Raw genomic sequence first — 234,207 nt, forward strand, 5'->3', positions numbered from 1 at the left:
ACTAGGGGTAACATTCTCTACCTCCTAAGGCTGTTGTCAGGAGTAAAGGAGTGAATACAATGAAAGAGCTTTGACTAGTACCTTGGCCCACAAGCATTAGCCACTGTTGTTATTGTTACTTGGAACACATATGGAGCCAGGGCTAGGGAGGGCTCTTAAAGAAAAAAACAGAGAGCTTTGCTTAGAATTTACTTCCTTCTTCTGGCAAACTCTTACTTATCCTGCAAAACCCAGCTCAATATTACCTTATTTTTTTTTCCCCCTAACTGATCAGTAAACCATTATTTAACGAGCACCTTCTGTGGGTGAGGCTCTGGACTTGACTGTGATTACAAGAGGCTCAGAGACAGGGACTGTCTTCACAGAACTCAGGATAACATAGGCAGTATACAAGGGGCAGCATACACAGAAGAAAGCAAACAACATTGTTTAAAAAAAAAACTTTAGTGGAGATAGGTACAGGAACGGAGACAAAATAACACTGGGATAAACAAGCATTCAGAGGGCACTGGGTTTGAAACAAGCATTCACCAGGCAAGAACAGCAGACGGGGCCCTCCTGGAAAGGCTGGTGCTGGGTGTAGGAGCTTAATTATTTGTGAGCCTAGTATGTGCAGGAGGGAGGGGTCTGGTGGGGCAGTGGTTAAGCACTTGGCTGGTAACTGAAAGGTCTGTGGTTGGAACCCATCCAGCAGGTCCTTGGGAGAAAAGACCTGGTGATCTGCCCACACAAAGATTACAGCCTAGGAAGCCCTATGGGGTAGTTCTACTCTGCCATATAGGGTCGCTATGAGTTGGCATCTACTCGACCGGCACTGAGTTGGCTTTTTTGGTTTAGCACCTAAGGGCATTGCACATGCAAATTCCATTGACGTCTTATCCCGTTATCCGGGGGCAGGCCCTATTCTACCTCAGCTCTGAGGCTCTAAGAGAATCAGTAACTTAGTCGAGAGTCAACACCAGCGAAAGGCAGAACTGGGGTTTCTGGGTCTCTCATTCTTACTCCTAAGCACTGGTGTCTGTCTAGGGGCACTGGCTGCTCTCTGGAGTCCCCAGTTAACTGCGGAGGAAATGGGGCCCGCGCGGCTGGGCTTCTGCACCGGGAGGGAACGGGTCTAGCCTCGGACCCTGCACTACCCGGCGATCCTGCGGCTCTGGGCTCGGTTCTGCCATCCCAGGCAGGATCCAGTCTGAGCGTCTGCCCCTCGCCTGGTGCAGTCCTATCCAGCCCGCACCATGGCGCTCCGCCTTCCTTCCTCCGGGGAGGGGATGCTGTCCAGGGGCGGCCGCGGGAGCAAATATTCCGGCACGCTTCCCACAGACACTGTGCCACTGGGGGAAGGGGGACGCGAGAACAGCGCCCGAGTGACGCGGCGGCCCAGCGCGCAAGAGGCGTTGCCTGCGAGTCACCCCGAGGACAGCGGGACAGGGAATTCCTAGGGTGGGAGTGAAGGTGGTGGGAGAGGTGGGGACAGGGGGAGGCTGGGCGGAGGGGGGAGTGCCTTGGTTCAAAGGGCCAAAGGCAAGACAGCTTTTGCCGCCCCAGTGGCCTGACCTTCCAGAGCCCCCTCAGGGGGCTGGAGAGACCCGGAGGGCGTCAGCTTCCCTCAAGAGGCCGGCTCCCAGCTGGGCCTTCGCCAGAGTCACAGGACCGGGCTCCTCCCCACGCCACCCTACCACCCTTCCTGCGTGTGGTGCTCCAGGCCTCAGCCAGAGCGCAGCACGGTCGCTTCATCGCGTCCTGCCCCGGCTGCTGGTCGTCCCTTCGGGCCTTTGCGGGGCAAAGCGGGCACCGCGGACCCGGACCAAGAAGGTAGGAGGGACGGGCCCTCGGGCTGAGGAGCTCCGCGGACGCTCGCCGTCCCTTTGCGCTCACCCAGCGCCGTCCTGAGCGATCCCTGCAGATGTCGGGAGCTCTCTTCGCGGCCCCGGAGGGCCCGGGTGCCCTGGACGCTGCGAGCGGCCACCCGCTTGTGTGCCCGCTGTGCCACTCGCAATACGAGCGCCCGTGCCTGCTGGACTGCTTCCACGATTTCTGCGCCGGTTGCCTGCGTGGCCGCGCCTCCGACGGCCGCCTCACCTGCCCTTTGTGCCAGTGAGTGCCCAAAAGCCCCAAGAGACTATGCTGGAGGCCAAAGTTGGCTCCGCCTGGACCCGGCCCTGGTGCAGGGAGGGCAAGGCACCGACTAGGGGCAGAGCTGGTGGGGAAAGGCTGCGCCCAGCTGGGCGCTATCGGCGCTAGGACTCGCAGGCTTCCGCCCATTTAATGGTAGCAGTTAACCGAGGCCCGGGGGTGGGGAGGCCGGTGTCCTGAGCCTGTGCTGCAGGAGCACGGGGTCTCAGTACAGCGTCACGACCCTCCCAGTAATTCGCTTCTGGGCCCCAGAAGTCTTAGGTCAACATAACCGACTGGCCCACGTTACCAGGCAGTGGCCATAAATATTTGCCCAATGCAGTAAGAGGGTGTTGGGCGGTTTCTGCCTTTGACACCCATGGTCGCCAACCCCAGGACCTGGCAGGATTCGCCTGGGACAGGGAGGGGGTAGGGACCCGATCAGGGTGAGCACTGTCCTGCCCTGAGATATTTATAGTGGAAGCCAGATACTATACAGCCCGACCTCCCACGGCTATTTTTAGCCACAGTCTGGAATGTGGGGGTTAAGGGTCGGGGGCCGGGGAAGCGGCTCCCTGATCCCGGCTTCATGCTCTCCGCAGGCACCAGACCGTGGTGAAGGGCCCCAGCGGGCTCCCGCCAGTGGACCGGCTGCTGCAGTTCCTGGTAGACAGCTCCGCAGATAGCGCAGAGGCGGTGCGCTGTGCTAACTGCGACCTGGAGTGCGGCAAGCAGGCAGGGGCCGTCGGGTGGGGTGGGAAGAGGCAATGATGCGAAGGTGCACAGTCCCAGATGCTTGCAGTGCACAGCCAAGAGTCCTCAGTGGACTATCCACCAGTGGGTTCTCTAATACCTCCCTAAAGCTCCCTGGGCCCTGAATGTGGGCCCCATTATACCGGTGGGGAGACTGAGATCCAGAATAAGTGACTTAATAGCCAGGTAGTAGGCTTAAGGTCGTTTGAGTTGGGGCGAGCTCACAGGTTCCCAACTTTGGGTGGAGTTGTGAGCAGGAAGGGGCTGGGCCAGCCCCCCTACTACCTAGGTAGGTGTACACAGCTACCTAAAGCCCAAGGGGAAGTGAGAACAGTGCATTGTTTGGGAGGGATGTCCCTGCCCCTGAGTCTAGAAAAGACCAAAGAACCAGAGGCCAGGCTTCAGGCAGGTGGGGTTTTGTCCTGTGAAGGTGGGGACCAGCCTGCAGGAGCAAAAGCTAGAGTGTGCTGAGCAGTTGCTGAGAAACATGTGACCTGGGAGTACAGAGATGATCAGAGTGGCTGCAGGCAGGGAGACAGCCCTAGAGGGAAATGGCCTTGAATGCCAATGTAAGGAGTTGGGATTTGCTGTCAGAACCACTGTTGGGGTCAGTGCCAGGGCTCAGCCCAGGCTAGGACTCTCAGCCCTGATTCTGGCCTGTGAAAAGGAAGCCCTATGCCCTCACTCCCCTTCTGTCATCCTGCGGAGCTGTGACTCCAGTTTGGCCACTACTGAGGGCCCCAAGGGGGTTTGAGAGAGACACACACACACACACACACACACACACACTTGTTTGTTGCAGGTAACATGCTTTGTAAATGCAGTTTCTGCCCTCCTTCCCCCTGAATACTCCTCCCCAAGTCCCTTCCAGGTATCTGCTCTTTACTGGGCCTACTAACCTAGTAGCCTCAGCGTCCTCATCTGTAAACTGGGTATATTAGAGCACTGCCTGTAGGGATTACACAGAATGGCTGGGGTTTAGCGGCGGGCCTATTCCAGGCGCGGACAGACGCGCGAAACGATCCGTGGCGGTGGCAGTTACCACGCTGGCCGGGGTCCAGCTTCGCCACCGCTGCCCGCTGGCCGGCTGAGCCCGCGCTCCGCCCACAGGACGCAGAGACCACTTACTTCTGCAACACGTGCGGGCAGCCGCTGTGCGCGCGCTGCCGCGACGAGACCCACCGGGCGCGTATGTTTGCGCGCCACGACATCGTGGCCCTAGGCCAGCGCAGCCGCGACGTGCTCCCGAAGTGCCGTGAGTGCGGCGGACCGGCCGTGGGCAGGGGGCAGGGGGCCGCGGGCTGGGGTGGGGATGAGAGTGGGGGTCAGCGCGGCCCGCCAGGAACCAGTGACGGTCGTCCCCGCCTCAGCGCTACACGCCGAGCCCTACATCATGTTCTCCACCGACAAGAAGTCGCTGCTGTGCATCCGCTGCTTCCGGGACATGCAGGGGTGAGTCGAGGGGGCGGGAGGGGAGGGGGCTGGAGGGCGCCGCGACCCAAGCTCACCCGCAGCCTCCCAGCAGGGAGGGCCGGGCCCACTGCGTAGATCTGGAGTCAGCGTACGTGCAGGGCTGCGAGCGTCTGGAGCAAGCGGTGCTGGTGAGCGCCGGGCGGAGGCGCGCCGGGGCGGGGCGCGGGCGCGGACGCCGGACTGAAGCCGCCCTGTCCCCAGGCCGTGAAGGTGCTGCAGACGGCCACGCGGGAGGCCATCGCGCTGCTTCAGGCTATGGTGGAGGAGGTGCGGCGCAGCGCGGCCGACGAAGAGGCCGCCATCCACGCCCTCTTTGGCAGCATGCAGGTGAGGGCCGGGAGAGGGCAGCCACAGGCTGTGAGTTCTAAGCCAGCTTTGATGGGCGCGCAGGCTGAGGGCAGGGCAGGCCCCGGGGCCGCGGGAGTTGGCAGTTGTGCAGGGTGGCAGGCACTGAACAACTTTTCAGAAGTTACTTAATTAGAGTTGCCAGGAGTGTTCCAGGGGAGGCCACCTGGGCCCTGGGCTGGTGTCAATGGAGATGGGGGATCAGGGAAGGCTTTGCTGACCAAGTGAGTTTGATGGTGATGGTACAGGCCTCTCAGGCAGCAGAGTGCAGGAAGATAGGCCGCTGGCACATGTAGCAGGTCTGATAGGTTGGGGAATAATGAGCCTCTGGCTGGTGTTCAGGTGGGTGGTGGGCTGTCCAGAGATGGCAGGCAGTGTACCTGTCAGCAGCGGTTTCTCTCTCCCAGGACAAACTGGCTGAGAGGAAAGCACTACTGCTGCAGGCTGTGCAGAGGTGAGTGGTGGTGGGTCTCCACCTCCCTGCCCCTTGGCCTCTGTAACCCCCCTCAGCCTGGGCCTGGCCCCAGGGAGCGAGACATCTTGTGTCCACCGCACTGAGAAGGGCAGCATGGCTCAGGGTGACAGGTGACAGGGAGGATGTACAAGGCTGCCCACAACCCACCTCCACCTGTGGGGAGTGGACTGCCCAGTTTGGAGGCCCTGCTGGGTGGAAGTGCCCAGCCTTGCCCTTGGGAATGAGGCTGCCTGTCTCTCCTCCAGCCAATATGAAGAGAAGGACAAGGCCTTCAAGGAGCAGCTCACCCACTTGGCCACCCTGCTGCCCACCCTGCAGGTAAGGGGGGAAGAGCTGAGGGGTGCAGGCCCCCTCCCTGGCCAGGCACTGAGCATTGGCCCTCCCACAGGTTCACCTGGTCATCTGCTCCTCTTTCCTCAGCTTAGCCAACAAGGCTGAGTTCCTGGACCTGGGCTATGTGAGTCTCCCCAGCTCCTGTGAGGTCCTCCCAGAACCCCCTCCTGCACCCCTCCCTTGCTGCCACCTCTGGGTGTGGCAGTTTGTGACAGGGAGGCTGAGCCATGTGTCTCTGGGCTTGCCTGCTCACCTTCATCCATCATTTATTAGAGTTGGGACAGACCAAGTGCTTTTAAGAGAGAAGCCTGGAAGGGGTGTAAACCTCCAGTCCTCCAGGATGCCGAGTGTGTACTAGAGTCTGGCATCCCATCTCTCCTGGGGATCCAGGGGATGGAGGTCTGAGCCAGTCCCAGGGGAGGAGTGGCGCTTAGAAAGGGTACCAGGTCAAGTGTCACAGACAGACTTGCCCTGGGGGCCTCAGGGGTGCTAATCCGGCCACCAACGCAGGCCTGAGCACACCTCCCGCCGCCACAGGAGCTGATGGCCAGGTTGCAGGGCATCGTCACGAGGCCGCATCGCCTAAGGCCGGCGCAGAGCAGCAAGGTGTGCGGGCGGCCGGGTTCAGGGGCCGGCGGGGCCGGGGTTGGGGGCCGGCAGACCCCGCGAGGCGTCCTGACGCCTGGTCCCGCCGCCCAGATCGCCAGCGACCACCGCGCCGAGTTCGCACGCTGCCTGGAGCCGCTGCTGCTACTGGGGCCGCGCCGGGCGGCGGGTGCTGGCGGCGGCGCCGGCACGTGAGCACAAGCCCCTTCCGGGTCCGGGACAAGGGCGGCGGGCGGAGGGTCCGGCACGTCGCCCAGGAAAGGCCGCGTGCCGGGGGCAAAGAGACTGCAGGCGGCGGGCTCCAAGACGCGGGCCGCCCCTGCGGGACATCCGGCCCAGGACGTGCGCTCCGGTCCCTCCCTCCCCGGTGCTCCCAGAGCGTTATCTGGGCTCTGACGGCCGCCACGCGGGAAGGCGTGTCTGCCAACCAGAAAGCAGCCGTCGGGGACCCCGGACCGAGACCCGTGCCAGACCCGGCGCGGCGTTCAGCCAGAGGAAGATGTGGGGCTGCCCCCAACCGCCGCTGCAGTTGCCACCACCCTGCTTGGGGCTCCTAGGGCCTGAGGGAAGGGACAGCTTGGGGGTGGGACCTGGGCATGGCCCAGCCTGTGTAGCCTGAAGCGTGGGGAGTGGCCTGAGCCAGAGGATGTAGAAGAAACGCCGAAATAGCATTTCTGTACCTAAGGCGGAAGTCAGGGCCCTAGACCAAGGCAAGGGAGACTGGGTGTCAGGCCACATTTCCATAGCCCAGTATGTAAGTGATTGCAAGATTTATTCCAGACCAGCACTGTGGCACCCTGCCAGACTCACCGTTTTAGAAAATACCCATGCTGATAGAATTGGTCTTGGGTGTGGCCTTGGCACCAGGGTTTTTCCCAGCTCTACAGTGGTTCTGATATGCAGTCTGGCTGAGAAGGCCATGCTAGAGCACTGAGCAGTCCAGGGCCTGGGATAGGGGAAGACCTCTAGCCCCCAACACCTGTGTCCACACTGGCTCTCTCCCCAGCCTGGCAGGGGGCTCAGGCCCCAAGGTGCTGATGGGGCATGGCTGCCACTCCTCAGGGGAAAAGATGTTGAGGTCGCCTGTCCAAAAACCCACGCTGCACCGTTCCATGAGCACCAAGGTGCTCCTGGCCGAAGGCGAAGCCACGCCTTTCACAGACCACTGCCGCCACTATGAGGACTCCTATCGGGTGAGAAGAGCCCGGATTGTGATGTAGAAAAAGCCCCAGCCCTCCCTCACCAAGGTGCAGTGATGCTCTGCAGGCAGCCTGAATAGTCAGATCTAGATCTGGCCACCCACTCTGGAAACCGCCCCTCCCCTGAGGCCCTGGCAGTGAACAGCCAGCCTGCAGTGACCACGTGCTCTCCTGTGGCCTCTCCATGCAGAGCCTGCAGTCAGAGATCCAGAACCTGAAGGACCAGGTCCAGGAGTTGCATCGGGACCTCACCAAGCACCACTCACTCATCAAGGCTGAGATCATGGCAGACATCCTCCACAAGTCCCTGCAGGTGGACACCCAGATCGCCTTGCAGTGTGCCTCTGTGGAAGCCATGAGAACAGTCTTCGAGGAGGTAGCCCTCCCAAGAAACATAATCCAGTTGCGCCATGACTTCCCTCCAGTCTCCCAATGTCAGGATAGACATGGGCTACCCCACCACAGGAAGGAGGAGGAAGCCCTTGGCCTGGTGCGCCATGAGGCTTTTGTGTGGCAGTTTTGGGAACCTAGTAGTCTTTGCTACCCGGAATCACGTAGGCCTGGCTTGGGAGTGCCTTGTGACTAAGGAGCTAAAGGACAGAAAAGCCACCATTGGAAATTCCAACTCACTGCCCCATCCAACATCCAACTTACTTTCTCTTTCAGATTTGGGAGGAGTCCTACCAGCGTGTGGCTAATGAGCAAGAAATTTATGAAGGTTCCCAGGCTACTGAGTGAACCCCATGTCCCCAAGCTAACCCACACATACCCAGGGGAAAGAAGTCAGAGTAAAGCACTAACCAATGAAAGTCCTCATGCTATTGCCTTTTGCTCTCTGACCCTGCATCACAACCCCTTCCAAAACCCAAACTCATTGCCATTGAGTCGATTCCGACTCATAGCGACCCTATAAAGACAGAGTAGAACTGCCCCACAGGGTCTCCAAGGCTGTAAATCCTTACAGAAACAGACTGCCACATCTTTCTCCTGTGGAGTAGCTGGTGGGTTTGAACCGCTGACCTTTTGGTTAGCAGCCGAACCACTGCATCACCAGGGCTCCTTCACAACCCTTTACTGGCCCCAAAATGATTCATCTGAGGTCAGGACTCTGGGTACAATGCCCTCACCGAGTGCCTTGTTCTTTAATAGGTAATTATTGAAACAGTCGATGTTTGGGTGATGCCAGGCTTGATATTAAGAATCTGAAGTCAACAGGACATAACTCTCTGGCCTTGGCCTCCACAGCCCAGCTCCATGACCTTCTCCAATTGAAGCAGGAAAATGCCTACCTGACCACCATCACTAAGCAGATAACTCCCTATGTCCGTTCCATTGCCAAGGTGAAGGAGCGATTGGAGCCCAGGTGAGACAAGGTGATGTTCCCAGGGGGCCAAGACACTTCAGAATGTATATTTGCAAAAGGTATCAGACATTCAGAAGAACTCCTTTCAGGGGAGTCAGTTGGTGAGGTCATGAGGGCTCACTGTGGACATCTGGGAGGATAAGGTGCTGGACATCTGGCAAAAACATGGTCAGAGTGAATTTCTGCTTCTAGGCACACTATAGCCTACCTTTAGCCCTCAGGCGTAGGTCAAACCAGAAGACACTTCTTGGGTTGTAATGCAGGTCTCAATTGATCCAGGCAGTAGTATATAGAAGGGGGAACAGGGACTTCATCATCACATGGTCAAGATAAACAAGTAAGTCTTAGAAAGAATACAACTGGAATGTTCCTTAGAAGCGAGGATGGCAAGACTTCAGCTTGCTTACTTTGGACGCATCATCAGGAAGACCAATCGCTAGAGAAAAAATTATGTTTGGTAATGTAGAGGGTCAAGGAAAACCCCCAATGGGATGGGTTGACACAATAACCTCAACAGTGGGCTCAAACATGTCAAAGATTGTAAAGATGGCACAGAATGAGGCAGTATTTCATTCTGTTGTACATAAGGTTGCCATGAGTTGGAGCCAACTCAACAACTAAGAACAAGGAGATAAGCAAAGTCTAGACAAGAATCTGGACTAGGCTCTCTCAACACTATATTCAAGCATCAAAAGGTGTTACAGTGGCAGAGCACATCTTAGTGGCAAGTCTTCAACATGTCTGTCACTTGAGTCACTCAGCTCCAGGATGGACTGGTTGTCCTGTATGATGCACAGCTCTCAGTCTGGGATCTCTTCCCCCCTTCCAGGGAGTTCCCTTTGCCTGCTTCTGTGTTAGATCTCCTGTTTCCTCTTTCATATTTTGGTGGAGCCATTCCCCCAGTTGCATCTGGATAAAGGGTGCACAGAAGTACATTGTTTTTAGACAGTGTAAGTCTGAAAATGTTTTTAATTTTTTTTTACACTTGACCGATAGTTTCACTGGGTATTAAATTCTTCAGAATTTTGAAGGCATCGCTCTGTTGTCTTCTAGCTTCCAAGGTTGTTGTTGAGAAGCCTAAAGGCATTCCGGTTCCTAATCCTTGTAATGTAGCCTATTTATTCTCCTTGGAAGCTTGTAGAATCTTCTTTGCTTCTGGTGAGGGTATACTTCCATCCATCGTGTTAGATACTGATGGATCCTTTTAACCTGGAAACTCACATCCTTCAGTTTTGGCATGTATATATACATTTTAAACTAATTAGTTGTCTCTTCACATTTTCTCTTCCTGGAATTCCTATTATTGAATATTGGTCCTCTTGGGCTGGCCCTCAAATTAACCTTATCTTTCTTATCTGATCTTCTTTGTCTTTTTGCTGTACCTTCTGGGAGATTTCCTCACTTTATTTTCCAACCTCTCTATTCATTTCTGCTATATTGCTTTTTAATTATTGTTTTAATTCTGCTATATTATTTAAATTTTCTTCTTGTAATACTGTTCTTTTCTCAAAGGAGCCCTGGTGGCACAGTAGTTAAGCAGTTGACTGCTAACTGAAAGGTCAGTGATTTACACCCACAAGCTGCTCCATGGGAGAAAGATGCGGCAGCCTGTTTCTGTAATGAAAACCCTATGCGGCAGTTCTACTCTGTCCTGTAGGTCGCTATGAGTAGGCATTGGCCCGAAGGCAACGGGTTTGGTTTTGTTTCGGTTCTTTTCTCTTAGTATCCTGTTTTTTGCTTCATAGACAAAATATCTTAGTTCTCTGAAGCTACTGATAGTTTTCCTTTTGGAATTTTTTTTTTTCCTCCCTGAAGTCTGTTTTCTCCAAGTCACTTATGTTTGCTTAGGTTCCTATCTTCGATGTTAAAGGCTTCTCTCAGATCTCAGGCAATCCTTGTCTGTCTGCTCATATGAGGAGGGTGTGAGGAATACGGGCAAAATAGTGGACTGGAAGCTCTGAGCACATAAATGGTACTTCACTGGAGGGAGGTCTGGGTGAGTGGGTTTTTTTTCTTTTTATGTTTAGGTCCTTTTCCCTTTTATTTCCTAGAAGGTTACTATATGGAGTATTTGTATACATACTTAATTTTCTGGTTTTCAGTACAGTTTTCAACTGTGTGTTTTACTTTCTCCAGAGACTAACCCTTCAGACTCCTGCTGGGGTGGGTGTGGGGGCGACATTTGCTCAAAGGTAGAGCAGATCTTGACTTTCACCCTCCCTGCTTCCATGGCCACGGTGTTGGCAGCTCCCGAGCCTTCTAAGGATTCTGTGGTGTGAATTGGGTTGTCCTCAGCTTGTCCCCCTGCTGGTTTGAAACTTAGGTTTCTCAGGTCTGCTGTCAGTCACTCAGCTACATGCTCTCCAGCTCCCAAACTTTGGACACTTTCTGTGTGTGCTGCATCAGTGAGAAGCTGCCTAAGTAGCATGCTCCTGCCTGCCAGCAAGAGGCAGCACTGGCAGACCCACTGTCTCTACCCGGAAATGACAGAAAGGAAGAAGTCTGGGGCCGGGAGAAAGGAAATACTGCTCCTCTGCATGGTTCCATTTCCCAGCTGTCTGTAGTTGCTGCCTCTTCTTCCTCACCTCCACTTCCTCAACCCTCTCTGACCCCAGCCTCTGAACTGCCATTTACTGAAGCAGCTCTTGTTCTGATCATCAGCCACCACTCAGCCAAGCCCCAGCCACCTCACTGTTCTCAGCAGTATGTGACAGTGTCCACCATATCCTCTTCTCCAGTGCTCTTTTCTCGCTTCTGAGATGGCCAAACTCTGCTTCCCTCCTACCTCTCAAGCCATTCCTCCGTGGTCTCTGCCTGGCTCTGCCTCTTTGGCTCAATGCCCAAATATCAGTTTGTCCCAGAGCTCAGTCTGAGGCCCTTTTCTCATCCTGTACTCTCAAGTGACTTCATCTGATCCCTTGGCTTCAGAGCCCCAGTTACATGCCCATGACACCCATCCTGTCTCCAACACAGTACTCTCCTGGCCTCCAGAACTCTCCGCCAGCTGCCTCCCACTGTCTCTGCTTGGAAGTCTAAAAGGCATCTCAAATTCACAATGGCGAGAAAGAGCTCTCGATTTCCTGCCCCCTAACTTGCTGCTTCCACCTCCTGCATCTCAGTAAATGGCACCGCCATTCACCCAGGTGCTCCAGTAAAAAGCCTGGGAGACATCCTGGCTTCCTTTCTTTCCCCACCCCCATTTCCAACCTAACCCAAAGTCCTATTGACATTACTGCATCTCAGCTCACCCAGCTTGGTCTCTACTGCTGCCCCAAACTCCAAGTTGCCACTGTCTGCCCTCCTGGCCCCCTCCAGTATGTCACGCAGCCAATCATCACTTAAAACCCTAGGCTTCCTCATGCCACAACATGGATGAGCCTTGAAAACATCATGCCGAGTGAAATCAGTCAGTCGCAAAAGGACAAATACTGTATGATCTCACTTATATGAAATTAGCAAATATACAGAAACCAAAGATCATTAGTGGTTACCAAAGGTAAGCGGGTGAAGGAAAGAGGGAATTTTGCTTAGGGGGCATTGAGTTTATGGTAATGGTGGTAGAATGATTTGCAAAAGGATGGCGAGAGCGGCTGCACAACTTGAAGAATGTAATCAACGTCACTGCGTTACGTATGTAGAAATTGAATTAGCGTATGTTTTGTTGTGTATATTTTCGTCACAATGAAACAGAATCAAAAAGCCCTATGCTTCCCATCACACTGTGGCCTAACAGTCTGTTCATGGACCTTCCCTGCCCATCTCTGACCACGCCAACCCCTCACAACACCCCAGTCACGAGGGCCTTTCAGTTCCCTCAGAAAGCTACCCTGGCTCCCACTTGGGGGCCTCTGGCTTCAGGTTGTCGAGCGGATCCTCACCACTCAGGTCCCCACGTGAATGTCAACAGAAGCTTGCCCGAACCAGCCACTTAGAGCTGCCTCTGCCCATTGTCACTCTCCACCACCTCACCTGCTGTGCTTCTTCCCAACAGTTGGCATGACTCCCTCAACCAGAAAGTAGCTCTGTGAGAGCAAGGCCCCCGTCTTTCTTGCCACCTACTGCAGCCTTCCTCCCCAGCAAATTGCTGGACTGCAGTGAATACTTGAGGACTGAATGAGATGCTAGCAGGCCCTCGAGTGTTGGCTCAAGTCTGCTTTTTGTGCAGAGTGAGCTTAAGGACAAGCACGAGCGGGCTGGCCCTGCTGCCTCAGCGAGCTGGCCCTGCTGCCTCCACGATGCCCAGTGACTGGCTTTCTCTTGCACAGGTTTCAAGCACCTGCTGATGAACAGCTGGAGAATCTACAGAACATGTATGAGGACAGCATGAATGATGAGACCCAGGCCAGGTAAATCAAGACCGTCCAACTGACAGTGGCCAAATGATTTCATTTCAGAGATGAACAGGAGGGACAGAGACCAAGGGTTTTATTTTCCCCTTTTGGTCCCAGCTTGCCGCTGATCAGCTCCATAACCCTGGCTGGGCCTCAGTTTGTAAAATAAGGGGGCAGAGTTTCTTAACCTGGATGAGTGACTTAAAACAAGTATAAGATAGATGTGACTTGAGTAGAAATGGCCAACATTGGATAAGAGAGCCCGGATTATCACCTGCATCATTTACGCTGCGGTAAACACTACCAACTAGCTCTTAGGTATTTACAGCAACTGTCTCTGGTTCACTTAAATGAGAAGAAGTGTCTGAGGGCTGTTCTTTGTTTTGAGAACATTACTATTCGTCGGAGCCAGTGTTTGCCAGGATACTTCCTTGCCAGAGGAAGAAAAATTGTGTAGTAACAGATGCATCACTGTGCCAGGCTGATCTTTTAGTTTTTCACTCTCAGTAAAATGTGTTCATCATGGGGCAGAGAACTATAGAATGTCAGAGCTGCAATAGCCTATGTGGCATGAAGCAGTTTGCTAAATTGTCCAGAGTCACAAAGAGGCTGCAGACAGAGCAGAAGCTCACTGTGCCCTCCCCAGCATGGCAGCCATTTAGCTTAGATGATTCAGGAGAGTGTTAATTCAAAGCCTGATGTCACCACAAGCTGCCGAAACAGTCTAGACATGCCAATGTTTCGGCATCCAGAAACCATCTCCTGGGGGGAATGGCTCTATGTCAGAAAAGAGATCAGAATGTCATCCTTGATGAGATTTCTGGTTCTGAAGACACGGTCACCTACTGGTGCCTTCCAAAGGGGCTTTCCATTCTGAAAGCCTTGGCCCACGTGGACTGTAGCACTGAGACACGGTGAGATGGGGCCAGTGGGGTAGAGGAGCTCACGCTAACCTGTTCCTTTAGGAATGAGCCAGGGAGGACCACTGAAAAGAGGGAGAAGGCATCTGAACACAAAGGAAACAACCAGCCTCTGAGCAGTCTCACAGAAGAGCCTCCGCTGAAAAATAAAGATCACCACAGACCCAAACAGAAGAATGGGGGCGACGTCCCCACACGGAAAGAGCTCCCAACTTAGCCAGTGGGCTGGTCCCAGGCAGATGGGGTATTTTACCACATGCATGTACATCAAGACCAGAGCATTTAAGAAACACGTTGTTCCCGTTATGGTTACGTCTTTAAAGGTTCATCAACACTAAAACCCAGAAACTCTATGGCAGGTCGTAACTTCAAATTCTTTGGCTTGGGTTAAGTTTAGCTTTTCCCTGTGTTCACATGACATGACATCTGGGGCCTAATCACAGTACCTTGGGCACAGCTCTTTCCAAACCAAATGGAAAATGTTAAAAGAGTGAACACCCATATAAAACCAAAGACATCTTCTCCTAGAACACTCATTTGTACAGCTTCAACTTAACTATGTGTCCATGTGCTGGGTCCCATGGAGGACAGTTTGTGTGGGCCCATCACGTTTGACTGGCTCCAGTTTCAGATACCAAGACTCCATCGCTGTGCAACGCCTGCCTGGCCCTGGAGGATTCTGGTTTCTCTTGAAATCACGGACCTATTTTTTAACCTGGTGCCACTAGAAAGTTCCACCCAACAATCTGAGCACTGACTCAGCAAAAGGGAAAAGAACCCTCCCTTTAGGGCTGGGGCTGAGTTCACAGACCAGGGTGCTCAACAGGAGACGGTCCCATTACAACTTCCCTGCTACTTTCCCCAAGCTGTGACTCAGACGTTCACCTTGTATTGATATTAAAGCACAGTTCGGCACCAGCCTTTTTTCTAGTAGTTTTTCATATTCCCCATTCCTACATAGTACCCTTTATTGAGAGCTACTTAGTTCTTAAAAAAGAAAACTAACCTGCATGACCTAAAATTTAAAAGTTTTAGAGACAAAATGATGCCCAGGTAGTCACATTTTAAGCAAATATTCATTCAGTGGTTCAAACCACAAATAGCTTCTGAGCTGCGGAGGAGGCCCTGGAGTACCTCACATCAATACCCAACACCTCCATCACCAGTTGACTCATGGCAACCCCATGTGTGCTAGAGTAGAACTGTGCTCCACAGGGTTTTTGATGGTTGATTTTCTGGAAGTAGATCACCAGGCCTTTCTTCCGAGGTGCCTCTGGGTGGACTTGAACCTTCAACCTTTCAGTTAGCAGCCAACCACTTAACCATTTATGCCACCCAGGAATTCCAAGGCCTGCGTACCTGCTATTTCAGAGACCTGAACATTCCATTCCAAAGCATTATGGACTTCTGCAGTAGCCTAAGGGGCAAAAGGGAATTCATCATCACACACTGGTTAAATGCAGGAATTCAGAACTGAATTCGGTGGGCACAATACACCTGGCTGATACTGCCAGTTCTGGGTATCCCTGGCTCCAGATGTTCTACCCCACACACAAAGACACTGTTGTTCGTAGTGAAATCAAGTACATTTTTATTTAAGAATTGGAAAGAATAATCAGTATCTGTGAAAGGAAATCCAATTTAAAATATTTAAATAAACATTTCTGTATGTAAAAACAAGAGTAGAATAATTACTCCACTGAGTTACTCCTTGCTGTGGGATGGGTGCCCTTGATTGGCAGTGCCTGGGACCACTCAGGATGGTTGGCCCTCCCACCCCACAACAAGGTGCCAAACCTTTCCTACCCTAGCAGGGGGGCACAGAGTAAGTATTTCCCACTGTAATGGCGATGCCAAGGTCTGCTGATCTTGCTGAACCACTACGAAAGCAAAAAATAGCGGGAGATCCCAACTATCTAAGGCAGTAAGAAAGTGCAGAGAAGGGACAGTGGCTTACTGTACCTGGTATAGAGGGGCTGCTACCAAAATGCATGTGGCTAAGACCTCAAACAAACAAACAAAAAAAAACCCCAAACCCACTGCCATCGAGTTGATTCCAACTTACAGTGACCTTATAGGACAGGATAGAACTGCCCCACAGAGTTTCCAAGGGTATAATCTTTATGGAAGCAGACTGCCACATCTTTCTCCTGTGGAGCAGCTGCTGGGTTCGAACCACCGCCCATCTTTTGGTTAGCAGCCAAATGAATAACCACTGCACCAGCAGGGCTCTCGGCTAAGACTTTATCGAGCCTAAAATGTTACTACAACTACTGGTTTAGGAATATTTTTCCTGATTATGTCAGCCACTCAGATCATTAAATAAATAGAAAGGGTTGATAAGATTTGCTTTTTTAGGTTGAAAAAGCCATTCATCTCACTGAGGGCGGTCAGGTGTGCTGCTTTTTGCCTGGGAAAGGCTCACCCACTCACCTTTTCTGTAGACTGCCACTTTCAGTAGCAGCCTGTCAGCCCTCATAAAACCTTTCACTTTTTACTGGTTCAAAGTAACTTTGCTCTGTGCAACATGCATTTCCCATTTATGAATCTCTACCTTCAAACCCGCAATGGAAAGAGAAATCTCCTGATAGAGTCTTAATTTGAGGAAATTGGCGCTATGGCCTTACAGTGAACACCTGGAGAGCTGTTACCTCATTAACCTGATTCTCTGCCACGTGCGCTGTCACTGCCGAATTTATAAAGTTAAAAATAACATGAAGATTGCCACACAGGATCAAAGTCAATCACCTGACAATCCTGCCCTTTAATAGTCCATCTTTCACCAAGACGTTGTTGACTTCTGCCCTGGGAGATTACAAATGAGGGTGGGAAGGTTCTCACACAGACCCCACCTGTGGAACTGCTCTTTAAAGCCGAGCAGGATGCAATGTCAGTCCCGGGTGGTACTGACAGCAGCAGCGTCTCATGGTGAAGCACTAAGACCTACCTTCTGGGCGTGTGCAAGCTTGAAGGCCTGCCAGGAAGGGGGATGCCCGGACTCTGGCATATGGCAGAACGGATCACCAGTGTCAAACTTTCAGTCTTACCGTCCACAAAGCCTGTCACGAGCAGCTCACCATCGATCAAAAACACAGCTTCGCGGCCCCGGTGGAAAGGAAGGCTGGGCCCAATCTTGCTAGACATATTAAGGAAGGACTTTCCCTCAAGGAGCTGGGGGTGGCTGCCAAGAACTCCACTCTAAGCTTGCAGTCTTACCACGCGGAGTTTGCTTTGCTAAGCATGGTTTGGAGACCAAGTGTAGGACTGATTCAACCAACTCAAGTCCCCAAACACAGAACATGCCTGCTCCTGATCCAGTGGGGAGGGTCCGCTCCAAAGAAATACACTGCTGATGGCTCCCGCAAAGGCCTCGTCCAGAATCCGACCACGAGACCAGAGTGAGGGCAGTGGGCCGAGTCTGTCCAGTTCTCACACCAGCAACCGACGAACCCGTAAACCTCTTTGGTATACATACTAACAAGAAAATTAATTAAGCAATGAAATCTAGAAATGAGTAATATCACGAGTTGGTAAAATTCTCTTTCAAACACACATTTTAGGTGTCTGGTACAGTTAACCAAATGTCTCCTTTTTCATGTGGTTTTCACGTACTTCTTATGCAGAATAGATTTCATCCGTGTGATTTCTCCAAGTATTAAAAACATGCGACATTGTTCTTCTCAAGCCTCACAACACCCCTGTGAGGTAGGTGGTATTGACCCCATTTTACAGATGGGGAGATCTAGGCACAGAAAGGTTAAGTGGCTCCTCAAAGGCCTCGTGGCATGGCATGGTGGCGGAGCTGGGCTCTGGCCACGGGGCCACGCCGCCTTCCCATTCACATTCGTTAGTGCCACTGCAGGCTGAACGGGAGGATCGCACACTGCGACCCAGTTCCGAATCTACTCCAGAATCAAATAAGCTTCTCACCTCTTAAAGCTTTATGCCTGACTCATAACGCCAACCACTCTCCCCAAACTTGGAAAGAAAAAAAAAAAAAAAATACTGACTCAAGTGAGGTTACTTGCTCTATGTAAGACTACTTTCATGAGCCGATTTGCTTGAATTTTAGTTGTATTTGCTAAAACCCCTTTGGAAAAGATAGTTTGAAACAGCAGTAGGAACCTAAGGATTCGGAAATCAGAACGTAGGAAATAGTTAACAGATTTAAAGTGAAACACAAAAAACTAAACCATGGTAAAATGAAAATAAAATCCCAAATAAATGGAGAGCTATTATTTCTCAATTTGTAAAGACACCCTGCACGGAGCAGGCAGGCATTCACTAAGAACTTGTTGGCTAAAGGGAAAAGGACACATCTTTGATACACCTGTCACTGATAACAGTCCCCCCCTTGAAGAAGAGCAGGTGCCAAGATCCTGGGAGAGTCCAAAGGGATCTAGGGTCTCCCTGAACTGGGGGCCGGGTCAGTGTGGCAAGTGTCACTAACAACACGTGATACAAAGCCACACTGGGCCAGAGCATCTTGAGGTGTCTGTGCTTACTTGCTGACCCATAAAAGTGGCAGCTATAAACCCAAAAGGAGGCCCCTTTGAATCTACACCGCTATTATAAAACACAGATATGTAAATATGAGTAAATATATGACTAGCCAAAGCGCCTTACAAGGAAGTTATCTTTAAAAGCGTATAGATGTTTGTTCGTGCATTTGAGGACAGAAATAAAGAGGTTAAAGCTGTGCTGTTTGGGGTTTCCTGTTAAATCAAAGGGTTTAAATGTGTTTCTAACGCTAATAAGCACGGATGCCTGCTTTCTACCGCAAAAGCATTGCTGAAAGCAGTGGCCCGTTTCTCCCAAGGAGTCTTTGTTACAACTTAGACACAATCTCGCCTCCTAGGGATATGGGGCGTGGCCTTGTCTTTCGCCAGGTGGCATTGAAGGGGTTGCTGAGTATTGCTGTTGTGCCTTGCCGGCCTCTCACCTCTCCAACCTCCTCTCACCTCTCCAACCTCGATTCTGCGTAAGAGTGAATCGCCTGGTGGGTCCTTTGGTCCTAAGGCCTTCTGACCATTTGGTCTTGAGTGACATTCCCGAAGAGTTTAATTGGTAACATATAAAATGATTAAGAAAGTTTTTCCTGCAAGGTAGCCAGCCAGAGACGGTGGGTCTCGTCCCAGGCTGAATGGAGCCGGGCCCTCACCCCTGCCTGGCCCTCCACCGCCCGTTATAGCTCCACCTTGACTCCCTTGATGAAAGGCAGGCCTGTGGGTACCCTCTTCTTGTACTCCAGGTATTCCTCTCCGAAAAAGTGAATCAAGGAGATCTCTTCCTCTTCTGTTCGATCTCGGAAAAACCGCCAAACCGTCAAGGCATAGGCCACCCCGCAGACTGGGTTACAAAGCATCACCTGGCAGAGGGAGGGGACACCAAGCTGGTGAGGGCAGGGTGGGCCTGAAGTCACGCATCCAGCTCATCTGTTTCTCTCCCACGCCCAGAGGAGTTCCGTGCCAAGGGCCCAGGATACTCTCTGGCACACTGGTGGGATCTCTGAGAGGCAGTCACTCACCCGCTGCTGTTACACCATAGGGAACTGAAAGCACGCCATTACTTTCATGTGGAGCTCAAACTCATCCCTGTAGCTTTCTTTCAGACCCTGGCCTATTGCTGCTCTTACCTGAGATAGAGCTAAAAATTAAAAGGAAAGACCATCTTCTCGGATTCCAACACTCAGGTTAGGGTGACGGCAGCTCCTTCTCCCACCCCCTGAAGCATGAATTTCCCAAGGTGAAGTTCTGTTCCTGTGCAGGCTGCCTTCCTGTCCTGGCCCTCCGCCACACCCTAAAGCAGGCCCCGCCTCTTCCCTCCACAGCCTTTGCCTCCACAGGAGATACCCTGTTACCCAACTTAGCTTCTGAGAACACTTCCATCAAATCACTCCCCTGCTCAGGAAGCTGGAACACCTCAACCCCAGCTCCTTAGCCCAGCACTCAAGGCCCTGCAAGCAGCACCTCAGCCCCCTCCTTCCAGTCCTTTCCGTCTCCCTCCTCCCCACTGTTCATACTGTCCACCTCTTACCTCCTTCACTCATGTGTTTTTTCCACTTTTTGAGGATGTTTTCCCCACGGATCCACAGCCAAACAGTCCTTTATAGCCAAAAGCATGCCCCAGCTGCTGGAGGAGCCTCCCCACCCCACCTGCGCATTGCCTGGCCCCACTGAGTCCCCAGGCAGGTGTCTCTTTCCTCAGGTAAGCCACCGGCACCTACAGACTTATTCTTGACCACTGCTAATCCTGCACTTGCTGTGTTCCCAGCACCAGGCGAAGCCCTTCACGCCCACCAGGCCATTAACCCTCCCAGCAAATCTCAGGGCAATGCTGCAACTCCCACTTTAATACAAGGAAGGGGAGGCCCATTGGTGGAGCCAGAACTGGACCAGCCACACCCATCATGGAGCCATGAAATCCACCTGCTGCAATGGGAACAGCATCACCGGTGGTACAAAATTGGAAATACTGAGTTTCGTACACAGCCAGCTTAAGTGTGCTGTCAAAGTCTTGTTTGATTTACACACACATATGTGTGCGCTGGGTCATGATCTAAAAAGATCTGTGGTTGGAAAGGTATGGAAACGCTCTAGTCCTTGAGCCCTTGGGTGTATGGTAAGTATTTATGACCCAAGCCAAACCCACTGCCGTCGAGTCGATTCTGACTCATAGCGACCCTATAGGACAGAGTAGAACTGCCCCATAGTTTCCAAGGAGCACCTGGCAGATTCAATCTGCCAACCTCTTGGTTTGCAGCCATAGCACTTAACCACTACACCACTAAGGTTTCCAGTATTTATGACAGGTGTCACTATTCAACTAACATCAGGGTGTTCCAGGGAACGTGACTGGGAGTGCAGGAGCTTTACACGTTTCAGGAATACAAGTTTTAGAATAAATCTGATGGTGGAACAGTTGGAAGAAGGATGGTTGGTTGCACAAGCTGAAGGATGTCATCAGTGTCACTGAGTTGGACAGGTAGAAATTGTTGAAATGGTGTATGGCTGTGCATATGTTCACTCACACACACATACAACCCAAAAACAAAACCAGTAAAACCAAGTCTTTCTCTTTCTTGGCCATGCAATTCTATTCTACACCAAACACATTTTTCTAATGAGAAATAAATTAGAAAAAGTAGAGGCAAATCATAAAATAAATGAATTAAATAAATCTTATGCTGTAACCTGTCACCTTTGGGGGGCCGCCAGAGAGTCCTCACTGACCATGCGTTGCCGATCGAGGCCTGAGGGCTCTGCCTTGATTTCCCCAAAGAGGTGACAAACTGTCCGTATTCTATTCACCTTCTCTGGGCCAAGAGTACAGATTCAAGACAACTATCGAGAAACAAAGGCTGTCTGCTGTCTGAGACAGGACAAAGTAACAAGCTCACCTTACACCTCATGCATGCCCTTGGCCTCACTACCGTATTTCCACGCAAACAACGCGGCTTCTACGTTTGTATGCCCACCTGTGTCCTCCCTCCTACCGGGTACTTTCATAAGCTGCTATGCTGATTTTTTTTAACATGTTTGCTGTGAAAAAATCAGCACGGCATTCTGGAAAATAAAATACCTTGGCTGGGGTGGAGGGCATGGTTGGCAAACGAATGTAGAAGACGCATTATTTGTGTAAAAATACTGCAATACTTAGGTCTAAGGAAATCAGCTGTCATTATTCCACTAGGTTAGGCAGTGGGTGCTCCTGTACTCAGCCCATGGGGTGCTGTAGATCTAGGTGAAGGAGGCAGAGAAGGGGTACAACAGCAGATGGGGTCACAACACCTAGAATCACCAGGACTTCACAAGCTTAGGACATCCATTAGGCAGAGTAAAAGTACTCATGATTATATCCATTCTCCCAACTACTGACTTCTACTTGATTATCACTTCATAAGTGCAATGAACAACCTTGAGACTACCCTAAAAACCACTGAGTTGTACACTTTAAAACAGTGACTTGTATATAAATTGTATCTTTAAAAACTGTAAAAGAAAAAAAAAATTCAAAGGGGCCAGTCTCATATTGTATACTATACCTGGGTTCCGATACTCCAGTAAAACCACCCAACATAAGAAGGGTGCCGGAACCAAGCGTACACTCCACTCGTCACCAGAGTATGCGTGTCTGACTTTTCATTCTGCACCACGTGGTTGAAGTTGGAACCAGCTGTAAACATGGCTGCTTTCCTCAGACACTCCCCAAAGACTACCATCAGCAGCCCGGTTGCACTCAGCCAGGTGATCTGCTTCAGTTCTGTGGGAGAGAGATATCAGTGACAAATGGAAAACTGTGGAGTCCTCCCCTTTCACTGCTTAAAATGAACCTATTTCTCCAAAGATGGAAACATTAGAAAACGTGCTAGTGGGCAGTTAGCATTTGCCATCACCACATTAAAGTTTAATTATGAGCGAAACACAGTTCCCGAAGTTGGGCTGTTCATCTGTTTACTTCAAAGTGGCCACAACCCTGTTAGAGAGCCAAGACAAACAGGTCCTCCCCTCCTAGAGCGATGGGCTCTCTGGTTCACATCCCACCGTCCCTTCACTTAGGGACCACAGGTACAGCTAAGTGAAGTAGCTAAGTGAAGTAGAGAACTACTAACCTAAAGGTTGGAGGTCTGAATCTACCCAGTGGCACCACGGGATAAAAGCCTGGGAATCAGCTTCTGTTAAGATTGTTGCTGGGTGCCGTCTAGTACATTTCGACTCACAGCAACCCCATGTAATAGAGTAGAACTGTCCCATAGGGTTTTCTTGGCTGTAATCTTTATGGGAGCAGATTGCCAGGTTTTTTCTTCTGTGGGGTGGCTGGGTGGGTTCAAACTGCCAACTTTTTGGTTAGCGGCTGAGTGCTTAACCATCGTGCCACCAGGGATCCTCCGTAAAGATCATAGCCAAGAAAATCCTATGGATCACAGTTCTACTCTGTAGCACACGGGGTGAGCACGGGTCAGAACCAACTTGATGGCAATGTGTTTGGTTTGGGAGCCACACATGTTTTCTTTCATTTACTGTAGGAAGTTCAATTCCAGAATGGGTTCCAGATGAAAAGGTTTATTGGTAATAAAATCTTCACCTAAAATTTCTCAAATCATACCCAAAAAAAAAAAAAAACCCAAACCCATTGCCATGAAGTCAGCTGACTTATAGTGACCCTATAAGAAAGAGTAGAATTGCCCCATATGGTTTGTAAGGCTATAATCTTTACGGCATCAGGCTGCCACATCTTTCTCCTACAGAGCGGCTGGTGGGTTTGAATCACTGACTTTTCGGTTAGCAGCCAAGCACTTAACCACTGTGCCACCAGGACTCCTTTCACAAGTCACAGGAAATAAATATACCCAAATGTCCTCTAATTGCAAAATCAGAAATCTGGCTATTAAGAGTTGGGAAGTCACACTACATGGTGTCCTGTATTATGTGAGGTTTAAAGCAAAAGGTTAACATGTCCTCAATTCAGAATCCAGAAGCGGAGTTCCCAGGCAGTGCTTGTTCTTATAAATAGCTTAGTAAGGATCGAGGTCTGGGGGAAAACCGCTCACAGGGATTAGGCCCGAGAGGTGGACCAATGTCACTGTCTTGGCTTTCGTGGAAGCCAACCTTCTCCCCTCCAGAGGGGAAAGCAGGGCACACTAACCTGGCCAGAAGATATTTTCGAGTGTGAATTCTATCCAAGAAGAAAGGGCAGCTACGGTATACTCCAGACTGTGATTCAAGAGAAAGGAATCCAAGGATAGACTTTTGGGATTATTGACTGCCGTCACTAAGTATTCAGAATAGTGGAACAATGACAGGGAGCACATGTACCTATTGAAAAACAAAAAGAGAGACAAATCGGGGCAAGGGAACCAAGTTAGCCATAAACAAAAGTACGGATTTGGGCCTGCTAACTGTCCCTGAATTTTATAAGGAAATACCTGTTGTCACCTGCCTGGAGAAGCCATCAGGTGCCTATATGTAGTGTTACCCTTAGGTTTGCAGAGAGTGGGCTTTAAAGGGACTATGTTTGAACATCATCAGAAAAAGGAGGTTAGGAAGGCATTACGTACCCTTCAGCCCTTTTAAAACGACAACACACATGGAAAAACAAGAAAGGGGAAAACATCAAAATAGACTAGTGATATATGTCAGATATGAAAGTTCAACAAAACCGAAATCATTCCAGCCAAGTAGAATTAGATGGCTAAGCCTATTGATAACAGGAGATGAAGCTTTTAACCTTGATGCCACGGGTTCATATCCAGGTCAGGGACTAGAAGGCTCAAGGGATTGAAATAAGAGTGTAGGGGAAAATCCTACACTGGCCACGGGGACTGCACTAGATGTGACCTAACGGAAATTAGAGACGGAAAAGGCCCACGAAGACAAGCTGGAGCCTTGCCCCTTCCAGTCACTGAGGATCTGTGTCCCCTTCCAGGAAGGGTGCGTCACCTCACTGAACACTGTCCCTGCAGCTACAGTGCAGTTGAGGGCACCTGTTAGGAGTGTGCCCAGGAAACCTTTTCTGCCTGCGACAGAAACAACCAACAGGCAGGAAACCACAAGGTTCGAGATGTAGAAATCTTGGCAGAAACTAGTGAAATCGTTTCCACAGAACCCTAAACTGCCTTGGCCAGTCAAAGATGAGATGCCGGGAGAAGGATGGGCGGCTGCTGACCCTCTGACTTGGCCACCCTCTCCTCAAAACCATTATTCCAAAAATACTTCTTACCAGCCAAAGTGATTCCAAGAAGACTGGCTAAAACTTAGCAGCATGCCGCAGCCAAAGACAAAACCAAGGAAACATGCTCGAATGGCTATCTGAAATAGACCCAAAAGAGCTCAGTCACCCGGCCGTTCTGGGAGCACAAAACCAGGCTGCTGGCTTTCCTGGGATAAGTAGGCCACTTGCAGTAACAGAGCAGATTTGCTTAGCAGTTAAGGGGCTGAAGTCTGGTGGCCTGAGTTCAAATCCCACTGGCACCCCTCACTGAATGTACGGCCTTGGGCAAGTTACTTAACCTCTCTGGGTCTGTTTCCCATCCACAAAGTGGGAATAACAACAGTACCTACCTCTTAGGACTGCTGAGATTACCTACGTAAAGCACTTAGAAGTGCTACATTAAGTTTTAGCTGCCATTACTATTATTCAGGGCTGGGGGAATATTCCGGAAATCCTGCTTATGGGCAGGATCTTCCCAAATCCCTTCAGCCAACCTGGCCAGGGTACCCGGAGTTGCACGCCCAGCCCTCTCCACGGACATGCGGGGCCTTAGACCTCAGACTTGGCAGCAGGTGAAGCTCCACACCTTAAATTACGTAAAAGAACTGAGAGGCTCCCTCCTCCCCACCCCAGCGCATCTGTCGCAGGTGCTGAGTGGCACGAACTGCAATTGAACACCCACTCCACCGGGTGGAGGGAGCCCAGCACCGGACGCCCCCAGAGCCCTGAGAGGCGAGAACGTTCTTCCGACCTGAACCTGGGAATCAAAAGCACGCCCATGGGAGGGGCGCCCTCCCCGCGGATCCCGCTCTTGGCGGCCCTGGCCCTGGGGGAAAAGGTGCGGGGTCCCTGCCGCGGCCCGCTACCCGCCCAGTCCTCGTCCCGCCCCGCCTGGCCCGCACCTGGTAGCGCGGGGGCCGGTAGAGCAGCAGCAGCAGCGCGTTGAGCCCAGCCACGTAGAGCGCCAGCCCGGTGCGGCCCTGCAGGCCGGCGTGTGTGAGCAGCGGCAACGCGAGCACCGAGGCTCCCAGCAGAAAGGTGGCGAGGCTAAGGCGCGCCTCGGAACCCGGAGGAGCCCGCGCCATGCAGCCCGCCATGGCGCAGGCCGGCGGACGACCGAGAGTCAGCAGCGGCTGCTGTAGCCCCGGGAAACCCGCCGGCCGCGCCTGCGCACTGCGCCGCCGAAGCCGCGCGGGGAAGGGCAGGCTGCCCGCAGCTACGCGCCCGCTGATAGTTCTCGCGAGACCGTTACCCTGCAGGGCTGCTGGCCTGAATTTGGCGGGAGCGCGCCGCCCCGCCCCGCCCCGCCCCGCCCGCCCGCCCGCGTCTCTTTCGGGACCCCTGACCCGGGCCGAGTGGCGGCGGGACCGGGGCTACCGTGCGCCTCAATCCTGGGTTCAGAAGTAATCGCCGGCGTCTGCCGCAAGTTTGCCCCAAACTCAGGAATGTCCTGTCCGAAGAAATCACTTGAAATTTGAAACGACCCCACACCAGGCCCAGCCCCCCATCGTCCTTCCCCTCGAACTCCGAAGCCTGCCAACCTCCTGCGCGCAGGCGCGAACGGGGCAGCTCCCTTCCCCCTCCCCGGAGTCCGCGGACCGTGTGAGTGCTCGGGCCGCTCGCACCTCTCTGCACAGGGCTCCCCGGGCGTCCTTGGAAGCCTCCTAAATACCCTCCTACACTCGGGCATCAGGCGAGGGGATCATCGATCATTTAAATCCGCGTGTAAATACTCAGGATAGGTTAAGTTTTTTCAAAAGCAGAATAAAAAGTTTGGGATTGAATTGGCTTGGGGGGGAAAAAAAAAGATGTATAGGAGCCTGGAACAAGGATTGAGATGTATACCAAAGTTTAGCATCAAGAATGCTGGGCGATTTTTATTGTTTTCTCTATATGTTCTTCTATTTTCCATATTGCCTATAATGAACGTATATGTTTTACAATCAGAAATCGCTCTTTACTTTTTTAAAGGGTACGGGAAGTCACAGAACGGTGGTGGAGGAGAAAGTCAAGTAAACGGATGACTGGATACACTGGTGGGTGGGTGAGCAGGGACCGAGTAAGGGTGGAGAGGAGAGAGGAGAGGCAACCCAGGGAGAGTCAGAGGATGGGAGCGCAGAGGCCAAAGACGCTGCAGGGAAGAGACTCAGAGCTTGGCCTTGGGACCCATGGAGTCGCAGCCCGCCTGCTGCTGGAAATGAGAACAAGGGCATCCACAGGAGGGCCGGCTCAGCGTTCTCACAGGCAGAGACGACAAGCCTGAGGCAGGATAGGGGACAGGCCCCGGGGGAGGAGGAAGGAGTCTGGGTAGCTGAGCTAGAGGGATGAAGAGTCTGGCTGGCATCCCATGCCCCCCCACTGCTGCATCCTGGCTTTGTAGCCTTGGGCAAATCCTGTGGGCCTCGGCTTCTGTAAAATGGGGGTCCTGATCTGACTGTCACACAACGATGCACTTCTATAAAGTACTATAAAACGAAAGCAAACCTGTTGCCGTGGAGTTGATTCCAACTCAAAGCAACCCTATAGGTCAGAGTAGAACTGGCCCCATAGGGTTTCTGAGGAGCGGCTGGTGGATTTGAACTGCCGACATTTTGGTTAGCAGATATAAAATGTTGTAGCTCTTAACCACTGCACCACCAGGGCTCCATAAAGTACTATAAGTACTTCTGTAAGTCCATAAGTACTTCTGTAAAAGCCCAAACCAAAAAGAAAAACCAAACCCGTTGCTGTCTAGTAGATTGTGACTCATAGTGACCCTATAGGACAAAGTAGGATTGCCCCATATGGTTTCCAAGGAGCACCTAGTGTATTCGAACTGCCGACCTTTTGGTTAGCAGCCATAGGTCTTAACCACTATGCCACCAAGGCTTGCATAAAAGTCCAAGGTACTTCTATAAAGCCCCAAAACACCAAAACTAAGCCCGTTGCCATTGAGTTGATTCTGATTCATGGCAATCCCATTTACAGAGTAGAACTGCTCCGTAGTGTTTTCTTGGCTGTAATCTTAACAGAAGCAGACCACCAGGCCTTTCTTCCACGGTACCCCTGAGTGAGTTCGAACCACCAACCTTTAGGTTAGTAGTCAAGGGCAAACTATTTCGGTCACCTAGAGACCACTTATAAAAGCCAGTACCATTTCTAAATCAGGCTCAGAATACGTTTGCTAAATTTGGATTATGGAAATTTAATGTTTAATAATCCAAAGGCACTCACTTGCAGCGCCAAGTGTTCCTGCAGGCTGAGAGATGGAGCTCCTGGCCCTGCCCTAAATTTCTCAGGGCCTCCCCGGATTTAGGACCCCTGTGCCAAGACGCCTCAAGGCCACTAGAGGGCACTCATTGCATCCTCACTCCTGGGAGGGTGCGTGGTCCTGCGGGGGGGGGAGCCACTCCCTGAAGTTCCCCCTCTGGTCGTTGGCACTTGCCCTCTGCCCTCTCTTTCTGGCCCCGATTTACCCCTGGAGGCTGTCACCATTCTGGAGGCACAGAGTAATATGTCATTCAGACCAGAGAGCTAGAACCTATGAAGCCCTCTCCTCGACTCATCACCTCCCTAAGCCCTTCATCTTCATCAGCCCCATCTTGGAGAATGGGAAGAGAAGGGAGACAGTCCTCCCAGGCAGGGCCATATCTAGAGAAGGGGCAGTTTTGAAGTCGCTGAAGTCGCTAAATGTGCCAGGGCCTGCACACACAAGCCTGCACCCAAACGGTCACATACAAACACACTCAGAGACACAGTCATTCACAGACAGACAGAGACCTGCTTTTGAAATCGGATCAGACAAATCCAGCATGCACCAGGCTCTCCAGTGTGGAAAGCATAAGGTGGGGGGGGGATGGGAAACCTACAAAAATGTAAGAAAATAAAGAAAAACTACTCTGCCTTGGGGATCCCTTGCTGCCTTTCCTTGTAAATAAGCATTTGAATGTGTTTTGTTCTAGGCACTAGGAGGCCAGCACAAAAGGAGCCCTTTCTCTTGCAGGAAGATCCCTTTGCAGCTCCCCTTATCCCCCCTTCTGTCAGCCTGCCATCCGCCCACCCGGTGAGGTGGCTTTTCTTCCTGGGCCCACGTGGGGACCCCTCCTGTTTTAGAGAGTGCTAAGAACCACCTTGTAACATTTGCAAGTTAAACTGCAGGCTGAGAATAAATTAGTCCTTTCTTAAAAAAGGGGAGCCCTGGTGGCACAATGATTAAGTGCTCAGTTGCTAACCAAAAGGTTGTCAGTTTGAACCCCACCAGCTGCTCCGCAGGAGAAAGATGTGCTAGTCTGCTTCTGTAAAGATTACAGCCTTGGAAACCCTATGGGGCAGTTCTACTCTGCCCTAAAGGGTCGCTGTGAGTTGTGAGCAAGAGTCCCTGGGTAGTGCAAATGGTTAACTGGCTCAGCTGCTAACCGAAAGTTTGGAGGTTCAAGCCCATCCACAGGCACCTAGGAAAAAATGCTTTGTAATCTACTTCTAAGAACTCAGCGGTTGAAAACCCTGTGGAGCACGGTTCTACTCTGACACACATGGGGTTGCCGTGAGTTGGTGCCGACTTGACGGCACCCAGTTTTTCCATTGAGCAAGAAAGAATGTAGAGAGTAGGGAAGCCCTGGGCAGCCAGGAGGCAGTGCAAGGATGAGCCCTCCCCTCTGTTATGGATTGAATTTGGTCCTCCCGAAATCTGTGTTGTAAATCCTAACCTGTGGTTATAATCCCACTTGGGAATGGGTTGTCTTGTTATGTTAATGAGGCAGAATTAGGGTAGGATGTACCTTGAATCGACGGCAGTGGGTTTAAGTGGGTGGGTACCTTGAATCAATCTCTTTTGAGATATAAAAGAGATTAAATAAGCGAGCAGAGCAGAGATGGGGGGAGATGCCAAGCTACATGAAGATTGCCCAGGAGCAGAAGCCCAAAGAGACAAGGACCTTCCTCCAAAGCGGAGAGAGAAAGCCTTCCCCTAGAGCTGGCACCCTGAATTCAGACTTCTAGCCTCCTAAACCGAGAAAATAAATTCCTGTTTGTTAAAGCCAGCCACATATGGTATTTCTGTTACAGCAGCACTAGATGACTAAGACACTTTCGGTAGATGGATAACCAAGCACCTCAACCCACACCAGCGTCCTAGGATGGAAAGTTTGCTCCTGTCCTAAGTGTTATCCAGTGATTTTGGAAATAACATTGAAGCCGTTGTTCCCTGTCCTAGAATGTGACCCAGCTGAAGCTGGACTCAAAAGGACCACAAGGACTCACAAGGATACATCAGCTGGGCCCTGAGGTATACAGACAATAGTTAGGACAATCTTTGAAAACATTTTTTAGGAAAACTTTCACATAAACAGGAAACCCTGGCAGTGTAGGGGTTAAGAGCTACGGCTGCTAACCAAAAGGTCGGAAGTTGGAATCCACCAGGCGCTCCTTGGAAATTCTGTGGGTCAGTTCTACTGTCCTGTTGGATAGCTATGAGTCAGAATTGACTGGACAGCAAGGGGTTTTCACATAAACAAATCATAAAACAGAGCACAAAAGACCCACATACTTTCCACTCTTACCTTTTTTTTTTTTTACTAGCATTTAGTGAATAGCAAGATTTGTTGGACCAATGAGGACCTTCCTGACTGTTGTTATTGAAATCTGTACCAATGATGGTTAAGAAAGACAGTTCAAAATGTAGACTCACAGTGACTTATCAGTTTTTAGCTAATTTGTGAAAAGGTGAGGCTTTCAATGGTTTTGCCAATTTTGTAATGTTACTATATACTGATGATTCTGTAACGTTCCTCAGACTAGGGCAGACAGGGCTGTGGCAGGATGCTTGTCCATTTTCCCACTCTTGTGTATTCTGGGAAACCCCGGTGGTGTAGTGGTTAAGTGCTACAGCTGCTAACCAAGAGGTCCGCAGTTCATAACCTCCAGATGCTCCTTGGAAACTCTATGGGGCAGTTCTACTCTGTCCTATAGGGTCACTATGAGTCAGAATCAACTCGATGGCAGTGGGTTTGTGTATTCTGTAATATTTCCTTGGACTCAGACAGACATGGCCCTGGCAGCATGCTTGTCCATTTCCTACTTTTGCCTCTTTGAACATATGCTGAATAAAACCTTTCTTTCTGCTTTACTAAACTTTGTGATGTTTTTACCCCAGAGCACTAACAGGCCTGAAACCAAGCTGGGAGAAGTTGAGGAACCCCGCCCTCCCTCCCCCTCGACGGATCCTAATTTGGTCTCTTTTTTAGAGAAACCACCCACCTGCTGGTCTTAGTCCTTCACTGGCCTCTCTCTGTCCATCTCCATGTGGAGGCTGGAAGGCGCAGTGTAGAGGGGCCTATTTGGTGTGGCCGCATCTCTCCCTGGGCGGGAAGCCTGGTCCTCCAAAGGTTTTCTTCCCCTCCAGCGGCCATTCTGGGCTGGAGGCATGAAAGCCCCCTCTCTCCGGCCTGGAAACGGGTAAATGACACGTAATTTATGAGCACATCAACCTGAAGTGCATAAGTCATATGTGCACAAAGGGGCCGGGTAAATATTTAAAGATTAGAGCCAGCTGGGGAGAGACACAAAAGGCCGGGACAATGGGGGTCTCTCTGAATTCACTCTCCCTGAGCTGGGCCAGCCCGGTTCAGCATTGATGCACTCACCGGAGTCCCAGCCTTTGTTCCCAGAAGGGCTCTTGGCTGCCGGGCTATTCGTAGTCCCAGTACAACTAAAGAGAGTTAAACAATCGCAGCCTCTCCAAACCCATCTGGAAACAATCAGCCAAGTGATTTCAGTGCGTTTGCTGTGTCCCAATAGTTAATTACACGGAGCAATCACTTCATTCCACATTGAAAAGTATCTATAGAGGGGGCCCTTCAAGTCATTGGCACCCACAGTGGCCTGCACAACACTCACCAGTTAGTATTGGCTTAGTTCCCCAGGACTGTAGGATGGAAGGGCTCTCACCCAGGGCTGAGAGGCCTTGGAGCCAGGACAGACAGTGGGTCCTGTCGTAGGGCTCTTGTCCCGGGGCCTCATTTCCAGACAAGGCATATCCTGCAGTGTGTCCTGCAATGTTTGTTCCTTGCAAAAATGGGGGTGTCATAAGGCCACTTTTGCCTTAAGCTCCCCAGCAAGAAAATGAGGGGCCCTGAGCAGCACCAGATGCTCTGAGAGCTGGTAGGGGTTACAGAAGGAAATGTCCTTTCCTTGAATGAGCAGAGGGCAGTCTGGGTCTCCCCAGTGCCGGCCTAGCTCTGTGCTCCTTTCCAGGCGCCTTGGGGGCTCAGATGCTAAAAATGGAAAAGGAGCGGTGGCCTACATCAGGGCTTGCATAAACCCGCCTTCTAAATGGGTCCTTGCCCTTCCCGGGAGCCGGCCAGCACTTTGTCCTGTTTGCTGGCAGAGAGGATGCCTGCGCTGCTACCACGCTCCCCACATCTGAAAACGCCTCTCCTCGCCCACCCCCCGGTACTTCACGGTTGCCTGCCTGGTGCATAGCCGCGGGTGCTGTAGGATGCCGAGGGGCGTGACATGCAAACAAAGTGGGGGTGCGGGGAAACTGGAACCCAGTCTGGGTCTCAGGGAAGAGTATAGGTAGAGGTTTCTCTACTATCTTTTCCATGACCTTGTCGGAATGCCAAGAACTGACTAGAGCTTAGTGAGGAGAGCAGTTGCCCAGAGCCAGGAGCCTGAATTGTGGGGTAGGTCGGGGGTAGGGTGAAAGCTGCCTTTGAGCTCAAGAAGCGGGGATGGAAATCGCAACCCTGGAAGCCTAAGGGGCCTCATCCGGCTTGACGCGAGGAGCAGACCGGGAAGGGGTGTCAGCCCAGGTGGAGGAGACCCCTAGCCTGGGATTGGCTACAGGGGAGAGGGCGCAGCGGGCAGTGCCTCGGTTGAGAAGGGGCAGCGGGAGCCCCGTAAGTGGGCCTGGGCGGAGCGTGTCCACTGTGAATTCCTCCCGGGCCGCTGCCGGCGGGCCTCGCCTCCCGCAGCCAAAGCAGAACATTGCGAATTAGCGCATTTTGCGGTCAATTTTCCACTGCTTAAGAAACACCGCGCCACCCACGTGAGCCGCCCCACCCAGTGCGGCCAGAATCTCAGGACTTGGACCCGGAGTGGCCGATGCTGGGGCGCGGGCTAGGGAGGTCCGCGGGCCCCTTTATAGCCGCCTTAACTCTGGAGAGGGGGCGGACCCGGCGTCCCCTCTAAGGGCCACGAAAGCTGCGCCCGGGGGCCATTGGTTTGCTAATGCTCCTGAGTTGAAAGGCGCGGGCGGCGGTTTATGGGAAAGGTCTCGTAATTAGAGGACAAATTGCCCCGCTGCCCGCGCGGCCCCATGGTCGGGGGCAGGGGTCCGCTTGGGCGAGGCGCGCGCCCAGGCCTCGGTGCAGATGTGCGGCAGCTGGAGGACCGCGCGCGGCGGGGAGCCCGGAGTTTGGCCCCGAGGGGCGGGCGCGACCCCGGCTTTGTGGGGCCGGCACAATGCCCTTAACACCCGACTGCCCCCTTTGTGTACTGGCAGGGCCGCCCGCCCGGCCTGCGGTGCCTTTGTATCGCGCCGCCGCCTCCCCAAGCCAGAAGCTCGCAGTGCCGAGGCCACCTCGGCCCGCCGGCCCCGGCGCTTCAAAGCTCCCGGCGCGTGCCAGAGCCCGCCGCCTGGCCTCGGCCCCGTCGCCTGGCCCCGGGTCCGGACCGGCCGGGATCTGGCCCGGGGGTCCTGGAGTCTGGGCGGGAGAGCGCTCTGGAGCCGCTGTCGCCATTGCGGCGGCCTGAAAGGGAAAGGGCGGGGAGCGATTCTCCACGCTGCAAAGCGCCTGGGAACGCCGCAGTCCGGCAGGACCGGTCAATACCCCCGGGCGGGGCGGGGAGGGAAATGCTCCAGCTCGGGAACCTAGGGGGCCCACCTGGGACTCAGCCGCCTACCGACCCCCGCAAGCCAAGGCCCACGAAGACCAATAAGTTCATTCCTCTGCCGCAGAGCTCTCCTACAGTTTTTGCATCCCTGTGACTTCCTCCTCGCCCTCCGAAGCAGTAGTGGGGACCCCATTGTTCCGAGCCCATTTTACAAACCCCCAAATTAAGGCCACCAGAGACCAGTAAAAGGAGTGTCTAGTTTTCAACCCAGAGATTCCCAGGACATTGTCCTTCAAGTCAGTTGCAGCTACTGGAGTCCAGCCTCCGGGTGAACGACTGGGGGGACTGAACCGGATTCCTGTTCTTAAGGCCTAACCATTCAGGGGCACACATCTCCTCCCCTGGGCTCCCAGACCTTGGATAATGGAAAGGGGTGTTGGTGGCTCTGAAGGGCCCTCCCAGAATGCAGACTTTCTCCAGGAATTTCCCCAATCAGTGGGCGCCCCCTCCCCCTCCTGCTCCTAAGGCAGATAAAAGGCCCACAGGAGTGGACCTCCAGGCCTTTGCAGGGGGAAGGTCTTCCTTGGAGCCCAAGTTGTCTAGCCTCGCTACCTAGGGCTAGGAGTGGGTTTGGGGGCCAGGCCATTCTGACTCACCACGACGCTGCAACTGCCCTGCATTGCCCCCATCTGCAAGAGTCTTGAGCTGGGTTCCATAGCTGAGGGCACCACGCTGCAGTCTGGTACAGGAGCTTCCAAAGCCCTAGGCCCCAAGCAAGGAGGAGGCCAGCTGTGGCCCCACGGGCGGGCTGCACGCTTTAATGGGACACATGTCACTTTTTGGCCCCCGCGGGTACCGCCTGTGCCCGGCTTTGAGTGGCCACAGGCAGAAAATCGCTGCATTGTCCCAACATTAGGGCGACTAATGTAGCATCGCAGACACGGCCAGAGCGTGAAGCACACAGAAAGGCCTAGCTGGCTGTGCCTCCTGCCTCAGCATCTTCATCAGGCCAGAGGTAGGAAATCCGTGCTTAGTCATAGTAATTAGAACAGCCCAGGCTGGCCTGGCCTACCGACTTCCCCTAGGGCGACCTGCTACAGACCAGTAGAGGAACCCTAATCAGCTGCTTGGAAACATGGCACACAGCCACCCAGAAAGGTGGCTGGGTGGGGAGGCCCAGATTCTATCAGGAGTAAAAGGAACACGGTGTAGGGGGGATGGAGAAGGGAGGAGACCCCAGACTCAGGAACAGCTGGGGATTAGAGAAATAAAGGAAAGACAGAGAAAGGGGAAAAGGGGCCCTTGGGAGAGATGAGGGGTCCCTGAGGCGAGGCCAAAGGGGAAAGGACTAGTGGAGGGGGTAGGAAGCCTCCCAGGTTCGTCCTCTTCCTGCTCCCTCCCCCTCTGGGTTCCTCAAGTCTGGAGCACCTCATTGACATGTAAACGAGGGGCCCCTATAAAGACTGCGGCGCCTCCAGCCAGCACAGAGTGGACAGCATGGGCAAGGAGCCCGAGACCCTGGGCAGCCCTACCGGCAGCTTCCAAAAGGTCTGGGGTCCGAAAGAACGTGCAGGGTGGGGGGAGTCTGCCCGGCAGTCCGGGGGCAGAGGGCGGGAGGGCAGCAGCCTTGCACTCTAACAGGTCAGCTTGCCCACAGATCTCCAAGCCGCTGATGGAGAAGAAGCGACGCGCACGCATCAACGTGTCACTGGAGCAGCTCAAGTCTCTGCTGGAGAAACACTATTCACACCAGGTGAGAAATGGGGATGCGTGGAGGGGGTGACTCAAGGTCCCCAACTTTATTTCTCCAGGGCCGTCCAGCTAAAAGCCTTTCCCACTGATCCGCAGATCCGGAAACGCAAGTTGGAGAAAGCGGACATCCTGGAGTTGAGCGTCAAGTACATGAAAAGCCTGCAGAGTTCCGTGCAAGGTGAAGAGGAGGCCAGACCTGGAGGGGGTGGGGCGCCAGAAGCTGGGCGGGGGGGCACCTGTGGGATTAGAGGCACGGATAAGACAAGCCCAGATAGAGAGGGAATGGGTGGAGAGGAAAGCTGAGGCAGGTGGACAGCTGGGTGAGGAGAGGACTCCAGTTCACTGGGGGGAGAGGGGAAGACGCAAAAGGCAGACTGGGCGAAGGCCTGGAACACGAGGGAGGCGTTCGGTTGGTCTCACCTCCCCTCCCTCCTCCTCTCGCCTTTCTCTCCACACTTCTCCCCTCCCTTTCTTTTCCCCTCCACACCTCTCCTCTCCGCCTCCCGTCTATACTTCTCCCCTTCGCTCCCCTTGCCTAGGGCTCGGGCCGGCCCCCGGCGGCGCCGAGTACCCCTCGGGCTTCCGCGGCTGCCTGCCCGGCGTGAGCCATCTCTTGCGGAGTGGTGAAGAGGGCGGTGGCCTGCACTGCCCCCTTGTGCCCGAGCGGGCGGGCGGCAGCACCATGGACAGCGCAGGACCTGGATCCTGTCCCGGGGCGCCCGAGCTGCGTGGCCCTTGCGCCCGCTCCGTCTGGGCTGCCGCTCTGGCTCCTACCACCGGGGGCCCGGAGTCCCCGCCACCCCGGCTGCTCCTTCCCGGCGGCTCCCCTGGCCCGTCCACTGGCGTACCGGCGTCTCAGCCAGTGTCGCGTCGCCGCCCCGAGATCCCGGGTCCGGGACTGCGCGTGTGGCGGCCCTGGTGAGGTCCGGACGGGCAGAGCGCGGGGAGACCATACGGCCTCGGATTGATCGGGGCTCCACTGGGCCTGGGAGCGCAGGGACTGTTGTGCGCGCACCGTGGCTCCCACCCTCCAGCCCCACGTGCTCAGGCTGGACCCACTCCCTCCTCCTCCCACCCTCTAGTGGGGCTGGGAGGGGGTGTTCCGGGCTGTGCCCCTTTCCCAGGGGCTCGGCCCCGCCCCGCGGCCACGCCGCAGTGGGAAGGTCGCGGTCGGCAGCAGCGCAGAGCGGACCCCTAGCAGCGAGGAGAATCGCTGCCCCGCCCCGGCCCATTCAGCCGGCCGCAGGCGCCCGGTTCCCACCGGCACAAAGCACGCCGGGCCCCGCCCCGCTGGCGAGAGACCCCCACCCCACCCCCACCCCGGAACCCGCTCGACTCCCACCTACTCCCACCCCCTCCGCACGCGGCCGGGCCCACTGCGAGAACCGGCTCTCCAAGCCCTACCTCTAGGAAGCCCCACCCACGAGCTGGCCCTTCCTCCCTTGTAGCAGGCTCAAAGCTCTAGCCCCGCCCCTAACATGCTCCGCCCTGGTCGCCCCGTCGCCCGGGGTAGGCCCGCCCGGTTCCCCAAACATCCCTCCTCACGCGGCCCCTGGGATGGGCCTTGTCCTAGGTCGCGCCAGCCTGAGGAGTGTAAGAGCGAACCTGGGCGCCTCTCGTGGGAGGTTTCCCCGCCCCTCGCTCAGCAAAGACCCCTGGCCCGCAATTCAGGCCCGGAACAGCTCGGCCTTGGCCCCGCAAAGCCTCCGCCTCCGGACTCCTGGGGCCAGCCTGGAAACTCAGGACTCTCGAGGGCCTCCGGAGCGCTCTGCACCTCAGTTTATTTGTCCATAAATGAGGTCATGGGTGTACTCGGAAACATCCATGTCAGTGTTTCTTCCCCTAGACCTGTAGCCCGGGTCCCGCGCCGAGTCCTGGAGAGATGTAATTCAGAATAAAGAATGCGACCACCCAAAGTGGGTATAAAGGTGCCAAGAAGGTTCCAATTTCTCCCACGGTGTCGACATCCATGCTTCTTTTTGAACCACAAATACCAACTTCCTATAGGAAAATTTTCTTTTGGGGGGCAGTCCCTGACTTGTAGGCGCACTAAACGCGTTTTAGTGCGACTGCAGGAAGCCTGGCTCCCCTATCACTCCCAGCGGCTCCCCGGAGCGCGGAGCAGGGGCGAGGTTCCTGGCTGTAGGTGTCACGCTGACCGAGGCTTCTGGCTGCGCCAGGCAGGGACAGCTGGGATGCATCCTTCTGCTAGCCACCAGGTGGCGGCTTTGCACTGTGGACCCAAGGGCGCGGCTTCCAAATTCCAATAGAGGAGGGCGGCGGGAAGGTCTCCGGCACAACGGATCCCTGGCTCCCCAAGCCCTAACAACTGCCCTGCCCGAATCAGCCTTCTGCATTATCCTCACTTGGGCTAGTGGCCCCTGAAGCCATCCCAGGGGCAGGGGCTCTCACCTGTGCTAATAGGGCCCTTCTTCGCGCTGGTAGGGCCTTGGTGCCCATCCCACCCTTCCATTCTGTGGCTACTCCAGACACATCTCAATCGCTGGGCAGGGTTGGAGCACTTGCCTGAGAAAGGGGACAAGTCAGACCGCAAAGAATAAAGCACTATTAGAGGAATTTCAGGTCCCAGAGGGAGAGAGATTTTGAGGGCAGTTGGCCAGTGGTGCTGTTAGGTTTTAGAAGAATGTTTCCATGAAACCAGCCTGGGAGGCTGAGTGCAAATCATAAGGGAGTTTTTATTGGGTCCTGTACAGAAGAGTACCTGTATAGAATTGCTGTGAGTCCGAATCGACAGGATGGCAGTGGGTTTAGTTTGGTGGGTACAGAAGAAAGATGCTTAGTTGTGAAAAGCTACAAATGGATCCCTGGCTCTGGGGTGCAGCGCCGTGGTACTGACAAAACTCCCTCCCCAGTGCCCAGGGTCAAGCTTTTTATAAACATAGCCAACAGGCCTGGAGACTGGACAAAGTGGAGTGGGGAGCCCCAGACCTCAGGGTCTTTCATTTAGGGTGCCCCCTTTTTTTGTAAAAATCAAGACTGGAGGGATTTTGGGGACTGCATCCCTCTGCAAGTATTGCCATTGGATATGATATACACAGAATGAAAACCCAAGGTGACAAATGAGCCAGCCTGAGGGGGGGGACCATGGCTAGCCGTGGGCCCTGCCCCCACATGAAATGTTGGTCCTTGAAGGCACAGCAGCATTGGCCAGAGGCAGCCCTTCCCATAGCCAGGCTCACCTGTGGTCAGCTCCTCTCCTGGTTACCCCACATCCAGGGACTGGAGGGGACTCAGAGGCCAGACAGAGGCAGGCAGTCCCACCGACCCATGCCCAGTAGCCTCCTCTTGGGCTGGGACCTTGTCTGGAGGGTGAGGAGACAGGCTTGGCCACCTGTGAGGCAGACGCAGTACTGCAATGCCAGGTTTGTGGAGCACGAGGAACAGGGTGCAGGCTGGCTCTGTGCTGGCCTGGGAACTCACTCCAGGTCATCAGGTTTAAGAGCTGTTGCATGGAGAAGGGGCCAGGAAGAGGCAGCCTCTGCAGAAGCCCTGTGCCTCTGCCTCCAGATCACAACTGCTTCTGGGCCTCTCAGCCTGAGTGTAGGGTCTTCATGAAAAACCAGCAGGCCTCTCCTCAGGCCCCAGGTCAAAGCCCAGGCCTGCAAGGGGCCAGGGGCTGCCCAGGAGGGACAGCAGAGAAAAGCCCTGCCCCAGGGTGGGCGCGGACTCTCACTTGCACAGGTTGGGGATGAGGCTGGAGATGGACACTGAGTTAAGGGAGCCTCACTCCCCCTTTGCTTTGGGCCTTTCCACTCATGTGCCCACAGCCTTCATGGGGGGAGTCACAGAGGTGGGTGACAGGTGGGGACACGCAACGACGGCATGTGATGAGGGAGGGGACACTAATGATGATCAAGGTGGCCATGGTGCCAACGGTGATGTGCAACAGTGTTGTGCTTAACTGGAGTGGGGTGTTAGCTCCCAAGGGCGTTGGGGGCACCGAGATTGGGAGGCCTCAGCCGGGGAGCAACACCCCAGTCCCCTCAGTGGCCAGGGCACAAGGACCAGGAGACTTCTCCAAACAGCCCTGAGAGTTAACAAGGATCACCTGCTCATCACGGATGGGGAAACGGAGGCAGAACAGCTCTGAGGCAGGGATACCTGCTCAGAGACCTGGTTTGGGCTCTGAAGACCCCTGTGCTTAGAAACCCTCTCACCCACCCCCGGAGTGACAATTACAGCGCAGAGAGGAAAGCCGGCACAGCCCACCCCCATCTAGCTGCCCCAGGGCTGGGTGGGCGCAGCTGGGCATGCAGAGCCCCGCCTTTCCCAGGTTCAGATCCGCACAGGAGGTGCCAAGCCTGTCTTCCAAGGTAGCCATTGCTCCTCCAGGCAAACCCCCTCCTCCCGGGCCGGCAGGGAGGAGCCAGACGAGGAGGCGTCGAGGCCGTCTCCTCCCCGGAGAGTGGCACAGGGCTGGGCAGGGTGGGCGGGCTTAAAGCCGGCCGTCCCGAGCCTGAGGCGGGACCAAGGTGGGATCTTTGGTCTTGGGCCCCGCTGGCGGCCCGGCTTGCTCGGCTTCATGGGATCGGGGGCCATCGGGCCCTAGGACGCCGAGCCAAGCGAGTCTGAGTGCAGCGTGACGTAGCCTGAGGACTCGGAGGGCGAGCTCAGGAAGCTGCTGGTGCTGCCGCCGCCGCCCGCCGCGCGTAGGCCGTTGGGCTCCCCCCACGACGCGCTCAGGCCAGAGTGCAAAGGTCCGAAGTGCGCGGGCGGGCGCGTCCTGGGGCTCAGCAGAGCGCCGCCGCCAGGAGGCACGTCGGGCGCGGCGGGAACCACGGGCGGACCCGGCCCTGGGGGCGCCGGTAGGCGGCGGAGGGCCTGCGGCTCGCGCTCGAAGGCCGTTAGGGCGAAGGCGTCGGGCAGCAGCGAGGCGGAGGCGGAGCGGGCACCCGGCCCGGGGCGGCGGCGCGGGCTGCCCGGGCTCCCAGGGGCCGAGTCGGCGGTGTGGCGCGGGCCGCCGTCCAGGGGCCGCAGCGACAGAAGGCTCTCGGCTGAGCGGCGGCGCTGGCAGAATGAGGGCGCGTCCTCGGCGAAGGCCAGCAGGCTGCTGCAACGGCGTGCCGGCAGCACGAGGTGCGCCAGGGCGGCCAGGTCCTCGCCGGACCCCCAGCGGGGCAGGAGGGCGGGCAGCGGCATTGACGCCCACATGTCCGCGTCGTCGTGGGAGAAGCGCCGCGTGGGTGGGACCTGTGGAGATCCGGGGCCTCAGCTGCAAACAGGAGGGCCTCCAGCTGCCCTTCTGGGAAATTGGCGGCCTGTGGGGCAGGGGCCAGCTGTTAAGCCCTGGCAACCTGGTTCAGAGCTCGAGATATGGAGCAAGTAGCAGCTCTCCCCAAGGCTCGGTTTTGCTGTCAGTGGCTTGGGCTGCTTAGGGAGAGGGCCCCCTGAAGGGGGTGCTGAGCCCCAAGGAAATAACATAGGCGGCAGAGGACTGCCCTTCCAGGGCACCGAGGAACAGGAGACAGGGGCAGAGGCTGGGGTGTCTGACCTCAGCCCACCAACAGAGGCTGTCACCATGGGCCAGTTACTACCCATTTCCAGAGGGTGAAAGCCACCTCCTGGAGCTGCCTGGGGCATGAAATGAGGTCAGAAAAAAAGGCCTTGAGGGGATCAGGATACCCCACCCCCACATACATGGTGTCCCTGGCCTGCCCTATCCTTACCTGCAGGTACTGCATCTTGTCTTCCTGCAGGGGCCGCAGCGGGTAGAGCTGGGGCAGGCCCCCCTCCAGTGCAGAGAGCTCATACTTGGCCATCCTGTCCAGTGCCACAAACTCGCCCCTGTAGCCGTAGTCGAGGGAGCGCTCCAACACCAGGTCTGGGGGGACGCCACCCTCCAGGCTGATCTCTGCAGGGCAGGGCAGAGGCTCAGGGTCATGGAAAAATCAGGGCATCTGGAAGCAAGTTCCAGGACCCCACCCCCCAGGGAAGGGGGCTGGCTAGTGAAAAGAGGAAGGGTTGAATCCTGGCTTTAAATCCCAGCTCCACCACCCTTTAGCTGTGAGACTGGGCAGGTCACACACTAAGCCAGTCTCATCTAGAATATGAGGTGGGGCCCGAGTTTACCCCAGCAGCTGCTGGGGGCACTAAATACACAAGGAGCTACAGTACCTGGCATGGGCAAGGGCTCAGCCTAGGGTAATACTGATATTGCTGTCAGTAGACAGGACCAGCGTCTACAGGAGCCCTGGGCCAGTTCACCTGGGGACCCTGGGACAACCAAGTCGTACAGGGGGTGCCCTGTGAAGAGATTAGTGAATTATGTGTGGATTATTCAGCCCCACACTTAGTTCTCTTAGGAGCTCAGGTACAGGGGTGACCTATGGGCCATATGGTGACCTGACAGCTGTGTTCCTACTGACCCCGAGACCCTGCCCAGATGCCATCCTCCAGGGCCATGCAGGCAAGCCTCACCATCGTCTGAGTCCTCGTCGTTGGCCATGAGGGCCATGCACTTCTCCCAGACGGCCTTGACGTCAGCACGGTAGCGGTCACAGGCCCAGAGGAAGACAGGCAGCAGCAGGGCCTGAGTCACTGAGCACCACAGCACACACAGAACCATCCAGGGCGCCGCAGCATCTGCCCTCAGGCTGCTGAAGCTCACCACCTGCGCAAGGATACAGCCTGGCACTGCAGGACCCTAGCCTGGGCTCCCTACCCATCATATAGTTCCCCTCCCAGCCTCAGTGTCCCCATCTGCATGGCAAACCCAACAACTCCCTACTAGGGGGGAAGAGACTGAGATGAATGGGGCTCAGAGGTCAAGGGAGGAAAGAGCATTGTGGAAGGTAGGAGGCCCCACCCACCAAAAGCTGCTCACTACCCAGATCAATAGTTGTAACCCCCATATGCACAGCCCTTCACAGTGTACTGGGCGGCACTTGGTACCTGTTAGAGATTGAATTGTGTCCCCCCAAAATATGCACTGGAATCCTAACACCTATACCTGTGGAGGTAATCCTATTTGGACATAGGGTTTCCTTTGTTGTTGTTAGTTGCATTTGAGTTGATCCTGACTCATGGAGACCCTGTGTGTGCAGAGTAAAGCTGCTCCATAGGCTTTTCAAGGCCGGAACCTTTCGGAAGCATTTCGCCAGGCCTATCTTCTGAGGTGCGTCTAGGTGGGCTTGAACCGACAACTTTTTGGCTAGTAGGAAACCCTGGTGGCGTAGTGGTTAAGAACTATGGCTGCTAACTGAAAGGTCGGCAGTTTGAATCCACCAGGTGCTCCTTGGAAACTCTATGGGGCAGTTCTACTCTGTCCTAGAGGGTTGCTGTCACTCTATGGCAACAGGTAGTGCTTAACTGCGCCATCCAAGTACTCTTTTTGTTATGTTAATGAGGCCATACCAGTGTAGGTGTGTCCTAAACCTAATCACTGCTGAGTGACATTAAGGAGCAGCATGTGAGTCACTGAGTCAGATTGACTTGACTGCACAGGACAAGGACAACACAGACACAGAGACAAACAAACAGCACAAATAGGGGAAGATAGATAACACGCAGAGATTGCCAAGGGACAGAGGAACTCCAGGGCTAGAGAAGCTGAGGCAAGTAAACAAGGACTTCCCCTAGAGGGGACAGAGAGAGGACCTCCCTTAGTGCCCTGCCCTGAATTCGGACTTGCAGCCTTCTGAACTGTGAGATAATAATATGTTTCTGTGTTTCTGTTACAGCACCTCTAGGAAACCTAGACAACGCTCCTCCCTCACTTCCTCTTGACCTTCCCCATGCCTTGGGGTCAAGGCCAGCTCCTCCTTGCTCTGCCTCCCTCTCCAGGCCCTCCTACCTTCATGACAGCTGTAGAGAGGTGGGGACATGGGTTTCTGTCCCCTTTTTGTTACCAAAGTCTCCAGCCTTCTAGTTCAGGGAACTTTCTGCTCCTCCATGGCCAGTGGCCTCCCACTGGGGTCTAGGCCTTGGACCCCAGACCGCCTTTAGGTCTCTGGCCTGGGGATCCCCCATCCCCCGTCTCCCAAGAGAGCCTTCATTACCCCTCCCAAGAGTGACATTTAACTATTTCCTAAACAGAATGTTGTGGGTCAGGTTGTGTCACCCAGGAAACTCCTAGTACCTGTGAATGTGATCTTGATTAGGAATAAGGTCTTTGCAGATGTAGTTAACATGAGGTCATACTGGATTAGGGTTGGCCCTAATCCAATGACAGGTGTCCTTACGAGAAAAGGGAACTCTGGACACAGAGACACACAGGGAGAACTCCATGTGACGACTGAGGCAGAGATTGGAGTGATGTGTCTACAAGCCAAGGAATGCTGGAAACTACCAGCTGCTGGAAGAGGCAAGAAGGATCCTGGCCTAGAACCTTCAGAAGAAGCATGGCCTTGATTTTGGACTTCTGGCCTCCTGAGCTGTGAGAATAGATTTCTGCCATTTTAAGCCATCCAGTTCATGATACTTTGTGACAACAGCCCCCGGAACATGGTGCAGACAAGGTGCTGGTTTTGCCATTTGCAACTGTGTCACCTTCGGAAAGCTGCTAAACCTCTCAGGGGCTGGCTTGATGGCTCATCAGTAAAATGGGCTAAGAATATCCTGCACTATAAAGGTAGAATTCTCATCTTCAACACAGGAGACCCCGTTTCAATTCCTGGTCAGCGCATCTCACACACAGCCACCACTGGTCTGTCAGTGGAAGCTTGCATGTTGCTATGATGCTGACAGGTTTCAGTGGCGCTTCCAAACTAAAGTGAACTAGGAAGAAAGGCCTGGCGATCTACTTCTGAAAATCAGTCAGTGAAAACCCTACGGGTCACAACAGTCTGATCTGCAACCCATCATGAAGATGGTGCAGGACCGGGCAGTGTTCTGTTCTGCAGGTGGCACCATGCATCGGGGGCCAGCTCAACGTCAGTTAACAACATATATATGTATTTAGAGAGAAAGGGTAAGGTAAGCATTCCAGACAGTAGTTGTAACATGCCTGTAACATGGAATGGACCCATTTATGGTACCCTCTCCCCTGCCCTGAGGAGAGCTGGGGTGGGAACCTTCTCCTGCTCCTTGTCCCAGCTGCTGCCTCCGGCTGCCGCAGGACACTTTCACCTATACTCCTTCGTCACAGCTGGCATGGTTGGGGATGCCATCCCACTGTACACATGAGGCCCTGCAGCCTGGGGGTAAACCGGCAGCAGGTCAGTGGGGGTATGCGTCACGCAGCAGCCCGTGTGCACCCCTGGCTCTGAGGCTGCTACCTGTCAACCCCCTCTCTGGAGCTGGTATCCTGGAATGACTCCAAGGATGCAGCCCTGCTCAACTACTTAAAGCCTCTCAGGCTGGTCCTTGCCCCTAGATTCCCCACCCCGCCGCCCACCCCACTCCAGATCCTTGGGCGGGGGGCTGGGCCAAAGCCCGAGGATGGGAGGGGTTGGTGCACCTTAGCACAGGAAGGCCCTTGAGCCTAGACTTTCATTCTTGGGCCAGGCCTGGCCCCAGCTCCACAGAGAGGAGCCTCAAGGCAGCCCCTTCGGCCTTGGACCCTTGTCAGCAGGGCCTGCATCAGACCAGCCCTTACCTTGACCTTTCTCAGCCCTTAGAATCAAATCCAATTACTTAGCAGTCACTCAAGGCCTGCTGTGGCCTTGTCCTGCCTCCTGCTCCAGGTTCCCCCATCCCCACTTCACCAAAGCCCCCCATTATGGATTGTGTTCCCCCAAAGTATGTGTTGGAATCCTAACCCCTATACCTGTGGATGTAACATAACATAATTATCTTCCATAATGCAATCTAAAGTTATATTAATGAGGTCATACCAGAGTACGGTGGGTCCTAAACCTAACCACTTTTGAGTTATAAAAAGAGCAGATTAGACACAGGGATGAGCACATACAAGAGAAGATAGATGCCATGTGAGGACTGCCAAGGAACCAAGGAATGCTTGGGTCTATGGACCTCTTTGAAGTGCTAAAAAGCAGAGATGTCATTTTAAGGACTTAGGTGTGACTGACCCAAGGCATGGTATTTTCAGTCACCTCATATGCACGCGAAAGCTGGCCAGTGAATAAGGAAGACCAAAGAAGAACTGATGCCTTAGAATTATGGTGTTGGCAAAGAATACTGAATATACTATGAACTGCCAGAAGAACAAACAAATCTGTCTTGGAAGAAGTACAGACAGAATGCTCCTTAGAAGTGAGGATGGCAAGACTTTGTCTCATGTACTTTGGACATGTTATCAGCAGGGATCAGGCCCTGGCGAAGGACATCAAACTTGGTAACGTAGACAGTTAGCGAAAAAGAGGAAGACCCTCAATGAAATGGATTGACACAGTGTCTGCAACAACGGGCTCAAGCATAGCAATGACTGTGAGGATGGGGCAGGAGCGGGTGGTGTTTCCTTCTTTTGTACATAGAGTTGCTAGGAGTCAGAACTGACTCACCGGCACCTAATGAAAACAACAACCTACAAGAAAGGAGTTGACAAAGCTGAGACCCTGATTTGGACTTTTAACCTCCAGAACTTCTAGAAAATAGTTTTGTTCTTTAAAGCCACCCACTTGTGTTATTTGTGTAACAGCAGCTCTAGATAACTAAGACACCCCTACTCTGTCGATCCTGGCACCTGGACCCACCAGGAAAACTCTGTGGACATGTCATCCTACCTTCCATACCCTCTTCACTGAATGGGCCCCAGGTGAAGGGAGGAAATTTCCCTGAAGTGCTACAGAAAGATCCTGGCTCTACAGGATCTGTATTGTGGGTTCAGTTCCCTTCATGGCTACCCTGATTTTAGGTGGGTTACTTTGCCTCTCTGAACCTCAGTTTCTAATTCTGTAAAATGGGAAGGATGCTAGTGTCCACTTCAAAGGATAGGGCTGGTCAGAGATCCAACAAGTGCTGCCCCAGAGCCCATATCCTCCACAAGTGCCCCCACCCAAAACACTCACGCACCAGCACAGGGAAGCCCATGAGGCAGTCGTAGATGACGACGATGGTGGCCACGAGGCCCGTGATCTGCAGTGAGGTCTTGGCGGGCTCGGAGCCGTCAATGGAGGAGCGGCGCTTGCCTTGGGCGTCCTCTACCACAATGGTGGGCACAGTGAATGTTCGGCGGTCGGCCTGGCGCCCCACCTGCACAGTCAGTGTCTGGAAGAGGGCGATAGCAGTACAGACCACGCCCATGGCCACGCTGCCGCCCACCAACAACAGGAAGCAGACGCCAAAGCCCAGGCCAATCTCAGCCACGATGAAGCGGCAGCCGTGGGCGTAGAAGCGCTCGCTTGTGTCATGCCAGCCGACGGCAGGCAGGGCCGACAGGATGAAGGACACCATCCAGATGCCCATGACCGTGTGTACCGCCTGCTTCTTGGCATTGCTCAGCCTGCCATGGGGGGATGGAGGGAGCCAGCATCACTCACAGGGTCTTCCCAGAGACCCCAACTGTCCCTGGGCCCCAGGACACCACAGTCATTGCAAACCACCATGGTGGGGCCCCTGACCCCTGCACAGGGTCTACTAGTGTACATCGTCTCCTGTCCCCTCACCAAGCATGTCTGCAGTGGACACGGGCATACCCACATGTATGCCTACACGTGTACGCTCTTGTAGCCCAGAGCAGCTCCTTGTGAGCCTCCTCCCTGCCCTGGGCAACCCGGTCCCACACCGAGGACATGTGTGCACACAGTAGAGCAGCTACACCTTCGTGCTCATGCCCGTATGTCCCCTCTTTAGGAACACCCATGCTGGACTTTGGAGTGGGTGTACCAGTCCACATGGGTTCCCCGGGCTCACCGGTAGTTGACGGGCCAGCGGACCATCCACATGCGGTGATAGGAGAGGGAGGTGACAGAGAAGCAAGTGGCCAGGGTGAGGGTGTAGAAGGTGGAGACGAAGACTTTGCAGAGGCCCTCGTTCCACTCGTAGTCGGGGCGCTGCCGCCGCAGCTGCACCACAGCGTAGGTGGCGATGGGCACGGCCACGTTGAGCATGTGGGTGGCCGCCAGTGTGCACAGCAGGAACTCCAGCGGCTTCCACTTCTTCTGCTTGGCCCCAACGCTGAGGATGCCCCAGGCATTGGCCAGCAGGGAGAGGCCGCCGCATGCCAGCCAGCCCACTGCGCTGCCAGGCAGCCGCCGCTCCTCACTCATGATGCAGATGAGGTGGGCGGCCAGGTGGCTGGGGCATCCTCCTCTGGCTGCCTTGGCTCAGAGCAGCAGCCCTTCTGCACAGCAGTTTTGGCGCACCAGGGACCATGAACATCTGCCAGGGGGAGGCGGGTAAATGCTCAGCAACCCTCCCTCTGGCCAAAGCATTGAAGCTCTGGAGCCCCTGGGGGGTGGGAGTTGGGGAAGGTCACCCTAAGCACCATTTCCTGTCTGGTTCTGGCTCAGGCCAGGCTGCTCTGCTCTCCTCTCCTCCCGGGGGTGGGGGTGGGGGGCGGTGGGGGTCTCCTGCTCATATCCCTGTATTCCAAAAATCAAAACCCAAACCCTTTGCCATCAAGTCGATTCCAACTCATGGCAACTCATGTGTTACATAGTGGAACTGAGTTCCATCGGGTTTTCTTGGCTGTAATCTTAACAAAGGAGATCATCAGGCCTTTATTCCAGGGTGCCCCTGAGTGGGTTCAAACTGCCAACCTTTTGGTTAGTAGTGAAGTGCGAACTATTTCTGCCACCCAGGGACCTTGGCCTGTATACAGGGGTGCCCGGAAGTGCATGTTCCCTCACTTGCGCCCACTGCTGGTCAAGGCTTGGAGTGCAGGCTTCCTCCCAGGCCATCTGCATCCTCTGGGAACCAGCCAGGTGCTCTTGCCCCATCTGTGCCTGGCCCTGCCCAAGAGTAAGCCCTCTTTCAATCAAACATTCTGGAATGCTTGCACAACCCACAGGGGCTACCCTACTCAATTTCTTGAAGTCTCTGGCCTTAATTTGTCCAGCTTCCTTTGACCAGCACCCTGGAGGAAGAAGTCTCCCAAGCCTTCCTTTCCTCTCCTTTCCGCCTGTCCTGTGAGGGGAGGAAGGGTCTGGTCACCACTTGCATGCCCACTCTGGGGAGGAAATGGCACACCTTGTCTGGCCAGCTCCAGCTGGCCTTCCACAGTCAGGTGCTCCAGGTAGCCCCTGGTACCACCACAGGCTGGGTTTGAATTCCACCCCAGCACACGAACTGTGTGTCTTGGGCAAGGTTCTGCACATAAGTATCCCTCTCGGAGCCAAGGACTGTGATGCTTCCTACACGGGAAGGCTGGAGTGGACAGACAGCACGATCCTAAAGCCTTGAGCCTAGGGCTCACGCATAGTGGGTGCTGTGGGGTAGCGGTCAGTATTGTGCCCTGAGGAATGCAAAATGGCACAGCCACTGCGGAAAACAGTGGCGGTTCCTCAAAAAATTAAACATAGATCTACCTTATGACCATCAACCCCACTTCTGGGTATATACTCAAGAGACTTGAAAGCAGGGACTCATACAGATATTTGTATACCAATGTTCATTGCAGCATTATTCACCATAGCCAAAAGGTGGAAATAAAAATCCATTGACAGATGAATGGATAAACAAACTGTGGTACAGTCATGTGTTGCTTAACATTCACAATATGTTCTATGAAATAGGATGTTATATGATTTGGACCCTGCGTGAACACTACATTATACTTAGCAAAGCTATATGGGATACCTTTTTTTTTTTAATTGTGTTTTAAGCGTAAGTTTACAAATCAAGTCAGCCTCTCATACAAAAACTTACATACACCTTGCTATGTACTCCTAGCTGTTCTCCCCCTAATGAGACAGCACACTCCTTCTCTCCACTCTCTATTCCCCGTGTCTGTTCAGCCAGCTCCTGTCCCCCTCTGCCTTCTCATCTCCCCTCCAGACAGGAGCTGCCCACATAGGCTCATGTGTCTACTTGAGCCAAGAAGCTCACTCCTCACCAGTATCATTTTCTGTCTTATAGTCCAGTCCAATCCTTGTCTGAAGAGTTGGCTTTGGGAATGGTTCCAGTCTTGGACTAGCAGAAGGTCTGGGGACCATGACCTCCAGGGTCCTTCTAGTCTCAGTCAGACCATTAAGTCTGGTGTTTTTACAAGAATTTGAGGTCTGCACCTCACTGTTCTCCTGTTCTGTCAGGATTTTCTATTATGGTATACCTTTTGTTTCACTTCCAAATTGATTCTTCTCCTTCGCCTCTTGCTGCTCTATCACTAACACTGGTTTTGCTACGTTTGGGAGCCATGAGGCACTTCACAATAATATTTTCAAAAGAAAATTAAACAGAGAGATAATGTTACAACACTCAAGAGATGCACAATACACAAGATTGGATGCTCCTGCCTAGGAGTCGAAGGATATGCTATTATACGGTGCACTTTTTATTTTTAAGTAGGGAACGTTCACATTAAAATAATGATAGAAAGTACAGTACATACATAAGCCAGTAACATAGGCGTTTATTATGACTATCAAGACATATGTGTTATAGGTTATATATATACTGTACCATTATACGTCTGGCAGCACTATTGCTTTATATACAAGAGACATGAGATAACAAGTGTCGTGTGTGGGAAGCTGCTGCATTTGCTATGTCAAGTTACATCTACTCTTTCCGGTTCTCTGATTGGGAGTTCTGAACTCTATTATAACGTTATGGAACCACAGACAAACATGTGGTCGGACGCTTCCCGTACGGACGTTATGCGGTGCATGACTGTATATCTATACAATGGAATATTATTCAGCCATAAAGAGAAATGAAGTCCTGATACATGCTATGACATGGATGAACCCTGAAAACATTATGCTAAGTGAAGTCGATCACAAAAGGACAAATATTGTCTGAGCCCACTTATATGAAATAGCTAGAACAGGCAAATGTATAGAGATCAGAGTTTCATAGTGGTTACCAGGGGCAGGAGGGAAGGGAAAAAGGGGGAGTCGCTGTTTAGGAAGCAGTGAGTTTCTGTTTATGGTGATGGGAATTTGGCAATGGCTATCGAAGATGCTTATACAACATGATTGATGTAATTGATGTCACTAAATTATACATGTGAAAAATGTGAAATTGGCAAATGTACTGTGTGTGTTTTTTTTACAATTAAAAAAAAAAAATCATGCCCTGGGTCCGGGTCTTGAAGGCAGAAGGTGCCCAGGGGTAGTGGTCAGTATTATATCCTAGATGGCTTAGGCAGCATGAGTCTGGAAACAACCCAGAGACCAGACACTGACCCTGGGGAGGAACTGCCTACAGGCTTTGAACTGAACCAGGGACATAGGATGCTGGGTGGGAGGCAGGGAGAGAGGCAGGAAGCCCCATCCTGCCAGAGAACTGGGCAGTGAGTCCCTCCTTCCCTCCTCCCAGCCTCCAAGCCCTCAGTCACCTTCCTGGGTAGAGCCCTAGCCTGTCCCTCTGGCTCAAAGTCCCCTGGACAGGCCCTCTTGGCCACATTCTAGAGCAAGCGGCATAGGAAGCGGCAACCGCTAACTCTAGGCCTGGCTTTTCTCCCCCAGGAGCCTGTCTACTCTCATTTACTTCCTCTCTCCTGCCCCAACACTATGGGCACCTCCTGCACTGGACACAGCTACATGACCCCCAGGGACCCCACTGCTGTCTTATCCAAGATCCCCACGTTCAGGACAGGGAAAACCAAAGCTGTTCTGCTCAGCCACAGGCACCCCAAGCTGGTCTGTCTGTGGCCTCACTTCCTCTGGACACCGAGGGATCCTCAAGGGATGTGTCTCATTCATCTTTACGGCCCACCCCTCCCCCCACCGCCTGCCCCAGACCCCTGGCCCAGGAGGGAGGAGTCCAGTCTGGACCACATTGGCAACCCTTCTGAGGGGGGCAGGGGACTTTTGCGGCCAAGGAAACTTCCTCCAAGTATTTATTAGGTTTCTGCTTGCCAGAGGAGGCCCCTTCCCCCCACCCAGACACAGGTAGGAGATGGGACTGCCCTGTTTGACCCTCCACCAGCCATTCCTGTGACCAGCAGACCTCCCTGACTGAGGCATAACAGGGCATATGGTGTAGGGGCTGCAGGCTACCCCTCTGTGCCTCAGTTTTCTCATCTGTAAACTGGAGGTAATAGTACCTACCATGTAGGTTGTAGGGATCGAATGAGCTACTCCAGGCAAAGTGCTTAGAACAGAGCCTGGCACAGAGCGAGTGCTCGTTAAATGCACACCATGTCTGTCCTCAATCTGCAACTCCCCCCACAACCAGCTCACTGAGCTGTGCGGTCTCTAAGCGCCAAGACAGTGAGCTTGGAGGCTGTGGGTGAGCCTCAAACCTGTTCATTGTGACCAGCTCAGGGGAGACAAGGCCATGGGGAGCCTCCAGCCTCTGGGGTGCCTGGCGGCTCCCAGGCATTCCGAGTGTGTGGGGCGTGGGTCACCGCTGTGGGCCAGAGGCTATACAGAACAGACTGCAGCTATTAAGTGTTCTCTAAGTTATCAAACAGGAGCCCCTGCTCAATGGGTGCCTAGGGGGCTGGGCATTTATTTCTACCTGCCTTGGCTGTCAGACTGGGAGGCCTTCCTCAGACTCCTCAGCAGGTCCACTGTCTGACCCCTGTGGCCCCACATGCCCACCTGCTCATTGCTTGTGGAGAGTGGTGAGGAAGGCGCCATGGGCAGCTCTCCTGCCCGTCTAGCCTACAGTGCCTTGCTGCAAGAGGCTTTGAGTCTGACCCTTGTAGCCTGCACGGTAAATCCTGCTGTCCCCACATTGAAGATGGGAACACTGAGGCTCTAGCAAGTGATTTGCCCAGAGCAGCCCAGAGTGGCTGGACAGGGTCTGGGTCTAGGACTGAACCCAGTGGTCCTGAGATGGCGGAGGAGTCACTGAGGTTGTGGGGTGGATACCAGATCTCCAACTGCAGAGTGAGAGGGGCCTGGCTGCATGGGATCAGAGCGTCACCTGTCTCTAAGCTAGTGGCCACGGACCCACTGACCCACACAGGGTGCAGTGTCCACTCTCAGCCAGACCTCCAGCTCAGCGTCGGCATCCAGGGTGTCCCCTGCTGGGAAGTTTCTCTTGCATCATATCAAAGATTCCCCGCAGTATTTGAATTGGGGCTTCCCGCCTCCCCGTCTGGAACCGGCGCCCTCCTGCACAGCCGCACTCCGCAGGGCAGACGCAAAGTGTGGCGGGCCTAGGACCCACCCGCGGTGAAGACTCCCCCGGCCCAGCAGGGCCTGTGGGCGGGGCCCGGGTGTGACGTCACGTCCCCGGGCCAATGAGGTCGCGCGGCCCCAGGGCTCGATTGCGCAACAAAGAGAACCCAGAACTTGAAAGGATTCCCCGGGCTCGGGCTGTGCCCGTTATCCCTGCGCCTGCCAGCGCCCCGAGGTTGCAGTCCGCCCGGCGGCTGCCAGCGAGGGCCTGGGCGGGATCAGCGCGGAGCCCCCGCCTCGCTGGCACGCCCCCCGCCGCCACGACCGCCCCCACTTCCCCGGGTCCCGGCCCCAGCCCCTATCTCCGCCCCGAACCCGCGCTGCCAGCTGCGGTCCCTAAGGGGCACCCCCCCCGGTCCTGTTCAGCACCGGGGGGGCGTCCAGACGACGGCCCGGGGAGAGGACGCTGGCGGACCGCGTCCCCGGCGCCCCCCGCTTGCGCTGGGCAGTGGCAGGCCGGAACCCCAGTCTGCCACCCCGCTCCTCTGGGGATGCGCTGCCAGGCCAGGAGGCGGGAGGGACAGAGGGAAGGCCGACCCCGAGGAAGTTAGCCCTAAGGTCCCCAAGTTGGAGGCTTTTGCAGCCCCAGGCGGGGCCCGCGCGCCCTCGGACAGCCCCATTCCGCCCGGCCCTCCCGCCGCTGCCCGGGCAGGGCGGCGCCGCTCACCCTGCAGTTCGGCGCCCGGGGCTCCTGCGCGCGGCTCTTGCCTCCGGCGCCCGCGCCCCTGGGCCAAGCGCTGGCCGCCGGTGTCCGGGAAGGAGGCCGGCGGCCGAGCGGCCCGTGGGCCGGGGCATCGTCGCTCGCGGCAGCCCCAGTGGCCGGCAGTGGCTGGGCTCGCCCTCGGCCGGCCCGCCCCCTCTCCGCGCCGCCGCTCCCGCCGCAGCCGCCGCGCTGCGCTCCCGCCGCTCGGCTCGGCTCAGGAGCTGGGCTCCGCGGGCTGGCGGGCGGCTGGGGGCGGGGGGCGGAGCAAGGCGCATGCCTTACCGCTGCCGCTGCCCCGCCCCTCGGCGCCCCGCCCCGCCCACCGTCCGGCCGGTGTCCGTGAGTCTGTCCCTCCCGCGTCCGCGGAGGCGCTGCCCTGACGCTGCGACCCGGCGCCCCTTCCCCGCCGCGGCCCCCAGGCTGCCTCGGGTTGATCCAGGCCCTGAGCTCTGGGGGCTGGAGGGCCAGTGGGGCGTTGGTTAGGAACGACAATCAGAACCTGGGGTTGGGGGCTCAGGGAGGCCTTCCCGGAGGAAGCCATACCCAGGTGAGCCGTGAGGCGCGAAGTGGAGAGAGGACACGGAGGGCCTGAGGTCTTCTAGGAACTGGGAGTGGTCAGAGTCAGGGGCGGGGCAGAGAGAGGAGATGTCCTCGAAGGATTTACACTTCGCCTGGGTCGGGAGTTGGGGGCGTCTGGAGTCCGGCAGGGAATCTAGTGCAAGGACCGGGGCTGCTGGGTGGTACCCCTCCCCTGTGGGCTCAGAAGTGTTCTCTCAGAAGCTGGGAAACGCCTGGGTCTGCAGCCACCCCCGAACGTACCCTCACCCTCCATTAGCACTGCTAGCTGCCGCACAGCCACCTATAGATTGACCGTCTCAGTTGGACCCGTCTAAGTGGGGAAAGGCCGTGTCTTCATGGCCGTGGTGATCCCTGGAAGCCACAAGAGGGAGTGGTCTTTGCCGTCTTGGCCTCATGTCCAGATGAAGGGTGGTGTCCCCTCTTTTGAGAAGCCCCTGACCACACTAACCTGGGCACTAGGCCCCTGAAGACCTTCTGGGCTGCCTGGGTGGCATAGTTCTCCCAGTACCCTGGGGAAGCATCCACCAGTGGGTAACCCTGTGTCCAGAGTGGGGCGGGTACCTGACCAGGATGAGATCCAAACCAACTGCAGCCAAGACAGTGCTTGGTGCCTTCCTGGGCTGGGCAGGGCTGCCCTCATTCCACCAAAGCCCAGCTCCTGTGCCTGGTTAAACAGTCTCCATACCACAGGTCCCTGAGCAGTGGGAGTTAGAAGCGGCTTTAGGGGGCCCAGGGTGGGTGGTAGGGTCAGTCCAAAAAGACAGAAGTAAAGGTGTTTATGTGAAAGGATTCCACAAAATCACATGGGCTGGTGAGCAGGGGGCTGAGCCATGCTGCTGACCATGTGTGGCTTCTGAGGCGGTGGGGTCCCCTCTGTACATTATGGGCCCTGGGAGCAGGCCAGCTCCTGCCTGGTGGCCCTGGTTATAAGTGGGCCAAGGGCGGTGGGAGCCTCATATGGGGTTACTGGTGACCGAGTGTGGCATTTCTAAGGTAAACCGTGCTTCGCCATGAGTCGCAAGTGATTCAGACACCCCAGGCCATGGCAGGGCTCTGCCCAGCTGGCAGAGGGCAGCCTGCACCAGGCCTGCTGCCCCCAGCTCCCTTCCGCCAGCCGGGTTCACCCTTGCTGTCTCTGCCTTGCCCCTGCCCGGGCTGACTCAGAGGAAGGGGAAGGGATCTTGATGTATTCAACATTGTCTGCCCCTTGGACTGCCCCACATGGCTGCGTCCTGTGCCCCCTGCACTGCTGTGGGGCTGGAGCCCCATATGGGTGGGCAGTGCCTCTGGACCTCCCTGGGCAGTGGACCAAAGCCACATTGATGAGTGGACCAACCCTTCGGTCCGTGCTGGCTCCCCTGAAACCTGCCTCCCAACTCTCAAGATGCCCAGGGCTGAACCAGGATTTTGATGCCAGGTCTACCATCCTATGACTGAGGGGCTAGAGACACCTTGGGGACTGGATCCCTGAGCTGGAGCCTCAAAGTGCAGGCATCCCCGGGGTAAGCATGGCTGGCTAGTGTCAGACCTGGGTTCAGCCGCAGAGCAGGGCTTCTGCTCCCCCTGCAGGGAAGGCCTCCTCCCTGCTCTGGGCCCAGGGGGACCAACCATGACCTTTAAGAGGCTGGGGGGGAGGGAGTGGGTGGAGCTGGGAGGCTGAAGCTGCCTGAAGCCAGCCCTGGGGGGGTGGGCCGAGGGACAGGGTAGGGCCCTGTGGCCTTCAGTGGCTCATTGGTTCCCTCCCCCTGCTCCCTGGCAGAAACATCCATGTCAGCCGGGACTGGGCCCCGAGGCAGATTCCAAAGGCTCTTGGCGGGCTGTTTCTGCACATCTGGAGCCATGCATTCCGACTCCCCAGGGGCCCGAAGGAGCCCTGTGTGAGGCTGCAGCTGTGGGCGAGCCAGACTATTCTGCAGGTGGTGGGACAGATGTGTGGGCTGCCGACCAGCCTGAGTCTGGAACATTCTCCCAGCAGCCACCTCCCGGTATGCCTGGTGAAGGGGACTTTCTCAGGGAGGGGGTGGGCCCTGGCCCCTGCAGTGGCCTTGGCAGTTTATCTGTCCAAGACTGCTGGACCAGATGCACAAAGACATGTGGTGAAACAGACACCCACGCCCTCACACCACACACATGCACACACACGTGTGCACACTGACCCAGATGCATGCACAAACACCTTCACACCATATATGCACATACACACGCAGTTACAGATGCACACACATGCACACAGTGAGATGCAGATACCCTTACACCACATATTCAGTGACACACATGTACACAAATGCTGACAGATATCACTGTACACATGTGGACACATACATGCATGCACATGACCCAGATGCACACCCTCATACCACACAATGCACATATGCACACACATATGCATGTAGTGACACAGATGAACACACAAACACCAACACAGCCACCCCGCACCACACACATGTACACAAACACGCAGTGATACACATGCACACACTGACCCTCAGACCCCTACCCCCAGGCCATCCCAATAACCCCCCTGCCTGAGAACGGGCTAGGTGGGACAGCAGCAGTGGGAGCAGTTTCCATCTCAGGTACAGGGGCCCTGGAAGTAGGCCACCTGGGAGGCCCCATTCAGCAGGACCCTGGCCTCTGGCTCTGCTGGCCCCAAGAGGGCTGGGGTCTCCAGGCTTTTAGTGGGCCGGGGGCTCAGCCTCCTAACATGCCTCTCATACAGTCTGGCTACCCCCATTTACCAGTAGGCTATGCAAGGCTGGGAGACTGGTATCTGCAAAGCCAGGCAGCTGGGAAGTCGCGGGTGGGACTCCCCTGGCAGGTGGCCCCAGCATCCACAACCTTCCCCAGGGCTTGGGCTGCCTTTGATGTCCAGGTGGCAGGGGGTCTGCGGGGCCAAGAGGTGGGACACAGGGCCCAGGGGGATGGCATTCTCTCTAGTCAGCATGGTCATGAGCCAGACATAGGTCTGGGCTGCTGTGCCCCCGGTTCTGAGGTACAAGCGGGTACTGGCTCTGAAGGGATGCAGGGAGGGGGTATGGGGCCCATGGAGCGGAGGGCTGAGACCACTGCAGAGAGAGGCAGAGCAGGGGTAACTGTGGTCTGTCCTCAGTCTGGCACCACGCGGAGCCCCAGCCCCCATATCCTGGGCCCAGTGCGAGAGCAGCCCCCAGAGACCAAGGACCACATGGGATTTGTGGGCCCAGCCAAACAGCAGCTTTATTAATGGTGCTGGATTCCTCATATACTTGACAGTGACAGAAGTATCCCCAGGGTCCCATGGAAGGCCCTGGGTGCGGGGACAACACTGTGTAGCATTTACACTGGAATAATATAAATAAGCTTTGGTGTATGTTTTTAGGACAGAGTAGAGGTTAATACTGCGTTACAAATACTTCACACAACACCAGCTCTCAATGTTAATTGGGTTTGTGGCTGAAGGGCAAATCCTAAGGGGTTCAGTGCTCTGGGTCCCCACCAGGCAGGCGTCTAGGGCTGGGGCTCCACCTGGCCCTGCCGCTTGGCCTTCATCTGCAGGTATCGCCCTTTGCCTTCCTCAAAGCGCTTCTTCTCGTCCTCTGTCTCCGGCTGCAACAACACACAGAAACAGTCTGGTTAGAGGCAAGAGGGGTGTCCCTTGACTGTGGAGTCTGGGACCTGTGCCCGCCTTGGAGAGTCAGTGACCCTGCCCGGGGCACTCAACTGCCCCTCCCCCCAACCTGGACAAACCATTCCAGGAGGGCTCAGAGGTCCCCCACCCCTTGGGACTGCCCGACCTTTCCGACAGGCCCGCTTTTGAGGGGCTCAGAGAGCAGAGAGTGACTGAGTTCCGGGAGGGAACACTGAGAAGGGAAGTCTGAAAGGGATTGGCATGGTGGCGAGGAAGCGGTAAACGACTGAGTTGGCTGTGCCTTCATCACCTGTCTTGGCAGGTGGAATTCCACGCCCAGTGTCTCTTTGGTAGTGAGCTTCAGTTGAAAAACAAACTTGATGAAGTGCGCGTAGGGGGGAAGCGTAAAGCTGGAGCTGGGGAAGAGAGCAGCAGTGATCTGCACGGGGCACCCGGAGAGAAACGGGGGCCGAGGGAGTGCCTGGTGGCTCAGCATGATGGTGCCTCCTCCATGGGCAGGGGGTAGCACTGGACCATCATCACCCCCTTTGCTGCTTCCTTCTTCTGAGCAAAGGAAACCCTGGTGGCATAGAGGTTAAGTGCTATGGCTGCTAACCAAAGGGTTGCAGTTCAAATCTGCCAGGCGCTCCTTGGAAACCCTATGGGGCAGTTCTACTCTGTCCTATAGGGTCGCTATGAGTCGGAATCAACTCGATGGCACTGGGTTTGGTTTTTTTTTTGGGGGGTTTCTTCTGAGCAATTTAAGATTTAACAAGTCCCCATACTCAGGGCTAGAATCAAGCTGACCAGCCCAGGTTTCACAATTTGTGCTCAACTGCTAACCTAAAGGCCGGCAGTTTGAACCCATCCGGCGGTACTGTGGAAAAATAAAAATGCCTAGGAGTCTGCTTCCATTGAGGCTGCAGCCAGGAAACCCTGTGGAGCACAGAGTCGACTCAATGGCAGCTAACAACAGCAGTCCTGATTTATGCCTGTTGGCCTGGTGGGATAATGAACAGTGCCTTCTTTTGCCCTCAAGAGTGGCCTGGTTTGGATGCTGAGTCACATGGCCCCAGCAGATGCCATGGTGGCAGCATTAAGTGGTCACTTCCTGGTGCCAGCTCTGTCCCATTGCAGAGTTCTCTCTGGCCTCACCTGGCCCGGCACTCAGGTATGATGGGCTGTGTCAACCCTCCAGGATGATGATACTTAGTGGGTGTCTAAAAGCCACGGAAATGAGGCAGGTGACCTTCATCCACAATGACACCAAGCTCTGCAGCTATTTTTGGGCCAAAGTGTTTTCCAGACAAGTGGTATATTGGCCGAAGAGGGAACAATCAGCTGGGAAGTAATGTCAGGTTAGACCAAATATTCCCTTTCCCCCAGCCTCCTCTGAAATTGTGCGCTAAATGTCACCAGGTGTAAACTGTCAAGCCTCGCCAGCTTGGAGCCAGTGGAACTTTTGGGTATTTAAAGAAATAGGCTTGGGCTCTTTACAGCTGGTCTGGTTCCTGTTTGAAGAGTTTCTGGTGCACGCAGGCAAAATGGTGGCTTTTCTGAGGCATTTTATTGAAGAATTCCCTCCTGCTGCTCCAGTTTCATCTCTGGCTGACCATTTTAATAAAATTTCTGAGACTAAATGGCATTTGACTTGAAATAACCAACAGAAAATGAAATGTCTGTCTCCCTTTAGCTGGCAGTTCTAAGGGGGAAAGACCCTTGAACTTCCTGGGGGCTGATGGGCTGCCAGTGGTGCCCCAGGAATACATTTGCCACATCCAGGGCCTCCTGCTGGGCATGGCTGCAGGCTCGTGTCAAATGTCCACGGGCACGTTAACCACTTGGAGTCTTCAGGAGCACAGTTGGGGTCGGTGGGTATGGGGCCAGGGGCTGAGACCCATCATTTCCATCAAGTGCCCAGCTGTGGCGATGCTGCCGGTCCGTGGACCACACTTTTAGTAGAGGTTCCTACGCCTTTTTCACCCATCCCTGCACAAATGGGGACATCGGGAGTGGCCAAGAATGCCAGGCCAGCAGGCTAGGACAGCAAGGCTTCCTCCCCTCCTCTCTGGAGCTTGATGGGGTGTGGTGGGAGAAACCTCTGGCTCTCATTCCTAATGCAGCAGCCAAACGCCACGTCTCAGCCAGAGGAGCAGCTGTGGCTGGTCCTTGGGGGAGGAGGATCCTATAGGTCCGTCTGGGGCACAGCAAGCCCTGTGGGACGTAGGTGGGGTCTCAGGGCTGGGAAGCCGGGAGCCAGGGCCTGGTGCGGGGCTTTGCTGTTTTTGGAGCAGCAGTGGCAGCCACACAGGGTTGGGAATAGAGCCGGAGAAGGGGAAGGGGTGGGTGGGCTGGACTGTGCACTAAGGATCCACCAGCTCTAAAAGCGGGGCCCCTTGGCTTGGGTTCTGGAGCTGGCCTTCCCTCCAGCTGGTAGCATATCTGCCTCCCAGGGAAAAAGGAGGGATAGAAGGCAAGAGGCTTGGAAAGGAAAAGACCTCAAATGCAAGAGCTGGAGCCTGGCCTGGGGAAGGCGGGCGGTCTGGGAGGAGCCGACCACCACACCCTCAGCTGGCCCATGAAGGTCAGCACTGTTGAACATGAGCAGGAGACTTTCTGTCTCTTCCTCCCTTGTTCCTGGGAGCATGCAGACAAGGGGTGCTGGTGAGGAACTTGGGTCTCCAGTTAAGGGCTCTTGGGGCTAAAGGGAGAGGTAGTAAGTGACTCTATGAAGCCAATGCCTCACGCTTCAGAGCTGCCATCAGGGTGCCCTGGCATGGCTCACCTAAGGCCTGGCTCTGGAGAGAGGCTGTTCACTGGGGCCGTGGGCCAGCAGCTCAGGCCAGGGGCCTCCATTTGTAGAGGGGGCAGAGGATGCTGGGGAGCGGCCCACCCTCTGTGTCTGTCTGTCTGCAGACTCCTCTGGACTGCCTACACTGCACACCTATTACTGCTCCTTTCCAAGCCCCCAGCAGGATGAGGCTGGACACCACTTGTCCGTGGGTCTGGCTCCCAACTGAAGAGTCTTCAAATGTTCCTTGTAGACAGCAGACAGGAGCAGGGTCTCTGCAGCTCCCCTGGCCTCTGTTTCCCCAGTGGTAGAACCCAATGAGGCTCCCTGGCCACCTGCATTTTAAGGGTCTGTGGCCAAACAGATTTGGGAAACTGCACGCCAAATGCCCTCCTCAGAATCAACTAGGCTTGTGGGGACATGTTCTAAGAACATGGAAGTATATAATCTGTATGACTGGGTTGAATCTAGCCTTTCCCAAAGTGGCCTGGCCAGAGACCCCTTTCCCTAAGGAACATCCATACCCCCACTGGAGTTTGCTGAGTGAGAATAGCTTCCTGTGTCTCCTGCTATCAGCTTTCTGCGTGCGCCCTCAAAGCTGCCCAGCAGCCCCAGGGATACCGGACAGAACACTGGCCATTCTCGGGAAGCTTGTCTACATTTTGGCTGGCTTTCAGAATGGGCTGGTTCCCACATAGGCCACTGAGCATGGCCAGGGCCCAGCCGGCCCACCGCAGGGCCCTGCCATTACACACGCCCATCAAGAAGCAGCCTCCTTGTTCTGCCCAAAGTCAACCTGGCTACCCCTCCAGGGCCTGGTGTGAATCCTGGCTCTGCCTGGACTAGTCATATGCTCAAGCACTACTCACATGCCTCTTCTGTAAACTGGGCCAATATCCACCTTGTGGGGTTGTTGTGAAGACCACATCCCTCCCAACTGCCCCTGTCAACATTAGTCATTAAAAAAAAAAACACAAAAGGCAAAAGAAGCCAGTCACTCACAATACACGTGCAATTGCCTCCATGAACAACGGCGTCCTTTGCCATGAGACCAGAACCGGATGGTGCCCAGCTACTATTGCTAAACATTTAGATCAAGGATTCTACAGAATAATTATGATCAGAAGGGGAGAAAATGAGAAATAGAATTTCAAATTCTCATGGAATCCAGACTCTGTGGAGCCATCAAGGCTAGATGATCCCTGAAACTGTTACCCTGAGAAAAGCTTTAAATCTTGAGCTGAAACCATCCCCTGAAGTCACCTTTGAACCAAATATTAGTTCAGCCTGGTCAGAAAAGAATGTCTGCATTAAGCATTATACTCTTTTAAAGAACCATTTATATGTGATCAAATTGGCAACAGCAGCTCGAACGGATAAATGAGAAGCTTAGGGGCACTGAGTTGGTGTTAATGATGGGGAAATAGTTTTGAAAAGATTGTCAAGAAAGGTGGCATAACTTGAAGACTGACCAATGTCACTGAATTATGCACACAGAAATTGTTGAAGTGGTGTATGTTTTGTATATTTTCATCTAAAAGAAAAAGCCAGTCTCAAAGGGCCACATATTATAGGATTCTGTTGGTATAAAATGTCCCAGAAAGGCAAATCCATAGCATCTAAGTGGCCCAGCTTCTTCCACATTTATGCAGAAAACTCCCAGATTTCCTGTGAGCAAAGATGCTGATGCAAAAGGCATAGTGGACATGGGCTGGCTGCCCCCAGGCCCCCGACTTCACTGATGCAGGTAGTGGGCAGCGCTGGGACACATGTCTAGGGCACCCAGGAGCGATTTTAACCCCCTTGGGTGTACTCAGAGCTATTTCAGGACAGTACTGGTGGTGTTCAGGTCCAGTCTACAGGCATGCACTGGGGATAGGCTACTTGCACGCAACCCATCCCTGCCCATAGGGAGGGCCACACCCAGAGCTGAGAGCTGCAGTGACCTCCTCTCCACCATGTCCCCTGACAGTGGATCTCGTGGGTGCTGATGACAACAGGCCTCTGCGTTTCTAAAAACCTGATGCACGGGTTAAACCGGGCCTCTGTCAACACCTGGATGTGGGACTTGAGAAGAACAAAGACATGCCCTGAGCTTTCGGTGCTGGCTTAGGTTGCAATGCCAAAGCTTATGACCGTGTGACCAGCAGCCAGATTATCCCAGATTGTCAACGGGAGCAAGATGTCAACACTCCCACCACATTTAGGGAGGTCCGACGTTGGGGCTGTCACCCCTGTACTTTCCCCAAGCACATGGGGGAATCCTCAGCATTTGGGGTAAGGGGTGGGGAGAGAAGAGGGACAATCATAGGGGAGCACTAGTGTCTAGAAAAAGGGGCAGTGGTGGTTCAGTGGTAGAGTTCTCACCTTCCATGTGGGACATGCCGGTTCAATTCCTGGTCAAAGCACCTCACGCACAGACACCACCCATCTGTCAGTGAAGGCTTGAGTGCTGCTGTGATGTTTCAGCAGAGCTTCCAGACTAAGACAGACTAGGAACAAAGGCCTGGGTATCTGCTTCTGGAAATCAGCCAGTGAAAACCCTATGGATCACAACGGTCCGATCCACAAGTGATCATGGGGACGGCGCAAGACTGTGCAGTGTACTGTTCTATTGTACATGGGTCCCCACGAGTCGGGTGCCAACTTGATAGCAGCTAACAATGGCAACAACAGCATCTGAAAGCTGGTGTAGAACCATGTGCTCCATTTGAGTTGGGCCCTTATGGGGTCAGGAAAAGGGGCAAGCGAGGTGCAGAGGGTATAAGTGCAGGGTGGGCACCCAGGGCACGGCCTCCTCACCTGTTGCATCCCAGGCACCTTGCTGCCTGCCCGTCCCCACCCTGTCCCCTGCCCTTCCACTTTAGCAGAGCCTCCTGAACCCCTGTGACCCCAGTTAGCCCTCAAGCCCCTGGCCACCACCAGATGGCCTCACACGGCCACAGCTGCTCCCTTCAGGCCATTCGGTTTTCCAGACTTGGTGTTCATGGCTCCAGGTCCTTTTCTCACTAGCTTGGTCAGTGCATGGCCTGAGGAGGCACAGGCTGGCGTACAGGTCATTCACGCTCACACTGCTAGCACAGCATAGTAATCCTCGGTTCGGGCGTGGGGAGAAGCTGGGACCCAGCACTGGGCCTCAAGGCTGCCTCATGTATCTCCTCCGATGCTTCACGTTCTGCAGCTAATGCACCCGCCGGGTTCTGCCCTAAGACAAAGCCAGGAATGGCTGATGGAGGGCGTAGAGGCAGCCAGGGGGAGATGCGCCAAAACATTGGTGAGAGCGGTGAAGGAGCCCCTGGGGCCTTGTCTCTCTTCTGTCTTTGTGATGGTAGCAGTGTGGAATGTTCTGGGCTTGGAGTTGTATTTTGGCCACTTGAGTCTCCACTGCACTGCCTCGAGCACCCACCCCCGTGCGCTGCTATATTGGTGCTGCTGGGCCTTCCTCACCTGGTTGCCCTGGGGGTCCGGCTAGCAGAAGTTTAGGAGAAAGACAGTGGAGGGCAGGGGTCCCAGGCAGCTGAGGTCCTGCACTCACCCTCTCAGGGAAACTAACAGATGCCACAGGTCTGAGTGTCCATCGCCATGTGGAGAAGTCCCTGCCTCGGGGGTGGTGGGCGTCCGGCTTCCCAGCCCCTGAGCCCCATCAGCAGCTCCCCGTTGAGTGACTAAGAGGGGCCACTTCCTGCTGCGTGTGGAGCGAATGGAATGAGACAGCTGGCTCCCAGGCACGCTGCCCCCTCCCACGACCCAGCTGCCGCCTCCTCCAGCCCGACTCCCTCCATCCACAAAGTAAATAAATACAGAGGTTGTTGGCTGTTGCTGTTTTTAATGGAGGGCTGGGGGTGGAGGGGAAGGAAAAGCTCCTCTGAGGGAAACCAGAGGCTTTCAAGTGTGGAAGCTGCTGGCGGCGAGAAGGGCTCGGGCCGCAGGGCTCCCTGCACCCCATGCTCATCAAGAGAGGGCGGGGGGGACTGCAAGGGGGCTGGCGGTAGCGTGGTGCAGGGCACCACATGTACAGATGGCCCAAGGGGCCCTGATGGTGGCAGGGACAGTGCAAGGGAAGTGAGGAACACAGACGATGGAGTGCCATGGCCCTGACTGTGCGCCCCGGGCGCCCACTCACCTTCCCAGGGCCGGGTTCTCTCGTCTGTAAAGTGGGGACTCGAGGAAGAGATGCAGCAAAGCGCTTTCTGTGGTGCCTGGCGCTCTGGGTGCACGATCCTGTTGTGGTCGCAAACTCCCTCAGTGACAGGTGCACTCCTGGGTGCTGACATCTGCTCTGAGGTCATCCTAAGGCCCACACCCTCCCCACGAGCTCTTTCCACAGGGTACATGTGAGAGGAGGGTCCCAGGGTAGCTCCTCTCCTTTACTCTGGAAGCTGACAACTGGCAGGGTGCCGAGCCCCTTGCTCCATCTGCAGCCGTGTTGGATGCCTGGGCCTCCACTCACATCCCCCCAGTCCTCCCCTGCTGGTTCCTCTTCCTGCCAGCAGTGTCTTCTGGGCTCTCTTCCCGTGGAGGGGCAGCCTGTGGCTTTCAGAGCCTGGCACTGCAAACCAAATGTTTTCCACTCTGCATTTTCTGTGCTTTGAGCTTGGCACGGAAGGCAGTGACTAAGTTTCCCTCTCGGGGAAATCAATAGCTTGTCCTTTTTGTAATTACTGAAGGTCTATTGCAAAGAGGGTTCCAGGGGTGAGAGAACAACTTCCTGTGTGTCTGAGGGCATTGACAGGCTCAAGCAGGAGCTGCATGGCACCCTCTCCTGTGCTCACAGTGGGAAGCAGGAGGGGGTTCAAGACAATGATGGGGGTAGTCAGAGCTTCTTCCATGACCAGGCCACCTGGCAGGGCCTGGTGGTGGCTGTGTCCATGGATAAGGGGCCTCTCTGCTAGGTGAAGGCAGGCTCCAGCATCCAGGACACACTGTGTCCCCAGAGCCGAGGTCCAGCTGAGGAGCTGACCTGGTAGGGCTGGGCCAGGCACTGGTGAGGCCTGTTCTGAGGAGGCAGAGCCAGGCCGAGTGGTGGCAGCGCCTCCCCACCCCCCACTCCCTTAGGCTGCAGGCCCAGATTAATTAACTCTGCTGCTATGCTGACAGACGCAGGAGTGAACCTTGGCAGCCTCCACAGGGAAGCAGCCGGAAACCTTAAATGATGAGATTGTTGTCGAGGCATAAACACCCTCGTCAGGAACTGTCCCCAAACGTAGATGCACCAGTTTGATCCAGAATAACTGCCCCCGTGTATGGCCACGAAATCCCCCTACATAAAGGACAAAGGGAAGATGCTGCAAGAGGTGGGTGGGGAGGCCAGGTGCTCTCAGGGAAAAGCAGCAGAGGGTGAAGGTCCCCTTCAGAAAAGAGAACCAGGACTCAGTCCCACTGCTGGACCTCTGATAGCGTCCCACAGAGGCATGACGCCCATATAGCTCCCCGAGCCGAACATTTACAACGAAGGCTGAAGCTGCTGTCTGCCAAGGCCCGGCAGGGGCCACAAACCATGTGTGTGTTCGCACTCCAGCCTGGTGGGAACGGGGACTCTGACCCTCACACGCTCATTTTGCCCCCAAGAGTCCTTCCAGCCTCTGTTCTGGCCTGGGACACAGCAGGGGCCCAGCAGGCATATGTCCAATGCACGAACAAACAACAAGTGATCGAACAAATTAAGATCAAAACGAGAAAGCCTTAATTCCACATTGGGGTGGTCTTTACGTTAAAGATTCAGAACTGGTGGTTATGCTCAATGAGCCCACATTCAAGCATCATCTGTCCCCAGTTGCCTCCAGAGGGCTCAGCCTGCCCAGGGCTCACAGGGCTCTGCAAAGGTGGCAAAGGCAGGATCGAGGGCATCTAGCACACCCGGACTCGGACAAGCCCCCACAAGAGGCCAGTGTACCTCCTTTCCTGCTAGGAGTGCAGCACATTATGCTCTGGCCCTGTGTGTGTGCATGTGCCTGCAGGTGGGGGAGCCCTTTTGCACCCTCCTACCACTGTGGGGTGCCAGGGTCTGTTTCTTTCCTGCCTCTTTGAGCACAGTGTTTGGAGGTGTCCCTGACCTCAGAGGGCCTTTGTTGGGTGCCCCAGGCCAATGCGTGGAGAGACTCCAAGCCACCAAAAGCAGCCTCGGTTCCTATGTGCCCAGGACAGCCTCTACTCCACCCCAGGAAAAACCACGCACGAGCTGATCCTGCCTGAAAACCCTCTGGGCCTAGCCAACTTTTCCCAGCCTCTCTCCCATGACCCCCTAACGCACCTTCTGAGGCAGCACCAGCCCTACTCTCCTTCCGCCTATCTGGAACACCCCCCTTTCCTGACCACGGCCCTCTCCTTGTGCAGCTGCCTTGCCACCTGGTGAGCAGCACAGTGGGTGCCATCCTCGAGCATCCTCTCTCCGTGGCAAGCACATCTCCTGGGCCGTGAGCAGAGGAGACAGACAGGCCTCAGGACTCCACCCTATACTCTGCTGTGCCCTACAGAGCCGGGCACCAGGCAGATCCTTCTGTAAACCTTCACGGAGGAAAGGAACGTGAGCGGCCTGGCATGCCCTTCCTGTGCTGGCTTACCGAGGAGGCTTCCAAAGCGCTGTCTACCAGTGAGAGTAAACAGTGGTCTTTGTCTGTCACCTGCATTGGCCTGGCCCCTCGCAAAGGGTAAGCAGATTCCAGACGAGCAGGGCAGCCTCCAGAAGAAATTCTGTGGTTAGGCCCAGCAGCTTCCCCATGAGAGCTTGCCCCCCTGTACTTTTTCATGTAATGTAGAAATCAAAAGAGCAATAAGTCACCTTGACTTGAAATCTACAGCAACGAAGCAGTAAGAACCTGATATTCTATGCACAGAACTTACTAGCATCTTAACACAAAAAAGCACACCATTGGTGAAATAGGCCCTCTCTTTTGAAAGCTGGCTATGGAACAGGCTGATTGGGTGGTCTCCAAGGCACTGAGACTGTTCAAGCAAAGAGGAGGCAGGTACGTGGCTGTCTGGGGCATTGTGAGTGCTCTGGGGCTGCCGTGATAAAAACCCACAAACCGGGTTATTTTAGTTATCTAATGCCCCTGTAACAGAAATACCACAAATGGTGGCTTTGACAAACAGAAATTTATGTTCTCATAGTTTAGGAGGCTAGAAGTTCGAACTCAGGGTGCCAGCTCTAGGGGAAGGCTTATTTTCTCTGCTGGCTCTGGAGGAAGGTCCTTGTCTCTTCAAGCTTCTGTTCCTGGCTGATTTTCAGGTGGCTTGGCACCTCTTTCCCCATCTCTGCTTCTTGCTTCCTTGTTTAATCTCTTTTATATCTCAAAAGAGATTGATTTAAGACATACCCTACACTAATCCTGTCTCATTAACATAACAAAGACAGCCCATTCCCAAATGGGATTATAACCACAGGCATAGAAATTAGGATTGACAATGCATATTTTTGGGGGGCATAATTCGATCCACAACACGGGCAGCTAAAACAACAGAAATGTATTCTCTTACAGTTCTGGAGGCCGGAAGTCCAAAATCAATGTGTCAACAGGGCCATACTATCTCCAAAGGCTCTAGGACCCTTCCTTGTTTCTCCAAGCTTCTGGTGGCCCCAGGCATTCCTTGGCTTGCGGCAGCATCACTCTAGTCTCTACCTCCGTCTCCACGTGGGTTTCACATGGCTTTCTCCCCTGTGTCTGTGTTTTTTCCTCTTCTGTCTCTTTTAAGGACATTGCTCATTAGATTTAGGAGTCCCTGGTGGTACAAATGGTTAATGTGTTCAGCCGCTAACCAAAAGGTTGGTGGTTTGAGTTCACCCAGATGCACCTCAGAAGGCCGGCCACGCAATCTACTTCCAAAAAATCAGCCACTGAAAACCCTACGGAGCACAGTTCTACTCTGATACACATGGGGTCACCAGAAGTCGGAACTGACTTGGCAGCAACTGGTCATTGGATTTAGGGCCCATCCTAATCCAGGATGACATCATCTCAGATCCTTACCTTAATTACATCTGCAATGACCTTTATTCTAAATACGGTCACATTCTGAGGTTCCTGGTGGACATATCTTTCTTAAGGGCCATTGTTGGAATAAGAGTCTGAGCTCAAGGCAGAGCAAGAGAGGGCCTGGGCTGGTGGGAAGGGCTGCATCCTCTCATCTGTGCCCACCTCATGGTACTCATGGTACTCACGCCCTAGTTTCAGGTCATATGGGACTCACGGCCATAAGAAGTCCCTGAAGATGAATCAATCCAGTGATAAGAGCAGCTTCAGGGCTCTAACATTTCCCCTCTGAAGACAGACGCCTTGCCAGACACATCCAAAATGAAGGAAAGAGCATGACACTGATCAAGAAGCTTCATGAATATTCCAGTCTGTGACTCACTCCCGTGGGCTGGCAGCAAGGTGGGGGCAGGGATCAACTTCCTTTGCTGAGGGCCAATCCCTTCCAGGAACAAACGCATGGCTCCCGCTGCACTCCAGTGACATCTGCATTTCTTAAATTAGTCCACAATTAAAAAATTATTCCAGAAATTAAACCTTGGCTAAACAAACAGAGGGAGCAAATACCAAGTAACTGTAAAGCCATTGGTTTTGGCAGCATACCGTCCTAGGAGGTGACCATGTGGACTGATGGAGAAGCCAGAGTGTGCCCTCCCAGCGACGGCTTTGCTAGCTTGGGAAGTTCTTTAAGATTTGGGCGTGGCCCCCTCATTCCCCAGAAGCCTGCGGCCTTCAAGTCGTCCAGAACACCTGTGGGGGTCTCTCCTAGCCGTGTCACCATCTCTGGAGCCCACGAGGCCCCAGCCCATGACAAGGGCCCTGTGTGGGGACCTCTCTGTCCCAGACCCTGGGGACTGTGTGTTTCCTCAGCCACTCTCTCAGGGTCCCCATCCTGGACTGGCTGTGGTCAGGAGTGGCGTTGGCATTTCTGCTGCCACTGCCTCTTTTTGAGGAACAGGAGGAGGCCAGGCCTCCATGCTGTGTGCCTGGGAGTCGGTCCCGGGTCTGGGTTCTTGAAAGCCTTGCCCCTTGCTTCCTTTTCAGTGCAAAGAACCAAGAGCCTTCTAGTTAGACCATCACAGGAACAGTGCTGCCTCTCTCCTATATAGATAGCAACTATGCTGTGAACAGCCTCCCTGTGGGCCTGGTGAGGGCTTCATGAACACACATCAAGGACCATATGTGACGTTCTAGGTGGAAGCATGTAACAGTTGACAAAATATAAAAATATACATTTCTATTGATATCCTGGATGTTAGTGAGCTGAAGTGGACTGGTACTGGCTTTTTGAATCAGACAATCCATACGGTCTTCTATGCTGGGAAAAGTAAATTGAAGAGGAACGGTGTTGCATTAGTCATTAACAAGGACATTTTGAGACAAGGGTTGACTGCGGAACAGATCATCAATTGCTTGTGTGCAAGTTCAAGCTGAAGCTAAAGAAAATCAAAGCAAGTCCATGGGAGCCAAAGTACAACTTTGACTATATCCCACCTGAATTTTGAGACCATCTCAAGAATAGATTTGAGGCATTGAAAAACTAATGACCGAAGACCAGAAGAGTTGTGGGAAGACATCAAGGTCATCATACATGAAGTGAAAGGTCATTAAAAAGACAGGAAAGAAAGAAAAGACAAAAACAGTTGTCAGAAGAGACCCTGATACTTGCTCCTGAGTGAAGAATAGCTAAAGTGAACAAAAGAAATGATGAATTAAAAGACCTGAACAGAAGATTTCAAAGGGTGGTTCAAGAAGACAAAGTAAAATATTATGATGAAACGTGCAAAGACTTGGAGTTAGAAAACCAAAGGGGAAGAACACACTTGGCATTTCTGAATCTGAAGGAACTGCAGAAAAAATTCAAGCCTCGAGTTGTATTACTGAAGGATTCTGTGAGCAAAAAAAATTGAAGGACGTAGGAAGCATCAAAAGAAGATGGAAGGAATACACAGAGTCACTGCAACAAAAAGAATGGAGTGACACTCACCCATTTCCATAGGTAGCATATGATCAAAAACCGATGGTACTGAAGGAAGAAGTTCAAGCTTCAGGGATGGGATTGTGAAAAACAGCCTCCAGGAATCGAAGGAATACCAAGTAAGACGTTTCAACAAACAGATGCAATGCTGAAAGCACTTACGTATCTGTATCAGGAAATTTGGAAGACAGCTACCTGGTCAACTGACTGGTTGCCCATTCCAAAGAAAAGCAATCAAATGGAATGGGGAAATTATTGAATAATATCATTAATATCACATGTTAGCAAAATTTTGCTAAAGATAATCCCAAAATGACTGCAGCTGTATAATGATAGGGTCCTGCTAGAAGTTCAAGCTGGATTCAGAAGAGAATGTGGACTGAGGGATATCATTGCTGATGTCGTGTGGATCTTGGCTGAATGCAGAGAACATCAGAAAGATGTTTACCTGTGTTTTACTGACTATGTGAAGGCATTCAACTGTGTGAATCATGACAAATTATGGATAACATTACAAAGAATAAGAATGAGAATTCTAGAATATTTAATTGTGTTCATGTGCAATCTGTATCTAGATCAAGAGGCCCTTGTTTGAAAAGAACAAGGGGATACCGTGTGGTTCAGAACAGGAAAAACTGTGGCAGGGCTGCATCCTTTCACCTTACTTATTCAATCTGTAGGCTGAACAAATAATCTGAGAAGCTGGACTATATGAAGAATGTGGCATCAGGACTAGAAGAAGACTCAAAAATGTAGACAACTTGAAGCACTTACTGATGAAGGTCAGAGACTACAGCCTTCAGTATGGATTACACCTGAACATGAATAAAACAGAAACCCTCACAACTGGACCAGCAAACAGCATCATTATAATGAAGAAGAAATTGGAAACGTCAAGGATTTCATTCTACTTATATCGACAATCAACATCCATGGAAGCAGTAGTCAAGAAATCAAATGATGTATTGCTTTGGGCAAATCTGCTACAAAAGACCTCCTTACTGTTTTAAAAAAAGGTAAAGATGTCACCTTGACGACTAAGGTGCACCTGATCCAAGCCAGGGTACTTCAGTCACCTCAGATGCGTGCAAAAGCCAGGCAATGAAAAAGGAAGACAGAAGAAGGACTGATGCATTCAAGCAGTGCTGCTGGTGAAGAATGTTAAATAATGCGGCCTGCCAGAAGAATGAACACATCAGTTTTAAAAGAAGTACAATCAGAATGCTTCTTAGATGCAAGGATGGTGAGACTGTGTCTTGCTTTCTCTGGACACATCATCAGGAAACACCAATCCCTAGAAAAAATACCAGGTTTGATAAAGTGGAGGGTCAGTGAAAATGAGGGAAGCCAGAAGTGAGATGGACTGACACAATGGCTGCAACACCGGACTCAAACATATTCAGGACAGGGCAGTATTTCCTTCTATTGCACATGGGATCACCCTGAGTCGGAGCCAACCTGCCAGCACCTAACAACAGTAACTGTGTTCTTGGTGGAACTCCACTGGTGATGAGTAAGCCTTGCTCTAAAGAGAGTGAGAGAGATGGACAGCTGTACTTCCAGGTTCCTCACTGCCTCCTGTTCAGGCTAGAAAACGTTTTCTGGTCATTTCCGGTGGCTGGTGACTGAGGCTCTGAGTCCAGGGCCTCCCGCCACTCCTGCCACCCCACTTCTGTCCATGTTCATTAGCTGTACAGAGCAGTGACAGGTTGAATCGGGTCTTGAAAAAGATATGTCTGAGTCCTAAACCTGTACCTGTGAATCTGGCCTTACTTGGAAACAGCATCTTGGCAGATGCTCAGCCGCCCAGTTTGCAGCACTTTGTTTCGGCAGTCCCGGGGACTAATGCCAGCCCTTTGTGAGCTGGAAAGTGAGGTTTTCCAGCATCCAGCCTCAAGACCCTCTGTGGTGGGGAGGCTGGCTCTGTGGCCATCACCTTGGTTTGGGTTTTGGGAGAAAAGACTTGCCTCCAAAGCTTTCCCTGTGATGTGGCTGTGCAGTTGGAGGCTGAGGGGCAGGGCTCGGACCTGGTTCTTGGAGCGCCCCTTGCTCCATGTCCGCCTCTTTGAGTACTGAGCCTGGAAAGTGCTGGCAGCTGGGGCTGCTCGCACTAGGCCCTCCCCACATACAATATTCATCAGGAAACACTGCACACAGGCTGCATTCAGTGTCAGTCGCCCTGGGGATGGAGCTAAAAATAGGCAGGAGGCTGGAGAAGAGCTGACAGTGGGAGAGGGGGGCAGGCGTCCACCCAGGTGCCCCCCCACGTACACCTCTGGGCACCCAAGGTGCTTCTGGCCCGGTGCGGCCCTTCTGGAGGGCCCCAGTGGCTGGGACGCACACTGCTGAGCACACGTGTGCCGACAGCGTGCACAGCTGGTGACCCAGTGAGTGCCACCAAGGTGAGTGAGTCTGTCTAACCCTCTCTATCACAGCTATCTTCATCAACAGGCGGTGGACCTGGGACACCTCAGTGGGGAATCAAAGCCATCATTAATTAGCAAGAGGGAACAGCCTGGATCCATAGGACCCTGGCAGGCCATTATGCAGCCCAATTCATTCAAAGGGGCCACTCTTTCCCACCACCTTCTGTACCACCACCCCATGGGCCACTCCCCTCCTTTGATACACCAGCACCCTCCCACCTCCCCAAGGAGGCCCCACAGGTCGCAGGTTTCTGGAAAGATGGAGGCCGCCCCCCAGGTGCACAGACTGCCTGGCATCAGGACTGCCACCTGGCTCCGTGCAGGTCAGAGGCCTTGCCCCAAAGGGCCCTTGACCACAGGCCACTCTCCCTGCAGACCGGCCTGGCATGGAAGACTCTTACAGGGAGTGGGGGCGCTGTGGCCCTCCTCTTCCCAGACCCCCTAGATTGCAGGCCCTCCCGTGCGGCGCTGGCCTCTCCCAGCCGGCTGAGTTCTGGGAAATGCACAACCCAGTGGCGGCATCGACAGTGACTCAACAATGAACTAATTGATCAATGGGCATCCATCAGGCTGCAGCAGCTGCTGTTCCCCTCGGCTGGAGTGGAGCACCTTACAACTTGGAGACAGCTGATGCTGTGGATCATGCCAGAACACCTCGCTTTTGGCTTCTATGTGGAAGCCTTTCTGATGAGCAGCGTCCTTCCAGTGGGGCATGCCCTGCACACCCCTGCCCCTCTCAGCTGCTGTAGTGGAAGGACCAGGTCCTGGCCCCAGTCCATCCTTTACCAGCTGGTGGCCTTGGTGTGTGACTGTCCCAGTGTTTCTTCCCTTGCCAGTAGTCAGCTCCTGCCTTGGGCCCTCTGCATGGAATGGTCTGTGCAAAATGGCTCCCTCCCACCCCAACTTCAGGCCCCGACTCAAAAGCAACCCCCATGATGAGGCCTTCCTCAGGAAGGAGCTTATTTAAAACTGTACCCACTCCCCCAGCCAACCTACCTACTTCTGGCATTTTTCTTCACGGCCCTTGTTACCATCTAATATCCCCTGTTTTTACAGTTAGTTCTCTTCCCTCTAATTGACTTGGCAGCAACAGATTTGGTTTGGGTTTTTGGAAAAAAAATTTTTTTTTTTATCAGGGAGCAGGAAACCCTGGTGGCGTAGTGGTTAAGTGCTACAGCTGCTAACCCAAGGGTCAGCAGTTCATATCCGCCAGGCACTCCTTGGAAACTCTACGGGGCAGTTCGACTCTGTTCTATAGGGTCACTATGAGTTGGAATTGACTTGACGGCACTGGGTTTGGTTTGGGTTATCAGGGAGCACTTTATGTAAATCAGCTTACTGATTCCTTACCCACCCTACGTGGCAGGTATCAGCACCATTTTACAAAAGAGGAAACTAAGGCACACAAAGCACAAGCCTGAGGTCACACAGGTGATAAGTTTTTGGGCCCCAATTAGAACCCAGGTGGCAGGATACCACGCCTGTACATACAGGTGCCCTGACAGTACATGCATGTCCTGTGGCAGTGGGGGTGAGGCTTTAGGGTCTCCAAGGACCTGCGGTCACCACTCTGTACAGTGGGAGCATCCACTGGTGGTGTGGAGAGAGACACAGCTGGGAGGTAAGCAAAGGGCCCATGGCCCGCTCCACTGACAACTCCTGAGTCCCACCCACTGTGTGCTGGGTGGCCCAGGACAGATACTGAGCTGACACGTGCTTTAGACACTTCTGGGTGGTGCTTAGGGCTGTGAAGAAAACATCACAATGACAGAAAGGCATCTTAGAGTGGAGGGGAGGTGATGCTTTCTCTAGAGGGCCAGGGAGGGCCCTTCTAAGGAGGAAGTATTTGAGAAAAGGACAGAGCCAGCTCCGTGGGGATCAGAGGGGAGGGAGGCCCAGGCAGAAGAACAGCATGTGCAAAGGTCCTGGGGAAGTAGTGTGTTTGGTGTCTGAGGACTGAGAGAAAGCTGGCTTGGTGGGATGCCTCATCGCAGGCACAGAGAAGCCATTAACAGTTTATGGTTTAGGCAGGAGAGGGAGAGAATCGGAATTTGATTTTAAAGAGCTCCCTTGGCCACAGTGTGTGGAATGGGTCACCAAGGGCAGTAGCTGGAGGAGGGAACCCTTAAGATGGGATCCAGGAGGGGGGTGCTAGAGGGGGTGCAGTGACGTGGGGCTGTAGGGGCCACTCGGGAGGGAATGGTGCTGGGGCCTAGAGACTGGGTAGACAGAGGAGCAGCAGGTTCCCAGTCCCCCCGCTCCCCTCCCCAGAGAGCAGGGGCACAGGAGGTGGAGGGGGGTTCTTGGGGAAGGAGAATTAATGAGTTCACTTGGGGACAAGCTGGTTTGAGGAGCTGGAGGGGTCAGACTGGGCGTCAGCACTGAGCACAGCTGAGGCCAGTGGCCCTGGCTGGGACCCAACCCCCCAAGAGAGTGGGAAAGGAGAAGAGGTGTGGGTCAGGACCTATCAGAGCCCCATCTTTAGGGCAGCGTGGGTAGCCACGCTACGAGTCACTATGAGTTGGAATCAACTCGACAGCAGTGGGTTTGGTTTTTGGGTAGCCGGGGGCGTTGAGGCCATGGGGACTTCAGAGGCCATATCAATGGAGGATGGGCTGCACCGAGGGCCAGCAGTCTGGCCATGGCAGGGAGAGGCCAGTGTGATGAGCGTGTCCATGGATCTGGCCACCCTGTGGAGGGCAGCCTGGGGAGCAGCTGGGGAAGCCTGAGTCCCAGAAGTGCGGGGAGGGGGTGAGTTCAAGGAATTTGCCTGTGATGGGAGGAGTCAGCCAGGATGCTGGGGGACTCAGGGGACTTGGTATTCAGAATGGAGACATTGATATGGACGGAGACCAGATGAGGGTCCAGGAGAGAAGCTGGGGGAGCTTACATTTAAGGCCAAGAAGGGCAGGCAGGGAAATTTCCAGAAGAAGTGGTATAAGAGCCAGGACAAGGACCAGAGATGTGTAGGCCCCAAGGTCAAGGACGCAGAGAGTGGAAGATGAGGAACGAAGGCAGATTTGCCAAGGGTGCAGGGACAGGTCTGTCTGAGGTGGACTGACTGGTGGGCTGAGGCACCACAGAAGCAGGAGAGCAGCTTGGGGCAAGGAGGGCCCAGGGGGCTCCCTCAGGAGTGAAGGCAGGCCTGCTGCAAAGCCCTGACAGGGAGGTGGCCAGAGCAGGGACTCAGGAAGACAGGACAAGGGGTGAAGGCGTATTGGGTTTGCAGTGGGAGGCTGGGGGCTGGAGATGTCTGGAGGTAGAGAAGAGGGGCTAGGGCAGCCCTGAGGCAGGCCGGGGATAAAGGCTGGGAGATTTTCCCCTGGCAGAGAGCCCTGCCCCACAGCCAGCAAGAGATGGACGCAGGCCACAGCCAGGTCACTGGGCTGGGACAGGAGCCAAGCATTAGGCAAGATTACACTGTACTTGGGAGGGCTCCCACCCCATCCCTCTCTATCCTCCCTTTCAGCCTGGTCAAACCCTCCTGTCCTCAAGGACCAGATTCTCCATCACCTCCTCTGTGAAGCCATCCCAGCCCTGCCCACTGAGCAGCCCACAGCACTGCAGAGGCCATACTGTTTAGGGAGCTCCTGACCTGCCTGAGCCACGACAGCCCAAGGACAGGACCTGCTGAGCAAAGAGTAGGAACCCAACCACATGGATGGGGACAGTGAAGGGAGGAAAGCTGCAGGCTGCGGGAGGGAGGAGGCCAGAAAAGGATGCTGTGGGCAGTAGAGGCTCCTTCTACCACTTTTAGTGGCCACCATGGCCCTCAGTGGGGGCTGGACGCTATACTGCACACTGAACCAGGGGGTCTGTGGGCAGCCAGGACCAGCCAGGCAGGGAGCCATCCTCAGTCACAGGAAGAAGCAAGTGGAGCCTCATTCCGGCCCTTGGGAAGAAATGAGGTTTTAAATGCAGTATGTTTATTGCCAAGGTTTTCAGTACACGTTATTCTCCAGGAGGCTAAGCGGCCACGCGGTGGGGTCTGCATAGGGAACAGGCATACTGGGGGTGCCGTGAACCTGAGCAAGGTATTCCTGAAGCAGGGCTCCGCCTGGCAGGGCACCCACCACAAAAGTATCTGGGAATCACAGGCCGTCAGGGTGCAGGGACAGCCTGGCCATACCCTGCGGGCCACTCACTCCTTGGAGGGGCAGGCAGCCTCTGACTCCAAATGGGGGCTCTGGCCTCTTCACTGGTTCCCCAGGCTGTTCTCCAAAAAGGCACAGGTTCTGGTCAAGGAGAATGCAGGACAAGCCTCAGCTAGAGAGGGGCCCGACTTCTCCACTCACAGCAAGCGCTGGCTCCCCTGAACCGGCTGTGTGGCCTTCCATATGTTACTCGGCCTTGCTGGGGGGGGGTTCCTCACAGTGTGATGGGGAAGACTGGGAGCCCCCGGGGCTGATGTGAGGCTGGCCAAGAAGCAGGAAGAGGGTCAGCTGGCTGGGCACTGGGACACTCCTACAGGATCGTTACGGGATCTCCATTGCCAGGGATTTTGGGAAGCTTATTACAAAGCCATCATCAGCCTCAGGAAGGAAACCCTGGTGGCGTAGTGGCTAAGTGCTATGGCTACTAAACAAAAGGTCGGCAGTTCGAATCCACTAGGTGCTCCTTGGAAACTCTATGGGGCAGTTCTACTCTGTCCTATAGGGTAACTCTGAGTCGGAATCTACTCAAAGGCAATGGGTACGTATGCATGTAGACTCAGGAAAACCTAGCATGGACATTGGTCTTCATTCACTCATTCATTCTTCATCCAACACACAATAAGTATCTCCCCTACACATCTTCCCCGACCCATCCCCAGCCAAAAGCCTCTTTGCAGGGGCTCGCAGCAACTGCCAGACTGTGGGGATCACAGCTTCAGTGTCTCTCAATCCCTCCACCCTGTGCCATGACTCACCCTGGCCTGTGCCTGGCCCTCAGAGTCCTGGAGCCCTGGGAATCCTGCCATTCCCCTGCCTGATGGCCTCCCACAAGCACCCTCCTCCCGTGTCTCATATCACCCCCTACTCCCATTTGCCTTCATGCTCCTTAAGGGCAGGGATGCACACAGCAGGGACCCATGCATTTCATAGCGAGTACCCCCATGGGTGAAGGAAGCATTGCCAGGACTGGGTGGGGGCCGGGGTAGGAATGAGGGGGTGGGACTGTGGCCTTTCTTAGCTGGGGGACGACGAAGGAGTGGGGGTGGGGAAGGGAAATCATTATATGTTTGTCGATGTCAACATTTTATCGCATTAAGAAAATGCTAGAAAGGCCACCCCTCCCGAGCCTCCTCGAGTCCTCCACAACTGGGCTGATGTGAGAAAACGGCACTGAGACGCTCGTCAAAGCCACTAAGAATAGCAGCTTCTGAAATTGCTAATTTTATACCTCAGGTTGTAGACTTCCTGGCTGTTGGCCAGGATGAGGAAACAGAGGCCGCACACCCCCATTCCTGCAACAGAGATACCGAAGCTGGTGTTTGGACTGGGTGTCCGTGACCCCTCCGGGGTCCAAGCCACACCTGGGTCTGAGATCCACCAGCTCCAAACGACTGGGAGAAGCTCAGAGAATGTGAACTCGAGCACCAGGCGCCTGTGCGTGAGGGTGTGCGGATAGCACACCATCCCAATGGCCAGGCCCACCACGCTCTCTGCACTCAGGCAGAGCCAGACCTGGCTGACCGAGGCAGGAAAGGCCAAAAAACCAGGGCCCCCAGCCCCCAGGGTTGTGTCCATATATGAGGGAGGCCAAGGCCGAGAGGCCATTCCTCTGGCTCCCCACCAGGCCCTCGCAGGGGATGGGGGCCACACGCTGGGGCTGTGGTCCTCACCTCACTCCAGCCCTCACACACCAGGGAGTAGCTGCTATCCAGGGCCTCTCCAAGGCGTGGTCTACCCACCCTCGAAAGTGTGACCTTGGTCCTCCAGGAACTGTCTCTCCTGTCCAGTTGACCTGATCCTACAACCTCCAACCCCAAACCCATAGGAGAGGGAGCAGATAAGGCCTCTCTGCAGCTTATGAGGCATTCCTTCTGATCTGCCCTGAAGCCTGAGGCCACCAGCCAAGGGAGGTCAAGGCCAGGCTGATATTCCAAGCAAAGCAGCACAGAACGGGGCTCTGTGAGGTTGATTTCCCTCTGGAGCATGCTGACCCAGGTCCCCCACCACCCTACAGAGCGTTTGTGAGGACACCAGCCGGAGCTGACACTCACCACCAGCTGGGGCACAGGCAGAGACTTGCCCTCCTGGCTCAGGGACACGTAGGTGAAGAAGGCACTGGCAGCCCGGTACCGCTGCTGTGAGTTGTCCACCACGGGGTCAGCATCCACCAGGACCTCGATCTCCATGGACTTGTTGCTCGTGAAGGTCATGCGCCCGGAAATGGTGATGACACACCCTGCAGAGCATGGGGGAGAGCAAAGGTCACAGAGGCCCCAAGCTCAACAACAGGACCCTTGAGGGGGCGAGTGGGTGGGGTGGGGCTGGGCCAGGAAGTCAGTGTTGTTAAGTACGATGAAAGATGCTTGGTTAGGCAGCAAATAATTTTAATAACTACTAAGAAATTGAAATAGAAAAATATTAGAATGCTTCATTAGTAGCCTGAGAACTTTCTTCTACTGAGCAGATGTTGGTTTTTATTATCTGTATCGAGAGTTGGAGGGGACCTTGGTGGTGGCCATTGGTTCTAGCCTCCCACCTAGGCAGGAGTGGCAGCACTCCTGAATGCTTCCAGGGTCACCCCTCCCCTCCATGGGGCAAGCCTCCAATCTGCTTTTGAGTATCTCTAGGTGTGAGATAGCTCCGTCCTTGCTGAGGTTAAGGCCAAACCTGCCATCTGCACTGTCCACCCTTTGGCTTTACTGTGCCTTCTGGAGGTACCAGCTATACCACCAAAGCTGAGAGCAGCCACCATGTTGCCGTGAGCATTGCTAAAGAAGCTCCTTCCTCCTTCCTGGGCTTGCCTCCAACTTCCGAGGTATCAACACCCCTGATGCTGGCCTGACATCTGCTAGCCAGGCCGTCACGTTGTCTGCGGTCATTTGTCCACCTCCAGCCCTGTCTGTACTTCCACCCAAAAAGACCCTGGGAGCCTCAGCGGCAGCCCTTCCTCTACTTTCCTTCCAGGTAGATCGGACAGGACTGTCTTTTTACAATTTCATTCCTCTGGACCTTGTGGTCATCTCCCTGGTATGCTCTTGCCCATGGAACAGGGCTCTCCTTCTCTGAGCTGCTTGACAGTTTTCTTCCCGAGTCTCATCCAGGATCCTTTCCTTGGTAGACCCGCTTGACCGATACAGTCAGATTATCCCAAGATGCTCACCACTTCCCCCCACCGGCATGGTTGTCCCTGTTGATCATGATGACATCCCTAATGCTGTCCCTAACCCAAATGCTCTGTGCACACGTTCTTGGGTCATGAATGTCCATCCTGGCCATGGCTGCTTGACCTCGAGGTTTTCTTCCACCTTGCCCACCCACCCAATCGTGGGCTCCCTCCCACCACCCAGCCTTGGACTCCCTTCTCTGACATAGTTCCTCAGTCTCACCGAGCCCAGCTTTTCCACCTGTAAGCAGGGATGAGTGAGCCTATCCCTCAGAGTAATTCAGTGAAATAAGCAAAGTGCTGAGCTGGGTGCCTGGTGGTGGGGCACTCAGCACACAGTCACTCTGATTACAGACGATGCTGTTGTTGACTACGAGGCAGCACCCACCCATGGGGCTTTCCAGGTGAAGAGCTGCTGCCACCGCCTCCCACTGACAACATTTAATTCAAGAAACTCTCCCACGAGTCTGGCTACTCCCCAAGGCAGTGCTCACTGAGAGGACCTTTTGACACAACCCGCCAGGGACCTTGGTGCCCAGCTCCATCCAGACAAGACATGTTCAGAGAGCCGGAAGGCGGCAAGTGGAAGATAATGCCACGAATGTTAGGGGTAGGGGTGAGTATGCCGGCAAGCCAAAGGTTGAAGAGGTTATTCCATGTTATAAAGTTCCAGAATGTTCCATGTTATATTCAACCTCATACTTACAGGGGGAGCTTCATGCTGCATATGGCCGTTTCTGGGTGGGAAGGGAGGAGCTGTGTGGCCAGCGGCAAACGGTACTATGTGTGAGCTGCAAGGGACATGAGAGTCATGTCCAAGCATCCAGCCAACGGTCACCAAACACTACACCCTGGACAAAGGGTGGGCCACAGGGCCCTGCTTTCCAGCTAAAATGGGTCACATGAGGGTCTCCATGGCATCTCAGCCTCCTTCCTACTCTGGCCCAACCCCAAAGGCCCAGCTGACACCACTCTCATCGATGACCACATAAGACTCAGGGGCCACAAGCCAAGAAGCAGACACAAGCCACTAGAGGAAATCAGCAAGAACTTTCCACAGGGCCAAGATGCCTGTTCCAGTGAGAGCAAATTCCAGGGATCGTTGAACATGGGCCATTTCTTTGGAGGATGATAGAAAAATATGCCCTTTCTTGTCTCCCCGGAGCCTCTGGGTGTTGCAAATGGTTAATGTGCTCAGCTGCTTATCAAAAAGTTCCAGGTTCGAGTCCACTCAGAGGTGCCTTGGAAGAAAGGCGTGGAGGTCTACTTCCAAAAAATCAGCCATTGAAAACTCTACGGAGCACAGTTCTACTCTGACACACATGGGGTCACCATGAGTTGGAGTCCACTCACAGTAACTGGCTTACTGGCTTTCTCCAAGGGAAATACTCCTTTCCCACCCAGGCAAAATCACAGCTGGTTACAGTTTAATTTCTGTCCTAAAAATCTGAAGAAACATCTAACTTTAATCGAAAATGGTTTCACGTAATTACGTCAGCTGATTCTTTGAGGATCAGACGAAACAACAAAAAGAAGAGAAGGCTGGCTTGGAGGGCCACTTCTGGCAGAGTTCAATCACGACTTCATCACAGCTGGGAGCAGTTTCAATTACAACCAGAAACTGAACTTTCTCACTTTTGAGAGAAAGCAATGTCATTGTTCTAAACAAGCTCGTGTTTTAATCCTGGCTGGCATGCTGCAGGGATGTATTGCAAAGCCAGGAACTCAACTGGGTTACTGATCAGCTGAAAGTGTAAGGAGAGAAACTGAAGCAGGTAAGGCATGGATGGTTGAAAAGACTACTGTCAGGTACCGGGAGAGAAGACAAGTGTCCAAAGCCCCTAAGTGACTGATGACCTCCTCTTTCCTAGGCCCCCTCAGGAGGCGGCCCCCACTGCAAACCCAGGGTCCCCAGGCAGCAAACCCATCCCAGTTGCGTTCATGTGCTTGGTTCCGTCCAGGTGTCCAGGAGGGACACAGAGCACATGCCCCTTGGAGCGGGTCTCTCTCATATTAAGGGCCCTGTTCTGGCCTTTCTGGGTAACTCCAGCCTTAGCCAGTACCTGTCAGCTCCAAGGTGGGAGGAAAACTCGCCCCAAACCCTTCACCTCCTACCTCTGCCAGTCTCATCAGCCATTGTACCATCGCCACCCCCTCAGGACCCAAGAAAGAGCAGCCCATTCGTCATCTAGGTGTGGGGGTGGCTGGATTACCAGGGACAGGTCACAGTTTATGGGGATGAACACCTCGGCCTCTACAGGCCTCCTCGCAGCCTGAGCCCCCAGAAGCTCCCAGCTCCACAGCCTTCCTTCTGTCCCTAAATACCCACCCCCCCGCCCCTGTCCTTGCTTCTGCACCCTCTGTGCACCCAGGGTCTCAGCTCCAGTATCTCTCCTTCAGGGCAGCTGCCAGGGAGGCTCCCTCATTGCTCATTCCAGAATGGGTTCCTTGACTTCGGAGCACTCAGTTCGAGGGTGTGCGCCACACCCTCGCCAGCCGGCCCTCTGACTGCTGTGGTCTCTGCCCGGCCCAGACGACCCAGAAGCAGGATGAGCCTGGTCTAGCCCTCCACTGCCCTGAGCAGACCTCCAATGCCATGCTGAGCCAGGGCGGGGATGGATGTGTCTCTGACTGCATGTGGCCCTACCGGGGCTCACGGGGATGTGGTTCATGGCTTGTGCTGGATGGGGACGCGGCCACCCACTGACAGGCACTGCAGCCTCAGCAATTTGGCTTGTGTGTTCTGGGCAGCCAGCAAAGTCCTCTGAGCTGAGCACTCCAAGGCCCCTCTCCACCCCGGGTAGGCACTGCACAGATTGGCATCTGGGGTACGCAGGGGCGTCAGCTGTGGGTGTCTGCAAATGGGCACGAGGGTCACTGTCTCTGGGACGTTGCTGGAGCAGTAAGGCTGTGTATATGAAGCGCTCGGCTGAGGGTTCAATGCAGGGTCAGAATCAGTGTCAGGAGGCACCGAGCTTCAGAGAACACAGCAGGTGAAGGGGGTTTGGAAATGAGGGCTCAGGATGACTCCTCATCGATGGCTCTGTGGTGGTGACTCCCTCCATATTTTTTAAGGAGACACCATCCACCCATGTGGTTCCATCCTTGCTCTGTTGCCATGTCAGTATCACTTCCCCATACTAACTGTGTCACGTGGACATAAGCCCAAGACAGTAGGTTCCTGGTGGGGTCTGAGTGCCTCTCTGACTAAGAATCCCTCCAGGGAAAAGCCATCTCAAACCCAAGAGGATAGCGTGCCACAGAGTGCTCCGTCAGCCTCTTGGAGGAGCTGCAGGTTGGGACACTGGTGGGGATAAAAAGCATCACACCAGTAACGTAATCAGAAGTGACATTTAAAACAAATCACTCTCTACGTTTTCCTTTTTCTGCACCAGACACATTTATACCAGGCACAAAGCTGCTTAATGAATAAAATGAGCTATAGCACTGGTACAAGAGCTTTAAGCTTTTCAGTTCATGAAGAACTCGGGGTAACAAAACCTTAAAAACACCCTCACCCTTTCTCCTTGGGTCCCAGGGGATTCACAATTGTACCAGGTACAAGGTTCTACCATTGACCTTCCAGAGGGGAAGGCCTTGAGCTGGATCATAGCTCAGCATCCCCACCCATGAGCCTGGTCAGAGAGGTGGGAGCTGCCCAGCTGTGCTCTCGAGGTCCCAGAGGCCCCCATGCATAAGGTAGCCTCTAGACTCACATTTTGGTGCAAACCACTGGACACGAGGTGGGGATAAACCAGAGGCTGGCTGCCTCTCCACCCTTTCTGCTAAGTCTTCCCAAACGCAGACCTCCACCTGAGATGCCTGCTGTCCACGGTAGGGGAAGCCTGAGAGAGAGCAAATCCTCACGCTGCCCTGAAACACCGAGGCCTCAGAAGCCCCTCCCCACCCCTGGGGTCCCTGCCAGCATTCTGCCCACGGGGTTGTTGGGGAAGACACATGAGGTTGAGAGGCAGAGGTGGCACATGAGCGGAGCCCCACCTGCCTCTGTCAGGGGGGTTAATTAACCACTGAATTCAGCAGAACAATGGCCCCACAGGTGTCCCTGGACCCTGTTGTTGTTGGGTGCCACTAAAGCTGAGTCAGCTCCAACTCATAGTGACCTTATATACAACAGAACGAAACACAGCCCGGTCCTGTGCCATCCTCACAATCATGGCTATGATTGAGCCCACTGTTGCTGCCACTGTGTCAATCTAACTCGTTCAGGGTCTTCCTCTTTTTCGCTGACCCTCTACTTTACCAAGCATGATGTCCTTCTCCAGGGACTGGTCCCTCCTGATAACGTGTCCAAAGCAAGCAAGACAAAGTCCTGGCATCCTCGCTTGTAAGGAACATAATGGCTGCACTTCTTCCAGGACGGATCTGTTCTTCTGGCAGTCCGCGGTATACTCAATATTCTTGGCCGAAACCGTAATCCAAATGAGTCAATTCTTCGGTCTTCCTTTTTCACTGTTCAGCTTTCGCATGCACATGAGATGGTTGAAAACACCATGGCTTGGGTCAGGCACACCTTAATCACCCTAGTCCCTGGAATCTGTGAACATGTGACCTTACACGGCAAAATGGACTTTCTGGTGTGACTAAGTTAAAGACCTTGAGGTTGCAGAGATGATCCTGGACTATCAGGGTGGGACCAATGTTATTATACAAACAAACAAACAAACCCAGTGCCGTTGAGTCGATTCCGACTCAGAGCGACCCTATAGGACTGAGCAGAACTGCCCCATAGAGTTTCCAAGGAGCGCCTGGCAGATTCAAACTGCCGACCCTTTGGCTAGCAGCCGTAGCACTTAACCACTACGCCACCAGAGTTTCCAATGTTATTATATAAAAAAAAAAAAAATTATTATAAGGGTCCTTAAAATTGGAAGAGGGAGGCAGAGGGAGATACAACTATGGGAGAAGAGTCAGATGTGGCACTGCTGGCTTCGAAGATGGAGGAAGGAACCCAGAGCCAAGGAATGTGGTGACCTCCAGAATCTGTAAAAGGCAAAGAATGGATTCTCCCCTAGAGTCTCCAGAAAAGGAGCCCAGCCTTGCCAACAACACCTTGATTTTAGCTCAGTGAGAGCCATGTCAGACTTCTGACCTAAGAAACTGTAATAAATTTGTGCTGGCTCAAAGCCACTAAGCTTTTGGTAATTTGTTACAGCAGCCAGAGGAAACCTATACAACTACCTAGGTGAAAGTTAAACTAGACTATTTCAGGGCAGCTCATTGTTTTCCTGGGTACCATCCTGTTACTGACATTAAATCACAAGTGACTATAAAAATAAGAAACATAATACTTTATGAAGCTCAGAGAAATATTATTTTAAAAAAAAGTTGAATTGTACGTTTCTCCTATGTAACTTTACATTTCCACGTTTCAAGCAAGGGAATCAGAAAATTCATATGAAGTTCCCAGTGCAAAGAAATGAACTCTAAAGCAACGCTGGCTGGGGTGCTGGCAGTCACACAGCCAGCGACAGAGGGGAGCCTGGTGGCTTTCTGACCAAAGGACACTCCATGGCGGTGCATGGAAATCATCCAGCTTGTTCCATGGAGGGTCTGGGATGCCAACACTTGCTGTGACTTTGTCTATCAAAAGGGTATCTAACCAAAAATGAAGGGACATGTTTGAATTGTATTTTGTGGGTTTTATCAGTCTCCTATTTGGTGGCTCCAAATATGTGATTCCCATCTGAATTTGGGAGTTGGAGTTAAAATCAAATTCCTCTTCTGAATTCTGGAGAAGGCTACAGCTCATCTGCAAGCTCAGAAGCCACCCTACTTGGCAAATTTGGACTTGGCCACAGAGGTCTGGGAGGTGCCTCCCTGCAGACTGTGAGCAGAGGCTCTCAAACGACTTTGACGAGCAGAGGTTGCTTCTTAGGGAGGTTTTGCACTGAATTCTAGATGCCAACTTGGGCCCTCAGGCACGCTGGAGTTCCGGCACTGGGGTTGATGGAAGAGCTAGCACACCATGGTAGCAGCCTGGCAGGGAAGAACTTAGGTGTCCCAGAGCACTGGCCAACCCCAGTACAAGGCATGGGGCCAGCCACAGCCAATGAGAGAGATGTTTGGGGACTGAGTTTTCAAGGTTGATGTTCTAGAGGCCAATGCTGCCCAACAGAACCTTCTACAATGACAGAGATGCTCTACATCGGCACTGTCCACAGGTGGCAGTTGAGCACTTCAGTGTGGCTGGTGTGACCAAGGAACTGAATTTTTAATTTTATTTAAGTTAATTTAAATTTCAATAGCCACACATGGCTATTCATAAGGTTTTCACTGGCTAATGCTTTTCAGAAGCAGACTGCCAGGTGCTTCTTCCTAATCTGTCTCAGTCTGGAAGCTCAGCTGAAACCTGTCCTCCATAGGTGACCCTGCTGGTATCTGAATACCGCTGGCATAGCTTCCAGCATCACAGCAACACACAAGCCCCCACAGTACGACAAACTGACAGACACGTGTGGCTCATAACAAACTATGGATAACCCTGCGAAGAATGGGAATTCCAGAACACTTAATTGTGCTCATGAGGAACCTTTACATAGATTAAGAGGCGGTTGTTCAGACAGAACAAGAGGATACTGATTGGTTTAAAGTCAGGAAAGGTGTGTGTCAGGGTTGTATTCTTTCACCATACCTATTTATGGGTGTATTTAATCTGTATGTTGAACAGGTAATACGAGAAGCTGGGTATATGAAGAAAAACGGGGCATCAGGATTGGAGGAAGACTCATTAACAACCTGCGTTATGCAGATGACACAACCTTGGTTGCTGAAAGTGAAGAGGACTTGAAGCACTTACTAACGAAGGTCAAAGACCACAGCCTTACACCTCAACATAAAGAAAACAAAAATCCTCGCAACTGGACCAGTGAGCAACATCATGATAAACGCAGATAAGATTGAAGTTGTCAAGGATTTCATTTTACTTGGATCCACAATCAATAGCCATGGAAGCAGCAGTCAAGAAATCAAAAGATGCATTGCAGTGGGCAAATCTGCTGCAAAGGACCTCTTCAAAGTGTTGAAGAGCAAAGATGTCACCCTGAAGACTAAGGTGCACCTGACCCAAGCCATGGCATTTTCAATCACATCATATGCATGTGAAAGCTGGACAATGAATCAGGAAGACCGAAGAAGAGCTGATGCCTTTGAATTGCGGTGTTGGTGAAGAATATTGAATATACCATGGACTGCCAAAAGAACGAACAAAACTGTCTTGGAAGAAGTGCGGCCAGAATGCTCCTTAGAGGCAAGGATGGCAAGACTGCATCTTACATACTTCAGACAGGTTGTCAGGAGGGATCAGTCCCTGGAGAAGGACATCATGCTTGGCAGAGTACAGGGTAAGCGGAAAAGAGGAAGACCCTCAATGAGGTGGATTGACACAGTGGCTACAACAATGAGCGCAAGCATAACAACAATTGTAAGGATCGCGCAGGACCAAGCAGTGTTTCATTTTGTTGTGCACAGGGTCGCTATGAGTCAGAACCGACTTGACGGCACCTAACAACAACAACAGCACATGGCTAGTGACCAAATAGCCGCATGTGGCTAGTGGCCGGTAATAGGCAGCACCGAGGGACTCTTGTGGCTCTACAGGCAAAGCTGACTTAACTCAGAAAGCATGTGCAGGGCTATGGGTTTCTCTTTTTATATGGCCTTTCTGACCATGGTCTTGTAATTCCTACAAAATAACTGGGTGGGACTATGCAAATAAGGTGCCCGTGGCCCACCAAGGACTGGCTTTGCCATCCAGCTGCGATTAAAAAGAGTCAATCCCTCAGGTTGAGAGGGTGCCTTACCACCATCAAGAAGAAAAGCCAGGAGCAGAGTGTGTCCTTTGGACCCAGGGTTCCTGTGCTGAGAACCTCCTAGGCCCAAGAGATAGCTGTAACACTGGAAGTGGTGGCAGCACGAGACGGCAGTGGCACTGGGCCAGCAGACGGCTGCAGTCGGTTCGCCAACCCAAAGAATGATAGAGCTGAGCACCTTTGGGTGGGAGGCTTCCTGGCAGAGTGGGGTGCCTCTGGGCACTTATTGGGAGCTAAAGAGCTCTAACACTGTGAGTGCTGTGTGACCATTGCAATGAATTACTGAACCCAGCAGAGAAGTTGAGAGTGCCGTAGAGGGACAGCTGGTGTGAGAATTGGTAGAAAGGGTTGGAGAGTGGAGGTATGTCTGTCCTCCACCTCAGAGAAATCAGCTTTGGGCTGATTTTGTGATTCTCATCTCTCCTCCTTGTGAAGTTAGAGGAGTTTTGACACAGCCCTTTTATAGCACAATGCTGCTGGAGGGAAGGGATGGGGATAGAAATGGGGTGGGAAGGGACCATGAACTGCTGCCTGCCTCCACATATATTTGGAAAAAGCACCCCCTGCACAGGCTGATGAGTGAGCTTACACAGAGGCACTCACCAGGCAGCACCCTACTTGAGGCCTGACTCCACTAATTCCAAGAGCCCCTTAATAGTGTTTTTGAGCTGCTTCAGGAAGCCAGAAGTTTCACATGCAACTCCGAGGAGTGTCCTGTTGTTAGGTACCATCAAGTCAATTCTGACTCATAATGACCCCATGTCACAGAGGGTTTCACAGGTGTAGTATTTATGGAAGCAGGTCGCCAGATCTTTCTCCCGAGGAGCTGCTAGGTAGGTTTGAACCGCCAGCCTTTTGGTTAGCAGCCAAGTGCTTAACCATTGTACCACCAAGGCTCCGTGTAATAAGTTCTACGTAAATATGGAAGACAGGCCTGGCGATCTACTTCTGAAAATCAGCCAATGAAAACCCTATGGAGCACAGTGGTCCGGGGTTGCCATGAGTTGGGGCTGAGTTGGCAGCCGCTAATAACAACATAGTTAAATACACCCAGTGCCTGCAGTGAGCTGAGTTGTGAATTGTAGCTGAGTTGTTTTTTTTCAGTAACTGTTGAGCCCTTGTGGAGAGGAGACACATGAGTGCTGGTGGTGCCCAGTCTGACTCCCTAGCAGACGGGCGTCTCTCCCGGGGCAGAAGTGGCCAGATTTTAGCCGGATGCCAGAGATTTTGAAAAGAAAACAGAATAATAAAAAATAGCTGTTATCATGCTCAAGAGCTTGCCAAATGTTTCAAAGTTTAAGGACAGCTCGGCATTTAAGCACCACAAAGAACCGTGGCAGTGAACTTTCTCAAGAAAAGCATGGAAACAGTGAGCTCACGTTGGTATTTCTTACATAACCGATCCAAAAGCCTTTTCTAGAACTTTTCCTCATGCTCCATTGTAGCAGGTCCTAGTCTGGGGACAGTCTTCTCCATGAGAAAACTTCAGCTTTAGGTTTTCCTACCGAAGGCTTCCAAAACTGTTCTGTTGAAGGTAACTATTTCCCCCGCCTTTAATGTTTCTTAACAGTTGCCTTGGCACTTTAACCTTCCCATGAAAAAATAAAATAGGAAATGCAGCAAGTGATCAGCAAGATCTAAGTTCTCATTTTTAAGTGGCAACAAACTGCTAGTTTTAGACGATGCCGACTTTCTCGTCATGTCATGTGACCATTCAGTCTTCATCACACCCCAGGAGTGCAGGGCAAAAAGTCTTATGAGGCAGGTGGTCACTTAGCGTCATTTCCCATTTTGTTATGCCCCTTGGGTCACAGAGTCAGTGACGCTGAGGTCAGATGCCATCCAGGCTCACAGAGGAAGTGCTCCTTCCTTGGATTCAACTGCTTGGCTTGAGTTTAGCTCAGCACACACCTCACACAGGTCCCACATGTGCCCAGCTTGCACTCCTGGCACATGGGGTGAGGGGGGATGAGGGGACCAAAATAGGTGACAGCCTATCATAGGGGACTCTAAGCACCAGGTGAGGGGCCTGGGCTGAATGTGGCATGTCCCGGGCAGCCATCAACTTTTGTGAGCAAAAAACTACAAGATCACAGATGTTTCCAGGATGTGAATGCGGTAGTGGCGCTGGAATAGGGGAGGGGGGTGGGATGGGGAGGTAGGGAGGTGAGACAGATGGCCCTCTGTGATCCACGCTGGCAGTGATGGAGGTTCACAAATAGCAAACATGCAGCCTGTCTAGAGCCAGGGGCAACCAAAGACAACAGCCACTTCAGCAGCAATTTGTGAGGCATTTCCTGCGCATACAAACTGTGGGTTGTTTTTTAAGTGTGGGTGGAGTGAGCCGTCCCTCCACAGTACACATTCTCCAAGGCTAACCTTCGGACATGCACCTCACCTGAGCGGCAGGTGAGACAATGTGGTCACCCCCTCCTGCACCCTTGTCCCTAGGCTGGACCCTGCCCTGCCATGTGGCCCTCACAAGGGAAGGTACATCCGGGCAGGGACAAGGATGCGGAAAGAGGCAGCTTGGGGGACGGAAGGAAGGCTTCACCAGCTTCATGATTTCACTAAGGTGAGAATGAGCTCGTGTCTGCAGAAGTCAAGCCCTAAGGAGAGACAGCAATCTTTGCAGATAACGATGCCACTATTGCACACACGCCTTGGGAGAGCCAACTGGGCACCACAGCACCGAAGCCAGGCTCCAGCCCCACCACAGTGCCCTGGCTTGGCTGTTCTATGCCACAAGCTGGACCTTACCCACTACTGGGGGGCCGCGAGCTCAGACCTTTCGGCACACCTTCACATTAGCACTAAGTTGCAGGTGGCAGTAGAGGTGTTAGGCTGGAGGCCAGTAGCTGCTCCGCGGCCACCACAAGCACAAAAGAAGGAGTTCAGTGAGTCTAAGGAGGTCTCAGCAGAGCCGCACCAGAAAATCAGAACAGAACAACTGGGGGGGGTCCACCCCAAGCCCCGTGATGCTGCAGGCAAACATTAAGTGCGCATCATCAAGACACCAGAGCCCTGGGGTCCTCCTCATCCCCTACCCTGATCAGCCTCGCTGACGGAGGGAAAAAGTCTGGTCTAAAGCAGCTGTGCCTGAAGAGGCCTCTGCCCCAGCCCTGTGGAATCAAAGACTAAACCTGACAACCCTATTTCTGAACATGGCAAGGCCTGTGCATGACATGAACAGAGCGGGGTCCCGAGGTCCAACCCTGTGGAAGGGATTCTCTTCAATAGAGCACAGTTACGTTCCACTGGAAAACAGCAAGAAGGTGTGACAGTGTCTAGGGCCCTGGAGGACACGTTCACAGAAACAGGTCAGACTCCGTCACGGTTATTTTAGTTTGGCCCAAATCCCTTTATATACAAAACAACACATCGCCTAAAAAAATAGAAACACTCTCTGCTCCAGGGAAGAAGCTGATGTTTTCCCAGGGTGTCCCCAGGCTGGGAATGCTAAGGCCCAGGGCCAGGTATGATGGCCACTCCAGGAGTTAGGAACGGAGAGGCCCATCCAGCCCGCCCCTGCCCTCAGTACCTGGAGGAAAGCAATTCACAAGTGGAACGTTCTGCCAGAAATTATAACACCTGAGAATGAAGACCCTTCATCTGTGTTTTAGGTAAGAGTAATCTTTTAGAGGGAGTCTTTGGGTACGGCAAACAGTTAAGCACTCAGCTGCTAATGGAAAAGTTGGAGGTTTGAGTTCACCCAGAGGTGCCTCGGAAGAAAGGCCTGGCAATCTACTTCCAAAAAATCAGCCACTGAAAACCCTATGGAGCAGGACCACAGTTCTACTCTGACACATACAGGGTCACCATGAGTCGGAACCAACTCAGCAGCAACTTTTTTTTTTTTTTTGTAACCTTTTAGAAACAAAAGTCTTTGTCAAAAGCAGTTCCTCATACAAGCTGCCCCCCAGTCGTCTTCCAGATTGCTAAATTAATCTCTAGAAAAGGCCCTTCCTCTGACTAGAGTTTTCATTTTTCCATTCAAAATTAATAATTCCTAATGACTGGGAATCAACTGTAACACGTCCTTGAACTTTCCCTTAGAGATAAAATCCGGTTTATAAGTAATTGAGATACAGAGTCTGGAGAGGATAACAAGGCTGGACTCTTCAATCTTTGGGCACCTCTCTGACCTGACTGGACTGACGTGGAGGCAATTGGCTGCACATCTAGGAAAGGGCATTTATCTCCTTGGTGGCTCTCAAAGGGCACTTGGGGGCCCAGAGAGTCAGTTCTGTGGAATGTAAGCGGGCTTTCCCTGGTGGATTTGGAATCTGTATTTAACAGTGCAGCCCTAGTTATGCGAAACTTCCAGGCATACATTCCAGGAAAAGAAGCATGGAATTATGGTACAAGATTCTTCCCTTCCGGAAGAGAAGGCAACGTCACCCCCATGCTCAGCATCCACTCACAGCAGCAGTGGAGACCCACGGAGGGGAAGCTAAAGCCAGACAAGGTCTGCTTGCTTTGGGCAAATTCTAAAGGGCCTTGTAGTCTACGTCTGTGGCAGACATCTAGCAGTGAAGAGGGAGGAATTCCACAAAGCTGAAGGGCAACGCCACAGGCGGTCCTTTTCTTTACCTTACGAACGTGTCAAATCCAAGTGCGTAAATCTAAGTTGCTCACACCACTCTGTCCCCAACATTTGGGCTCAATCACCATGTAGGTTCCAAGGACCAACTTTAGAAGAGGACACTACAACCGGGCAGGAGTCCTGGAGGGTCTGGATAAAGCATCTGTGGATCTGAACCCCACAATGACCCCATTCAGATGGTGCCTTGTGAGGCCCGGATGAAGCTCCCTCCACATGGGCCCCTGGCGGAAACAAGGCACAGCCGGAAGGGTTGTGCTTACATTTCTTTTATCACCTCCCACAGCAAGGGACTTGTCGACATGACAGCACCTTTCAGCGATCAGGCTTCAGTGGTCAGGCTTCTCAGAATCAATGCCACGCTCTCTCAACACTAATGCCTCCCACCCCCACCTCACCTCAGACGAGGCAACACACAGTCACCACAGGTCAGGATCTTCAGATGCACGACATTGCGAAATGAGCCCACACATGCTGCAGCTGCCCTGCCTCCCGAATCACAAATGTGCCCTAGAGACTGCAAGCCCCGTTTCTGGAGGTTTCTATCTGCTGATGCTGCCCTGGGTGAGGCAGGCAGGGCTGACCGAAGAGGGGCTCCCAGGGGCTCTCTGTAGTGAATCCTGCTGTTACTTAAATCACAGATTACGGATTCCTCCATATAGAAAAAAAGTGCCTGCCTTGAGATGTGGTAGAAATGATCATGGGTACATAGGACCTTCATAGGGCCTCGTTTGTGGGATGTTTTAGGAGGATGAGTTTATGCTGGTTTTTAATAGGACAAAGGCCTTAATCATATCTGAGTTACAGATTTTACCGGATTGAGAAATCAAATCAGCCATGTTTTGCAGACGCACCAGCAAGGACAAAGCACAACACCCTGGCTGCCTGTTTCTCAAGGCAAACGGACAGAGAGTAGGGTCTAGGTGATGCTGAGAGTTGCTAAACAGACAATACACCAAAGCCCAGGTGACGCTGAGTGGGAAAATAAAGCCAGCTGGAGCAAGGGACCCTCCCTCGTGTTTGGTCAGAAGAGTTTTGTTACCTTTTCTGATCTTGTCATGGAAATTGATGGCATCCACAGAGGCCGTGACGATGTTGGTCTTGCAGTGGCGAGCAGCCACGATCCCAGCCACCTCGTCCATGAGCTTCATAGTGACACCTGCAAAGAAAAGGGGCACGCGGCATATGAGACAAGGAGGAAGGTGTTACGGATCGAACTGTATCCCTCAATGAGATATGTTGAAATACTAACCCCTGTACCCATGCATGTGACCTTGTTTGGAAATAGGCTCTTTGAAGATGTTATCAGTTAGGTTAACATTAGGTCATACGTACTAAACTAAAACCAAAGCAAACCAAACTCGATTCCAACTCATAGCAATCCTACAGGACGGAGTAGAACCGCTCCATAGGGTTTCCAAGGAGCAGCTGGTGGATTTGAACTGCTGACCATTTTTTTGGTTAGCAGCTAAGCTCTTAACTACTGAGTCACCAGGGCTCCACTGAAGATGTTATCAGTTAGGTTAACACGAGGTCATACTAGAGTAGTGGGTCCTAATCCTACATGAGTGGTTCCCTGACAAAAGAGGACAAGAGACACAGAGACAGGGAGACAGAAAAAACACACCATGTGATACTGCAGCTACAAGTCAGGGAATGTGTGGAGCTACAATAAGCCAGGAGAAAAGCATGGAATAGTTTCTCTCTGACCCTGACATGGACTGAATTGTGTCCCCCACAAAATACATGCAACTTGGCTAGGCTACCATTTCAGTGTCTTGTGTGCTTGTCCTCCATTTTGTGATCTGCTTATCCTCCATTCTGCGATGTGTTGTGAATTCTAGCCTCTAAACCTATGGTTTGGATCCCTGGTTAACAGTTGTTAAGAGCTTGGGTGCTAACCAAAAGGTCAGCAGTTTGAATCCCCAGCCTCTCCTTAGAAACCCTATGGGGCAATTCTACTCTGTCCTATAGGGTCACTATGCATCGGAATTGGCTCCACAGCAACGGGTTTGGTTTTTTCGGTTTATGCTAATAATTTTTCAGTTTATGCTGATGATTATGGTCCCATTTGGCAGTGAGCTGTATATTATGTTAATAAGGCAGGATTAATTCATGTTAACCCCTTTGTTACTAAGTTTTTATTTAAAAAAAGGTTTTTTTTGATGCTATGTGTTTTCACTAATTATGGGATGCTGATTCCAAGGCTAATTCAGAGTTTTCTATCTGAGTTATAGATTTTGAGATACATGATCTGGCAATGCAAGCCAACAATAAGGTAAGTGGCAGCGTGGAGCCATCGATCTGTGGTATGACAATATTCCAAAAAGAACTAAATAGGTAATTTATTGCTAGCACCTTTCCATTAGGTTACATGGGGAACCTCTAGCTTTCCAAATGTGACACAGAAAAACCTAAACAAACCCATCAGGGCTCCCTATCACATAGGAAAGCCATAATCATGCTTGCAGCCTTATCTCACAGAAATAAAGGGAAAAAAGGCAAAAGTTTACAAAACTAACACATCCAGGAAGCATCACCTAACAGAATCCTCAACCTATACAACAATGAAGCTCCAACTCTGCTCTGCTGAGTTTCACACATTTTAAAAGGGACCCACCTTGACGCTAAATGCATTAGAATGGGAATAACCTTGAGGTCCAGAGGCATAAAAAGTGGCTGGCATACAGTCACACCAATAGTAACAAAAGGGTCTAATGGAGGATTAGGGTGGGATGCAACACCCTTACTCAGGTCATAGCCCTGATTCATGTAAGAGGAGTTTCCCTGGGGTGTGCCCTGTATCACCTCACTGCCAGGCTGGGTGTAAGCCCCCCACCTCACTGCCAGGCTAGGTGTGAGCCCCCCATCACCACTGCCAGGCTGGGTGTGAGTTCCCTACCTCACTGCCAGTCTGGGTACGAGCCCCCTACCTTACTGCCAAGCTGGGCCTGTGCCCCCACCTCACTGCCAGGCTGGGTGTGAGGTGCCCCCCACAACTGCTGCCAGGCTGGGTCTGTGACCCTCACCACATTGCCAGGCTGGGTATGAGCCCCCCACAACTGCTGCCAGGCTGGGTGTGAGCCCCCCTACCACTGCCAGCCTGGGTCTGTGCCCCCCTACAACTGGTGCCAGGCTGAATGTGAGTTCCCCACCACTGCCAGCTTGGGTCTGTGCCCCCCACAACTGCTGCCAGGCTGGGCGTGAGCTCCCCAGCACCACTGCCAAGCTGGGTCTCTGTCCCCCACAACTGCTGTCAGGCTGGGTGTGAGCATACTACCATCATTGGTGGGCTGGGCCTATGCCCCACTTCAATGCCTGGTTGGGTGTGAACCCCCTTCTCCACTCCCACCCCCAGCTGGGCCTGAGCTCCCCTCTCCCACCAGGCTGAGTGATCTTGGGCAGGTAAACGTCCCTCGGTGACAGCGCCTACATACAGAGTAACTATGAGGATTAAGATGAGTGCTGTGGCCACTCAGGAATGGCAGCTGCCATCAGGAGACACAGGGACTCATTGAATGCTTGCTAGACTGAACGCCAATTTAATTTGGGGCTCTGGGGAGAGAGCTGAGGTTTGGAGGAAGAACAGAAAAGAAAAGTGAACTATCTCAGGAGAACACCAGGGAACATGTCATGTGAGAACCACGTATATCTTGTTCAGTAGGGGAAAGGGGAGCTCAGAAGCGCAGTCAGCCTAACCTTCACCAGATGCCAAATACGGACCACACAGAGGCGGGTGTCAGACACACAAGATGAGCTTCTGACTCAGTTGTGGCCTCTGAGTGTGTGTGTACATGTGTAAGGCAGTTAGTAGGGCAGTGACCGAGAGCCCATAGACCGTGTTCTTCCAGGTTGATCTGCCTCATAAAATACTGGGTTGTTACGTGGCTGGTTGTCTAGGCAGCCCACTTGCAAATGGAGTCAGTGCGACTGGGAGGTTGGAATTCAGAAGATTTTTTATTGCTCTAAACACTATAGGTAAAACTCCTCATCAGCCAACAAAAGCTCATTTAACCTATGATGTCAAGTTGAAACAGGCTATGTTTGGCATGAAAAACTGTGGCCATGATGACAATTTCCATGGAGAAAATGTTGATTCAGAATCCAAAATACAGGAGTGTAAGTAAGAACAGTTGACCACAAGAATGATGAAGAGATAGGTGGGATTCTAGCAGAAATGGTGGTGGGGAAGCTGAGGGCATTTTTAACTGCCATGTTTTAGGAGTTCATGAGAGAATTTGCACTATGGTGGCCTTCCTCCTTTTATAGTAGTGACCAGCAATTCTGCTCGGTCAGCGTCCTTCTGAGAACCAATGAGAAAGACATGTAGGATTCTCTCCAAGTAGGATTTTCCAAGAGAAAATGAAGGGGAGACAGATGTGTGGCACTAGGAGACAAAACAAAGTGGACAGGAGTGTGGAAAAGCAATGAAGCTGTTGGAAGCCAGGAATAGTGAGTGACAAATATGGGCAGTGGGTGACCAGGATGGTGAAGAATCCCAACACCGTGCCAGACAAAGGAGCCTTGAAAGAACGGGGCTGCTCCCAGGAGAAGGCCCAGGGTGTGGGAGGGGCTCTCACATAGACGGATCTTTGCCCACTTCAGTTATTCTATATCCCACGCACAGTAGCATCAGTGGGGAGAAGTTACAGCAAGGTAGATTTTAGGGATCATCCATTTGTCACTTTGTCGTACTGTGGTGGCTTGCATCTTGCTATGATGCTGGAAGCTATGCCACTGGTGTTTCAAATACCAGGAGGGTCACCCATGGTGGACAGGTTTCATCAGAGCTTCCAGAGTAGGAAAGACTAGGAAGAAAGGCCTGGTGAGCTACTTCCAAAAATCAGCCAATGAAAACTCTATGGATCACAACAGAACGTCATCTGATATAGTGCTGGAAGATAAGCACCTAGGTTGGAAGGCACTCAAAATACAATGGACTCAAGCATGTTGATGATGTCAAGATGGCACAGGACCAGGCAATGTTTCGTTCTCTTGTACACTTGATCACCATGAGTTGCAGCTGACTTGACAACAACTAACAAGATAGAAACAAACACTTTCTGGGAAGAAAAGAAAAATTAGAGTTGTCTACAAATTAAGCTTTTGGGCTTGTAAAGGTGCGTGTTTAGGCCAAAGCTGTGTGCTCCGAGCCAGTGGGAAGCAGAAATCTCAGCCCGATAAGGCAGACGTCAGGCCCCTGTGTAAGGCTGCTTCCACCCTGAGATGCTGGGTTTTTACAGTGACACCTTTTAGTGTGGCTACTGTGGACTTCCAGGAAAACAAGAGATGACAGTGGCCCCTTGGAGTCCTATGGCTACTTAGAAGGAAGAGAACGGATTTTGTAAGAAACAAACAAAACCAAGCCAGTTGCTGTTGAGTCAACTCTGACTCACGGCGACCCCATGTGTGTCAGAGTAGAACTGTGCTCTCATTTGACTGATTTTTTGGGAGCAGACCACCAGGCCTTTCTTCTGAGGTGCCTCTGGGTGGATTCAAATGGCCAACCTTTGGGTTAACTACCGAGTGCTTAACCATTTGTGCCACTCAGGGACTCTGATTTTATAAGAATCCGGAAACGTAATTGCTATTGATTGCAAGCTGTCTCCTCTGAATTCCTGGTGAGGTCTGCAGTATCACCGCATGGGTCTGAACCCTGCTTGTTGTCTGTTGCTAAGGAAAATCATGAGATCAAATGGCCTGTGTGGGAGCAATGCAATTAACAATCCATATGATCTCATCCCACTGTGACATGTCTAAGGAACCCTGCTGGTGCAGCGGTTAAGCACTCGGCTGCTAACAGGAGGGTCAGTGGTTTGATCTTACCAGCCGCTCTGAGGGAGACAGATGTGGCATTCTGCCTTGGAAACCCTGTGGGGCAGTTTTACTCTGTTCTGTAGGGCCACTATGAGTCAGAATCGCCTCAACGGCAACGGGTTTGGTTTTTGGTTGGTGACATGTCTGTAGAGATTGTTACCACAAAACACCTACATCTATGACCACAGGGACAGTGTATCCATCGAGAAAATTACATTTGGTGAGAAAACAAGAAACAGCCCTGCCTGACTTGTACCTGTCTTTCCTGTTACCTTTGCCCAGCTGGGTCCCCTTTTGTGACAGAGGACGCCGCCAGCCCCCGTCGACACTGGAAGCCACTGTCCTCCCTTCAACTTTTTACCCTTTAATTAAAAATATGAAGCATCTGAGTCTTCTCAAAAATGCCACTTTCCAGGTTTCCACTGCAAAGCCTCATCAATTTCCTCCCATTTAGGTACAATAGGTGCTGCCGACTTGGGGAAAATAAGTTCGGTGAATGACAGTCTTTCGCATGCTGTTCTCATTATCCAAGATTTGTAATTGAAAAGATAACAACGCAAATGCAGGATCTGCTGTCCTTGGATATTCCACTCATTTTAGGAATCATGGAAGGAGATGAACCAGCCTTACTTGGCCACCAGTGTATAGGATAAACATTGCGTAAGGTACCAAAGATATTTTTGAAAGTAACATTTAACTGCTTACAGGGTTTTTTTGTTTGTTTTTAAGTACTGACAACACGTTGACTGGCTTAAAAACAGATGTTCAATTTTATTTCCCAAGGGCCCGGCTGGGTCATGTGTCTCTACAAACCTGAAGCGGCAGTCAACAGCTCAGAGCCCTGGGTGCCACTGACTGCGCTGTGGGTGGCGATTTGAGATGCTCCCATTTCTATATTTAATTCCAACTGACGGAGTGAGGGTGCCAGCCCACTATATTAAGAAAATGATAGTAACTTCATCTTATTTTAATATCCCACCCTTTGGCAATTACATAGGATTATTATAAAACCCAGTTGAGCAAGAGCCTCCTGAGAGCCCAGCTTCTTCCATCCAGGTTTTAGAATGTACCTGCATCTCTATAAGCTGGGACCAAGGACAGAGTAGGATGAACTAAAGCAGTTTTGTTGTTGTTGTCAGCTGTTGTCGAGTTGATTCCGACTTATGTACGATGAAGTGAAACACTGCCCAGCCCTACGTCATCCTCACCATCACTGGTATGTTCAAGTGCATCATGTGGCGACTGTGCCAAGCCATCACACCAAAGGTCTCCCTGACCTTCGCTGGCCCTCTACTTCACCAAACATGATGTCCTCCTCCAGCGACTGATTCCTCCTGATGATGTGCCCAAAGCAAGTAAGTTGGAGAATGTCCAGTTGTGATCCACAGGGCTTCTTCTACTGGCTAGTTTTCAGAAGTAGATCTCCAGGCCTTCCTTCCTAGTCTGTCTTAGTCTGGAAGCTCTCCTGAACCTGTCCACCGCGGGTGACCCTGCTGGTATTTGAAATACCGGTGGCATAAGCTTCCAGCATCATAGCAACAAGCAAGCCACGACGGTATGACAAACTGAGAGATGGGTAGTGGATCTAAGGTAATAAATTAGGACTATCTTTTGGGCAATTAGCACACAGTGTAGAAAAGGTGAGGGGTTCCCAGTGAGAGCAACAAAATGTCCCAAGTGGGAACTCTGGCAGAGGCCTTGGCACAGCTGCTGCCAGAGCAGCATAAACCCACGAGAATGGAGTAATGGCCAGAGCTGCCTCACATTTTATGCCAGGGAACTTGAAAAGGCCACAGCTAAATTTACTTACAGCTGCTTTAGTATCAGTGCCTTCCCTGGTTTGCACAAGGCAGCAGAGAAAGTCAGGCAGTCAGGCAGACGTGTTCATGTTTGCATTGCCACGGAGGCCGGGCATAGGGGGCTGGCAGTTATGCACGAGGCCTCTCACTCTGGCAGAGCCACTCGGCACCTCGGCCTGGAGTCTGAGCAGACCGAGGCTGCTTCTCCCCAGGCCGAGGCTGGGGTATAGACCGCAGTCAAGGGTGAAGGTGAATACTGAAGGATTAACGCGCCTCAGGCACAGCCACCACCTAGCTGCTGGTGGGGGCTTGCGTGTTGCTATGGTGCTAAACGGGTTTCAGCAGAGCTTCCAGATTCAGATGGACAAGAATGAAAGGCCTGGTGATCTATTCCGAAAATCAGCCAGTGAAAAACCTAAGGATCACAGTGGTCCAATCTGCGACTGATCATCGGGATGGTGCAGGACTGGGCAGCGTTTCATTCTATAGTGCGTGGGGTCAACGCGAGTTAGGGCCAACTCAATGGCAGCCAATAAAAACAACAACATATATTCATCAGGATAAGCAGAAAAACTACTAGTAGGGAATATCTGCCATGTGGGATGGACAGAGTGCTACATAGGAAGCAAAAACTAATAAATATGGTATGCCCAAAAATGGCCCCATACCTTTGCAGGGACAGACATTCTTCTGCTGTACGGCTGCTGGGGTATCTCATGCAAAATGTTTTGCATTCCTGGAACTGGTTCTGTGCCACATGGTCCAAGAGGGAGGACATGCTGACACCCAGAGACCCAGCTGGACAGCGCTGCTGAGAGGAGGACCCAGTGTGGGTGTGAAAAACCAGTGCTGGGATCAGGTCCTAGACAGTGTTCCCTGACTGAATGTGCACGAGTCCCCAGCGAGGAGAGGCAAAAGGAGCCAAGCTCTCAGCCAGTCCATAGCATTTCAGTGGTCACAGCATTTTCAGCACTTCCCAGTTCCCACCCCTGCACCCCCCCCCCGAGCCCTGGGCTGCCTGGATGGACATGGAGCTGCTCTTAGGAGTGCTAGCTGCCGGGAATGAAGTTTTCCAAAACAGATTCTTCAGAAGTGAGAAATGGAAGGAGCTTAGATATCGCCTAATGCAAAGCTCGCTTCATAATGAGGAAATCCGTGCCTTGCACCAGCGTTGCATACTCACCTCCTGACCCCACTGGACCAGACGTTCCTCAAAGGAAGGGATGCCTCGTGCCTACTTGTCTCTTCTCCCCACCCCTCACCCCACCAAGGGCTCAGGTGCTGTCTCCCACACAGTGGCGGCTCGAGTCAAGCGAGGCCACAGCATTGGAAAAGGCACTTGTGCCTCAGTCCCTGTTTTGCGGTTAAAGTCAACTCCTCCTGTAAGTGCAAAATAGTTACCCCACCACCCAGAGAAGACAAGTGAACAAGACCCCCCATCCTGTGCCTGCACTGCTCTCTCCACCACTGCGCCCACTGTCCCCTCCCCATACCGGGCTCTCCACCTGCGTTTCTCCCCTGCTTCTTCCTCGGTCTCGGACTCCGGTCAGCAGTGCTTGTCCCCTTGGCTGCTGGGCATTTGTGTGGGTGACCTGTCGGGCAGGGCCTGGGCTGGGCACAGGTCTCGGCACCAGGAGGCACTCAGTGGTGCTGGCTGAGGTGGGGAGTGACTTCCATGCACTCACTGCAGGAGTGCTTGGCTTTGCACGTACAGTACCCGGGACTCCTGTGGGTGTGGCTGGCAGCACAGCCATGCCCATTATGGCTCTGGGGCCAAGGCCCTGGCAGGTGTCTCAAGGCCACCTTCTTCTTTTCAGTTCATTCATTCAGCATGCTGATGCCCACTCTGCACCAGGCCCTGTTCTAACTCATTTGTGTGTACACGATAGCCCAGGATACACACATCTGCCTCCTGGTTATGTATTTGCCAAAATAACAGATGGTCAACAACTGCGGCCACCCTGTCGTATGTCCATTTACTCCCAACACCCACTGAGCACTGGGAGGTGAGAGGCCCAAGACCTGGGTTGGGCTTGCAGCTGTGATCACAGCAGACCAGGTCCCTGCACTCGGGGACAGAAACCCCTCCCAAAGAAACCCACTGCCGTCGAGTTGATTCCGACTCATAGCAACCCTATACAGAAGCTGGGTCAACTGCAGTTCGGGGGCTTTGTGAGAATCTCATACACACATCTGGCAAACCAAGTGCCAGCAATGGTGCTGGGCAGCCTGACTGTGTCCCCTGAACAGGGAGGTCCAGGAGCGGGGCCACAGCAGGCCCTGTGCAGCACAAGTGGGAGTGCCGCCCAGCTGATAACCTGATGCAGAGACCACAGACTCAGACGTCGGAGCCACATGCCCCATCAAGGAAGATGCCAGCACCTCAGGACACAGCCCCCTGGCAGCACCAAACCAAACCCTCTTTCCACATGATGCCTTTCCGTGGACACTGATTCCGTGGACGCTGATCAAGTTCCTTCTGTTGACAAGGTACTGTTGTGCAAAGCATTGTGGGAGTCAAACAAGGACAAGACAGGTCAGCGATCTCCAGGAAAGGAAGGCTTCGCCGCACCTGAGAATCTAAATAACATCCTAAAAGAAGGACCTGGATGACACAAATGGTGTGCACTCATCTAACTAAAGGCTGGTGATTCGAACCCACCCAGTGGTGCTGCAGAAGAAAGGCATGGCAATCTGCGCCCATAAAGATTTGTTGTTATTGTTGGTGGCTGCAGGGCAATGGATTTCTCTTTTTATATGGCCTATCTGGGCATGGTCTTGTAACTCCCACAAAATGGCTGGAACTACACAAATAAGGTGCCTATGGCCCATCGAGTGGATTGGTCATTTTTGCCATTCTGCTTAAAAAGAACCAATACCACAGTTTGAGGGAGAACCTCACTACTATCAGGAAGATCCAGGAGCGGAGCTCATTCTCTAGACCTGGGGTCCCTGTGCTGAGAACCTTCTAGACTTAGTAGTCAGAGTGAGAACTGTAAAACTGGAGGAAGCAAGAGATGGCAGCAGCATGAGACAGCAGCAGCACAGGACTAGCAGCCGGGTGCAATGGGCTGATAGACCCACAGAGCAAAAGCTGAGCACCTTCAGGCGTAGGCTTCCTGGCAGAGTGGGGTACCTACGGGCATTTACTTGCAGAGCTAAAGCGCTGTTAACAGTTGCCTGAGCAAGGCAGAGGCCAGCTCCAAGCAGGCCCTGGTGGCAGTAGGCCATAGGAGAGGCCGAGAGCTAGGCCTGCCTGCAGACACAGCCAAGAAGAAGCTGTCCTGATCTAAGAACTGTATCCTGAGTTGTTCCCGTTACTCCCATGTTGACCCTGATCCTGAATCGTAAACTGTTACTTCCCTAATAAACCCTATAATTGTGAGTATGGTCTATGAGTTCTGTGTGGCCATTGCAACAAATTACCGAACCCAGCAGAGAAGTAAAGAGTGCTGTGGGAGGCCTGGCTGCACCAAGAGAGAGGGGGAGAGGCTGTAAATAGAGTGTAGGTATGTCTGAGCTCTACCTCAGAGGAATCAGCTTTGGGCTGCTAAGCCTGATTCTCATCTCCCCCCTGAAGTTAAGACAAAGTCTGACAACATTACTTGCACTTTGCAGGTGCTATCAGTTTCGACTCACTATGACCCCAGGTGACAGAGTAGAACTGCCCTGTAGGGTTTTTTTGGCTGTAATACGGAAGCAGATCACCAGGTCTTTCTCTTGCGTAGTTGCTGGATGAACCTCACCAACCTTTCCATTAGCAGTTGAGCGTTTAACTGCTGCACCACCAGGGCTCCTTCCATAAACATTATAGCCAAGAAAACCCTATAGAACAGTTCTACTCTGTAACACATGGGGTCACCATGAGTCGGAATGGATTTGACAGTAATGAGCTTGATCTTGGTTTTATCATAAGAGACAGGAATGTGTACCAGAGGGACAAATAAGTGTGCTGTGGGCCCATGAAGGGAAGAGGAGAGGCCATTTCCCCTGGGGAGGCAGAGGCTCGAGAAGGTTCCAGGGCGGGCCTGGGCAGAAATGGGCAGGGTGGAAACAAAAGGCAGAAAAGTGGAGGCATGTTTAGGAAACAAAGTCTCAGATGAGTAAAGGGACCTGGCCTGTGGGATGGGCTGTACCTTGGGGGCAGCAGGAAGGCCATAGCTCAAGAACAGCTGGTGCCGTGGGCAGAGCTGTGCTTTGCAAAGACTTGGCCTGCCATCTGGGGCAGACAGGGTGGGGAGACCTCAGAGGTGGGAAGGCCAGCCTTGCAGCAGTCGAGTGGAGACAAGCAGCAGAGGGCAAAAGGAACAAGAGGAAGAGCACCCCAGGACTCAGCAACTGGGGGAGGGCTGGGAAGGGTAGAAAGGGCACTAAAAAAAACTCATTACTGTCAGGTTGATTCAGACGCATAGTGACCCTATAGGAGAGAGTAGAACTGTCCCATAGTATTTCCAAGGAGTGGCTGGTGGATTCGAACTGCTGACCTGTTGGATAGCAGCCGAACTCTTAACCGCTGTGCCACCAGGGCTCTCATGGCTCCAAATTCTCCATGGCTGGTAGGATTGAGAGGATTCGTACCTGGGGGGCAGGGTAGGGGACAATGGGAAGATGTGGGAAGAGTTGGGGACCTAGAGTCCAAGACAGGGATGCAAACCAGGCTTCCCTCCTCCTCCCCTCTGTGGTTGATCTTGTTATTCTTTCCCCAGGTCCAACACTTAGGCATTTAAAATCTTTCTTTTTAAGTAACACAAGCTTAAAGTTACACACTTTGCCTCTGAGAACGTCTTTAGCCACTCCCTCCTGGTTTTGACAGAAAGCAGTTCTCCTTTTCATTATTTTCTAGAACATTTTTAAGCCCAGAGAGTTTACTTTCTCTTTGATCAGGAGTTATTTAGAAATGAGCATTTCTTAATTTCTAAGTGGTTAAGTGCTTGTTATAGGTAATTAGGGGTTTAATGGTCCCACTTTGGGGAATTTAAAATTAAAATTTTCTTTGTGGTTGAGTAAATGATCATATTTTATAAATGCTCCACTGGATAAAAAAAAATGTATGCATTCTTTGTGGACTAGAACATTCTTTCTCTCTGTGTCGGTCATAAAACTAATGTTGTTGCTGTTAGGTGCTGTGGAGTTGATTCTGACTAATCGTGACCTTATAGGAGAGAATAGAACTGCCCCTTAGGGTTTTCTTGGCTGTAATCTTTACGGGAGCAGATCACCAGGTCTTTCTCCTGCAGAGATGCTGAAGGGTCTGAACTGCCAATCTTTTGGTTAGCAGCCAAGTGCTTAAACATTGTGCCATCAGGGCTCCTTAATAAAACTAATAAGGGTAATGAAATACCCGTTATAAAAATAACTAACGTTTATTAAGTATTTCCTACATGCCAGGAACCATGCTAAGCACTTTACTGGTACTCTCGCATTTAATCTCCCCGCAACCCAGGACTCCCTTACAGGAAAGAAAAGTTAGGGCTGTGGCAGGGCACAATTCCAGGAGATGCTGTTCACACAACAGCTTCAGAAGTTAAGAGAAAAATGAGGACATAAAGAGAAAAGATTAGGCCCAAGGGCCATCATCCCAGTGAAGGTGTCCATGGCTGCCTGACAGCACTTGGGGGAGACACTTGAGCTGGGTATGAAAGATCTGTCAATTGCCACATGGAGGTAATGTGGGCTGTGGGGGCTTGGTGAGCTCACGGGGAAAGAAGACACCGTGAGGGAAGAGAACAAGGCCAAGGGCAGACCTTGGGGGAAGAGTTATACTGGGGGGGGGGGCGGTGCACAGGTGAAAGAGGAGTGGTCAGAGATTCAGGGGCTTGCCCAGAGGTCCTCACCCTTGGTATGGGGCAGAATCACCTGGGAAGAACATCAAAATACAAATGCCTGGGTTCCAGTGGCTTCTAAGGGTCAGGGGAGCTACTCAGATGCCCACCACAGTGTGGTATCCATGGATTTGGAGGGTGTGGTGTTGTGAAACCAGACAGGGGGGATTTCAAAGGTGGCATGGTGTCTCGTGCTCTTGAGAGGTGGAGGGAAATGAGGGGTGAGGATAGAGTCGCTGGATTTGACAAAACCACACTCTAGCCCTGAGTTTCCGAGGCGCTGAATCACCAACCACCCAGGGCACTCATTATTAAAAATACAGATCCCCAGGCCCCACTCCAGGCCTGCTGCATCAGACCCTGCAGAAGAAGGGCCCAGGACTCTGTATTTTTAACAAGCGCCCAAGATGATTTTTTAAGGGTTAGACAAGTTTAGAGAACTCTGTTTTAGTCCCCAAATGACTGCCGTGCTCCCCCACCCAATGCCTCCAGGTGCTATACGAGTGGAGCAAGGCCACTTCCCATAAGGATGTTATGCCTTAATATCCATCTCCAAGCAGAGCTAGTTTTTACTCAGGACCGATTATGATCAATGACATTGAGGTTCTTTTCTAAAACAGAGGACCCCCCCCTCTCCAGCTTCCATTCCTCTCACGCTCTAAAGACCTGGTACCAAACCCAGAGAAGCCAACCAGAATAACTCGGGTTGCGCCTCAAGATGAGGGCCCAACTCAGGTCCTTTCCTGCTGGTGACCTGGCACCTCTAATGGCCAGGCCCACTGAGGGCTCATCTAGGACGATTTCTAGACTGAAAAGAAGAGAGACTTGATTGAGACCCCCCCAAAGGTATATACTGTGTCGGGGGGCCAGCTAGGCCCAGGTGTTTTAGTTATCTAGTGCTGCTATAACAGAAATACCACAAGTAGATGGCTTTAAGAAAGAAGATTGTTTTCATAGTAAAGTAGGCTAAAAGTTCAAATTCAGGGTATCAGCTCCAGAGAAAGGCTTTCTTTCTCTGTCGGCTCTGGAGGAAGGTCTTTCTAGTCAATCTTCTCCTGGCCTAGGAGCTTCTCTGCACAGGAACCCCAGGTCTAAAGGATGTGCTCTGCTCCCGGTGTTTCTTTCTTGGTGTTATGAGGACCCCAACTTTCTGCTTGCTTCCCTTTCATTTCTTAAGAGATAAAAGGTGGTGCAGGCCACACCCCAGGGAAACTCCCTTTACATTGGATCAGGGATGTGACCTGGTAATCCTCTTTAACATACAATTACAATCACAGAATGGCAGACAACCACAGAATACTGGAAATCATGGCCTAACCAAGTTGATACACACATTTGTCGGGGGGGTGGGGAGCATAATTCAATCCAAGACACCAGGTCTTCGACAAAGGTGGTCATGGGCTGCCCATCCAGAACAGACCTGGCCTGCCCCTGAGAGTCATCCTGTGACTGCAGGTTCCTAAGCTCCCTCCTCTCCCAGTTCTTAGCACCTTTCACAGTGCAATTAAAAGAGGATAACAAAGAGTAACTATACAAACGAGGTTCTTCTTCTTTGTTTAGTTAGCAGTAACTATATGCTGCTTGCTTAAGGATACCTGGGAGGAAAACAAGAAAGATTTTAGAATGGGAACTATTTTGAGAAGGAGAGAAATCCACTCTGGTCACCAGGCTTAAGCAAAGTTCATTGTTTCTCAACAGCTTCCTCCTTCCCAAGGTCAAACACTTAGAGCTGTGGTTCTTAACCCTGGCTGTCCATCATAATCACTTAGGAGATTTAAACATTACCGGTGCCTGGGCCCCCCCACCAGACTCCGATTCAAGCGGTCTGGGGTCATCCTGGACATCTGGCGATCCTAGTGTGTTGGCAGGGTTGAGACGAGGGATCTACAACCTCTTGGGAAAATACAAGCACCAACACAAGGACCTTAACTTGTATCAGGCGGAAAAAAACAGTTGCCGACAAGTCAATTCCCACTCGACAAGTCAATTCTCACCCGTAGACCCTGTGTGTGTCAGAGTAGAACTGTGCTCCAGTTGAGACAGATAGGGTTAACTGTGCTGTGGCTGAACAAAAGAGCTTTAAAAAGGTTATCATCTAGAAGTTAGGTAAACTGGAACCACATCCTATCGTGAGACAGATAGGATGATCTGTGCTGATAGAACAAAGAGCTTTTAAAAAGATTACCATCTAGAAGTTGAGTAAACAGGAACCCACCCTGTCAACATGAGATAGGATTGGGGCAGCCTGTGAATTACTATCTCCTTCTTAGTGTCTTTCTAGTCCCCTCCTCCTTTGTAGGCTTCGTATGTGCAGGGGAGCAGAGCATGACTGTAGTTTGACCTTCCTTAGCCCTCCAAAGATGGCAATGTAGTGCCGAAGATCAAGTGCGCGTGTGCTATATCCCATAATAAGTGATGCCAAGGGCTGTCAAGAAGACTCCATCCTGAGTATCAGCAGGTTCCATCTTAGATTCCAGATGTGTGCTCAAACTAATTAACATATGCTGCCATTCTGATAAGTATCCGCCCCTTGAAAGAAGCCCACTAAATATTCATTACTCTATTGTCTCCACTAAACTCATATAAGCCCTAGCTTTGCTTCCCTTTTCGAGTCAGTTTTTTGGAGAGGCTTAGATCCCCCCTGACTCCTTTTGCTTGGCTCAAACAAAATAAAGCTTGCTGAAGATAAAGTTTGTCTTTTGTGTGTATTCTTACTCGGGAAAAGACAAGGACCCTTTGTGTCAGATTGGCAATTGGTAACACAATGGCTGTTGTTTTCAGAAGTAGGCTGCCAGGCCTTTCTTCCAAGGCACCTCTGGGTGGACTCAAGTCTCCAACCAGGTAAACATTTTCGACGTTTGTACCACCTATGGACTCTTCCATCAGGCAGAGGAGAAAAATGTTAACTCCATATGTGGGATAAGCTGGCCAACGGGACAAGAACCTGGAAGTAGGCGAGAAGAGGGGCAAAAGCCCATAAGAAGAGGCCAACCCTGTGAAAAAGGAGAACAATTTCTTCCTTAGTAGAGACAGCAGCAGAAGAAGGAACCTTGAGATGGAGCGGGAGACCTCAGAAAGCTGACCATGGAGGGGCCTCAAATTCCTTAATAACATAAGAGGTGAGATCACATGCCAAGACAGCACCTGGAAGGGATGGGCCTGATCAACCAGTTGCCATCCAGTCGACTCCAATTTCCACGTGAATGAGAGTAGAACTCTGCTCTACCAGGTTTTCAATGGCTGGTTTTTCAGAACTAGATCACAAGATCTTTTTTTGAGGTGCCTCTGGGTGGACTCAAACCCATAAACTTTAGTTGGCTGTGGTCACCATTTGCACCACCCAGGAACTCCAAGGCGGGCCAGAGCTGGAAACGGTCAGGAAGATCTGAAGCAGATACAGTAGGAACTGTTCTCTGGAACAGGGGCTCTCTAAGAAACCAGTCAGCTTCGTTTGGAATCTAGGTAGAAACGAAAATTTTAGGGCTCCTCCCAGGCCTACTGAATCAGAAACTCTGAGTTTGGGGCCCAGCAGTCTAGGGGAGTGGTTCTTTAGCCTACATCAGAATCGCCTGTAGGGCTTGTTAAAACACAGCATTAAGCAGCATCAAGTGGCAGCATGGAGAGAAAAAGAAGTCAAGTCCAAAGCAAGAAACTCTGAGAAAGTATAAGCCTCAGGCTTTGTTATTCAGAAATGCACATTAAGGAATACAAAATGCTGATGGTCTGGAAAACCAGGGTGGGCTGGAATGAGGAGTGAAGATCAGGTTAGTGGGACAGGCAGAGGTTGGGGCCAGGAAGTAGAGGGATTTGGATTTCTCAATGGAAGCCCTGGAGCTATGAGATGATGGAGCAATGCCTTCTAAGTCCTAGAGTCCCACTGCAATCCTGGGCAACATTTTGTTTTATTATGCATAATGTTGCCATGAGTCGAAGCAGACTCAACAGCAACTGAGAAATAGTTTTAATTCTCCTGGAATCCAGATTTCTGGGGTCCGCAGAGTTGGGGTAGCCCGCCCAGGTCATTGCCCTGAGGTGATCTTTTGAACCTTGAGCCTACTGGTCTCCTAAAAAAAAAAATTTTTTTTTTTTTTTTTTTGGTCTCCTAAAAGTCACCTTTATATCTAACAATAGTCTTGCTGACTAGTAAAGACCATTTGCTTGGGCATTATGCTCTTTTGAAGAATTCAGGCGGTTTCAGGAAACAGAAACTCCAGGGTCAAGTGGAAGCTGTGTTTGAGGGTAAACTTTTGTTATGTAAAACTGTTCTCACCCTGCTTCCATGGCAATGTTGAGAAGATGGGGTATAAGACTCTTTGGAACATTTTTGACTCCCTAGTCTACAGGTTACCCAGATTTGCAGATTGTATATTCAATAAACTTCAATCAATTTCTATTTTTGAGGCAAGCAGCCTCATAGCCCAACCCTTCTTTGAATAACCTGCTCTAGCTTATCCTCCTATACCCAGCAGAATAGGCCACACATTCTTCTTCAATTGTCCTTGATAAGATAACCATAGGCTGGGCCATAGCATAGCTGGCCTCAACCGGTTTTAGGTTTTCAACACCATCTTTGCACTTTAAGTGACCTATCAGCTCATTAAGTGAAAAATACATATAAGCATCCCACCTTTGGGTAGAGACTTAACATGCTAATGAAGGAAAATAGACCTTTTCCTCCATCCTGGAGAATCAAACCCTTGTCTAAAGAAATGCCTAGTAATCCCCAAGCTCTGGGTGCCTGTATGAAGGTCGATCCTGAATATTCATGATGAATTTGCATTTTCTTGTCCGCTCTCTGCAAAAGCTTGCCTCCCCAAGCTGCCTGTAAGCAGCCTTAGAGGCAGCAGCCCCGACTGTCTCCTGTCCTTGTGAAATGGAATAAAGGTGCCTTTCTGCTCTCCCACCTTGGCCTCTTGTTTATTGGCTGTTATGACTTGTGTCAAGCAGAACCTGGGGTTCCCACCCAGCAACATCATTGGCTTAATATGATTTTTGTTTTAACACAACTAACAACAACAAAGCATCCCCTACCCAGCCAAGAGATGTTTTCAGATATATATGCAAACAAACAAATGAACAACCAAACCAGTTGCCATTGAGTTGGTTCCAACTCATAGCAACCCTGTAGGACAGAGCAGAACTGCCCCATAGGGTTTCCAAAGAAAGGCTGGTGGATCCGAACTGCCAACCTTTTGGTTAGCAGCTTGATGTAGCTCTTAACCACTGACATAAATTACCTCCTGTGTTCCATGGCAGAAAATGTCCCCACACTCTATCCTCCCTTTCTTCTATACTAATTCTCACTTCTAATCGACACCAGTCTGCCTACCTAGACCTCACCAGCAGCCACAGTCACGTGACTACATTCTAGCCAATGGAATGAGAGCACAAGAGGTTCTCATCAGTTTCCCAGCATGCCCTGCACTGCCTCCTTTAGTGGAACACCAATGTTATCATGAGCCATCGTGTGCCACACAAAGAGAACAGCCCTAGGATGCCAAAGCAACATGGCAAAAGGAGCCTGGGTCTCCCACACCACGGAGATGCCATATCAGCCCTGGGCCTCTTACGGCCGTGTTGTTGCATAAGAAAAAATAATTGTCTTTCTTGTGGAAGCCACTGCTGTTTTGGGTCTCTGCTATGCAGCCGAACCATCATCTTTGTTAATATAACACCTTTCACAGGAAGTGGAGGCCCCTGGGGGTTGGTGGTTTGAGCCCACCCAGTGGCATCACGGAAGAAAGGCCTTGGGATCTGCTTCCATAAAGATTCCAAAAACCATACCCACTGCCATGGAGTTCATCCTGACTCATGGGAACCCCACGTGTTATAGAGTGGAACTGTTCCGCTGGGTTTTCTTAGCTGTAATCTTTACAGAAGCAGATATCACTAGGCCTTACTTCCGCAGTGCTGCTGGGTGGGTTCAAACCACCTACATTTAGGTTAGTACCCACTGCTGTTAAGTTGATTCTGACTCAGCATCCTTATAAAATAGAGTAGAATTGCCCTATATAGTTTCTGGGTAATGGCTGGTGGATTCAACCTACTGATCTTTTGGTTTGCAGCCAGAGCTCTTAAGCACTACGCCATCAGGGCTCAAAAAAATCTAAGGTCTTCCCTGTCAGGGAATTGAACCCAAGTCTTGAGTGTAAATGGTTTGTGCTACCCAGGGACCTCCATAAATATTACAGCCAAGAAAACCCTATGCAGAAGTTCTACTCTGTAACACATAGGGTTGTCACGAGTCAGAATCGATTTGATGGCAATGGGTTTGGGTTTTTTTTTGGTTCATAGGAAGTGGAGTCCCTGGGTGGTGTAAATGTTCTACATGCTTGATTGTTAACCAAATTTGGAGGTTCGATTCCTCCCAGGGGCGCCTTGAAAGGAAGGCCTGGCGTTCTTCCGAAAAATCAGCCACTGAAAACCCTGTAGAGCACAGTTCTACTCTGACACACATGAGGTCGTCATGAGTCTGAGTTAATGTGACAACTGTTTGTTTTTGGTGAGGAGTCACTGGAGGGTGTATTCCATCAATGTTAGCAAAGAGAAAAATCAAAGATCCATGATATAAGACACCCAACCCAGGACAGGAGTTTAGAGCAGGCACTGGGAGCAAGTAGTAGTTCATTTTGGAGAAGGAGCATGGAAAGTAGGTATCTCCAGGGAAAAATGGTACTGAAAAATTATCAGGAAGCTAAAACTGTATCAAGAAGCATTTTATTGAACTGTCGGAGGGTATGGAGATACTTAGTTGGATATTCAAAACAAATGGGAAATTAGGCAATATTTACCTTCTGTAGTAACAAAGTTACACAAGAAATGTAATTATAGTACTCTACTTGGCTCAGCAGTGAATGGTATTTATGTGTCTAAAATTGACGAATCAGGAGACGGCAGTATGAGCCTACCATTTAGGAATATCAAATCACATACCAGAAGCAGCAGCTAAAGTTATTGAAAGTGGTTCCCTCTGATAAGTGGGATGTGGCAGTGAAGAGAGGATAAGAATTAGCTGAGTTTTGTCAAAAGCCATTTTGGACCATTTCCACACAATATTTTGATTTAAAAGAGCTTATTTTAAAATAAAAAATAAAATGTCAAAGAAAAATCCAAGGCTTCTGAAAGTTCAGATGTGATGAATTCACGTTGAAGACTCTTCTGGGGTCTGCCCTAGCTGAGGCCTTGGCCTTACTCCCAAAAAGCCCCCCTCACCCAGGGTCTGCCCATAACAGCCTCAGATTTGGAGAGCACACGCTTCCTATTCACTGCTTAGCTGGGCATGGGCAGCCATTCCTGCTCTCAGGCTGTGGCGCCCACAGGGGAACAGTGAAAGAAGAGCCACGTGTTCTCTGCCAGAAAGAGTCCCAAGATGAAAAGAAACTGGAGCAGACAAAGAATACTTTCAGGTGACCAACAGAAAGGACATGGCAAGGCCTTTAAGATGATGAATCAAATGAACAGACAGAACCAAAACTCCAAATTTTGCCAAATTATTAGAGTTGTATATTTCAAGACAGTTAAAATTCAACTGAATTGTACAGTAGAAATTGTTGAATTGGTGTATGTTCTGCTGTGTATATTTTCAACAACAAAAATAAAATAATTATAAAAAGAAAAAGAGTGGGCTCTGGAGGAATGATTCACGTGGGACTCAGGCGAGGCAGAAGCCAAGAGCCAGGCTAAGGCTTCCCCAGGTCTGACCTTATTTTCAGCTTTGGGGCCTGCTCTTAAATTTGGAACTACAGAGCTACCGCCTGTCCTCCATTCTGCCACGTTAAAATGAGAGCCCTCTGCATCCTGGGGTTCATCCCCAGATCTTTTCTATTCCCCAGTTATGGCAATTCTGTCCATACACTCAACAAAGGAGAAATAAGCCAGCTCTGATGGGAGCCCCTGGATTCTACCTGTGATTTCCAACCTGGAATGGTTGACTTTCCAATACATCTTTGAGGAGTTTATCATTACCAAAAAAAAAAAAAAAAAAAGTGGTGGAATAGGAGGTGGTTCTCTAGATCAAGGCTACGCAATGTGTGAAATGCACAGAAAATTGGGTGGGGAAGGGAAGTAAAATAGAAGGACTGAATAAAGGCCAAATCAACATTCATTTCAGTTCACCATTTTCCTCTGTGATTGGCATCTACTGAATTACAGTTTGGTGAAGACTCTGATTCAAATTATTTTAGATACCATTCTTGTTGACAGTAGGAAAACACAATAAAATAACAGTCCTTAGCGGTTTTCAACATAGTGTTTATTTTACTCATTTCTCCCTGTGAGTTATGAAGCACTATGAGGGGCAATTAGTTTTGATAAAATTATTAGCCATGTTTTCATAAATTATGGGCACAAAACCACTACTAAAGTAGGTGTGAAATATTGTAAAGCCACTGTAAACACCTCTTCAGCACACGTTAGAAAATGTGCCTATATCAGAGAGCAGCTCGGACTCCGTAAATAGACAATACAAACCTGCTACTGATGCCTAAGGGAATTTTCAAACACCTCCCTCATGCCTTGCCCTTCACAGATGCCTTTCAGCACTTGAAGAAAGAAGACTGGACTTGGGAATGTGGACTTCCCACCAAGGACACAGTGATGATGGAAATGCCACATCCAGCGAAAATTTTCTACCATGCAGACAAAATAAACAAAAATCCTAGCATTGAACTTTCACCAACTGCAGGTCGAATGGAGCTCTGCGATGCTGAAAGACAATTTTCAGCAATTCTAGAAGCCACATACCTGGTGGCTGGGTGCTTGGAAGAGGGGGCCGCCCCCCTCTTCCCAGGAAGGAGGTGAGGGAGTGGTGCGGAAAGGGAAACGGGGAAAGCTTACAAGGCTACAGCAGCATGGGCCATACTGTCCTCAGGGTAGAAAGACACTTGGGAATATCAGTGGGCCCAGAAGCCCTCCTTGTTATCAAGTAAAGCTTTCCCTAGGTGGGACCCAAGTTAATCAGATTTAGGGCCAGTGCAGCCAGCATTCAGTTGAAAGGAGGAAAATGATCATGAAATTGAGAAAAATAAAACAAAAAACACAAAAAGGGATTAGTTTAAAAAAAAAAAACGCTTGCTTTCTACGTTTGTTTGCCAACCGAGCCCTCCCCCCGTCGATGTATTTTCGTAAGCATGCTATGCTGATTTTTTTATATAAAAAGCAACATTTAAAAAAAAAAAAACTGGCATAGTGGCACTTATAAAAATGCCTCACAGCGGGAGGTCAAGGTTGGCAAACAAATGTAGACGGCACGTGTTATCTGAGTAAAAATATAGTAGTGCCACGTGGGCTGGGTTTTACAGAATGCATAGGAGTTTTCTGAGTAGAGAAGAAAGCACAACTTGGTATTCCACACAACTGGAAATGAGAATGCAAATGAATGGCATTGAGAAAGTGCCCATCACCCCTGGAGAATGATAAGTAGCCTAGTACCCTCAGAGCAGCGGGACCCCATCATCTACACAACACCTTCACAACCTGTCATTGCCTGGACCACTTAACTGCTTTTTCCCTAATGTTTTTCTTTAAGTTGACTTATTTTTTAAAGTTTGTGTTACTTTTGCTCATCTGAAATGAAAATATCCAAAAATTATAAGTTTGATATGCTACTGTATTTGTTCTGAACCACAAAAAATAATGACCCCACCATCAAGGTAAAAAGTGTTTCTCCATGAACCAGGAACTTCTAATGTCTCCTGTGTTCCAGCTGTTTCCAAACCCTCGGCAAGTCCTGTGTTGACTGAGGAGAGGTCTGACCAAAGGGACACATAAACGCAAACATCATTTGTAATTAGCCACTCCCTATGAGTGGGTCAAAACAATACTCCCTGGGCATGTCAGCGTTCCCCTCAAGGCCCTGCCCTGGCCCACTGGCAGCCTCAAAACATCTCACCGAGATACGGCCAAAGGGTTGCGTGTGACCCTCCATTAGAATATATTCATCCATCTGACTTTCATTTTCAATTTTAAAAACGGATGCCGACAGTATTTCGGTGATTTATTATGCAACCTCTTAAAAGTTTAAATTTATACTTCATTAAACACAAGCGCCTGAATTGGGTCAGACGGCCCCACAGCCTCCCGAGGGAACTAACGAGAAAGCAGTGAGGGAGAAGAGAACAGCAGGAGCCACTTAAGTCTTACCTCCGTGCACAAAGCCATGCAGGGTACAGTCGGAAGGCCCCACCAGGTGGATCAAGCTGGACTGGCTGTAGCTGACAGTGTTCGGCTCTGGAATGGCAAAGAAGGCAGATTAGGCCATGGTATATGTAGATCCCCATAGGAGACACCTGGTCAAGGCTGAAACTTCATGGTCATGGATGGCGTTCAACTATTGTCAACAGAGATATGATTCCTCTAAGGATAACTGTGTTCTCAACACGGGCTTGTGAGGGGGAAGGATGAACCAACAGCATTCTCTTGCAAAGAATTCCAGGAGAGGTGTTATGGACTGAATTGTGTCCCCCCAAAATATGTGTTCAAATCCTAACTTCTGTACCTGTGGGTGTCAACTAATGTAAAAAAAAAAATAATAATGCAATTACCTTCCACAATGCAATGTAATGTAATCAATCAGTTGAGATCATAACAGTGTTGGGTGGATCCTAAACCTAATCACTTCTGAGTTACATAAAGAGGAGCATAGGCACAGAGACATACACACCTGGGGGAAGACAGATGCCATGTTAGGATCGCCGAGGAACCAAAGAACACCCAAGGCTACTGACAAGACCCTGAGACCCTGATTCAGGCTTCTAACCCCCAGAACAGCAAGAAAATAAATTTATGCTCTTTAAAGTCACCCACTTGTGGTGCTGCTGTTACAGCAGCGCTAGGGAACTCAGACAAGAGGAGACTGGCCACTTACATCCGCATCAACTGCAAATCTGAAGCTGCCCTGTCGGTGAGGGGAGACGCAGAAGCTGGTAGAGACACCATGGATTCAGCTTCTCTGGACCTTCCCTGGGACTCTTGCCGCCCTCATTTCGTGATCAGGCCCAGAAAGGCCTTGCACCCTGAGGTGTCCAGGCCTTCCCATACATCAGGCCACCTCCTTTCCTTCCCCCATCAATGTTGCTTTACTGCTACAGTGTCAGTCTCAGTGTCGCTGCTGAAACTCCTATAAGAGGCTGTACTTGGAAGGAAGGAGGGAAGGAGGGAGGAAGGTAGGAAGGCAGGAAGGGAGAAAGGAAGGAAGAGAGGAAGGAATGAAGGAAGGTAGGAAGGCAGAAAGGGAAAAATGAAGGAAGAAAGGAAGGCAGGGAGCCCACTCTGTCTCCTGAAGGTGGGTAATTATACCTTGACACTGACTTGTTTCACCAGATGTGGGTAGAGCCGAGGTGGCACCCCCAAGCAGGTGCTGGTCGACCCACCTTTAGTCAGGGACGAGTCTCGTCTGTTTCCCACCTGGGACTGCTGGTGCTCAGGACAGCAGCCTGTTCTTGCCCTAACAAAACTCCACTGTTGAGCAAGCCAGCCCCCTGGGCCACTGACTGACTGATTGACTGACAGGGACACACTGAAGGTGAAGAAAGGGCAGAATGACCCTGGGCAGAATGTCTAGGCACAAAGGAGTGTTTTGGAGCAGCAAAAAGCTGGCGGGATGGAGGATGGCCCTGCAGCAGAGGTTGATGCTAAGATAGGCCTCCTCAGGGTGAATGTGACCCCCAAGCTTTGGTCCAGCGGTCCTCCCAAGGGATACAAACTGTGTCCTGAGCCTGTAATTGTCACAAAGCAGAAAAATTGGAACTCGGGGAGCTGGAGCCTTAAATGTTTAGTTCCAAACTCAGAGACACTGTTTGTTTTCGAGCCTTGCAGTTTAGTGACATGAGACTCGGGAGGTGAAGTGCCATGTGCTCGACGAGAGGCTCCTGGGAGAGAAGGTGCTCAACAAATAGCACTTGAGAATCTCAAGATGCTAAACGACCAAGAAGGGGCCTTGGCTGCAGCTGGAAGCCATCAGGTGGCTCCATCTTGGAAAAGCAGGATCCTATCTGTATCTCCCAGCCAGCCCCAGACCACCAGGATTTCGGTCTGGCTGGCTGGTCTGCCCACCCTGCCCCTCTCCTGGCCTCACTGTCAAAGGTTGCCCTGAAAGGGACCTCGTTCCCGCCCTGGGCTCTGTCAGGCCCTGTGCCAGGGCACTGAGAAGGCAGCAGCCTGTGGTGGGGTGGGGAGCTGATGGTCAGGGTCAAGTGGAGAAACCCCTGCCCCAGGAGCCATATTCTGGGGAAATGACCACCAGCTCACCCTTCTGGATGCCAGCCAAATGCTCTATACACCTGGGCTCTCAGGGAGCTGGTGTGCAAAGACACAATCTTAAAACCAGGAGATGAGCGAGTGGGTATGCAGGCAGCACTCAAGCTCCTGGGAGATTCCCAGATGTCCCCTGGGCTGCAGCCAATGTGATGGCCTATGGCTTTGATGCAGGCCTCCCAAGACCCAGGTATGTCCAGACTCAGCCAGGATTATCCAGGCGAACCTTGCGTCTCAGTATGATTTAGCACAGCCGGAAAGCTATGAACCAGTTGCTGTCAAATCAATTCTGACTCCTGGTGACCCCATGTGTGTCAGAACAGAACCGTGCTCCACAGTGCTTTCAATGGCTGATTTTTCAGAAGTAGATTGCCAGGACTTTCTTCCAAAAGGGAGGGAAGTGGTGGTTCAGGGGTAGTATTCTCGCCTTCCATGCAGGAGACCCAGGTTCAATTCCCAGCCAATGTAACTCATGAGCAGCCCCCACCCACCTGTCAGCGGAGGCTTGCATGTTGCTATGATGCTGAACAGGTTTCGGCAGAGCTTCCAGACTGAGACAGACTAGGAAGAAAGGCCTGGTGATCTACTTCCGAAAACCAGCCAGTGAAAACCCTGTGGGGATCACAACGGTCCAGTCTGCAACCAATCACGGGGATGGAGTGTGACTGGGCAGCGTTTTGTTCTGTTGTGCATGGGGTTGCGATGAGTTGGAAGTTGACTCGACTGCAGCTAACAACAACAAGAAGGTTCAGGAGGAGAAGTGGGGCCATGAAGAAACCCAGGATTCCGACCTCCTGGCTTCCTCCAGCCTCTCACTTGCCCTAGTTCCCAATTTTACCCTGAAGTGGAAAAGACCAGAGACGAAGCCAGTTCCTCTGAACTCCTGGTTGTGCTAAGAGAGGTGCAGTTAAAAGTTGCTGCAAGTTGACAGGCACCCACCCAGGGTGGTGCTGACAGTCAGCAGCAGGGGCTCTGGACCCCTGGACCCAGCTTGGGGGGACTGGGTGGCAGAAGCACAACGTGAGCGGCCATGAAGGACACTTACTGAGTCCCTCCACCAGCCACAACCATCACAGGAGCACAGCCTCTGGACGGCACTGCCCTTGCCCACAGCATCCATGACCTCAAAGGACAGTCTCCTCATTGGCCTGTCTCTCTGAAAAAGTGGACATGCAGGGAACAAAAAGGCCCTGAACACCAAAAGGCACACTACGTTGCTTCCACTTGCTTTGTGTCCCACTCATACAAGACATGAAAATGACTTTCAGACTAGATGAATGGAAACAGCACAACCAGAACGGAAATAATGAGAAGGTTCGCGCATTGTAAAGAATGTAACCAATGTCAACGAACAATATGTGTAGAAATTGTTGAATGAGAACCTAAACTGCTGTATAAACCTTCATCGAAAACACTATCATAAATGAAAAACAAAAAAACAAACTTTCATAGCATAAATGGAAACCAAAACTCTTCAGATTTGGCCCAATCTCAAGAACTGCTTTGATCAGCTAAGGGGTTTACACGTAGACAGTGACAAAGGAATCCTCAAAAATTTCAAACAAAATTGAAAATGGCATACAAAAATCTTTGTTATGCCAAGAATTACTTATTCAAATGCACGTGGTATGGAAAAACTATAACTCCCCAGTCAGAGAGATGCCCCCACTGTTCTGCCGTAATCTCTTAAAATATCAGTTATGCATGTCTAGTCATTGAATGTTCTTATAACTTGGATTGATGAAGCACCAAAATGCTCATGAGGAAAAAAAAAAAACACCCATACACACATATCCCAAGTCCTTCTTCCTTGGCGTAAACTGTGCTTCCACAAGGGTCTGAGGGGAGGGGCCGTGTCTGCTTAGTTCTCATGTTTGGCTCACAGTCGGGGCGAAGGCGCTTCCTAAGAAGAACGGAGCATGATCCTTGCTCACCCTCAAGGGCCTCTCCTAAGTTCCAGTGTGTTCTGTTTCTTAGGTGAGCCAAGAGGTTATGTAAAAAGGATCTACAGAGTATAGGGCTAAGCCAGAGATCTGGAGGTTTTAGCTGCGGGTGCCAGCCATTATGAATACATAAATTGATAAATAGGTGATGTGCTGCCCAAATGAAAACCTTGCACCAGTTGACCCCAGGAAGGTAGATCCCAGGATCCAGGGGCTGGGATGGCTTACCAAGACCACAGCTGCATTAGCAGGGGGTAGGCAGAGTTTGAAGTGAACCACATTTTAAACCCAAAGGCCAGGGATGAAGCAGGCACTTGAACTCGTTGGAGGTAAGACTAGTATTTTCATAAACCTGACAGCCCTAGAAATGGACCGTTGAATGGCCAAACAGTTACTCTGTTATGGACTCAATTGTGTTCCCCAAAAAGATAGGCTGAAGTCCTAACTGCCGTACCTGTGAAGTGACCTTGTTTTGGGAAATAGGGTCATTCTTGAAGGTATTATCAGTTAATATGAGGCATATGGACTTAGAGTTGGTCCTAACCCTATGTGACTGGTGTCCTTATAAAGAGAAGAGACACAGAGACAAAGTCACAGAGGGAAGAGGACATGTGAGGATCTGTCTACAAGCCAAGGAATCCCAAGGAACAGCAAGAAATGCCCAGGGCTACCAGAAACTAAAAGAGACAAGAAAGGGTCTTCTAGAGCCGACAGAGAGAGAGAGCATGGCCTTGCTGATGGCCTGAATTAGGAATTCTAACCTCTAGAACAGTGAGACAATAAATTTATCTTCTTATAAGCCACCCATTCTTTGGTTTTTTGTTATGACAGCCCTAGAAGACTAAGACATCAGTCAAATTCAAGTCGTCCATGCTGAGCCGTGGCCCAGAGGCTAGGGCTCACCCCAGGGGATTCTACTCCTGGTTCTGGGGGGCTCCTGGGAGCCCTGATTAGAGAGGAGCATCCCTTCCCCACCACCAGATGCTAGTTCTACTAGGAAATTCAAGTCAGAAATGTTGATGTTGCCCAGAGACTAAAGAATGGAGTGTGATTTCCTTAAGAAGTGTTTGAAAGCCACGGTCTCTAGCCCAATCGTCTGTGAAAGGTGAATTTTTATTAGAACACAGAAAAGCAAAACTGAAAACATGCAAAATCCACCAAAAAAAATCTTTGGATTCACAATGCCACCTTTGGTTACTATTGTTGGAGAATAATAGGTTCTGAAAAAACAATTATATATCAGATCAATAATCAAACAGATGAGGGCAAATGGAAAAAAATCTCACGAGCCCTGAGTAATTTTAGCATCTAATCTCATGGGTCTCAAAGCCAGGGAAATGTTCAGCGGCCCTGCCCACTTGAGCCTCTGCACCTTTTGGTGTCGCCTTGGGGTCTGGCTTTCATCCCAATTGCTCACCAGAAAATGCCCACTGAAAGGGGGGTCCAAGCAGCCCCCCAGATGCCACCCCTCTCCTCACTTCCCTCTTTGCCCACTGTTGGGCTGGAGACTGTTAAGTGCCTTCACCTTGGTGATTCTCTTACCCCCTCAGTTCTGTGGCCAGCCCTGCTCCAGTTCCTTCTGAGCAGGCATCTCCAGCCAGGCCCAGTCACGGTGGCCCCTTCCTCTCCCTGCTTCCCATTCTGGTCACAGCACTGGCAGGGCCAGGGGCACTTGCCACACCCAGGCTGCCCCAGCCTCCTCACCCAGCACTCTATCCAGCTTCCCTGATTCTCTGGGGGGATGCCCCCTCCTCCAGGGGCTCACCCAGCTTTGCACCAGCCCCATCGACAGTTCCAGGGGCACCATGTGTGGTCCTGGCCTTGAGGAAGCTGAAGACTAAACCCTGCCTCCCTTACCATATACTATCTTGTAGAAATGTGATGATTTTGTGAACGGAAGGAACACCGGGAAGAACCACCTGTCGAGAACATTCCATCTCCCCAAGAGCTGACCATGTTCCCAGCCCTTGGGATGTGCCCAAGACCCTGGCCTGAGCTGTTTCTGCATACCAGGGGAGTTCCCTGTTAAGGATGTTTATGAGGGATGCCCTTTCTTGATACAAAACATCCCTAAACCTCTTTGTTTGCATTTTGGGTGGACATTTTGTTGAAGCCAGACCACCATAGGCTTGAAGGCAAAGGATGAAAGAATGGCAGAAATGAACCCTAAGAGGGAAACCGGTGTGTATTCGAGTGCTCTATCATCCCACATTAAGTTGGTGATTAGATCAGAGTCTATGTACCAAACCAAATGCCTCAGGAGTGAACCAGTAAGGAAGGCAATGTTTAAAAGCCACTGCCATTTTGTAATTTTCTTTTTTTTGGATGAGCTGGAGATGCTGTCAAAAACAAGTTATTGAGAATACTTGGGGAAAATACATCAAGAAGAACTTCTCGGCACACATGGCATTTTTCTCTCTACAGAGACAACAGAGTCCATACGAACACTCAGCTCGGTCCTACTCAACCATTAGCCCGATAGTACACCAAGGCACTGGGTACTCAGCTCACACAACCCTCTGGGCTACAATACAGGGAAGGGGTTTGTATGTCTCGTGGCAGGGCACAGGGACAGCCTTCCTTGATGAACTCAGACAGCCTAGTTCCAGGAGAGCTCTTGGCTCCCAGGGAGGGTGCGGGACCAAGAGGAAGAGCCGCCTGAGCCCACAAACTCAGCAGTCTCTGCAGGTAAACGGCCAGGAGCACCACTTGCCCATGGAGGTCAGCACCCTCACCCCAACTACCTGGGTTGAGGACGGGCTGGACGATGTCCCCATTCCTCCACTTGGTCTCCATGCGCTCCAGCTTCTGGGCTTCATACCGCTTCCGGCCCTCCTCCTCCTGCTCCTGGCGGGAGTACTGCAAAGATCACAGGACAGAAGGTCAGGCCCATAGGGGTGGATGGCCTTCCTGCCCTCGCCACCCAGGCTGCTGGCTCCTTGTGTTGTCTACCTTTGTGTAACCAGAAATATCTTCTCTTTTTTGGATCCTACATAATTAATATGAATAATAAAAATATAGAAAAGGGGAAAATCTCATGCAGTCCCATCTTCCAGAGATAACCTGAGTCAAATGTTTGGTTTATATCCTTCCTGGACTTATTTTTATGCTTAAGTATACAGTCGATTCTCATTATTCAATATTAAAAAAAAAAAAAAAAAACCTGTTGCCACAGAGTTGTTTCTGACTCATGGTGACCCCATGTGTTATAGACTACAACTGCTCCATAGGGTTTTCTTTGATCTTTTACAGAAGCAGATTGCCAGGCCTTTCTCCTGCAGTACTGCTGGGTGAGTTTGAACTGCCAACATTTAGGTTAGTAGTTGAGCTCTATAAAGTCCCTGGGAACAGTGGATTAGTGAAGACCAGACCAGCCTTGCTGAACCTCAGCTGGGATTTTTCCTGCCACTTTGTGCATGTGCACGTCTGCAAACAACCATGAAAACACTGCAAGTATTTTTAGCGAGTAGGTGAGTTTGCAAATACACAATCTACCAATGAGCCTTAGTGATGAGGGTCACTGAATAAAAAGTTTCAGCATGTTACACGTGAGTTTAAAAGCAACGATATTCCACTGTTTCACCAACTCAATACAACATAATTTATCTGACCAGTCCATTATAAAAAGTCCATTATACACATGAACATTTAGCCTATTTCCATTTTTTCACTTTTAAAATTTACAGTATTGTACTGAAAATCCTCGCCCACACATCATTTTGCACCTAGGATGCATTCCTGGATGTAGAACCTCTGGACCAAGGGGCGCCTGGGAAGGCCGTACCCCTGCGCCCCCAGCACAGGGTAGCCTGGCGGGGACCCTCGCCGGTCCACAGACTGCATGTGTGAAGGGAGTGCATCTATGGCTAACACAGCCCCTCAGAAGCTCCCCTAATGGATCACAGGCATTTGACCCAAGAAGTTAAAAATAAGCGTGAATACAGAACTTAGCACAAAACCGAGGCTCCTGAGTCCTTCTAGCACAAGGACTGAGCCTGTTAGAGGCCATGAACTCAGTCCCCACCCCCTCACCCCAGCCTCTGGCAGCTCCTCGCTGTCCCCACAGAAGCCCCCTGACTCAAGAACATTCATTTCAGCGGCAATTCTAGACCTCCTTTCAAAAGCCAGTTTTAAACATCTTGATTTCCCTGCTTGTGCCTCAGTTCCCAAGTTGTGCGGGGTCTGGTTTAATTACTCATGATAGTAGGCTGGACAGCCCTCCTTCAAAAGAGGCTGAGAAAGGAGCTGAGAGGTTTGTTCAGAAGAAACAAACCCGTAGTGAGTGTTTTAAGCTGCAGTGGATACTTTAGCCTCTTCCTCCGTAAATGAACTGCTTCCTATTGTTGCACTGTCCACAGCCATGACGCTAGGAGTAGAGTTTGTGCCATGTCTATCCAGCAAATTGATGGCTGAACTTGAATCCTCAAGAAATGCCTTTAAAGTGATTTTTTAAAAAGCGCTCAGCTCCTCAGCCCAATAAATCCTCCTTGTGTGTAGTGTGCCCGTCAGGCCTCTACCACCACATGGGAAGGCCAGTGGAGGTCCCAGCCCTGGATGCCACCCACGAGGACTCAGAAAACACAACCTCCTCCCAAGAGCTTGCTTCCTGCCGGCTTTAAATCTAGGAACCAAACACCAGAACAAACATTTTACTGGCAGGGTTGGCATGCCCTCCTACCCTCAGGGTCTCCTTAAACCCAGTTGGTCTGAAGCAGAAGACAGTTGGTCCCAAATGTCTCAGACAACAGTCTGCAAACCTCTCTACTCAAGCACACGCTCAGACCGCTAAGGACCAGTCCAGCCTCTCCAGGGTTGCAGCTGCCCCTCCAGCCACCATGCTGGCCTCTTTTTCCCATCACAGGGCCACCAAGGCTCCCTGGTCATTGGGAAGGAAGAATTTTCTGCTAGGAAGAAGGTGGAGCAAAGTGAAAAAGTCCTGCACTAAATGACATGTACAGTCAGCAGCTGCTCTTCTTCTCGGGAGAGAGATACATATCCCAGTAAATTTAAATTTACAAGTATGCATGCGGCAATGTGTGAGGTATCTATCCACCTATCTTTCCATCTAATTGTGTGTGATACATGCGTGAGAGCTATCTATATGTGTGTGAGCGATATATGTATGAGATATATGTGTGTCTGTGTGTGAGCTGTCATCTATGTGATACATGTATGTGTGTGTGAAATATTTATATACGTGTAAAATATCCGTCCACCCATGTGTGTGATAATGTGTATGAAATATCTATGTGTGTGAGATAGCTATATACCTGTGAGAAATACCTATATATGTGTACATAGGAGATATTTATGTGTGTACGATTACCTACATGTTTGATAATATCTATATGTGTGTGTGCAATATCTATACAAGTGTGTGAGATATGTGTGTATGAGAGATATGTGTGTCTGTGTGTGAGACATCTATGCATGTGTGTGAGATATCCACATATGTGTATAAGAGATAGCTATATGTTGTTGTTGTTGTTAGGTGCCGTCGAGTCGGTTCTGACTCATAGCGACCCTGTGCGCAACAGAACGAAACACTGCCTGGTCCTGTGCCATCCTTACAATCATCGTTATGCTTGAGCTCATTGTTGCAGCCACTCTGTCAATCCACCTTGTTGAGAGTCTTCCTCTTTTCCGCTGACCCTGTACTCTGCCAAGCATGATGTCCTTCTCCAGGGACTGATCCCTCCCGACAACATGTCCAAAGTATGTAAGACGCAGGCTCGCCATCCTTGCATCTAAGGAGCATTCTGGCTGCACTTCTTCCAAGACAGATTTGTTTGTTCTTTTGGCAGTCCATGGTATATTCAATATTCTTCGCCAACACAATTCAAAGGCGTCAACTCTTCTTCGGTCTTCCTTATTCATTGTCCAGCTTTCATATGCATATGATGCGATTGAAAATACCATGGCTTGGGTCAGGCACACTTTAGTCTTCAGGGTGACATCTTTGCTCTTCAACAGTTCGAGGAGGTCCTTTGCAGCAGATTTGTCCAATGCAATGCGTCTTTTGATTTCTTGACTGCTGCTTCCATGGCTGTTGATTGTGGATCCAAGTAAAATGAAATCCTTGGCAACTTCAATCTTTTCTCCATTTATCATGATGTTGCTCATTGGTCCAGTTGTAAGGATTCAAGAAGAACAGAGCATAGCTATATTATGTGTGTTACATATGTGTGTATGCAAGGGATATCTATATATGGGTATATGTATGACTACGTACATCTATACATACATATCTATAAACATAGAGACAGATGCTTTCTTAAATAAATGACCGCCATCTACAAGGGGGCTGACAGGAGGATGCTGGAAGATATAAGAAGCCTGGTGCCTGACCACCCAGCAGGTGAGCGCAAACGATGATTAGGGCAAGAGAGAGCAGCTGAACTTCCCAGGGCCACCTGATCGATCGGGACTCTGGCCAGCCCCTGCCAGTGGAAGCAGCAGACCTACATTTCAAATGCAACTCAAAGCTTATACGTGGGCCTGGTATATGTGGGGAAGAAGCACAAATAAATACTAGCAGCAGCTGCAGCTGGGAGCTGTGTGGCTTCCCCCATCCGGAGCTTTCTCTGCTGTGGCTCAGTGGAACGGTTTCAACACCCTCCCCCTACAAAGGGCAAAGTTGACATTTGTGTCATGTCAAACCCAGCTAAACAAAAGGATGGAAAAGCGACTGGGTGCTCCCCCAGGATGTGGGAGGAAGTGCACCAATTACGGGGGGCAGGGGACACAGAAGAGAGGGTTGAAGCTGAGCACTTCAGAACGGAACCCTGGGATCTGGAGCCCCCACTAGCCAGAGACCCAACAGCTCTCAGCACATCAGCCCTGAGGGGCAAAAAAGCAGCAAAAGTTAATGTGGTCAGTCCCGGAATCTTCCTTCAGTATTGCCCCTTACAACGTACTATGCAATGCTGAAGCCAAAGATGTAGCCTGGTGGAGATTTCTGAATTGTGTAGCATTTTAAAATTATATAAGTTAAATAACTGCGTTTGAGTGTTTATGTGTGATGCAGCTAAACACCAAGTGTTTATTGAGAAAGATGAAAGTGGTGGCTGGCACACTTGTCATTTTTAAAGAGAACAGTCATCGTGCCTCGGACTTACTCCTGATTCTTGGGTCTCAGAAACCTCCAGGTAGCACTGTGTGAAAACATGCAAAGCTTCTGTCTCAGGTGGGCAGCAGGGAGGGGGGAGGGCAGCCCCAGGTGGAATGAGTGTGTGTGAGTGTGAGAGTGAATGTGTATGAGAGACTTGTGAATGTATGTATGAACGTGAGTGTGAACATATGAGTGTGTGTGTGTGTGTGTGTGAGCGTGTGGGTGTGTGTGAGTGCACGTGTGTGTGGGGGAGGCAGGGCTGGGCTGAGGCGCAGACATGTATGAACCATGTGACTACCCTTGCTGGGACCCCACCCTGGCTCAGGGACTGGCTGTCCTCCTCCACGTGGAATGGCAGATCCCACCAATGCTGCCCAAATGCTGGTAGTGCTGCCTTCTCAACTTTGTGGTACCCAATAATAGCACAACTGGCTCAACAGTCTAAGAAACCACCACTCTTCCCTTTAAATATGGAGAGGGCTTCCCCATCACCAAGATTAAAAAGAAAATCTAGACTAAACCACCAGCCATGACTATGTCTGGGGCCCTGACAGGGCACCCAGGTGGATGTGGAGCCAGAGACAGGGAGAGATGGCAGGAAGCCAGCCTCAGGGGGGTCCCCGCCCCCCACAGTCTACCTCTGAGGTGGCAGCAGGGAGCGAGTCTCCACTGGCCCCGTGTGGCCCAGGGCCCCTGAAAAGGTCCCACAGACAGAAGACTGGGAGTCAGGCCAGGGAAAGGGCCTCATATCTGTCCAATCCCACGTGAGGAGGGAAGGAAGGGACACGGGGTGCTGGAATCAGAAGTGCCGATGTCCCCATTAGGTCTGTATGCAGATAGAGTGGCCTGGGAACCCTGACAATCTGGTTCTCAGCTCTATTTCTAAAAATGGAGTTCCATATGGATCTCAAGTGCATGAGACTGCCCCCTGCTGGCGTAGACCCTGTGGGCACCTCAGGGCTCTGCTTTCCTCTGAGAAGTGCTTTTTTCCTAGAAGGTGTGGGAGCAACCACAGCAGGTCTGTCCCCCAGCAGGGGTGGGGGAAGAGGCATGGGGGGAGGGACTCGCCCTTGAGGCTCCTTAGAACATCTAGCGGACAGTCGGCTATAGGAGAAGGAGGCTTTCAGGGAGTGACTTAAAGTGCTTTTTCGGCAACTGCCCTTCAAAAGTGCACCGAGGCTTCTGCAAGCCTGCCCATGGCAGCCTCCCAGAACAGACCGAGTCTTATGGTGCAGGGACACGAGTAACTCTTTCCATGTAAAGACTCTCTGTCCCCAGCAAAGCCAAGATAAGAGAAGCCCAAGGAGAAGGCAGGTGCCAGCAGAGGGGGGCAGGAGAGAGAGAAAGGGTGAGACGAATGATATACACACATTTAACCAGGACCCAAGGTAACAGCCAGCTCGTAGGAGCATGGCAGTCCTGGCCATCAGCAGGAGGAAGTGTCCCCATCCCCACCCATTCCTGGCCTTTCCTCGTGGGTGACATTCAGGGTTCTGGGCCAGCGTACACTTGCATTCCCAGCATGAATTTCACGTGCCCTAAAAGATTCTAGACATTCAGAACTGTCACAACTCCCCTTGTCTTCCTGGGCCCCCAGGGCCCCTTCCTGCTGGTGGCTGGCCCCCACCTTGCTCTGGGGGCTACGTTAGCGCTGCCAGACCACCCCTGAGCTACAGGAGCCTCCCACAGCCATCAGGAGAGAAGGGAAAGGAGTTGCTTTACCACGACAGGGGGCACCTCGAGGACCTTGTCTACGTTCTTCAGCGACAGGGGCACGTACCACAGGGTAGCCTTGTTGGTCAGTTTTTTCGTACCTTAAGAGAAAGAAAAGCACATGAGAGATGCCTTGGGGGGAGGGGCTGCCACCCAGCACTGCCCATCCCAGTGGTGGAAATACCATTTCATCCCCACTGGTTACTATAGGCAGGCTCCCGCACTGCCTCTCCTGGCCTCCAGCTCCTAAGGCAGGCAAGTGCGGACATAGACCCTAAGACCCACAGACCATAGGAAGAGGCAAAGTGGGCCCCCCCACCACCCACGGGAGCCTTCCACCCACACCTGTGTGCCTGAGCCCAGGGCCCATGTCCTCCTGGGGCTGAATGAGAAGACTCTAGTCTCCCAGGCTCTGGCCTGGGCAGTCCTGGGCTTGTCAGCTTTCTAATGTGGAAGGTTTGTACCCGTGTGCACTGATAAGGAAGCCTCGCCTCAGTGGTATTTTGACAGGAGGATGAGCTGCCATGGAGCCAACCCCACTCATGGTGACCAGAGTAGAACTGTGCTACATAGGGTTTTCAGTGGCTGATTATTTGGCAGTAGATTGCCAGGCCTTTCTTCTGAGGCATCTCTGGGTAGACTGGAACCTCCACCTTTCGATTAGCAGCTGAGCGTGTTAACTGTTTGTAGCAGCCAGGAACTCTTTGACAGGAGGAGGGTTTGGCTATGCAAACTCCTCAGAACCCTAAGAGGAGCTTCCCAGATAGGCGCCCGCAGGGTGGACCTCCCTCACTGTGTGACCTCCCCTCCTGCCTACCCCCCCAAGAGCCAGAACGCAGGCTGAAGCCACTAACTTGCTGGCTCAGTCTCCACATACCTCTGTACCCACCGAGCACGGCTGATGTTTAATTTCAAACTCAGGAACGCCTGCCTAGGAGCTGGATGTCACTGCTCAGACAAGGAAGGTTCTGACAGACCCCAACCACCCGCCTAAACACCACCACAGAGAGGAACCCCCTCCAGATGGAACAGTCCGGAAGGAGCCCAGCCTGTACAGCCATCTGTGTCCCTGCTCTTCACCCACAGGAAGAGACTCTGGCCATAGCCCAGAGCTGTGGCGCCCAGCTCATCAAGGCCCTGTTTTGCCACCCCAGGAACTTCCACAATGTCCTCTCCTTGAACTTGGGAAGTGGCACACCAGGCACTTGGGTTCGCTGCTGGCCTACGTGGACTTCCAACCCCAAAGCTTCCATGTGCTGCGAGATGGGCTGTGGGCTGCTGACTTCCCTCTGGCTAACTGTCAGACGAAAGAACCTTCCTTGGGGCACAGGAGCTGGCCCAAGGGCAGAGTGACACTGTGGGGTGGAGAAGCCCATCTGGGCTGAGAACTCAGCCCATGGACTTGTACGGCAGGACCTCAAAGCCCAGAGAGGCCAAGGGATCTGCCGAGGGCCACACAGCAACTCGGTGCTATCCTGAACACAGACCTCCCACGCTCAAAATTTCAGGGAAGTAGCTTCTTTAACAAGGAAGATTCCAACGCAGAGTGGGTCTGGCAGACTGCTGGAGATAAAAGGGGAGGGAGTGGGAGGGTGCATGTAGCCCTGGTGCCTCCTGAAAGCACACCCCTCAGGAGCTCACATCCACCAGCTCCCTCTGACTTGTCTCTCAAGATGAACCTGGTGCTTTGGTGCTGGTTTCCTCCTAAACACAGCCCTGGGCACCAGTTCAATTCCCCGAGGGCCAATTAAGAAGCAGCAGCCAGGACGAGGAGGCCCAGAGGCCCACAGGGACCCAGGACCACTGTGCTGCTCTGAACACAAATGGCCACCACTCTGCCTGGACATGAATGCACTGTCAGGCTGACGGGTTCCCTGCGCTTTGGACTGACAGGCAAATAATATGGGAAATATTTTCACTGTACTTTGACTGAGAGTGGATCTGACAAGCTGGTTTTGGGAATAAAGATTTCCTGTTTGCCTCAGCCAGAGCCAGCCTGACAAGCTGGTTTCCATGGAAACCCAGAGTGGCCCTCTTCTAGACCTAAATGAACAACACGGAGCAAATGAGGCAAAACATGCTAATTGTACTTTCTCAATCATTTAATAAAGCCATCAAAAGATACGTGCAGCAGTAAAAACATCTATTTTAAAATCTTAAAAGCTACCAGCTATTTTCTAGAGCAATTCGCAGCAATCACATCCTAGTTAGCTTAATATTTTGACAGTTGCTGGAAATGAATGAGCTGTCGCAGAGGCAAAGGTTTGTGGATTGTCTGCCTGAGCGTGGCTCACTCACTCACTGGACCTCCTCATGACAGGCAACATGGCCCAGATTGAGGGGCATACACAGAACCAGGGACTCCTGCCTCCTTGGGAGGAACAAGAAACTGGAGACATTACAAGAACAGCTTTATAATTCAGCCATGCCCAGGCTAGTGACCCTGGGTGTGTAACTGGGCCACCTGGACCCTCAGTCTCCTCATCTATCAGAGTCCACTCATCCATTTGGCCAGTATTTATGGGGGCCACTGTATGCCAGGCACTGTTCTTGGTGTTGAGGATACCACAGTAGACAAAACAGCCTCAGACCCCTGTCCTTGCTGGGCTCACATTCTAGTGGACACATAAAGACAGACAGAAAGACCTAAAGGAACCCAGTGTCAGAATAACAGAGACTCACACAAATTCAAACATGGAGAGAGGGACAGAGACAGGACAGCAGAAAGGGAGAGAGAGAGAGACAGATGCACAGACACCAAGATGAGGGACAGGACAGGGACAGGGAAACACAGAGATGAGAGAGAGGCGCACCTGCTCTCAGAAGAAGAGGGAGTCTGGCTCTACAGCAATGAGCTGTGGGGCAAGATGACCAAGACACACTGAAGCCCTCGGGGCTCAAAGCCTTGGGCTGATGAGATGTCCCCATCTCTGTCCCAGGAAAATACCAAGCCTGGGGGCCTGGCCCATCCCTGAGAGCTGAGGAGTCCAGGCACATCGCTTGTCATCTCCGAGCCTCTGTTTTCTCTTCTGCACAGTGTGGTGGCACAGCCTGCCCAGATATCACTTGCTCCTCTAGGGAAGGAACAAGGCTGAGGGGCTGCAGAGCTGCAAGTGCTCAGGGAGGCAGACAAATGTCCTCACCAGCCAGCAGAGGTGCCTGCTCTAGTCTCTCACCCACTCGCCAACCCCGGCTCTTGCAAGAGCCTTCTGGCTGTGTGCCCTCTCACCCCCAAAACATGACTGATCCTTTGAAATATATGTCGGATCATGCCGTTCTCCTAGTCAAAATCCCGACGGCTTCCCATCTCAGCCTGGAGGCCCAGGCCTTCCTGGTGACCTCCACTCATTCATTCACTCCTTCATTCGTTCACTTATAATTACCGATTCTACTATGCACCAACTGAAGAAGGCCGGGAGAGAAGACATGAGTCCTGCTCTCAGACGTCATGATTTGGGCAGACCACTGGCACTCTCAACCAGATGATTCTCTGCTATGGGGCTGTCCTGGGCATTGTAGGATGAGTAGCAGCATCTTTGTCCTCCACCCAACAGATGCCAGTAGTACCCCCTCATCAACTGTGACAACCAATAATGTCCCCTGGGGGCCAAAATTGAAAACCTGAGAACCACAGTGCAAAAAAGGGACATGAATTGCCAGCTGTTTGAGAAGCTGTTGCTAAGATACAAACAATGGGCTCCGGGGGCAAAACTGGAGGGACAGGGGGAGAGACTTCCCAGAGGACGGGATGCAGAGATGGAGTCCAGGGGCCATGCAGGAGTGGTCAGAGGGTCCTGTACAAGGTGCTGCGTGGGAAGGCCAGATGAAATAAGCCACAAACCTGGCAACGCCAGACCCTTGGCTCCTCAGAGGGGCAAACTGTGAGGCAAAGCCAGCCCTGAGGCTTCCAGGTCCCCAACGGTCAGAGGTAGGTGACCAGTCACCCCTGTGGAGACAGTGTGTGGGGAGACCTATTCTGCCGTCCCTGCCTCACCTGCACCTTCTGGTCCCTTTTCTCCCCTGAAGTTAATCACTTGGAGGGGTGCAGACAGAGCCGCCCACCCTTTTTCCCCCAGGAAGCAAGCGTCTCCAGACCTGCCCTCTACCCTGCCACCTGTAATGGCTCAACCAGTCTCCCCGCTTCCTTCTACTTCCTCGGCACCTGGTCAACATGCGGTGTCCTCAATGAGCCCCTCCAGCCAGGACACAGAGCCCAGGAACACCTTTTTGTCCCCCTGCCACCTCTCTCATCCCTGTATTCATTGGGTTTCCTCTCAGGCTGTGGCTCCTGCCATGCCCGAAAGGGCCTTTGGTGACAAGGACTGTCATGGCTCTGACACTGGAAAAGTTATAGTGAAGGAGCAGTGCTGCCAGCATCGCCTCTACAAATGAGGTAGAAACAGGTAGGAGAGGGCAACAGACATCCCTCTCTGTCAGGATGGGGCCAATGCTCTGCCCCCCAGCTCTGTCTACTCAGGGGCGGGGCAAGCTGCAAGTTGGGAGAGCAGACGAGACACCAAGGCCCCTGTGGGAGGACCTACCCCTGCACTGAGCCTGATTCCAGTTGCAGCCATCATCCCCAAGGGAGAACAGAGTGTGCTGGGTACCCCTGTCTGTGCCACAGCCAGATACCAGGATCCAAGGGTCTACCGATGCTGGTGCTGCAGGCCAGGTCCCAATGGGTGGAGACAGGGACGCCAAACTCACCCCTCACATCCTAGGCCTTTTTCTGTGCTATTGCTGGGCCACCCTGCCAGGGTCTGCAGGGTGGTTCAGGAAACATGTGCCCCAGCCCACCCAAAGGGGAAGCAGGCACCCACCCCAACCACAGCAATGGGCAGGGCAGCCATCTGTCAGGATTGGTAAGGTCAGGAAGAGGGGGACAAGAAACAGGTAACACCTTCCTTTGCACCTGGACTATGGGATGGTCTGGGACTGGGGAAGGGGCTCTGCAGGGAGCCTGGGGACAAAGGAAGAGGCTGCCTCCCTCATTACAAGTGTGGTTATAAAAAGAAGTCTGTGCGGGTGCGTGTTAGCACCGACTCCGCCACATTTGCCTGCGGTGCCGAGTGGGAAGATGAAAAGGAGTTTCCATGGTTACCACGACCAGGGAAGGGAATATTCAGATCAAACCAGAGTCAAAGGTTTGCCAGTGAACTTCCATCTAAGCCTGGGTTATGGGGCCAGGGGAGTGAGGAGGGCCCAGAACAGGTCCTCCAGGACCTGGGCAGTGTCCTCATGGTGCCAAGGCCTCCACCGTGCACAGAAAGGGCCACCAGGGCAGGGGAGATTACAAGGGGCCGTTCCCACCCCTGCCTAGGACTGATCTGGCCGCTGGACAGAGGGTACACACTCAGGGCTGGGGCCAGAGAGCAGGGTCTGAATCTACTCTGGCAGTTGCTGCGTATGTGATCCCGGGCACTGGGCTTACCTGTCTGAAACCCAGTTTCCTCTTTTGTAGAATGAGGCTAAACTGAGGTGAGTAGGAGTACCTGCTGACGGCTGGTGGTGGGAATGCCAGGACGTGACCCAGGTAAAGTGATTGGGCTAGCCCCTTGGACAGAGTAAGCACTCAGTAAGTGTTAACTGCCGCTGCCACCTTACTATCACTATTGTTGTCACTGTTATTCCCAGCCAAGTTCCCTGGGTGAGAAGCACCCAGAAGTTACCTGTGAGGATGTTTTCAGACATCACGTTGACCTGGACTTCCACAGAGTGCTTGGAGGTATAGGTAATCTCAGCGCTGACGTGAGCCACCTCACCGATGCACATGGGAGACAGGAAGTCAGTGCGCTCGACCCGGGCCAGGGCAGCCACGCAGCGCTCCTGCAAACACCAAAGGTGGAAGGGTCATCCTGGGCCAGCCTAGCTCAGTCCAGTCCAGCCCAGCCCAGCCCAGCCCAGGCTAGCTCAGCCCAGCCCAGCCCTAACTAGCTCAGCCCAGCTGAACACAGCCCAGCTCAGCCCAGCCCAGGCTAGCTCAGCCCAGCTGAACACAGCCCAGCTCAGCCCAGCCCAGGCTAGCTCAGCCCAGCTGAACACAGCCCAGCTCAGCCCAGCCCAGCTGAACACAGCCCAGCTCAGCCCAGCCCAGGCTAGCTCAGCCCAGCTGAACACAGCCCAGCTCAGCCCAGCCCAGGCTAGCTCAGCCTAGCTGAACACAGCCCAGCTCAGCCCAGCCCAGGCTAGTTCAGCCCAGCTGAACACAGCCCAGCTCAGCCCAGCTCAGCCCAGCCCAGGCTAGCTCAGCCCAGCTGAACACAGCCCAGCTCAGCCCAGCCCAGGCTAGTTCAGCCCAGCCCTGGCTAGCTCAGCCCAGCTGAACACAGCCCAGCTCAGCCCAGCCCAGGCTAGTTCAGCCGAGCTGAACAAAGCCCAGCTCAGCCCAGCCCAGGCCAACCCAGCCCAGGCCAACCCAGCCCAGCACCAACCCTGCCAAGCCCAGCCCAGTGAGACCTGGAGCCAGTTGCCCCCCACCCTGGAGACATTCATTGTAAAATGCCTTTATTTTTTTCCCACTGTGAAAATAATACAGTTCACTGACTCTGTACATTTAAAAGGAGACTGGGTGACATAATAGTTAAGCACTCGGCTATTAACTGAAAGGTCAGCAGTTTGAACCCACCCAGTGGCTCCGTGGGAGACAAGACCTGAAGATCTGCTCCCATAAAGATTATAGCCTAGGAAGCCCTAAAGGACAGTTGTACCTTGTCCTATAGTGTCGCTATGAGTCTGAAACGACTCAACGGCATCCAACAACAACATTCATTTAGACACAAAAATAGAAGGGGACCTACACAGTCAGTTGCTAACGGTGATTCTGAGTGGTGGGGTTATGGGTGATTATTTTTCTTTTCTCTAATTTTTCTCCAATAAATGTATATTGCACCACAGTATGACAAACTGACAGACGTGTCGGGTAACACTTGTATAATAATAAGTAATACAAAAAAGTACATACTCATTATGGAAAATCTGGGAAAGAAAAGTAGAAGGAGGAGAGAAAGTCACTCCCTTTATCCAAAGATAACCACCGTTGCTATTTTGGGAGATTTCTTTCTAGGCTTTTCCTCTAAGAATAGGGTTGTGATGGCTCATTGGTTTGTGCGCCTGGCTCCTTGTTCCACAGCTTTAGTCTTATCTAGTTGCGCAAAATCTAACTATATACTTTCCCAGTCTGTTTTCTCCACTCATGAGGAGAAAGCACCTGCCTGTGTTGTAACAAGCTCCTGGCACTCACTGATTTTTGTGTTTTTAATTTAAATTCCATTTATCCTTCCAATAGGTAACCGATTCTCATGATTCAACATTCAGAAAAAACAAAGAGTATAAGAGGCCCAGCCTGCCTCTCGTCCCCCTGCCCCGGCCATCCAGGACCTCCTTGGGTAACCAGCTTGGCCTGCTCCCTGTGTGTCCAATCAGGTAAGGAGTCTGCAACTAACCAAATGGGCAGCACCTGCCCAAAAGCAAAGACGGGAAGGCAGGAAGGGACAGGAAAACCTGACGAATGGACACGGAGAACCTGGGGTGGAAAGGAAGAGGGGGAGAGGGCTAACACATTGCAGGGATTACAACCAATGTCACAGAACAATTTGGTTATGAAATTTTTGAATGAAAGACTAATTTGCACGGTAAACTTTCACCTAAAACACAACCAAAAAAAAAGTGCCTACCAACCAAGTGAACACAGCCATCTAGGGGGGCTCTTCAGATAATGGATACTGGCTTTTCTCTCTTATGATCTCTTTTGAAGCTCATTCTCTATGGGAAATATAAATGATTTCCGATGTCTTTTTTTTTCCATAAGTAATATTTTTATTGTGGTAAAAATATAGATAACAACATTTGCTAGTTTAACAATTTTTGCATGTATAATTCAGTGACATTGGTTAAGTTCATCATGGTATACAACCATCATAATTATCTTCTTCCAAATTGTTCCACCACCATTAACAGAAACTCTGTGCCCCCTAAGCAATGACTCCCCCGTCTCTCCCATCTCTGATAACCACTAATAAGTTTTGGTCTCTAGATATTTGCCTGTTTCACATAAGTGGGATAAAACAGTATTTGTCCTTTTGTGATTGACTTATTTCAGTCAGTAAGATCTTCACAAGGTTCCTTCATGTCATAGCATGTGTCATGGATTGAACTGTGTCCCCCAAAAATATCTGCCAACTTGGCTAGGTCATGATTCCCAATATCATATGATTGTCTACCACTTTGTCATCTGATGTGATTTCCCTATATGTTGTAAATCCTATCACTATGATGTAATGACATGAATTAGTGGCAGTTATATTATGAGATCTATAAGACTAGATAGTGTCTTAAGCCAATCTCTTTTGAGATATAAAAGAGAGAAGCGAGCAGAGAGACATGGGGACGTCATACCACCCAGAAAGCAGTGCCTGGAACAGAGCGAGTCCTTTGGACCTGAGGTTCCTGTGTTGAGATGCTCCCAGACCAAGGGAAGACTAATGACAAGGACATTCCTCCAGAGCCAACAGAGAAAGAAAGCCTTCCGCTGGAGCCCACGCCCTCATTTCAGACTTCTAGCCTACTGGACTATGAGAAGATAAGCTTCTCCTTGGAGGAAGGGCCCAGGAACCTCTTTGGAGGCAGGGCACAGGAACCTGGGTCTTAACAAGCTCCCAGGTGATTCTTTTTTTAAAAAAAAATTAATTTTTATTGTACTTTAAGTGAAAGTTTACAAATTAGGTCAGACTCTCATACAAAAATTTGCATACATTCCAGGTCATTCTTATAAACACAAGGTCAGGAGATACCGTGACAGTTTCTGCTGTACCAGCGTCTCAGAGACAGGACTCAGTAAGGCAAGTGGAAAGGAAATGGGGAATTGGAGATTGTCCTAGAGTTCAGCTGGCAGGGGCAGCGTGTGCCTGTTCCCCATGCAACTGATTTGCCTGGGTTTGCCACCCCCCCACCAACCTGGAGTTCCTGGGTGGTGCAAAGTTAATGCGTTGGGTGGTTAACCAAAAGGTTAGAGGTTTATGTCCCCTCAGAGGTGCCTTGGAAGAAGGGCCTGGTGGTCCACTTCTGAAAAATCTGCTATTGAAAGCCCTGTGGAGCCCAGTTCTACTCTGACATGTATGAGGTTGCCTTGAGTCCGGGTCAAGTCAATGGCAACTGGTTTGGTTTTTCCCCCTCTACACATACACACTCACCATCTGCCACCTCTGCCACTAAAGCAGTGTTCAGGAAACCCAGTAGCTCACCCCTAGGTAAATCTACGTGGCTGCAGCACCACCCACTGGCAGATGCTGGAAAGGCAACAGCTAAATGGAGCTGGGCAAGAAGGAGAGGCCCACCTCTGTGTGCCCGTCTTCGGATTACCCCAGTGCTGTTTATAAGGCCAAAACATGGAACGAAGCCAAGTGTCTTTTACCAGGAATGGTGAAACTAAGTCATGGTATGGATATGCCCCCTCATATGTATAGTACATACACACATATATTTATATTTTCTAACGGAAATGGCTTATTTCCCACATGCCAACATCCTGAGGTCATCTCTGCACCTTGGAACCTCTGGATGTGCCTTACTCTCTTTAATGGCTGCAAAGGGGTCCCTGGACTCACAGTACTCACACACCAGTACTGCTCTCAGTGCCGGGATGCAGGGGAGAATGGAGCCACCTGCCCTCAGAGCCTGGGTTCCATTGGGGGACAGATGACAAATGCGTAAACAGGACAATGCCACGTGGTATTCCGTGCTCTGAAGAAGACAAAGCATGGGAATGGGGTGGGCAGAGCTGGAGGGTAACTCTAGATAATGGATCAGGGGTGGCTTTCATGGGAGGTGACGTTTGAACTGAGACTGGCATAACCAGTAGGAGAGGTGGAGGGGGCATGGGCATCCCAGGCGGAAGGGGGAGCCAGGCAGAGGCCTGGAGGAGAGCTTCCGGGGCGGGGGGCGGTCAAGGAACACTAAGGGGCTGTGTAGTCTGCACGGCTGTGGGGAGGCAGGTGGGGAGCCACAATTGGCAGAGGGGTTGACAGGACCCAGCCAGCTGGGTGTTTTGGGGCAAGCTGAGGTGGCTGGGCAGCAGCGGATGGGTCAGAGGAGACAAATGCAGGCTCTCTGACTCGCTCTTTTTTGGCGGAAGGAGGGGGAAGGAGGAGGGAGTCAAATTACTTGTAATTCCACCCCTACCAAATGTTACTGAGTGTCTACATGCCAGACCCTATTCTGGAGCCTGACGTCATTATACCCTCACGTCCATTCCTGTTCTGAAAAGAACACGGTCACGCTGCAGTATATGTGAGTTTTCTTCTAACGTGCCTCTTCAGGGGCTCCAAAATTGCAAGGGGGCAAATGGTTCCTTCTGTGTGTGCCCTTGCTCGTTCAGTGCCCACAGTGTGGCTGGGATCTTTAGTAAGGGGCATTTATGTTCCCCACAATCCAGACACTCAGACTGACTCGAGGCAGGTGGAAAGTAAGAGCTCCTCTCCTGCTGTTTCCGGAAGATGCCCCTAGCACAGAACTTTCCAGAAGCCTTAAGCCCAGTAAACCTGGCATGGCTTGATGCATGCCCTTCCCAGGCTGGTGGCCACTTATTATGTGGAAATCTCGAACCTTAAGATTCTAACCAAACCAAACCTGATGCCATCGAGTCGATTCCGACCATAGTGACCCTGTAGGGTAGAGTAGAACTGCCCCATAGGGTTTCCGAGGAGCAGGTAGTGGATTGGAAAAGAGGGAAACTAATGCTTATTGGGTCATATACCACATTTGTATGTGACTCTGTGAGGTCAGCTTTGTGTTTCTATCTTACAGGTGAGGAGACCTGAGAGGTGCTGGTGACTGTTCATCTGGCTGGGGTGTAGAAGGCATGGCCAGGGACCAGGAGGCTCAAAGGTAACTGTGGGCACCAAGGAGGAAACTGAGGCCACGGCTGCCCCCTGCTGGTTCCCAGGACCTAGCTGAGCAAGCCTGGGCAGGCATTCGATAAAGACTGGGGTGATCTAAAAATTCCAAGCACAGACTGTGGGTACAGGTGGTCCACTACTTATGATGTATTCCAGCTACGACGAACCACACTTATGACCATCCTTTTTTTCTTTTTGTACATCTTATCACTAGTAATATGTACTACATACAATATTGCATCACATAATTCGCTATGTTACCATTTTCAGATGTTCAATTTTTCAATTTACTGTTCAAAACACTGCCGCATAGATTGAGTTTTCTACACTCAGTTGCTTGAAAACATGGACCTGAATGCTGACCACTTTGCTAAGGTGGAAAGGCGAATTTGGGAAAATGTTGCCGAGAAATGTGTGACAAAAAAAAAAAAAGGGCCATACAGATAACTCTCACTGTCTCACTAATTTTCTGACTAAAAACACCCTCCCATACCCAGGGATAATCCAGATGGTCCAGAACCTTCCACAAGTGGAGTTATTACCACAACTGACAAAATACCAATGTCATCCAGCTCTCCTTCACTGTCAGAGTAAATTTTTATGATTTGTGTATTTTTTAATGTATGTATTAAAATATATCTGTTAAGTTTATATGCCATGTTTCCAATCCCCAAAGACAAATAAAGATCATATTGATAAAGATACTGTTAATAAAAGGCTGTAATAATGAAAACTACAAAAAAAAAAAAAATGAGGTATTCGACTTAGTCAGAACTGACTTGCAACCACTGTAAGTCAGGGACTACCTACATTTGTATTCGCTATGAGAATCTCTGACCTGTGGGAACCTCCAACTCCTTGTCTCAAATAAGACCCTCTAACCCCTGCCCCGGGGGCTCAAAGGGGCAGGGCGACTCCACTCCTGGGAAGCAGCCATGAGTATTCTGATTAGCATCTGCCCGAAGACCCCACTTCTCGGCCAGGTAGTCGATGAAGCACTGGGAAACTACACAGACAGCAGCTTCAGAAGCAGAGCCCAAAAGAACTGCTCTGGGCCCTGGGTTCAAATCCCAACTCTGCTGCTTCCCAGCTCTGTGGACTTGGGCAGTAGCCTATCCTCTCTGTGTCTCAGCAGCTTGTCCACAAAACAGAGATGATAAATGGTCCCCACGGGTGCTGCGGGGATTCGGGGCAGGGACTGGAGGGTGTGGGAGACGGGCAGAGAATGCGCGTAAAGTGCGCCAGGGGAGAAATGCTCCCAGGAGAGGGGTGGCAGTCATCCCGCTCACGCATGAGCTGACAAATGTGAAGTCTGTAAAATGGTGTCTGGCACCCAGGAAGGGCTCAGGAAGGGTATGCGGTTAGGGCCATGATATTTGAGCCATTCCTGCCCCTGTGCCTACCCTGCCACCCCCTGCTGCTGCCAATGGCAGCTCTGCATGACCTTTGGGAAGCCACATAACTTTTCTAGCCCTCAATTTTCTCACCTGTAAAATGGGGTTAAGAATAGAGTATTGCTGGAAAGATGAAAGAAGGTGAGGAAGGCCAAGCACTCAGTGCTGTCACTGGCACATCCTCGGCGCTTGATAAAAGGAAGCGGAAAATAGGATCACTAGTCCAGACGTGGGTTGCAGGCACTTAGCAAATATTCACTGAGGGCCCCCATGTACCAGAGGCTGAGCATCCAGCAGGGATAAAACAGGCAAAGTCTCTGCCTTCGTGGCTCTGGCACTCTCGTAGGAGAAGCAGGCCATAGAATAAATTGACAAAACATGGAGTGAGGCAGCGGTGTGTGCAGGTATACATGCCACAGAGAAGAGAAGCCGAGAGCGGTGAGGGGAGCTGGGTCATTAGACTTGAAGGAGGTGAGGGCGAGTCACACGGATACCTGGGGAAGAGAATCCCAGGCAGAGAGGATAGCCAGTGTAAAAGCCCTGAGACAGGAACAGGCCTGGCAAGTTCAAGGAGCAGAAAGCAGCCAATGTGGGCGGAGGGGGTGACAAGAGAAAAGACACAGGAGATGAGGTCGGAGGGCAAAGGTAAGGAGAGGTAGTGACTGGGACCTGTGCAGACACTGGCTTCTACTGAGTGTGACAAGAGCCACTGGTACAGCAGAGTGACATGACCAGCTTCACATGTACAAGGTCCCTCTGCTTTGGAGATCGGGCTGAGATGGCAAACAGGGACCCTGTTAGAGGCTGCTACAGCCATCCAGGTGAGATGTAACTGGGCCGGGGTGGAGGATGGGTGGAGGGATGGGATGAGACAGATCTGGAGATACCTGGAAGGCGAAGCCAACAGGATTTGCTCTTAGTGTCAGTACGTGTGAGAGAAGGAGAAGGGTCACCAGCAGCGCCAGGTTTTAAGCCAGGGTAACTGGAGGTCAGAGAGGGCATTTACGGAGGACAGGGAGGCTTTGGGAGTCTGGGAGCTCGCTTTTGGATACATCAAAGTTGTGAGGCTGATTAGGACTACCAGTGGAGCTCAGCCAGGAGGCCTAGCTGGAGACACACCCAGGGTCCCCATCATGGTATTAAAAGACACAATCTGGAGCCAGTTTGGATAGGGGTTGCCCTCTGCCCTGGGCCCCAGCAACGGCCCTCAGAGGCCAGCGTCAGCCCCCCAAGCCAGCACTACCCACCTGGGACTGGAGGGTTGTCACCCCCACTCCCTGGGCTGCCTGGGGCTCACAGCCCCCTCCTGAACCTGGGCCTTCAAGAGTTCCCTCCTGGGGACCAGCAGCCGTGGAGCATCTCCCAGTCAAAATGTCAGAATGGTCCCTCCTGCACTCCCAGGCTCAGGGGCGGGTGTGGAGCAGCAGTTGGGAGCCGGGTTCTGGATTCACGGCTCAGACATTCTGCTTGCCTCCCGTGGACCCAGATAAGAATTCACCTCTCTGCCCCAGCTTCCTCATCTGTGCAATGGGATGATAAAACCACCACATCCCATTCAGCTGGGGACATGTACCATGTACTGCGCCAGTCCTTTAAAGTGTCTGTCCATTGAGCTTCTGTTAAGGGTGATGGAACATTTAGAAACAGACGATGGTGTACAACACTGAAAAATGCAATTGTTACTGAATTGTACACGTAAAAAATGTTCCAGTGGCAAATGTTTTGTTATACAGGTAGTCCCCTACTTACAGCGTCCCCGACTTAATGATGTCCCCAACTTGTGATGCATTCAAGTTACAATGAACCGCATTTTTTGTAATATGTTGCATCTTGTAATTTGTTGATGTTATCATTCACAGATGTTCACTCACAGACGTTCAGTTTTATGATTTACAGTTCAAAACACTGCCAGATTTATAGATATGGATAATAAAAAGGCAATAATAATGAAAACTAAAAAATAGATAGTCAACTTATGACAGAGTTGTTGGAACGGAACACCATCGTGAGTTGGGGACTACCTGTATATATACATTTACTACAATAAAAAAAATAATAATAACCACACCCACCACTTAGGTGCCATGTGAGAGTTACTTGAGCTAAAGCACTTCAGAGCTTTACAAAGCACTAAGTGCTTTGTGTCTGATTGTTACGGGTTCCTTCACCCACCCCTTATGCCCCTCCCTCCTCCCTCACTGTCCAGTACTGGGGCTTGTCATTCCCACTGATTCGAAAGCCCATCACCCCTTGCCAAGCCTGCCTTGGACCCTGGCTGTCCCTCTCTTGGAGGGCCAGCAAGGGGCCTACTTGCCCACCCCACCTACTGGGCCTCTCTAGCTCCGGCCTATTCTCCCCACAGCCACCAGAGGGCGCTTTCTGAACGCAGCTGGGTTCGCAGGAGACCTTCAAGGGCACCACCTTTCCACAGAATAAAACCCACGCTCCTGGCATGGTAGCAGGCAAGTCCCTCCTTCACAGGGTGGTTCCAACCTAATCCAAGCCCACCCCTCCACCATTCAAGGCCCCACACCCACCCCACCCATACACACTAACCCAGGTTTGGCTCATTCAATGCATGCACACAACACACACGTGTGCACACACACGCACACATGCACATACATGTACATACACTCTAAGCTGAGGTCAGATCTTTCTTCTCTGAACCCAGAAGAGAGAGGTCCCCGCAGATGGGTTAACTGAGGCCCACGGGTACAAAGAAGCCATGGGCAGCCACAAGACAGATCACCCTGTTCCCTAGCACCCAGGAGCAGGCACCTCTCTCCCTGTGTCCTTCAGAGGACACATCAGGTCTTGTGTGGTGGGAGGATGGTAGGAGATGACGGGGTGACAGCCGTGCAGCAGCCCTGAAGCTCTGAAAACAGAAAGCCACCCCACCGTAGTCCATGCCAGCCACAGCTCCAGGTGGAGAGCGGGCACTGTCGGGGGCTCCATCACGAGCACTGTCGTGCCAGGGCCTTCTGGGCTGTAAGGCCAAGGAGGCCAAGCGCTGAAGGCGCCCAAGGCACACAGCTGGGGCAGAGGCAGGATTGCCATATCTCTGCCCTTGACCATCAGGATAAATTGCTGCCCACGCAGGCGTGGAGAGCTTCTGATCAGAGTCAAGAGACAGCGGGGACTGAAGACATGGGATTCAAGAAACTGAAACTCCTCTGGAATGAAGGGAAGAGGCACTGAAAAGGCAATTGTAGGCTCGCTCTCAGCTGTCTCCCAGTGGTCTCCTACCCCTCCTTGCTGAGGCCAACCCAATGTTGTCCAAGGGGATCAGTCCAGGGTCTGACTGAGCCAGAATTTCGTAAGCCTCCAAGGCTCCAGGCTAGGGCCCTATCAGACTCTCTTCCTGACCCAACACTAGTACGGTCATTGTGCAGAGGGAACTCCAGGTGTCCTGGGGTCTGGAATCTTCTGCGTGATCCCAGCCCAGGCTGGGAGAGAGGGGACGCCCACTTACCCCGTTCTGGCTGTTACAGTGGCGAGTGCTGATAATGGCCCCTGCCTCCTCAATCATCTTCAGGATGGTCCCTCCGTGGACATTGCCAGCAACGTTGGCGTCATCTGGCCGCATGATCCTAGGGCAGAGGAGATGGCATAGGGTGAAGCCTCTGTGAGGAAGGTGTCACTCATGCAGTAATGACAGCCCCAGGGAAAGGGAGATGGTCCCCCAAAGGGCTCAATGACCCCCAGAGGAAGGAAAAGGACATTTCCACACGCTTGAGCTCTTCCAAGATGGCCAGTCATCAGGGAAGGATGGAGCATGGCAGGCCAGGGAAAGAGTTCTGTGGGCCCTGTTTCCACAGGACGGAGAAGGCAGTAGAGAGGGCAACTCCCCACTCCCAGCCACAGGCCCAGCCCGGCCTCTGGAGAGGATCCCGTCCTGGCTGGGGACACCTGACACCTGAGGCCTTTGGTAAAGCTACCAGATAGTAAGGCAGTGGCCCAAATGCCAGGGTTCCCATACCATCGTCCACCTCCTGTTACCAGGCCAGCACAACCCGGGCTCACCAACACCAGCTGAGCTCATAGGCACAAGAACACTGTCTGTGACCCCTCAGGATGTGAACAATTCCTGGAACCCTGTCTCATCAGGTATCCCTATAGCCACAGCTATTCTGAGAACTGGGGACAACAGTGAAAGCTTCAGGACCTCTGGGACCCCTTGGCCAGCAGGTAACAGCTCTCTCAACACCAGCTCCCCCGCCCCCCCGCGCAGTGTGGCTCCCAGCTCCCCCAAGGGTACCCTGAGGCAGTGCCAGTTCCCTGGGATTTGAGTTAGGAGCCCTCTGAGAGGTCAGGGAGAATGAAGAAAGCGTGCCCTTGCCATGAGCAGTTGGCAGTGGGATGCTCAATGACAGTTTTTGAATCCCAAGCAGCCAGCATGGCATGTTAAGATGGGCAGCCCCAAAGAGCCTGGAGCTCTGCCAGACTACTGTCTGGATAATTAAATCCACCTTTGCCGGCCACGGGCCCGGGAGGCAGGTGACTAACACCATGGGCATACCCAGCGTTCCAATGTGCCTGGCACCCACCTGCAGCATCGCCCAGACTACTTCGGAACCCACTGCCCAGCGTGGAACCCCAAGTCTGGCACCCGCCCCCTCTGGGCCCTGAACCCCACAGCCCTCCAGGTCTGGCCCCTCCTAATCTTTCCTTTTAACAGCTCGGGGGTTAAGCAAGACAGACTCTAAGAGAAAATCCTGGTTCTGGCTCTTACTAAGTAGGTGACCTGGGCAAGCAGCCAAAACTCTGGACTCGATTTCCCCATCTGTAAAATGAGTGCACTAATGGCACCACCTCATTTGACTGTGGGAAAGTCTGAATAACACGAGATAACGAGAAAAAACTGAAGATGTCCACAATTTCATTCTACTTGGATCAGCTATCAATGTCCATGGAAGCAGCAGTCAAGAAATCAAACAACGTATTGCATTAGGCAAATCTGTTGTCAAAGAATTTTCTTTAAAGTTTTAAAAAGCAAAGATGTCACTTTGATGACTAAAGTGTGCCTGACTCAAGCCGTGGTCTTTTCAATCACCTCATATGCGTGTGAAAACTGGAAATGAATAAGGAAGACAGAAGAAGAATTGATGTATTTGAACTGTCGTGATGGCGATGAATATTGAATACACCGTGGACTGCCAGAAGAATTAATAAAATCTATCTTAGAAGAAATACAACCAGAGGATGGCAAGACTTTGGCTCGCTTACTTTGGACAGATCAATGTACTCAGGTGTAACAACAGATTTGGGGAGGTGTCTAACCTCCTCCAACCCCACAACGGGGAAGGAGAACCAAGATCAACAGTCCAAGGCTGATTCCTGTGAGGTGGGGGTTAGACACCCCTTCTCTCTTCACCATCTTCACCAATTCTGACACCAACCATCCCTCCCACAGTACTCTCTACTTCTCTGCTGGGTTTGATAATTCACTGAAATGGCCACGAAAAACTCAAAGATCATACAATTATGGGGTTTATTAGGGAACTAACAGTTACAATTCAGGCTCAGGAACACTCAAGATATAGTTCTTCCACCAGGATAGCCTCTTTCCAGCCATGCTTACAGGCATGCCTCTCCCTGGCCCTCAGTCCCATCCAAAGGCACTCAGCCTTCTCTCTCTGTGGGCTGGGAAGGTCACCATACCATCTCCTGCTCTGGTCTCTGCTGCTGGTCTCTCTTTCCTTGGTAGCAGCAGGCTCCTCCTTTCTGCTCTGGATCGGCTTTCTTTTAAAGCAAAACTGATCGATCCCCTTGGTAGGCCACAATTACCCTATCACACACTTGGGTGGGAATTACAAGCCCATGGCTAGAAAGGCCATACACACGAAAGTAACTAATCATACCAAATCAGGGAAAACCAATGGCTACAAAAGGACATCATGTTTGGCAAAGCAGAGGATCAGTGAATATGAGGGAAACCCTCAATAAGATGGATTGACACAACGGCTGCCACAATGGGCTCAAATATACCAACAATCATGAAGAAGGCATAGGATCAGGAAAAATGTCATTCTGTTGTACATGGGGTGGCCGTGACTCAGAACCGACTATTGACAACAATGCAGATAGTAAGCCTGGCGGCAGTAGTAGGTACTCAATAAACATTAATCACTGGCATTTCCCCTCTTCTGTAAGTATGCAGCCTACCTACTGCAAGTAGGTTGGAAGTTCCAACGACGATGCTGTTTCTAGAGCCAATGAGCACGCATACCCTCAACGCAGGCCATGTCTGTGCCTGCCACCCATCCCCAAAGGGCACCCCTGCACTTGGGTGAGATGTGGCGACATGGACCACGGCCCATTCAGGCCACCCTGCCTCCAACAGGCAGGACCCCCAGGGCTCCGTGGACAGCTCGGGGGCAGTAAGGTCATGGTGACACAGGAGTGGCCAGAGAGGGATGGGCCAAGGGCCACAGAGGCCAGCACAGGGACCAGTTTCACTTGGTTTTTCAAACATTCATTTAAAAATACTCTGAGTTTTAAAAAATTGAGCTTACACGACTGTTTAAGTCGATGCAATAGTTTTGCTGTTCAAATTGGCTCCCTCTTAGTTTGAGGTAAGAGGGAGCCAATTTGAACAGCAAAACTATTGCATCGACTTCTTTCCTTTTTGTTTCTTAACTTGCTGGTTTTCAATTGAGTGAAGAAGGGTTTTCCCTGAGCTTGGCTGGGCAGGAATCCCCCACCAGTGGGCAGGTGGCCATTTCCTCTGTAGAGGGTACTTTCCTGCGTAGGGCACAGGTTCAGACTGTGGCAAGGCTGTGGCAGGGTGGGGAGCCAGACGCCCTACTGGGCTCCAGATCCCGGAGCAGCCAGGAAACATCAGCCCAGCCCTCCCCAGGAGCAATGGCGCCTGCCTGTGGAGTACCCTGATCTGCCTCTGTGAGCCTCACTTTGCCTGTCTGTAAAGTGAGGCTATACTGCCAGGCTGGCCCTTGGAGATACTCACTGCAAGGCTGGGTAGGAGGAAGTGCAACAACCAGTGGGCCGAGAGGATAGCAGATAAGGAGGAAGCCTGAGATAGAAGACAAGGGCAGCATCTGGGGCCCAGGACAGAGCCTAGAGCCACCCAGACATTGGGCAGGAACCCTGAACCTTTGACACCCTGCTGCCTCAGGGACCCCAGGCACTTGGTACTTTTCCCAGGGAGAAAACACTGGGGACCCCAGACTGCGTGTTCTCCACCCTAAGGGCTCCCTGGTCATGGGCCTTCCGTCCCCCACTGTCCTGGTCACACTTTCCTTTGCACCCCGGGCCTACACTGACTCCCCAGGGCAACCAGCCACCTGGGAACATAGCCTCAGCAATCTCTGTTCAGGTACAAACCTTTCCCCCAAAGAACTTATTCCTGACTCAACACCCTGCTAGAACCTCAAACACACGTGGGCCAAAGCCCAACTCACTCACCCTTGCTAAGTCCCCAAATCAGATCCCTCCCCTTCTCCGCTCTGCTCCCAAATCAGGCTCCTCCCCTCCATCCCCAAACTGGACCCCTCCCCACTACCTAGCTTCACTGGCATGCCTTGGATTCCTTCCTCCCCTTATCCTACCACCATGCTGGGCTCCCTTAGTTCTTCCTCTCCCTCTATCCATCTTCCCTTCCTTTCACCCTCCCTCCTTCCTCCCTTCCTTTTCTCCTTCCTTCTTGTCCTCTGTCCTTTCTCGCTCCCTTCCTCCTTCGCTCCAAGTCCCCAGGCCCCTCCCCCACACAGTCCCTTGCTCAGGCTGCTCTTCCTCAGCTCACTTTCCCCAGAGCGTCCCTCCCCCATGGCCTAGCCGTGGCCCCCCCATCCCAGGCCAGGGCCATAAACGCTGTCACAGTGGGGCAGGCAGATGTATAAAGTGAAGGTAGCAGGAGAATGCGGGGCCTTCATTCGAGGTTTCGGTTCCCATTTTTTATAAAGATATGGGGAGAAGTGCTTCACTTTCCTCTTTATCATAAGAGGGAAAAAAAAAAAAAAAAAAACCTGCAGAGCAAGCTCGATCTAAACAGTACTGCCACCTCCTGGCTGGTGGGCCCGAGGGACAAAGGTTACATGGCTGGGGCAGCGCCCCCGCCTCTAGCTGAGTGTGGCCACACAGGAATTTGGGAAAAGCATGCCAAAGCTTCTGGACTTCTGAGAGAAGTTGGAGCTGCCGATTTTGATGTGAAATCTCCTGATATTTGAGTAGCGATATCTGATGAAATGTGTTTCAAGCACACATGGGCCAGCTCCAGTGGGTGGCATAGGCTGTCGTGGCCCGGTCCTGGGGGCCTGTCTGTGACCTCAGTCACACCTGTTCTCTCCCACCTCTCTCCATCCCTCTGCCCAAGCCAGTCCTGCACTTCTCCCCGCCCTCCTCCAGTCTCAGAAACTTCAGGAAGAAGCAGAAGCTGGGCCGCAGTAAAGCCCTCCCTGCATTCCCTCGGCCAGTCATGTCACAGTCTTCCCTCATCAGCCCCAAGCCCTGAGCGTCATCATCCCCCATCCTCGGCCCTCCCTGCCCTCACAGCCAAGCAGTGGACACAGCCCACTGACTCTATGTCTGCAATGTCCCCATGTCACCCACGGCCCCGCCCCTTTTCTACCCCAGCTGCCCAAATCAGAGCCACGTTCATCCAGGCATCAACAAAGCCAACCCAGCAGCAGGCAGGCCAGGGCTGGGGCCCACACGACCAAAGCAGGCACACACCTGCCCTCAGCTAGCTTCCCCCTAGAGCAGGCACTGAGCTGATAGCCAGGGCTCCAAGGCTCCAAACACGCACGGGGAGAAGGGTCACTGCCGAAGAGGTGATCGCTCCACCGGGACTTGAGGAAAGTTTCCCAGATGAAGTGATGTCTTGGCCGAGTACCAGAGGATGAACAGGGCTGAGCTGGTGGCTAGAGAATGTTCCAAGGAGAGGAGCATCTCATGAGAAGTCCCAAAGGCCAGGAAAGCCTTGAGAATTGCAGAAACAGAAAGCAACCCCACAAAGCTCGTGCAAGGGGTGGGGCAAAAGATGGGCTGGGGACAAGCAGGAGCTTGTCACAAAAGGCCTCCTGGGGGCTGTAAAAGGGCCTGGGCTTCATCTGGGAGATGAGAAATCCCAGGGGACAGTAAGCGGGGGCGGGGGGGGCACATGATGGGATTTGAGGGCTCGGTGTGAATGTGGAGAATGGGCGTTTGCATTCGACTCCTGCCACCCCGGTCTTGGCTAAAGTTCTGACTCACTGCTTAGCCTCTTGTCCCACGAGGAATCTAATCAAGTCATGTCCCTGCTCTGACCCTCCAGGTCCCCCTCTCTCTATAGAATAAAGATTCAGCTCCCTGGTGAGGCATTTGAAGTCTCAGAGATCCAGAACTTTCCCCATCTCATCTCCTGCTGCACCTGACTGCAGGAGCTCCAAGCTGCAGCTGTTTGAACCACCGTGGTCCCTTGGCTCATCAGACCTCTCTCCCCAGCCTTTGTCCACACTGCTCCAGCAATACCTGGCCCATGCTTTGTGAAGAAAAAAGGAGTGCCGACTGATGCCACCTTACAGAGGAAGACCTGGCATTATCCATCAGAACGCTAGCACATGTGTGGACTGGAATGCCATAGAAAGGGAATTATCCTGCAGATCTGCTTATGATGCCAAAGACTGGGTATATCCTAAATGTCCGCGATAAAGGACCAGTGAAATTAAGTCATACCCACGCCCTAGAATATTGCACAGCCTGTATGAAGAGGGAGGAAGCCCCTTCTAAGTTGAACCATTCTCCAAGATCCATTGTTGGTGGAAACAAGGCAAGGCACAGAATAGCGGGGAGGAGGGGGGCCTACACCTGCCATCGGGCACAGCGCAGCCGGCTCTGAGCTGGCTTTGAAGGAGACACAGGAAACTGGAAGCTTCCGTGCCCCTGGAGAAGGGAACGAGTGGCTGGGTGAGAGAAACTTTCTCTGGAAAACCTGAGCGCCTCTCAGGTGCTGAACTGTGCTAACCTATTCAAGCTAAAAATCGTTTCAGGACTGGCTCAAAGCAGGCACCCCCTGCACTGATGTCCGCCTGGCCAGCACCTATCCCACAGGACCCCTGCAGCAGTGGCTCCCTGGGTGCTTGGGGGCAGGACAGCCCCTTGCCCTGGTATTTGAAGCAGGAGATGGCATTGCAGGAGAGCAGGGTGCTGGGGCTGGAAGGAGGGAGCCACCCCGCTCTCCACTGGTCTGCTCTGTGCCCAGCTTCAAGCAAATGCCCTGTGGACCGGCCCAGGCCCCCTGCTCCTCGAGGTCCTCTGAGGCCAACCTCGGAGCAGACCCCACACACAGGCTGTGACCCCTGCAGGCACTGGACCCACCGACTCTGACTTGCTTCCCGCCCAGGGCCTTTGCGCTCCCACGCAGAGGGCGGCAGCAGCACAGGGGAAGCTGCAGGCTGGCAGCAGTGGCAGGTGCGGCCTGAGTCTGACACAACTCCAGCTTCAACTGCCCAATCAGCTCAGGCCGGACCTGCTCTGCCCTGGCCAAGGCAGGGGCCTGCCCTCTGTGCACCCCATCCTCCCAGCCCCACAGCATGAGCTGTTGGGATCCTGGTCGGTATTCCATGTTAGGGCTAAAAAAAACACTGCTGTGTGAAATCCAGGGTGACTGGGGTGGGCCTTGCTCTCTTTATACCATAGTGAAAGCTGAAGCGACTGCTAGAAGTAGAAGGTGAAGGCACCTGGCACGGCCAGGCTTATGTGACATAAAGTTCTCCTGGGGTTTCCACCTGTGCCCAGGGACAGGCAGAGCCCTGGTGTCGGCTGCCATGGGCCAGGCAGGTCAGGCCCACACTGAACCCACAAATCATACCAGAAGCTCCCTGGGGCTCCCTTTTCTGAAGGAGGTCTCTAGCCAGAGAGGCAAAGAGGGTCCAAGAGTGTCCACCCAGGGCTGCCTCCTGCAGCTATGGGAGCCAGTCAGGGCGGGGTCTTGAGGACAGATTCTTCCTCCCTCCCTCCTTCCTTTCAGGACCTTGCAGGCAGGAAACCCAGCTTCCCCAGTAGCTCAGCAGAAGGAGCAGCTGACTGGCCAGGGAGGACAGAGGTGAGGCCGGAAGGGTAGGCAGGGATCAGACAATCGAGCAGGAATTCCCCCAAGCAGGGGCTGCCATTCCTGGAAGGGCGGGAGAGGTACTGCAAAGGCTCACTGGAGAACCCTGTGGGCTGGGAGAGTGGGTCACACAGGACGGGCAGAAGTAGGGCCTTGATGATCTGGGTGAGGCAGCCACGAGCACCTCACTCTTCCAGGGGACTTCTGCAAGTGGAGGCCCCGTGGCACTGTGAGTCCTTGTCTCTTTGTTGCCTAAGAAGGTTCTGACAGAGCCCATTCAACCCCCCAAAGACCTCAGCAAATCTCCCAGAGGCAGGCAGGGGTGGGAGAAATGTAGCCAGAAATGCAGAAAGTTCCTGGGGTGCTTCCAGGCCCCGAGCAGGGTGATGGCCAACAACTCTCAGCCCTGAACTCCCAACCTCACGCTTTGACTAGGGCAGGGGATAAATTAGAAGGGGGTGCGGACCAGTGCCCGCTAATCCCAGCGCCCAGAGCACTCCAGGGCTAAGGCCAGCAGGACACTCAGCAGTGCTTGGCCCGATCGCCTCAGAGAGCCCAGCTGGCATGGGAAAAGGGAAGCAGCAGGAAGGGCAGGACGACAGGGAAGAGCAGGTGCTATCATCCTTGGGGGTCTGAGCCAGGAGGGAGAGGGCTGAGCTGGGTGGCTGGAACTCTTCCGTGTGAGCACCATCAACAGATTCCTGCCACCAGCCCACACAGGTCCCCCTGAAGCCGGACTTCCTGTCTGGCTCCAGTTAACCATCTAATGTCTGGGGTCAGTAAGAACTGAGCTAGCAGGGCCATCCAGAGCTGCAGCCCTGGGCAGGAATGGAACTCTGGTGACCTTTCCAGCCTACAGGAAGCCAGCCAGCCTGCTGGGCACATGGAGCGGCATTCCCTCTACCCACTGGCATCTTAAAATGCCCCCAGCTGGGCACTGCCCACAGTGGCCTCACTGCCTGGGCAGGGAGCCCATGACCAGCAGTACCTGCTCAGCTGGGACATCATGAGATCAGGTCCAGAGTGAGGCAAAAGGAGAAGAAAGCCAGACCCGTGGAGTCACCAAACAGTCCCCACCGCACTGCCTGTGAAGTCAGCCCTGACACAAAGACCGTCCCAGGCCCCGAGTGCCGGGCCTGGAGGGGGAGCCTCGCTTCCTGTGCTGCCCAGTCTAGCCAGGAAGCGACTGATCAGCCAATCCGGAGAGGCTACCAAACGCCAGTTGTCATAGAAACCTCGCTTTATAAATAATTACAAGAGGAAAAGACGCAATCCTGAGAGTTCTTCCTACCGCTGGGGGCGCGAGGTCAAGAAATCCTAGGGGCTGTCCCTGAAAAACGTGTTGGTAAATGTCACCCAAGAGTCCATGGGTGGTGCAAATGGTTAACACACTTGGCTGCTAACTGAAGGGTTGGAGGTTCAAGTCTACCCCGAGGCACCTCGGAAGAAAGGCCTGGCGTTCTACTTCCAAAAAACCTGCCATTGAAAACCCTATGGAAAAAGGATGCAAGAATGGTTTGCACAATTGGAAGAATGTAATCAATGTCACCAGATTGTACATGTAGAAATTATTGAGATGGCATGTTTTCTTACGTATATTTTCATCGCAATAAAAATTTAAAAAACCCTATGGAACACAGGTCTACTCTGATACACATGGGGTCACCATGAGTTGGTATCGACGTGACAATAACTGGCTGTTTTAAAACCTCAGTCAAGCACACTGTTCCTAGGTTCTTTGTTCCAGCACCTCCAGGAGGGCAAATGCCCATCCCAGTCTTCCACCGGGGTCGCAGCAGAGGCCGGGCCTCTGGCCTGGTCCCCAGCAGGCCTGTGGGCTCCTGACTCAGTGCCTTCCAGAGTTCCCAAAACCCAGACAGGAGAGGAGGGCCGTGGGCTGTTGAGGGTCCAAGGGCCACAGGCTGTAGGTACCCGAGACATACAGGGAGAGCCCCGAAGCCTGAGGAGATAAGCTGGTATTGTCACCCTGATCCAAGGACCACCTTCAGTGGAGCTCCCAGGGTCTGGGGAAGCGCTGGAGGGGAAATGGGTAGGGGTTCGGCCAGCCTCGACCCAACATGCCACCTCCCGCAGGTGACCCGGCTTCAGAGGATGTCCTGCTTGTCTCATGTTGTCCAGTCCTTGGGTGGCTGGCTGCCATCTCAGAGGCCCCCCAGGCCCCCCAGGTCTCCTCCAGGCCTTCCGTCTCCCCAAGAGGGCCTGCACTTCCAAATCACCCCTTCCTCCTTTCTCCCCTGGCTTCCTCTTCCAGCTGGTGTTAGGATTCCAGAGGTGCAGGTGTGACAGCTGAGGCCCCGGGAGTCAGGCCAGGATGCGCTCTTACTGTGACCGTGTCCCAGTGCCACCCACACAGGGTCACTTTCCTGGGAACCTGCAGCCAGCATGAGACCAGCACCTGCTTGGCCCAGAGCCAGCTCCCATTGGTAGGTAGCCTACAGCAGGATGAATGAGCAAGTTCCCCTGAGGTCACTGAGGGTGGGTCCCTCCTGAGTGTGTCCTCAGGGCTTGGCTCTAGGACTCTGCTTACCTCTTCCCTGGAGCAATTTTCACGAGCTTTGTTATCAAACATTAAAGAAAAGGAAGGAAAGCCATGACTGGGCTTGGACAAATCGAAACCAAAAAAGAAAACCAAACCCATTGCCTTAGACTCAATCCTGACTCACAGCAACTCTTTAAGACAGAGTAGAACTGCCCCATAGGGTTTTCAAGGCTATAATCTTTATAGAAGCAGACTGCTATATCTTTCTCCTACAGAGCAGCTGGTGGGTTCAAACCACTGACCTTTCAGTTAGTAGCCAAGCCTTAGACAAACAGACCATCTATTCTAGGTGCTTCCATCTCCTTGAAGCAGCCACCAGTTCTGGAGGCCTCCCTGATTCAGAGGGCAATTCTGATGAAAGTCATATAGGTAAATAATTACCAAAAGTACAAGTGCCACTGACCTCAAGTCCTCCGACTTGTGAGTGAAGAGAGAGAGAGAAAAGGGGGAGAGTTGGGTGCCGACACCCTGGCACAGGCTCCACAGGGAAGTAGTCTATCAGAGCAGGAAGCGTCCAGGTCGCCCTCAGCCCTGCCAGCCGACGATGCCTAGTACTAGGGGACAGGAAGAGAGCATTCTGGATGGTCCCGCTAGCCACACGCACCGTGTCTACCTCAAACCACGCAGCGGGGTCCAGAAAATGTGGGGAGTCAGGGCTAAGTCATGAGCCAGTTCTGCTTATTCCCAAAGAGCCTGCCCACCTACAAGAAGGGTCCCTGCCCAGGAAAGCATATGTCCCTCAGCCTCTTGGCTGTGGCCACCACATACTTTGACCAGAGTAGAAACTATTCACTTTGCTGGGCAGCCCCACTTGGCTGCTCAAATGTGGAGGGGACCTAGGCTGTCCTGCTCATGCCTGTGCCCCCAACACCAGCACCATGAGGGGAAAGAGTAAATCGCCAAGAATCTGTGCCAAGTCAGAGAGCAAGACCATGCCTGGAAGAGGCACAGAGGCCAATGGTGTCTCACCCTGCCAAGCCCTTCCCAGCCTCCATGCCACTGCTGTCCCCCATGCCCTGGGTTCTGGGCTACCCTCAGGTCGGCTCAGGGACTTCTTGCACTTGGCCAGCAGGCAACGCTGGGGCAGCAGCCCATCCTTCCCCCTTACCCCAACCTCCCAGGAGAAACCTAGCACCTGCTTCCTTCCCACAGGACAGTCATGACTGGGGACCACCACAATGGACTCTCGGTGCCCCCCAAAGAGAGGCCACATGCTGGGTCTGGTAGAGTCCATCTCTCACCTTCAAGACAGAGAAAAGGCCCCCAAAGCCATGGGGCACCCCATTCCAAACACAATATAATCCCAGAGCCAAATGCCTAGAAGCTATGGCTTTCAGCCAACAGGTACATCAGACCAGGGTCTCCCCCAAGCCCCATCCCTGGCAATCCCACAGTTCCCTGCCAGATCCCCACTCACTGCTTCCGCTTCTCCGAAAGACAGGCCTCACTGACTCCCCTTCGGAGGACCTTTAGGGACAAGCCTCGTCGAAGCACAAGCATGGTCTCTCGAGGGCTCACTGGCTTCCTCCTGAAGCTGCAGCCAGATGACACTTGTGGAACTGGTCTCAGCTCTGATTCTGTGCCTTTTGGACTCAGCTCCATCCCTCCAGACAGGCATTGCCATCTCCCTAAGCAACCCTGGCTTCTCCGTCTCCATGACCACAACCCTAGCTGCAGTGGGCAAACCGCCCACCCCAGGTAAAGGGCAGCTCTTCTAGGAATGCCATATCACTCCACATAGTGCATGCTCCCATGAATTCCTAAATCTCTTAAAATTATAGGGAATTAGAGATCAGAGAGATCTTGGAATCACCTGGTCAAGTGCCTCCTCCTACTCAGGAGGAAATCAAGAGTAGAGAAGTTAGGAAACTTGCCCCAGATCCATATCAACTAGACACGGTGGCATGCAGCACCCACACAGCATGCATATCAGCTTGGTTGATATGTACCAACAAGTAAAGCCATCAGGAGAGAACCACTCTCCTAGATACTGTAAAGCCTTATTGTCATTTCAATCAAAAAATCAATCAAGTACATACATTTTTGTATGAGAGACTGACTTGATTTGTAACATTTCACTTAAAGCACAATAAAACTTTTAAAAAACAGACTTACCAGTCTGAGAAAGATTGGAGAAACCCCAACAGTATGCACCCGGACACACATTTAGCTCAGTAATGAAGTCACTCCTCAAGTTCACCGTTCAGCCAAAGACTAGACAGGCCCCTAAAATAAAACGGGACTAAAGGGACACACCAGCCCAGAGACGAGGACTAGAAGGCAGGAGGAGACAGGGAAGTTGGGAATAGGGAACCCAAGGTCAAGAAGTGAGAGTGTTGACATGCCATCACAAAACAATATGTGTACCAATTGTTTAATTAGAAGCTAGTTTGTTCTGTAAACCTTCATCTAAAGTCCAAAAATAAATAAATAAAATTAAGAATGTACAAAAAAAAATCAACCAACTGAACTTGATTAAGATGCCCAACACTCAGCAGACGGAACCGAGATGGCGGAATAGACAGATGCTTCCGGCGAGCCCTCTTTACAACAAAGACCCAAAAAAACAAGTGAAATGAGTATATTTATGACAAGCTAGGTGCCCTGAGCATCAAAGGCAAGCTTAGAAAACGAACTGAGGGGCAGGGGAAGGAAGAGACAGTTCAGAAACAGACAGGAGTGAACAGACCTGAATCACGGGGAGCCCTCAGGCACCATTCCGGGAGCAGTGGCGGCAGGCTAGTACTAGTGTTTGGCCACGGTTTCCTCAGGGGGAAGCAGCCAGCCGAACAGCCTACTCATAACCTCCAGAATCTGAGAAGAATGGCGCTCTAGGCAAAAGCTAAGTACTTGCGTATATTTTACCACGCCTCCTTACCCCCAAGCTGGCTTCAGCAGCTGAATTCCCTGGGCCTGAGGTATGTCCGGTTGAGGGCCTAGAGCCATCCTCCCAGCCTTGGAGAAGGAAAAAATTTGCATTTGGGGGAAAAGGTAATTTGCCAGCTCCACGTAGCGGGGGAGTTCAGGACAGAAGCGGCTCCTGTCCAGGCATAAACGGTCTGTGGACTTTGAGCACCATTCCCTTCTGCATGGATCTGTGTGGGCCTATTTTGGGAGAATAAACCCTTGTTGGCAGACTCCAACCCTTTCAGCTGTGCGGTGGAGAGGTGGATGTTTGATGTTTGACATTGCTTTGCCTATTAAACAGGGTCCTCACTTACCCACATCAGGGGCCTAAGGACTGGAAGCTCATTCAGGTCACCCAGCCACCCATGACAAAGGTCCAAGGATAACTGGTACCTCCCAGTCCTTGCAACCAAAGACATTGGGTGCCTATGGTCCGTCTACAAAACCTACCCACCTGCATGCCATAGGGAACAGGGATGTGCTTCCCTCAGAGAGACTCGGGGGTCGGTTCTCAACCCCCTGCCTTGTTCAGAGCATGACCCCTTGCTGCAATCAGATACTGGTACCTACACCAATCACCCCTGCCCCTCTAAGACTGCAGGACAGAGTCTGTACCACATACTTGATGATCAGCTACCTGGACAACTGAGTTGAATTTATACAAGAAAAGTGAATGTACTCCTAGACTGATATACCTGATAACAGCCCTAGCCATCTGGGGACAGGATGTCAGAGCTCCAAAGGCAAAAATAATCAGGCTAGCTGACTCAAGCAACCCATCTGGGCATATCAAAACAAAACAAAGCAAGAAGCTACGACACAGTAAGTAAACATAAACTAATACAATAACTTAGAGATGGCTCGGAGACAACAGTCAGTATCAAGTCACATAAGGAAACAGACCATGATGACCTCAACAAGCTCTCAAAACAAAGAATCCGGGGATCTTCTAGATGAAAGTGTGTTCCTGGAATCACCAGAGGCAGAATACAAAAGTTTAATATACAGAATCCTTCAAGACATCAGGAAGGAAATGAGGCAATACGTAGAACATGCCAAGGAACACACAGATAAAGCAATTGAAGAAATTAGAAAGATTATTCAGAAACATAATGAAAAACTTAATAAGCTGGAAAAATCCATAGACAGACAGCAATCAGAAATCCAGAAGATTAACAATAAAATTACAGAAGTAGACAACTCAGTAGAAAGTCTGAGGAGCAGAAATGAGCAAGTAGAAGCCAGAATTTCTGAACTTGAAGATAAATGACTTGGCACTAATATATTTGAAGAAAAATCAGATAAAAGAATTAAAAAAAATGAAGAAACCTTAAGAATCATGCGGGACTCTATTAAGAGAAATAACCTACGAGCGATTGGAGTACCAGAACAGGGAGGGATAACAGAAAATACAGAGAGAATTGTTGAAGATTCGTGGGCACAAAACTTCCCTGATATCGTGAAAGATGAGAAGATATCTATCCAAGATGCTCATCAAACTCCACATAAGATAGATGTTAAAAGAAAGTCACCGAGACATATTATAATCAAACTTGGCAAAACGAAAGATAAAGAGAGAATTTTAAGAGCAGCTAGGGATGAACAAAAAGTCACCTACAAAGGAGGACCAATAAGAATAAGCTCGAACTACTCGGCAGAAAGCATGCAGGCAAGAAGGCAATGCGAGGACTTACTTAAAAAATCGAAGGAAAAAAATTGCCAGCCAAGAATCATATATCCAGCAAAACTGTCTCTTAAACATGAAGGTGAAATTAGGACACTTCCAGATAAACAGAAGTTTAGGGAGTTTGTAAAAACCAAACCAAAACTACAAGAAATACTAAAGGGAGTACTTTGGCTAGAAAATCAATAATATCAGGTATCGACCCAAGACTAGAACACTGGGCAGAGCAGTCAGAAGTCAACCCAGACAGGGAAATCAAAAAATCAAACCAGGATTAAAAAAAAAAAAAAACCTCAAAACAGGGTAAAAGCAATGTTATTATATAAAAGAAGACAACATTGAAACAATAAAGAGGGACTAAGAAATGTAATCATGGACCTTCCGTATGGAGAGGAAGATACGGCGATACAAAGAAATAAAAGTTAGGTTTAAATTTAGAAAAATAGGGGTAAATAATAAGGTAACCACAAAGGAGACAAACTATCCTACTCATCAAAATAAAATACAAGAAAAAAATAGAGACTCAGCGGAAACAAAATCAATAACAACGAATATGACGAAAGGACAATATATAAAGATAATCTACTCAGCACATAAAATTAAGTGGGAAAAAGAACCTGTCAACAACACAGAAAAAAGACATCAAAATGATAGCACTAAATTCATACTTATCCATAATTACGCTGAATGTAAACGGACTAAATGTACCAATAAAGAGACAGAGAGTGGCAGAATGGATTAAAAACACAATCCGTCTATATGCTGCCTACAAGAGACACACCTTAGACTTAGACACACAAGCAAATTAAAACTCAAAGGATGGAAAAAAATATATCAAGCAAACAACAATCAAAAAAGAGCAGCAGTGGCAATATTAACTCCTGACAAAATCGACTTTAAATTTAAATCCATCATAAAGGATAAGGAAGGACACTATATAAGGATTAAAGGGACAATATACCAAGAAGATATAACCATATTAAATATTTATGCATCCAATGACAGGGCTGCAAGATACATAAAACGAACTCTATCAGCATTGAAAAGTGAGATAGACAGCTCCACAATAGCAGTAGGAGGCTTCAACACACCACTTTCAGTGGAGGGCAGGACGTCGAGAAAGAAGCTCAATAAAGACACGGAAGATCTAAATGCCACAATCAACCCACTTGACCTCATAGACATATACAGAACGCTCCACCCAACAGCAGCCAAGTATACTTTTCTTTTCTAGTGCACACGGAACATTCTCTAGAATAGACCACATATTAGGTCATAAAGCAAGCCTTAGCAGAATCCAAAACTTTGAAATATTATGAAGCCTCTTCTCTGACCTTAAGGCCATATCAGTGGAAATCAATAACAGAAAAAGCAGGGAAAAGAAATCAAACACTTGGAAACTGAACAATACCCTGCTCAAAAAAGACTGGATTGTAGAAGACATTAAGGGTGGAATAAAGAAATTCATAGACTCCAATAAGAATGAAAACACTTCCTATCAGAACCTTTGGGACACAGCGAAAGCAGTGCTCAGAGGTCACTTTAGATCAATAAATGCACACATCCAAAAAGAAGGGCCAAAATCAAAGAATTATCCCTACAACTTGAACAAATAGAAAGAGAGCAACAAAAGAAACCCTCAGGCACCAGAAGAAAACAAACAATAAAAACTAGGGCAGAACTAAATGAAATAGAAAACAGAAAAACAATTGAAAGAATTAACAAGACCAAAAGCTGGTTCCTTGAAAAAAATCAACAAAACTGATAAACCATTGGCCAAACTGACGAAAGAAAAACAGGAGAGGAAGCAAATAACCCGAATAAGAAATGAGATGGGCGATATTACAACAGACCCAACTGAAATTAAAAGAATCATATCAGATTACTATGAAAAATTGTACTCTAACAAATTTGAAAACCTAGAAGAAATGAATGATTTCCTAGAAACACACTACCTACCTAAACTAACACAAACAGAGGTAGAACAACTAAATAGACCCATAGCAAACAAAGAGATTGAAAAGGTAATCAGAAAACTCCCAACAACAACAAAAAAAGCCCTGGCAGAGTTCTACCAAACTTTCAGAGAAGAGTTAACACCATTACTACCTAAAGGTAGAAAAGGATGGAATACTCCCAAACTTATTCTATGAAGCCAGCATATCCCTGATACCAAAACCAGGTAAAGACACCACAAAAAAGAAAATTACAGACCTATATCCCTCATGAACTTAGATGCAAAAATCCTCAACAAAATTCTAGCCAATAAAATTCAACAACATATCAAAAAAATAATTCACCATGACCAAGTGGGATTGATACCAGGTATGAAGGGATGGCTCAACATTAGAAAAACGATTAATATAATCCATCACATAAATAAAACAAAAGACAAGAATCACATGATTTTATCAATTGATGCAGAAAAGGCATTTGACAAAGTTCGACACCCACTCATGATAAAAACGCTCATCAAAATAGGAATAGAAGGAAAATTCCTCAACATAATAAAGGGCATTTATACAAAGCCAACAGCCAACATCATCCTAAATGGAGAGAGCCTGAAAGCATTCCCCTTGAGAAGAGGAACCAGACAAGGATGCCCTTTATCACCGCTCTTATTCAGCATTGTGCTCCTAGCCAGACCAATTAGGCTACACAAAGAAATAAAGGGCATCCAGATTGGCAAGGAAGAAGTAAAATTATCTCTATTTGCAGACAACATGATCTTATACACAGAAAACCCTAAGGGATCCTCCAGAAAACTACTGAAAGTAATAGAAGAGTTCAGCAGAGTATCGGGATATAAGATGAACACACAAAAATCAGTTGGATTCCTCTACACCAACAAAAAGAACATCGAAGAGGAAATCCCCAAATCAGTACCATTTACAGTAGCCCCCAAGAAGATAAAATACTTACGGATGAATCCTACCAGAGATGTAAAAGACTTATACGAAGAAAACTACGATACACTTCTGCAAGAAACCAAAAGAGACCTACATAAGTGGAAAAACATACCCTGCTCATAATACGAAGACTTAACATTAGAAAAATGTCTATTCTACCAAAAGCGATCTATACATTTAATGCAATTCCTACCCAAATCCCAGCGACATTCTTTAATGAGATGGAGAAACAAATCACCAACTTCATATGGAAGGGAAAGAGGCCCGGATAAGTAAAGCATTACTGAAAAAGAAGAACAAAGTGGGAGGCCTCACTCTACCTGATCTTAGAACCTATTATACCGCCACGGTAGTCAAAACAGCCTCGTACTGGTACAACAACAGATCCATAGACCAATGGAAGAGAATTGAGTATCCAGACATAAATCCATCCACATATGAGCAGTTGATATTTGACAAAGGCCCCAAAACAGTTACATGGGGAAAAGACAGTCTTTTTAACAAATGGTGCTGGCATAACTGGATATCCATCTGCAAAAAATTAAACAAGACCCATACCTCACTCCATGCACAAAAACGAGCTCAAAGTGGATCAAAGACCTAAATGTAAAATCTAAAACGATACAGATCATGGAAGAAAAAATAGGGACAATGTTAGGAGCCCTAATACATGGCATAAACAGTATACAAAACATTACTAACAATGCAGAAGAAAAAGTAGATAACTGGAAGCTCCTAAAAATCAAACACCTAGGCTCATCCAAAGACTTCACCAAAAGACTAAAAAGATTACCTACAGACTGGGCCAAAGTTTTTAGCTATGACATTTCCGATCAGCGCCTGATCTCTAAAATCTACATGATCCTGCATAAACTCAACTGCAAAAAGGCAAATAACCCTATTAAAAAATGGGTAAAAGATATGAACAGACACTTCACTAAAGGAGACATTCAGGTAGCTGACAGATACATGAGGAAATGCTCATGATCATTAACCATTAGAGAAATGCAAATCAAAACTACAATGAGATTCCATCTCACTCCAACACGGCTGGCATTAATCCAAAAACAGGAAACAATAAATGTTGGAGAGGCTGTGGAGAGACTGGAACACTTATACACTGCTGGTGGGAATGTGAAATGGTACAACCGCTTTGGAAATCGATTTGGCGCTTCCTGAAAAAGCTAGAAATAGAATTGCCATATGATCCAGCAATCCCACTTGGAATACATCCTAGAGAAATAAGAGCCTTTACACGAACAGATATATGCACACCCATGTTCACTGCAGCACTGTTATCAATAGCAACAAGATGGAGGCAACCAAGGTGCCCATCAATGGATGAATGGATAAGTTAATTACGGTATATTCACACAATGGAATACTACGCATCGATAAAGAACAGTGATGAATTCTCTCAACATTTCATAACATGGAGGAATCTGGAAGGCATTATGCTGAGTGAAATCAGTCAGTTGCAAAAGGACTAATATTGTATAAGACCACTATTATAAGAACTCAAGAAATAGTTTAAACAGAGAAGAAAATATTCTTTGATGGTTGTGAGAGGGGGGAGGGAGGGTGGGTGGGAGAAGGGTACTCACTCACTAGATAGTAGAGAAGAACTACTTTAGGTGATGAGAAGGACATCACACAATACAGGCAAGGTCAGCACAACTGGGCTACACGAAAGGCAAAGAAGTTTCCGGAATAAACTGAATGCTTCTGAAGGCCAGCGTAGCAGGGGCGGGGGTTTGGGGACCAAGGTTTCAGGGTACATCTACATCAATTGGCATAATAAAATCTATCATGGAAACATTCTGCATCCCGCCTTGGGTAGAGGCATCTAGGGCCTTAAACGCTAGCAGGCGGCCATCTAAGATGCATCAACTGGTCTCAACCCACCTGGACCAAAGGAGAATGAAGAACACCAAGGACACAAGGTAATTATGAGCCCAAGAGACAGAAAGGGCCACAGAAACCAGAGACTACATCAGCCTGAGACCAGAAGAGCTGGATGGTACCCGGCTACAACCGATGACTGCCCTGACAGGGAACGCAACAGAGAACCCCTGAGGGAGCAGGAGAGCAGTGGGATGCAGACCCCAAACTCTCATAAAAAGACCAGACTTAATGGTCTGACTGAGACCAGAAGGACCCCTGTGGTCATGGCCCCCAGACCTTCTGTTGGCCCAGGACAGGAACCATTCCCAAAGCCAACTCTTCAGACAGGGATTGGACTGGACAATGGGTTGGAGAGGGATGCTGGTGAGGAGTGTGCTTCTTGGATCAGGTGGACACTTGAGACTAAGCTGGCATCTCCTGCTTGGAGGGGAGATGAGAGGGTGGAGGGAGTTAGAAGCTGGCGAAATGGACAGGAGAAAAAGAGAGAGTGGAGGGAGGGTACGGGTTGTCTCATTAGAGGGAGAGCAATTGGGAGTATGTAGCAAGGTGTATATAAGTTTTTGTGTGAGGCTGACTTGATTTGTAAACTTTCACTTAAAGCACAATAAAAATTATTAAAAAAAAGATTAGTATCTAGAAGTTAGGTAAACAGGAACCACACCCTGTCAACATGATATAGCTGAAACAACCCATGAATTATTATCTCCTTCTTAGTGTTTTTCTAGTCCCTTCCAGCTTTACAGTCTCCTCCATGTGCAGAAGAACAAAGTCTGCTGTTTAACTCTCCTTAGCCCTCTGAAGATGGTGATGTAGTGCCAAAGATCAGTGTTTGCGCTATATCCCATAAGTGATGCCAAGGGCTGCGGAGAGGACTCCATCTTGAATATCAGCAGGTTCCATCTTGGAATCCAGATGCGTGTGCAACCTAATTAACATACACAGCCATTCTAAGAAGTACCTACCCCTTGAAAGAAGCCCACCAAATATTCATTACTCTATTGTTTCCACGGAACCCATATAACCACTAGCCTTGCTTCTCTTTTTTGATTCAGTCTTTTAGAGAGGCTTAGATCTCCACTGGAAACCCTGGTAGGTTAGTGGTTAAGTGCTATGGCTGCTAACCAAAGGGTCAGCAGTTCAAATCTGCCAGGTGCTCCTTGGAAACTCTGTGGGGCAGTTCTACGCTGTCCTATAGGGTCACTATGAGTCAGAATCGACTTGATGGCACTCGGTTTGGTTTTGGTTTGTTTAGATCCCCACTGACTCCTTTTGCTTGACTCAAGGAAAATAAAGCTTGCTGAAGATAAAGTTTGTCTTTCACATGTACTCTTACTCGGGAAAAGACAAAGACCCTTTGTGTTAGATTGGCAATTGGTAACATGACTAATGCGTGGAAGAAAGGCCTGGCAATACTTCTGAAAAACCAGTCATTGAAAACCCTATGCCGCACAGTTCTACTCTGACACACACAGGGTCACCATGAGTTAGAATCAAATCAACAGCAACTGGTTTTTGGTGGTTTTAGTGAATAATGACGTTGAGCATCTTTTCATATGCTTGTTGGCAATTTGCATATTTTCTTTGGAGAAATGTCCATTCAAGTCCTTTGCCCATTTTTTAATTAGATTTTTTTTTTTTTTTGGGTGGTTGAGCTGTAAGAGTTTTTTTTATATACTCTGAATACTAGACCCTTATCCAATAACGCAATATTTTCTTGCCAGGCACCATCCTGGCATTGATCAAAGCCCTCTCTCAAGCCCATGGGGACTGGCGGTGAAGTCCGCTGGTAGGCAGACTAGCTGGTCCTGAGCACTTCTCCACAGTAACTGGAGAAGAGGTACAGGGCTGATGTCAATACTGGCTACCCTGAGTCTCACTCTGGAAGGGGCTTCCAGACTTCCCCAAGTGTTAAGAAAGACACCTCCTGCGGACACTGGGCATGGTGACCTGTAGGAAAACCTGGGCTCCAAGGTAAAAGAGCCGAGGGGGAACACAGCAACCCCTCAGCCTCTAGCAACCCTGCCCTGCCTCCCTTGCCTACAGACCATGCTTCCACGTGCCTCCATGAGAGGCAGCATGGTAATGCCAAGAGCAAATGGCCAGGGGCAGCAAGTCCAGATTTTTTCTAGTCATGGCTCTGCCATAACCTGCCACATGACTCTAAGTCAGTCACTGAACCTCTAGAGTTTCAGTTTCTTCACCTGTACAATGGAAAGCCAAGTGCAGAGCTGCAAGTTCCCTGCAGCTGTGACACTTACACTGCACATAGTCTCCACTGATCAGGAAACACCCCAGGCATTAGTGTCCTCCTCAGTCATGTCCCGTTGAAGGAACCCACAAAGTCAAGATTCAAAGGAATAAAAACAAGTTTGGCATTTACTGAAAATGATGGCTACCCCTTGTTCATCTTGATCAGCTACATGGCTAAAATTCCCACTTTATTAAAATTAAAATCATCTGCTCTGCAAGACACTGTTTAGAGAATTAAAAGACAAGCCTGACTGGTGGAAAATATTTACAAAACACTTATCTGATGAAGGACTTGTACCCGAAATATACAAAGAACTATTCTGTGTCTTTCTTTTCTTCTTTTATTGTTGTATAAAAACACGTATCACAAGACTTGGCAATTCGACTTTTTTCAGGTGTACAATTCAGTGATATCAAATACACTAATCATGTTGTGCAACCATCACCCATAATTGCTGCCCCATTTCCCATCACCCAACAAAAACTCGCCGCTTCCGAAACAATGGCTCCCCCTTTCCCCATCCCTCTCAATCCTGGTAACTACTAATACACTTTGGTCTCTATGCACTTGCCCATTCTTGTTATTTCATATAGGTGACATCATAAAATATTTATCCTTTTGTGACTGACATTTTTCATTCAACGTACTATTTTGAAGGCTTATCCATGTTGTAGCATGTATCGGGACCTCACTTCTCTTTATGGCTGAGTAGTATTCCATCATATGTAGGTACCACATTTTTTAATCTATCTGTTGATGAACATTTAGGTTGCTTCCACCTTTTGGCTATTGTAAATAGCGCTGCAATGAACATTTGTGTACTTGTGTCTGTTTGTGTCACTGCTGTCATCGGTATATACCCAGAAGTAGAATTGTTGGGTCATACAGTAGTACTATGTTTAACTTTTTGAGGAAGTGCCAAACTGTTTTCCACAGTGGCTGTATCATTTTGCATTCCATACAAAGAACTCCTAAAACTCAACAAAAGTGTCTTAGGCTAGGTTCTCTAAAGAAGCAAAAGCAGTAAATCATATAAATACATATATGGAGAGAAGTTTATATCAAGGAAATGGTTCATGCAGTTGTAGAGGCCGGAAAGTCCCTAGCCCGTGCATCAGGCTGGAGGCCTCTCCTGACTCACGTAGCTGCAGGGGCTGAAGAACCCAAGATTGGCAGGTCATACAGCAGGCCTCTGGTTCACAGGCTGTGAAGACCAATGAATTCCAAGACTGGCTGGCAAGACAGCAGGGAAGCTGCCAGCTCAAGTCCCAAAACCAGGAGGTCAGACAAAGAGGAGCCAGCTGCAGGATTCAGAGTGAGCAAAAGCCCATGAGCCTTGCCAGAAGGTCCACCTGTATTGGATGGATACCATACCCCCCCAAGGAAATTCTCTTTCCACTGATTGGCTACTCACAGCAGATTCCATCATGGAGGTGATCACAATACATCAGATTTCATCATGGAAGTGGTTACATCATTATACAACTGCTAAACTACATCATAACTACCAAACCACTGAGAATCATGGCTCAACCAAGTTGACACACAACCTTAACAATCACAATAAGAAAACAAACAAGCCTACTAAAAAGTGGGCAAAAGATCTAGACAGAAACCTCACCAAAGAAAATCTACAGATGGCAAACAAGCCATCTGTATGAAAAGATGCTCAACATCATGTCATTGTTGCTGTTGTTGTTAAGTGCCATCGAGTCGGTTCCGACTCATAGCGACCCTATGCACAACATAATGAAACACTGCCTGGTCCTGTGCCATCCTTACAATCGTTTTTATGCTTGAGCTCATTGTTGCAGCCACTCTGTCAATCCACCTCGTTGAGGCTCTTCCTCTTTTCTGCTGACCCTGTACTCTGCCAAGCATGATGTCCTTCTCCAGGGACTGATCCCTCCTGACAACATGTCCAAAGTATGTAAGACGCAGTCTCGCCATCCTTGCTTCTAAGGAGCATTCTGGCTGCACTTCTTCCAAGACAGATTTGTTCGTTCTTGGCAGTCCATGGTATATTCAATATTCTTCGCCATTATGTCATTAGGGAATTTCACATTAAAACAACAATGAGATACTATTACACACTTGTCAGAATGGCTAAAATCCAAAAAACTGACAATACCAATTGCTGATAAGGATGTGAAGCAACACGAGCTTTCTCATTCATTGTTGGTGGGAATGCAAAATGGCACAGCCAAGGTGAAAGACAGTTTGACAGTTTTTAACAAAGCCAAATATAGGTTTACTATCAATCCAGCAATTGCTCCCCTAGTATTTAACCAAATGAGTTGAAAACTTATCTCCATACAGAAACCTGTACAGAAATGTTTATAGCAGCTTTATGCATAATTGTCCAAAGCTGGAAGCAACTAAGATGCCCTTCAATAGGGGAATGGATAAACAAACTGTGGTACATCTATATCAAAACAAAAATAAAACTCATTGCCATCAATTCACTTCCGACTCATGGCAGAAGAGGCGTGCTAAGAGCTCATCAGGACAGGGTGGAGGGACCAGAACACTCCCCCATGCATTTTCCAGCCCCATTTCCATGGGTGAGGTCCTAGGTGGTGCAAACAGTTTGCATGCAACTACTTGCCTAAAGATCAGCAGTTCAGACCTACCCAGCTGCACTGAGGAAGTCTTGGTGACATGCTTCTGTAAAGGTGTATTGCTATTAGGTGTCATCGAGTCTGTTCCAACTCATAGCCACCCCGTGTACAACAGAATGAAACACTGCCCGGTCCTGTGCAATCCTCACAATCATTGTTATGCTTGAGCCCACTGTTGCAGCCACTGTATCAATCCATCTCATTAAGGGTCTTCCTCTCTTTCACTGACACTCTACTTTACCAAGCACCATGTCCTCCTTCAGGGGCTGGTCCCTCCAAGAAAACCCTACGGAGGAGTTCTACTCTGTCACAAGGAGTCGTCATGAGTCGAAGTCGACTCAACGGGTTTCTTTTTTTTTTTTCCTTAGGTGACCAGCACAGCATCCACACCATGAGCCCTTCCTGGGTCCCCTCAGACAAGCTGTAGGTGGGGCAGGGTACCGCAGAGCCTTATCCACACCAGGGGTTGTGCCACAGGACTTGTTCAGCAGCAGCAACACCCCAGCCCTCCTCAAGTCAAGACAGTTACCTTCCATATATGCACCTGCGGCTCAGCCACGCTCTCAGCGAAGCTCTCAGCCTCAGGGTGACCTTGGGAGACCACATTGTAGCTTGGACTTTTCCTTCCTCCCTACTCAGAAACCAAAACTAGCAATTGGCAATTAGCCCCCATTTAGCAACCAGGGCTGTTAGTTTCCCAGGCAGCTGAGCCACACTCCACATTCTGTCTGTTGAGGAAGGTTCTGTTTCCATGTTCACCACACCCTCAGCAGCATTTGCCCCAGGGAGTGGGGCAGGCATTGAGGTCCCAGGGAAAGTATCAGAAGGCCTGCGATCCAGTGTCCATTCTACTGACCTTGGGCAAGTCACTTCTGCCCTCACAGTTTCCCCATCTATAAAACAGGGCTGAGAGCTCAGTGAACTTGGAGGATGCAGGGTGCAGATGGGAACCATGACTCCATCTCAGAATGTGGGTGCTGCCTCCCAGGGTACACGGCTTCTACCCTGACACCTGCTAGGATGCCTTCCTTGACAGCACATCAATAAGGTGGCAAAAATCATTTTGCAAAAAAAAAAAATTATTTCTCTTGTTGGTGAATGTTTCCTTGCCTATATATATTCTTATTTTTTTTTAGTAAAAAAAAAAAAAATTCTTTTAAATCACAACCAAAAATGAAAACGAAAAAGCAAAAAACAATTATTTCTCTCAGATAGTTCAAGTCCAAAAGCTACCTCTTCAATTTGGATTAAAATTCTGATTTACTTTAGCATTACGCTCACTTAAGAACTATCTATACGGGATAAAATTGACAACAGCAACTCAAAAGACTAGACTGGAACTGTAGGGGGCAGTGAGCACATGTTAATGGGGGAGCAACTGCGAAGAAAAGGAGAGTGAAAACATTTGCACAACTCAAAGAATGTAATCACTGTCACTGAATTGTACGTGTAGAAACTGTTGAATTGGTATGTTTTTCTGTGTATATTCTCAATTACAAAACAAATTTTTCTTTTTATTGTACTTGAAGTGAAAGTTGACAAATCAAGTCAGCCTCTCACACAAAAACTTACATACACCTTGCTACATACTCCCAATTGCTCTCCCTCTAATGAGACAACCCGCACCCTCCCTCCACTCTCTCTTTTTCTCCTGTCCATTTTGCCAGCTTCTAACTCCCTCCACCCTCTCATCTCCCCTCCAAGCAGGAGATGCCAACTTAGTCTCAAGTGTCCACCTGATCCAAGAAGCACACTCCTCACCAGCATCCCTCTCCAACCCATTGTTCAGTCCAATCCCTGTCTGAAGAGTTGGCTTTGGGAATGGTTCCTGTCCTGGGCCAACAGAAGGTCTGGGGGCCATGACCACAGGGGTCCTTCTGGTCTCAGTCAGACCATTAAGTCTGGTCTTTTTATGAGAGTTTGGGGTCTGCATCCCACTGCTCTCCTGCTCCCTCAGGGGTTGTCTGTTGTGTTCCCTGTCAGGGCAGTCATCGGTTGTAGCCGGGTACCATCCAGCTCTTCTGGTCTCAGGCTGATGTAGTCTCTGGTTTCTGTGGCCCTTTCTGTCTCTTGGGCTCATAATTACCTTGTGTCCTTGGTGTTCTTCATTCTCCTTTGGTCCAGGTGGGTTGAAACCAGTTGATGCATCTTAGATGGCCGCCCGCTAGCGTTTAAGGCCCTAGATGCCTCTATCCAAGGCGGGATGCAGAATGTTTCCATGATAGATTTTATTATGCCAATTGATGTAGATGTACCCTGAAACCATGGTCCCCAAACCCCCGCCCCTGCTACGCTGGCCTTCAGAAGCATTCAGTTTATTCCGGAAACTTCTTTGCCTTTCGTGTAGCCCAGTTGTGCTGACCTTGCCTGTATTGTGTGATGTCCTTCTCATCACCTAAAGTAGTTCTTCTCTACTATCTAGTGAGTGAGTACCCCTCTCCCACCCACCCTCCCTCCCCCCTCTCACAACCATCAAAGAATATTTTCTTCTCTGTTTAAACTGTTTCTTGAGTTCTTATAATAGTGGTCTTATACAATATTAGTCCTTTTGCAACTGACTGATTTCACTCAGCATAATGCCTTCCAGATTCCTCCATGTTATGAAATGTTGTGAGGATTCATCACTGTTCTTTATCGATGTGTAGTATTCCATTGTGTGAATACACCATAATTAACTTATCCATTCATCCATTGATGGGCACCTTGGTTGCTTCCATCTTGTTGCTATTGATAACAGTGCTGCAGTGAACATGGGTGTGCATATATCTGTTCGTGTAAAGGCTCTTATTTCTCTAGGATGTATTCCAAGGAGTGGGATTGCTGGATCATATGGCAATTCTATTTCTAGCTTTTTAAGGAAGCGCCAAATCGATTTCCAAAGCGGTTGTACTATTTCACATTCCCACCAGCAGTGTATAAGTGTTCCAGTTTCTCCACAGCCTCTCCAACATTTATTGTTTTCTGTTTTTGGATTAATGCCAGCCTTGTTGGAGTGAGATGGAATCTCATTGTAGTTTTGATTTGCATTTCTCTAATGGTTAATGATCATGAGCATTTCCTCATGTATCTGTCAGCTACCTGAATGTCTCCTTTAGTGAAGTGTCTGTTCATATCTTTTGCCCATTTTTTTAATAGGGTTATTTGCCTTTTTACAGTTGAGTTTATGCAGGATCATGTAGATTTTAGAGATCAGGCGCTGATCGGAAATGTCATAGCTAAAAATTTTTGCCCAGTCTGTAGGTAATCTTTTTAGTCTTTTGGTGAAGTCTTTGGATGAGCCTAGGTGTTTGATTTTTAGGAGCTTCCAGTTATCTACTTTTTCTTCTGCATTGTTAGTAATGTTTTGTATACTGTTTATGCCATGTATTAGGGCTCCTAACATTGTCCCTATTTTTTCTTCCATGATCTGTATCGTTTTAGATTTTATATTTAGGTCTTTGATCCACTTTGAGCTCGTTTTTGTGCATGGAGTGAGGTATGGGTCTTGTTTAATTTTTTGCAGATGGATATCCAGTTATGCCAGCACCATTTGTTAAAAAGACTGTCTTTTCCCCATGTAACTGTTTTGGGGCCCTTGTCAAATATCAGCTGCTCATATGTGGATGGATTTATGTCTGGATTCTCAATTCTCTTCCATTGGTCTATGGATCTGTTGTTGTACCAGTACGAGGCTGTTTTGACTACCGTGGCGGTGTAATAGGTTCTAAGATCAGGTGGAGTGAGGCCTCCCACTTTGTTCTTCTTTTTCAGTAATGCTTTACTTATCCGGGCCTCTTTCCCTTCCATATGAAGTTGGTGATTTGTTTCTCCATCTCATTAAAGAATGTCGCTGGGATTTGGGTAGGAATTGCATTAAATGTATAGATCGCTTTTGGTAGAATAGACATTTTTCTAATGTTAAGTCTTCGTATTATGAGCAGGGTATGTTTTTCCACTTATGTAGGTCTCTTTTGGTTTCTTGCAGAAGTGTATCGTAGTTTTCTTCGTATAAGTCTTTTACATCTCTGGTAGGATTCATCCGTAAGTATTTTATCTTCTTGGGGGCTACTGTAAATGGTACTGATTTGGGGATTTCCTCTTCGATGTTCTTTTTGTTGGTGTAGAGGAATCCAACTGACTTTTGTGTGTTCATCTTATACCTCGATACTCTGCTGAACTCTTCTATTACTTTCAGTAGTTTTCTGGAGGATCCCTTAGGGTTTTCTGTGTATAAGATCATGTTGTCTGCAAATAGAGATAATTTTACTTCTTCCTTGCCAATCTGGATGCCCTTTATTTCTTTGTGTAGCCTAATTGGTCTGGCTAGGAGCACAATGCTGAATAAGAGCGGTGATAAAGGGCATCCTTGTCTGGTTCCTCTTCTCAAGGGGAATGCTTTCAGGCTCTCTCCATTTAGGATGATGTTGGCTGTTGGCTTTGTATAAATGCCCTTTATTATGTTGAGGAATTTTCCTTCTATTCCTATTTTGATGAGCGTTTTTATCATGAGTGGGTGTCGAACTTTGTCAAATGCCTTTTCTGCATCAATTGATAAAATCATGTGATTCTTGTCTTTTGTTTTATTTATGTGATGGATTACATTAATCGTTTTTCTAATGTTGAGCCATCCCTTCATACCTGGTATCAATCCCACTTGGTCATGGTGAATTATTTTTTTGATATGTTGTTGAATTTTATTGGCTAGGATTTTGTTGAGGATTTTTGCATCTAAGTTCATGAGGGATATAGGTCTGTAATTTTCTTTTTTGTGGTGTCTTTACCTGGTTTTGGTATCAGGGATATGCTGGCTTCATAGAATAAGTTTGGGAGTATTCCATCCTTTTCTACCTTTAGGTAGTAATGGTGTTAACTCTTCTCTGAAAGTTTGGTAGAACTCTGCCAGGGCTTTTTTTGTTGTTGTTGGGAGTTTTCTGATTACCTTTTCAATCTCTTTGTTTGCTATGGGTCTATTTAGTTGTTCTACCTCTGTTTGTGTTAGTTTAGGTAGGTAGTGTGTTTCTAGGAAATCATTCATTTCTTCTAGGTTTTCAAATTTGTTAGAGTACAATTTTTCATAGTAATCTGATATGATTCTTTTAATTTCAGTTGGGTCTGTTGTAATATCGCCCATCTCATTTCTTATTCGGGTTATTTGCTTCCTCTCCTGTTTTTCTTTCGTCAGTTTGGCCAATGGTTTATCAGTTTTGTTGATTTTTTTCAAGGAACCAGCTTTTGGTCTTGTTAATTCTTTCAATTGTTTTTCTGTTTTCTATTTCATTTAGTTCTGCCCTAGTTTTTATTGTTTGTTTTCTTCTGGTGCCTGAGGGTTTCTTTTGTTGCTCTCTTTCTATTTGTTCAAGTTGTAGGGATAATTCTTTGATTTTGGCCCTTCTTTTTGGATGTGTGCATTTATTGATCTAAAGTGACCTCTGAGCACTGCTTTCGCTGTGTCCCAAAGGTTCTGATAGGAAGTGTTTTCATTCTTATTGGAGTCTATGAATTTCTTTATTCCACCCTTAATGTCTTCTACAATCCAGTCTTTTTTGAGCAGGGTATTGTTCAGTTTCCAAGTGTTTGATTTCTTTTCCCTGCTTTTTCTGTTATTGATTTCCACTGATATGGCCTTAAGGTCAGAGAAGAGGCTTCATAATATTTCAAAGTTTTGGATTCTGCTAAGGCTTGCTTTATGACCTAATATGTGGTCTATTCTAGAGAATGTTCCGTGTGCACTAGAAAAGAAAAGTATACTTGGCTGCTGTTGGGTGGAGCGTTCTGTATATGTCTATGAGGTCAAGTGGGTTGATTGTGGCATTTAGATCTTCCGTGTCTTTATTGAGCTTCTTTCTCGACGTCCTGCCCTCCACTGAAAGTGGTGTGTTGAAGCCTCCTACTGCTATTGTGGAGCTGTCTATCTCACTTTTCAATGCTGATAGAGTTCGTTTTATGTATCTTGCAGCCCTGTCATTGGATGCATAAATATTTAATATGGTTATATCTTCTTGGTATATTGTCCCTTTAATCCTTATATAGTGTCCTTCCTTATCCTTTATGATGGATTTAAATTTAAAGTCGATTTTGTCAGGAGTTAATATTGCCACTGCTGCTCTTTTTTGATTGTTGTTTGCTTGATATATTTTTTTCCATCCTTTGAGTTTTAATTTGCTTGTGTGTCTAAGTCTAAGGTGTGTCTCTTGTAGGCAGCATATAGACGGATTGTGTTTTTAATCCATTCTGCCACTCTCTGTCTCTTTATTGGTACATTTAGTCCGTTTACATTCAGCGTAATTATGGATAAGTATGAATTTAGTGCTATCATTTTGATGTCTTTTTTCTGTGTTGTTGACAGGTTCTTTTTCCCACTTAATTTTATGTGCTGAGTAGATTATCTTTATATATTGTCCTTTCGTCATATTCGTTGTTATTGATTTTGTTTCCGCTGAGTCTCTATTTTTTTCTTGTATTTTATTTTGATGAGTAGGATAGTTTGTCTCCTTTGTGGTTACCTTATTATTTACCCCTATTTTTCTAAATTTAAACCTAACTTTTATTTCTTTGTATCGCCGTATCTTCCTCTCCATACGGAAGGTCCATGATTACATTTCTTAGTCCCTCTTTATTGTTTCAATGTTGTCTTCTTTTATATAATAACATTGCTTTTACCCTGTTTTGAGGTTTTTTTTTTTTTTTAATCCTGGTTTGATTTTTTGATTTCCCTGTCTGGGTTGACTTCTGACTGCTCTGCCCAGTGTTCTAGTCTTGGGTCGATACCTGATATTATTGATTTTCTAGCCAAAGTACTCCCTTTAGTATTTCTTGTAGTTTTGGTTTGGTTTTTACAAACTCCCTAAACTTCTGTTTATCTGGAAGTGTCCTAATTTCACCTTCATGTTTAAGAGACAGTTTTGCTGGATATATGATTCTTGGCTGGCAATTTTTTTCCTTCGATTTTTTAAGTAAGTCCTCGCATTGCCTTCTTGCCTGCATGCTTTCTGCCGAGTAGTTCGAGCTTATTCTTATTGGTCCTCCTTTGTAGGTGACTTTTTGTTCATCCCTAGCTGCTCTTAAAATTCTCTCTTTATCTTTCGTTTTGCCAAGTTTGATTATAATATGTCTCGGTGACTTTCTTTTAACATCTATCTTATGTGGAGTTTGATGAGCATCTTGGATAGATATCTTCTCATCTTTCACGATATCAGGGAAGTTTTGTGCCCACGAATCTTCAACAATTCTCTCTGTATTTTCTGTTATCCCTCCCTGTTCTGGTACTCCAATCGCTCGTAGGTTATTTCTCTTAATAGAGTCCCGCATGATTCTTAAGGTTTCTTCATTTTTTTTAATTCTTTTATCTGATTTTTCTTCAAATATATTAGTGCCAAGTCATTTATCTTCAAGTTCAGAAATTCTGGCTTCTACTTGCTCATTTCTGCTCCTCAGACTTTCTACTGAGTTGTCTACTTCTGTAATTTTATTGTTAATCTTCTGGATTTCTGATTGCTGTCTGTCTATGGATTTTTCCAGCTTATTAAGTTTTTCATTATGTTTCTGAATAATCTTTCTAATTTCTTCAATTGCTTTATCTGTGTGTTCCTTGGCATGTTCTACGTATTGCCTCATTTCCTTCCTGATGTCTTGAAGGATTCTGTATATTAAACTTTTGTATTCTGCCTCTGGTGATTCCAGGAACACACTTTCATCTAGAAGATCCCCGGATTCTTTGTTTTGAGAGCTTGTTGAGGTCATCATGGTCTGTTTCCTTATGTGACTTGATACTGACTGTTGTCTCCGAGCCATCTCTAAGTTATTGTATTAGTTTATGTTTACTTACTGTGTCGTAGCTTCTTGCTTTGTTTTGTTTTGATATGCCCAGATGGGTTGCTTGAGTCAGCTAGCCTGATTATTTTTGCCTTTGGAGCTCTGACATCCTGTCCCCAGATGGCTAGAGCTGTTATCAGGTATATCAGTCTAGGAGTACATTCACTTTTCTTGTATAAATTCAACTCAGTTGTCCAGGTAGCTGATCATCAAGTATGTGGTACAGACTCTGTCCTGCAGTCTTAGAGGGGCAGGGGTGATTGGTGTAGGTACCAGTATCTGATTGCAGCAAGGGGTCATGCTCTGAACAAGGCAGGGGGTTGAGAACCGACCCCCGAGTCTCTCTGAGGGAAGCACATCCCTGTTCCCTATGGCATGCAGGTGGGTAGGTTTTGTAGACGGACCATAGGCACCCAATGTCTTTGGTTGCAAGGACTGGGAGGTACCAGTTATCCTTGGACCTTTGTCATGGGTGGCTGGGTGACCTGAATGAGCTTCCAGTCCTTAGGCCCCTGATGTGGGTAAGTGAGGACCCTGTTTAATAGGCAAAGCAATGTCAAACATCAAACATCCACCTCTCCACCGCACAGCTGAAAGGGTTGGAGTCTGCCAACAAGGGTTTATTCTCCCAAAATAGGCCCACACAGATCCATGCAGAAGGGAATGGTGCTCAAAGTCCACAGACCGTTTATGCCTGGACAGGAGCCGCTTCTGTCCTGAACTCCCCCGCTACGTGGAGCTGGCAAATTACCTTTTCCCCCAAATGCAAATTTTTTCCTTCTCCAAGGCTGGGAGGATGGCTCTAGGCCCTCAACCGGACATACCTCAGGCCCAGGGAATTCAGCTGCTGAAGCCAGCTTGGGGGTAAGGGGGCGTGGTAAAATATACGCAAGTACTTAGCTTTTGCCTAGAGCGCCATTCTTCTCAGATTCTGGAGGTTATGAGTAGGCTGTTCGGCTGGCTGCTTCCCTCTGAGGAAACCGTGGCCAAACACTAGTACTAGCCTGCCGCCACTGCTCCCGGAATGGTGCCTGAGGGCTCCCCGTGATTCAGGTCTGTTCACTCCTGTCTGTTTCTGAACTGTCTCTTCCTTCCCCTGCCCCTCAGTTCGTTTTCTAAGCTTGCCTTTGATGTTCAGGGCACCTAGCTTGTCATGAATATACACGCTTCACTTGTTTATCGGGTCTTTGTTGTAAAGAGGGCTCGCCAGAAGCATCTGTCTATTCCACCATCTTGGCTCCGCCTCCACAAATAAATAAATTTTTAAATAAAAGTTCTTCTTTGCCTAATGTCTCTGATGTCCAACCAAACATTCTTCGGGGGCTATGAGGCAAGCTCAAGGATGTGACTATGACATGCAACCTTCCACCTCTGAATGTTTTAAATGTGCTTTAGATGGTCACATCTAAAGGGGTTTGGACTGTCCAGCATGGCCCTGAAAAGTTCTGAAGGGATCTGCCCCACAGGAAGGCTGGACAGCAAGAGCCTGCCAGCTGCCATGGGACAGCTTAAAGCAACAGAACACTTGAGGTGTGAATGGCAGAAAGGCCAGCCAGGGTGGGGCTAATATTCAAGGAGGGAGGAGTACCATGGAGGAGGACCGCTGAGGAAGAACAAGAAACAGATGGATTTAGACATCATAAAAATGACCTGAAGCACTTACTGATAAAGGTCAAAGACTACAGCCTTAAATATGGATTATGTCTGAATGTGAAGAAAAGAAAACTCACAATTGAACTGATTAACTTCATGATAAAGAAAAATTTAAGTTGTTCACAATTTCATTCTACTTGGATCAACAATTAATGCCCAGGGGAGCAGCAGGCAAGAAAACAAACGGTGATGTATCTTATTGGACAAATCTGCTGTAAAAGACCTCTTTTAAGTTCTAAAAAGCAAAGATGTCACTTTGATGACTAAGGTGTACCTGACCCAAGCCATGGTATTTTCAATCTTCTCATGTCTTACTCATCCAGTGCTACTGTAACAGAAATGCCACAAGTGGATGGCTTTAACAAAGAGAAATTTATTTCCTCACAGTAAAGTAGGCTAAAAGTTCAAACTCAGGGTGTCAGTTGCAGGGGAAAGCTTTTTCTCTCTCTGTCGGCCTTCTCATCAATCTTCCCCAGGACTAGGAGCTTCTCCGCACAGGGACCCTGGGTCCAAAGGATGCGCTCTGCTCCCGGCACTGCTTCTTGGTGGTATAAGGTCCCCAACTCTCTGCTTGCTTCCTTTTCCTTTTATCTCTTATAAGATAAAAAGGTGGTACAGGCCACACACCCCAGAGAAATTCCCTTTATATTGGATCAGGGATGTGACCTTAGTAAGGGTGTTACAATTCTACCCTAATCTTCTTTAACAGAAAATTACAATCACAAAATGGAGGACAACCATACAACACTGGGAATTATGCCCAGCCAAACTGATACACACATTTTTGGGGGACGTAATTCAATCCATGATACCTCATGTATGTGAAACCTGGACAATGAAAAAGGAAGATAGAAGAACGGATGCATTCGAATTGTGTTGACAAAGAATAGTGAATATACCATGCACTGCCAGAAGAAGGAATAAATCAGTCTTAGAAGAAATACAACCAGAATGCTCCTTCAATGCAAGGATGGTGAGACTTTAACTTGCTTACTTTGGACACATCAGAAAAAATCAATCACAAGGAAATGACATCATGTTTGGTAAAGTAGTAGCTCAGCAAAAACAAAGGAAACTCTGGATGAGATGAACTGACACAATGGCTATAAGGGCTCAAACGTATCAAAGATCATGGAGATGGAGCAGGATTGGGCAACCTTTTGTTCTGTTACACATAAAGTCTCCATGAGTCAGAGCTGACTTGGCTGCAACTAACAACATATGGATCTAAAGAGGCATGACCTGTTCCTTAAAAGAAATGACACATATGGTGAGAACTTTGTATTCTGTAGAGCACTGTTCTTATTATTCCTTATGGAATTTTTATTTCTGTCCAGAGAGTCAGAAATAAATGACCTTCTAGAGATGAGAGTTCAAAGAAAGTAGAGCGATGGCTGTGATGTAATGGAGGAACTCATTAATAAGGAGTCAGAAAGTGTGATTTCAGCTCCTCCACTTACCAGCTGTGTGACCTTGAACAAATAACTTGACCTTTCAGAGCCTCAGTTGCTTTGTCTACAGAAAGGTGTGTGTCCACACACAAAAGAACTTGAACTCCTATCTCACAACATACATAAAAATTAACTCAAAGTAGATCAAAGACCTAAATGTAAGAACTAAAACCATGAAAGTCTTAGAAGAAAGCATAGGGGTAGATCTGTGTGACCTTGAATTTGGCAATGGTTTCTTAGATATGACACCAAAACCACAAGAAACAAAAAAAAAAAAAAGATAAATTGGACTTCATTAAAACTAAAAACTTTTGCACTTCAAAGGATACCATCAAAAAAGGGAAAAGACAACACAGAAAATGGAAGAACATATTTGTAAATTACATATCTGAGGAAGGACTTGAATACGTAAGGAGCTCTTACAACTCAATAATAAAATGACAAATAAATGGGCAAAGGATTTGAATAGACCTTTCTCCAAAGAAGACATACAAATGGCTGATAAACACAGGAAAAGATGCTCAACATCACTGGTCATAAGGGAAATGAAAATCAACACCACAATGTGATACCACTGGAACTCTAATATACTGCTGATAGGAATGTAAAATGGTGCAGCTGCTTTGGAAAACAACCTGGTAGTTGAATTACCATAACAACAAAACCCACTGCCATTGCCCCAGACAGAGCAGAGCTGCCCCATAGGGTTTCCAAGGCTCTAATCTTTATGGGAGCAGACTGCTACATCTTTCTCCCCAGGAGCAGCTGGTGGATTTGAACCGCCAACATTTGGCTAGAAGTCAAGTGCTTAACCACTGTGCCACCAGGGCTCTTAGAATTACCATATAACCCAGCAATTCCATTCCTATATATTTGGGTATATACCCTAGAGAAATGAAAACACATGTCCACACAAAAACTTGTACATGAATGTTCATAGCAGCATATTTCATAATAGCCAAAAAGTGAAAACAACCCAAAATTAATCAACTGATGAATGAATAAATAAAATGTGGTATATCTATACAATGAAATATTATTCTGCAATAAAAAGAAATAAAACACTGACACATGCTATAACATGGATGAACCTTGAAATCATTATGCTAAATAAAAGAAGCTATTGTATAATTACATTTATATGTTTTGTGGTTGTTAGGTGCTGTCGAGTCAGTTCCGACTCATAGCAACCCTATGTATCACAGAATGAAATATTGCCCCGTTCTGCACCATCCTCACAATCATTGCTATGTTTGAGCCCATTGTTCCAGCCACTGTGTCAATCAATCTCATTGAGGGTCTTACTCTTTTTCGCTGACCCTCTACTTTACCAAGCATGGCATCCTTCTCCAGGGACTGGTCCTTCCTGATAACATATCCAAAGTAGGTGAGACAAAGTCTCCACTTCTAAGGAGCAATCTGGTTGTACTTCTTCCAAGACAGATTTGTTCGTTCTTCTGGCAGTCCGTGGTATATTCAATATTCTTTGCCAACACCACAATTCAAAGGCATCAATTCTTCTTCAGTCTTCCTCATTCATTGCCCAGATTTCTTATGTACATGAAGCAACCGAAAATACCATGGCTTGGGTCAGGCGCACCTTAGTCCCAAGGTGGTAACTTTGCTTTTGAACACTTTAAAAAGGTCTTTTGCAGTAGATTTACCCAGTGCAATACGTCCTTTGATTTCTTGACTGCTGCTTCCATAGGCATTCATTGTGGATCCAAATAAAATGAAATCCTTGACAACTTCAATCTTTTCCCCGTTTTTCATGATGTTGTTTATTGGTCCAGTTGTAAGGATTTAAATTTATATGAAATGTCCAAAATAGGAAAATCTATAGATAGAAACCACTATGCCACCAGGGTTTCCTTTTTTATAGATAGAAAGTAGACTAGTAGTTCTCTAGGCTCAAAAGTAGGCATGGGGGGAGATAGCTAAACGGTAGGGGTTTCTTTGTGGGGTGATGAAAATGTTCTAAAATTGACTGTGGCGATGATTCCACAACTCTATGACTAAACTACAAACTTGTACACTTTAAGTGGGTAAATTGTATGGTATGTGAATTATATCTCAATAAAGCTGTTACAAATAAAAAGGGGGATATGTACACCCACCCAACAAGGTTTCTGTAACGTTTAGAAGAAATAAAATATGTAAAAGCCACTTGAAGGCAGCACAACACTACACTGATAAAGTTTAACCAGTCACATGAGAACATCTCCCTCTGGCTCTGCCTTTTTGTCTAAAATTACAGCTCAACCTTCTGGGAGTAGAAAGGACAGGTCCACGTCAGAGCAGACACCAGCTCTGCTGGCCGCTTGGCAGTATGTACACAGGGAGCAATCTGCTAACACAGCTATGGGCTTTCATCTCCACACCTGCCAGCGCCCTCAAAGGCCCCAGCTTCCCACTGCCTGGGGCAGCCCACCTTCCCTAACAAAGCCCAATGGGGCCAAGCCAGTCCCCTGAGGGAAAACCTGCCAGGTCTCTACAGAGGATTAACACCAATGGGGGCACGTTCAATCCCATTGAACACACAGCTCACCGAACCCCCAGCATCCAGTGTCCAGTCCAAATGATAACTAAAAATTCCTCCTTGTCCAGTGGTCCGGTGCAGCTGCCGGAGCTGCCTTACAAGCCGGGGTGGAGAAGTGCTCCTGTCGTCCTACCTTGCAGTGACACAGGGTTGAGGTACCAGGAGACCAGTCCTGGTTCCCAGAGCCCGGAAGGAAGCCCAGCCTCTTTTCCCGGGTCCCTTGGAGCCTTGGGGCCCCAGACACTCCCGAGCAGTGACCAGCCTCCTGGAGGCTGCCTGCTGGGCCAGCCTGCCCAGGCGGAGACCCCTGGAGAGCAGCTTCATCCTGAGTGTATCTGCCAAGCTGTTTAGCTGGTTCCCTGTCTCCCCCGGGAGAGTGCGGAGCCGGCCTGCCCATGGCCAGAGACCTCCTCTTCCTTTTCACAGTGGCTGCTGACCCGCTGGGCCCGCCCCCTGCCATCCCTCCAGTCATCTGACTGTGTTCTGCTTCCGGTGGTCGCTGATAGGATGCTTCTGTGAAGCCTGGTGATTCAAAGAGCCCAGGCTTCTGCCCAAAGTCATCAGCCCTGCTTCTCACAAGCCAATGAGACAGGGACATGAGCACAAGGCCACAGCCTGTGTCTGGGGAGCAGGCAGGAACGGCTGTCTAGGTCCCCTCTCAAGGACCTTCTGCGTGAAGCCCAGTCTCTGCGGGCAGGGTGGGGCATATTCCAACAGGATGAAACATCCTCAGGTAAGCAGTGTTACAGAGCCCTGGAGGACTGGGAAGACTGCCAACCAGCACAGAGGTCCTGGTCCAGCAGAGGCTATGTCCCTGAGGAAGGCACACGCTGAGCATGAAAGATTCTGACCCTCCTTAGGCGTGGCTCTCCAGCTCTATTGCAGAGCTGAGGGAAATGCGGATCCCTGAGATTCGGAGGCAGCAGGTGTGGACTGGGGTTAGGAACCTGTTTTTCTTTTTATTCTTTAGTGTGGAAAGTATCCTGCGCTCTCAAGAGTAGAGAGAAGAGTGAAATAAATCCCCGGATGCCTGTCAAGCAGCTTCAAAATGACCAACTCAGGGCTAAACTGGTCTTCTCTGTGCACCCACCCCACTCCCCTCACCAGGTTATTTTGACGCAAATCTCAGACATCATGGCTTGGCGTACATAAATATTTAAAAACCCAAACCCATTGCCATGGAGTGGATTCCAGCTCATGGTGACTCCATGTGTTAGAACAGAATTGCTCCACAGAGTTTTTCAAGACTAATCTTTACAGAAGGAGCCTTGATGGCACAACCGAAAGGCTGGCAGTTTGAACCCACCCAGCGGCTCTGCGGGAGAAAGACTTGGTGATCTGCTCCTGTAAAGATTACAGCCAAGAAAATCCTATGGGGCAGTTCTACCCTGTCACATGGGGTTGCTGTGAGTCGGAATTGACTCAATGGCACCCAACAACAGCAACAACAATCTTTACGGAAGCAGATCGCCAGGCCTTTCTTCTGTGGTCCTGCTAAGTGGGTTTAAACCACCAACCTTTAGGTTAGCAGTCAAATGCAAACTGTTTGTACCACCTAGGGACCTTCCATAAATATTTAAGCATCTGTAAATATTTTCGAGATCCCTCAAAAAGGTAAGGACCCTTTTACAAACATAGCTGCAAAACAATAACCCCACCTAAAATATAAGAACTCCTTAATATCATTAAAGTATTCAAGTTTCCAAGAATAAGTCCTAAATGTTTTTGAAATCTGCACTGGTGACCTTTATTCATAACCGCCAAAGCTGAAAAAACCCAAATGTTCATCGACTGGTGGAGAGAAAAACAACCTGCACTATATCCATGTAAGGGACAACTACCCGGCAGTGCAAAGGAATGGAGCTGACCAGGGGATGGGGGCGAGGGGCAGGGATCAACAGACTGCAAAGAGGCAGGAGGGAACTTTTGGGGGTGATGGAATGTTCTTAGGTCACAATTGTGGTGGTCGTTTTTGCCAAAATTCAGTGAAATGACCACTTAAAATAGGTATATTTTATTGTAGGTACATGATACCCCCAATGAACTGGCTTTTAAAAGCATCACTACATGGAACCCTCATCCACTACTAGTGGGAATACAAAATGGTATAGCTGCTGTGGAGAAGTTCGGCGGTTTGTCAAAAAGTTGAGCATAAATCACCATATGACCCGGCAATCCCAATCCCAAAAAGAAGTGAAGGCAGGAACGCAAACAGAAACCTGTACACCAATGTTCATTGCAGCACTTTTCACAATAGCCAAAAGGTGGAAACAACCTAAATGTCCATCAAGAGATGAATGGATAAACAAAATATTCCACACAATGGAGTATTAGCCATAAAGAGAAATGAAGTCCTGATGCATGGTGCAACACTCATAAACCTTGAAAACATCATGCTGAGTGAAATTAGTCACAAAGAGACAAATACTGTATGATCCCAATTATATGAAATATCAAACGTATAGAGACCAAAGTTTATTAGTGGTTACTAGAGATGCAAGGGGGTGGAAAACGGGAGTCGTTGCTTGGGGGGCACTGAGTTTCTGTCAATGGTGGTGGAATCATTTGGAAAAAGATAGTGGTCATGGTTGCACAACACGATGAATGTAACCAATGTCACTGAATTGTACATGTAAAACTTGGTGAATTGGCGAATGTTCTGTTATATATATTTTTACCACACAAAAAAAGCTAGTAATTCCTTAATATCATTAACTATCAGGGACTGTCCAAGTGTCCCAGGTTATCTCATAAATGTTTTTGAAATCTGCGTTTTATTGACTTTCCACTGAAATATAACATACATGTAGCAAATCTATTTTTAATAATCTTCCCCAGTTATTCCAATGCAGGTATAGTCCATGGATACGGGGTCGGGGGGGAAGGGGCACATAATTTATCCTCCTCGCAGGACATCTCTGAGAATAAAAAGGGCACCAGCTGGACAGGAGGCCAAGACAACAGGCATACTTCAGGACAAGCGCAGTTACCCTGGCCTCGAGCCCCACCTGGAAAAGCCCCGGCCCTAGAACTCAGCAAACCACAGGGCAGGTGGATCCCACAGGACAAAGCAACCTCTGGTCTGATTGAAACCAAGGAGCTGGACAGTTGCAGGTGCCAAGTTGAGGGTAATGCCAGGCTGCCTGTCCCACTTACAGGGAGAGGCTAAACAGTAGGTGAACACAGGCCTCCCCAGCCACAGGGTCTGCAGGGCAGCAAAAGGCCCCCACATCCCGGGAAGAAGGGAGCCAGCACTGGGCATCATTTTATGGAATGTTCCAGAATACCAGCTCTGAGTATGGTTGCTATAAATCAGATTCCATGTTGAGGAGCCTGGGTGGCACAATGGTTAAGCACTCAGCTGCTAACCCAAAGATTGGCGGTTCAAATTCACCCAATGGCTCCGAAGGAGAAAAGACCTGGCGATTTGCTTCCCTAAAGATTACATACAGCCTAGGAAACCCTATGGGTCAGTTTTACTCTGTCATATAGGGTCTCTATGTGTCAGAATCAACTTGACACCACACAACAACAACATGTTTTTATCAGTTGCATTGTAAAACTACAGACAGGGCTCCAAGTGGAAATGACTTCAACCCTGTAACATACTAAAATTCACATCTTGTTAACTAATGTTTATTGGTGTATCTACTAGATGCCAGGAACTTTTCTAGGCAGTTGCCCTCGAGTCGATTCCAGCTCACAGCCACCCTATAGGACAGAATAGAACTGCCCCATAGGGTTTCCAAGGAGAGCCTGGTGGATTCGAACTGCCAACTTTTTGGTTAGCTCTTAACCACTACGCCACCACGGTTTTCATTCCTGGTGCAACAGTAAACAAAGCAAGCCCTGGCCTCATGAAACTTTCCAATAGATTTGTAGCTACGAACATGGGGGAAAAAAAACCTCATAGAGCTATCCCACCTACCTACAAATAAAGGACTCTGAGGTTATCTGCCCCCTGGGCAACATCCATACCAAAGTCCCCCACCATCAGAATGACTGGCTGAAGCTGACTGTAGTCCCCAGGGGGCTTTGAGCTTCCTTTCAGAAACTCTTCCTCCCCTAAATGCCTACCAGTGAATTCTAATTTCTAAAACCCTCTACATACTGCACTGTCACATAAAGTAGCCACCAGCCACATACAGCTGTTTACATTTAAACTGATTAAAATGCAGTACAATTAAAAATTCAGTTCTCCACTGCCTAGCCACGTTTCAAGTACTCAATAGCCACCAGTGGCTGCGGTACTGGATAGCACTGCTGTGGAGCATTTCCATCACTGCAGAAAGTTCTAGTGGGCGCTACTGCTCTATAGTATCATACTCTCTGACAGACAACATGTTAGATGAGACATCCTTCAACTTTAATTCGACAGGCAATCAGGGATTCATACTCAGGCCTTAGGCTGCAGAGCTGGGGCTGTAACCACTGCCCACCCCTGCCTTTAAACGCCCTATCCCTTCAACAATGCCTCTAACAGATAGCATGTGATCACTCTTAATTGTCTAGGATGGTGGAGATTTTAGCGTCTTCTCTCTGCTAGGGAAACCCTGGTGGCGTACAGGTTAAGTGCTACGGCTGCTAACCAAAGGGTCGGCAGTTTGAATCCACCTGGCGCTCCTTGGAAACTCTATGGGGCAGTTCTACCCTGTCCAATAGGGTTGCTATGAGTCAGAATCGACTCAACGGCACTGGGTTTTGTTTTTGGTTTGGCTCCCTGCTAGACTGCCCAAATTTTCCACAGGTTGATTTCTTTTGCGGGTGCTTTGCGATGGAGGTGTCCAGTGAAGCCTTGTTAAATTCATGGGTTTGGCTGTCTTGGGCAAGGAGGCTCTTCTTTCAACGCAAGGTGTTGGCTCAGGTGTCCTTAAAGGGCTCCCCACCTTCGTGCATCCACTTGCCAGTGTCCTAGGGTTTCTCTGGGTCAAGCCCGCACAAACTGGCTCTCTTCAGAGCACCCTCTCCTTTGGCATCTTGCTCTCCACTCAATCCTCACCCCGCCCAGGCATCCTGCCTCACAGGCCTCTTGGTCAAGGCAGCCACTAAGAAACAACAGAAAATTGTGAAGCTGAGACAACAAGAGGCAGCCCGGAACCACAGGGGGGCACCACCAGGTAACGAAAAGTAAACACACCTGCACACACATGTGTGCATGCCTGGGTCCACACAGAAATGTCTAAAGCTATATGAAAATCTATTAACTGTGAGGAGCTGGTTTAAAAACAATATATAGAGAGTATTTGTGGGAGAAAGGAGCCCTGGTGGTGCAGTGGTTAAGTGCTCAGCTGATAATTTAAAGGTCAGCAGTTCGAACCCACCAGCTGCTCCCCAGAAGAAAGACATGGCAGTCTGCTCCCGTAAAGATTACAGCCTTGGAAACCCTATAGGGCAACTCTACTACTGTCCTACGGGTTCACTATGAGTTGAAATCGATTAGAAGGCAATGGGTTTTGGCTTGAATCAGGGACAGATTATCCAATAAGCAAGGTAAGCAGCTGCTTAGGGCATCAACAAAACAGGGGCACCTGTTGTCTAAAGCAAAGACCCAGAGATGCCAAGTAAACAGGACACAAGGAAAAGTAAGCACCACAGTGGAAGGGAACTGGAAGGGCACTAAATGAAACTGATACCAGCTCCAGCGCATGAGAACATGCCAGCCGGAAATAAAATTCACGAAGGGTCACAAGGGTTGTTTAAGCTATGAGGCCCCTACCACCACAAGACCTTCATTGACATCTGTCTCCTATGGTCCCCTCTCATGTAATTGAAACTCCCTATCTATACTCTTGGGAGTATACTACATATTTATATATATATATACACACATATCTCACATATCCTATTCAAATGTGTGAGTAAACAGAGGAGGGGGCACCACAGATTATCAGTATTTAGGACCTTCATATGCCTTAATCTGGCCCTGGTTTGGATTCATCAGAGTCCCTGGATAGCACAACTGGTTAAGGGCTCAACTACTAACTGAAAGGCTCGTGGTTCAAACCCACCCAGACGCACCTCGGAAACCAGGCCTGGCAATCTGGTTCCAAAAGGTCAGTCTTGAAAACCCTATGAAGTAGTTCTACTCTGCACACGTGGGGTTGCCATGAGTCGGAATCGACTAGACAGCAACTAACAACAACAACAATGAAGCTATTCATCATCCTGATGAGGTAAATAAAAGCCAGGCCTTACACAGGTAGATAAATGTTTTATTTACTTGGGGAGAGTGGTGGAAAGAAAACTGGATCTAGAATCGAAAGACCTGGCAAGAGAGAGACGTGACCTTTGAACCCTTGGGAGCCAGATGCCCTTAGAGAGTTACTTAGCTTCCTCAGACCTCCACTTCCTCCTTCACACAACATGAGTGGTGGATCCCAGGGAAGATGGGAAAGCCAAGGATGGTGAAATACATGCAAGCTCTTTGCAAATGACAGAGCCCAAGGTCACCTGGCCAATATTCGCCAGAGCCCGATGCAAGGACCTGACTCCAAATACCAGTCTCTTCCTTTATTCTCTGCCTGGGGACTCTGGGGTGGGTGAGGCCAGCACATCCACACAGCCAATAACAAAGAAAATGGAGTAAGGCTCCCCCAAAGATTTCTTCTCTCTAGAAAAGTCAAAACTGAAATTCATGTCAGGTAAGGACCGGGACTAGGCCAGAAGCCAGGGTAGGGCAAGAAACTATCTCATTTACCAAACACTAAAAAAAAAAATTTTTTTGTTTTTTTTTTTTACAGTATGTGCCTAGTGAGATGTCAATATCTGTAAGAAACTAACTTGCCTCAGTTGGACTTGGCTTGGACCTAAGGTCAGCGTGATTTCCAGCTCCCAGACTCAAGGAACCTACCCCCAAACAATAAGCTGCTCTCACAAGAGTGTTCCATCACACAGGACAGGCCCTGTTGCAGGCCACTGAAGGCAGGTGCACAGAGAGGTCTAAGGCCAGCCTTCTAAGCTCACGTTCAAATGCCAGGCTTGCCTCTACTTCCGATTCTGCCTACAACCTTGAGGCTGTCCTCCCCACCTCCTGTGGGGAAATGAGCTAGCTCATGATCTCCAGCTTCCTCTGGGGGCCTGTATCCACTCATTCGGTGGAGGAAGGGAGGCATCAGAAGCACAAACCTTTGCCCCTATTGTGTAAGCTGCTCCATCTCGTCTTCTTAGCAGTAAACTGAGCAGAAAAGTGTTATCTGTTCAATCTTTTAACACCTTGTTCTCCTACAAATGGAGATCCGCAGGCCCTTCCACTCTGGGCACCTACTAAGGGAAACCAATAGGCTCTCACGTCTCCAGCCGGGGTCGCCCAGCGAGCTGATTACCTGCCCTCCGCCTTTTGGTAGATTTGGTTCGCTTTGCTTCACCGCCCAGATAACAATCCCGAAAGAGGAAGACAAACAGGGTGAGGCTTGGAGGCGCCGGGGCCCCCAGGGCGCGGCGGAACTCGGAGGGCGATAGTGGATTGCCCCGACCCCCAACAGGGGAGGGGGCTGGCCGCGTCGCACAGACCCTGTCCCTGCTCAGATTGCTCGCCCAAGCGGTCTGCGTGGCCACCGCCGCTGTGCCTCCGCCCTCAGGATGCTGGGGGAAGCCGCTGCGAGCCGCTCATGGAGTGGCCGCGGGTTCCTGCAGCATCCGCTAGGCGCATTCCGGGGGCGCTGGCGGGGGTCGCGGGAAGGGGAAGGGACGAGTTCAGCCCGGCTCAGGGACCTGGCCCCTGCAGCGCGGCCCCACCCGCCGGGCGCCGGGGGGAGGGGCGCGGCCAGCCGGGAAGGGGAGGATCTGGCGGAGGCTGGGGGCCCGGGGACCCACCCGCGGCGGGAGGAGGCCGGAGTCAGTGACTCGGCGCCCCCGGCCGCCGCGCCGCGCCGCGCGGGCCGGCTCTCTTACCGGCAGATCTGGATGGCGGAGGGGGTCTCAGCGGCGGAGCCCGACATGCTGGCGGCGCCGGAGGCGGTGACGGCAGGCTGCTGCAGAACAGAGCAGGTGTTTGGCAGGGCCGGCGCTGAATGAATGAGCCCGGGCGGCGCCATAGAGCGGGGGGGGGGAGGCGGAGCCATGGCGCCCGCGAGGCGGGGCCTGCGCGCCGCGGGCGAATCGAGCGCGGCCTCGCTCTTCAGGCCACGCCCCCCGCCAGGCCACGCCCCGCGCAGGCCCCGCTCTGCGCCCCGCCGAGGCCTCCGCTGACTCCGGCGGGCGCCCAGCTCGAGTGGCGGCGAGTGTCGCAGCAGGTCGCCGCTTCCAGAAGGTTCGGCGGCCGTTGGGGGGCGCCGGCGCGGGGCCAGGCCCCGGAGCCGCAACCGAACCTTGGCTGCTCTGAGGAAACTGAGTGTCCGAGTCCGAGTCGGGCTCGGTGTCTCGGCAGTCGCGCGGAGACGCTTGTCGTCTACCTCATCAGGCGCCGCGGTTAATGTTTGCTCAGGGCGGGTCCGGCCGCAAGGGGTGGAGACGCCCGTTCCAGGCAGAGCTGGAACGAATGGGATCAAACGCGGAAGGCCTCAAAGCGCCTGGACAACCTCTGCCGGCCGAAAGGCTAAGTGCACAGAATTTGTGTCAGGAGGCGCTCGCCCATTGTCTCTTCTCCTAAATCGACCCTAAGAGAAAAGTGAAGGATGTGTCCCCCCAACGGGTGTTATGGCAGAACTGCTGTGTCACCGTCCCCCGCGGAAGCCTGTGGATACGAAGAACCGAAATAATGAGCTCGGTTGGGCCACAAGGAGCGGCGGCTGCCGCGCACAAAGCATCGCGAGGCGTGCCCCAAACCGTCTTGCGGCTTCACCGCTTCTCCGGGCGGCTTCCAAAAAGACTTAGGGGGCGAGCTGAGCGCTTGCTAGGGGGAAGGTGCTGCAGAGATGAGCCCTGGAGACGCTGATGTGTGTTATTGCACGCGGTATGGACTTTGGAATGGAGTCCAGGCCAAACCGTGGGTCACAAAATCTACCAAAAAACACGAAAAGCTCCACGTGCCAGAATTACAGAGTCGGTTTTTTTTCCACTTCACATACAATTGGGCGTTTTCCAAATTTTCTACAATGAAGATAAATTGCTTTAGTACTGATATTAAAAAATAGAAATGATAATAAAGCACAGAACTCAAGCACGGTACTCCTTCGGGTCCTTCCTGCCTTATTACATCATGGAGGCAGCCCACAGCATTATCTGTAGCTCTCAGGAGCAGAGACGGCGGCCCACATCTTCAGGTTTAAGCTTTTGAGATGATTACGTAAAAAAATTTAGTTTTCTAGGGTGAATTGAAACAAGCATCAAGAGCCGCCAAGCCTATTTAATATCCCTCTTCCCAGTCAGAGTCCCCAGCTGGTGCAAAGGGCTAAGCCCTGGACTGCTAACTGAGAGGTTGGCTATTCAAACCCACCCAGAGGCATCTGGCAGGACAAGTCTATTTAATGTCCCTCTTCCAGGACAGTAACAGTAACAGGAGTTACTGGGTGGTACAAACTGTTAAGTGCTTGACTACTAGCCTAAAGGTTGGTGGTGGTCTGAACCCATCCAGAGGTACCTCAGAAGACAGGCATGGCAATCTACTTCCGAAAGGTCATAGCCTTGAAAACCCTATGGAGCAGTTCTAGTCTGCACAGATGGGGTCACCATGAGTCAACTAACAACAACAACTTCCCAACAGAGGCCTTGATACTGGAGGATTTCTTACAATGCAACCCAGAACCAAAAACCAGCTGTCAAGTCTAGGCAAGGCAGTTTCCTTATCTGTTAAAAACCAAAACTAGTAACTCATGGTGACCCCGCGAATGTCAGATTAGAATTGTGCTCCACAGGGTTTTCAATGACTGATTTCTCAGATGTAGATTGCCAGGCCTTTCTTCTGAGGTGCCTCAGACTAGACTTGAACCTCTGATCTTTCTTTTAGCAGCCATGGGTGTTAACTGTTTGTACTATCAAAGAACTCCCCTTATCTCCAGGAAGGCCTTTTTTATCCAACCCCTCATCTAAGTAGGGGTAATAAAGGCTTTCTTGGCCTTTGCTCTTATTACGTGAAGTAATTATGTAATTAATGTAAAGGGCCTAGCACATTACAGGCAGTCACCAGGTTACTAAGCCTGTCTTTAAGTCCAATTTGTAGATAAGCCAGAACAGGTACATTCAGTTCTTATTTAGCATCAGTTCGTCAAATGTTTGTCTTAGTATATAGTGTATATTTTCCCTTTCTATGCATATGAAACACTTAAGAAATACTTCCAAACCTGCCAGTGTTTTCATGAGCATCACAAAGTAGTGAATGGGTTCATTACTCTGATTCATTGTTTTTAACTCCAATTTTTAACATAATAGACTTTATGGCAGTCTGTGGAGCCCTGGTGGCGTAGTGGTTAAGAGCTTGGCTGCTAACCAAAAGGTTGGCAGTTCACATCCACCAGCTGCTCCTTGGAAACCCTATGGGGCAGTTTTACTGTGTCCTAAGGGGTTGCTATGAGTCAGAATCAACTCCACAGCAACAGGTTTGGTTTTTATCGTACTGCGTTCTTAAGTATGAGTTGTCCGTAAGTTGTATGTTCATAACTCAAGGATTGCCTGTAATTTGTTAGGGACTTTCTCCCTCTTTGTTCTTGTCTTCCCTATGTTAACATTCTATTCTTCTGTCTAAACAGCCCTTCCCTGAGGGTCAATGCAATTCAACAAGGATTTGCTGAGACTTTGCCAAGTTCGTAAGAAATCCCTGGATGGCACAAACTTCTAAGCACTTGACTACTAACCAAAGGGTTGGTGATTCAAATGCACCCGTAAGAGCCTCAGAAGAAAGGCATGCTGATCTACTTCTGAAAAACCAGCCGTTGAAAACTCTGTGAAGTGCAGTTCTACTCTGACACATGTAGGGTCTCTATGAGTTGGAATCTACTCAATGGCAACTGGGTTTTTTGGACACTTTTATACAGATGTGTTCATCCCTGTGAGCATTAGAAATGTTTCCTTCTTCAAAAAGCTCAAAAATCTGATCGGAAGACAAATAGGAATGCAAAAAGTCTGGCTCAGACACCATGCTAGACTAGAGGAATTCCTACACTGGGGAGATGGGCCGAATGGTTTGGGGATAAATAGCCTGGTCCCAGAACAAAAACGTAAGTTGTCACAAAACCTTTGGAAAAGGGTGTAGTTACCTGTCTTAGTTATCTAGTGCTGCTGTAATAGAAATACCACAAGTAAATGGCTTTAACAACGAGAATTTTATTCTCTCACAGTCTAGTAGGCTAGAAGTCCAAATTCAGAGCATCAGCTCTGTCTGTCAGCTCTGGAGGAATGTCCTTGTCATCACTTCCTCTGGTCTAGGAGCTTCTCTGCACAGGAACCCTGGGTCCAAAGGACACATTCTGCCCCTGGCACTACTTTCTTGGCGGTATGAGGTCCCCCTGTCTCTCTGCTCCATTCTGTCTTTTTTATCTCCAAAGAGATGACTCAAGATACAACCTAATTTTGTAGATCGAGTCCTGCTTCATTAAATAATTGCCTCTAATCCTGCCTCCTTAACATCATAGAGGTAAAATTCACAACACATAGGAAAATCACGTAAGATGACAAAATGGTGGCCAATCACACAATACTGGGAATCATGGCCTAGACAAGTAGACACACATTTTGGGGGACAAAATTCAATCCATAGCACTACTTTTTGGCCCAAAACAGTATTATCAAATGCTAGCAATGTCACAGCCCTGAGGTGCCAGAGAATCCCAAGGAAGATAACACCTCAGAGTCAGATATTATTATATGCTATACTCTGTATTGAGAAAATGATACTCTGGGGTTAACGGCTGTATAAGACCACCGCTTGTTTATGATGTTGCCCTGTTTTCAAGGATAGCACTGGGAGGCCCAATTCCTTAGCAAAAACATCGTGAATTATTCTTGCTATGTTGTTAGTTGTCATCCAGTTGATTTCTACTCATGGCAACCCCCAGAATAGAGCTGTGGTCCGTAGGGTTTTAAGGCTGTGGACTTTTGAAAGCAAATTGCCAGGCCTGTCTTCCACAGTTTCTCTGGTAAGTTCGAACTGCCAACCTTTTGGCTGGTAGTCAAGTGCTTGTATCACCTGGGAACTTGTATTAGCGCTCATGATTTACATTGATCTATCCGCTCGGATCCAGTCTCTAAAAAAAAAAAAAAAAAACCCTTTCGTGGAGTCGATTCTGACTCATAGCGACCCTATAGGACAGGGTAAAACTGCCCCATAGAGTTACCAATGGACATAATGCTTCGTAAAGTAGAGGGTCAACGAAAAAGAAGGTGGCCCTCAATGAGATGGATTGACACAGTGGCTGCAACAATGGGCTCAAGCATAACAACAATGGTGAGGATGGCACAGGACTGGGCAGTGTTTCATTCTGTGGTACGTAGGGTTGCTATGAGTTAGAACCAACTTGACAGCACCTAACAACAAAACACAACGTTAAGTCTCTCACTTTCCCTTCTTAGTTTTTTTTTCTTTTTCCTACTTTCCTCTCAAACCACTGAACCATTTTATCCCTCCCTTTCAGCAATACTTCTCAAAAAAGCTGTCTATACACCCACCCTGTCTCCTCTCCCCCTCTCTCTCCTCTTCCCCTCTCTCTCCTCTTCCCCTCTCTCTCCTCTTCCTCTCCTCCCGTTCTCTTTTGAAGGGATTCCATTCCGGCTTTTGTCCCTCCCACTCAATTATCAAGGTCACTAATTCCATCCAAGTTGCTAAATCTAATAATCCCTTGTCAGAAGTCATCGTACTTGATCTCTCAGCAGCATTTAGTTGACCTGACACCTCTCTTCTGGAAATGCTTATCCCTTGCCTTCCAGGACACCACACACTCCTGCTTTTCCACCCTCCTTGCTGGCCACTCTCCACTGGCTCTGCTTCACCTCCTTCGTTTCAGGACTTTGGACAAGCCTGAGCAGTGTTTGGACTTGAGGTCTCATCCTGTCTCATGGCTTTAAATTCCATCTCTACACCAATGACCACATTTATAGCTCTGGCCCAGACTTTTCCCCTGAACTCCAGATTTAAGTCCTCTGGCCTACTCTTAAGTCTCACTCTGGTTATGTAATAGGCATCCCACACTCACCTGGTCCTGACCCTCCCTCAGAGCTCACTCGTTTTGCAATCTTCCCCATCTGCATAAACCGCTAACCCTTTCTTCCTGTTGCTCAAGCTAAGAAGTCACCCTTGCCTCCCATGTTTCACACCCCTCATGCAACCCAACAGCAAATCCTGCAGGCTCTGCAATCAAAATCTAGGATCTGATCACTTCTCATCTTGCTATTCAAGAATCTGCCCCACCCCTACTTCTGTACATCTAACCTCACCTACCACTCTCACCCTTGCTCACTTAGCTCCAGCCACTCTGATGTCCCTGATCATTCTCAAATATGCCAGGCATGCCTCAGGGCCTTTGCACTCGGACCACTATGCACTATGCCTGGACCACTCTTCCCCCAGGTACCCATGTGGTTCACCTCCTTCCTTTCTTCAGATCTTTACTTAAGTATCATCTTCTAAATAAGGCCCTCCCAGGCTATGAGTTGGAATCACTGAATGGCAACAGATTTTTGTAGGCCACCCTGTCTACAATTGCAACTTCCCACCCTTTTCTAACACTCCCTGTTCTCCTTCCTGCTTTACTGTTCTCCTTAGCACTTATCACCACTTTACATATTTTACTCATTTCTTTATTATCTTTCTCTTCCAACTAGAATGTATGTTCCATGATGGCAGGAATTTTTTACTGTTTTGTTCACTGCTGTATCCCAGGAAGAGTACCCTACCTAGCATATAACAGTTGTTCTATAACTATTATTTGAATGACTGAATCAATCCGGGTGATTGCTTTGCTGATAGCAGATATTGATGATATTTAATTTACATTTACTTTCTTTGGACTAGAAATATCCACACAATGACCATTTTCAAAAGAAAATAAAACTTTATAACATTTAAATAATTATCTTCTCATTTTTATGGAAGGGTACTTACACCATCCACAGTGGTAATCTTTGAAGAAAAGGACTAGGGGGTGAGGTCTTTTTATTTTACATATTTTCGCTATCATTCCTATTACCATTTTGTTCACATTAACATGGGGTATTGAATACAAAGCAGCTGGAACTCTTGCACCCTGATGGTGGGACTATTTGGAAAAGTTAAAAATAATTACTAAAGTTGAAAGTAGCCATAACTTTTGACCCAGTAATTCCACTGCTAGGTACATATCCCGTATACTGACATGAGTGCACCAGGATATCCTTAAAAGAGGGCTCAGAGCAATACTCCTTGTCATAACTCCAAACTGAAACAACCAAAATGTCCATCAACAGTAGACGGAATCAGCAAACCACAACCAACAACACACAAGCACCAGAAGATAAGCTAGATAACTGGGATCTTCTAAAAATTAAACACTTAGGCTCATCAAAAGAGTAAAAAGAAAACCGACAGACTGGGGGCAAAAATTTGGCTATTACAAATCAGACAAAGGTCTAATCTCTAAAATCTACGAGAAAATCCAACACCTCTACACCAAAAAGGCAAATAATCCAGTTAAAAAATGGTCAAAAGAAATGAACATACACTTCACAAAAGAAGACATTCAAGTGGCCAACAGAGACATGAGGAAAAGCTTGAGATCACTAGCCATTAGAGAAATGCAAATCAAAACCACAATGAGATATCATCTTAACCCGGCATTACTGGCACAAATCAATAACAAAGGAAGTAACAAATGTTGGAAAGGCTGCTGGGTGATGGGAATTCTTATGCACTGCTGGTAGGAATGCAAAATGATACAACCTTTTTGGAAAACTGTATGGCACTTCTTTAGAAAGCTAGAAATACCATATGATCTAGCAATCCCAATCCCAGAAGTATATCCTAGAGAAATAAATGTCATCACCCAAATAGACATATGCATACCCATGTTCACTGCAGCATTGTTCACAATAGCAAAAAGAAGGAAACAACCGAAATGCCCATCAATAGATGAATGGATAAACAAACTGTGGGACATACACACAATGGTGTATTTCACAATGATAAAGAACAATGATGAATCTGTGAAGCATCTCATAACATGGATGAATCTGGAAGGCATGATGCTGAGTGAAATAACTCAATCAAAAAAGGGCAAATAATTGTATGAAACCACTACTGTAAAAACTCACGAAAAGTTTCACACACAAAAAGAAACAATCTTTGATGGTTATGAGGAAGGGGAGTGGAGGAGTGGGGATGGAAAAACACTAAATAGACAATAGATAAGTGGTAACTTTGGTGAAGGGTAAGACAGTACACAATACTGGGAAAGCCAGCACAACCTGTACAAGGCAAGGTCATGGAAGCTCCATAGACACATCCAAACTCCCTGATGAATTGCTGAGCTGAGGATTGTGGGGACCATGGCCTCAGGGAACATCTAGCTCAACTGGCATAACATACTTTTTAAAGAAAGTGTTCTATATTCTACTTTGGTGAGTAGCATCTGAGGTCTTAAAAGCCTGTGAGTGGCGATCTGGGATACTCCACTGGTCTCACCCCTTTGGGAGGAAAGAAGAATGAAGATATGGCAGAAAGATTAGTCCAAAGGACTTATGAACCACATCTACCATGGCCCCCACCAGACTGAGTCCAGTACAACTAGGTGGTGCCCGGCTACCACCACTGACTACTCTGACAGGAATCACAATAGAGGGTCCTGGACAGAGCTGGAGAAAAATGTAGAACAAAATTCTAACTCAAAAAGAAAGACCAGAAAGGGCCACATGAACCAGAGACTACATCATCCTGAGACCAGAAGAACTAGATGGTGCCCGGCTAAAACCGATGACTGCCCTGACAGGGAACACAACAGAAAACCCCTGAGGGAGCAGGAGAGCAGTGGGATGCAGACCCCAAATTCTCATAAGACCAGACATAATGGTCTGACGGAGACTGGAAGAACCCCAGTGGTCATGGCCCCCAGACCTTCTGTTGGCCCAGGACAGGCACCATTCCTGAAGCCAACTCTTCAGACATGGATTGGACTGGACAATGGGTTGGAAAGGGATGCTGGTGAGGAGTGAGCTTCTTGGATCAGGTGGACACTTGAGACTATGTTGGCATCTCCTGCCTGGAGGGGAGTTGAGAGGGTGGAGGGTGTTAGAAGCTGGCGAAATGGACACAAAAAGAGAGAGTGGAGGGAGAGGGCAGGCTGTCTCATTAGGGGGAGAGTTAATTGGGAGTGCGTAGCAATGTGTATATGGGTTTTTGTGTGAGAGACTGACTTGATTTTTAAACTTTCACTTAAAGCACAATAAAAATTATAAAAAAAGAAAAGAAAGACCAGACTTGCTGGCCCGTCAGAGACTGGGGAATCCCTGAGAGTATGGCCCCTGGACACCCTTTCAGCTCAGTAATGTAGTCACTCCTGAGGTTCAGCCTTTAGCCAAAGATTGGACAGACCCACAAAACAAAATGAGACTAAAGGGGCACACCAGCCCTGGGCCAAGGACTAGAAGGCAGGCGGGGTTAGGAAAGCTGGTAATAGGGAACCCAAGGTTGAGAAAGGAGAGTATTGACATGCCGTGGGGTTGTTAACCAATGTCCTAAGACTATATGTGTACTAACTGTTCAATGAGAAGCCAGTTTGTTCTGTAAACCTTCACCTAAAGTACAATTAAAAAAGACAAACAGGAGACTGGATCAATAAATTGGAGTCTAGCAATGGAGCACCAAATAGCCATGAGAATCAATGAACTACAGTCACACACGACAGGGAAGAATCTCAATGTTGAGCAAAGAGAGGAAGAGACAAAGCATACATACACTATCAAGCCATGCATGCAAAGCTCTAGAACTGTTTGTCAGGAAAACATGTAGGTGATAAAGCTGTAAAGAAAAACAAGGAAATGATTCACATAAAATTGAGGAGAGTGGCTAGCTCTCAGTGGGAGGGAGGAGGCTGTAATCAGTGTCCCATGGGATGAATTTTTGAAGGAGTGTTAGTTTCCTCTCTCAAAGTGAGTGATGGTGTTCAAGTTTATAATTTTTACACTATACATATGTGTTATACTTTACAATTTTTTTAATTAATGGGGCATTTGGGAAGTAGAATTATGGGTATTTTTTGTTTTGTTTATATTTTGTAGGGAAACACAGCCAGAGTGCTCCTTGGAAGCGAGGATGGCGAGACTTTGTCTCATGGACTTTGGACATGTTAATAGGTGGGACCAGTTCCTGGAGAAGGACATCGTGCGTGGTAAAACAGAGGGTCAGTGAAAAAGAGGAAGACCTCAAGGAGATGGATTGATACAGTGGCTACAACAATGGGCTCAAACATAACAATGATTGTGAGGGCGGCACAGGACAGGGCAGTGTTTTGTTCTGTTGTACATAGGGTCACTATGAGTAGGAATGAACTGGATGGTACCTAACAATAACAGTGAGCCCTAGTTAAGGGAGTGAACTCTCAACTCCTGGATTTGTATCATAGATTTAGTACCTACTAGCAATGTTGTGGAAACCCTGGTGGCATAGTGGTTAAGTGCTATGGCTGCTAACCAAAAGGTCAGCAGTTTGAATCCCCCAGGCGCTCCTTGGAAACCCTATGGGGCAGTTCTACTCTGTCCTATGTTGTGGAAACCCTGGTGGCATAGTGGTTAAGTGCTATGGCTGCTAACCAAAAGGTCAGCAGTTTGAATCCCCCAGGCGCTCCTTGGAAACCCTATGGGGCAGTTCTACTCTGTCCTATAGGGTCGCTGTGAGTCGGAATCTACTCCACGGCAGTGGGTTTGGTTTGGTTTTGGTTTAGCGATGTTGTTGTGTGCCATTGAGTCGATTGCGACTCACAGTGACCCTAAATGACAGAGTAGAACTGTCCCATAAGGCTTTCTAGGCTGTAATCTTTACGAGAGCAGGTCAACAGCTCTTTTGTCCCACAAAACTACCAGTGGGTTGGAACCGCTGACCTTTTGGTTAGCAGCCAAGTGCTTAGCCATTGTGCTACCAGGGTTCCTTATTAGCAATGCAGCCTTTGGTAAGTCACCTAACCCCTTTGTGCCCCAACTGGCTTATCAGTCACATGATCACAGCCTTATGTGAATTAAATAAGACAAGGGATGAGAAACAGTTAAGCATTCTAAAATACTAATTATTAGTATTCTTAACTCCATTACATGTAAAATCATTTTTTAAACTGAAGATTCTCTTCTTGTGTGAACTTGTGTTTACACCTCAGAACGTGGAACAGAAGAGGCCTGATGAACACAGGGCCCAGGCATGTAGATGAGCATTCTTCCTCTGTCCCACTCCTGGGCAAGGCAGAAGGCCAGGTAAAGGGCCAGGATGAAGTTTGAGAGAAGGGCTCCCAGGAGGGGTGTACAGAGCACCATGTTTCCTGATTTGTTCTTCCTGCTGCTGCTTTCACACGGGAGACCAGGGCCTCTGACTAAGCAGCAGGACCTCTTGGTAGAGCCTGTGCCCAAAAGTCACATTAAGGCTATCGCTTTGGGAAGCCTTGACAAGCTGGCAGAGTCAAGGGGCATTGGGAACTGAGATGGAGAAGAGCTACAGACAGATGAGGCAAGCCAATCAGAGAGAGAAGTAGCGTGGCATACAGGTGAGAGCAAGGGCACCACGCCCTACTGCGGGAACCCCACTCCAGGGCCACATAGCCATCTGTGCCTCGGTCCCCTCATAGGAAAAATAGGGAAATGAATGGGGAATATCTGCCTCTTAGGTTGTAAGGAGTAAATAAGTTAATATTATAGAGCACTTGAAACAGTGCCTGGCACAGAGAAAAAGGGTAGAGTAAAGCTTTGTGACTGAGCTCCTGACGCCAAACTGCCTTGAGGCCCTGGGGGGCTGCAGGGATGGGTTTGGCCAGATGGATGCAGATTGCTTTGAGCCGGAGCACTCTAATGAGGACCCAGGAAGAAAAGCTCAAGCTGGGAGTCAAACAAGAGAAAGACACTGTGGCATCCTCCAGGGCATCAGGTACTGGCATGTGGCTGGGAGGTGGACCTGACTCTCTCCTTGCACAGCTTGTCTGTTTCTTTTAAGTTAGTAGTAGTCAGGGTTAGTAGTTGTCTTTTAGGGTTATTAGTATTGAGATGTTTTGTAAAGACCTGTTGTGGTTTTCCTTTTAAGAGATGCTGCTGATCTCAGCTGCAATAGACGAATCCTGATACAAAGGGAGAAAAATGTGGAACACAACTTCAAATTCTCAAAGAATTCTGACTTACTAGACCCACTGAGACTGGAAGAAGCCCCAAGACTATGGCCTTGAGATACTCTTTAAACCTTGAACTGAAACTATCCCCTAAAGTTGGTTTTTAACTAAATAGCAGATTAGCTCAAAAAGTAAAGAATGTCACCCTTGAGCGCTGCACTGTTTTTTTAAAAAAAAATCAACTGTCTGAGACCAAATAGACAACAGTTACTCTACAGCATAGGTGGGGTGGGAGCAGTACAACTAAGTTAATGGGAATAGAACAACTAGAATGGAAATAATGAGACTATTGACACAATGGGAAGAGTGTAACTAATGTCACTGAACAATATGTGTAGAAATTGTTGAATGGGAACCTGTTTTGCTGTGTATACTTTCACCAAAAATGCAATAAAACACTTAAAAAGAGAGTGAGAGATGATGGATGCTTCAAGATTATGCCTCTGGATCCTGAACTGAGTGGACAGAACTCTGAGAGGTTGGCAGCAGGGAACAAATCTGGATACTGAAGTGCGGTCCTCCAGCCTTGAAGGAATGACAAACACCCAAACATCACAAGGACCAACAATAGCCCCGGTGGCCTCATCTTTACCCTGCTTCTAACCCCTTTAAAGTCAAATTCTGGTGCTCTAACCCCAGAATTAACTACTCCAAAGAAACCTAAAACTAATCAATGATTCCGACTCATAGTGACCCTGGGTACAACAGAGTGAAACACTACCCGCTCCTGTGCCATCCTCACGATCATTGCTTTGCTAGGGCCCTGGAGAAAAATGATGTTGGTTTCATGCATCAGGTGATTGCTGTTTGAAGAGCCAAAGAGCCCTTGTTTGAAAGCCTTAATTGAAGAGAGAAAGCCAAGGGTTATACCAAACCCAACCCAACCAAACCCAGTGCAGTCGAGTCGATTCGGACTCATAGCGACCCTATAGGACAGAGTAGAACTGCCCCATAGAGTTTCCAAGGAGCACCTGGAGGACTCAAACTGCGGACTCTTTGGTTAGCAGCCATAGCACTTAACCACTACGCCACCAGGGTTATGGAGAAGAAAAACACCTAGGACTTTAGAAGAGACTTAGATTCGATTTTCAAAAGAGGCATCTCTAAATCATCTCTTCAACTTTTAAGTAGGTCAGACTTTAAACTTAGAATTATAGACGTGCCCAGGTGTCTGCAAATTAACAGGCACTTCTTCAAAGTATTTTTTTCTTCTTCTTCTTCAAAGTGCCTTTTGTCTATGAAGTTCTGAGTGTCCCTGCCTGGAATCCAGATGGGTGCTTGGTCTTTGGCGTCCCCTAGAGGCTGAGTGAATTGCCAAGTGCAATTCTCAAGAACTCAGCCTTTCCCCTCCACCCAGGCCCCTGCTAGGCTCCATCCTGCCCCAAGATTTTGCTAAAAATTAGAATAAACTTTCCCTTGCTCAAATTTATACCTGGTGACCCATAATTACCACAAAAACCAGCCAGAGTCAAGAGCAATTCTATTTTTCCCACACATGACACATGAAAATAAAAAGCTACGATATAATTACATGTTTCTCTAGGGCCCTGGAGAAAAATGATGTCGGTTTCATCCATCAGGTAATTGCTGTTTGAAGAGCCAAAGGGCCCTTATTTGCTAGAGACGCTTAAATCGGGGCCCACATGAACATGTGACTTGCAAAGAACATGCTAGAGGGGAACTACTCCCAGGCTCCCAGCCCTACACAGGCAGAGGCCAGAGCTCAGGGGATGATGCCTAGAAGTCCTCTGTTCTCTGCCACTGAGTAAGCTTCCCAGAAAAAGAACCCCCAGGGTAACCAAGACTGGTGAAACCTCCAAATGATCATTTAAACAACTAGCATCATTCATGAAGGAGGGTTGGACTTTGCCAAATGCCTTTTCTGTATCAATTGGTAACATCGTATGATTGTTTTTCTAATATTGAACCATCCCTGCATGTTGTTGTTGTCGTTAGGTGTCCTCGAGTCAATCCCGTCTCATAGCAATCCGGTACACAACAGAACGAAACACTGCCCACTCCTGTGCCATCCTCACAATCATTGGTGTGCTTAACCCCTTCACTGCAGCCACTGTGTCAGTCCGTCTCTTTGAGGGTCTTCCTCTCTTTCACTGACCCTCTACTTTACCAAGCATGATGTTCTTCTCCAGGGACTGATCCCTCCTGATAACATGTCCAAAGTATGTGAGACATAGTCTTGCCATCCTTGCTTCTAAGGAGCATTCTGTTCATATTTCTTCCAAGACAGATTTGTTTGTTCCTTTGGCAGTCCATGGTATATTCAGTATTCTCCAATACCACAATTCAAAGGCATCAATTCTTTGGTCTTCCTTACTCAATCTCCAGCTTTCGCATGCCTATGAGGCGATTGAAAACACCATGCCTTGGGTCAGTCTTCAAAGTGACATCTTTGCTTTTCAACACTTTAAAGAGGTTTTTTTGCAGCAGATTTGCCCCATGCAATGTGTCTTTTGATTTCTTGACTGCTGCTTCCATGGGTGTTGATTGTGGATCCAAGAAAAATGAAATCCTTGACAACTTCAATCTTTTTCCCTTTGTTGCTTATTGGTCCAGTCGTAACGATTTTTGTTTTCTTTATGTTAAGGTGTATGATGGTGAAGGTTGTGTGTCAATGTGGCTGGGCCATAATTCTCACTGGTTTGATAGTCATATGATGGTGTGATCACTTTCATGATGAGGTTTGATATTATGTGATCACCTCCATGGTGGGATCTGCTGTGATTAGCCAATCAGTTGAAAGGGAGTTTCCTTGGGCATGTGGCCTGCATTGAATATAAAGGGATATTCTGACAAGGCTTGTGGACTTTTACTTGTTCTGGATCCTGCAGCTGGCTCCAGTTCATCTGACCTCCGGTTCTTGGGATTTGAGCTAGCAGCTTGCCTGTGGTCTTACCTGTAACTCATGGATCTTCACAGCCCGTGAACAACAGCCCTGCTTTCCAACATACTGATCATGAGTTCACCAGCCCCTGTGGCCACTTGCATCAGAAGAAGCCTCCATCCTGACCCACAGACTTGGAACGTTCCAGCCTCTACAACCTTGTGAGCCATTTCCTTGATATTAATCTCTCTCCATATATATATTTGTATATGCTTTACTGGCTTTGCTTCTCTAGAGAACCCAGCCTAAGACAAGGTGTAATCCATGCTGAAGGCTATGGCCTTTGATCTTCATCAGTAAGTGCTTCAAGTCCTCTTCCCTTTTGGCAAGCAAGGTTGTGTCATCTACATAACACAGGTTGTTAATGAGTCTTCCTCCAATCCTATGCCCGGTTCCTCATACAGTCTACCTTCTCAGATTATTTGCTCAGCATACAGAATGAATTAAAAAAAAAAAAACCAATTGGTACCAAGTTGATTTCGACTCATAGCGACCCTATAGGAGCAGACAGAATACGTACTTTGAAAGGCTACAACCCTGACACACATCTTTTCTGACTTTAAACCAGGGAGTATCCCCTTGTTCTGTTCAAACAAGTGACTGATGATCTATGTACGGGTTCCTCATGAGCACAATTAAGTGTTCTGGAATTCCCATTATTTGCAATGTTATCCATAATTTCTTATGATCCACACAGTCGAATACCTTAGCATAGTCAATAAAACACAGGTAAACATCCTTCTGGTAGTCTCTGCTTTCAGCCAAGATTCATCTGACATTAGCAATGATATCCTTCATTGCACATCCTCTTCTGAATCTGGCCTGAATTTTAATGTCAATATACTGCTGCAGCCACTTTTAAATGATCTGCAGCAAAATTTTACTTAGGTGTGATGTTAATGCTAAACAACAAAAAACCAAACCCAGTGCCGTCGAGTCTATTTGGACTCATAGCAACCCTATAGGACACAGTAGAACTGCCCCATAGAGTTTCCAAGGAGCACCTGGTAGATTCAAACTGCCAATCCTTTGGCTAGCAGCCATAGCACTTAACCACTACGCCACCAGGGTTTCCAATATTAATGATAATGTTTGATAATTTCCACATTTCGTTGGATCACCTTTCTTGGGAATAGGTATAAATATGGATCTCTCCAAGTCTGTTAGCTGTTTTCAAAATTTCTTGGCTTAGACAAGTGAGCATTTCCAGTGCTGTATCCATTTGTCGAAACATCTCAATTGGTATTCCATCAATTCCTGGAGCCTTGTTTTTTGCCACTGCCTTCAGTGCAACTTGGACTTCTTCCTTCAATACCGTCAGTTCCTGATCATATGCTTCTTCTTGAAGTGGTTGAATATCGACCAATTCTTTTTGGTATAGTGACCCCATGTATTCCTTCTATCTACTTTTTTTTTTAATAATTTTTGTTGTGCTTTAAGTGAAAGTTTACAAATCAAGTCAGTCTCTCACACAAAAACCTATATACTCCTTGCTTGTTATGTTGTTGTTAGGTGCCGCCGTCGAGTCGGTTCCGACTCATAGCAACCCTATGCACAACAGAACAAAACACTGCTTGGTCCTGTGCCATCCTTACAATCGTTGTTATGCTTGAGCTCATTGTTGCAGCCACTGTGTCAGTTCACCTTGTTGAGGGCCTTCCTCTTTTCTGCTGACCCTGTACTCTGCCAAGCATGATGTCCTTCTCCAGGAACTGATCCCTCCTAACAACATGTCCAAAGTATGTAAGATGCAGTCTTGCCATCCTTGCTTCTAAGGAGCATTCTGGCCATATTTCTTCCAAGACAGATTTGTTCATTCTTTTGGCAGTCCATGGTATATTCAATATTCTTCACCAACACCACAATTCAAAGGCGTCAACTATTCTTCGGTCTTCCTTATTCATTGTCCAGCTTTCACATGCATACGATGCAATTGAAAATACCATGGCTTGGGTCAGGTGCACCTTAGTCCTCAAGGTGACATCTTTGCTTTTCAACACTTTGAAGAGGTCCTTTGCAGATTTGCCTAATGCAATGCATCTTTTGATTTCTTGACTGCTGTTTCCATGGCTGTTTGTGGATCCAAGTAAGATGAAATCCTTGACAACTTCAATCTTATCTGCGTTTATCATGATGTTGCTCATTGGTCCAGTTGTGAGGATTTTTGTTTTCTTTATGTTGAGGTGTAATCCATATTGAAGGCTATGGTCTTTGATCTTCATTAGTAAGTGCTTCAAGTCCTCTTCACTTTCAGCAAGCAAGGTTGTGTCATCTGCATAACGCAGGTTGTTAATGAGTCTTCCTTCAATCCTGATCCCCCGTTCTTCTTCATATAGTCCATTTTCTCATATTATTTGTTCAGCATACAGATTAAATAAGTATGGTGAAAGAATACAACCCTGATGCATACCTTTCCTGACTTTAAACTAATCAGTATCCCCTCGTTCTGTCTGAACAACTGCCTCTTGATCTATCTAAAGGTTCCTCATGAGCACAATTAAGTGTTCTGCAATTCCCGTTCTTCGCAGTGTTATCCATAGTTTGTTATGATCCACACAGTCGAATGCCTTTGCATTGTCAATAAAACAGAGGTAAACATCCTTCTGGTATTCTCTGCTTTCAGCCAGGATCCATCTGACATCAGCAATGATATCCCTGGTTCCACGTCCTCTTCTGAAACCAGCCTGAATTTCTGGCAGTTCCCTGCCAATATACTGCTGCAGCCGTTTTTGAATGATCTTTGCTTGCATGTGATATTAATGATATTGTTCTATAATTTCCACATTCGGTTGGCTCACCTTTCTTGGGGACAGGCATAAATATGGATCTCTTCCAGTCATTTGGCCAGGAAGCTGTCTTCCATATTTCTTGGAATAGACAAGTGAGGACCTCCAGCGCTGCATCTGTTTGTTGAAACATCTCAATCGATATTCCATCAATTCCTGGAGCCTTGTTTTTCGCCAATGCCTTCAGAGCGGCTTGGACTTCTTCCTTCAGTACCATCGGTTCCTGATCATATGCCACCTCATGAAATGGTTGAATATCAACTAATTCTTTTTGGTATAATGACTCTGTGTATTCCTTCCATCTTCTTTTGGTGCTTCCTGCGTCATTTAATATTTTCCCCGTGGAATCCTTCACTATTGCAACTCGAGGCTTGAATTTTTTCTTCAGTTCTTTCAGCTTGAGAAACGCCGAGCGTGTTCTTCCTTTTGGCTTTCCATCTCCAGCTCTTTGCACATGTCATTACAATAATTTACTTTGTCTTCTTGAGAGACCCTTTGAAAACTTCTATTCAGTTCTTTTACTTCATGAATTCTTCCGTTTGCTTTAGCTGCTCGATGCTCAAGAGCAAGTTTCAGACTCTCCTCTGACGTCCATCTTGGTCTTTTCTTTCTTTCCTGTCTTTTCAGTGACCTCTTGCTTTCTTCATGGATGATGTCCTTGGTGGCATTCCACAACTCGTCTGGTCTTCGGTCACTAGTGTTCAATGTGTCAAATCTATTCTTGAGATGGTCTCTAAACTCAGGTGGGATATACTCAAGGTCATATTTTGGCTCTCGTGGACTTGCTCTGATTTTCTTCAGTTTCAGCTTTAACTTGCTTATGAGCAATTGATGGTCTATTCCACAGTCGGCCCCTGGCCTTGTTCTGACTGATGATATTGAGCTTTTCCATCGTCTCTTTCCACAGATGTAGTCGATTTGATTTCTGTGTGTTCCATCCACCGAGGTCCATGTGTACAGTCGCCGTTTACGTTGGTGAAAGAAGGTATTTGCAATGAAGAAGTCGTTGGTCTTGCAAAATTCTATCATCCGATCTCCGGCATTGTTTCTATCACCAAGGCCATATTTTCCAACTACTGATCCTTCTTTGTTTCCAACTTTCCCATTTCGATCACCAGTAATTATCAATGCATTTTGATTGCATGTTCAATCAATTTCAGACTGCAGCAGCTGATAAAAATCTTCTATTTCTTCATCTTTGGCCCTAGTGGTTGGTGCGTAAATTTGAATAATAGTCGTATTAACTGGTCTTCCTTGTAGGCATATGGATATTATCCTATCACTGACAGCATTGTACTTCAGGACAGATCTTGAAACATTCTTTTTGACGATGAATGCAACACCATTCCTCTTCAAGTTGTCATTTCCAGCATAGTAGACTATATGATTGTCCGATTCAAAATGGCCAGTACTAGTCCATTTCAGCTCACTAATGCCTAGGATATTGATGTTTATGCATTCCATTTCATTTTCGATGATTTCCGATTTTCCTAGATTCATACTTCGTATATCCCAGGTTCTGATTTTTAATGGATGTTTGCAGCTGTTTATTCTCATTTTGAGTTGTGCCACATCAGCAAATGAAGGTCCCAAAAGCTTTACTCCATCTACGTCATTATGGTCGACTCTACTTTGAGGAGGCAGCTCTTCCCCAGTCATCTCTTGAGTGCCTTCCAACCTGGGGGGCTCATCTTCCAGCACAATATCAGACAATGTTCCACTGCTATTCACAAGGTTTTCACTGGCTAATGCTTTTCAGAAGTAGACTGCCAGGTCCTTCTTCCTAGTCTGTCTTAGTCTGGAAGTTCAGCTGAAACCTGTCCTTCATGGGTGACCCTGTTGGTATCTGAATACCAGTGGCATAGCTTCCAGCATCACCGCAACACACAAGCCCCCACAGTACAACAAACTGACAGACAGTAGGAGATACACCTTGCTACACACTCCCAATTACTCTCCCCCTAATGAGACAGCCTACTCTCTCCCTCCACTCCCTCTTTTCATGTCCATTTCGCCAGCTTCTAACACCCTCCACCCTCTCAACTCCCCTCCAGGCAGGAGATGCCAACATAGTCTCAAGTGTCCACCTGATCCAAGAAGCTCACTCCTCACCAGCATCCCTCTCCAACCCATTGTCCAGTCCAATCCATGTCTGAAGAGTTGGCTTTGGGAATGGTTCCTGTCCTGGGCCAACAGAAGGTCTGGGGGCCATGACCACTGGGGTTCTTCCAGTCTCCGTCAGACCATTATGTCTGGTCTTATGAGAATTTGGGGTCTGCATCCCACTGCTTTCCTGTTCACTCAAGGATTTTCTGTTGTGTTCCCTGTCAGGGAAGTCATCAGTTGTAGCCAGGCACCATCTAGTTCTTCTGGTCTCAGGATGATGTAGTCTCTGGTTCATGTGGCCCTTCCTGTCTCTTGGGCTCGTAATCACCTTGTGTCCTTGCTGTTCTTCATTCTCCTTTGATCCAGGTGGACTGAGACCAATTGATGCATCTTAGATGGCTGCTTGCTAACGTTTAAGACCCCAGATGCCACCCTTCAAAGTGGGATGCAGAATGTTTTCTTAATAGATTTTATTATGCCAATTGACTTAGATGTCCCCTGAAACCATGGTCCCTAGACTCCTGCCCCTGCTACGCTGGCCTTTGAAGCATTCAGTTTATTCAGGAAACTTCTTTGCTTTTGGTTTAGTCCAATTGTGCTGACCTCCCCTGTATTGTGTGCTGTCTTTCCCTTCACCTAAAATAGTTCTTATCTACTATCTAATTAGTGAATGCCCCTCTCCCACCCTCCCTGCCTCCCCCTCTCATAACCACGAAAGAATATTTTCTTCTCAGTTTAAACTATTTCTCAAGTTCTTATAATAGTGGTCTTATACAATATTTGTCCTTTTGCAACTGACTAATTTCACTCAGCATAATGCCTTCCAGGTTCCTCCATGTTATGAAATGTTTCACAGATTTCTCACTGTTCTTTATTGATGCGTAGTATTCCATTGTGCCTTCCATCTTCTTTTGATGCTTGCTGAGTTGTTTAATATTTTCCCCATAGAATCCTTCAGTATTGCAATTCGAGGTTTGAATTTTTTCATCAGTTCTTTCAGCTTGAGAAATGCAGAGCGTGTTCTTCCCATTTAGTTTTCTATGCCAGATCTTCACACATATCATCATAATACTTCACTTTGTCTTCTCGAGTCGCTCTTTGACATCTGTTCAGCTCTTTTACTTTGTCATTTCTTCCTTTTGCTTTAGCTACTCAATATTCAAGAGAAAGTTTCAGAGTCTCTTCTGACACCCATTTAGGTCTTTTCTTTCTCTCCTGTCTTCTTAACGACCTCTTGCTTTCTTCACGGATGATGTCCTTGATGTCATTCCACAACTCGTCTGGTCTTCAGTCATTAGTGTTCAACACGTCAAATCCACTCTTGAGATGGTCTCTAAATTCAGGTGGGATATGCTCAAGGTCATACTTTGGCTCTCGTAGACTTTTTCTAATTTTCTTCAGTTTCAACTTGAACTTGCATATGAGCAATTGATGGTCTGTTCCTTGTTCTGACTGATAACGTTGAGATTTTCCATCGTCTCTGGTTGGCATATTAATTTGCCTAATAGTTGTATTAACTGGTCTTTCTTGTAGGTGTATGGAGATTATCCTATCACTGACAGCATAGTACTTCAGCAAAGACCTTGAAATGTTCCTTTTAACCATGAATGTAATGCCATTCCTCTTCAAGTTGTCATTTCCAGCATAGTAGATAGACCATATGATTGTCCAATTCAAAATGGCCAATACCAGTCCATTTCAGCTCACTAATGCCTAGGATGTCGACGTTTATGCATTCCATTTCGTTTTCGATGATTTCCAGTTTTCCTAGATTCATACTTTTTACATTCCATGTTCCAATTATTAATGGATGTTTACAGCTGTTTCTTCTCATTTTGAGTCATGCCACATCAGCAAATGAAGGTCCCAAAAGCTTGACTCCACCATCCACGTTATTAAGGTCAACTCTACTTTGAGGAGGAAGCTCTTCCTCAGTTTTCTTTTGAGTGCCTTCCAACGTGAGGGACTCATCTTCTGGCACTATATCAGACAATGGTCCACTACTATTCAGAAGGTTTTTACTGGCTAATTCTTTTCAGAAGTAGACCACCAAGTCCTTCTTCCTAGTCCTTCTTAGTCTGGAAGCTCAGCTGAAACCTGTCCACCATGCGCGACTCTACTGCTATTTGAATACCGACTGATAGCATAGCTTCTAGCATCACAGCAACACGCAAGCCCTCACAGTACAACAGACTGACAGACGCATACCTGGTATGAATCCCACTTGGTCATGGTGAATTTTTTTTTTTTTTTTTTGATATGTTGTTGAATTCTATTGACTAGAATTTTGGTGAGGATTTTTGTGTCTATGTTCATGAAGGATATTTCTCTGTAATTTTCTTTTTTTTGTGGTGTCTTTACCTGGTTTTGGTATCAGGGTTATGCTGGCTTCATAGAATGAGTTTGGGAGTATTCCATCCTTTTCCATGCTCAGAAATACCTTTAGTAGTACTGGTATTAATTCTTCTTTGAAAAATTTGGTAGAATTCTCCAGTGAAGCCATCGGGGCAGGGTTTTTTGTTTTTGTTGGGAGTTTTATTATTACCTCTGGAATCTCTTCTTTTGTTGTAGGTTTATTTAGTTTTTCTACCTTGGTTTGTGCTAGTTTAGGTAGGCAGTGTGTTTCTAGAAATTTGTTCATTTCCTCTAGGTTTTCAAATTGGTTAGAGTATAATTTTTATTGTAGTATTCTGTTATGATTCTTTTAATTTCATTTGGATCTGTTGTGATATTGCCCAACTCATTTCTTCTTGAGGTTATTTCCTTCCTGTCCTGTTCTTCTTTTATCAGTTTGGCCAATGGTTTTTCTGATTTTGTTGATTTTTTCAAAGAACCAGCTTTTGGTCTTGTTGACTTGATTTTTTTTTTTTTCTATTCTCTACTTCATTTATTTCTGCTCTAATCTTTATTATTTCCTTTCCCCTGGTGCCTAAGGGTCTCTTTACTGCTCTCTCTCTCTTCGTTCAAGTTGTAGGGCTAACGTTTTTATTTTGGCCCTTTCTTCTTTTTGGACTTGTGCATTTATTGCTATAAATTGACCTCTGAGAGCTGCTTTTGCTGTGTTCCAAAGTTTCTGGTAAGATGGGTTTTCATTCTCATTAGATTCTATGAATTTCTTTATTCCATCCCTGATTTTGTCTACAACCCAGTAGTTTTTGAGGAAGGTGTTGTTCAGTTTTGATGTATTTGATTTTTTTTTCTTTTTTCTGTTATTGATTTCTACTTTTATGGCTTTATGATCAGAAATGATGCTTTGTAATATTTCAGTGTTTTGGCAACCAGCATCATTCAGAGAATAGAACTGATTTTTTTCTCTCAGCAGTATTGACACAAGCTGAATTTGAAGTGTATGAACATCCTTATTGTGGTTGTTGTTTTGTTATGTGCTGTCAATTCTGACTCATAGCAACCCCATGGGACAGAGGGTTTCCTAAGCCGTAATCTTTATGAAAACAGATTGCCAGATCTTTCTCTTGCAGAGCCACTGTGTGGGTTTGGACTGTGGACTTTTTGGTTAGCAGCTGAGCACTGTAACCATTGCAGCACCAGGGTTCCTATGAATGTCCTTAAGATGATTCATAACTGGTGTAAAAATGGCATGAGACGGCATCTGACCTCCTCCGACCTCACAACGGGGAAAGAGAATCAAGATCAGCAATCCAAGGCTGATTCCCATGAGGCAGAGTTCAGATATGCCTCCTCTTTCCACCATCTTTGCCAATTCTGACATCAGCTATCCCTCCCACAGCACTCCCTACTTCTCTGCTGGGTTCAATAATTTATCACAACGGCCACACAGAACTCACAAAAAATACTCGTGATTATAAGGAAGTAACAGGTTACAATTCAGGTTCAGAAACACTCAGGATACAGTTCTTCCATGAGGACCACCTCTTTTCAGCTGTGCTTGAAGGCACAAGATCAGCAGACAATACAGCAGGCCACTCACTGACTCAAGTCCCAAGAACGAGAGGTCAAATGATGATGAGCCAGATGCAGGATCCAGAGCAAGCAAAAGCCAGCGACCTTTGCCAGAAAGTCTATGTATATGTTATGGGCTGAATTATGTCCCTCAAAAATGTGTGTCAACTTGGCTAGGCCATGGTTCCCAGTATTGTGTGATTGTCCACTATCATGTCATCTGATGTGATTTTCCTGTGTGTTGTAAATCCTACCTCTATAATGTTAAGGAGGTGCTATTAGCGGCAGTTATGTTAATGAGGCAGGACTCAATCTACAAGATTAGGTTGTGTCTTAAGTCAATCCCTTTTGAGATATAAAAGAGAGAAGTGAACACAGAGACAAGGGGACTTCATATCATCAAGAAAGTAGTGCCAGGAACAAAGTGTGTCCTTTGAGCTGAGAAGCTCCTAGTCCAGGGAAAGATTGATGACAAGGACCTCCCTCCAAAGCAGACAGAGAGAAAAAGTCTTCTCCTGGAGCTGACACCCTGAATTTGGACCTCTAGCCTACTAGATTGTGAGAGAATAAACTTGTTTGTTAAAGCCATCCACTTGTGGTATTTCTGTTATAGAAGCACTAGATAACTAAGACAATATATTGGATGCAGGCCACAGCCCAGAGGAAACTCCCATTACAACTGATTGGCTAATCAAATCAGATCACATCATGGAAGTGATTACATTATATCACAAAATGGAGGATGACTGAATCATTACATAACTGCCAAATTACATCATTACATAGTTGCCAATTACATCATTACATAACTGCCAAACCACTGAGAATCATGGCACATCCAAGGATGCACAACCTTAACCATCACACAAATCAGTAATTATTATTCTCACGTGCTAAATAAATACTTACTGAGCATCTTACGTGTGCCAAGCACTAGCACCATACCTATGACACCACATAGTACAGGAACCATGTAGATACCTGTAAGTAAAACATACATGTAGAAAAACACACAAATCATAGTTAGACAGCTTGATTAATTATCATAAAATGAATATACCCAGTAAAACCACACCCCCCAAATCGAGAAAGACACCATCACCGGCATCCCCAGAAGTCCCCATCATGTCCCTTCCCAGGCACTGGCACCTCTCCTCCCAACAGGGAAACACTATCCACAATCTCAGTGTTGTGGCAGGCAGCAGTAATTTGTTCATTTTCACTGCCGCATAGTATCACATTGTATGAATGTAAGTATTCCTTCTTCAATCTGTAACCCAGAGTTTCTCAAAATTGGTGTCCTTGATCCTCAGTAACATTTCTAGACCATTTCCCACCTTTCTCCCTAAAAAAAACCAAAAAAGTCTCCCGGTTTTGACCCTCTTGTCGTCAGAATGTGCCACCATTTTCTCTCCTTGTTGCTGTCATTTACGGATGCATGGGTCATGCCCTCACATTCCTTGAAGAATTCGGTCACTAAACCTGTTCAGCATCATAGCAACATGCAAGTCTGCACTGACAGACAAGTGGTGGCTGTTCATGAGATGCATTGGCTGGGAACTGAACCCAGGTCTCCTGTATGGAAGGCAAGAATTCTACCATGAACTACCCACTGGCTACTCTGCTCATAAAAAAAACTGCTCATATTTCCTGGTAAGTTCAATAGCCACATAGATGACCCTGGCTTCTCTCTTTGACTGCCTCTCTCCAGTAACCTTGACTCCCTTCACCCTGCCTCAACTGCACATTCCCAGGTCACATTGTTGATCTTGTTATTACCAGTAACTGCAAAACCCTCCCCCACACAGTCTCAGTTCTAAACATTGTGCTCTCTGGCCACCACCACCATCTTCCTCCTCACTCCTCTATTGCCCAGCTCCAGTCATCCCTCAACTCTACCAGACCTTCATTCCACTGGTCCAACCATCTTCTCCCTGCCCTTACCCACTTTGAGTTCTCTCTTCCCTCCTTACCTGTTCATACTCCATGGTTGGTCATTCTAATCATCCCCAACCACTTTGTCCGTCTTTTGCTTCTTTGTACTACCTGCTTGATGAAGCCACAGCCCTGGTTAAATCCAGCTTAGTGTCTATCCTGTGCAGCAACCGTGTATATAGCAACCTATACCTGCAACCATGCAGCTGAACTCAGCTGGAGTAAAACACACAGAAAAATTGTGCAGGCGCTGTGCAATGAATTACTTTGTGTGGGCCTTCTAGCTATGGTCTTTTTGATTCTCACAAAATGATTGGGTATAAGTTTGCAAATCAGGTGTTTGAGGCCCACCAAGGGAATTAGACAGTATCTCTAATAATGCAAATAAGGCGTGTGGAACCCTTGTGGGGGTGGGACTATGCAAATAAGGTTATAGAACCCTAATGAAGGGAGCCCTGGTGGCACAGTGGTTAAAGTGCTCAACTGTTAACTGAAAGGTCATCAGTTGGAAGTCACCAGCCACTTCACGGGAGAAAGACATGACAGTCTGCTTCTGTAAACCCCATGGGGCAGTTCTACTCTGTCCTATAGGATCTCTATGAGCCAGAATCAACTCAACAGCAATAAAGTTATGGAGTATGGGACCTTAATGTGGGGATTGGTCAATTTTGCCATTCTGTTGGGTTTAAAATGACCCAATCCCTGAGGCGGGAAGAGGACCATCAAGAAAAGCCAGGAGTGGAGTGTGTACTTTGGACCTGGGGTCTGTGAGGTCTCCTAGACCCAGGAGACAGAGAGAACTATAACACTGAAGCCCATGAAAGATTGTGCGGCAATAGCAGCAGCGGCGTGAGCAGCAAAAAGCAAGAGATCAGCGCAAGATTGTACAATGGGCTTTCCAGGCCATGGAACAAAGCTGCTACAAAGTGAGAGCTGAGAGTCTTTGGGCAGGAGGCTTCCTGGCAGAGTGGAGTGCCTCTGGGCACTTATTGGCAGAGCTAAAGAGCTTTGTAACACTTGCCCAAGCAGGGCAGAGACCAGGCCAACGGATGAAGGGCCAAGGAGCCAAGGGCTAAGAGAGAGGCCTGCCTGCAAACATGGCTGAGAAGAAGCTGTCCTGGTTGAAGAACTGTATCCTGAGTCATTCCTGATCCTGAATTGTAACCTGTTACTTCTCTAATAAAACCCATAACTGTGGGTCTGTGAGTTCTGCGTGGCCATTGCAACAAATTAAATCCAGCAGAGAAGTAGAGAGTGACATGGGAGGGATGGCTGGTGTCAGAATTGGTAAAAAGATTGGAGGGTGGAGGGAAATCTGGCCTCTACCTCATAGAAATCAGCCTTGGGCTGATGTTGATGGTGATTCCCCCCGCTCCCCTACCGCCGAAGTTGGACAAGGTCTGCCATCCACACACCATTTTTATAGTTGCTGTCAGAAGTGGGATTTGTTGCAATGGCTCCTGCCTTATGGAAGTAGGTGACTTTGGAAGAGAAAGTACGAAGGGGTGTGGGAAGTGAAACTTCTGATTCTTGGGTGATTACTTTGGTTATTGTTATCTGTAATAGCTGAAAGCAAAGTAAGAGATGCTATGCTGCAGCTGAGGGGAGAAAGATGCATCTGGAGTGGCTTGGGGGAAAAAAACCTGGCCTGTTAAGCAAGAGGATTGATAGGGATCCAGGGTCTTCTGGTTCCACCCAGCCAGAGGCCCAAGGCCATATGGATATAAATGGGAAGATAATTTTTAGTCTAGGGATGGAGAGAAATGATGAAACTGTAATATTTAATAAAGGTTTATAGGTTTACGTGAGTGTACTCTGAATGTTGGTTTAACTAGGGCAAAGTTTCTTCTACCTAGTATGTAAAACAGACCTAAAGGTATGATGGAAATGAATATTAGGTATTACAGATTACAGAGTGTGTAACTCCACCTTCAGCCAATACTTGATTGAATATGCTAAAAAGGGAATTAAGATTTGCCCAAAGAAACACAAGCTTTTCCTTTCAAGGCAATAGACCTGTGTATTGAGTATTGGGGACTTAGGTTGAAGACCTGAGCTCCACTCAGAACTTATGGAGTCATGAAATTTGCATTTGCAAAAACATGCAGGTCCACCCAGGAGTGCTGGAAGAGCAGGAGATTTGCATTTGAAGGAAGGACCTGCACAAAAAAAAAAAAAGATGACTTACTTTTTGAACTGTGAGCAAACAGTATGAATTTGTCCTAGGGTGCATCAAGGCAGGAAAAGTAAGTGCCCATCAGAAGAAAGCCTTTCCAGGACTGGAAGTTAAAGGGAGCCAAAGAGTAAACAGCCTGGTATGCTTGCTTGGGGTGACCACCTGATTCCTCTAGTAAGTGGAAGTGGTGAGGTGCAGCAGTGAAGAGACGGGCTGAGTTTGAATGTGTTCCACTGGCAACCATTGACCTAGCCCACAGGGGCTAGGGATGGTAAAGAGGTTGGATGGTGTTTTAGTCATGTAGTACTGCTATAACAGAAATACCACAAGTGGATGGCTTTAACAAAGAGAAATTTATTCTCTCACAGTCTAGTAGGTTACAAGTCCAAATTCAGGGTGTCAGCTCCAGGGGAAGGCTTTCTCTTTCTGTCAGCTCTGAAGGAAGATTCCTTGTCATCAATCTTCCCCTAGTCGAGGAGCTTCTCAGGTGCAGGAACCCCAGATCCAAAGGACACACTCTGCTCCCAGTGCTGCTTTCTTGGTGGTATGCGGTCTCCAACTCTCTGTTTTTATGCCTTGAGAGATGAAAGGTGGTGCAGGCCACACCCCAGGGAAACTCCCTTTACCTTGGATCAGGGAGATGAGCTGAGTGAGGGTGGTGTTACAATCCCACCCTAATCCTTTCAACATAAAATTACATTCACAAAATGGAGGACAACCATACAATCCTGGGAATCATGGCCTAACCAAGTTGATATACACATTTTTGGGGGACATAATTCAACCCATGACAGCTGGTCCAAAGTGCAGGGAGGTATGTGGACTTCCAAGCCTATGACTGGTACCTGTTGACCTAATCCACAGGGGCTAAGGATGAGCTGACCAGACCCAGAGATGTTTGACACCATGAGTTGATGCAGATTGCGGCAATTTAATGGCTTACTCTGGACTGGACTTTGCTTATGGATGCAGATGCTCAAAGTTCTAACCAAAACAGAAGATTCTTCAGACCAAAGAACATGCTTGTCTTCTCAGAGTACTGGTTTGATGGGGATAGGCATGTGCAGAAGTAGGCCCACTCCTCCATAGTAAGGACTAGAACCCCACCTTCATTTGCTTGAAGGCCATGCAGAGCCCTGTCCACTGCAGGACAGGACATACCCCCTCAGGCTCTGTCCACTCCCCTCCTGGTCAGTAGGCCAATAACTACAGTTAAGTCATTACATAGCTCCACTGAGGACCTGCTGGGCTTGGTAAGGGAGGGCAGAGACCATTCCTCAAAGGAACTGCAGGGCCTAGAGAGAATCTGTAGGCCTGGATTCCAAAGGTGCTGAGTCAAAGTGTATAGAAGATGATGTTGGATAGGGAGGGTGTATTGCTTTGGGGAAACATTGGTAGTTCAGTGTTAGAATTCTCACCTTTCGTGCAGGAGATCTGGGTTTGATTCCCAGCCAATGTACCTCATGTGTAGCCACCATCAGTCTGTCAGTGGAAGCTTGTGTGTTGCTACGATGCTAAACAGGTTTCAGCAAAGCTTCGAGGTTAAGATGGACTGGAAATAAAGGCCTGGAGATCGACTTCCAAAAATCGGCCAGTGAAAACCATATGGAACACAAAGAGCTGATTCTCAACTGATCATGGGGAGCATTGCTCTCGGAGCCCTATCCCAGTACACTAAGACAATGCAAACAGGCTGCCAGGATGGCTCCTAGAAGCAACAACTGAGGCCAACCAGCTCGGACGAGGGAGCATGCTACAACAAACATACTATATAAAGCTGACGACCCACCAGATGACTAAGTTCCTTGGGAGGACTGAGAGGATCCACCGTTCACCAAAGCAATACAGAAACCATAGAGGTGACTGCTAGTAGGAGATGCCATTACAGGCTTGGATCACTGTCACCTGGGATGACAGACCCCAAAACCGTAGAAGTCCAGTGGCAGCAATTAACTGTCAGAAGCCAAGGAGGTCACAATTATAATGAGCAGCAAAGTCAGAGTGGCATCCAGGGATCCTAACCCACAGAGCTATGGAGATGGTTAACAGATCACGGCATCCCTAGGGGCAAAATAGATGGGCAGCTAACAAGGCTATTGCTCAGTTTACACAATTAAAGTAAACAAAGGCTGGGTGATCAGAAGTCTGTGGCAATGATCCCAATAAGAAGCAATGATCCCTTTCCATGCCTGAGAGAGCATTCGTATCCAGAACCTAGTGCCTGAAAGAAGGCTGGGTCCCCAGGAGAATGATCTTGCATCATGTAACAAATGTATATGGTAATGACTCCCCAAGGCCTTCCCCAAAGGACCTGGGGCATTTAATTGGATAAGTGTACACTAGGGAAAGTGGAATGCTCAAACATTTCCGGGATAGCTGGACATAGGTCTGAGTTCATACTGATCCTCAGACATCCAAAGTGCCATCTTGCATCGCTCTTGGAATGGGGACATGTTGGAGGCCAGGTAATAAATGGAGCCCCAGCCACCATTGCACTGGGTCTACTGGGTCTGTGGATCTACCCAGTGATCGTTTCTCTGATCCCCAAATATATAGTTGGAATATAAAACCAAAACCCGTTGCTGTCTAGTCGATTCTGACTTATAGTGACCCTATAGGACAGAGTAGAACTTCCCCATAGGGTTTCCAAGCAGTGCCTTGTAGATTCAAACTGAACGCCTTTTGGTTAGCAGCTGTAGCTCTTAACCACTGTGCCACCAGGGTTTCCATTTGGCACATCTCTCATATTAATTATTTGGCCTGTGGGGTGAGAGTTATCTATTATAGCAGGGGAGGCCAAGTGGAAGCCTCTAAAATTTCCCCTCTCAAGCAGGTAAATCATAATAATCTTGAATCCCAAGAGGATGGTGGCAAAAATTAATGCCATTTGCCCAGCTACCACCGATGTCTGCCTTGACAAGAAACACAACAGAGAATTCCTGATGGAGCAGGGGAACAGTGAGATGCAGATCTCAAATTCTTATAAAAAGACCAGGCTTAATTAATGGTCTGACTGACACTGGAGGGACCCTGGAGGTCATGGTCCCCAGATGCTTTGTTAGTCCAAGATGGAACCATTCCTGAAGCCAACTTTCCAGACAGAGACTGGACTGGACTATAAGATAGACAATGATACTGGTAAGGCGTGAGCTTCTTGGCTCAAGTAGACACCTGAGACTATGTGGGCAGCTCCTGTCTGGAGGCGAGATGAGAAGGAAGAGGGGGACAGGAGCGTTGAATGGACACGGAGAATACAGAGTGGAGAGGAGGAATATGCCGTCTCGTTAGGGGGAGAGCAGCTAGGAGTACATAGCAGGTGTGTATAACTTTTTGTATGAGAGACACTCAATGAATTAATTAAAAAAAAAATTAGTGCCACTCTTAAAAAGACCTTAAGGATGCCTCATATCTTCATGGCATTGACTAGTCTAATTCCTACAACACCCAGGTGGATCCTGGAGGACTAGAGCAAACCCAATGAAGTAGTAGCCCCCATCACAGATGGGGTACCTTTGCTAGGGCAGATTAACGTGGCCTTAGGTACGTGGTGTGTGGCTATTGACTCAGACACAGAGAAGGAGAACCGCTGGAGGTAGCAATCCCGAGTTAAATATGGACAGAGGTGGACTGAGGGTATAGCTACTGAGGCTTGAGCTTCAAGGCCTGGACACTGTGGATGCCCTGCTGGAATGTGCTAGGAGCCAAGGGGAGGCCAAGACTGCCCTCAGGAGGCATGTCTATGGAAGCGTGGCTGAGAAGTTGTTTAACGAGAAACCAAAAGGATGGGGCATGAATCTCCAAGCACCAGTAGTTACGCGTGACTTATTTTTTCATTCTGAATAAATATTCACTTTCATACTTAAGTTTTTATTCATGATTTTATATTATTTTTCTTAAAGAAGTCCTTAGTATTTGCTATTGTTGCTGTTGTTGCTGCCGTCAAGTTGATTGATTCATGGTGACCTTATGTACAACAGAATGAAACATTGCTTAGTCCTTCTTCAAACTCACAGTCACTGGCATGTTCAAGTCCATTGTTGAGGCTCTTGTGCCAATCCATCTCACCAAGGGTCTCCCTCGCCCATGTTGGCCCTCTACTTCACCAAACATGATGTCCCTCTCCAGCTGCCGGTCTTTCCTGATGACGTGTCCAAAGCAAGCAAGTTGGACAAAGTTCTGTTGTGACCCCTAAGGCTTTCACTGGCTAATTTTGGGAGTAGATCACCAGGCCTTTATTCCTAGTCTGTCTTAGTCTGGAGCTCCACTGAACCTGTTCATCATGGGTGACCCTGCTGGTACTTGAAATACTAGTGGCATGCCTTCCAGAGTCACAGAACCACACAAGCCACCACGGTACTACAGACTGACAGATGAGTAGTAGCTTTAATATTAAGTTTCCACAAAACCTGGATCTGCCTCTGATTTAGGGGGCCTAAAGCATGAGTCAGAATCGACTCCACGGCAACAGGTTTGGTTTGGTTTTGTTAGAACAGTTCTGCTCTGCACACAAGGGGTCACCATGAGTTGGAACCACCTGACAGCAACAACAAAGAATGGTTCCTAGTTCTTCAAAATCACTTTGTCCTGTGTTTTGTCTAATTGTGGTGAAAATATACCTAACAAAACACACGCCATCTTAACAGTTTCCACACATACAATTCAGTGACATTGTTTACATTCTTCAAGTTGTACAACCATTCTCAATACCTTTTTCCAAATCCTTCCACCACTATTAACATAGCCTCAATGTCCCCTAAGCAATGGCCCCTTTCCAGTGCTTCCTGTTTTTAGTAGACAAAACACCAAGATACGTGGGTCTTGGGCTACTCTCCACAGCAGAACCTGCAGGTGGCATGTATTCGGCTTGGAATCTTCTTCCTTCACCCACCTTCCCCAGGTCAGTGAACCCCTCCTTCAGGGCACCCGGGCTCTGTATCTGACCACCTGGGCCCCTGCTCTCTGCTGCCCCCCAGTGGATCTTGGCTGATAAGACACTGTGTGCATACTGGTGGCCTCTAGTCCCTTTCTCTGGCTTCTGAAACCATTATTCAAAGTTTATTATAGCTGCTTTAAGTGCCTGGGGCTTTGTCAGGGCTCTGAAAACCCTGAGTGAAACTAGTTACTCACTGGGAACCCTCAGTGGGTGGCTGCCTTCTCCCCCACAAGCCCAGGCAGCTCTCTAAAGGGCAGCCACAGCCACACAGATAGATGCTCCAGGGCACACAAACCCAGGCACGCACATGCTCAGTCCCCCAAAGACACAGCCACACTTGAAGGAAACCGAGACAGACACAGAGACACAGGACCAGCCCCATCATGTTTTAAGGAGAAAAAAAATTAGCCACGTGCCCATATACTTAAACACAAGTTTCATTAGCAGCCTGGTCTATGTGTGTATGTGTGTGTGTGTTTTTTAAATAAATATGCCCTTTATGTTGAGGATCTGCACTTGGGCAGGGCTAACAGGACCTCTAAACCCTGCCTGCCAGAGACCATGTTGAATAGGAGGCTGCACATGGCTGTCACCACCCATCTGTCAGTTCGTTGTACTCTGGTGGCTTGCATGTTGATAGAATGCTGGAAACTATGCCACTGGTATTTCAAATGCCAGCAGGGTCACCCAAGGTGGACAGATTTCCATGGAGTTTTCAGATTAAAACAGACTAGGAAGAAAGGGCTGGCAATCTACTTTCAAAATTTAGCTGATAAAATCCTATGGACTGCAACTGAATATTGTCTGATACAGCATTGGAAGATAAGCCCCCTAAGTTGGAAGACACTAGACAATAACTGTAACAATGGACTAAAAAATACCAACAACCATGAAGATGGTGCAGGACCTGGCAATGTTTCATTCTGTTGTACGTAAGATTTCCGTGAGTGGGAGCTAACTCAGTGGCAACTAACTACAAGCACATGGCGGAGTTTAATAGGTGGCTACCACCAATCCAGTCCCTCAGTGGAGCAAATGGCTAAGTGCTGGACCACTAGTTGAAAAGGTTGGCAGTTGGAACCCACCCAGAGGTGCTTCAGAGGACAGACCTGTCAATCTGCTTCCAAAAGGTCACAGCCTTGAAACGCGTATGGGGCAGTTCTATTCTACAATACATGAGGTCTCCATGAGTCAGAATTGACTTGATGGCAACTAACAACAACAACAGCGATACCTTCTCCAGAGTGGTGACCCCAAAGCACAGGTGCGGGGTGGGCAGCCTGTGTAGGACAGGGCTGCAGGTCCTTCCAGATGTTCCCCAAAGGCTGTGGTCACTCTACTGTCCTAGACAAACAAGTGGGAGACTTGTCTGTGGGAGCCTGGGATTATCTAGGTGGAGCAATTTTTAAATGCGTGTTAGAGGAGTCCTCCTTGGCAACCTGCTCTTTACCCTCACGCTCGCGGAAACCAGACTTGACCTCTTCTAATTAGCTGGTGCCAGGGAACAGGTGGAGACCTGTCCCAGCCCTGTCTCCTTGGAAGTCTACATTTCAGCAAGCATGTTCCCAAACACCTCAGTGTGCTGGCTACCCAGGAGTCATTGAATCATTTCACCCACCAGTTTTATTATAGGGACACAGGGCCTTTCCTCCAACGGGGTGCAATAACCAGACAGGGAGTTAGATTGAGTCATGGGCCATCCCAGAAAGGGCATCCCAGGAGCTGGCCATTGGACAAGATGTGGCGCTCCTCAAAGATCCTATAATGTCTCTTTGATGGAGGCCACCTGCCTCCCACACAAAGCCCACACCGCCTGTGCTTACATTTGGCCATCAGACAGAGCTCTAGGAATACCTTGGGGGCTACCTGGAGGAGGCACCTGAAGGTACCTTGTGGAGGACGATGTTGGTTTCCCTATTTCACAAGCCCAGCTTGGAGCTACCAGCCAAGACCTTCTGGGCAGCTCTTGCACATCGCTGCTGGGAAACTCTGGCTTCTCGCCTCAGGCCCAGAACTCACCTGCTCGGGCACGCCTCAGCTCCCTGCCAAGGCCCAGATGGCTGCTCAACTCCAGTTCCCCAGAGCACCTGACCCTGTGAGTCACTGTCAGTCACAGGCCTGTCTACATGCCCTCTCCCACAATTGGGGCTTGATGGGGGTCAGGTCAACAGGCATCAGGAATCTGGGCCCTCAAGAGCAAGAAGTGGTAGGCCTGGAAATTCTTACCCAGTTCGAACCTGTGCCAAAGTTCTTATTTACGGGGACAAGGAGCCTACCCAGTGTGTGCCTGCTGGGAGCCCTTGATGCAAGGAGGAAACATGAGTTCAAGGGTGGTGTTGCTCCTGGCAGCTAAGGAGAGCAGTCAGCAGAAGTAGATTTTTAGGAGCAGGTGCAAGTGAGAGAAAATGGCACTTCCTTCTTCTCAGCACCCTCCCCCACATTCTGATCTGTCCTTCCTGGGAGCCGGGGCCATATTCAAAGTAGGAACTGAGGCAAAAGCCAGGCTGTCCAAGTTTTCATTGCACTGCACGGCTCAGTCACATCACCCACTCATTTAGTCCACAAGTTTTATTGGGCACTTGCTATGCACTCAGCCTCGGGGACACGGGGAGGTATGCACCCCCATCTGCCAGGAGCTTACAGTCTAGGAAGCTGGGCCCACGGAGGCCGGAGGACACCACAGTCTTGCTGGGGACCTTGTTCTCTTAACATTTTTCTTAATACTGTTTTTCTTCACGTTGACTTCTTCAACAGCACCTCCAGCTTCCTCTACATCCTGCCACCCAAATCAGGGCCATCAAGGGTTGGTGTGGCAGAGTTTGATTCACTGACAACCCCCCAACTGTCAGCTCTGTCTTCTTGCCCTGTGGACCCTGGCCCCTATAAAGGCTGTTTGGGCTAAGGTGGGGGGGGGGCAGGTCCCAGTTTCTCTGTGAATGCTCAGAGGGTCCCCAGAAAATGGCTGCAGGTGCTTCCGCTGTCTCTTGGGCGCCCACCAGTGATCCGCACGCCTCTCCCTGAGCTTTCAGAGGCCCCCTGGTTTCCGAGGAAAAGAAAGGAAAGGCTCAAGAACAGGCTGCCTCCAGTCACCTGTCCCAGTGAGTAGCAGGGAGTGGTCGGCAAGAGAGAACAACGGAAGGTGTTTCCTTGACCTGCTGCCACCCCCTAACCTCCTGCTGTTCCATGGCACTGGCCTGTCATCTCTTAGCACTGCCTGGATGCTGGGCCCTAGTCTCCAAAGCGACAAGCTGCCTTGAGACCACAGGGCAGCCTCATTCCTGCCCCACTCCCTCTTCATAACCCCAGACCACCTAGCTGGGGTATAGGGCATAGGTGTTACATTAATGCTTAGGGGATGAAATGCTTCCCAAGATGACCTAGCAATGTCCCTCACCCTCAGGGGTGCAGAGCACAGCTGCCCTCTGCCCAGGAATGGGAGGCTTTGGAAGGAGAGCCCCCAGAGTGGAAGTGATGGCTCCCTAGCCTCTCTGGTCCCCACTTTGGTGCCATGCAGAAAGCCTTGGGGGTGGGCAGACCAGAGCCCCTTAGACTGTTGCTGCTGTGTGCCCAGAGATTCCCAAGCTGAGCTGGCAAAGAGGCAGGCTCCCACAGGCCTGGGAGACAGTGACCAGTCAGAGTCAGAGCAGATGGCTGCACCTGGCCCAGATGAGCTTCTGGCCCAGGACTTGGGCCGGTGCCAGTGCCAGGGCAGGTGTGTGGCAGCTCCAGGCAGCTGTGGCTAGTCTAGTTCCAGAACCACCTCCGCCAGCTGGGATGGGGAACGTCTTCCTCACTTGCAGCCACCTGCCACTTCTCAGTCCTGGAAGCCCCAAGTTGCGGGGTGTACAGGCAGGGCCCCTCTTCTTATTTCCTTAGAGCTGGGCCCCCCATGGTCTGCAGCCTGCCACATAGGTCAAACATATTTCCGACCTGAGTGATGGTACTGGCCTGGTCCCTCGGAGTGGGTCCTGGTCCCTCTTGGTGGAACAGCAGCCACCACCCAGAGAGCTTCCTCAGACAGCCAAGTGTCCCTTGAAGTTTTCAGGGCCCACAATCTGGGCAGAGGGCTACCACGGCCGCCAGAGGCCAGAGCCACGGGGAGGCGCTGGCTGCGAGGGCCCGGGGGACGCGGGCCTCCGGGTCTGCAAGGGTGAACAGCCAGAGTCTGCCGCGCGCCCGCCGTCCGGTGTGGCGCCAGCCGCCGTCCTCCACAGGTGCTCCAGTAGGCGCGCGCTCACGGCGGGTTCCAGGACGCGGCAGGCAGGCAGCACAAGGGACAGGCGCGCAAGGCAGGCGCTGTAGCCTTCGCGGTAGCTGTCAGAGGGCGCTGCGGGAGGAGAGGGGCGTGAGACCCGAGTGGGTCGGGGCCGGGAGCGGGGCAGGCCAGGTAGGGTCACTCACTGGGCGCGGCCGCCGGGCAGGGGGACGCGGGAAGCTCCTGCAGGAAGCGCACGGTCATTTCCAGGATGTCCGCCTTCTCCAGCTTCGAGTAGCAGGAGCTCTGCGCCCAGCCACGAGCAAGAAAGACCGAGAGAGGGACAGACAAGACAGAGATCTCTGGCCGGCTGCCCCGGGCACTGCGCTCTGGCGTGCCCGGCGCGCCGTGGCCCGCGGTGGGTCAGCTCCTCAGCGCTGGCCCCAACTGGGCACCGCGCGGATCCCCTTGGCGGTCCATCGGGTAGGGGCGCCCAGCCCGCCCCGTCGCCTGGCACGCGGAGCCCCGGACGCCAGGCGCTCACCTCTCTACCCAGCAGCGGCAGGATGAGCCCCTTGAGCTGGCTCAGGCTCTCGTTGATGCGCGCGCGGCGGCGCTTCTCCAGCAGCGGCTTCAGGCTCTGCAGACAGAGCACAGGACGCGGTTACGAGGTCGGGGGTCCCGGCCAGGTCCCTGGCCGCCAGGGCCCTCAGCCCCGGCTCCTACCTTTCGCAGCTCCGCCGCGTCCACAGCTCTTCTGGGCAGCCCCATGTGCAGCTGGAGAGCGGCGGCTGCCCGGCCTCCGCCGTAGAGACCAGCGCCGGGGAGATCTTCGAGGAGACCGAGGCGGCACAGGATCCGAGGCCGTGGGAAAGCTCCAGAGCCGGGCTGAAGGAGTGCGCGCCGCGCTTCCGCAGTCCGGCTTTAAGCAGGTGGCTCCCGCCCACCGCGCCCCGCCCAGCAGCCCTCCAGGGCCAGGCCACCGCCTCCTCCCGGCTTTGTCACTGCTCAGGGCGGGTCCGGAGGGGCGGCGCCCCAGGATCCGCTCTAGGCCTTCGTGTCCCATCTCTGGCGGTGTCGGGGGCGCTAGCCCCACGAGCCCGCCCAGAGCCCGCGAGGGAGGGTGGGCGCCATCAGAGCGCCCTGAGGCCCGGCTTCCGCAGCCCTGTGACGGCTAGATGCCCTGCCCGGCCTAGGTCAGGGTTCAGAGGAGGCGCTGAACTGGAATGTGGGAAGCGAACGAAGGGAGGCCTGTCCTCTTTCCAAGAGCAGGGAGCAGGGGTAGAGGGGCCACCACGTGAGCCAGGCAAGGCCTGGCCTCTCCTCCTGTCGATCCTACGCGGCACGGTAACGGGTGGGGGCGGAGAAACTAGCCCCGCGGTGCCTGCGAGCCACAAGCTGCTCCGTGGACTGAGGGCTGAGCTGGAAAGGGAAACCGAGGCCTGGGGACACAATGCTATCTCCTCGGCCTCTTGCCCCTGGGGACTGGTCAGATAGGACCCAGGTACCTGGACTCCCTGTCCAGGACTCTAAGGACTCCAAAGAACCCTCTGGAGACTCACTGAGTTAGGAATCACATGGTTCCTTCGTCCCCGGTTTCGGATGGAGAAACTGAGGCCCAGAGTAGGCGAGGCAACCAGGAGCCCCAGCTCTATTAACCCTCCGAGGTCATTTGCGTTTCAATCGGCTCCAGCTTCGGGTTCCACCCCCGGGACTTTCCGGGCTCACGTAACAGGGCAGGAGAGTGCTGGGCTCTGGCTCTGGCTCCCGGCCCGGCCCCGGCCCCGGCCCCGCCCCCTACCCCGGCCCGCCTCCGCACCGCGTGGCCGTTGCTCCTACAAACAGTCTGGGCGTCCTCCGCCCATCTGCTCCTTTCCCCCACCCGGCTGCCGGGGCAACCGCCAGCCGGGTGGACAGCACTGCAGAATGCTGGACAGACCCACGGACAGGGTGCCCGGCGGAAAAGAGGCGCGGCCCGACGGAGACAAGGCTAGCGCTGTCCGGGGTGCTTAAACACCCTCCACTTCTCTCCCCCTTCCACAGCTCAGCCCTCAGCCCCCAAACCCTATCTTGGCGTCCTCTTCCCTGCCGCTGGGACTGAGGCCTCCTGCCGCGTACTCCCCTCACTGGGCCCAACGGGACCAGCGTGCCCGCCATGAAGGCGGCAGGCAGCAGCCTAGACCAGGGGAAGCTGAGGCCACCCATTTCTCTGTCCCACGAAAAGGACAAACTGAAAAAAAAAGAAAAAACGCAAACGAAGCCATCCAGTCGATTCTGACTTAGGGTCGTCCCACGTGTGTCAGATTATTACTGAGTTCCACAGGGTTTTCAATGGCTGTTGGTTTGCTACAGGCTGCTAACCAAAAGGTTGGCTGTTGGAATCTTACCAGTGGCTCCACAGAAGAAAACCCTGGGGATCTGTTTCTGTAAAGATCACACCCAAGAAAACCCTATGGAACAGCTCTACTCTGTAACACATGGGGTGGACATGAGGCTAGTCGGGGGAACCCCACTGCAGCTGACAACAACAAGCTTATGAAAGCAGATCACCAGGCGTTTCTTTCAAAGTGATGCTGGGTGGATTCAAATGGCCAATCTTTCAGTTAGTAGCCAAGAACAAACCATTTGTGCCATCCAGGGACTCAAAGGACCAACCAGTCACCATTTATCTAGCACCTATTGGGTGCCAATCACACTGCCAAGTGCTTTTATGGCTCTCACCTCCATTACTCCTCATAACAATCCTGTTATAAAAATTAATCATCAACACATTTGGCCTGGCAGGGCATGGGGGTGCCTGATCCTTTGTCCCCTTTGGATATCATAGTTGAGCCCAGGATGCCTAAGGGTCAGCCCCCTCCTGGGTTATTAATTATTCAAGAGCTCAAAAAAAGACTTTGTGGATCACTCACAGGTGCCCCACATGGCTCCTTCTCCCTGTGCCACCAACAATGGCTCACTCAGACCTCTACCCCCAGCCCACCCAGCACCAACGTCTGCGTCTTCAGGGAGAGAGGACCGCATACTAAATCCAGGGAAAGGGGACTGCAGGAGGCAGACCCAGACTAGAACATCCACTTCCAGGTCTGTAGACCACCATTTGAAAACATGGGAGGGGCAAACTCCTTTTTCAATGCCAGTTACCCCAGATCTTAAGAAGTTTCTCTCAGCCATTCTCCCATTGCTGTATAACACTTCAACCAGATAACCCACTGCTCCCCTCAACAGAAGGGTTCTAGTGATGCAGCCGTGAAAGCACTCAGCTGCTAACTGAAAGATGGGTGATTCGAACCCACCAGTCACTCCTCAGGAGAATGATGTGGCAGTCTGCTTCCATAAAGATTACAGCCTTGGAAACCCTATGGGGCAGTTCTACTCTGTCCTACAGGATTGCTATGAGTTGGAATTGACTCCATGTCAGTGGGTTTGGTTTGTTTGTTTTTATACGTGGAGGGAGGAGTCAGAGCCAGAGGAACTTAGGTGGAACAGCTAGGCTGGGTGGATTATGGGGTACAGCTTTAGACAGGGGACTGGGGCCACCAAAGGACCCACTCATGCAGTAAAAGCCAGCCCTGAGGTACAGTGGGGACACTCCACCCCTGGTCTCTGCCCTTGGAAAGCACACCAGCTCTTGGGTAGGAGGAGAGGCCTAAACACGCACTTTTCACAGAACCAAGCTGGGCAGGATGGCTGAGCCCAGCAGAGGAGGGACGAGCTCTCTCAGCTGATACTTGGAGGATTGGAGACAGTGAGGGCACTCTGGGCAGAGGGAGCTTCAGGTGCAGAGGTCCTGAGGGAAGGAGAGCATGGCAGTCAGCTAGACAGTGAGCTTTGTCACTTCCCATTTGTATCAACTTGTACAAGGTGCTTAAAATTGCCCTTGTCTAGTTTCCTCAGCTGGGAAATGGGGATAGCAGTTGTACCTCTCTCAGAGTGTTAGTATGGGGATCGAATATGCATGCGAAGTTTGGCCCGGTGCCTGACAAGCAGTAGTTGTTGCTGTTAGGTGCTGTCAAGTCGGCTCTGACTCATAGCAACGCTACGCACAACAGAGCAAAACACTGCCTGATCCTGAGCCATCCTTAAAATCGTTGCCACGTTTGAGTCCACTGTTGTAGCCACTGTGTCAATCTATCTCCTTGAGCGTCTCCTCTTTTTCGATGATCCTCGGCTTAACCAAGTATGATGTCCTTCTCCAGGGACTGGTCGCTCCTAATAACATATCCAAAGTAAGTGAAATGAAGTCTCACCATCCTCATTTCTAAGGAGAATTCTGGCTGTACTTCCTCCAAGACAGATTTGTAGATTCTTCTGGCAGTTCATGGTATATTCAATATTCTTTGTTGTCTTAGGCTGGTTCTCTGGAGGAGCAAAACCAGCGAAACGTATACATAAATATATAGAGAGAGGTTTATTTCAAGGAAATGGCTCACCCAATTGTGGAGGCTGACAAGTCCCAAGTCCGTGGGTCAGGCATCAAGCTGGAGACTTCTCCTAACTCGCTGGTTTCAGGGGCTGACGAGCCCGAAATCTGCTGATCAGGTGGCAGGCGTCTGGCTAATGGGGTTGCAGGACCTGGTGAATCCCACATCTGCAGCTCAGGCACAGGCTGCTGGCTCATGTCCCAACAACCAGAGTCAAAAGATGCGGAGACAGGATCACCATCAAGCTTTGCCAGAACATCCATTTATATTGGATGCAGGTCACACCCCCAAGGAAACACCTCTTCCAACTGATTGGCTGCTCACATCAGATCATAAAACAGAGGATGATTACATAATGTCTGCCAAGCCACTCAGGATCATCACCTAGCCAATTTGACATATAACATTAACCATGACATTGGCCAACACCATAATTCAAAGGCATCAATTCTTCTTCGCTCTTAACTTATTCATTGTCCAGCTTTCACATGCATGTGAGGCGACCGAAAATCCTAGCGCTTCAGTCAGGCACACCTTAGTCCTCAAAGTGACATCTTTGCTTTTAAACACTTTCAAGAGGTCTTTTCCAGCACAGTTGCTCAACACAGTATGTCGTTTGATTTCTTGACTGCTGCTTCCATGGGCATTGACTGTAGATCCAAGTAAAATGAAATCCTTGACGATTTCAATATTTTCTACGTTTATCACAATGCTTCTTACTGATCCAGTTGTGAGGATTTTTCTTTTCTTTATGTTGAGGTGTAATCCGTACTGAAGGCTGTAGTCTTTGATCTTCATCAGTAAGTGCCTCAAGTCCTCTTCACTTTCGGCAAGCAAGGTTGTGTCATCTGCATATCACAGGTTGTTAATGAGTTTTCCTCCAATCCTCACACCACGTTTTTCTTCATATAGTCCAGCTTCTTGGATTATTTGCTCAGCACACAGACTGAATAGGTACAGTAAAAGAATACAACCCTGACACACACCTTTCCTGACCTTAAATCACTCAGTAGCCCCTTGTTCTGTTCGAAGGACTGCCTATTGGCCTATGCACAGGTTCCTCACGAGCATAATTAAGTGTTCTGGAATTTCCATTCTTCAATATGTTACCCACAATTTGTTAAGATCCACACAGTTGAATGCCTTTGCATAGTCAATAAAACACAAGTAAACATCTTTCTGGTATCATCTAGTTTCAGCCAAAATCCATCTGACATCAGCAATGATATCCCTCGTTTCATATCCTCTTCGGAATTCAGCGTGAATTTCTAGCAGTTCCCTGTCGATGTACTGCTGCAACTGTTTTTGAATGATCTTCAGGAAAATTCTACCGAAGTTTTACTTGTGTGTGATATTGATGATATTCTTCGATGATTTCCACATTCTGTTGGATCACCTTTCTTGGGAAGGGGCATATATATGGATCTCTTCCAGTCAGTTAGCCAGGTAGCTGTCTTCCAAATTTCTTTGCACCGACAAGTGAGCACTTCCAGCTTTGCGTCCGTTTGTTGAAACATCTCAATTGGTATTCCCTCAATTCCTGGAGCCTTGTTTTTCACCAATGCCTTCAGTGCACTCCATAAATGGGTCATTATTGCTGGTGTCTGCTCTCCAGAGCTGCTATGGAGGACCTGGGGACAGGGTAGACTTGAGAGGGCCCAGAGAGGAAGAGGGCTCTGGCAGGAAGGACTGAGCAGGGAGAGTCTGGCTCCCAGCCTGGCTCTGAGAGGATGGTCAGCAGGAGTGGGTGCTCACAAGTGGCTTTTACGGAGCTGTCCTTGGCGACATTAAGAGGGTTTCAGGTGCTCTGCCTTGTCCATTTCAGTAGCAGCTGGGCATTACCTGGGCCTGACCAGCAAGATGAAACTACACAATAGATGAGAGTGTACAGGGCCAGGAGAGCTGCCTTGGAGGTGGAGGTTCCCTGGGCTATGGAGGGAAGAAGGATGGGATTACAGGAAGTTTTAGTTGTGGAGAAGGCACAGGAGAGGGGCGCCCTTAGCTCTTCATTCCATAGTGCCCCTTCCACTCACTCACCTGCAGGGTGCCCTGCTACTGAGTGTGCTTAAGAAGGGCAGCTCAGGAGAGCAGAACATCTCTCAAGCCAGGTCAGCACCACGCTGCCAGGAAAAAATCTCTTCCTTCTCCTTGCCCACAAACCACTGGGTAAAAGTTCCAGACCCCAGTGGCCACTGATCTTATCAGGGAATGAGGCTAGTCCCGTCAGGTGAAGGTTGCTGGAAACCCAACCTGGCCACGCAGGAGCACAGCAGTTCAGGCTAGGTTATGAGGACACCAGGAAGCATGGGAGGCCATCCCGCACAGTGCCACCAGGTGGTGGCGCAGGAGAATGATGTCAGCGGCAGCCCCCAGAGTGAGCGCTAGGCCTCCCCGGGCTCTTGGAAGCGGGTTCACTCTGCACCATTTCCAGCGCAACCTCTTGCTGGGCCTGGCTAGGCACTGGGTGAACCAGTCAGTCCTGGCCGAGCCCTCACAGGGCTCCAGTGGGTGGGCAGGGGACGGGAAAGGAGAGTACAGGCTGTTTCAAGGTCACCCGATGTGCTGACTGCTCTCCCACAGCTCCGCAGCCCTCACCTCTGGCTGCTCCAACTGGTGTCCCAAGTACTGTGCCTCTTTCCAGCTCCCACGACGGGCTTCCTGGTGTGACCACAGGCTGCCTTGGCACACCGGTGCTCGGCGGCCCACTCCCTCCAGGCCTTCCTGCATTTCCCTGGTGCCAGCTCTGGTGATGTCCCTGTTGTCTCCTGCCCCTGAGCCCCTGCTTTCACCTCTCCTGGCTTGTGGCCCCATACGCTAAAGCTCACGATTGAGTCACCCCACCCGGAACAGCAGCTCTTGGCGTTCTCCCAGCTGGTAATGTCTAAACCCTGAGATCTGAGCACACCGGGAGTCCCTTTCCCTCGGGTCCCGAGGTGGGAGGACAGGGGGGAGGACGCTCAACCAGGACATAGGCCCAGAGACCGTGGAGACTTGTTAGTCCTGTTTCTGCTTCAGGGCCTTTGTTCTTGAAGTTTCCCCTGCCTACAATGAATGTCCCTTCTTACTACTCAGAACCCAGCTCCAGGACATCTTCTGGAGTGGATGGGCCTCCCTGCTACAAATCATCCTTTATCACCCCGATGTCCTGTTCTGGTGACATTTGCCACCACCTAGAATTGCGGCAGTTAGCTGGCTTGTGTCCCCAAGGCCGGGACAGCAGAGAGTGAACACTCTTTGATGAATGAACTTTACAGTTCTGCTCCCCAGTGCCTGGACGGCTCTTGAATTCTAATCCTACTTTCCGGCCCTCAGGGTCTCAGTTTTTACGTGAGGCAAATTAAGAAAGAAGTCCTGGGATGCCATGTGTGTTCCGCCTACCTCTGCCGCCAGAGAACCTCCCCCGACCGGTGCCCCCAGTTCCCTC

At 50.0% G+C, this 234,207-nt stretch overlaps 6 protein-coding genes across 8 annotated transcripts; 2 read left to right on the plus strand and 4 right to left on the minus strand.

Moving 5' to 3' along the window:
• The first annotated feature begins 1,903 nt into the window (after nt 1-1,903).
• RNF207 (ring finger protein 207) lies at nt 1,904-16,584 on the plus strand. Its single transcript, XM_064281164.1, has 17 exons — nt 1,904-2,094; nt 2,715-2,847; nt 3,976-4,120; nt 4,236-4,317; nt 4,391-4,466; nt 4,540-4,665; nt 5,091-5,137; nt 5,404-5,476; nt 5,547-5,615; nt 6,029-6,097; nt 6,191-6,288; nt 7,104-7,290; nt 7,487-7,672; nt 7,963-8,014; nt 8,542-8,659; nt 12,925-13,005; nt 13,956-16,584. Exons 1-17 carry the CDS (start codon nt 1,904-1,906, stop codon nt 14,125-14,127), a joined length of 1,905 nt encoding a protein of 634 aa, XP_064137234.1. The 3' UTR covers nt 14,128-16,584.
• Nucleotides 16,585-16,644: 60 nt separating this feature from the next.
• Nucleotides 16,645-25,773, minus strand: ICMT (isoprenylcysteine carboxyl methyltransferase). The gene is made up of 5 exons (XM_003413493.4): nt 25,523-25,773; nt 24,630-24,718; nt 23,556-23,725; nt 21,955-22,172; nt 16,645-19,278 (listed from the first exon to the last, which is right to left on the minus strand). The coding sequence occupies exons 1-5, from the start codon at nt 25,715-25,717 to the stop codon at nt 19,096-19,098; spliced, it is 855 nt and encodes a 284-aa protein (XP_003413541.1). The 5' UTR covers nt 25,718-25,773; the 3' UTR covers nt 16,645-19,095.
• Nucleotides 25,774-34,788: 9,015 nt separating this feature from the next.
• HES3 (hes family bHLH transcription factor 3) lies at nt 34,789-36,596 on the plus strand. The gene is made up of 4 exons (XM_064279923.1): nt 34,789-35,187; nt 35,283-35,364; nt 35,726-36,104; nt 36,311-36,596. Exons 1-4 carry the CDS (start codon nt 35,107-35,109, stop codon nt 36,594-36,596), a joined length of 828 nt encoding a protein of 275 aa, XP_064135993.1. The 5' UTR covers nt 34,789-35,106.
• A 1,168-nt stretch (nt 36,597-37,764) lies between these two features.
• Nucleotides 37,765-47,314, minus strand: GPR153 (G protein-coupled receptor 153). The gene is made up of 5 exons (XM_003413492.4): nt 46,959-47,314; nt 46,119-46,548; nt 41,625-41,817; nt 40,874-41,058; nt 37,765-40,397 (listed from the first exon to the last, which is right to left on the minus strand). Exons 1-5 carry the CDS (start codon nt 47,312-47,314, stop codon nt 39,753-39,755), a joined length of 1,809 nt encoding a protein of 602 aa, XP_003413540.1. The 3' UTR covers nt 37,765-39,752.
• Nucleotides 47,315-56,814: 9,500 nt separating this feature from the next.
• Nucleotides 56,815-190,268, minus strand: ACOT7 (acyl-CoA thioesterase 7). 3 transcript variants are annotated; one of them, XM_003413491.4, is made up of 9 exons: nt 190,100-190,268; nt 144,364-144,481; nt 134,272-134,428; nt 128,612-128,703; nt 122,523-122,637; nt 115,724-115,810; nt 93,188-93,304; nt 78,602-78,786; nt 56,815-57,209 (listed from the first exon to the last, which is right to left on the minus strand). In XM_003413491.4, the coding sequence occupies exons 1-9, from the start codon at nt 190,240-190,242 to the stop codon at nt 57,111-57,113; spliced, it is 1,113 nt and encodes a 370-aa protein (XP_003413539.4). In that variant the 5' UTR covers nt 190,243-190,268; the 3' UTR covers nt 56,815-57,110. The 3 variants fall into 3 exon arrangements, with proteins under 3 accessions (XP_003413539.4, XP_010591450.1, XP_023407896.1); XM_010593148.3 differs by lacking the exon at nt 190,100-190,268 and adding an exon at nt 182,343-183,728; XM_023552128.1 differs by lacking the exon at nt 190,100-190,268 and adding an exon at nt 152,927-153,092.
• A 26,922-nt stretch (nt 190,269-217,190) lies between these two features.
• On the minus strand, nt 217,191-227,276 carry HES2 (hes family bHLH transcription factor 2). Its single transcript, XM_003413194.3, has 4 exons — nt 227,086-227,276; nt 226,904-226,999; nt 226,566-226,665; nt 217,191-226,491 (listed from the first exon to the last, which is right to left on the minus strand). Exons 1-4 carry the CDS (start codon nt 227,128-227,130, stop codon nt 226,232-226,234), a joined length of 501 nt encoding a protein of 166 aa, XP_003413242.1. The 5' UTR covers nt 227,131-227,276; the 3' UTR covers nt 217,191-226,231.
• Nucleotides 227,277-234,207: the final 6,931 nt, after the last annotated feature.

This window comes from Loxodonta africana, chromosome 3 (genome assembly GCF_030014295.1).
Source record: "Loxodonta africana isolate mLoxAfr1 chromosome 3, mLoxAfr1.hap2, whole genome shotgun sequence".
NCBI lineage: Eukaryota > Metazoa > Chordata > Mammalia > Proboscidea > Elephantidae > Loxodonta > Loxodonta africana.

Bases quoted from the DNA above. Each gene is read 5' to 3' on its own strand.
- RNF207 (XM_064281164.1), top strand. From the start codon at position 1,904: ATGTCGGGAGCTCTCTTCGCGGCCCCGGAGGGCCCGGGTGCCCTGGAC. The intron at 6,098-6,190 runs GTGTGCGGGCGG...CCCGCCGCCCAG, and splicing joins GGCCGGCGCAGAGCAGCAAG to ATCGCCAGCGACCACCGCGC. The intron at 13,006-13,955 runs GTAAATCAAGAC...CTGTTCCTTTAG, and splicing joins AATGATGAGACCCAGGCCAG to GAATGAGCCAGGGAGGACCA.
- ICMT (XM_003413493.4), bottom strand. From the start codon at position 25,717: ATGGCGGGCTGCATGGCGCGGGCTCCTCCGGGTTCCGAGGCGCGCCTT. The intron at 23,726-24,629 runs GTAAGAAGTATT...GTTTTTCAATAG, and splicing joins TCTTGGAATCACTTTGGCTG to GTACATGTGCTCCCTGTCAT. The intron at 19,279-21,954 runs GTATAGTATACA...TCCCTCTGCCAG, and splicing joins ACTGGAGTATCGGAACCCAG to GTGATGCTTTGTAACCCAGT.
- HES3 (XM_064279923.1), top strand. From the start codon at position 35,107: ATGGAGAAGAAGCGACGCGCACGCATCAACGTGTCACTGGAGCAGCTC. The intron at 35,365-35,725 runs GTGAAGAGGAGG...CCCCTTGCCTAG, and splicing joins CCTGCAGAGTTCCGTGCAAG to GGCTCGGGCCGGCCCCCGGC. The intron at 36,105-36,310 runs GTGAGGTCCGGA...CCCCTTTCCCAG, and splicing joins CTGCGCGTGTGGCGGCCCTG to GGGCTCGGCCCCGCCCCGCG.
- GPR153 (XM_003413492.4), bottom strand. From the start codon at position 47,314: ATGAGTGAGGAGCGGCGGCTGCCTGGCAGCGCAGTGGGCTGGCTGGCA. The intron at 41,818-46,118 runs GTGCGTGAGTGT...ATCCTTGCGCAG, and splicing joins TCATGGGCTTCCCTGTGCTG to GTGGTGAGCTTCAGCAGCCT. The intron at 41,059-41,624 runs GTGAGGCTTGCC...CCTGCCCTGCAG, and splicing joins CGACGAGGACTCAGACGATG to AGATCAGCCTGGAGGGTGGC.
- ACOT7 (XM_010593148.3), bottom strand. From the start codon at position 182,533: ATGAAGCTGCTCTCCAGGGGTCTCCGCCTGGGCAGGCTGGCCCAGCAG. The intron at 144,482-182,342 runs GTAGGACGACAG...CCTCTGCCCTAG, and splicing joins CAACCCTGTGTCACTGCAAG to GATCATGCGGCCAGATGACG. The intron at 115,811-122,522 runs GTAGTTGGGGTG...TTGCCATTCCAG, and splicing joins CCAGCCCGTCCTCAACCCAG to AGCCGAACACTGTCAGCTAC.
- HES2 (XM_003413194.3), bottom strand. From the start codon at position 227,130: ATGGGGCTGCCCAGAAGAGCTGTGGACGCGGCGGAGCTGCGAAAG. The intron at 227,000-227,085 runs GTAGGAGCCGGG...CTCTGTCTGCAG, and splicing joins ACGCGGCGGAGCTGCGAAAG to AGCCTGAAGCCGCTGCTGGA. The intron at 226,492-226,565 runs GTGAGTGACCCT...CTCCTCCCGCAG, and splicing joins CTGCCCGGCGGCCGCGCCCA to CGCCCTCTGACAGCTACCGC.